Source organism: Larus michahellis, chromosome 4, assembly GCF_964199755.1.
Source record: "Larus michahellis chromosome 4, bLarMic1.1, whole genome shotgun sequence".
NCBI lineage: Eukaryota > Metazoa > Chordata > Aves > Charadriiformes > Laridae > Larus > Larus michahellis.
In genome coordinates, this window is record NC_133899.1 from 28295595 (window position 1) to 28539387 (window position 243793).

Sequence of the window (243793 nt, forward strand, 5' to 3'; positions counted from 1 at the left end):
AATGTAGCTCAAGCTTTGCTATGATCAGAGCCTAATCAGTTTATTAGGTTTAAAGATGCAAAGCTTTTTGGAGAGACTTTTTGGAAGGCGAAGGCTGGTCCAGCAGAGGAACGGGGTGAAATGGGTGCAGCAAGGTCTCACAGAGGGCAGTGGGGATGCCTGGTGGAGGTGGTAGCTTCCAGAACTGGCTGCCAACGTGAAGGACCTGTTTTCACCTAGATTTTAACCTTTAAATTTCTTATAAAATGCTCAGCTCTGGATAATTTTTAGAAGTCCTGGCTATCCCGAGCAGGCTGGGCCGGTTTACTTCACTGTCCCCGACACTGCTGTGGTACAGTGGGTTGCAACTCGGGGAGAACATCTCTCCTTTACATGCACAGGGGAGCATGCCAGGAGGAGAGAGGTTGTGTGTGGTACACGAGGTTGGGTGTGAAAGAGAGGGATGGTGCCAGAGGGGGAAATGTGACCCCATGCTTTATCCTTCCTGATTGCATCTATGATTTCCATTAATGGGAATGTAAGACGTTCACTAAATAGTTTGTTTAATCTAAACTTGACATTTAACCCCTGTGGAGACAGGGCGAGCGAGTGGTTTGTTTTCCCTGTTTTGCCCCACCGTGATGCTGGAGCCCCTCTCAGAGATAACGCAGGGGCTGCTTGCTTGCTGGAGCGGCTTGCTGGCTCTTCCTGGTGCAGGTGGGCTAGGAGATGTGGCTGGGGACAGCAGTCCTCTTCCATCTTCTAACCTCCTGCAGCACATGCTGCACCGCCTGCATCAGCCCTCAGCTGCTACCAGCGATGACACATGTGCCAAGCCTGGCTGACCCTCCCCTGGACGCAGGGGAAAGCCGGGAGGGCAGGGGAGCAGGTTCCTAAATGATAAATAAGGGGGTGAAGGAATGACATCCAGCCTAAGCACACTAAGATGTATCCCATGGGAGCCAAAACTGAACTGGGACTGGCCCATCTCTGTCCTGGTGACAGAAATACCTGCAGGGCCGTGGCTTCCCAGGTTGGCCAAGGATTATGCAAGAAGGGATTCTGTCCCAGTGGAAAATCTGCTGGGGCTTGTAAAATGAAGAAAAATCCTTTGGGTAAGCACAGCTCGATCTAAATCTCTTCTTTACACGTGCCACCTTCTTTCTAAACGTGGCATGAAATGGCTTTTGTACTTTTAGATTCCTCTTTCCCAGTTTGGACTTGGATCATATGTTGCAGTGCCCAAAATTAGACCTAGAATGGCGAGCTGTGCATATTAATTTCTTCCTGAAATTGGGCCCCATTGAGGGTCTTTAGCATTTTACTGATAATGCTCCTTTGCCAGCAGAACTAGGCATCGGGCCCAAACATGCCCTTATTAAAACTCACTGGATGTTTTGGTGTGGATTTCAATGGCACCAGCATTTTTTCCCGAAGGGACGCTGGTTTTTTTTCTTTTTTTCTCTACAGCTTAATCTTACAACTGGTTTCTGCTAGTTTCTGCTGATTTCCTTCACAGGACCAGTAGCCTTAGCAATGGGCAAATAAACAGAAATGGTCCTCAAACCTTGCTGCCAACAGGGACAGTTAAAGTAGCAGTTTAGTGCCTACATCTGGAATTTCTTTTACAGTAAATTGACTGGGATCAGGAAGCGTTAGATACCAGCAAATTCCAGGTGATTGCTAGCACATGCAAATGCAGATGAGGAAAGCATCATACCTGGACTTTGGCTCTGGATTTTGCCTTCCCAAATCTTCCAACAAAAATTCTTCATTAGACTTTTTTTTGTCCCATGGAAGAAAATTAGAAAATTACTGGCTTTCAAGTTGGTTCCCTTGCTTGCTTCCAAAATGAAAGCATTGGTTGGAAACATGTGTGCTTGCAAGTGTGCTTGGAAGCAAGGCTACCCCCTCTAACCCAGCTCTTTTTCTTTCATTCCTTGAAGGTGCCGAAAGACCCCCCAAGAGCTTTTGATCTTTGAAGCCGTTTTATTACAACACAAAAATTATAAGTACAAGAAAAAAATATTTACTTAAAGAAGGGAAAATACTGAACTCCTGGGTGAGATGAATAAATTAAAAGCTGGAAAATTAATCTCCAACCTGCCCTGTGAGTTCTGGCAGGCTGAGTGTCCTTATGTCCCGTCCTGCTGTGTGCATCCAAGCAAACCCACCCTGGCCTAAAGTGTCCTTTTTACCCAACCTTCCCTAGGTTTGGACCTGGGTAAGCAAGGAGGCTCTGAATGCTTTTGGTGGATTCAGTCTTACTGATTAGAAGTGTAAGATCTGTTACAAACTGCCAGACAGTGAAAGCTTGGAAAAGGGGTTTGATAGAGATCTGTGAAGCCATGCAGGGCGTGCTCTTGCCTGTGCACTGTCCCCCCTAAAGTACAGCCCAGAGGATGTCATGGAGGTGCAAAATCACAAGGAACTATTTCTTTACAGGGTGCATCAGGAAGGGCACTTGCTGCACCCTAAAACTGTAGAGGCCAAAGATTATAAATGGGTTTAAAGTGGATAGACACATTTATGGGAGACAGAACCACCTGTTCTGGGTGTCCAGGTACAAACAGGGGTTTGGGAGATGGCTGCCTGCTTAGCAGCACACAGTTCAGTGAGACAGACTGAGATGCCCCGGGGAAGGGCCCTTTCTCCATCCCTCATTTCTTACACGCTTCCTCAACGTGTCCTCACTTCCCCTGGGATCCCTTATCCTCCCTCCACGGGGACAAATATGCATCTCTGAGTTCATTCCCCTTCCCTAATTTGATGTCACTCTTTGAAGTATTGCCAGTGACAGAACTGGCTCCTCCTGAACCCTCTGTATGTCATTGCACACAAAAAAATGTCCCTCTTTGCCATGGTATTTCGTCTTGCTTGGGGCAACAGATGAGAGAGTTTCCTCTTTCATGGGTTAGCGCTTAGATGCAGAACCCACAATGTTCCCTGGCAGATTATTAAGGCATTAACTATGCTTATTTAATGGTATTGAGATGCAGATAAGATGTAATGCATTATGTATTGTATTCCCCTTTCAGTGTCTGAGCATGTTTTTTTAATGTCAAGGGCAGATGTTTTTGTGCGGTACCTGCTTAGTGGTATTTATGGTGATATTTATTTCAAGGCTACAGTTAATGTCATTGTTCTCTTTTTCGTTACTCTCTGAGATTAAACTGCATGTCTGGCACATCATTTATTCAATTATTAAAACATCTTAATGAAGGTTAACAGCACAGTGCAGCACGGTTGTGCAGAACCGACACACATAAATCTGTCAGGTATTATGTCGGGAAAGGCGACTGAACTGCATCTCCCGAAGTGCAGATGGGGCAGATTAAAAGTGCATGCAAAATAGTGCCAGAAACACAGCTCTGAACACAATCCGTCTGGGAACCAGAGCTGGAGAAATGGAAAAAGGGCTATAACAGGTCTCCCTGGTTTCAGCTGCCAGGAAGCGCTTAGTAGTGGCGTGGCGTTTTGGGTTTCTCTCTTGCTGATGTTGGGTAAACCCTTCTGTGCTTTGAAAGACCAGCTCCAGGGCAGGTAATTCTCTGAACATGTCTGGTTAGGCTCTCCGGGGCTTTATGGGGACACTAGGGGTCTGCGTAACCACAGGGAACTCTTTTTGTGGCCATGCAGACAGAGGAGTCCTGCCTCTACAGGATCTCCAAGGTGGTGAGGGTGGCGTGGGCTGACCCACCAGTAGAGGTATCCTGCAGGGCCTGTGGTGGAGCTCAGGGCTGCAGCAAAGGAGTCCCAACCCCTTACTTGCTTTGGGAAAAGGCTCACAACACTGCAGGAAAGCCCTGGCAGCATCCTTGCCACAGCAGCTACTGGGATAGTGTTCCGGTTTTTTTGTTCACTTGGCAAATATGTGTTGAAGCCTGGGGAAAATGCTAAATGCCTCCATTGTTGTTTTACATGGTATTGTTATGGAATGGGTTAAATTTCCAAATGCATCTGGAGTCAGGGAAATTCTGTAGCTGTCTCTGAGGTATCTACAGCTGACATGCCACCTAATGCCTTGATCACAAGCTAAAGGGCTTGTTGGTTCAGTTCTACTTCATCAAAGCGAGGATGATGTTTGTGTTTCACAGCAAATATCTGTGGCCATCACAAAATGTTTAAATGACACTTTTTCATCCCCCAGCCTTGGGTGAGGGCCATTGGATTCATGTGTAGTGCAGGAAGTAAACAGAAGTCCTTCTTGCTCAGCAGTTCGTTGATGTGTTGCCAATTGCAGCTACATTTGTTGCCCAATGGCACAACACTTAATTGAATCGTTACCGTGTTAATTTGTTAATCAACTCATTATGATCTATTAATGACTCTGGAGCAGTAAAGGTTTTCCAGCCCAGGATATGCCAATATCCTGAGGAATTACTGCTGTACGAGCCAGTCGGAATGATCCTCAGTAAATCAAGTAATGCTGGCGTACACTGTAGTTTGCACAGAGAGGGTTATTTAAGATTATACATATGTCTTAGACATGGAAGCCAAAGTCAGCAGCAAAGGTATTTGTCTTCTTCCAGAGGTATCCTGTGTCCTTTGCTTGTTCTATTAGATTTAATTATTTCATTAGTTTCTCTTGAGATGAAATGATTTGTCCCAAAGCTCAAGGGCCCATAACGTCCTCATGCAGTTCAATAGCTGTTCATTGACCCCCTTCACAGTCCTGCAAGCATTACCGTTACCTGCTAGTTCAGTGGTGGTCCTGCTAACATCACGACTCCCCTCCTCAGAGGTAATTAATCACTTTCTGCCTCATTCTCTCCAGTTTATTTACACGCTGCAGTGGTAGAGCCCAAAAAAGGGTCATGTGAAGAGAAAACACTCCTGAGTATAATGTTGGTATGGTTGTGAGGACACTGTTGCACTTATTTCTTCACTGCACATCTGCAGATCACTGGCTTTCCAATGATGCTGTCCTGGCTCAGATTGATGGCACGGAAGACAGAGTCCTGTACCAGCAACTCGCTCATCTTTCGCTCTGTTCAATCAGGTTTGGGAAACCATAAAATAGAACTTTCAAGCATATAAAGATCATCAGGGTAGAACATTTACCCAGATGTAATGGGGAAGTAACGAGTGTTGTTGATACAAAGGAAAGCTCTCCATCACTCCAGTTTAAGTCCCAAAGGCAATGCTCCGTGACACTTCAAAAATATAAATAGTGTAGTGAGAATAAATGTAATATATGGGCTTTGCCAATGCAAATGAAAAGCAATTATCCCAAATCACAGTCCCAAATTTATAAGCAGGCAGTATAATTTGAGAAACTGAAATCTGATGTTGCTAAATCAAATTCCTGTAATTCCACTGGGCATTAAGCACATAATAAGATTACACTGTGCACTGAGCATGTCCTTGTTAAATCTGCTGGCTATTGCATTTTTATTGCTCTCCTGGGGGTTTATGAAGTTTACACTTCCAGTAAAAGGTGATGTTTTCACAGTGTCTTTGGTACGCTGGCCGCACAAGTCTGTCTGCAGCAGGCAGAATTGTTAAGTCATATAACTTGCTTACATCCCTTGGCGGCTCAATTGGAAGAAAAAGGCAATTAAAAGATATCATGCAGTTGTATATAACCAAATAAAAAAAAATAATAATGAATCTACTGTACTGTAATCAGTAAGGAAAGGCAGCCATGCATAATGGTGAGGTTTAGCCATGAGACAGCTAAATTGATGAGTTCTCCCGTTAGATTTTGTTTTGAATGCCTGAATAGTGGTGCTAATACGATGATATCTGTGATTTATATACAAAAGTGACCTTGAGACTAGCTGCTATCCAAAAAATCAGGAATAATAAGATTTCCATGCAACAGGCTGTCTGTGGTCTTGGAAAATGGATGAGAGGGCAGGGAGAACAACAGGTAGCTTGGATATTGGCCAGTTACCAATATCCCTGGGAATGTCCCTGGGAGCAGCACAGTATTTCCTAAGAAGGACCCAGACATGAAATGTGCCATTTTAGAAGGAGGCAGAAAGCTAAGAAGAAATAAATTCCCTGCCAACAAACCAATGCAAACCAAAACGAATGCAGCAGAGACACCAAAGAACTGCTGTTCCCAGTGCACCCTGCTTTGGTTGCCTATGAGCACTTAGCATGGGCATCCTTGCAGGACCATGTCAGCGTTCAGATGTGCTACAGATGTGCTCTCCTGGCGTTTGATTCCCTCCTGATCTCTAACAGGGGTTGGTTTAAACTTTTGGGTGTGAAAGTCTCCTTGAAAATGCCTATCATTAATCAGGTTAATGCTGGATAAGCTTGATAGACGCATTCATTTACATTTTAAATCTTTGCCATTGTGGCTGGGACAATTCCTATGGCTGTGAATAGGCATTGTAAAACTGTGGGTTTGGATCTGTCCTAAGAAGTAACATTGTTTTATTTGCTGGGAGCTTATAACATTATCCTGTAATATTTAAATCTGAGTGATTTTGTTGGGTTGTCTTTTTTTTCCCCTAGTAAGTTCACTTTCCAGAACAATTTTTCAGACAGGATTTCAAGAACATCTCCAAGTCTGCATCTGGACACCTTGCTCTTATAGTTGAATTTTGTCAGAAAAGGACAGGCCAATTGTGCATTCATCTCTGTGAATCAAGATAATTCTGCTAAGCAGGACTTGCGATAGCAGCATGAGAACGGTGGACCCTGTGGCCACTTGGAGAGCCCAAAACTTTTGCTTAAGACCAGGTCTGAATTAGAAAGAGACTCTTTCTCTGGCATGCTCTCGTAGTTTCCAGCAGCCGACTCTTGGAAGATTTTTTGCCTTGCTTGGAAAAAAGAATTATATATTTATATGATTTCTGATGTATATAGAAAGATTCCTGGACTGACTTTTTCTTGCATCACTTTTTGTTTTCTACACCCACAGATACGGCATTACAGAGCCAAGCACATGTGAGGTCAGAGTCTCGCTTGCAGAGTGTCCCACAGCTCACACCAGCTTGTGTGGAAAAAGTGATGGAGGGTCACTTATCATGCACTGAATGCTGCAGCTCTCTGCAGGGACTCACTTTGTTCTGGATTTAAAGGTTTGCAACCTGGAGCGATTTCATGTGTCTCAATCCACATGTTCTCTAGCCAGTCACCAGCTATTCCTGATGTTTGAGTGTCAAGGCCAAGGTTTGCTTCAAAACTGCCTGGGCAATTCTTGAGGTTTCTGTCTGAAACGGTTGCAAACAGCCTGGTTTCCCAGGGACAGGTGCACCAAGACTTTGACTGAATTCTTCCATTGTTTGAGATTTACTGCTGGCAATGGATGAGTTCCTTTGGGAAGGCCTTAACATGAGCTGACAGTAAGTCACCAGAAGTTTGGCACGGTTTTACCTGAGGGAACTCTAAACCAGCAAGCCTTCCCATGATGGAATACGCCAGAGGTCACAGAGCAATTAGGGTTACAAATGTGTTTGTTAGTGTCAGGACAATTATCTCTTCTATCTCTTTCAGATGGGCATCTTAAGACATGTACTTTGGAAGACTTACTGTGAGAAGGAAGAGCTTGAACCATAAACCTCGTGAGTGCTGTCTGTGCTCCTCAAGTGTTGATAACATATTGTCCAGGATAGACTGGAACTGGCTTTTCACTCTCTTTTCCACAACAAAGCCTAGGAAGTATCTGAGGAAGCTAGGAGAAACTCAGAGCAAACAAAAGGATGTGCACCTTCCCACAATAGGCTGTTGCCTGTGGAAAAACCACAGCCCCTTGACCAACTGTGGATACAGATGCCAAAAAATTGATGGGGGCTCCAGGGAACACTAAGTAAGTTAATGCAAGAGAGATCCATCCACCCAGGGCTGCTAACTGCACAGGAACCACACCTGTCTTGGGAAACCCTTTTGCTGAAAATGGCTGGAAGCTGCAGAAATATCCGTAAGTGCTTCCCTGAGCTTAGACTCTTTCCTAGCCATGCCCTCTTGGATTACGCTGATCTGTGTTCTGGCGGCTATGGCCACTTCGGTGGTTTGTTGTGCTACAGCCTCCCTCCCACATTTGGGCTTCAGGGGCAGAAAGCAGTCCCTTGTTGTGTCCTCCCTCCTCTTCCTCCCTCCCCCAACATGCTGTGTCTGATATGTGGGATCAGAAGCATGCAATCCTGTTGCATGACCTTGTGCATGGCGCATCTCTCATCGGGAAAGAAGGTGCAAGGTGTGTGCTCAGATAACACTGCCAGAAAACTATCCCAGAGGGAAGGTAGTTTTTATTGATGACCCCAGTTCAACATGTTAGCCATAACTCAGTTCATGCCTGCTCAGGGGCAGTGCTTTTTCTTTGAAAGAAAGAGATGTAGCTTTTCATGAGGACAACATTTGTGTCTCTGTTCCATCGAAGAAAGATGAGGATCTTGCATGTCTGTCCATGCTGTAATCAGTTTATTGCTTTATGGGATCCAGAGCTCCCCAGGAAAGTGTCATGGATTGTGTCATGGTGCCCACTACTTGCATGGAGACCTTTGATTCAGCTGGCAGACATAAAAAGAAGACAAAATGCGTTTAGCCAGAATGCTCTGAAATGACTGCATGTGCGCAGCTGCAAAAAGAGCAAATGGTAATTGAGCCAAGAGTGGAAATTATTGGCAGCGGGGTCTGCATTCATGTGTGCTTCATATTTTATTCCTGATTTGTAATTTCTTTACCAGCTGCATGACGTAGCTTGCTATGTCACTGTTATGTTCTCACCTAACTGTTGTCCACCCTGATGCCTTCCCAGGGCTCTCCTGAGACCATGCCTGATGACATGCTTGACATCGGCCTCCATGGTCCAAGAGCTGGGGAGGTGCTTTTGAGTATGCTCCAAACATAAATATTTGGGGTGATGTAGTGGAGTAGGAAATTCCTCTGTACACTTTACCTCAGGTCTGGAGAAGCTGGAAACACACTGGAAGCTCAGGAACAGGGGCCAAAGTCATAAAACCAAAGCCATCAAGGAAAAGCTGTTTCAAGCTGCAGTCTAACTTGTACAACCCAGTCAGTAAATCCCCACCTCAAAGCTTGATAAAATTGTCCTGACAAGACAGATGTTCTCCTCAGTCTATGTCTTCCTCCTCCTCTCATCATCAGTGGGGCTGAGAGCTTATTTACAGAGCTAATGTCCATCACATGCTGGTTTATTACCTCTTTCACCCTCTCCTGCTGAGAAGGGCTGGATGCAGGGTGCAGGCTGCAGTTTGTGCACAGGGCAGCTGGCATGGGAATGGTTAACAGCCACTTCTTTGCAGCTCAAGTCATTTTTACAGAAACAACAAGAGCTGACTAGCCAGCAGAGGGACAAGGAAATACTCATAAAAATACGACCCTAGATTAAGTGGTGCTGCAGTCTGCTCTCCACTTGCTGTGGATAGCTTGACATTACTCCAGGAGCAGAGAGCTGAAGAAGCAGATCCTTGCCATTTCCTAGTCTTCAAGTGGGTTTTTCCTGTCTTTGTATAAGCAACTTTAATGACTGAGCTCCTGCCAAGCCAGACTGACCATGCTTGGTCCCAGATTTTGGGTCTCCAGTGGGTACACCGGTCAGAAATACTGGCACAAGACAGACGCAGATCAAGAGTCCCAGCGGTGCTGGTAGATGCTCCCATTGGCTTCCGAAGTCTCAGTTTGTAGGATGAAAGGGGAAAAGAAAGATGGATTTTCTGGCTTGTTAAATCACAGGATTTCTGCTGGGCAAAGGAGATGTCAAAGCTCCTAGCCTTACAGCAGTGAGGAGACCAATGGATCGCAGCAAGCTGGAAGTTTGAAACAAAGTGCCTTCTTGTAATGAACTGTTTTTCCAGAAAGTTGTTCTGCAGACTGTCTGGAGTCTGCACACAAACCTCCCCCCGTCCCAGCACGGGCCACAAATCTCTGCCTGGGCTGCTTTAGCTCAGAGTTCAGGAGTCAAACAGAATTATTTCCTCAGTGGGGATGAAATCCTGGTCCTGCTCACCCTGAAGCCAAAGCTCCTTTTACTGTTACCAGCGAACCCCTGCAGGAGCTCTGCACATTTATTACAGCACTTTGCAGCATCCCCCCTGCTCGTGGCCAGGTGCTGCCCCTTTCTCCCAGGAACACGGACGGGAGCCTGGTTCCCGGAGCCACGCTGGTGTAATCCACTGCTGGGGACTGCTGAGGAGGTGGGAACGGTTTTTCCCTTAAAGGCAGGACCTCAGCAGGGACCTGCAGGGCTCCCCTATATATAACCAAAAGCCCCGGGGTAATTCATGAGCTTTGCACCTGGATGAGTGGGTGCTGCTGACCTGGCATCTCTGAGAGCCGTCGCAGCCGGACTTGGGCTGTGTTTTGCCGGGTGCCAGCAGAACAGAAGGCACACTGACTTTTCAGGCTTTTCTGCTTCTCTCTCTGTTCCTGCAAACTGCAGAGCCACTACCTCTCACGCTGAGCTCTAGTGTTTTGGAAGGTGTGATTTCTGTGGAAGTTGTGAGTTTTTGTTGTAAGGCTTCCCTCCCTCCCTTGGGATGGCAGAGGGGTTCATACAAATATAGCACAGGTTTATTTTAAAGGTTGGAACAGCAAAGTGCAGGAGTACGTTCTACAAAGAATAAGAAACAGATCCTAACTGTACCATTAATTTGCCTTGTAAGACATGAAGCTTTTTATATTATTTTTAAAAATTCTTATGGCTTACAAGTTATAAAATCCTGAGCCTGCTGTTGCTAGATTAGCTCTCTGAGTTAGAGACAGAGAGGGGATGCTGCTTTTACAGGCACCACAGGAGTCTTATGCACTCACCTTCAGTGACAGGAGCACGTGGGGGTGAAATCCCCCCACAGATGGATGTGTCTCTGGAAAGCCTCTGCTGCTGTGTTGCGTTTTGCACATGGGTCTTTCTGGATACTTTCCTTACCCTTTTCAGGGGTGTTGTTTTTTTTTACTGCCACAGAGAAGTTCCCCCCTTAGCCATCGATACAGCCTGTCAGGCCATCACCTTTCAAGCCCTGGTGGATGATTTTGAGACCAATACATACTGCTTGAATTTGAGATTTTGTCTGGGCTCTCCTATGTTCCACTGTTAATAAGCGTGAGGAGGAGAAGGATAATGTTTGGTATACCAGTTCCTGGTGCTCTAAATAACTTCTAGGGGAATGATGTGCCTTTGGCATCAGGTGTCTGTGGGCCGCATCTCTCCTGCTTGAGCCCAGCTGTGTGCCTGTGCTTCTGTCTGACAGCGAGGGAAGTTTTTCCCTTTGGCTGTTTGCAGAGTTCTTGAATTTGCACATACAAACCCTCCTGGGCCCAGCGCTCGCAGCTTTGGTTCCTGCCCTGAGGGTAGGACGTGGCAGAGTGTCCTGGAGCTGCCCCATTTCCTTCCAACCCTATAACTCAGAGTGAGACACGTAAAGATTTCCATATGCAGCAGGCAGGGACACATGCAACAGCCTTCAGGGGGAAGGATGCCATTCAGGAGCCATGGGCTACCTTGGCGCTCAACACTGCTCTCTGTTACAGAGGATTAATTTGGATTCAGACACGATTTAATGCAATCTCAGCTCTTCCGTACTTTCTGTTCTCCATTTTCCCCTGCATTTCCCCATGGTAGGTTTGTAGCGGAGCCTCTGCATGGTCGCAGAGGGGTCCCAGTGCTGCTGGGCTGGTGTCGAAGCTCCGACCTGCAGCCGAGCATGGGGGCGCTTCCTGTCGCTCTCACGCACTCTCCCCTCTTTCCAGCTCTACAGCTTTTTCGCAAGGGCCTGCCCAGGTCTGGTGCCCTTCCAGTCCATTTGCACCACCAAGCATCAACAAGCGTGGTGAGCTGCTGTCTCCTGGGTGCGAGTCCTCAGCAGCTGTGGGTGAGGTGTGAAGATGGGGAAAACCTGGCAGCCACCAGAAGTCATGCCACTTCCGCTGTGTTTTCAGATGAACTCAATGGTGCTTAGCAATAAATAAAATTGATGCCAGGTTTCAGCAAGCTGTTCCCTGTCTGAGCTGGGCTGTGCTCGTTCCTGCTGAATCATAAAGCTGGTGCCACAGGGATGGAGGCAAAACAGCACATAGAGAGATGAAACTCATGAAAAAGGGGCAAAGTATAGCTGCAAAGAGGGGCTGGTTGTGGTTTGGGCCTCCTTAATGGTCCCATGGCCTACTTTGTGTTTTGCTGTGATTAATTCATCCTCATGCTTGGCACTGGCTGTGGCTCCTGAGACATTTGGGGGTCTCTTGGGACTGTTGCTGTGACCTCCTGTGCCACAGGGGTCTCAATCTGTGTGTCCCTTAGGTATTCTCAGACTGTGGCTCTGCAGATGTCCTGTGCCCCTGGAAGGAGATAATAAATGAGTGGGCAATGTCCACCTGGCCAAGGTGGCAGGACCCAGTGCACTTCTGTTTGGTTTCTCCTAAGAGCCGTGTCCTTCCTCTCTAGACACCATAACATGGAAAGGATGTGGATTGTAGCAGGAAGACGTGTCTGAGCCTATGTGAGCCCAACGGGCTACTTCTGGGTATGCTGCAGCTTGGTCAGCCTTTGAACACAGACTCAAGCACCTCTGCCAGGAGGATGTACACATGTGCTTCTCTTGTGCACTGGAGAACAGACATCTCAAAGCTGCCATGCACAGGTGAACACTGCTGCATAACCCTATGCAAATGCCATACCAGTATAAAACATCTTTAACACTTTGGGCAGTCAATCTCCATGGAGCTGGTCTGCACTCAATTTCTCTCTAAATACACTACTAAGGGAGAAGAGGTGAAGCTGGCGGGGAGCAGATGACCTAAAATTTAAATGCACGGAGAGCCAAAACCTTGCCTTTTTCCTGAAGATGGTAAGTTGGATACTGCATCGGAGACACCAGAGGTACCGAATACCTTCTCCAGGTGTCTCTATTAGGAATAGGAGTCAAATTTATCTTCTGCCCTTTCTCACTCTCTCTCATGCAAGACATGCACCCCCAGTTACCATTGCTTTTAAAGACTTAGGATCACTCTCTCCAGGTGGTACATATTTTTTTTTTTTAACAAAGTGACAGTATAAATAATTCTGCAAAGTTGAACTGGAATTTCATGCAGGTTTAGCTATGTACCTTGAGATCCAGCCTCCCCATGCCATAGGGGACTGATCCATAGCATGCAGCGCTGGCTTGCTTCAAACACTGGAGCTGAGAAAGAACTTGTAAGGGGGACAGTAAAACACCTGTGTTTTGCCTGTAGGAATCCTTGTCGCTGGCAGTTTGGAAGAAGAGGTCTCTGCTGGGAAGGGATGAACCAGAGGCGCATTGGGGTAAAGGGACAGTCAGGACCAGCCAGCTATGACACTCCTTGCAGCCTCCCAGGTGTGTGACCGGCTCCCAAGGTCCCTAAATGTGAGTTGCTTCCCGCCTCCCCACACATCCAGACCCCAAAACCTTCAGGTCTGCAGAAGACTGAGCTGGAGTTAACCACCAAGCATGCACAAAATGGTCCTGTTTTCTCAGCAGGAATGTCCATCGGTTCCTGGCTGGGATCTAACCACCAAAGCTGCTGCTGTGCTGTTCGATCAGCAGGACAGCTGCTATTGATTTTTATTTCATGCCCAATGATAGAGATGGTGCACGTGGGAAACTCTGAAAGGAGACATAAATAATAAACTAAGAAAAGCTGTAGTGGTGGAGTGAACGAAAAGCAGTCTGGCATTTACTGGAAAGCAGAGTTTAGCGGGTCATTTTTCAACACAAAGACAGTTTTGCTACAGAAAATGTCGGGCCTGCTTTTGCTGTTAGTTATGCAAGTGGAATTTGGAAGCAGCACTGGGCCAGTAGAGAAAGCGGGGTCAGAGTCAGCCCTGCTGCTTTTTGTGGGCCTTTTCTCATGCTACAGCAACAGTGCATGTCAGGCAGGAATGGTTTGCTGTCACTGCCAAATACCCTGGTTAACGATGGCTCTGCTGATCAATTAGCAACCACAATCAACTGCTTAGCAATTAGGTTTGTTAAAAACAAGATTTTTTCCTTTGGGGAATGAAGTAAATTCTCTTTCTTGTTCACTGTTCAGGTAGATTTACTAAGTGCCGGATGGTTTGAAAGGGAGGGAGGCCCAAGAGGGGGTTTGTTTAACGCAGTATGAGTTCATAATATAAAGCAAAAAGCTTGCCAGCTGTCCTGAACCAAAATTATATGCTCCTTCTCTCCTGTCCAGCACCTTTTATTTGGGAGATACTGCAAAATGCTGTGCAAGAACAAGGTCATGTGCCAGGGGATGAGTGAGAAAAAGGGACATGTCATTTCTGAGACAACTGGATCCAGCATGTCCCTCTGTACACGGTCTGGGTCTTGTTGCTGGGATTCACGAGAGCTGCAGGTCCTGTCCTGGACCCCACCAGAAGAGCCACAAGCTGTAGGTGAGACCTTTGCTTTCCTCAAGAGGATCCGTTTGGGATCAACACAGAGTTCCCCACATGTGCTCACAGCTACACCATGCTGGGAACAACCGACCCGCGGTTTCCACAGTTTTCCGTCGACAACCTTCACTTTGGTGGAGAACAAAAGAGGAAGAGTTATGTCTAGAGCTAAGCAGGCTGCGGACAGAGTGAGGAAAGGACCCTGAAAGGTACCTGAGAAAGAGTGGTAGAAAACCTGGAGTGAGCAGGAGGGAGAACTGGAAGAGGGAAACCTGCAGCCTCTGCCTACTGGTGCAGTAGCCTTTGGACCAGGTCATGTTTACGCGTCAGACAGGGTTCAGCTTCACCACTGTGAAGACCCACCTGCACAGATGATGCAGCTCCGGGAGAGGCTTCCCAGACCTCCTGCCCTCGCAAAGCTGCCTGCAGCTTCAGAAATCTCCTGTCCCCCCCAGTTCCCTTTCCTGGCCAGGAGCATTTATCAGTCAATTTGCCCATGGTGCAGATGTCTGTCTGGAACCATAATGACATTTACCAAAGGGGACTAGAAATTGTCACTAGGGGACTGCAAATAATGAAGCCAATGCCTTTTATTGACACATGTGGAAGTTTTTTAATTTGGGATATTGGCTGTCAGAAAATAGAGGTCTTTTGCGGCAGTTTTCCCAGTGAAGCAATATTGTACTTAATTTCAAGGCTTGTGCTTGCATTTAAAAGTGAGCTATTCTCAGCTTTTAGGTTTGGAGTTTCTTCATAGCAATAACATATCAATTCAACATGCGACAAGGATTTGATTTGTCTCTGCTTGCAAACTCCAATGATTTCTGCCAAGGATTTCTTGCTAAGAAAGAACAGGAGCATTTTCATTTTTTCCCCTTCCAAATGCAGTTGTAAGCCAAGCACTTGAGCCTGGACCCTTGGGTACCTGTCAGCCCCCAACTTCTGATTTAGGCATTCTGCTTCCCATTTAGGATACGAAACTTCGTCTTCTTGGGATTCTTTATGTGCTTAAAAGGAGCCATGCTCTTTGCCACCTTGTGTAGTCAGCCGAGAAAACCAAGATCCCTCAGAGAGGCTGATACCTAAAAGCTGAGCATCACAGGTTTAAAGATCAGGAAAACAGCTCCTGTTAGGAGATGATGCAGGTGCAGAGCTCCTTGTACTGCTAAACTCTGCTGGCTGTGTTTAACTCACACAAGAGTCTAGGGAGTCCCCAGCACTCCAAAAAACTGGTGATGGGACTGGATGGTGCAGCAGGAGAGGTTTGCACAGGTCAGCTTTATTCCCGGCTCTGGCTTCCACAAGGGCTGAGAGGTGCCACTTTGCATCCACATCTTCCCATTGGGAACTGAAAAAAAAAGGGTTATTGACATCTGCCAGGGTTACATCCATTTTGGGGCACATCTGCCGGGATGGCACAGCCCGGGAGGAGGCAGCCTGGCCTATTAATTTTAAGTGTGCTTGAGATGCTGTAGTATGAAAAGCTATCATCATGAAAGCGCTCAGCAGCATGTAATCAGTGCTCAGCCTTACAAAGAGACCTCTGTTGTGCTCAGCCTTTTCCAAAGGCCAGTTACAATCTACATTATTTATGTAGAGAAGTGTTATTAGCCGAGTTTCCTTTATTTTCTTTTTTTTTTTTTTTTCATGGAAGAATTTTAAGGGAGCTCTTTGTAAGGGGCGCTCAGAGGCTCTGGGACTTTCTCTCTCTGTCTGTTTCCTGGTGGGACCAGATTTTTTATTTATTTATTTATTTTATTTTTTACTGAATATTTCAAATACCAGGAAGCAATATAATGTTAAAGCCACGCCAGTCAATGCGTAATTGTGGCACCAGTCTAGCTGGTGTGAAGAACGATACTTTCTGTTATTACGAGAGCCTGGGAACTTTAAGAGTTTACCTTTTAACAGCCTCCCTAAGAACATGGGCACACATTAATGGTCAGAACAGGCAATTAAAAGCAAAAATGGCTGACACCCTCAATGGCACAGGACAGGGTTTGCAATGAATTAGACCTAGAAATAGATATTGGCAAAAAGGACCTCCTAATTATTTAAAAGAAAAGAGAAAGAGCTGGTGGCTCGATCATGCATTGCAGAAATCAGTGTGAGTTTTCTCAGCAACTGTGGTAGCTGTGCCTGTGCCTTCAGTTTGTGGAGCAGAGATTTCAGTGAGTTTCCCCCTGCTCATGCCAGGCTGGGCATGCGTATGAGTCCTCCTGCCCAGTGGCTGATTATCCTGGCAGCAAGTTGTTGCAGACAAAAGATGGAGAATGGGACAACCTGATGGTTTTGGGGTAATCCAGAGCAGGTCCAAGGCTGATCTGCTCGGACTCAGCAACCCCTTAAGGCATGTTTTTGCACTTACAGTGAATTATCTGCAAATGGTGTTTTATGGAAGTGGGGCCTTGAGGAACCATGTGTCCTCCCACAGAAGCCACCACAGAAAGGAAGTACCTGCTCAGAGTCTTCTCTCGACAGCGCTGGACTTAATGCATAAGTGCATTAACTCATTAGCACCTTGATTCATCAGGCATTTGGAACGAATGATGGTAAGAAATGGGCATCAGATTTACCAGGGGACTAATGGTCCCATCACTGTAAGATGGTGGAGCTTTGTATCTCGAGGTGCAGCCCAGCGTCCTGCTGAACTGGACCCTGCACCAGGTCCAGGCTGGCTCTGGCCCGGTATGTCTCTGGGCCATTCTCTCCTTCCATGGCATACAGCAGGATTTTTTTCTGCTGTGATTTTTAACCCTCATTTTCTACAAATATTTACAGCATTAATTCCAAATTAGCCTTTCTGTCTTTTGTAATGCATAGAACGAGCTGCTCATTGACTATTCAGAATTTTAAGCAAAAAGCCCTGTCCAATATTTGCTGTAAATATGTATAAATGCTTATTGGATCTTTCCCAGTAGCACCTGTTTCTTCTGATGAGGCCTGTGATATAGAAGAAAAATGCAAACAGGAGCCTTCTAAATGAAATGGCAAATTTAGCCCATGTAGCGTACAGAATACTAATGAGCAATCCGAGGGAGCCGCTGCACATTCATGCATTACCAGCACCGAACAATGACCTTGCTCAAATGTGTGAGAGAAGGGAGTCCTTGCACTTGAGAACAAATAGATGACTCTGATTAAACTGCAGCCACCTCACCTCTCTGGGGACCTTCATAGCCAAGCACGGCAAGATCAAAGAGCTTACGCTTCCAGCAAGGACCTGAATTCAGCTCACGCGCTGCAGTAATTTTGCACCAAGCCCTCCCTTTCCCTGCAGCCCCCCTCAAACCTCACTGTTGCCTTCATTGTCACAGTACGCTGGGTGAGCTCTCATATTAATAAAAATACCAGATTGGCACTCTGTTCCCTCCTGCAGCCTCAAGCTGGTCAATTATTCTGCTTTAATTTCCCCCTTAAACATGCTTTTTATAGGTGCGGGCCTGTGCTGTATTTACGGCTAATAAAGTAATGAAGGGATGCAGCGATAAATTACTCTTCTGTTTAAGGTGGGGATAGGACATGACAAGTACAGGTGGGGATTCAGAGAAGTTTAGTGCATTGCTGCACTTCAGAGAAACATTTTGTTTCCCCCTGGAATGTCTTTGTCTCTCCTTTAGTTTTGCAGCAATTTTGGTGTTTTAGCGTAAGTTTGTCTTTTATTGTGTGACTGAATATGAAAATGCTGAAAGCGTCTTTGTTCAGTAGGTTAATTTTCTTGCTGATGATTAAAAGAAGACAATCATTTAAGACAGCAGAATAAAAATTGCACTTGGGAATTTCACTAGACCAAGAAATAGAGTGGAGAGGTTTTAATAAGGGGCTGTCTAATTTAGATTTCTTTCTTTTTAACCAGAACACGGAAACTGCTTTCCATTATGTAAGATCAATAATAGCATTTTTTAAATCCCATTTTCATATTTAATCATTTGCTTAATATTGGTTCTGGATCTTTCTGCAATTCCAGCATAACTCAAAAATCAAAGGCAGGGATATTTTCTGCAGTGGCTTCCTATGGAAAAACAGCAATTACATCTTCCAGCAGTGATCGCTGTTGCTCTGTACTGGGGAGAACAAAAAGACGAAGAGCAGAGGAGATGCTGGCATGACCGAGGGTGGAGTATGCAATGGGGTCTGAGTTGTATGTGGACTTTGAGCATCTGCAAAATGACAGGTACCTCTGGACCAGGGAGGGGATTTCTCTCCATACCTCCATGCAATGTCCACAGCCCAGGGGTCACCGCTGGAGCTGGCACACCTCAAGGAACTCCTGCTCTTAACCCTGAGGTCCCTCTGCTTTGCTGCCAGTCAGTTTTCAATTCAAGCCGATATTCAGAATAGCGATCTTGTTACATATGAAAAATAACTCCAAAACATGATTTGCTTGGGCCAAATGGTCAAAAGCTTAGTATAATATATTACAGAAGGGTTTTTTTTATTTTGTTTTTATTTGGCCTCCTTCTCTACGCTCTTGGGTGCAGCCAGACACTGTTTCTAGGGGTTTAGTTTTTAGTGAGTTTACAGGTTTTTAATTCAGAGTGCAGAGGGCCAGAAACATTTCTCCCCTGGAAAAAAGTGCTCTTCCCTGTACTCCAGTGGCTGAGACTCCTGTCCATGCTCACAAACATCCATAAGACCTGACATAAAACAGGTAGGGAGCCTCTTGGATGCTCTTATAGGGCAGACGGAGAAAATTCTGGAGCAGGACCCTGTGGAGGACTTTCCCCTCTGGGTCTCCAGGTGCTGTCATGGTTCCACAGCTCATACTTTGCTGGGTGATGTCCTCAGCTCCTAGTGGCAGCCCGGAGTCCTCCAGCCCAGAACAGTCCCCAGTGTCCTGTGGCTGGGGCTTGTCGTGCTTTACTGGGTTTGATATGGGGGGGATGGATGTCTTCAGTGCTGGTGGTGTGTGCAGGCCATCAGAGACATTAACCCCTCACAGTCACGCTCTGCAGTTCCCTCTTAGAAACTCTCCTAGAAAACTTGTTATAAGTAAGCAAAAGCTGGGCTACCCGGGAGCAAAGAGAGCTTGCTCAGAAACAACATTTGATTTGCAACCTTTCCCTCCCCCAAGTGCTGCGCAGACCAGCCTGTATTATAGATAAGGATGTGGCTTGAGCAGCTATTGAAAATATCCTAAAGTTGTAGAAAATAAATGGGCTGGATCTGCAATAACTCTCAGCGCTGCTGCTGGCCTCTTGAAACAGCCATCTCATCACTGCACACAGCCACGTGTCTCCTGACGTTTACATACGCAGTGCACAACTTTTTATGGTGCACCAGGGGCGGCCGGGGTACAAAAGCAGCCCCGGGCAGCCAGGAATTGAAACACAGAGGGCTTGCAGTGAAGGTGAAGTGTGTGCAATGGGGGGGAAAAATGATTTCTCAAATGAACCTCGCCTTGCGAGCGTGGGCAGGGCGTTTAAGCAGGTTATGGCAGCAGGGAGAGCTAGTCCTGTGCCCACGGCGGCCCTGTCCCCTCTCATGTGGGGCTCTGTGGCATCCCCCTGCACACGGCTGCGTGTCATGCCTAAGTGCATCCCTACACTTGTGCAATGCATAAATGCAGCCCTATACTTCGATGAGTTTGTGCACGCGCATCTTACTGGTCCTGCCAGACAGATGGACAAAGAACTGTGCAACAAGAAGGAAAGGGGAAAGATGCATCTTCGCTGCACTTGGAGAGGTAGCTGTGCACAGCCCTGCACTGTGTCTCTGCAGTCCTACCCTAACTAGCTGAAACAAATCTCTCTGAGCACTGTCAGCCTGATGTCGTTGACTACTCCTCCAGGAGAGCAGCTTTGAAGCTGAGCAGCCTCTGTGTGTGCCCAGGAGCTCCCAGCTGCCTCTTCATGAGATAGCCATCAGAAGGAGCCTTCAAGAACAGGTAAATGTCTTTACTGAACACACTTTTGCTTTCTCTCTTCCAGGCTTTTTCTACTGTGTGGTGGGTTTGGATTGGGTTTTTTCTCCTCTTACTGGTAGCCTGCTTCATAGAATCATAGAACCATAAAATCATAGAGTATCTGACGTTGGAAGGGAACCATAATGATCATCGAGTCCAACTCCCTGTTCCTTGCAGGACTGCCTAAAACTAAACCATATGACTAAGAGCATCGTCCAGATGCTCCTTGAACTCTGGCAGGCTTGGTGCCGTGACCACTTCCCTGGGGAGCCTGTTCCAGTTACCAACCATCCTCTCAGTGAAGAACCTTTTCCTAGTGTCCAATCTGTCCACTTGTCACATTCTCTCTGCACTGACTTTGGAAGGTGGTGCTTTCTCTTCTTCTAGCTCTATGCAGTTTGAGTCCTGGCAACTCTTCTCTACCTGGCCCCGCAAAGGCACCTCAAACCTCTTGCTTGGGAAATTCAGGAAATTCAGGTTTTTCCTGCCTACTTCCCTCCTCACCTCCCTTTTTCACCCTGGCAGGGCTTCCATATGTTCGCTTCCAGTATCTCAGCTCAGCTTGGCCCATAGGCACAAGAGCTTCCCATCATGTGAGCTGCAGATATGCACGGTGACCTTCAAACAAAGATGTGATGAATCCTCCAGTCTGTGTCTCCCTGTTTGGGAGGCTTTGAGGGGGGCAGACACTGAACAGGCACTGGGCTTTCAGCCAGCCTGCACTTGACCATGTTAAGCAGTGGAAGGCAAACGTCTTGATGGATCACAATTCTTGCTGCGGGAAGGTGCTGCTTTTCCCAGAAAAATTATGTCTGCTGCTGAATAGTGCAAAATAATCTTGTCTGACAGTATGTGTTGTCCTGGGTCCACCCCATGAGATTGGCCCGTGGTGGTTATCGATCCTACAGAGCACAGGCAATCAGGAGGGAGGCAACGGAGCTGGAGAGTCATTGCTTGGAAAACTAGACAAGACCACATGGTGGGCCACGAGTAGGGAATTGGGGAATAGCCATTTGCTTCCATTCTTCCCCAGACTCCCAAGCAATGCCCTAAATTCTTAGAGGATGTGCAGAGGCAGGAGTACGAAGTAGGCAGATTAGCCTTTCTGGCTCTGCCTGGTTCACGACACAAAATCCAGGTCTGGAGGCACCTCGATGCCCTTTCCTTAGAGGAGACACTGTCTTACCCAAAGCCACACATAACTCCTCATGAGTTCATAAGGACTTTTGGCATCTCCTGAAATGGCAAAACAAAGCCATTGCCTGTCCCTGCTGCTGTACCCTGTCATGCATGTCACTGTCTCTGTTCAGTCCCTCAGTTCAGTCCCCCAGAAATCCCCCTCTCAGTGACACACCATCAGCCTCGTCTGCACGTGTCTGCATCAATTCAAATGCTCATGTCGTGTCACTCATCCCCAAATCTTCTGAGATCTCTCCCTGCCTTTCTCAAACATGACAAATGTGCAAGTGGCAAAACCACCTCCAGCTTCCCATGCTGCTTCCCTGCAGAAAATCCCCTCTCAGGCAAGAAGGCAAACCTGTGCAGTAAAGCTCTTTCCAGCACATTGGTGGCCTTCAGGACAGGCAAAATTTCTCTATCAGATGAAGAAGTAAAAGCTATCAAGCACTGTGGGTGCAGAAACGATCTTTTATGTGGGGAGGTACAGACCGCAGTTGCAGGCAAGTGTAGCAGCTGTATTGGGTTGGGTGAAAAGCAGAGCTGTAAAAAAGTATACCTTGATTTACCTCCAGCCGTAGCCAGCAGCAGATGCCTAGGGTAAAATGGCAGGACAAAACTTGCATATAGTGATAACTCTCCGATAGACTCTTTCACTGCTCTGCAATGCAGAGTTCACAGGTCAAAGTTGGTATCTTTGTTTTTAACAGACCTTGAGGGGCTTTTCTTCTGTGAATATGGCTCAAACGTTGCTTAAGCAAAGGAAACATCCAGCCCTCACTGTGCCCTGGGGTGAGGAGCACTGCGGTTAAACCCATAATGTGTGATGAAGCACCTCTCTCTTTTTGTGGCTATTTGTTGCTGCAGTTGTTATCTGCCACTGATCATTTCAATCTCATGGGCTGACCCTCAGCTTTTGCAGTCTGTGGGGTAGTGAGTAAAACCTACCCATTCACCTCCCTTGGGTCATTCATGAGCTTCGGTTTCTCCTTTTTCTCATTTTCGGGGGTTAACAGGGTCGTCTCTGTTTCCTGGTGCTGAGCAGCTTCTGTATCCCCAAATCTGTTGGTCACCCTCCTCTGTGCCATATCTGGTTCGCTGTCATCTTGCTGAGATGGTGAAAGGCAAACAAATACAATATTCGATGTGGAGGCCTGTCATAGTCTTATGTAGCTGTCTAGCGATGATTTCTGGCTTATTCTCTATTCCTGATCAAACATTTCTCAGTTCTCCTTGCCAGGGTTTTTCTCACAGCTACCAACCTTGATGCTGTTGTTTCCATTGTGCCATCTGCTGTAGCTTCCCGATTCCCTTTGCAATATCTCTTACACATTAGTTTAGTGCTTTATCTTTGCAGCAGAGCTTTTCCCCACAGTCAGTTCCCTGAAATCAGCTGCAGAGTGGTAGCTCTTAGCTGGAATAGGCAACTAGATCAGTTTAGGTGACGTGCCCGTCTCCAAGCATCATGGGCAAACGGTCTAGGAGATACATAGCCAAAGTCTTGGTAGTGTCAATGTGAAATCCCTAGAGCACTGGGTTAACTGCCTGAAAAGTCAACTGTGTGCATTGTCAAAAGGCTTTGCAGAAAATTAGTTGAAGATGTAGACAAATGGACAATACCATAACTAATAGGAGGTTATGTTGGCTCCTGTAGAACTAACTGAAAATGTTGCCAGCTGGCTACAAGAAAGGAAAAGTAATACTGAATAATTTATTTTTAAATAAAACACACATATGTTGCAAAGTGACTGGATTAAAGCTTTGGAGACTTTTGGAATTCTGCGGAATCCGTGTGAAATTCAAAATGTGTAGTGTGCTGAGTTGAAGATTAGGCTGTTTCCAACTTTGATACTTCCTAGTTCTCCCTCACCTGCCTTCGAGTGGCCCTGGGCAGTTTAAGCTGTGTTATCAGATGTGTGCTGGACATGTCTGATGAATGCCAAGATCTCACGGTTTGCGCAGACAGCTACTGCTCTGATCTGAATCACTGCAGACTTTGAACAGACTGTGTTTAAGCTGAAAGTGGGTGGTCTGAGTTGTCTGCAGACAGTCTAACTTGAGAGGGATCTTACTCCTGGAGCATATCTAAAGCCACATATCAAAAGTTACTTTGATTCTTATCAATATTCTGGAGGCAAAACTTCAAAATATGCCATTAAAACAAAGAGGCATGACTGATCTTTTTAAGAACTCTTGGGAATTTATTGTTCTCTTGAAGTCAAACAACCTAGGAACAGAAAATATATTTTCTAAGTAGATATCTAGGTTAAAGCAACTTCCTCTGTAAAAACAACCCTTTGGAAAGCCTATTTCTTCAGACCTTCCTGACACTGTTCCGGTTGCACTAAGCAGCCTCCTTAAAGCAGATCTCACAGCGCAGTTGAAAATGACCTCCAGCAAGAGACAATTTCTTCAGTAAACAGCCAGCAAACACCCTATTAAAGAAAGTATCCTCGTTCCTTAAACAACACACATGCTAAAATAATGGGCTTATGCTGTTTCTTGACGATGTACATTCTGAGCCCAAGGGGATTTTCCAGAAAGAAGGGAGGGCATGGATGGTCAGAGGGTAGATATGCAGCTATGTACATTCACTAAGATCACTGTTATTTTATGCTCATTTGTATTAGATGAAGATAATACAACTTCCTGCCCCACCTACGTCAAAGATTCATGTTGTGTTTGTAGTACTATGTTGCTTGAAAATCTCTATGAAAAAGGATAGTTTTATTATACAAGGAAGGGCAAGAAAAGGGAAAACTTTGCTGAGAGTTCCGTGCTCTCCTTAACTCTTACTTCTTTTGCTCAGGTCAAATTAATACATTATTTAAAATCGGAAATCTCTTGATGAAAATTCAAGAGCCAGTAGGTTAAAGACACTAGTATCTAACTTTTTGTTTGTCTGTTTCGTTGCAATGAGGGGCATAATTGATGGCGGTAGAAAAAAATCCCTACAGCCCCTCCCAGAACTCACCACTTGCGTTTCAAAATCCCAGGGCATAGACTGGACATTCACATCCCTTTCCGCATCAGTCTTAAAATATTGGTGGGCCAGAGTCTCCACAACTGCTTTGGAAAGCAACAACTGCCTGATTTCAGCTGTATCATTTGGTATTTATATGTGCGTGGCAGAGGGCAAAATGTGATTTAGTTCACTTTTCAACCCTGTGTACGCTTTTAAGACAGAATACTTAAATGATTTTAAGCAGTCTTGTGTCGGAGACAGGCTTCTTAAAAAGAATTACTCTCCTTGTGTAATTACTCATAACAAAGCATAATGTAATTTTGCAAACAGCAAGCACTTTGTTTTTTTCCAATTTCACATTAATTTTATTGGCCCCAAATCCAGGGCTGTATTTTTGTATTTGGGCTCTTACCAGGAGTAGAATATCTCCTGTAAAAATGTTCTTAATTTGCTGGCATTATAAGCGTTTCCTCCTCCATATTTTTGCTGTGAAAGAGTTAGTAGATTTATATAAGCCAAACACACTTTCCTAGTGATAAGTTTCTGGTGATAGTATTTCCTAGAGGGTGCAAGCTTGTCTATGGTTTACACTGTTTTCTGCCAGTGGGGAAAAGCATATACATCTGTGTCAGTTGACTTATACAAAGAACAGCTGTTTTAGCCCCTGTAGAGATATTTTCCCCTTGAAGAAGATTGTTTGGTCTTGTCTTTACTGCTAAATTTTTTAAATCTTTTTTTTTCAACCCCAGGGGAACCAGTGCTCATCCAATATCCTGAGGTAAAAACACAAACGAGGCAGTAAAACTAAAGCACCCTGTGGGATAAATTTGCAGAGGTCAGCTTCAGGAGGGAGCACAACACTGACCTTGGTGAGTTTACCCACAGTAAAACTCAAGTCCTCTGTCTTGGATGTGTTGTTTACCTCAAGAGAGCTGCTGGCTGTTAGTTACCTTCCAGTGAAAAGAAATATTACTGTTTTTCAGTAGCGAAGAAAGCTCTTTTGAGATGTGACAAAACCTCAGCGTCTGGATGTATTGTCAGAATTTAAAATAAAGTGGGTATTCTGCTGCCTTTAACTCCTGAGAGCAGCTTCAGCAGAAACATATTTGGGAGGGCGTGTGCTGGCTGAGCAAGCCCTCCCTGGCCAAATCTGCTGCTTCCCTGCCCCGCTTTGCCACGCTGCCTTGGGCAAGTTCACGGGTGGACCTGAACCTGGAGCTGGAGGTCTTTTAAGTCCACTGACAGACTACTGAATTCTCATGTATCCAGAAGCACATATCTGCTAAAATGAGTCAGTCTGGAGGGTGTTGTTTTGGTAGTAGGATGAGAGTTATAGAGGAGCTAGACATTTAGACATCTAAAGGTGTCCTTTGGGCTTGCAAAAAGAGCTGCAAGACTTAGGCAGGCTTCACCCGGGTCAAACTTAGAACGGTTCTTCTGCAAACAAAGCAGAGAATAGCCACATTCTTTTTTTTATTTTTTTCCTGGCCATGGGTTTGGAAGAGGTGCCACTGACAATGGTTTTGCGTTATTCTGAGTGGCTTCATTTTAAAGCATGCGTGCTTTCCTTTGAATTCAGTGGGATGGGACAGGGTCAGTGGGACCCGTGCTGAGCCGCTGATGGGACTGTTAGCACATCTGCAAGTGCTGGCTGCGGTGCTCAGAGGCAGGATGGAAAGCAAGTGCCGATGGAGATTACTTTAAACAAAAAGTAGAGTGGATATAGGCCAGAAACCACACTGCAAAGGTCCTTGGGGAGCAGTAATAATTCCTCTTACTGGCCAAAGGCTACTTCCTGCTGGTCTGTGCAAACAAATCCGCTGCACTAACGGAGTCGTCAGGCATCTGAGGAGACGTGGGATTTGGCACTGGTCGCGCTGTGCTCATGAGCAGGTCTAGAAAGGCGACCTGTCCTCTGCCAACAGGGGTTTACACCAGCCCTGGCTGCTCTTTTTGCAAATCCCCAGTGGGGCTGCAGGTCTCAGCACCACACCCAGGAATTAGAAACTGGGCTGAACCCCAAGGTATTTGTCTCTGACATTAAGCCTGATGGGAAGACAGGCTCTTAGCCATGGAAGAGATCTCTCCTTCCTGGCTGCTCTCTCTGCCAGTGTAGAAATCAAGAAGTGTTCAGCTGTTGCAGTTTGCAATGCTAATATTTCAAGCCTGAGGAATTTTTTCCTGAAAAAAATGAACTTTTTAAAAATGAACCTTTGAAAGAATGAGATTTTTCAAATTATATTGGTTGCTTCCTATAAATCTGGCCTGGAAAGTGAAACTGTTCCCCAAGGGAGCTGAGTATTTGAGATGGTCGTGACCTCTCCCCTTGTGTAATGTGCCTGTAAGAAGGGCTTTCACCAGGTGTTGTTTGTTTAAATAGATTTCTGGTGACGGCATGGTTACGTATGACCTTTGGGGTCGGGGTTGATAAAGAAAGGAGCAATTAAAACAAAACCCTGAAAGCAGACATGGAGACCCATCAGGAAACCAGGGATGCAGATGAAAGAGCATTGGCCCCACAACTCTGAAAAAAGCCAAGGAAAAGAGTCCTGTGGGATGCAAAATGTCAAAGAGGCTGGTAGTTCTAGGTAAAGAGATGTGTGAGACAGCCCTGGGATTTCAGCTGCATGTTTTTGGTAAAAGTACAGCTTTATCAGTATACCTGCCTACATTGCCAGTTTTGTTGTCTTAACAGAAACAAGCCAAAGAACTTAAGTATGATAAAATCAGAAAGGGCTATAGTGATTTATTGATGATTTTGAGGTGAGGAGGTTCAACAGATGGGAAGCTGGCAGAGGGCAGGCTATGTGCACAAGGTCACCTGGGAAATCTGTGGTAGAGAGGCTGCTCATGGATGTCGTGAGCTCCAAGTGAATGTCCTAATTGCTAGAACATCCTTTTGCTCTGACAAGAGGCCTCGAGTCTCTGTTCCTTCTGTACTGGGGCTGCTACAGGAGCCAAACAGTTCAGCTTCATCCACTACTTATTACATTTTATTTAGTTTACGAGGTTCGCTCTCTTATTATGGGGTGAATCATCCTTGAGGTCTAAGTATGTCCCCTGGGATTTCAGTTCAGACCTTTCCTCTCCCACGTACTATTCCTCACTTAGTCGTGAGCCCAGGGTACTAACCCCCTTCTGGGGGTTTGGTGGGTGTTGAGCTTGTGAAAAGCGTTTGCATTGAAGACTAGGGCATCAACTGATGAAAAGTGGCTCAGAAACTCCTGTGGCTCATAATTCTTCTCTTCTCCATGTCCTGGTGTATTGGGTTTGTGTGGCAAGGTTTTGGTAGTGGGGGTGCTACAGGTGTGTCTTCTGTGAGAAGCTGCTAGAAGTTTCCCGTGTCTGACAGAGCTAATGCCAGACGGCTCCAAGACAGACCTGCTGTTGGCCAAGGCCGAGCCCATCACCGACAGTGATAGCACCTCTGGGATAATGTATTTAAGAAGGAGAAAAAAGAAACTGCAGAACCGCAGCTGAAGGGAGGAGTGAGAACATGTGAGAGGAACAACCCTGCAGACACCAAGGTCATTGAAGGAGGGGGAGGAGGTGCTCCAGGCACTGGAACAGAGGTTCCCCTGCTTCTGTGGTGAAGACCATGGTGAGGCAGGCTGTCCCTTTTGGAGGTTAACAGTGGAGCAGCTATCCATCTGCAGCCTGTGGGGGACCCCACGCTGGAGCACGTGGATGCCTGAAGGAGGCTGTGACCCTGTGGGAAACCCTTGCTGGAGCAGGCTCCCGGCAGGACCTGTGGACCCATGGGAAGAGGAGCCCATCCTTGAGCAGGTTTGCTGGCAGGACTTGTGACCCCGTGGGGGACCCACACTGGGGCAGTCTGTTCCTGAAGGACTACACCCCACGGAAGGCAACCTTGCTGGAGCAGTTAGTGAAGAACTGCAGCCCATGGTAAGGACTCACATAGGAGAAGTTCATGGAGGACTGTCTCCCATGGGAGGGACCCCACGCTGGAGCAGGGGAAGAGTGTGAGGAGTCCTCCCCCTACGGAGGAAGGAGTGGCAGAGATGTGCAATGAACTGACCGCAACCCCTATTCCCTATCCCGCAGTGCCACTCAAGGGCAGGAGGTAGAGAAATTGGGAGTGAAGTTGAGCCCAGGAAGAAGGGAGGGGTGAGGAGAAGGTGTTTTAAGATTTGGTTTTATTTCTCATTATCCTACACTGATTTGATTGCTAATAAATTAAATTAATGTCATAGAATTATAGAATATGTTGGGTGGGAAGGGACCTTTAAAGGTCATCTAGTCCAACCCCCCTGCAGTGAGCAGGGACATCTTCAACTAGGTCAGATTACTCAGAGCCTCATCAAGACTGGCCTTGAATGTCTCCAGGGATGGAGCCTCCACCACCTCTCTGGGCAACCTGCTCCAGTGTCTCACCACCCTCATTGTGAAGAACTTCTTCCTAATGTCTAATCTAAACCTGCCCTGCTCTAGTTTAAAGCCATTGCCCCTCGTCCTATCGCTATATGCCCTTGCAAACAGCCCCTCCCCAGCTTTCTTGTAGGCCCCCTTCAGGTACTGGAAGGCCGCTATAAGGTCTCCCTGGAGCCTTCTCTTCTCCAGGCTGAACAAGCCCAGCTCTCTCAGCCTGTGTCCCCATGTGAGTCTGTTTTGCCTGTGATGGTAATTGCTGAGTCATCTCCCTGTCCTTATCTTGACTCAGGAGTCTTCTGTCATAATTTTCTCTCCTTTACCTGCTGAGGAGGGGGAGTGATAGAGTGGCTTTGGTGGGCACCTGGGGCCCAGCCAGGGTCAACCCACCACAGCTGGCTGGGTGGGAGATAAGGGTGAGCTGATCTGACAGCCAGCCAGGGGCTTTTGGGAACAGATAGAGACCTTCCTCCTCTTTCTCTCTTCAGAGGTGCTTGGTTGGGTTTCCCTCCTTTTTCTGTGGGTTATGAATTTTTCTTTGTCTGTTCAGTGAGAAACAAATCAGTAGGAGCATTATCTTTGAGGCATCTACCCCTTTTTTGAATGTGGTTAAAATTGGCAAGCTAGTTCAAAAGTTTGAGGGTGGAGAGGAACCAACAGGCTGTATCCTCATATAAACCTTGCTTCCTGAGGTAAAAACATATCCTAGGCCATCTGCACAAACTTAACTTTCTCTTGCTGTGTATCAGGCAGCTAATTGCTTGCGGCAGGTAACGAACTCATCTGTTTGTGGCTTGCCCTGACTATGTCGAAGGGAATCCTGCTTTGCTCTACATCTCTTCTTGCCACCACCCTCACCACCGCCCACCCTAATCTGCTCTGCCTTCCAGGGTCTTGGAGGTTTGAGATGTCCTTTGATCCAAGGCTTAGCTCTGCGAAGAATAACTCACTCCACCTGGGATGTGTCCAGCCATTTTTATCTTCATGCCTTTGAAGCTGCCTATCTGCAGCGCACTTCTCTGTACTGTTGTTTTTACTCCTCCAAGTCCTTTTAATGGCCTTTGCCTCCACCCCAGGCATTTGGCAACACAAAACCAAACAGGGAAGTAGAGTCGCCCCTAATGTTAATAAGATATTGACCCTCCGTCCCATGGGATGGAGGCGCTGGAGGAGGACTTGCTGGCTGTGATGAGGGTTGCTCTCATTTTCCCAGTGTCCCAGCAGCTTTTTCCCACAAGGTGAATTGCTGCAGTGTGCCATGACCCCAGGGCTAAGAGCAGCATGGTGATACAAAAGTAATACAGCTATCATGCTGATTGGAAATGAGCCCAGGTGAAAATCTCTGCTTCAAATAGCTCTGAGCTTTGGAAAGAAGTTTTAACTCCGGAACAAGAGCTGATTAGTAAGGAGGCGTTTTTTTTCTCAAATGCATTTATTCTCTCTGCTCATCGCCAGGGTACCTGGGCCTCTAGCAGTGATTAAAAAAAACAATACCTGCCAAATGTTGAGGTATTCAAAAGCTGATCAGGAGGATGTGAATGTTGAACCTGAGTATTTCATTATCCACCCAACAACAGTACCAGGAATGTCTTTGCAGAAGGACAGTCATTATAGAGGATTACAGATCATTTTGAGGCCTAGGTGAAATCTCAAAGTGGGTGATGTTTAGCTGGGAATAAGCAAATGAATTCTTCATTCAATTTGGCCTTTGTTCAGGACAAGTGGTTGTGTCTCCCCTCCCTGACCTCACTTACTGAAAACGTACATTTACCTAAAGCTGTAGGGAGTTCATTAGAGTTGTCTGTCTCTGGGTGACTAAAGATTAAGGTGTGCATACATTAGCCAAACCAAAATATACCAGGCCAAGGAGAGAAAATAAATCAGGCTGTATTCACTACAGCCGAATACAATTGTGTACTGCCACACACCAGTGAATATGGCCCTGGATCTCTCGCATCTGACTCTGCACAGAAATAATTCAGGAATGAATATGGGATCTATTTGTATGTCAGCCTGTGGGACTCTTAGCGTGACTCCCTGCAGAGGTTACTTGGAATGGTGCCCCACTGAGATTCCCATTGAGATACATATAGACCATTGTGTATTGCACATTAATGCAGAGTAATTATGTCGTACTGGAAACCTTTCAAGTCAGCATTCATCATTCAGAAATTGTCTTAAACCAGTTTGTGCTGCTCTTGTGCTTGAAAGTGAATTGTGCGAAATTGGCAGCCATAACCACCACTGCAACAGAGCGTATAAAAGCCCTTTCATTGTGGAGTTAGTGGTTTTACTGTAACTTCCCTGTCTCATCAATGAGCACCATAATTCACTACAAACATCTATAAATCCTGGAATATCATGAGCCTTTGGCTTGCTGAGCGTGAGTGACTCCAGCCTGAGCTGTGGTGGAATCACTGTTCCACATCCCAAAAGTAGCATCAGCAGGCAGACAGCAAGCCTGGACAGGGAATCCCATGAAAGTTGGTCCAGATTGCACTTTCCAGGTGGTACGTCTGCGCTTACTGGATGGGAAGAGGGCGGTAGGAGGAGTGTCATCATCTGCAGCAGCTCTCTAGTTGAGCTAATACAGAGGCTAACAGGCATTTTCAAATATCATGCTGGGCGAATTCTCTGGGCCTCTGTCACAGCTGCAACATGAGAGAGATGATAAAGACTATCTGTCTCGTCAGTTCTGTGGCCTTTTGGGCTCTTCCTGAGTTTGTGGCAGGATTACAGTATGCAAACAGCCAGCCTCCAGCCTCGTGCACCAAATTAGGTGGTAAAAAGAATTGTGAAGCAATTTGTGGCTCAGTTTCATTATGGTGTTTTTTCTTGCTTTAGGAGCTGCGGTGTGCTGCAGACACACGAGGATAGTGTTAAGGCTCCTTTGGAAAAAGGGTAGAAATAAAGAACTTCGAAGATTTTCGTTGAAGATCTTCCAGCTCAATCAGGTTTGAAATCTAATTCTGTATTATTTCAGCATCCGGCACACCAATGAAGAAATATCCATCCAGGTTGCTAGTGGCGGGAAGGAGTGAAATGAAGGTAAAACCCTTTGAAACTTACAGAGAAAACACCGTTTCCACTAAATTCAGTGCTAAAACCTTCACAGATTTCATTATAGACAGATTTTCACCAGGCTCCGATTTTAGCGGAGCTGTTCCCATGCTTACAACAAGCATCTTAATAAGCTTTTGCAAACTTGGAGCCTTAACTCATGGTCCCAGCTGCCACAGGTGGGAAGGATATATTAGTTCAGCTTTTTGCCATGTGGCAGATTGCCCTCTACATGACATTGATTGCTCTTTGCCTAGCTTAACAAGGGTTTGCGTTCAGCAGCCGAATATAACCATGTAAACAGAATTTCTGTTTATTGTTAAAATGTTTTCATCTTAACAGGAGGATTTCTGGAGTGTGTCTGACGGCAGCATGACATGGGCATTAGGGGCGAGTACAAAAGTCTGGAGTGCTGAGCTGTGGTTTCCTCTGCAGCTACCCCACGCCCAGCTCTGCGATCAGCTGCAGCTCATGTAGAATTTAATTTCAGATTAAGGAGCCTAAGGCAGCAAGGACTTTTCATTATAAACGAGGGCAAAGCATGCTGGTTATGCTGCCTGTCTGCACGTGCTTTGTGTGTGTGAGCACACGAGCATAACCGGTGATCCACTGTGATCGGAAATGGTGAGCAGCTGGGACATGTCCTGAGCACATGAATGACTCCTGGAGCGAGGGTGAGCTGTCAGACGTGTTACTGCTTTCCCGCAGCAGGGGTGGCACGGAAATGGCATCAATAACACCCTCTTCCTAAAATAATCCCTTGCCAGCCGTCCACACTACCCCCTGCAGCTACTGCCATGACATGCTGTGCAAGGAAGAAGACAGTCCAGCCTTTGGGGTGCCAGCTTGCACTTTAGGATGCTGTCACCTTTGGCCAAGTCTCTGGCAATCAGCATCCTCTCTGGTCCTCTCCACCCCAGGAGCTTGTTGCATGTGTTTTGTGTGGGGAGAGGGCTTCAGGGCAGGGGGATGTCCATCTAGAGAGGGACTTTCTCCATTAACCATCTCTCAGGTGCCCACATGTCTTGCAGGAGCTGTGCTGGAGAAAGCTGGGCTCAACGAAAGACACCCTCCGTCCAAAAAAAAACAACCTCAAACTACTGCTGATCGTTTTTAATTGGGCAGCACCTCCTCAGCTAAATTAACTAGTGCTCAGCTGGTTCATCCTGCCTGAACACTTCCCCACCCCAAGCCCCAGATTAGGGTCCACCAGATCTCACCTGAATCTAATTAGCGCTGGAAGAAAATGAAGGAAATACATTTGAGAAGCTGTCTCAGAAACTGGCATTTTTCAAAGGCCCTTTTGCCTACGGGTGTTGTTCAATGAAGAAGGCTGCCATGCTGGAAGAGCAGGCCGTGTGTCAGGGGACACATCTGCAGCGTGTCCCTGCTCTCAGCATCACAGCTAGTGGTTCCTATAGCCCTCAGCAGTTTTTCTGCGGCGGCGGCAGGGACATGCATGCCACAGGCGTCCCGTGCACTGACTGGCCTTGGCTTTATTTATTTATTTTTCAGTAAGTGCATCTGAGCTAGGAAAGTTACTGCTTTGGCTGCTTTGCCCTTTATCCGTGAGCATTTTCTTTGCCTTCAGGCAGCCGCATGCATGTGGGGCACAAGGGCCTCAGTAAGGAGCGAAAAGCACTGGTATTTTTTTTCCATTCCATCCTGCACATTTCCAAGGGGAGACCGCTCTCCTCTACAAAGGTTCAATGCAGCTCTTATACACTGGGTCCACAAAAAAGCAGTAAATACGGCACAGAAGCATGCTTTGTGTGCTCTCCTGCCCAAGAGAAGTGTTGTAGAGCAACTAGAGTTTCAAAGCTTCCTCCGATAGGACGTTTCATTCCCTGCGGGATTTTGGGCACCACGAAGCCTAGCTAACTCAGCAAATGTATTTACTTTTGTGAACTGGAGAGCCACAAGGCAGGAATTCACAGCAACCCCAACTTCTTAGCACAGAACCAATAACATTATGGAGCACCTCAGGGCAGCTCAGAACAAGGGCTTCTTTTGTAGGCGGGAAAGTGTAATACAAAGTGATTCTCGGCCACAGGAAAAGGGAAAATCGCCCAGGTAAACGTGCAGTGGGAACGGCAAACTGGATTCTTTCTGAAAAGTTTAATAATTCTATGTTATTTTGTGAAAGCTTTCCGGTATTATGAGTAATAACCCCCTCCCCCATCCCTACATGTTAAAGTAATTAGATTGCAAAATGCAATGGCTGTAGATGTATCTATGGCTTTTGTTATTTAGCGAGGGTGGGTTTTTTTTGTTTGTTTCTCTACTCCCATGATGAGTCTAATTGAAATCCAAATGAAATAAAGAGGATAAAATAAATGGTGACAAGATGGGTGCTCCCTCTGGATCTGCGGCCCTGATGACTCCCACAATTTGTTCAGTGACTTCTAGGAAATGTAAAGCCAAATTAGAAAAGTCTTAATATGCCAAGATGCTGCAATAGATGTTTAGCTGTTCCTGAGGAACTGGTTCTCTAGATCAGTTCTTTAAGTGTGAGGATTTTCCCTTCTAGCCAGCCTCACACAGTGGCATTTCTAATTGAAATTATACAGGCATCACCCCTGCAAGGGAAAGAAAAAGAAAATCTACCATTCCCCAAATAAAAGGTGGTAGCATATTGCCTTGTCAGACTGGAAGGAAATTCCAGCTTATCAGATAAATAGCGATGTTAGGCTATTTTCTGAAGATTAAGCAACACCAGTGCTACCTTGAATTTAATTAAAGATGCATGTAATTGCTTTATATTTTTTCTAGCTGTTTGACCAGAAAGGAGTTTGGATGTAAAGTCAGGTGATTCCTAGAGAGCTGAGAGACACTGGCAAAAGTCCTGGCCCTGCTTCCATCCCCGCAGAGAGGGTAAAAGCAGAGGTCACGTCCCTGAAGGGACAGAGCTGAGCTATCAGGAGGGGGAGCTCTGAACACGCAACCCAGCTGCAAGCCTCCTCTGCTTGCTCTGAGATTTCTGCCCACGTCTTCAGTTCCCCCCGGTTTGTGTTGGCCTGTGCATTAGCATCCATCCCCATCTCACTTTGCTCTACGTACCTTCAGCACAGAGCTTTGCATCACTACTGTCTGGTCAGGGAAATGAGACCCCCCTCTATCGCACTTTTGGGGTTCCCCAGGAGACAGCGCAGGGAGTGGGTTTGGTGCCTGGTGAGGCGTCCCTTTCCCTGTCACACCACAAACTTTTGGTTCCTGTGGCCCTCTCTGTGTTTACGGTGTGCTGGGGAAGTCTTTCATGAGCAGTTGTTCTTGATAGAAGTTTTTAACAATTGCACCTGTAATGCTGAACAAGATGTGTCTTGCAGAATGCTTTTGACGAAATAAATGAAATCCAGCTATTTAATTAACATTAAAAGACTGCAATGCATATAAGAGTATTTTTTTAAGTGCATGTCATAAAGGGATACTACAGAACAAGCAGCTGCTGAGGACTAGCTGTCAGCTGCTGGGATCCAGCTGATCAATAGATATCAATCTTCATGACAGACAAGAACAGGGCAGAAAATGATGAGTAGGGATTTTCACCATCATAACCATCATACTAATTCCTGTAGTGCTTGAAGGCTTCCCCGTGTCTTAACTAATTTAGCCTCATGACCTGCTGAGGTGCCAGGTGCTCTGAAGGGGACCAAAGGCACTGCCCAACATGCCACTTTGGTCTTGAAGCTTTTTCTTTGACTTAGATCCTTTTCAGTCTGATCCCCAGTGTTTGAGGAGGACACCGTAGCCCCGAGACCTTGTTTGTTTCTGCATCCGTGTTAGAGGAAAATGAGGCACTTTGGGGATTTTCTTTCCACTCCAGAAGTTTCTCTGATGGGGAGAACTTTCCCTTTCTGAAGCATTTTTGTTCTCTGCGGATTAAGCGCAGTCCCCGCCCCTTGTAAATTAGAGGTCTGTGCATTGAACAATGAACACTCCTAACCAAGATTCAATAAAAACTAAAAGAGATCACAGTGGAAGCAAAAGCAGCTGGAACTAGGAGGCTTTCTTGCGTCTCTAAATGCACTCTTCATGCTGAGGACTGTTGCAAAAGACAATGCTCTTTTTTTGGAAATCAACACCGGCATTTCTCTGCCTCTGGTTGCTGTCAAGAATATCCCTATTAGCACGTTGAGGCCAGTCCCAGCCCTTAGTTGTGGCTGGAAGTGCTGGACTTGGTGTAAGAGCCTGTGACCAGTGCTGGAGCTTACCTGGGCATCCAGTAGCAGTGATGGCTGTTCACAGGGTTGCAGCTTCCCCTGGAAGCTTTTAAAAATACGGTGTAAAATATTGTCAAAATACAAAGCAAAGAGGCTTATTTGGCATGAAGCATTGATTTCTCTCCCCACAGCTGGCTTTGTGTGGTAGTCTGAAATATTACTTGTAATATCATGAGATCAAAAGTGATCTTCAAATTGATGATGTCCCCTTAAAATTACTTTCAAAAATCCTTTTAACGTAGATGCCGTCATTTTAATACCACCCGCGGAGTTCAGCAAGTATCAGTGTCACTGTTCCCGCACAGCTGTAAAAAACCCTCTCCATCTGGACTTTAAAAGATCTGACTTTAAAAAGGCAAACCAGCAAACCCCTGATCATTAACCGGGAACCGTTTGCAACAGAGATTTATGAAATTAAAGAGCACTCATGTTAAATTGCTTCCATCCAATATGTATGACACAGTAGATTTGTTACACTTTGGGAAATCGTGATATTGCTTCTGCTATTACTTGGCAGAAATATAAAAATTCCTAATAAAAGAATACACACACATGAAAAATCAGCTTTTTGTGGCATTTCTCTTTGAAGTTGCTCTGGCTCTGTGCCAGCGAGTGGTCACAGACTAATCTGCAGCCACTGTACATGCTCCCTGTGTTGCTGGACCCCATCTGCTAACAGAGATGACTGGACTCATTGCCAAAATTTGAATCAACGTCCTCCTCTCTCTCGTGCTACTATGATTGGTATGGCATTTTGCAGGCCCAAAAGGATTATTTTTTTTTTTTTGTAATTCTATTTCTTACTTTTCAGAAAATGCAAAATGTTGCTTTTTTAAGTGCAACAGGTGACTGTATTGAGAGGACTGCAGTTCAGCACCAAGGGATATTGTGTGTCTATGAAGGGAAAACCACCTTCAAGCACCTTTTACAGCAGCAGTCCTACATCTCGTCCTCAGAGCCCGCTCTCTCTAGCTAATAGTTGTCCTTGTTTTGATAGCCACCTGCCTCTTTTTTTTGTGCAGGTTATCCAAGGCTCCAAAGCAGGAGCACTTATCCTAAATGCTCGTAGCATCAAAGACATGTGGATTATCTGAAGCGTGAGTTGTGAGCACGAGAAATGGTTGCTTTAAATCAGACATGCAGAACCGTTGAGAAATGTGGAAAGGCCCTGTGAAGCCTTGCCTCCTCTTCGTCCTCCCACATCCCAATGCACGCGGGCCCTGCCTTCGTTGCAAAATTGCACAAATAGCCAGGAACCCAGATGACGTGAGGGAGGGGAGGGAGGGATGAGTCCACAAGAACATGAAGAAGAAAATGAGGAGTTGATTTTTCTCGATGTCCTCCACAGGCTGACCTTTGTCTTCATCTTCTACGGAGAGATGATCTTATTTATCAGCTCCTTGCAAATTTCTTGTGAGATGCATGCAGAGAGGATGCTCAAGACTCAGATGGATGGATGGATGGATGGACAGACGGACGAACACAACTAGATATACAACATATCATCTCCTTTCTATTCTCCCACTTCCCCAATCCTTCTATACAAATATGTATGCCCCATCGTTTATCACTTCCTTCAATCCTGACAGCTGATGAGAAAGTGTTGTTTAGGACTCAAGGTGTTTCTTTAGTTTTCTAATCAAATAATTTAAATGTATGAGTTGACACAATAGATGAAGAGCCACAAGTCCCACTGCTTTCTATTATGTGTGATTCTCCTTTGAGTAAATATATAATCACAGCCCTAAGTTGTAATGATTATGTAATATTTCTTGATAGGAACAATTGGAATCTATTGTGCAGGGAAGTAATTACAGCCTACTCTAGTTCCTTTGTTTATGAGTGGGTGGCATTTATGAGGAAAAAATTATGCATGCTCGAAAATCTTTATAAAATGTTGGGTTCTCAGGAAGTCTTGTACTTACTCAGATGTATGGGATTTTTAAAGGATAATAACTTCTCTTTGTTTTCTGCAATGCAAAAATGTTTATTCCATTAACGAAGACACACTTATTTCTAAGGATGATAGAACATCAAGGCAAAGGTTTTCCTTACAAAAAAGGGAAATTTTGTAAATTGAGACATTCAAATAGGCTCAGTGGGTGTGTGTACACATCCCCCCTCACACACACAGAAGATATGAACTGCTTTTAAGCTGGCACCTTAAATATTGATTTTTATCCTGTAACAATTTCATGTTGGAGGGTTCTTTTTTGTAGCTAAATTGCTGAGAAAACTTTCATAGTCATGACAGTGCAAAAATTGGCTTAAAGGAATAAATTAGCAGTAATAGCACAAAAGAAGGAATGTTAAGCAAACTGCTACAACACTGTCTAATTTGCTTTTCTGATCACATCAGTGAAGGTCTGGAAATAACATGACACATTAACGTTTATCAAGAAATGATAAAAGTTACCATCCTGTCAGATATTCAGTTGATTTATTAATTACCAGCAGAAACTTGAGATGGGATGTGTGTTAGTTCAACTACTTAACCCCTCACTGGAGAATGTTTTTAAAGGGATTTCCTGTAGAGGAATAAGAGATGTTTGGGAAATATTTTTGAAGACTGAAAGCAAAAATGTTAAGTTTCAATTCCTGCCACAATCTTTATAAGTCTTTCATCAAGTGTTTAGGAGACTGGTAAGGGACGTAGGAAGTTGGCTGAAGAGGAGAAAAGATCATAAACCCACAAATACTTATCCTGGAGGCATGGGGTGGCTTTTTACACATAGCAAGCTCAGGGTCTCCTCTTACAGCACAGTGTACTGACTCAATCAGTCCGGCACCCGTGATGGTCACGCTGAATGACAAAATTAGTGTTGAGGAAGCTGGAACTGGTGTTTTCCATGTCAGAGGTGGCACTTGCATCATCTTCATGCCTGACAGTGTCTTTTCTCAGTAAAACTTAGTGTTGACTCCGGAGATTAGATGAGACATCTCCCAGCCTGGGACATGTCTGGTGACAGAGATTTCTTCAGGTCTGTGCTTTCTGCCTGGATTTCATTTGCTCAAATAAAAGAGCCCATCTTCAATGTTTTCCTAAACATTCCCTAAACATTCCTAAAACCTTTTCCTAAACCTTCCTTCTTTTTCTGTGGTATTACCCTTCTAGAGGATCCTTTTCCCCAGATCTGCCCCAGTATACCTTTCTGAAGCAAATTGCATTTCTTGGGGTTTGGGAGATGCAAGAAGATGTATTTGGGGTCCCATGGTGGCAGCTCCTCCATCTCTATGGCCATTGTTGGGGTCAAAGCGATAAGAGGCTGGGGGGGGCACCACTGGCTAGCGTCTCATGTCCCTCTCTGCCATCCTGTGGTCTGAACTGAGGGCGGTCTTGCCAAAAACTTCTTCCAGGGGTTTGTGGGGGCATCACCTCAGAAAAGGGATTATTTGGTGCTAATCTTCAATTCCTAACCTCAATGTCAGTGACCATAAAGCACAAGAATCCAGCTGGGTGTCTCTGTTATCCCTAATATTTAGTCACCAACACCAGCTGAGAAACTAGCCCCTGGCTTCATTTTCTCCTGGCTGACACAGAGGCTTAAAAACACCTGCTGCAAAGTTACCTCCAGAGCCATCACTAGGCTGATTGATAGCACTAAGTATTTCTTCTGCTTAGATCTGCATATTTCATCTATCTGCTTCCCATGGAAAGCTTTGTAAGTGGCTTCCAAAGATGAAAAATTGTTATTTTCCTCCCATTGCACACAGACCCAGATACTTTTGTTCCTTTTGACCTGATTCCCTGCCTTCTGATCAATATGCCAACATTTTAGCTAGTGACCCTTTCTAAAATGTTCTCCTGTCCACTAGAGATTCTCTAATTTACTCTAACAATCGCCCTTGTAAGAGTAGAGATAGGCAGTGTGGTGCCACCCGTGTGTAGTGCAGATGCATGGGCTGTAACTCCGTGTTTACATCTGGGTAAAGCTTTGGTGGGTACAGACCGATGTGCAGGCCCCTAAAAAGGCCCCCCCTTTTCTCTGTGACTTAGTTGCACTTAAGATTTTCTCACATGTAAATTTTATTCTGGATGTCTGCTGCTTAAAAAAACTGATGGCAACGACAGCAAAGCCCACCGTCTTCCACGTATTTTGACTAATTGCCTCAAAACCTCCTGTGTTAGATTCAGGCTGTGTTTTACACCCACATCATCACCATTTTCTTGTACGTTCTATTTCACTGGCTTTCTGAAGCAAGGCTGTGAGCTGCCAAACTCCTCGGAGATAAGTTAGAGGTCAGGGTCTGCACTGTCGCTCCCGAGTGGCGTGGACAAGGAGAAAGCCCCAGCTGTCCCCTGTCCTATGGGACAGCTCCTGTGTAGCCATGAAAAACTTAATTTGCCAAGAGGATAAAGAAATTTTGTACTGAATGTGATGGGAAACATAACGGATCAGTGTGGGAGGTGATTGAAGATCCGCACCTAAAGCTTTTCGTGCAGGGTTTGAAGAGGCGGATCTCTTGTTGGGGGCTGCCTTGTACATCCCTGGCCACAAAACCTGTTTTTTTTCCCGAGGCCTGAGTCTCACGTGAAGGGAGACTTTCAGGAACAGACTCTTCATGGATGTGTCAACTACATAGCTGCTGCTTAGCTTATTGATGCTTCGTATTGAGATTCAAATTCTTTTTGAAAGATTGCAATTTAAGCATCAGTTTTATTGTAGCTGCGGAGATTTCTTTATAACTTCCCGTCAAGTATAAAATGCAAGTTAATTTCTGATCCTAAAGAAGTGCTGTGACAAAGGCAGTTTTAATGACAACGTTTGGCACAGCCAAGCCCCAAACCAGTCTGCTCCTGCAGGTCATGCTCCCGTAACTGCTGCCCTGATGTCCTGCACCCCCTAAAAGCAGTACTATAATTCCCACTTGATTGGGAAAAGCCAAACCAAGAAAGCATTGGTTTTCACCTGAATCTTAGAGTGATAGATTTACCCTATTGGTTTCAGAAAGTGAAAATGTGATCCCACCCCAGGTGACAGCTTTTAGGAATATGACTGATAGCTCCGTAGTGTGACTTGCTTCAGCAACCTGCGTTTCTCCATATGCACGCTTGTCTCTGTCTGCTGTGCTATTAATAAATAACACGTTCATTTTCACGGCGCGTACGCCAAGATGTCAAGACGTTGTCCCAGAAGCCAAATATGGTTCATAAAAGAGTTAACAGGCAATCCTGCACCTTGCAGGGAGACTTTTGCTGTACATTTTTAATGGCCCAGGTTCTTGGTAAGTGAAAGGAAAGTTCCAAGCAATAATTCACGTTTAAAATAGTGTCTAAGTGCCAAGTAATCAAACTAGTTTTAAGTGAAGCAATTAGCAAGAATTAGAAAGGCAGCTATTTCCTGCTTGAAGGTGGTAAACTCTGTGTCTCTTATTTTGATTTCTCTGGGGATGTGAGTAATGGGCTATGGAGCTGTTTTTTGGGGGGTGGGGTTTTTTTTACATGCAAGGCAATACTGACCATGTCCTAACTCCTTGATAATTTACTAGATACGAACGACGATGAGTGTGGAATGATGCCCTTACTCTTTTCTGGTGGCTTGAACAATACCTGTGCCAGAGTCAAAAAGGTGGTTTTCTCATTGGTTGCTTAAATACAGGTATTTCACTGTCAGTACAGGCTCACTGCTTCACCAGATCACCATCACTGGGACCAGGCCAGTGCTGGCGGCTGGAATGAGCAGACTGGGCAAAACCTGGTCATTCTGCTGCATTTCCTAGGTTTTGCTGGGGGCTTGATGAAACCCAGGTGGGGACCACATCTCCTTGAATGAGAGGCTTCTCTTTGAAACCATCTTGATTTTCTGCCCAGGGGAGCTCTCAGAGCCTGAATTTCCAAGGTCTGCAGCAGTGGAGTGGTTCCCAGCAGGTGCTTTTGGAGCCAATCTGCCACTTGTCCTAATTTTCTGCACTTTCCTTTGTACTGGAGAGCCACTCCTGAGAGCCGGACCAGCTCTCTCTCCCATCTCCCTTAGTGCCTCTCTCCTACACCACAGCTTTATAAACTGGCATCTACATCTAAGGGTCCTCGGATTAATAAGAAATTCTCCTGTTGGCTCTGCTGGGCTTTGAAAATTTCCTCGGGGGCTCCAATGGAATGGATGTGCAGCCAAATAAAGGTGAGAAGCAAGGCTGACACCTTGCAAAAATGCCTGAGGTGCAGGAATGTGTCCCCAAAGGCTCAGCATTGCATGGGGGCAAACCACTGCCCCAAAGGGAAACCTCTGCGGGAAACATGAGGTCCAGAAACAGACACTCCATGATTCATTGCAATCTATTCTTCTTGTTTTGATTTTGGAGGAAAAAAACCCACCTTTTCTAAGTGAAAACTGTGAATCTTAGGAAATATTAAAACTAGTTTGCTTTCTACTATTTATGTTCCTTCCCCACATAATTCAGGCAGGATGGCAACAAGCTGGAAAGCCTGAAAACAAAATTCTTCAACAGCATTTCAGATATGTGCAAGCACATGCCCTTATCTAGTATCAAGCCTGATGAGACTAGTTTTATTTTAACAAATCTGGATCATTAATTTGATCAGATGGCAGTTTGTGCTCGCACCAGCTCATACCTGTAGAATTATTGCTGCATATAAGCAAAAAATAAAACACATCAAAAAAAGCTGGAATCTTACCTCAGCCTAAAGAAACAATGAAAAGTTTGGCAGAAAATGTGGAATTATGTCCTTTTTTAAAAATGTTGGATTTTGGGGACCACAGGAAGCAGTGGGGGAAGGTCCCCCTCCCATCCTCTTGATTTTCAATCAATTTGTTCTTAATTCTTTCTCTGAACATATAGGACAGCTCAGGCCTTTCTGACAGGGTGTCTAGATACTGAAGATAACCACAACTGCTTAAATTAACAGATTTTCTGGCTGAGTGCTGGGATAAAGAGCAGAGAAGAGGAAGAAACAGTGTCCCCAACATGTAGGACCTCAACCCAGATAGATATTGGCAAAAGAAACTCCTATTTTGGAAAAAAAGGGAAGCTAACTATCTCCTTTACAGCTGACAACTCAGCTGATGAGTCTACCAGTTCATCAAAAAGCCTCTTTCCTGCTCTTTATGTTTTATTATTATTTTATTATTATTATTATTATCGCGGCATCTGTGCAAAATTTGATGTTTGTCACAGCTTTGATTTTCACACTCAAGTTTTTCTGGTGGAGGTATGAATGCCTTTACAGCAATCTATGCACTGTCATAGTAGGCTTGAATTCATAGAGAAACAGGCCACAGGTTGAAAACCATTAGACCGCAGCTGATAGCTAGATGTGATATTTTCCATCAGAAGACGCAGCATTTGTTTATTTAGAGCTTTTCCAGCCCAGCCTGCTTCAGATGGGAATTTTGCTGTGTGTTTCTAGTCAGGTCAGACTCCTCAGAGATAGGCACTAATTACGTGCTTCTGATCGCTTCATTCCCCAGCTTGCGACCTCCCGCCAACCACAAGGGTGAAGCTCTCATGACTGCAGATGCAGCCAAAGGGGACCAGTACTGTGACCAAGCAAAGTGCAATGGAAATAAGTACTCCGGAAAATCAAGCCATGTGCTTTCTCACATTAACAGATGCTTTTAACAATGTTGACTTTCCCATCTCTGCAATTCTATTCCCCATCTCTGAAAATGGGGATAATAGTAATATCATTTTGTGGCCCGGGGCTCTGCTGAAGATACATCCACTAGTGCTGCTGAATTTTTCAGTCTCAAAGAGAGAGCACTTCATAGGAAAGCTCAGCCCAGGGTTTGAAAGAGATGCACGTGGATAAAGATGAGGGGCCGTGGAATGAACAGGGAGACATACACAGCAACCACCTTGTCTGGGGATGTGGATCATTATGTACGAAGCAAAGCAGGGTCTGATGGAGGGCGGAGGAATAGGTCTGTGATCATGTCCTTTCTAGACCACATTATAACATATGCAGAAGAGACTAAATCAAAGTGGATGGCACTCTGTGTGTGTGTGTGTGTTTGTGTGCATATATGTGTGCATGAGCACACACGCATATACATGTACAGGATCTAATCTTAAATTAACAGCTAGGGTGAGGCAATCATTTTTAATGGTGAGATTCACAGGAATGGGTATGAAGTTGAGGGTGACTGTGAAAAGTATATTTATCAAAAAAAAAACCAAACAAACAAAAAAAACAAACCAAAAAAGCAGTTTTGTGATCCTGCTACGAAAAGATCCTCTGATGCCATGAAAGCCATCAGAACAGCAAAAAATAACCCATGGTAGCAATGAAATCTTAGGGCATCACATTGTAGCACAGGGCAGACTCCCAGGCACTTCAGGTTGACAATAATCAGGGCTACTAAGGCAGACCTCAAAGGCTCAGGACTTTTACCAGGCACCAGGGTAAAGCACCATCCTTCCAGGGTGTTCGCCCGCTTGTCTGGACGAGGAGGTACTCGTGCGGTGACGGTGCACTGCTGTACGCCGGTGTCTGGGGTCTCCACTGCTTCCTGCTTGCATCTGCCCCTGCCTGATCAATGGCCACCATGCTGCCCTTTAGCCGCGACCTACTCAGTGTTAAGGAGGTATTTGTTGTTTCGGCAGATAGATCTCTTCAGGAATGGTATTTGAAAGGCAAAGAAATAGCTGTGTTGCACAGCTGGCGGGGTGGTAACCTCTGGCTGGCTGGCTGGGATGGCTGTGGCTGAGAGTGGGTTATAAACCTTTGATCAGGGGGAATGGTCACTGCAGGAGCTGGGGTGTGTAATGCGGCTGCTGCTGCAATATGTAATTGCTTCTGCATTAAACTTGGGAGGTGGAATAGCAAGATTTGCTTCTCACAGCTTATGCCGTGCTAGCAGCACGCTCCAAACTCTCCTCACCCCACTCCAGCCCCCAAATATAAACGTCTCTTTATATGTATTTTTTTTCCAATCTGAGTATCTAAACTTCTTTGAATATCGGGCTCAAGTTTCCTTGTTTGAAGATTGAATCCTCTATATCCTCTGTTTACTCCATTTTCTTTCAGGCAGGCCTGATTGATGCTTGAAATATTCCCATTACATACAACTGATCAAGACTTTTCACAGCGGAGCACAGTGCGTTTGCCTGGAGTATCCACCTGACTCCAGCGGTGCTGCATTATTAGCTTGGGAAGCTATGACCTTGAAGGCTTTAAATTTAATTTATTTCAACATTCCAGGCATAGAGATATTTGGTCTGATTAGATCCAGTAAATTACCCTCCACAGATGAATTGTCAGTGGATTTTCTTCTAATTTTTTCTGCCTATTCTCAAACTGCGTAGAATGAGCCTGGGTATGTAGCAGTGTGTGTCTGGATAGCTTAAATGACTCCTTTTCCATAGCACAGGCCTCTAAACAGTTTACAGTGAGTTTTCCTGAATGACTGCTTATCATGTATGGTACCAGATGGTGCCAATGGTGACACCACTTATGGTGTCACCCAGTGGCTAATTTGATTAGCAAAACTTTTCAATAATTAAATAAATCACAACTTATTTGCAATTTTGGTCAGGGAATAGCAAACAGGTAGCAGATCCATGAGGACAGCCATATCTGCATCCCAAATAAGGCATAAGCAGCCATTCTCTTGCTTTCTGGGAAGAAGAGGATCTTTCTTACACAAATTAGGAAAGGACACGTACCAATAGTGAAAGAACAACAGAAAGTCTGAATGAAAGTCTGTAAATGGTGGCTTTCTGGAATTAAGTATCGTGATTTATATAGTCTGCTATTGCAGTGACGATGGCTTCTCTAGATTAATAACATTGCTTGCAGAAACATTCGGCGTTCTGGTAATAGAAACATGGGAATTTGGTCTTGGTGTGTGAACTTCAAACGCACTGACCAGCCAGGAAAAGAGCTGAACCAAATCTTTAAGATTTTCTGGTTCCATATGAGCAAGACGTGTGCTTTTTCTGCAACATTTTTCCACCAGAGATACAGCAAGTACTTGCAAGCAATTGAGTTACAGGAGCTTGATTCTTTATCACTTTTGCCCCAGCAAGAAGCCTTGTGTAACTCTGAACAAATGTAAAATAAAGCGTATTAGCTCCTGTCACCCTGCAGGGACATTTCGTTTTGCATTTGCAGGAGGCTAAAAGTTTGCACGTGGGTAGTTACCATAGCTTACTTTGTTAGCAATAACTTCTGCAGAGCTTCCCTAATTTGGTCACCTGCAGCTACATGAATATATCCCTAGGGAAGAGATGGTTATATCAGCATTTAGAAAAGGGCTTTTTCCAGAATGACTCATCTTAAAGACTAAAAATAAGGATAGATGCACACTTCTAGAGGCACTTTTTTCTCCTTGGGGGCCACCTTTTCTTTGAGCAGGAGCTGTAGCATGTGCAGAGGCCAAGTTTATGCCAGTGTGCTGATGATTCCCAGCAGAGCAGTCAAGAAGCCTGTTAGGACAAGCATTCACCCTGCAAGATCCAGGGCCATGCTACCTTACCTATCACCAGCCAAACTTCCTGCAGGCTCCTCAGCTTCACCTCATATCTGGAACAGTGGTGAATGTTGCCTGTTCCCCTGCACCTCTGTCCTGGCGTGTTTCCAGCGCTGGGCTTGGGGAACCCATCAGAAGCTTATTGCATTTGCAGAACAAGCTATCGTTACAAAACGCACTATTTGCTGATATGTCTGCATCTCCATGAGAAGGTTTTCCTGCACGAACTCATTTTGTAGTTTGGATGAGGCTGGAAATGATGGTAGCTGGTGGCTCTGGGTACCCTGGCATTTTTTTTCTTGGAGTGATTTGGGTAGTGCTTCCCAACTCTGAGGGGAGGGGGGGGGTTTTTTGCTTTTATACCGAGGACCGGAAATTATGATTTAATCCTTGAACTGTGTAAGTAAAATCCTAAATACAGAATTACTGGTAAAGGCATCCGGGCTACTTTAGTCAGGAAACAGCTTCATCAAATGTTTTTTGGATCAAAACTGCTCAAAGCGTATTTTACACTTTTCATATATATAAAAAAAGTGTTGTAATAAATGAGGATCATGGTTATTTGAACTCTAGCATAAAATTCTAACATAACATTCTCTTACACCATTAGCTCTATTTCCTTGGGGTATGTACAGCTACAGGCAATTCAGAGCTTTGGCAGGTCAGGGTAACATTTGCTTAAAACGTGTTTAAGCCCAGGCTCCAGTGACCACCCTAACCAAATAGATGAAGCTAAAAATAAATGTGAGATGCTGTAGACACACAGGAGCCCCTGTTCCCCCAACTGTTTGCAAAAGGAAGAGACTGATTCTCCTGGTTTCAATTTGTCATTGGAGATAAGAACTCAGATCAGTTAGTTTTGCGGGGGGGGGGGGGTGGGGGTGGTGTCCTTTAGCCTCATTTTCTCAAACAGCAAATACTGCATAGAAACCCTCCAGAAATCCCTTCTGCTTTCTGCATTCCCATTCCCCAAATACTTCAGGCCTTTACATATTTATGGCTAGATAATGAGGCCAGATCAAAACTGTCATCTGATCTCTCTGCTGATGTAGTAGACGCAGTTTTCCAATCACAGCTGAAGCCAATTTTACTTAACTGTGACCTCTGCATCTGATGAGAGCTGAAACAAAACTTCTTCAGTTCAGGTCCTAGGTTTTGGACAATGTGTGACTGCTACTCTCTACAAGTCCATTTGAAAATCCATATAACTAGCAAGTCAAGATGCTGAGTTCAGGGTAACAATAAATCATCTTAACCAAATAATTAGCCACAATTGCAGAAGGGGAATTTCACATTCACGAATGATTTGAGAAGCAAATGGAGCTGGTACAGAAAGATTACAATAGACAACAGACAGTTGTCAATTTTCCCATGTTGTGTGGACACAAAATGTTTTCAACACAGGTTTGAATGCACTGTGCTATGGGACATGAAGACAGTCTTCCATGGGTCTGGATGAATCTGATTCTTCTGAAGCTACAGGAAGCAGAAACGGGTGATAATGGTCATGAAGGTGAGAAACCTTTGTGTTGACATGGCTGTGATTGTCAAGAGTTGACTCCTTTGGTCTTCACCCCAAGGTGAGACTGTGAGGCACATTTTTGTAGGCAAATAGAGCACTGGGAGACTTTATGCTGGCTGGTGCAGGCAGACCCAGGCCACCAGCAGCACCAAAGGTGTAACTGGGACACCTAAATAGACTGAATTTCCCCTAAGGAAGTCTCACATGCAACCAGCCACACTGCAACAGTTAATGTTGGCATGGGTCTCCACGGACATGGTGATCTCTGCAATGTGTCGTGTTGCGGGAATAGGATGTACACGTTGTTCCTTCCCTTCTTAATTGCACTTGGCCTTCTAATAACCAGGCTGTCAGAGGCAAAGGGATATGGGTCCTGTGGGCTGAGCAGGGAGATTGGTCATCCCCACTGCAGCGCTATTCCCCAAATTGAGGCAATTTCCTCCTTTTCATATTTGGCAGTGGGGTTGGCGGGGGGGACGGGGAGAAGGAGTTCCTTAGGGGATATTTTAAATGATTTTTCCTGCTGGAAGAAGGGGAGCAAAGGCTTTCAGAATGAGACCTGACCTTTTGCATGCCGTGGCACCGGCTCCCAGCAAGGACCATCAAATTCCTCCCTAATGAGGAAGAACTTTGTTTTGCTCTGCAGCCGAGTTCACAAAGAATAGCCCCGTTTTCCTGCCGATCAGCTTGAAAACTTCCTCTCTCAGGCCTTGCATGGGCTCCTCTGGCCAATGGCTCATCCTGTCACCCCATGTGCGCATCCCAGACTCTTCCCCAGGTGACCCCAAGGTCCTCTGCAGCAGGAGAAGGTCCAGGACCTCTGACTAAACCCCAAAACCCCTGGGTAAATCTTATCTGCCTCTAGTATTTCTTAAAGGAGCCTCACAGCCCTAGCTAGTCCCAATGGAGGAAGAGTTTGGGATGCACAGACAGCCCTTTTCCTTCAGGAAAGGCAGCAGTGTCTCCTTCACGGCTTGTTGCCTGCCCTGTGCCCGAATCCCCCCTTTATACAGTCAATTCCCTTTGCTGTCCACTGTATCCAACCTCCTCTCATCCCTCCATCCCTCTTTCCGTGCCCTAGAGCTAGTAGATGTTGAGTAAGCTGAAGCAAAATTGCACGTTGCAGAGGAAGAGATAAACACGGTTTCCCTTCCTTGCTCCACGCTGAAACGCAGCTTTGTTGATTGTCACCCTCTGCTCTCCTATGATCATCTCTGATGAACTTCACAGGCTAACCCCAATGTCAGCTCAGCTCTGTGCAAATTTGTAATACAGGTATGTAAAGAAAACCCCAAAACATGTCCCTTTTTGTAAAAGAAATAGAAAAAAAAGACTAGTAGGAATGTGTCAGCTGCAACAACTGCAACAAGGGGAAGGGCAGACAGTTGGAGCTGGGTGTGAACGATGAAAAGAGTTTCCACCAGGGATACCCTGGGATGCAGGGGAGGTGAAAAGGGAGAGGAAAGTCGGAGACCCTTGACAAAAGGGAGATGGTGGGTTCAGTCTCCCATTCAGTCTCTTGGTGGTGGGGCTCAGCAAGGATGGGTGGGAGTTTGAGATTTGCACTTAAAACTTTGCTTCCTTGGCCTCAAGTCCCATTTCTGCTTTTGGCTAAATCCCTGACCCTGGTGCCATCTCATCTGCAAGAGAGGACTCACTGCATGGATTGTACACAAATAACTGCATTCACAGCTCTGAAGGGCTTGAGCACAGCTGAGATCCACCACACACCCTTTCCTTTGCCCTGCTCATGAATAACAAGGGTGATCCCTGTTTGCTATGTCACAGCACCTCTGAGGGGGCTGACACGTTTCACCAAGCAGGTACAAATAATTGCTTTACGCTGCACAGAGGCTGCCGAAGGCTAGAGACTGGCTGTTAAAATGTTTGTGGTGACACTGCGCCAGGGTCTGTGACGGGAGTTCACCTTCGTGTAATTAATTCTGAGGCTCTGTCACTGAATCTGGTTCTCCTCAGATAAAGCTGGTGTTAAATAGGCTCAAAAACTTGCCGTGTCAGTCTGCTTTGTACTTGAGAGGAGACATGTACCTCAGGGTAGGGGGAGGGGAGGGGAGGGAAGGCAAATACGCTGATGACTGAGAGACATTAAGATATGCTGTTAATGGGGCCAGCCAAGAGCCAGAGAGAGAATAAATAAAGATAATTTGGTAGTGACAGTCTGTCTGGCATTGTACTGCAGTCTGCTAAGTTTTCTTTTTTTAAAGGATGCAGTGAAAGCAATATGGTGAAAGGGCTCTGAAATTATTGATTAGCTTTGATCCATAAATTGCTGCTGAGCTCCTTAAAAATGCATGAGATAAGGACAGCCACGCAGGATAGACTGGGGCCAGATCTGGACTGAAGCACAGGTCTCGGTGCTGCTAGCACCACAAAATGTGACCCTAAAGCCAATTTAAGTGGGAATGAAGGGACGTTTACTAGCCTGTGGTGAGTCTTGGCTGGGTATAAAGCTAATGATAGGTCCTCCTACAGTTTAGGGAGACTGTTGGGCCGCAGTGATAGGGAAGCCTGTTTGGTTTCTCAAGATGTGTGTGAAGTGAGCCCTGTGGAGATGGCTTGCCGAGCTGGGAGATGGAGAGGAAGCAGAGACAACCCAGACCGGTGGGTAATAGAGCATGATGCAACATGTCCCATCACAAACCATCACGAGTGCTGGGCTCCTCCAGTCTCCTAATGAACCCTCTCTATCATACATTTGCTCTTAGGTTTAGGTGAGTTGCCACACCCATAGGTGTTTTTTTACTCTTTGGGCTATGGGAAATAATGAGAGTTGAAACCTTAATCCTTGTGATGCTCCGTCTAGGAAAGATTTCTTTGCAAGCTTAATTTGGGCAATGCTATCAGAAATGCTTATTCCCACAGACAAATTTGGGCATCTGAGCCCTGTTTGAAGGAAATTTGACCAGATCGCTTCCTGAGCAGTGAAACAGCTACATTTCATGGGGCCCTAGCCCCTGTGCAATGTTAAAATACTCTCCTCTGTGCAATGCTTGCTGGCCTGACTTCTCAAAACATTGTTATGTCTCAGCATTGCAAGGATTATTGCACATCTTAGATCCCTCAGACACAGATTTCCTATAGCTGTTATGTCATTGGCACCATGAGCAGGGCTGGTAGCAAAGAGTGGACTCATGCAAAGATCTTTTTGTGTAGGGTCAGGCTTCCACAGAGCCTGGAACTGGAAAATGCATTGCAAGTTCCCAGCAAGTCTTTGCTGCCTTTGCATGATGATACTCCGCACAAGCACATTCTCAGACTTTGGTAATTTAAGGCTGACATTTCGTTGCATTGGGGATCAGCTGTGGTCAGATTTGGCAAAGCCATTGAAGTCTTGCCTGCTGTCAGATGTGTACTCCAAGGCTGGAGCTTCTTCAAAGAAGCTGTGTAAGGAACAGAGTATCTGCTTCTCATGGTTTGATTGTAGAAGGGAAGCAACTTATTTTAGGCATCTGGTCTTGCAATGATCTCCAGAGTGCTCCAAGGCTGACCAGGGAAGTCATGGGCTTTTCCTTGGATGATCACTTCTTCCTTGTGAGTCTTTATGTAGAGCACACTTGCTAAGCTCTTTGTCACAGTGCCAGGTCATTTTGTAGATGGTACTGGAGCTCTCTTGACTCATTGTCCCATTGAAGTCTGTACCCACCTGGCTCCAAGTCGGTGACATGTTGCCCATCCAAGCTTCCACTGTTTCTTCTGGATCAGGCCATGTGTGCTGCTCTTCAAGGGCTGGATCCAAACCCTAGAAGTGTCCATGGAGAAATTCCTGTTTGTTTCAGCTTTGGACCTGGTGCCAATTCTCAGCGCTGTGCTGAGTATGAGCCAGGATCCTGCTGGAGGCAATATCTGATGCAGCACCATGTCACCACTTTGGATTTCCTGGCTTCAGCTTTTAAAACCCAGAATAAGTATTTCACTCATTTCCCTATGGTTATCCAAGAACACAAGATGGGAAGACACTTCGTTAAATCATCAAGGCAAATCCCCTGCTCCCACTGGCAACCATACCACTCAAATCCTTGCATAAACTTCAATTTTGGCAGTAGTTAAACTGTTTGGCCCTTTAAACCATGGCTAATCTCTCATGCATGTTGCATCCTTTTTCTGCCCAATATGCAAGTGTGTTGTAGAGTCTTTTGTAGCAGAGCTTGGCTGCTGTCATTATCAGCTCACACCTTCTACTCCCACCCATCTGTGCCTGGCGCTATTTTCATGCATAATACATCAATCATCTGCAGCCTGGTGGGGGGAAAATCATCACTTCAATTCACTTGTCTGAATTCAAGCCACATCTGAGCTTTATCCTTTGCCGAATCCCATATCTATAGCCTGATAAAGGGGGAGGGAGAAACCAGACAGAAAATCTCAGGCTCCTCCTGTCTGCAAGGACTCCAAAGCAAATATTGCTTGCATTTGTAAGCTTTTGAGAGTCTTACGGGCCACAGTCAAAGCTGGTGGAAATCCGAGCAAGTCTGATGCACTCTTGCAGCAACACCAGCTGACACTAGGCAAAGGATAACGGCTGTGTGTGTTTGTGTATCTTGGCTTTCTGCAACGCAAAGCATCAGGCTCTCCTCTTTTGCAGATTGTCTGCAACCCCATGAATGTTTACTGATTTTCAAGCATCCTACTCTTGATTTACACCAGCATTGCAGGGAAGAGCACCGGTGTTTCATTCTGGAAGACAGACCTTCAAAGAGTAATGTACACTTAAAAAACTCGATTTTGAAGTCTCTCAGGAAGGCTTTGAAAACAAAGGCTCAAATTCCAGAGTAAGTAGAAAGTCCTTGGTTCCTAGTAGTGAAAGCTTCTTACCAGAATTATTCCCAGAGGCAGTATAGACTTTGCATTTTGCCTCATCTAAATGCATTAGGAGGAGTATTAAATTTCACATGTGCTGCATGTTGATGTAATTCTCCTGACATGTCTGCACCATTATGAAATAAGGGATTTCCTTTCCCTTTCTTTCCACATTTGCCCTGCTCTCTAGAGAACTCAAGGATATGATCCGTCGGCATACGAGGAATACGCCTTTTACACAGAGGACTTAAAAAAAGCTTCGTCATTGTGCTAACAGAGGTCTCGGAACAACATCCTGCATTAGCAGCGCTTGACTTAACTGACAATCTATGGCCGGAAGAGATCCATTAATCTTCTGTGTCACGATCCCTCCCGGCCCTGCTCAAACTTTGCTACGTGCAGCCCTTCATTTTAGGATGAAAACTTTGGTGCAGGAGGATCTTGAGGATCTATTCATGTAAAAACAATACCTCTGTGCCTTACAAGAGCTGGAGAATCTGACATCTCCTTCATATTTTTTTTTTTAATCTGGTGTTAAGGGAGAGCATGTGTTTAAATTAAGAGCCCCTGTATCTCCCGCAGTTATCTGCAGGTGCAAGGTTAGGCTGGAGGATGCTTTCTGCCACCCCGAGCGCCCCTCTGCAGCCTGTGGAAAGGTGATCAGCAGTCTCCCTTGGGTCTCATACCTCTGCTGCCTCAATGCTTGGCATCAGGGGCCGTGCTGCTGTAGTTGTGACTTTGTGTCACAGCTCCACACTGTGACAGGGACAAAGTAATGCCTGCTTTGAGCAGAATTTGGGGCCTTTTCCTATCCCAATAAATTTTGAATGCATTTAAATCTTGTGGGCTGTAAGGAGATGGTAGAGGTAAGAGGAAGAAGAGGCAGAGATGGGATTTTTTAAAGCCTTTTGCTAAGAGGCAAATTTACATTGCTAAAAGACTGGCATAAAATGAATTTAACAGGCCAAGCAGAACAGAGGAGACAACCAATTTTTTGATCAGTTAACGCAGACCTTAATACATAGACTTGAAGGCATGCTGCCTTACACCACTGGGGTTCTGACCCGTGCTTATATTCTCAGATCCTGCATCTTGGGCTGATTGCTGTGTTTCTCAGCTCATCAGCTGCACTGGCAAACAGGAATGTGTACTGGAAGAGATCAATATGCATATGGTTAGGAAAGGGGCTAGAGGACATACTTTGCTTTTGCCTTCATGTAAAACTGTTGGCAAAGAGCCTTTTATTCTTAACACCAAAAGTTATATTTATCTATCTGTCTGTCTGTCTATCTATCTATTTCTGACAGGTATATATATAGGTGATGAGCATCTACACGCACATGTGGTCTACATCAGTATAAGTAAAACACTTGCGTGCACGGCTACAAACTATATCTTTTGGGTTTGTCTGTGAACTGAGCGCTTTTTCCAGGTGAGTTGGAAACCCTCGTGTCTGTCTGTCTGTCTATCCACCCCAGGCAGGAGAGCAGGGACTGCAGGAGAGTGTTTCTGAAGGCCTAGCCTGCAAGTGGGGTTTTTCTGCACCATTTGCGCTGTGCCTCTCTCTTGCTTGGGTTGATGCTGACATCTGGAGGCTGTGCTGCGACAGTGTGCGTGCAGTTATTTTTACATGGCTTTTTGCTGATGTCCTGGTTTGAGGTAAAACAGAACCAACTTTCTGTTCAGTAATTTTACTTCTTAGCTAGGCCTCTTCTAACTCTCTGAAATTAACAGCATGTTCGTTCTCATCGTAACTATGTTTATAGTTGATGCCAAGGGATGGTAAGCAGAGAGGCTCTTGCTTATACTTATTGCTATAACAACCAAGGTCAGATAACTTCATTATTTGCCCCACTGGAGGGTCGGAAATGGAAAAGTTTAGGGGGTCACACCTGCAGGGAGGACTGGACAGGACAGCTGACCCCAAACTGACCAACAGGGTATTCACTCCCATCTGCCCCATGCTCAGTATAAAAGTTGAGGGATCAAAGGGTCAGCCCTCTTTCTTCAAGACTCTGTCTGTTCATCTGCCTTTGATCCCGATCTGTGCATTCCTGATTCCAGATCTGGAATCTAGTTCCCATCCGTCACTGAGTCCAGTCTGGGACTTCCCCAGAGCCTGCCGGTGACATCATCCTAGGAGTCTGATACAGTTTTGTATGTATTGTATCTATTTCATTATTTCATTTTTATTTTATTATTAATATTTCATTAAAGTAGTTTAGTCCTTCTAAACTCGTAAATCTCTTTATCTCTCCTCCTCCTCTCCTTCAAGTGAGCAGTGGGGGAAAGCATCTGTCATCCGTCACTGGCCAGTCTCGCCAAAACCACGACAGTTCATCTTTGTGGTTGCATTTTGTAAGAAGTACCTTTTGGCTATCATGCTCTGCCAGTGTGATTTGACCCTCGGTCATGCCTAATTGTCTGGATATATTTGCTGAAATCCTGTTGCTGATTTGGGTAGCATTTAGCATGTTTGCTTTGGTTCCCTCTGTTACTGACATCTGGTCATGATATGGTCAGTAGACAGGAGCCCAAACTCAAATAAGGCAGGTCTGGACACAAGACAAGCTGTGATCTGACCAAGTTTAAAAGTTAGGGAAAACTGAATTAGGCTTTCAGATTATGGAAAATGGATTTGCTGTCTCAGCTGATGGACATCTGGAGCATTGATGATGTTCATAATGGGGGTTGACCTACAATGCAGGCTGTCTTACACTGCTAACCCCAAAAATGAGCCGATATCCATAATCCCATAGGGAAGAATGCTCTGCCTGTCCTCCTTCTCTGTGCCACCTCTCCTTGCCATGCTGTCACCACATAAGACAGGTGGTACTGGTGGTGGAGTGACAACATTTCTGTAACTCACTTCTCTGCTTTTTGGCATCTATGAGGTAAGTAAGGGCTTTGGGGTTTTTAGCCCATGAGCCATATTAAGTGAGAAAACTGTGCCAAAGCAAGGCCCTTTATATGGAAATTTCCAGTCATTCTTTTAACTTCCCAGAATTGTAGCTGTAAGGCACCCTGGCCACTACACCAAAGCCCTACCCACTCTGGTATGATTTATTACTGTTTATTACTACAAATGCCAGGATGCAAATTGTCATGCTCCAGAAATTGTGCTTCTCCCTTAACACTTGCATCCTAAGAGGATGTTTTCCACTTTAACGAGTTGGTTTACCAAGACAGGTTGAGCCCCAGCAGAGGGCTGTGGCATGATGTCTGGGAAGTGTCGTTACCAAACCCTAGCACTACAAATGAGCTGCGTTTGAGCAAAGAGCCTGGGCAGCTTGTATTCAGGCTTTTGCTCAGACACCTACTGCAAGCAAGGAATAGACTTTTACAACTACTGCTGGGAATTCCTCTTTTTGGTTTCCTCCTGGCAATTTTTGGCTATTTGGCATCACCAAATTGTGCTACCACTGCTGCTGTTACACTCAACTTTTAAGCACTTTGTAGACCTTGCTGCTATGACATGTTTCTCTAGGAGCTGCCGAAGCATTTCTGGGACTGTAGTGAGCTCTGCTGCATGCATTCTTCATCCCACCAGCAACTTGAGGTCTGTAAGGAAGAAAGAAATAAGGAAGGAAAGGAAAAAAGGAAAAGAAATCTAATAAAAAACGTTTATGTATTGGAATTTTATACTGGCAACTGGGAAACTGGACAAAGTTCTGCAGAGATGAGCATTTAATCTCCGTGATTGATTTATTTTGGGCTTTTCACTTTTGGGCAATATACATGCCCTAACCCCATCATTTTTGTTGCAACAGACTTGCACAATAGATGCTGAATAGCTCCTGCATGTTTGGTGAAGAGGCAGACTGCTTGAATAGGGAAAATTGTTGTCTAGCAATTGGAAGGTGCCTATCCTGGGCTTCTTGCATCTTTCTTGTTCTGAGCCAGTATGTAGTATATTTTTAGATGAATGCCTGGATTTTTTTTAGTTGATAATAGACAGATCTCTGCTTACATTTCATCCTTGTTTTCTAATAAATTTCCAAAAGCGTTTTAAATTTAAGACCTTAACCTCATTTTTAAAGCACTCAATGAGTCATTTAAATGAACAGAACTCTGAATTCTGGGGCATTTTCAGCAAAAATTCTGATTTATGTTCTTTTCTGGTCTTGATACATGATTTTCTTTCTGCCTTGCTATGGTGTACAATCATCTTTTACTTTGAGAAGCTGCATTCACCTTAAACCACGTTTGTTCTTTGAGAATATCAGCATCTTTCTGGCTAATCCCTCTCAAGGAAGCCATTAACTTAAACTGTAAGTTGTACCTCCATTTTTCAATGGCGCATGCTTGTTATTGTTATCATTCTGCTTATCAGTATGTCTCTCTTTCTGGGGTTGTATTATTTCATGCTTCAGCATCTCACCACAAAAGTACAGCTATGGTTTCCAACCACATATGTGAGAATAACTGAAAGAGAAATTTGGAAAGTCTTTATTCAGGAGACACGTCTCCTAAATCATGTTGAACTGGTAATTAAATGGATTCAATAACTGACCTAACTTTAACTGAGCAAAATGAACCTTTCCAAACCTCTGGTAGAGAATTACTCTAATCAAGACCAGAATCCCTCGTGATAGAAAATGCTGAATTTTCTAAGCAGGTTTGGAGCTGTTTGAGTTCATAGCCTGAGGTGGAAATGAGGCTGGCTATGGGGATACAAAAGCACAGACAAGGTTCTCTGGAGAGCAGCATTTTTGCCCACCCCCCCTCCAACCTTTTAGCCCCAGAAAAGCTAAATGTGAACTTTGCTAGCATGGAACCAGCAATGTTGCCCCAGGCCGGTCCTCAGCCACACATGCCAGGGATCCTCTTTCCATACAGTGTGAGAGCCGCTATAAAACCTTGCAGGAAATTTTCAAGACTACTTTGAATCCTGCTGGAATGGTACAAGGGGACTTGGCTGACACCAAAATCTGATTTTTTTGTTTCTTCGGGTGAGATGGTGAGGGGTGGAGAACCTTTGGAGGCCTTTGGAGAGTGATTAGTTATGTTTGTTCAACCAGTTCTGAGCTGGATCCAGTGTCTGTTATCATAAGTCAGGCGAGAAAGCACATGTCCAAGTGTGATGCAGTGGAAAATAGCGTGTGTGGCCCATGTTTAGTGGTTTCTGTAAAAAAATTATCCCACTGGCTAAATGATGTTACATTAGCCAAACTCTTCCACTGCTTTGAGTAGTCTCTCTGCTTCCAGAAAAAAAATAATCTCTCCAAATGAACCAGCTATTAATTGAAGGAGACCTCAAAAGACCCCTAAACAATCCCATATGCTAAATAAAGACAGATCAAAGTGTAGTTTCTCCTGTTCTCTCTGGATGCAGTTGAATGTCTGAGGGGCTTCTTTCTGAGCAAAAGATAATTTCCTTGGTTTCAAGTGCAGAAATGCACACTTTGCTAGCTGGCAGCAAAGACATGGGTGATGTACGAGGAGCAGCCCAGACTGAATGCAGGAACTTGCTGCTGCCATTTAATCCAAGATACTATATTTCACGATCATAGTCCTGGAGTTTTTCAGCAACCGGTTTAATGTATGGGAAAGTATTTAGCTTGCCTTGGAAAAGTTTCCCATTTGAAAACAAGCTGCAGTGGGAGAGCTGGCACTTGCACAGGAGGCTGCTCTGTGAAAATTGGATTTCCCTGAGTGGTGCAGTAGGGCTGGGTCACAGCGAGGGCTTTTGAACAGCTTCCAGGAAAGGCTCCAGGCTATGCAGATGGAGAACCCCTCTGCCTGATCTCCAGAGGATTGCTGCCACCTTGCCGATTGCCAGAACAGGGATTTCGGAATGGATTTTATTCCTGTTTTCTGTCCCTTGGGCAAGGGGAACGTGCAGAAGAAGAGCTGGACCTTGGCTTACACTCATGAATTAAAAGTCTTGGGACCGTTTTAAATCTCCAGCTGTGGAGGAGAAGCTCTGTTCTAACTTTGCTCTCAATTCAAGATTGTTCTTCTTAACCTCAACAAATAGAGAACCACTAGTTGGTTCTAATCTATTAGCATGCAATACCAGGACACCTTGTCATGGTTGAGAAAGCGCCAAACCAGGTGTTTGCCAAAGGTCTCATGCATGAGCTCAGGTGATACAGTTTATTTTCTCTGGGCCCCCTGCTATCTGCACAGAAAGCAACAGTTCCCGCTTTCAGGGGTGATGTGAGGACAAGATCTGCTGCAGTTGTGCGGTGCTCAGAGGATGATAATGCTGGAAGAGGCTGCTTGCTCCAGCCCTGGAGAGATTTGTTGCTGTGCCTAAGCCCTTCTGGAGGCAGCTTTATTGTTCAGCATAAGCATGAGGAAGAATATCGCATTCAAAAACATTCCTCTCCCACCCTGGCTTGCAGCTTTCCTGGGCTTTTCCCTTGCCTTTCCCAGCAGATAGGGCCACACACCCTTTGGTGTTGGTTCTTTCTTCCATGTATCTGCAGCTTCTGTCTCCAATCTTTCTGCTGCATGAGGCACTGCCTACCCTCGAGGCTGCTGCAGAGTGGGCCAGCTCACCCTGGCCCTAAAACCTGCACCCAAACCTGCCATTTTGCAGATTTTTTCTGGATCAATCCCTTTCCCCGTAGGAGAGAGGGTGTGAATGTGTGCCTCAGTCCTGCGGCAGATGTTATGTGGGAGAAGTTGGTGCATGGGGCACGTGGTAGGAGTGTACCCCATTGTCAGCACTGTGCTTGCTGCCAGTCAGGGTCCTTCACATGATGGTTTGCTGACAGAACACAGTTGCATCCCCAGCTGAACTCCACAAGGCTGTTTCAGTGTAGGTACAAGGCAAGATCCCTTGCTGGACCAATTTGGAGTGCCCATCCCCACCTCTTTCTTGAGAATGAGGCATGTTTTAGCCCTTAGCAAGCTAGTATGAACTGCTTCCTCTGGTTCACACTGATGAAGTTTCTGCCCTGGGTGGGACTTGTGCTGGCCAGGGCTGTACCAGCTACATCAGCTGAACTGCACAGTAGGAGGTAGAGTAAAACTACCAGAATTTGGCAGAAATGCAAAGGGAGGGGTTCTGCTGCACACAACCACGAGACAGCATGAGAAGCTTCAAAAGGCCTCTCTACGGGTATCAGGATTTATGAATGGCTAGTCTTCTTTCTTAGGGCAGTTATCTGAATTTCTCCTGAGAGCTTTTATGTTTTTAATGCTTGTGGATGTGTTTTCTCGGTTCCCAGGCCGGCATCTACATCTGAAAAGACACCTCAATTCTCGGTGCCTGAAGGACAGCTGTGGCTGTCCATTCCCGGATCATGTTTCCCACATTCCCTGTCCCTGTGTGAGTTGTTCAGTCCCTCTGTGCCTTGTCTGGAGAGGCAGATCCTTGCTTGGGGAGCATGGCAAGAGGAGATGAATTAAAAGGTGAATTGCCTGCACCCTATGACAATAGCTGCACAGGGCAGACTGACTTTTGGAAACGGCAAGTGTTTGGCTTTCGCGGTTTGTTGTTAAATAACCACCAGTGTGAAGAAAGGAGAATTTGTCCTGTTCTGCTCAAAGAGACACTGCCTGGCTCTGTGCTTGCTGTTTATGGGCAGAGTCCATGGGTTACCTCTCTTGCCCTTCCTGAAATGTCTAAACAAGCATCCTTGATTGCTCTGTGTTGCAATGGAACATCACCAGCTTGTATCAGGGCTGGGTTGTATTATTTGTCATGGCAGGGAGCAGTACAGTAGGAACAAGTTGAAGAAAACCCTTCAGAGGTGTGTTGTCTTCAAAATGTCCTTGGAAGATCTTTCTCCCCAGCAATAAAGACAGCAAGTAGACATGTGTTGGGCTGGCCCAGAGGCTCTTCCTGCCACCTTGGGTCTGGGGAGCATCAAACACCAGGAACTGAGCTGGAAGGAACTGTGAGAGGCTGTGCAAAATGGCCATCGCACCCTAAGGCAGGACCACCTCTCCCTAAACCAGCCCTGACAGTACCTCTGTTAGGTTGGGGATGGGGTTAATGGTCCTTGTAGGAAGGGCTGGGAAAAGACAGAAGAGAAAAAATGATGCCTGGAAAATAACAATATGAGTCCATGTTTGGTGAGAGAGAACACAGAGAAGTGAAGAGATTCTTTTCCACGACCATCCAGCTGCTTTCTCTGCCTGGTTTGGGTGTCACCTTGTGGTAGCAATAGGGTCATGGCTTGCACAAGGACCACTGTGTCCTATAGTACCCCTGCCACCTTGCCCTGATTTTGGTCAGTTCTTGTTCCTGCTGCCTCAGAAAGGCTTACTGAGCATAAGACATATTAGGTGAGAAGTCAGCCTTGAGGGCAACAATGGAAAATAATTTGGGGAGGGAAAGAAAGTACATATTTGGTCAGGTCTTCATGCCAGATCTTGAACCAGCAGAGCTGTTTTGGGAAGTGTGGTTTTGTTTGACTGAAATAGTTATGAATTCAACTTTAAAGCCAATTGCATCTTTATGGCCTAAAATTGCTTTATAGCTGTAATTTATTCTCCCTTTCATACAGGAATAGCTCTGGCAAAGGCTGGTCTTGTTGTAACTAACACCCGGAGGGTGAGCCGAGAACAATTATTCACTGTCTGACAAAATAGGAACTTGAGGATATCATGAAAACGTTTCAAGTGACATGTTTGGCACCATCAAAAGGAAGCACTTCAGGTACTGAACCTACGGACTGCCTTGGGTGGGTCTTGTGGGTGCTGATGTGAGTTCAGCATTCACGCAAGTTCATGGACTTTGAAGTACAGAGACACCGCCTCTTGTTTGGGCAGCCTTTGAGCCATCAACTACTGGAAGAGGGATTGCACCCCAGTGCAGGATCACGGCAGAGCTCCCACATTCTTAGGCTATTTGGAGGCATGTGCCAGTAGGCATGGTCAGAGACAGAATATTGGACTAGACTGACTTTTAGTGTAATCATATACACCCATGGGACTTTTCACTTCTATCACTGTATCTACCACAGCAGCTTTGCCAGAACTTCAGGGCAGGGTTTGACTCTTGAGACACACAAGCACCTAACGTGTATATTGAGCCTTTAAAGCCCAGGGTCTTCACCCATGGATGGCCTGTATGCCAGGCAGTACATCTGAAACACCATGCTCAGATTTTACATCCTTTTTTTTACCTGGTTGAAGGTAAGGCTGCACTGTTTAGACAACACTCGCACTTGGAAAGCTACCTTAGCATAGCACAACAGAATAATTTCTAAATGACTTTTTAGCTCCTATGGAATATAGACATAGCAGCAAGGCTCCGATGAAGCGAGGACTCCTCCATTCAAACCAGTCTCTGTTCTTATAAAATGCTTACAGAATTATTATAAAATGTGAATTAAAAATATGGGTTTGTATGTTCTTTATAAACACCATCAGAAAGGTTTTTCAAAGCCACAGGGATAAAAGGTAAAATTACCTTTATTCATCTTAGTATAAATCAGGAAGAGGTAGAATTAATAATTTCTAATACGCTAACCCTTTTCTAACCCTGTCCATTAGATGCTCTAGTGTCTCTGAACTGAGCCCAGGTCTTGTCCTTTAAACGTGTCTTTTGGATCACAATAGCTTATCCAAGATGATGGCTCAAGTCAGGCATCTGTTAAGTTGTATACCCTTATTTCTTCTTCCAAAGGTGCTATGCAATGCCTCAGAAAAGCTCATGCATGTCAGTTCCTGGAAGAGACATGATTTCTTGCAAGCAGCAAAATCCAAATAGAACCAGCAAGCTCTACCATGACTCCCCTCTGCATTTCTGTGGAAGCACCTTAAAAATGCCTTGCAAAACAAGTGCACTTCTCAGGCTGTTACCACAAATTGAGGGGCAAATTTCCTACTGGTAATATTCAGGCTTCGTGTAACTATCAGTCTTGAGTTCTGAAAGGTTGTATCTCAGAAAAAAAGTAGGAGAAATTTTATTTCCATGGGAATTCCTTTAGAATAATTCACTAGCGACACTCCAATGAAGAATTCAATCCTCACATGTTATGGCAATAGTTTTGCTATAAGAAAAATCATTTTTTTCATTTTCTCTGTGTTCAGAATCTGCTGGTAAGGACTCAGTTTTCTGTGCATCCCCTTCAGCACATGGTGGTTGTAGTTCTTCTGGAATAAATTGATCAGGCCAGCACCTTGTTTGTTGGCTTGCTTCATTGTCCTTACTCACCTTTCCAATTTGATAGAGATCCTTGACGATTATTTTTTCAGTATCTTCGAGTACTGTCGTCAATAAATTAAATAGGAGAGCAATCCAGGCAAGACCAAAAAGAATCCAAATGGCCACCAGCATTCGGTAGTAGGAAAAGTAATTCCTGCCAGGCTGTTTACCTGCAGGTAAGGGGACAGAAAGAATCCCCCATGAATGGGATTTCCATCTCTCAGTCTGCTGTGTAAAATCATGTCTTCTGAAACATGACCACTTATTTCTTTACTTTGAAACATAAGTCTTAGGTGGCTAAAGCAGGGACACATGCCTTATTTTGTACGACTGTCACAAATGGTTCCCTTTTGGTATATGCAAATTCCTAGGCTCCTTGAATTCTCCCCCTACACTTCCACTTCCCTCCCCCAAATACTTGGCTTCTTCGCACCCCAAAGCACCACATTTCATTATATTTAGACAAATTTGTGCTTTTGTCAGCACATGCAGTCCCAGAGAAATTAGTATTTCCCCCAGAACTGTACAAGGCAAAGACCAGTCAAAGACTCAGACAGAAGATTTTCCTCTACACTATGTTGGTGGCCTGTGTGGTCAACCCCTGGTAATTACAGTCATAAACCTGTTGCTTTGCTGTGTGTCCTTTTTGAAATCAACCTTACCTACTACATAGTCTCCAAAGCCAATGGTGCTGAGGGTGATAAATGCAAAGTAAATTCCTTCACTGTAGGACCAGCCCTCTGTTATCTGGAAGAAGACTGATGGCAAACACAGAAAAACTAAGATCCCTGTTGCCAGGAAGAACAAAAGGGTCAGAAATTTGATCTTCTTCTGAAAAAGAAACAAATTCAATTATAATCATGATTTGACACATTAGCAGGCCATATATAATGATGGCTATTCAAAATGGGTGGCTATCTAGGAATACCTACTGGGACCACAGGAACTGAAGGACTTCTATTAAGTGTTCTTCCTCTGAAAGTACCCTAGCCTTGCTCTGAAGCAGGGGGAAGCTATGTATTATGAATGTTGCATATCCACATTAGCCCTGGGAGATGTAGTCTTTTACCTGATTGTATCAACCTCCAATGACCATGAGTATAGGATGAATTCCTATCCAATGACTTTTACTGGAGTCAGACTGTTTCCACTTTTCACAAGACAACTTCACTTTTAATTTTTAGATATTCAGGTATGTCACGTAAAGAACATTCAAATTTGCCTGGGAAAAAAGACTTTTAAAAAAAAATATTTACACCATTTCTGACAGTACTATCTTCAAGAGTCTTGCATTGGTGCCACAACTTGTCTCCTACCCAGTGGATACATCACTACAAGAAGACATTTAACAAATGATCTTCTGATGAAGAAGTGCCTGAACAGTGACTTTTGAACCATCCTACTTCCCAGCAGTCATGAAGAAGCCTTGACTGGAGAAAAAGACTTGCTATATATTAAGATTTATCAGCCAGACACACATATAGTTTATGTACAGGATTTTATAAGTCCTGATTGTCTGGAAATTAATGGTAACTGTTGGATAATTTTTCATGCCTTCATGCATTACACATGTTCTGAGTCTATATCTGATCAAGTCCTATGTTCTATTTAAGTTCACCAGACGTGGGGAGAAATCTAGCAATTTGAACAGGGTTCTCTGTAGCATTCATACCTTGTCCGGAAAGAGAATTACAGGAGGAGACACTGAAAAGCTATTTTGACTTCCTCAGTAGAGGTGAGAGAAGGGGAAGAGCTGCAAATAAATTGGGGCATAACCAGGCAAGACACGTCCTGTCTCCAGGCCTTTACAGGTGCCTCCTCATCTTTCAGCAGATGGGTTCAAATAGGCAACTTCAGCCTGAAGTTTCCTTTCTGTCAAGTCAAGGGAGGAGAGGGATTAAAGGACTGTATAATGAACAAGGAGGGGAGACACACTAGTCATTGAGTCAATGTCCATTGCAACTCCTACAGCTCACCTACTTTTTACAGCTTTTTACAGCTCATCTGCTTTTTACAGCTCATCTGCTTTTTGCTACCTCAAGATGAGATGCTTAATGATCCTCTCTTTACTGGTTATAAAGGGAGACAGGTGCTTCCCTAGAATGTTAGCTCCTGAGATAAGTGTCTAGAGAAGTGGAATGAGGCGCCCGCTCTCTCCATTGATTGCTGAAGGGGGCTGGATGTCTGCCATTTAAATTGGTAGACAAAATTTATCCCTTTCTCTGAATATCTCCTCTATGGTTGCCTCGTCTGTTTAGCTCTGCAAGTGAAGAATGTGTCTTTCCCTTTCCTAGCACAACGTCTAACACAGCATTAGAAAAAATATAATAGAGGATAATGCCAGTATATATCTTGAGAAAAAAAAAACTAGAAATGAGCATATAAACATGCCTGAGTAAGTAAAACCAAGTACCTTTCTCATTCCTTTTTCGTGCAGGAATTCCCCCAGCTTTTTACATAGCAGGGAGAGCATCTTACCGACACGGTGCAGAAAAACAATATTCAGAGGTATTCCAAACAGAGCAAAGAAGACACAGAAGATCTGGCCCCCAGCAGTTTTAGGACGTAGTGTGCCATAGCCTATGAAAAAAGATGGTTCAGAGGAGATATTCCAGAGAACTGGAGCAGTCTACTTTCACACCTACACCAACATGGCCTGCCTTTGACCCCAAAAGATACGGCTAACACTTCTCAGTCTACATGCACTCTTTTTTCTCTGAAAAAGGCAGTAAGTAGATTAAGTGATTCGCGCTGCATGTGTTGGGAGATGCAGAGAGCCCTGTGTGCTCCCAACCCACCCTTAGTGGGAATGAAAGCACAATCTAAAAGCAGTCATGGCAAACATGCTCTGTCCAGTGACAAATACATGGGAAGACAGAAACCAGAAGTCTGGGGACCTGGAAGATGTCAAGGCTGCAGTCCCACACTGTTTGCTATGTCAGAATCACATATAGCCATCTCTAGCTTCTTGTCAATCTGCCTGTGTGTTAGTGACCTCCCTGGCTAAATGCCAGTGAGTTGGTATGTCCAGATACAGGCTCCAGTCCTGCAGGCAGCGCAGCATGCATTAGAATAGATGATGCTAATTAGTCCAGACCTTACTGGTGGCTGATTTATTTATGCCAGAGAGATATTTGTCTTAAAGTCCTACTAAAAGAGGATTTATCTAAGTAGTAGAACAATGGCTACAGAACTCCAAACATGTTCTTTAATGGATGGGAGACTTTGTTCCTCTTAGACCCCATGAGGTACATCCCTGAGTGCAAGAGTCCTGTGCTTTGTGGATGTCCTTACTCTGTCAGTGATTCTGAGAAAAGGCACTTTCCCAAGCACAGTTCATCTCAAGACATCCATTACTTGGAAAATGCAATGTTTTCTTTGGGGAATAGGCAAATAAAACAGCCGAGTGATTTATTGACTACTAAGCCCTCAAATGCTTGAGCTGTCTTATGCTCCCTGTTGCAGAAATATTCCATTTTCATCACAAAACCGTGTGAAGATGAGTGGAAGTACTTGGTGTACTTCACAACAGACCTCTGTGGCAAAGGTGCAGATAAACAGGCAAAGTTGCGCTTTTCCTGGGACAGCCTGACTGCCTCATTAGGGAAACAAATTTGATGGGAGGCAACTGATTTGTTTGTCAGAGAAATGCTGTAATGAAAAAATACAATACAGGTGGTGGCAAGGAGTGGATTGGCTAGTAGCAGGGTGCTGACAAACTAGGGAAGCTTTATTGATATGCGAATGTTGTAACCATGGAACACTTGTTGTTCATGTGATGGGTCAGAAGCCTTTCTTTCTTGTGCAGCAGGAGGTCTCCACATGGGTTCATGCAACACCTATACACCTGCCATGATGCTGGGACACCACTGGGGCCCCTGTGACGCGTCACACTCACAGATCAGTGGAGCAGCTGTGCTGAGGGTGCAGTGGGAGTGAGGCCTCAGCTTCACTCTGTGAAATCATAGATTTGACTTTCACTGCATGAGAGTGTGAAGCAGGAGCTAACAGTGTGGATTTTATACTTAAATTTGGCAGGCCTGCACTGTTTGGGATGCATATTTGAGAGAAAGGGAGAGGCAGGCAGGGGCAGGCAGCCTCTGAAAAAGTCAGAACAGCTTGAAGCAGCAGTGTAAAAGTTTCAGCATTTACCTTGCCTCCTTCCCATTTTTTTCCTCCTGGCATATTACTAATTCAATATGTACATTAACAGCTTAACACAGGTTATTGAGACAGTGCCTGTGCCCCAGCAGAGTTCAGTTATTTCCTAACATTCTTTTATGCTTTACAGCACTCTCGGATTTAAAACCTATTTGACCTTAGAATAAAGACCAGAAAAGTGAAGTTTATCTCCCACCTACAACTGGCAGCAGAGGGAGCATTTTAATGGATGGCTGAAAAAGAAGAAACAAGTGGGAAATAATATGAAAAGCCACTGGTATTTCACAAGCCAAAATAATGCGCAAAGAGCTGCGCAGTGATGAGGTCTCAGGACTAAGTCTGTTGCTGCTTACCACCCATGACAATGAAGGGCTGGAGTTTTTGTACTTGTCGGTTTTATCCATTCAGGTTCTAATAATCAGAGGGCTGGAGTTTTTGTATTTGACAGTTTTATCCATTCAGGTTCTAATAATCAGACATGATAAGCATCACACACACAAAGCCACATATACATGGAAAGAGTTAGACCTACCTATTGTGGAGACGACTGTGCCTGCAAAGAAGAAGGAGTTACTGAAATCCCAGCTGCTGTCTTCAATCTGTGATTCATTTCCAACAGGGTATACTCCATTCTGAATGGCTTCGGTTAGGTTCTGTAAGGGAAGGCAAAGTTTGATATCAACATGGCTGCTTTTCTCAACCACTTGCTGCAAAGATGCTACAGATTTAGCCAACTACTGCTCCTTTCCTTTGAATACTACTCACTTGTCCTCAGCAATACTCTGACACTATTCACACCTTTACCTCCAGGCTGGGTAGTCCAGGCAGTGTTAGCCTTTTGCCCTGTTCATCCTGACTAGTCTAGTGGGTGTTAGAACTTGTTTCTTTTAGCGTGATCAAGGACCTCAATTCTTTTAGACTAAGTACTTCGGAAAAAATGATCCTATAGATGACAGGACGTGGCAGAGCAAGACAGCCTACTGGCTTAAGGGATGGGGTGGCTGGTTGCTGGCTTTGAGTTTGCCCTTGAGATGACAGTGGTGGATCCAGGATCTAATCACTCACCTGTATGCAAGTGTACTGAGCAGCTACTCTGATCCCTCCCAGGAGGGCATCAGTGAGTTATAGCAGGGTACGTGTGACATCATAAACAGAGAATTTCATTTTAAGGCTGTATTGTGATTAGTGTCACAGTTTTAAATTCAGAAAAAGTCTGATTTGCAAAGCTTTAACTTTTGGGGCAACCACAATCAGAATTCAGCCTGACATATACACTCTTCTCCAAACTGCATACATGAACATGCATGCACATATTGACAATGTGGCCTTTAAGGTGAGGTTAGATGAACATCTGTCAGAGATGGTTTGGGTTGAGTTGAGACTGTCCTGCCACAGGGAGTTTGACTGGATTTTTCTTCCAAGCCCCTCTAACCCTTTCATCTATCATGATATGCATTTTCAGACTCTTCCCTTCTTCCTTGGTTTTAAGTGCTGTTATTTTTTTTTGAGTTAAAAAAAAATAATTAAGAAAACCCCAAACAGTATCCAGCTGTCCCTGCCTTTAGCAAACAGAGAACATTGGACTGGACATCTGGAAGGCAGGCTACAAACAGCCTAGATAAAAACCAGGGCTGAGCCCTGCCAGAGGCAAGACACAAGCTGGAATGAACTGCACCAGAAAAGTCTCCCCCCCCTCCCCCCGGCTTCCTCCCTATCTTTTCTGCTGGTGTTCCGGAAAATCAAGACTAACAGAAATCATTCCACAGCCTTTGCACAAAGATTTCACTGTCTTGTAAAGTTCCTCTTTTTTTTGGTCCTCCCTTACCCACAAAAAAATTCCAAGGTGAAGAGTGTGCATGCATATGTGAACTGGGGGCTGGATCGCCGGTTGTGTCATTAGAAATACCAGCTTTCCCCTCTTTTCCTTAACCTACAAACTGGCCCATTAAGAGCTCCCTTAATTTCCCACGCGGCAATGCTTACAGCAAGGCTATTTGCACTCCCCATTTTCTTCTGCATTGTAGCAGATAGAGCTAGGTAATACCAAAGATGAAGAGACAACCGTATTCATTCTCGGCTTCCTGTGCTGTGACCAGAAACACCTTTCCCTTGGCCAGGCTACCTGTATCACTTCTGCAGCATCTTCAAAAAGTAAACCCTGACTATGCTACCCTGCTTGTAGTGATCTGGGCTTCTTTTTTTCACCCAACAGATTATTTCAGACCTTGACATATCGTTCCTTTTTGCTACCTCTGACACTGTTGTAAGCGGCAACCATGCCCATTCATTTCAAACGGCCTCATTTCTCCTGCCATGCCACCCATGGTAGATGAGCACAGTCCCACCAAAATCCGAATCAACAGGAGGCAAAACCCCGAAGATTTGGGATGTCGCAGGATGGGGACTGTTAATAGCTAACACACAAGGTTCTGCCAAGCTGCACAAGCTGTATTTACCATCAGTGTGACCTGTGCGCTCAGACCAGAGAGCAGGCTAGGGGTTTGCTGAAATCATCCAAATGACCACATCAGTAGGAATGCAGTGGAAGTTATCTGTGTAGCAAGGCTGAGTAGGAAACAACATCTGATGGGGAAACAGGAGGGAGAAAGGGCTTCTGCAGGACTGGCACTTACCTTCATAAACTGCTCCATCTCCGCCACCGTGAGGTGAGTGAAGTTCTGCAGAAAAGCCTCCTTCATCTGGGCAGCAGCCATTTTCTCCTGCTTCTCAGCAGTCCTCTCCAGCACCTGGAACACAGCAGCACCCACCAACAGGTAGACAAAGTAGCCGGCCACCAGCAAGCCCGTCTGCAGCTTGCCACTGCACATGGCCTTTGGTGGGACACAGCAAGGGACAGGGAGTGAAAGGTGGCGACTGGTAAACCCCTCGCACTCCTGGGAAGCCTTCCCCAGGCAGGAAGAGCCCTCCCAGCTCCAGTTTCCTCTGGGATCCTGCGCTGACAGGGGCAGCGAGCTGTCAAATACATTAATGGGGAAGTTGGGAAAAAAAAAAACAAACAAACCCAACCCCCACAAAAAAACTTTCCACTCTCTGGGCTGCATGCTGTTTAGAGATTTCCTCTTGTCTGTGAAACTCTGCCTTGCTCAGTTCTCAGGAAAAGTGGGTCAGGATGTGAGGAGCTGGCAGGTGGCCATCTCCTGACCAAGAGGCTCTGGGGACAGGTGAGGATAGCCTGCAAAGAGCCCACAGGGGAGCTTGCTTGGAAAAACATTATTTCCCTCCTCTGCCTCCTGCTAACTCCAAGAACCGGACTCCGGGGCAACCCCCCGATAACCCCAGAAACCCCTTCTTGCACGATGTTCAGGGGTAGCTTCAGGGAAATTCAGCTGGGATGTTCTCCTGTCCACTTGCTGTGCAGGGCAGGGTCATGCAGCCTTGCCACAACAGCTCACAGGAAAAACTTGGACATAGAGAAAAACCGGTTGCAGGCTGTGTATGTTCCAGGCCTGGACAGATTCTTCTGCCAACATTTCCTATCCAGTGTATTCAAGAGAGGACATTACAGTGTCAACGTATGCACAATTACATGGATAAAAAAAAACGTTATGCCATCATATTCATAGAGCCAAAGAATCATGGAATCGTTTAGGTTGGAAGAGATCTTTAAGATCATTGAGGCCAACCATTAAAACAACACTGTCAACTCCACCACTAAACCTTGTCCCTAAGTGCCACGTCTACATGTATTTAATACCTCCAGGGTTGGTGACTCAACTAGTTCCCTGAGCAGCCAGTTCCCATGCCTGAAAACCCTTTTGGTGAAGAAATTTTTCCTAAGATCCAATCTAAACCTCTCCTGCCACAACCGGAGGCCACTTACTCTCTTTCTATTGCTTGTTAATTGGGAGAAAAGGCTGACAACCACCTTGCCACAGCCTCCTTTCAGGTAGTTGTAGAGAGCGATAAGATCTCCCCTCACCCTCCTTTTCTCCAGGCTAAACAACCCCAGTTCCCTCAGGCACTCCTCATAAGACTTGCTTTCCAGACCCCTCATCAGCTTCGTCGCCCTTCATTGGACACGCCCCATTATCTCAATGTCTGTCTTATAGTGAGAGGCCCAAAACTGAACACACTATTTAAGGTGGTGTCTCACCAGTGTCGAGTACAGGGGGATGATCGCTTCCCTAGTCCTGCTGGCCACACTATTTCAGATACAAGCCAGGATGCTATTGGCCTTCTTGGCCACCTGGGTATGCTGCTGGCCATTGGCCAACGCTCCCAGGTCCTTTCCGCCGAACAGCTTTCCAGCCACTCTTCCCCAAGCCTGTAGCATTGCATGGGGTTGTTGTGACCCAAGCGCAGGACCCGGCACTTGACCTCATTGAATCTCATACCATTGGCCTCGGCCCATCGATCCAGCCTGTCCAGATCCCTCTGCAGAGCCTTTCTACCCTCAAGCAGATCAACACTCCTGCCCATCTTGGTGTTGCCTACAAACTTACTGGTGTGCACTTGATCCCCTCGTCTAGATCATTGACAAAGATATGAAACAGAACCGGCTCTAATACTGAGCCCTGGGGAACACCACTTGTGGACAGCAGCCAACTGGATTTAACACCATTCACCACCACTCTTTGGGCCCAGCCATTCAGCCAGTTTTCTACCCAGCAAAGAGTGCACCTGTCCAAGCCATGAGCAGACAATTTCTCCAGGACAATGCTGTAGGAAATGGTGTCAAAGGCAGATAACATCCACAGTCTTTCCCTCATCCACTAAGCAGGTCACCTTGTCTTAGGATGAGATCATGTTAGTCAAACAGGTTATTAACATACAGTGATATGGCCAATTATTTCTTCATGAAAAGCTAAGTCTCTCTTACATGATATTCCCTGGAACATAGGAAGTCATGGACATCTCATTGTTCTTAAACCAGGGACCCCAGGCTGCCTGAAGGACCTTGATATAAGGATTTCTATGAGGAGCCTTGAGGCAGGTGAACAGTACAGAGAAGGACTATTAGAGTTCATTTGAGATCTCGTAGGTTGGTGGAAAGATGAAGGCACAGCTGCGCACTCACCACATAGGAGATATATCAATACCTCATAGAAACCACAACTTAACTAAGAAGTCCTGACAAATGCCATGATGAAGGAGGGTGTAGTCATACTCCAAGCCAGAACCAATGCATATGTGCTTTTGAGTGGGTCTATCGGTACGTTTGTGCTTGGGGAGGATGAGTCATCAAAGTCTTGGAAAGGCACAGAGATTTTCAGCCACTGAGTGGAGTCCTCTCCTAAGGGAGCCAAGAGTTTCATGGGAAACACTCCAGGGAATGATTAGGGAACAATCCAGGCAGACTCAGAATCAGAATCATTAGTGATTCTTTGCAAACATTCTTCTGTACTCATCATCTGGTCATGTCAGAAAAAAATAGATCCTAGGAATGCATTAAGACATGAAGAACCTTGGGGTCATTCACTGTTACTGCCACTGAGAGACAAATAGGCAGACAAAGGAGGCTGTGGCGAGGTGGGTCTTTTCTCCCTATTAACAAGCAGTAGAAAGAGAGGAAGTGGTCTCAGGTGATGGTAGGAGAGGTTTAGATTGGATATTCATAAATCAGATTGGTTTTAGATTGGAAATTCACCAAATTTATTCACAAAAAGGGTTTTCAGGCATGGGAACTGGCTGCTCAGGGAACTAGTTGAGTCACCATCCCTGGAGGTATTTAAAAGATATGTAAACGTGGTGTGTAGGGACTTGGTTTAATGGTAACTTGCCAGTGTTCTGTTAATGGTTGGACTCAATGATCTTAAAGATCTTTTCCAACCTAAATGATTCTATGATTTACCTACAGTAATGTTGCCTCTAATGATTTCAGAAGGATGGTTCTCATGGATTTGGAAGTCACTTATATAAGTGTCAGAGCTTGTTCCCATCAGCTTCAATGAGAATTTGGCTGCCATTGAGAAGAATTTGCAGGGTAGGAGAGCAAAGTCCTTGAATGAAGATATTGACTTGGAACAGATACCAGGCAGATCTGAGCTTGGCTGTACCATAGACATTCTTAGCACTCAGATTAACTTGCTTGGCCTTAGATTTTCCTTTGGTTTGTGCACATTTGCTTTGTTATTTCAGTAGATGCCCTACTTTAATCATGACAAAACGGTAAAGCAAATCAGCCTTTGAAGAAGCATTTAAAATGTGCCACTTACTCTGGTCTTCAAGCCTTTCTGTTTTTATTGACTTTGACAATACAAGAAAAGGCAGAGACTCTGTGATTAGCTTCACAGAACTAGTGTAAACAAGAGGTGGCAGATGGCTTCACTCTGTCAAGTGCAGGTTGTCCTTTCACACATAAACCTGTTTAACCTCAGAGGAAAAGAGGAAAACTATGAATGAAGGTAAATAGCTTTGCAAATCCTTAAAAGTTTAAAGATTTTCTTTAAACTTACTGGAAAAAGCTTTGTAGAAACAGGATGTGTCGTGTTTCCTTTCACTTCTTTTGAAGCTACAGGGTGCGGAAGGTGTGTTTCTTCCTCAGTTTTAAACTATTTCTATACAAATAATGGCACCTATGGCTTCACCCTTTTGTGTCTCTCAGACTCCCAGCCCTATGAGACAAGAGAAATCCCTATATATATTCAAAAGCAGCATTTCCTTAATGCACAGCAGACAGGAATATATTACAGATGGATACTTTCCTCAATACATCTGAGGGGAAAGTGCATGGAAAAACCACGAAACTCAGGGAAGATGGTGAGAATTTTGGTATTGACTTCAGTTGCAGCGGTTTGATTAGGGTAGTTAAGGTGCCAGGAAACCTCATGCTGTCTCCTCTGAAGTGTATATATACTAAGCTGGGTTTCCCTCTAGCCCCATCTCCAAGATAGCAGGTTTGATATTTGTTCATCCATTTCCAGAAGCCCTTGACTGCAAGGAAGCATTCAGAAGATTGGTGACCTTTTGTTTTCCTCTAGCTCTGGAATATGGAATACACATCATCTTTAATTAGTCTGTTTCTTCATACCTGCCTGCGAATCTTTAATAACCACTACAGATTGTTCTGACATGAGAGGAGCGTCCCATCACACAGCATCTTGTTCATACTTGGGTTGACACTTGCAGAGGGAAAAAGGGAGAGAAAATACAGTGTCTTCACTACTGGGATCTTCACAAATAGGTTGCTTTGGGGAAGAAAGGAAGGCAGAACCCATATTCACTCAGTGAAGTGCTACACTTGAAACCATTCCTCATAAAGGTCCTCATAAAGCCATTCCTCATAATTCCTGTTAGCCATGACTGTGCTCCTCTCCTTATTTTGCCTAAATTAAGAGCTGCAAAACATGTTCTTGGTGGAGGCTGCTGGAGCTGTTCCACCTGTTGTAGCTATTGAGTGAGAGTCACTGAGAGAAGGGGGATCTGGGCTGAGCCAAAGCACAGTCATTGACTCCTTCCCACCCTAGAGGTCTGGACACTAGGCGAGCCTGACACCACTCACCCCAGTCATGAAAACCAAGCACTTCCTAAGTGCTGGGAGCTGCTGTAGGTACAACATCCTCACCCAAGGGTTGATGCTGACACCTCACACCTGCTTCATAACCAGAATGATAACCTGTCTAGAGAGCTGGGATGGTCTATCTGACAAATCAGCCACCATTATCCTGTGGACCGGGAAATCATGAATACATCCTGCCTGGACGCAAGTTAATACAACCCAACTAGATGCTAGTTAATCAAAATAAATCACTGGTGAGGGCAGCTCTTCTCTCATGTTCCCCAAGATCTTGGACCACCTGGACTGACAGACCTATTCAATGCCCCTTGTTCCTCAAAAAGGAGCAGAACAGATTGTAAGGCCTCCTCACTGTAATTTTCAGTTGTGGGAAACAAACAGATCCAGCTATCAAGCAGTAACACTTCTTCACAACTCATGAATTGACAGGAAGACTTCTGTTGGCCCAATTCAACCTTCGCTTGGGACTTCCCCACTGCCACCTAATCTGTAGCTTGCAGTTACATCAACAAAAGGATCTATTAGGGTACAGGATGCTGTGGGTGGGAGTGTAGTTTTCTGGCAGGGACTTGCAGCAGAACCTAGGTATCATAGCACTACAGACACTTGTGCCAGGGTGCAGTGAGGGTCAGCAGCTCCCTCAGGGACGGCGAGTCAGGAGCTGAGTGTGCTAACACCTAGGTATGTCCCGCTGCCCCCATCCAGGGAGCAGGGCTGGCCTGGAGACGCTCGACAGGTTCAATCACTCCTGCAGATCATCAAGCAGGTTCACAGCAATGAGGCAGGATGAGTTCAAGACAGGAAGTCCATCTGCAGCCCAGAGTCATGGCCAGGCATGGCCAGGCAGGGCTGTGGGGACAGGGCCAGGCTGAAAACAGGCTGGGATATTGGCCCACTGGTGGGCCTGGCTTGATGGAGCCCATGGCCAGGACAGTCAAGGCCAGGGCAAGTTGGAAACTGACAGCCTGCGGTGTTGCTGGGACAGGGACTGACTGCCCTGGTTTAGGCTAGAGGGGGATTCTGGGCCATGGACAGGTTGGAAGGAAGCCCTGGGAGGGTGGTCAGGGCCCTGGCAATGATGGAAGCAGCATGTCTGGTAAGGCAGTTAATGCTTTTTGTTCCTAAGCTAGGAGAGACCCATGACGCAGTTATGGGACACGGAAAGAGAAGTGATGCAGATTTCTCGCACGTGCATTATTTACCCCGTCCATTGCAGGGAAACCCATGTAGTGAGATCCGGTGGTAATGGAGGGCAGGGAGCATTTCCTGCCTGTGACACGATGTGCTGGGACAGGGTTTTCTTATGCCAAATACTGCTCTTGCTCCTCCCCAATCCCATCATAACTACAGTTCAGCCATTTCCTTTTTCTACATGTGGCGTTAACTATCTTGCTGCATCCTTATGCGTTCTGTGTCCTTAAGCAGATTATAGCCTGAAATTAATTCCAGCTTAATGGAAAGTGCTATCAGTTGCCATGGAAATGCCTTACCATATGTTTGTGGTTCTACTTCCTGTTGTGCTTAGGGTTAAAATCATTACATGACCATCATTTTTACACTTTCTTACAGTTCTATAAATATCTGTTACTCATAACTGTGGTCAGAACATTCGGTCTTCTAACACCAGTCATTTTGGTTTTTATGCTGTGATCGTATGCCAGGCTATCAGACACTTATGCTAAAGCTTCCTTCAACAGAGATCCTCAGACATCCTGGTTTGTTATTTAAGATCTGCAAAGCCAGATTCCTGTGGATAACTATCAACTGTCAAGGAAATGGGCTAATTTCCACGAGTGAAGAAAATGCTGAAGCTAGTCACTTGCCTTTGCTAGTTGGCTGATACTGAGATAAGAGCTCTAGTATGCAGAAGGTAAGGGCTGTTGTGCCAGGTGGCCCAGCATGGAAAACTGCCCAAGTGCTGGGTAACTCCTGGCCACAGTGTTGGCAACTGTAAACGGCACCTCCTTTGGCTCAGCGATACAGCTCCCACCATTAGTGGCTCATTTGGGGATCTGTGTTGGCTCATTCTTTCTTCGTCATATACATTAGGGATTCAAGTAACACAGTTTTGTACAAGCTCATCATCAAAGAAAAGACTCTCCTCACCATCAGCAGTGCCCCCTCCAACAATCTTTGGACAATCCTTTCATTACTGGTAGCTCCACCTAAAGGCCTCCAGAGCAATGAAAACACTATAAAGTCTTTCAACAGCACAATAAGGTCACCAAGGCCATATATTTGATCCTCATTGTCACAAGCAGAGCAACACATGTGAGAGACCTCTAGAGGTCTTCACGCTACACCCTACTCAAAGCAGGGCTAACACCAAGGTTAGCACATGTCACTCAGGGTCTTGTCCTACTAAACATTTAATGTTGCCAAAGAAGGAGATTCCCCACCCTCTCCAGCTGTCTCTTCCAGGGCTTATCTGCTCTCATGGCATACTTCCCTTGCTGCAATGTGTGACCATTGCCTTACATTCTGTCACTTTTGGGGCTTTTGGAAGCCGGCAAAAGCCCTCGGCCTGTGCTGAGGGCGGTCAGCTGGTGGGCGGCTGCTGAGGGAGCCTGGGGCGGAGCCAGCACCTCCCCCGGTCAATCAAGACACCAGGTTATAGGAAGCCTCCGGAAGGGCAGGGACTAGGCCTTGCCCACAGAGCGAGCAACCAGTGCTCACCCCAACTGACCGTCGAGTCACAAGGTGTCACTTGCGTGTAGAGATCCAGCCATGGTTGCTATCCAGTCGAAGGCTGCTGTTAAAAAAAACATGGGCGCCCAGACAGAGGCCCCGCGCAAACATATGGGCGTCCAGGCCTCTGCTGCAGAGAGTGCCGGAGCCTGGCACTTGCCATGGAGGGCAGCGGAGACAACACCTGTGTCAGATGTGAACCCCGGGTCCTGCACTTGGGCCACAACAACCCCATGCATCGCTACAGGCTTGGGGAAGTGTGGCTGGAGAGCTGCCTGGCAGAAAAGGACCTGGGGGTTCTAATGGACAAGCGGCTGAACATGAGCCAGCAGTGTGCCCAGGTGGCCAAGAAAGCCAATGGCATCCTGACTTGTATTAGAGATAGTGTGACCAGCAGAAGTAGGGAGGTGACTGTCCCCCCGTACTCAGCACTGGTGAGGCCACACCTTGAGTATTGTGTCCAGTTCTGGGCATCTCAATATGAGAGAGATATCGAGGTGCCGGAGCGCGTGCAGAGGAGGGCAACGAAGCTGGTGAAGGGCCTGGAGAATAAACCTTATGAGGAGCGATTGAAGCAGCTGGGACAGTTTAATTTCAGGAAGAGGAGGCTGAGGCGAGACCTCATCACTCTCTACAACTACTTGAAAGGCCGTTGTAGAGAGGCTGGTGCTGGTCTGTTCTCACATGTAATTAGCGATAGAACAAGAGGGAAGGGGTTCAAGCTGCAGCAGGGTAGGTTTAGGCTGGACATTAGGAAAAAATTCTTTACAGAAAGAGTGGTTAGACACTGGAATAGGCTGCCCAGGGAGGTGGTGGAGTCACCATCCCTGAATGTGGTTAAGACTCGTTTAGATGTGGTGTTAAGGGATATGGTGTAAGGGAGAACTTTGTAGAGTGGAGCTGATGGTTGGACTCAGTGATCCCAAGGGTCTTTTCCAACCTAAATGATTCTGTGATTCTATATAAGGTCACACTGCGGGGAGTGGTAGCAATACAAGGGGATGTGCCAGTGAGCCCACTGGGCAGAAACTCACCCCCATGGGCTGTTAACACAGCTAGAAGCCAGTCCACCTGGGATATGCACAATATGCTCAGACACTGAAGAAGGGAGGCTGCTTTTCCTCAGGAGCTCACAAGGAGAGACCAGAGAGAGCTGAGTCAACTCCTTGAGTGCAAGGGAGGTGATTCAACATATTTGGAGGACTGGGACCTCACGGCAGTACCTGTGAACCTCACCCCAGACAGTGTGATGCAATCACCCAGTGACAGGGTGTGGAGCTCCAGTTCCTCCTGCTTGTTCCCCAGACTGTGTGCATTGGTATACATACACTTGAGGTGGTTGGTCTTCTGGTTCACATCTTGGGAGGCAACTAAGGAACATTTGTCACTGTTCTGGTTGGCCTGGCTTATTCCCCAGTTGGTTGCAATGGCGTGAGCATTGCCACTTTGGACTGCGCACCCCCCCCGAGTCCTTTAGTTTAAAGCTTGCCCCACCAAGTCGGCGAGCCTGCTGCCAAATATTCCCTTGCCTCTTCTAGACAGGTGGATCCCATCCCTCCCTAGCAGGCTATAGTCATTGAAGAATGTCCCGTTGTCATAAAAGCCAAAACCCTCACCATGAAGCTAGAAGTGGATTTGCATTATACGTCTATTTCTGGCTGTACCCTTTCCTCTATCTGGTGACATGGGGGAAAAGATAACTTGGGCACCAATACTTTATGCTTGCATCCCCAGGGCTTCGTAGTCTTCCTTGATTTTACTCAGGTTCCAGCTTGCAGTGTCATTTGTGCCCACATGAAAGAGTAGCAATGGACAGTAGTCTGTGCTCTTGAAAAGTTGTGGCACCCTCTTGGCAACATCTCGGACCTTAGCTCCCGGAAGGCAGCATACCTCTCATGACTCCCTGTCAGGCTGGCAAATTGGCACCTCGGTGCCCTTTAACGAGCACTCATTGTTTCTTTCTGTGGTATCCACTGTGCTACTGGTACAGTTTCTCTTTGTAGACCTTGCTTGTGGGTGTCTACAGTTCATATCTGGTTTTGGTTGTATTGCTGGAGGGTGGGGACTGAAGCAGAGTTCTGCTTTTTTGGGTCACCAGGGTCCAAGGTGCCTCATTGTTTGTGGTGTCTGCCACAGGAGCATGGTTCTGAAACACTTATCTATCTCCTTCTTGGCCCCTCTAATACTGCCACAGCCTTTTAACTGTTTCCTGCAATTCAGCCACCTGACACAACAGATCATCAGCCTGTGCACATCTTTCGCAGGTACTTATCTTTTCTCCAGGAGAAGGGTCTGGGCACTCGTTGCACTCTACCTTCTGTACTGAAATCTCCTTGCTTACCAGTTCCATCTGGGTGGAAGCCACAGACATCTCAGGGGCTTTCTCTGTAGAAACACGGTTTTTAACCCTGAGGCGAGTGCCCACCATTATGGAAGAGACCGCTTGAGCTGGTAGGGTGAATACTCCGTTCCTGTGCGCCCTTCCACACAAACTGCTGGCAAACTGATGGGCCATGCTCTGTTTGCCCACGCTGTTCACTGCCCTCCTGGTTGCTAGCACTCCCCAGGCTGCTTTTTATAGGTGTGGGAGTGGTCGTGGTTGCTCTGGCAAGGCATCTCCCGTGAGAGCTGCCAGCTTCTGGCAGGTTTCTCCACTGCCCTGGTGTTTCCCCGCCTCAGGAACCCCCACCATGTGCTGAGATCTGCCACTCCACTGCAGGTTCAGCTCTGGAGCAGCTCCCCTCGGCAACTGACGAAACACTTAAGAATATATCCGAGTTGCCTTCGTCCTTGCCAAACATCAATACATCCTCAGGGTGGTTGAGGAAGCACAGCATCTTTTCCACCATCTTCTCCCTTGTGCATGTACACTCCAGCTCCATGCAGGTGCAGGAGTCTCTTGCTGTCATCTCCTTCACGGTGCCCAGATCAAAGTGGAAGGCGTGCCCAAGGAAAGGATGCAGGGGCACAAGCAGGCAGTAGACAGCATCACCCTCACGAGGACTCTAGCCTTCAAAGGTGCTGCCCACCCCGCAGGCTGGCTGCAGCACCAGGAAGAAATTATTGAGAAGATGTCTACCTGGTCTTCTGCAAAGCATTTGACGCTGTCCCGCACGACATGCTTGTCTCCAAATTAGAGAGACATGGATTTGATGGATGGACCACTCAGTGGATAAGGAACTGGCTGGATGGCCGCACTCAAAGAGTTGCGGTCAATGGCTCAATGTCCAAGTGGACACCAGTGCTGAGTGAAGTTCCTCAGGGATTGGTATTGGGACCAGTGCTGTTTAACATCTTTGTCAGTGACAGTGGGATTGAGTGCACCCTCAGGAAGTTTGCCAACGACACCAAGCTGTATAGCACGGTCAACACACTGGAGGGAAGGGATGCCATCCAGAGAGACCTGGACAGGCTGGAGAGGTGAGCCCATGCGAACCTCATGAAGTTCAACCAGGCCAAGTGCAAGGTCCTGCACATGGGTCATGGCAATCCCAGGCACAAATACAGGCTGGGCGGAGAATGGCTTGAGAGCAGCCCTGAGGACAAGGACTTGCGGGTGTTGGCTGATGAGAAGTTCAACATGACCCGGCAATGTGCGCTTGCAGCCCAGAAAGCCAACCACATCCTGGGCTGCATCAAAAGAAGCATGGCCAGCAGATTGAGGGAGGTGATTCTGCTCCTCTACTCTGCTCTGGTGAGACCTCACCTGGAGTACTGCATCCAGCTTTGGAGTCCTCAGCACAAGAAGGATATGGACCTGTTGGAATGGGTCCAGAGGAGGGCGATGAGGATGATCAGAGGGCTGGAGCACGTATGCTATGAGGACAGGCTGAGAGAGTTGTGGTTGTTCAGCCTGGAGAAGAGAATGCTCCAGGCATGCCTTATTGTGGCCTTCCAGTACTCAAACGGGGCCTAAAGGAAAGATGGGGAGGTACGATTTTAAACTAAAAAGGGAGACTTAGATTAGATGTTAGAAAGAAATTCTTTATTCTGGGGGTGGTGAGACACTGGAAAAGGTTGCCCACGGAAGCTGTGGATGCCCCATCCCTGGAGGTGTTCAAGGCCAGGCTGGATGGGGCTTTGAGCAGCTTGGTCTAGTGGAAAGAGTCCCTGCCCAGGGCAGGGGGCTGGAGCTAGATGATCTTTAAGGTCCCTTCCAACTCCAACCATTCTATGATTCTAAGAAGAGCAATATGGATGAAGTCACCAGCAGCTCCTTCGCCACCTGGTACATGTTGGCGAGGTTCTGCAACGTATACTAAATGTGGTTTTCAAAAACCATGCCCAAATCGCTATCATCATAGGGATCTTCTTCACTTTCTTCCTCCTACTGCCCCTCACCCCCTCCTCCTCTTTCTCCTCGTCCTCTGTGTCCTACTGAACATTTAATGTTGCCAAAGAAGGAGATTCCCCACCCTCTCCAGCTGTCTCTTCCAGGGCTTATCTGCTCTCATGGCATACTTCCCTTGCTGCAATGTGTGACCATTGCCTTACATTCTGTCACCCTGCACCTCTGAGATAAGGCAGGCTCTGGGTAGTGGAAGACAGCAATTAGAATCATAGAATCTTTTTGGTTGGAAAAGACCTTTAAGATCATCAAGTCCAATCGTTAACCTAACGTGGCCAAGTTACCACTAAACCATGACCCTTATCACCACATCTACAAGTCTTTTAAATACCTCCGGGGATGGTGACCCTACCACTTCCCTGGGCAGCCTGTTCCAATGCTTGAAAACCCTTTCGGTGAAAAAATTTATCCTAAGATCCAATCTAAACCTCTCCTGCCACAACCGGAGGCTGCTTCTTCTTGTCCTATCGCTTGTTACTTGGGAGAAAAGACCGACCCCCACCTCGCCACAGCCTCCTTTCGGGTAGTTGTAGAGAGCGATAAGGTCTCAAATTATTCCCATTGCCCCAACACAGGAGTACAGACAGGTGGGAGAGCCTTAGTTACAGAATCAGTGAAACCAGAGCCCACTGCACCAGCTCTTCTGCAAAATGCTCCCTGACTACATGGCAGCTGAGCAGTCAGCACCCTACGCCCACCTTCCCCAACAAAGTGATGCATGGCTACTCACGCAGACAACGTTTATTCAAACAAGTGATTCACTGACATCTTTGTAGAGGGTAAAGCTCCCAGAGGGAATGGACTCTCTCAAAGAAGGAGGGCGGTCACTGTCCAGGTGGTAACGGGAGTCTCCGTCACAAGTCTCATTGCAACCGCCACTTCAGCTGCATCTGGTCCCACTCCACACAGCGCGCTTTTGCTGTGGAGGAAAGGTGAGGCACCAATTCCCACTGCCGATGGAGCAGCGTGTCCTTTGTCTCCAGCATGCTCAGTTCTGTGGCACCAGCTCCCCAGGGAATGTCTAGGATGGGCAGATTCTCCACCTGAACTCCAGTGAACGCACAGAGGCACATCAGTGGTGCCTCTTGCTTGGTCCCTGCCCAGCCAGAGCTGCTGGCAAGAATTTCTGGGCCCCTGTGTAATCGTCACCATGGCTGTGACAGTGTGAGGGGACAGCAGGGCAAAAGTCACCTTTGTAGCCACCATAGTCATAACCCGCTGCTGCGTTGGGGAGACCGTTGAGAGGAGAAGGGAGGAGAGGAGCCACTCTTGGCAAGGGGCTGCTGCGCAGGGTTTTCCCTTCCCTTTCTGTGTCCTGCATTCTCCCCTCTTTTTCCCTCCTGTACGAGGTGGTCGTCTGCCATCAGCCGTGAGCCCCACAAACACAGCTCTGTTCATGAAGACTTATTTCAGCGTCCATAGAACAGCAGTCTCATGAGCCGATCTTGCAGCTCATTGAACTCATGCAGTGCCTCGGCGTGCACGTCTGGATCCTGCGCCAGGCGCTGGAAGAGGTTGAGTGGCACCGCTCTACGGTGCCTCGACCCCGCCACCGGCCCCGCTGCCCCCGCCGCGCCGCCGCCCGCATCGCCGCCGCCAGGGGCCGCCATGGCGCCGCCGCTCCTCGTTCCCCGGCCAGCACCACCCCCGGAAACGGGCAGCGGCGGGGAAGCTGCCGGTGCTCCGTGGGGTGGCGGCAAGTGCCCCAAAGCGACGCCCCGGCCCTACTCTACCGGGGTGTCTGGTCATGCCCTGGAACAGCCATAGAGCTGTGCTATGGCCGAGGTGCAGTTCTTCAGGCACAGGGTCAGGCCTGAAGACGCTCCCCCAGGAGCTGGTGCCACAGAACTGATCCTGCTGGAGACAGAGGACACGCTGCTCCATCGGCAGTGGGAGTTGGTGCCGCACCTTTCCTCCACAGCAAAAGCAACTCTGTGGATTGGGAAAGAAACAGGCATATGCAATTTACCAATACCTGGCTCCAGGGCCAGTGTCACTGGCAGAATTTGGGGTTTTTCAATCATGAGATGGTCAATGTGACACCAGGCCTGCTGGGGCCTGACGAGATTAACTGGTCTCAATGGGGGAAAAGTATTTTTGCTCACGAGTTATTGGGGCTGACTGAAAGGGCTTTAAAGTTGGTTTGACGGGCGGAAGGGATAAAATCAGGCTTACTAGTGATTCTATGATTTAAGTTTGCCTGGTGTGGAGTCAGGGGTTGGACTTGATGATCCCCGTGCGTCCCTTCCGACTCAGGATTTTCTACAATTATGAGATAGCCATTGGCAGGCAGATGATAATAAACCAAGATACAGCACCACGCAAGCTCCCGTGAAGAAAATTACCTGGAGCCCAGCCTTAACCAGTGCACCAGGGCAGCTGAGGGTCGCTGAGCCGGGGTGTGGCCCAAGGGCGGGGCTGGTTGCCAGCCCTGCCTGTGCTGCGCTCTGGTGCCTGGGACACCACAGGGGACGAGTCACAATGGGGGCAGCTATGAAGGGGACCAGGAGACAGTGCTGCCCCAGTACGGCACGGGACAGTGGTGAGTGGGCTGGCGGGAGGTGGCTGGGCTGGACCAGGGCCGGGGCAGAAATGTCGGTCCCCGGGGGGTGGGTTCTCACCCAGCATCGAGGGCCCAGCCGCTGGCAGGAGCGCCTGGGGCCAGGCACGGTGCCGCCGCCTCCAGGGCCGGACACAGGCCTTGCTGCCTCCCCTCTGCCTCCCCCCTCTCCTACCTGCCCCCAGCTCCCTGCGGCTCCTGTCCCCGCTCCCCCCTGCCGCCAGCTCCTTCCCTCCCTTCTTCCCTCCCAGCCCCACTGAACCCCTTCTCTCCCTCCTCCTGCAGGCCATGGCTGCCAAATTGTTCCTTGCCTCGCTTGTGCAAAGCGTCTTCCAGCTGCCGCAGATGGTCGGTGATGAGCTGGACGAGGCCACACGCGAGCGCATGCAGCAGCGTGCAGAATATGCGAACCAGGAGATGAATCGGCTGCTGCAGGAGCTGGAGCAGAGGAATGAGGAGCAGAGTGGCTTTGCTAGGAGAGTCCCACTGTTCGCTGCCTTGCAGCATTGGCAGTTTTGTGTGATTGCTGGAATCCTGGCGCTGCTCTTCGGGCTCTGCTGGTGGCGCAGAAAAAGGAGCCGTCGGCCGGCCAGCAGAAGCAGCAACAAGGACAATTCCAGAAACAAGGACACGCACCTAAAAAGACCCAGTCTTGTAGTGGATGTGCACAGAATGTCATCCATGCCACTCGTGTATCTGTCAAAATCATTCCCAGTGGTGGAGGACCTGGTGTTTGAACTTCTCTCTATCTGCCAAAAACTTACTGGGAACAGTTTCATGCCACGGCTGGAGACAGCCTTTGGGGTGCACAGCGCCTTCGAAAGTTGGAGTCTCCATGAGCATCATGCTGTCTACCACATGCTCACGCCCCTGAAGCCCCCCCGTGGGCACAACTTCCACCTGGAACTGGGCACCGGGGAGGAGATGCTGGCAAACAACTTCTGCATCCGTGTGGAGCTGGTGTGCACCTGCATGTGGGAGGGGCTGCAGAAGGACATGCTGTGCTTCCTCCACCACCCCAAGGAGGAGCTGAGAAGAAATCAGGGTCCCAGCCTCCTAGACACCCTCTGCACCGGCCCCTACCTAGACATTGAGAAAACCATCCACTGGTTCCAGATATTGGTAAAAGCAGCCTTGGTGGTTTTGCCTCAGTCGAGACACTGCCGTGTAACAGTGCTGCCCTCCACATACTCCTGCAAGCTCCGTGTGACGGACGCTTCTGATAATACCATCCTGGTTCATATGGTGCTTGGGGTGCAGCAAGGAGATGGGGCCACCTTCCTGAGCATTGAGTAGGTGACTGTCAGCAGCAGCAGGACGTGGCCAGAGAGCTGTGCTATGGCAGAGGTGCAGTTCTTCAGGCACAGGGTCAGGCCTGAAGACGCTCCCCATGCCACGGAACTGAGCACACTGGACAGGGAGAACACGCTGCTCCATCGGCAGTAGGAATTGGTGCTGCACCTTTCCTCCACAGCAAAAGCAACTCTGTGGAGTGGGACCCGATGTAGCTGAAGAGACTGTTGCAAGGAGCCTTGAAAGAGACACTCCTGTCACCACCTGGACAGTGACCACCCTCCTTCTTTGAGAGAGACCATTCCCTCTGGGAGCTTTACCCTCTACAAAGATGTCAGTGAATCACTTGTTTGAATAAACGTTGTCTGCGTGAGTAGCCATGCATCACTTTGTTGGGGAAGGTGGGCGTAGGGTGCTGACTGCTCAGCTGCCACGCAGTCAGGGAGCATTTTGCAGAAGAGCTGGTGCAGTGGGCTCTGGTTTCGTGATTCGCTGGGCTTTGGCTTCCCAGGTGTTGTGGGTTAATCCCAGTAGGCAGCTTGGCATCACACAGCTGCTCAGTCCCTTGCCAGAAGTGGGATGGTGGAGAGAATCTGAAGGGTAAAAGTGGGAAGACTCTTGGGTTGAGAGCGGACAGTTTAGTACGTAAAGCGAGAGCCACACGGCCAGGCAAAGCAGAACAAAGAATTCATTCACCACTCCCCTGCTCTGTCAGCCAGACCTGCGTTTTTGGGATGCATTCTGCCTCCCTGGGTCTCGCCTTGAAGGCATTACCAAGAGAATTCCTAGCCTTGTACCGCCCTCAGATTATTGGGCGCTGTTGCTTTTTCATGTGTTTACCAATGAAGTTGTGATGGGAAGCCCAAGGGTGGTGAAAAGAGGCTTCGGGGCCTCAGGGAGATTGGTAAAGGGACCAGGAGCACAGGTAGTATTCTCCTCTGTTCGCGCAGTTGCAGGGAGTGATGTCAAAAGAAACAGGCATATGCAATTTACCAATACCTGGCTCCAGGGCCAGTGTCACTGGCAGAATTTGGGGTTTTTCAATCATGAGATGGTCAATGTGACACCAGGCCTGCTGGGGCCTGACGAGATTAACTGTTCTCAATGGGGGAAAAGTATTTTTGCTCACGAGTTATTGGGGCTGACTGAAAGGGCTTTAAAGTTGGTTTGACGGGCGGAAGGGATAAAATCAGGCTTACTAGTGATTCTATGATTTAAGTTTGCCTGGTGTGGAGTCAGGGGTTGGACTTGATGATCCCCGTGCGTCCCTTCCGACTCAGGATTTTCTACAATTATGAGATAGCCATTGGCAGGCAGATGATAATAAACCAAGATACAGCACCACGCAAGCTCCCGTGAAGAAAATTACCTGGAGCCCAGCCTTAACCAGTGCACCAGGGCAGCTGAGGGTCGCTGAGCCGGGGTGTGGCCCAAGGGCGGGGCTGGTTGCCAGCCCTGCCTGTGCTGCGCTCTGGTGCCTGGGACACCACAGGGGACGAGTCACAATGGGGGCAGCTATGAAGGGGACCAGGAGACAGTGCTGCCCCAGTACGGCACGGGACAGTGGTGAGTGGGCTGGCGGGAGGTGGCTGGGCTGGACCAGGGCCGGGGCAGAAATGTCGGTCCCCGGGGGGTGGGTTCTCACCCAGCATCGAGGGCCCAGCCGCTGGCAGGAGCGCCTGGGGCCAGGCACGGTGCCGCCGCCTCCAGGGCCGGACACAGGCCTTGCTGCCTCCCCTCTGCCTCCCCCCTCTCCTACCTGCCCCCAGCTCCCTGCGGCTCCTGTCCCCGCTCCCCCCTGCCGCCAGCTCCTTCCCTCCCTTCTTCCCTCCCAGCCCCACTGAACCCCTTCTCTCCCTCCTCCTGCAGGCCATGGCTGCCAAATTGTTCCTTGCCTCGCTTGTGCAAAGCGTCTTCCAGCTGCCGCAGATGGTCGGTGATGAGCTGGACGAGGCCACACGCGAGCGCATGCAGCAGCGTGCAGAATATCTGAACCAGGAGATGAATCGGCTGCTGCAGGAGCTGGAGCAGAGGAAACAGGTCCGGAGGACCCAGAGGTGGGGTGGCTTTGCTAGGAGAGCCCCACTATTCGCTGCCTTGCAGCATTGGCAGTTTTGGGTGATTGCTGGAGTCCTGGTACTATTCTTTGGGCTCTACTGGTGGCTCATGGAAAGGAGGAGCCATGCGCCAGACAGTAGCAGTGATGAGGAGAGCTCCAGCAGTGAGAGTGAGGAGGTGCAGGACAATGAGGAGGAAGAAAATGATGATGCAAATGAACTGAGAGGTATGAGAGGTATTTTTGAGGAGTACATACAGCAGCCAGTTCAGAACCTGGCCTCAGAGTGCCAGACTGTGAAGGAGCTGGTGGACAACTTCATCCTTGTCTTCAGAGCGCTCTTGTCAAATAGTTTATTCCCGGAGCTGCAGTCAGCCATTGGGGTGGGCAGCGCCTTCGAAGGTTGGAGTCCCCATGAAGAAGATGTCATCTACTGTGTGCTCGTGCCCATGAAGCCTCCCCGTTGGCATTCCTTCCACCTGGAGCTGTGCAATGCTGGGGCGATGCAGGCAAGGAACTTCTGCATCCGCGTGGAGCAGGAATGCACCTGCATGAGAGAGCAGCTGGTGGGGGACATGCTGTGCTTCCTCCACCACCCCGAGGAGGAGCTGAGGAGGAATCAGAACGCCAGCCTCCTACGCACCCTCTGCACTGGCTCCTATCTGGATGCCCGTAAAACTGCCCGCTGGTTCCATCAATTGGTGAAAGCAGCCTGGGTGGCTTTGCCTCAGGTGACCAGTTGCCATCTAAAGATGATGCCCTTTAACCGCTCCTGCAAATTCCAGGTCACACAAGCTGATCAGAAGAGACTCATTATTGAGATAATGTCTGGGGTGCAGCAAGGCGATTCAGACATCTTTGTGACCAGCCAAAGTACAGAGGCCATCTTCACGCCAAGCACGATGTGGACAGAGAGCTGTGCTGTGGCAGAGGTGAAGTTCTTCAGCCATATGACCAAGCAGGCCCCACGTGACACATTCCACCTCAAATGCCTGCAGCTCTACAATCGCATCCTGGTGGGCACAGGCTTTTCCGACTATACTTTGAAGACAGTTGTGATGCACCTCCTGACCACCATACCCCTGTCAACCTGGAGCAGGAGGGAATTTGTGATGCGGATGCAGGATATCATGTGGTACCTGCGCAGCTGCCTGGAGGAGAAACGCCTTGACCACTTCTTCTTTGGCAATGAGAACGTGCCCAAGGAGATAATCTTGCTGCCAGCCTTCCAAACGGCCAAGCCACTCAACCTCTTTCAGCGCCTGGCGCAGGATCCGGACAAGCACGCCCAGGCACTGCATGAGTTCAATGAGCTGCAAGATCGGCTCATGAGACTGCTGTTCTATGGACGCTGAAATAAGTCTTCATGAACAGAGCTGTGTTTGTGGGGCTCACGGCTGATGGCAGACGACCACCTCGTACAGGAGGGAAAAAGAGGGGAGAATGCAGGACACAGAAAGGGAAGGGAAAACCCTGCGCAGCAGCCCCTTGCCAAGAGTGGCTCCTCTCCTCCCTTCTCCTCTCAACGGTCTCCCCAACGCAGCAGCGGGTGATGACTATGGTGGCTACAAAGGTGACTTTTGCCCTGCTGTCCCCTCACACTGTCACAGCCATGGTGACGATTACACAGGGGCCCAGAAATTCTTGCCAGCAGCTCTGGCTGGGCAGGGACCAAGCAAGAGGCACCACTGATGTGCCTCTGTGCGTTCACTGGAGTTCAGGTGGAGAATCTGCCCATCCTAGACATTCCCTGGGGAGCTGGTGCCACAGAACTGAGCATGCTGGAGACAAAGGACACGCTGCTCCATCGGCAGTGGGAATTGGTGCCTCACCTTTCCTCCACAGCAAAAGCGCGCTGTGTGGAGTGGGACCAGATGCAGCTGAAGTGGCGGTTGCAATGAGACTTGTGACGGAGACTCCCGTTACCACCTGGACAGTGACCGCCCTCCTTCTTTGAGAGAGTCCATTCCCTCTGGGAGCTTTACCCTCTACAAAGATGTCAGTGAATCACTTGTTTGAATAAATGTTGTCTGCGTGAGTAGCCATGCATCACTTTGTTGGGGAAGGTGGGCGTAGGGTGCTGACTGCTCAGCTGCCATGTAGTCAGGGAGCGTTTTGCAGAAGAGCTGGTGCAGTGGGCTCTGGTTTCACTGATTCTGTAACTAAGGCTCTCCCACCTGTCTGTACTCCTGTGTTGGGGCAATGGGAATAATTTGTCACCCTCCACAGCTGTGCACATTGCCTGTGTGCCGTAGGGAGCCTGCAGTGGTTTCCTTGGGAGCCATCCACACACCAAGCCCTGGGAGCCCCACAGCATTGCCCCTGGGCGACCCCAGTGAGGTGGGAATGACGCTGTCTGAACGGGGAGCCCTTGCACAGGCAACAAGTGCCACGACTGCGGCATGGGGCTCTGGCTGCGCTGGCTCCTATACGAGCACGAGACTCATTCACTCATTGCTCGTGACCTGAAAGCTGAGGTTCCCACCACCTTGGCAAAGGAGACTTAAGACATGCAATGTGGTTAAAGAAGGCTTCTGAGATGTCTCCAAGGCATGCACCTGTGCAGTCCATAACATGTTTATGAGAAGCAGCGGCCTGACGGCAGCTGTGTGGCAGAAGAGGTGCACTCATACCTGTATTTGAGACAACTCCAGTGGAAATCCAATCACAGCATATAGGGGAAAATTTGCAAGATCTTCGATAATTGTCACGTCAAAAGAACTGTCTAACTGTCTATGTCTGAGTGCTAGAGAAGCCCAGGCTTCTCCTCGTTTTCAGTTATACAGTGCAGAACACGGCCAGTTCTTCCACGTTGCGCAAAGCTACTGGAACCTTCCTCGCCTAGTGATGGACCTTTGGAAAATGAAGTTAAACCTGAGATGAGATGCTGTCTCTGCATCTTTCACACCAGTCATTTTCACTCTGCGGCCCAACCTTTCTCCCCCAGAATGGCCATAACAACATTGTGTTTGCCTGCATCTTTGTTGATTCAAAGAGGTAAAACACATTTTAGTTTTGTATATGAAGGCAAGAAGAGAAATACGTTATTTGAGTACGATCTCCCGTGTGAATTTTTTCATTTGGATACATCCATGATAGTCTTGTTCAGTGCTTTGCATCCCTCCAGCTTCAAAGAGCAATCTCTGAGCTACAGTTAATGACAGTTTGCTGATCTCTCCTCTTGAACCTGTTGCGTCTTTCTTGGGGCTTTGTTTCCCTCTTGTGTACCTTTGAGCTTTTGAGCCAATGAAAATGCTTACCTAGCCCGTTCCTCTCACCAAATTCTTTTGATCAAGGACAAGGCTGAGAATCTGGGGGAGCAAGAAGAATGACAAGCACCGATTGAGACCAAGAAGACAACGCAATCAGCTGCTTAGCCCTCTGCATCCCAACAGATTGTTACCACAAAGTCAGGCTTGCCAGTCACCCAAGCCCAAGCACGTTCACCACATTAACTGGTTCCTTCCAAAAGGCTCCGGGTTTTCCATGCTCTTTGACAATTTCCTTTCGCTTCCTCAGAGTTGCTGACCCTTCTGACGTCCCTTCTTGGATAGGGGTATCCCGGCTTGTATTTTCTTTTTCGTATTCTGTAAGAATCATGAGCCGCTGACAACTGTGGTCACAGGCAGCATTATTAAAAACTTGTATTGACCCGTCTCTTTTCTGACTCCCAGAGGATAACTGGCACAGATAGCCAGATGCTGTAGATCTCCATCCCAGTTGTGTTCGGGCACAACTAAACACCCACCTGGTACAGCCCCTGGGTCCCAGCAGTGCCCCAGCCAGCAGCTGTCTCTAGCCCAGGAGCATGCTATAGGGCCTGCCTGGCAGCACTGGCAGCTTGCTACCAATCATCACCTTTCCCTGAGTCCCTTGGTTCTCATGCTATGGAGACATGATTCCTCTCAAGAAGGGAATTACTACAGTCCAGAGCTAATTCCCGGGAGCCCCAACATGCCAAAGAAGGAGGACTGTCAGGAGCAGGCTGCATAAGAAGGAAGGTGGTTGCGTGGTTTCCTGTGCAACTGTGAGGACCTTTGGATGCCAAGATTCTGTAGGCACAAGGGATGCTCATGTTGCAAGCTTACAATTGTATGAAAAGCTCGCAATGGAAGAAGCGCTTCAGATAGTACATAGATTCGTCCGTGCCTGACACTGTTCACTGACTAATAGCAAGGTCGTAGTTGCATGTAAGCCTGCAGGCCATGCCACTGGCCCTGAGTAAGCATGCCGAGAGGTGTGCCTAGGTGCAGGGATGGTTAAGGACAGTGCAATGTCTAGAGGGGATCCCATAGGTTATACTGTTCCTGTCCGTGTGCAGAAGGTTCTCTAGGAGCAGCTGGTTTCAAGAGATGGGTGACCTGGCTTGGCGGCAGGCTGATGCTGCAGCTCTGTTGACAGGTAGCAGGATGACACCCATACACTGCACCACACCACAGCTGTCCAGCACCATGTCTCTCCAAGAAGGAAATCTGAAGGAGACCTAACAAGGCCAAGTGCCGGGTCCTGCCCTTGGGTCACAACAACCCCATGCAGCGATACAGGCTTGGGGAAGAGTGGCTGGAAAGCTGTCCGGCGGAAAAGGACTTGGGGGCGTTGGTCTACGGAGTGCTGAATATGAGACAGCACTGTGCCCAGGTGGTCAGGAAGGCCAACAGCATCCATCCTGGCTTGTATCTGAAATAGTGTGGCCAGCAGGACTAGGGAAGTGATCATCCCCCTCGACCTGGCACTGGTGAGACCCCACCTCAAATACTGTGTTCAGTTTTGGACCCCTCACTGCAGGAAAGACATTGAGGTGCTGGAGTGTGTCCAGAGAAGGGCAACGAAGCTGGCAAGGGGTCTGGAGAACAAGTCTTATGAGGAGCGACTGAGGGAGCTGGGGTTGTTTAGCCTGGAGAAAAGGAGGGTGAGGGGAGACCTTATCGCTCTCTACAACTACCCGAAAGGAGGCTGTGGCGAGGTGGGGGTCGGTCTTTTCTCCCAAGTAACAAGCGATAGGACAAGAAGAAGCAACCTCCAGTTGTGGCAGGAGAGGTTTAGATTGGATCTTAGGATAAATTTTTTCACCGAAAGGGTTTTCAAGCATTGGAACAGGCTGCCCAGGGAAGTGGTAGGGTCACCATCCCCGGAGGTATTTAAAAGACTTGTAGATGTGGTGATAAGGGTCATGGTTTAGTGGTAACTTGGCCACGTTAGGTTAACGATTGGACTTGATGATCTTAAAGGTCTTTTCCAACCAAAACGATTCTATGATTCTAAATGCTGTCTTCCACTACCCAGAGCCTGCCTTATCTCAGAGGTGCAGGGTGACAGAATGTAAGGCAATGGTCACACATTGCAGCAAGGGAAGTATGCCATGAGAGCAGATAAGCCCTGGAAGAGACAGCTGGAGAGGGTGGGGAATCTCCTTCTTTGGCAACATTAAATGTTCAGTAGGACACAGAGGACGAGGAGAAAGAGGAGGAGGGGGTGAGGGGCAGTAGGAGGAAGAAAGTGAAGAAGATCCCTATGATGATAGCGATTTGGGCATGGTTTTTGAAAACCACATTTAGTGTACGTTGCAGAACCTCGCCAACATGTACCAGGTGGCGAAGGAGCTGCTGGTGACTTCATCCATATTGCTCTTCTTAGAATCACAGAATGGTTGGAGTTGGAAGGGACCTTAAAGATCATCTAGCTCCAGCCCCCTGCCCTGGGCAGGGACTCTTTCCACTAGACCAGGCTGCTCAAAGCCCCATCCAGCCTGGCCTTGAACACCTCCAGGGATGGGGCATCCACAGCTTCCGTGGGCAACCTTTTCCAGTGTCTCACCACCCCCAGAATAAAGAATTTCTTTCTAACATCTAATCTAAATCTCCCTTTTTAGTTTAAAATCGTACCTCCCCATCTTTCCTTTAGGCCCCGTTTGAGTACTGGAAGGCCACAATAAGGCATGCCTGGAGCATTCTCTTCTCCAGGCTGAACAACCACAACTCTCTCAGCCTGTCCTCATAGCATACGTGCTCCAGCCCTCTGATCATCCTCATCGCCCTCCTCTGGACCCATTCCAACAGGTCCATATTCTTCTTGTGCTGAGGACTCCAAAGCTGGATGCAGTACTCCAGGTGAGGTCTCACCAGAGCAGAGTAGAGGAGCAGAATCACCTCCCTCAATCTGCTGGCCATGCTTCTTTTGATGCAGCCCAGGATGTGGTTGGCTTTCTGGGCTGCAAGCGCACATTGCCGGCTCATGTTGAACTTCTCATCAGCCAACACCCGCAAGTCCTTGTCTTCAGGGCTGCTCTCAAGCCATTCTCCGCCCAGCCTGTATTTGTGCCTGGGATTGCCATGACCCATGTGCAGGACCTTGCACTTGGCCTGGTTGAACTTCATGAGGTTCGCATGGGCTCACCTCTCCAGCCTGTCCAGGTCTCTCTGGATGGCATTCCTTCCCTCCAGTGTGTTGACCGTGCTATACAGCTTGGTGTCGTTGGCAAACTTCCTGAGGGTGCACTCAATCCCACTGTCACTGACAAAGATGTTAAACAGCACTGGTCCCGATACCAATCCCTGAGGAACTTCACTCGGCACTGGTGTCCACTTGGACATTGAGCCATTGACCGCAACTCTTTGAGTGCGGCCATCCAGCCAGTTCCTTATCCACTGAGTGGTCCATCCATCAAATCCATGTCTCTCTAATTTGGAGACAAGCATGTCGTGCGGGACAGCGTCAAATGCTTTGCAGAAGACCAGGTAGACATCTTCTCAATAATTTCTTCCTGGTGCTGCAGCCAGCCTGCGGGGTGGGCAGCACCTTTGAAGGCTAGAGTCCTCGTGAGGGTGATGCTGTCTACTGCCTGCTTGTGCCCCTGCATCCTTTCCTTGGGCACGCCTTCCACTTTGATCTGGGCACCGTGAAGGAGATGACAGCAAGAGACTCCTGCACCTGCATGGAGCTGGAGTGTACATGCACAAGGGAGAAGATGGTGGAAAAGATGCTGTGCTTCCTCAACCACCCTGAGGATGTATTGATGTTTGGCAAGGACGAAGGCAACTCAGATATATTCTTAAGTGTTTCGTCAGTTGCCGAGGGGAGCTGCTCCAGAGCTGAACCTGCAGTGGAGTGGCAGATCTCAGCACATGGTGGGGGTTCCTGAGGCGGGGAAACACCAGGGCAGTGGAGAAACCTGCCAGAAGCTGGCAGCTCTCACGGGAGATGCCTTGCCAGAGCAACCACGACCACTCCCACACCTATAAAAAGCAGCCTGGGGAGTGCTAGCAGCCAGGAGGGCAGTGAACAGCGTGGGCAAACAGAGCATGGCCCATCAGTTTGCTAGCAGTTTGTGTGGAAGGGCGCACAGGAACGGAGTATTCACCCTACCAGCTCAAGCGGTCTCTTCCATAATGGTGGGCACTCGCCTCAGGGTTAAAAACCGTGTTTCTACAGAGAAAGCCCCTGAGATGTCTGTGGCTTCCACCCAGATGGAACTGGTAAGCAAGGAGATTTCAGTACAGAAGGTAGAGTGCAACGAGTGCCCAGACCCTTCTCCTGGAGAAAAGATAAGTACCTGCGAAAGATGTGCACAGGCTGATGATCTGTTGTGTCAGGTGGCTGAATTGCAGGAAACAGTTAAAAGGCTGTGGCAGTATTAGAGGGGCCAAGAAGGAGATAGATAAGTGTTTCAGAACCATGCTCCTGTGGCAGACACCACAAACAATGAGGCACCTTGGACCCTGGTGACCCAAAAAAGCAGAACTCTGCTTCAGTCCCCACCCTCCAGCAATACAACCAAAACCAGATATGAACTGTAGACACCCACAAGCAAGGTCTACAAAGAGAAACTGTACCAGTAGCACAGTGGATACCACAGAAAGAAACAATGAGTGCTCGTTAAAGGGCACCGAGGTGCCAATTTGCCAGCCTGACAGGGAGTCATGAGAGGTATGCTGCCTTCCGGGAGCTAAGGTCCGAGATGTTGCCAAGAGGGTGCCACAACTTTTCAAGAGCACAGACTACTGTCCATTGCTACTCTTTCATGTGGGCACAAATGACACTGCAAGCTGGAACCTGAGTAAAATCAAGGAAGACTACGAAGCCCTGGGGATGCAAGCATAAAGTATTGGTGCCCAAGTTATCTTTTCCCCCATGTCACCAGATAGAGGAAAGGGTACAGCCAGAAATAGACGTATAATGCAAATCCACTTCTAGCTTCATGGTGAGGGTTTTGGCTTTTATGACAACGGGACATTCTTCAATGACTATAGCCTGCTAGGGAGGGATGGGATCCACCTGTCTAGAAGAGGCAAGGGAATATTTGGCAGCAGGCTCGCCAACTTGGTGGGGCAAGCTTTAAACTAAAGGACTCGGGGGGGGTGCGCAGTCCAAAGTGGCAATGCTCACGCCATTGCAACCAACTGGGGAATAAGCCAGGCCAACCAGAACAGTGACAAATGTTCCTTAGTTGCCTCCCAAGATGTGAACCAGAAGACCAACCACCTCAAGTGTATGTATACCAATGCACACAGTCTGGGGAACAAGCAGGAGGAACTGGAGCTCCACACCCTGTCACTGGGTGATTGCGTCACACTGTCTGGGGTGAGGTTCACAGGTACTGCCGTGAGGTCCCAGTCCTCCAAATATGTTGAATCACCTCCCTTGCACTCAAGGAGTTGACTCAGCTCTCTCTGGTCTCTCCTTGTGAGCTCCTGAGGAAAAGCAGCCTCCCTTCTTCAGTGTCTGAGCATATTGTGCATATCCCAGGTGGACTGGCTTCTAGCTGTGTTAACAGCCCATGGGGGTGAGTTTCTGCCCAATGGGCTCACTGGCACATCCCCTTGTATTGCTACCACTCCCCGCAGTGTGACCTTATATAGAATCACAGAATCATTTAGGTTGGAAAAGACCCTTGGGATCACTGAGTCCAACCATCAACTCCACTCTACAAAGTTCTCCCTTACGCCATATCCCTTAACACCACATCTAAACGAGTCTTAACCACATTCAGGGATGGTGACTCCACCACCTCCCTGGGCAGCCTATTCCAGTGTCTAACCACTCTTTCTGTAAAGAATTTTTTCCTAATGTCCAGCCTAAACCTACCCTGCTGCAGCTTGAACCCCTTCCCTCTTGTTCTATCGCTAATTACATGTGAGAACAGACCAGCACCAGCCTCTCTACAACGGCCTTTCAAGTAGTTGTAGAGAGTGATGAGGTCTCGCCTCAGCCTCCTCTTCCTGAAATTAAACTGTCCCAGCTGCTTCAATCGCTCCTCATAAGGTTTATTCTCCAGGCCCTTCACCAGCTTCGTTGCCCTCCTCTGCACTCGCTCCGGCACCTCGATATCTCTCTCATATTGAGATGCCCAGAACTGGACACAATACTCAAGGTGTGGCCTCACCAGTGCTGAGTACGGGGGGACAGTCACCTCCCTACTTCTGCTGGTCACACTATCTCTAATACAAGCCAGGATGCCATTGGCTTTCTTGGCCACCTGGGCACACTGCTGGCTCATGTTCAGCCGCTTGTCCATTAGAACCCCCAGGTCCTTTTCTGCCAGGCAGCTCTCCAGCCACACTTCCCCAAGCCTGTAGCGATGCATGGGGTTGTTGTGGCCCAAGTGCAGGACCCGGGGTTCACATCTGACACAGGTGTTGTCTCCGCTGCCCTCCATGGCAAGTGCCAGGCTCCGGCACTCTCTGCAGCAGAGGCCTGGACGCCCATATGTTTGCGCGGGGCCTCTGTCTGGGCGCCCATGTTTTTTTTAACAGCAGCCTTCGACTGGATAGCAACCATGGCTGGATCTCTACACGCAAGTGACACCTTGTGACTCGACGGTCAGTTGGGGTGAGCACTGGTTGCTCGCTCTGTGGGCAAGGCCTAGTCCCTGCCCTTCCGGAGGCTTCCTATAACCTGGTGTCTTGATTGACCGGGGGAGGTGCTGGCTCCGCCCCAGGCTCCCTCAGCAGCCGCCCACCAGCTGACCGCCCTCAGCACAGGCCGAGGGCTTTTGCCGGCTTCCAAAAGCCCCAAAAGTATACCAGCATCTCTCAGCGCATCCTCTTGGCCAGGCACTTGCTTCACTCACCGGAGAACAGAAATGGGGATGAACTGGCTGGCCATCAGCCCTCCTTAATGATGCTGGTCTTTGGCTGGGGGTCCCTGCTCACTATGTGCAGTGAGGCTGGAGCAATACCACAGGTCTTGTCCAGGAATCAAGTCCTACCTGATTCCTGCCCAGCGGGGGAAGGCAGGCACTGCACTTGTAGGGCTTCACCTTTAACAGAGCAGCCAGACTTTGTGCTTAACTACCAGGGCAACAGTTCAGTCAAACAGAGGTCTTGTTTCACAATGTCAAGTAAGGTTAATATATTACAAGGCTCATTCATTGACTTGATAACATGGTGGAGGGAAGGGAACAACATGCCATCTCACTGCTTGATAGACAAGGAAGAAAGTCCTGCTGTCTGGGATGGACAGCACGTGAAAAACTCTGTGATCTCTGCTCTTCTCATTCTCTTTGGTATATTTGGTACATTTGGTACATTGCACTGTACACCTTAATACAGCAGAGCAATACTTTATAATGAGAGCTCCTTTCAGGTTAGAAGCCTATCCACGAACGGCCTCTAGCTGGAGCCAGAGATTTATGGTCCTGAAGAAGCATAACAAGTGAATGGCTAAAGACATTCTTGCCCTCTCCAAAACATCAGTCTTCCATTTTCTATAGTTGTTCTTTAGTCTCGTTAAAGCAACATGAGCTGGGAAAGAGAGAGCCATTTCTAAGTGTTTGGCTACCCCAAATCACACCTACTGTGGAACAAAGGATGGGAATTGCCTAGAAAATATTTGCTGAGTTTCTTTCATCCTCTCTAGCAGCTGTTTCTTTTGTGTTGTGATCCCTTCTCTTGTGTTGGTGATGCACAATGCAAGAAAATAAGTAGAGCCATCAAATCAGACTACAAATTTTGATCACTGCAAAGATCAGGGGTTAATCCATTAATCCATTGCAAAGGACAGGCCATGGCAGCAGTGGCATATAAGACCTGACTGGCCCAGCACAAGGAAGGAGGAAAGCATAGACATGCGCTGCCAGGGCTTTTAGTCACCACTGGGCCGATTCCACTGGAGGTGCAATTGGTAGCTGCCAAGGACAAACTTGAACCAGACCAAGATCTCCAGACTTTGACAGGGTGGCAATGCTGAGTCCTGGCCTCAGTGCAACCACTGTGGCTCAAATTCCTCTCTGTACAAGCACGATACAGTAACATAACTCATGATGCTATTCTGAGTTGTTCACAGCATCTGCTGCCTGTGGGCACTGGCGTCTCCTCAGGGTTAAGTTCTGGCCAAAGCATCACCTCAGAGGAGAATATGTTTTTGTATTTCTGCAGGAGACTATTGAAACCAGTGGCTGGTGACACTGTGGAAGCTTTCCCAATGAGTTTGGCAAGCTGTGGGTGAGAGCTAGGGGCACGATCAGGAGCAGGTTTTGACTGAAATAGTGTTTTGTAGTGTCATTCCGTGAAGCCATTAGTAGCAGCTTCACTCTAATGCTAGAGCTTATACAGCTCCTTTTCCATGCACTCTCCTCATCTTGGTTTCTACCCTTACCCTTGGGATGGGAGAATAGGCTTTGGTGGGGTGAGAGATAGTGCAAAAGTCTCAAGCCATGGGGCAGTGGCTTGGTTTATTTCTGCCAGGGCTAGACCTTCCTCCAGAAAAGGCTATGATCCTTGTAGTCCGTATTCACATGCTTCGACTGTTCTGAGTTACAAGCTGCAATAGATGTTTGTCAAGCTGAAGGCAGATCACAGAAAGCACAGATCTAAAAACAGGGTGAATGATTGAATGGATAGAGGCTCTTAGCCACATCAATCACTGTCTGCGTTTGCCAAGCAGATGAAAATGACATGTACACAAAATGCTGGTAGGGAATGGTGGAAAAGTTGCTATTTCCAAACAACATGCTTCCTGGAATCATGTAAGTTTCATGTAACAATTAATGGAAACTGCTGTACAAGTGTTATGACCCTGTATTTTGTCAATATTGTTTATCATACAATAGAGTTATTGCAATATTATTATTGTGTATTATTTGAATCATTACAATATTTTTCCAATATTTCTTACATAGGGTAAGGATTTCACAAGGTGGCCACGGGAGCAGAGAAAGACAGAGACAACCCAGGCGTGAAGGAGACTTTATTCGCTGAAGTCTCTTTTGATTTCCACCCTGCCATCCTGCTGCAACCCTCCAAATCGTTGGCAGGATGAATGTGGGGCAGGATATACCAGATGAGTCTTTCAGATAGGCTCAGAAATGCTTTGGGAATGGTGCTGGCAGCACACCACAACTCAGTTACCCTACTGCACAATCCTGGCTGCTTTCAGGTTAAAGCCGGGGGACGAGCTGCTCTCCCAGCTCATGAGCACACGCTGTGGAGGGAGAATGGGTGTTACCCATTAGAACCCTTAAAATCACAAACCATAAGAGAGAAAAGAGAGGGGCAGAGGCACCTTTTTGAGACTGATCTAGGCAGGACTGAGAATTGAAAAGTCAAATCCAGGTCTCCAACATGGGAAATGTCACAGGTCTTATTGTGAAAAACAAACCCAAAACCCAAACAAACAAACAAAAAAACACAAAAAAACAAAACCAAACCCCAACAAACATTAATAAATGTTTGCAATTTCTGAGACTTATGGCTGTGAGAAGCTGCTGCGCACTGCTGATGGCCTCTTCTCTGCACATTCCTCTTCCTCGCTTTGCTCAGGGGTCTGCAATGGCAGGGGAAGAATTCATTTGTGTCGCCCCTGCCAGGCGGGCAGGAGGCTGAAGTGGTGCAGGGACTGCTTGGGGAAAGGACGCTGGACCTGCCGCAGCACATGTAATGCTCATTCTGGCCTCACTCTGTGACAGGGGAGTCGGGTTCCTCTGTAACGAGGACCTTTGGCTACATGATATATATTTTGTCATTCGCCCTGTCATTAGCAGCGGCTTCTCCAAATGAAACACTTGTGCCTGGAAAATGTTCATTTTTTCGTCTCAGTACCTAATAAATGATGTGCCTGTCATTCCTCCTGCTTCCCCAGCTATAGGTCTGAGCTGGTCCTGCAGCACATGGTGCACTTTGTTAATGCTCTGATGTGTCTAAATACTCACAGTTGCCTATATGGAAGGATGTTTGCTGCTGAGTTATTTCAGAGCTGTTCACTGGTGTCTGCGTGTCAGATTTGGGTGGGGGTCTCTGGTTAGCTCAGCCGTGGGACTTCTTGGGTCACCTAGGTTAGGACCCATCCCACAGGTGACCCTCAGCTGGAGAAAACTGACATGTTGAGAGCAGAGAGAGAATGTAGAGGGTACATCTGTACAGCACGGTGGGTGTGAGGACCTTATACAGTCACTTCTGACGGGCGCTTTATTTAACTTTGGCAGCGATGCTCAGCATCTGCTGTGGTTCATGGCTGCTGCTGCTGGCTCCGCTCTGGTCCATGCTCCCACTGCTGCAAATGGGAAAGCTCCTATGCTGAGACACCAGGTGAGACAAAACACCCTTAGGGTGGCCTGTGCTGTTAGCAGGAGAGCTGGTGAAAGTCAGCCTACCCTACGTATGGGCCAACCTTTCCCTATAAGGCTCCAGAGATACAAAGGCAGAAAGATGGAGCCTAAGCTGTATTGCATTAGGAGCTTGTTGAGCTTGCCTGTCCTCTGTCATCATTCTTCATGCCAGTGTAAATCTGATGTGACAGGGAATAGGGTTGATAGGGAATTCAGGGTTTGACCAAACTGGGGGCTTGCTGAACGCAAAGACCAAGGGAGGGCTCTCACTTGTGCTGGCAGTTGGCAGACCCATGGGTGTGACAGAGGAAGTGGAGATTTCTTGGGTGCAGGGACCCCATCTGCAAAGCCTGGCCTTACAGAATAGCAAAATTCGTAGTGACAACCTGGGACATTCCAGCACTTACTTTCACTCCAAACCCTAAAATGTTGTACAAGGGATAGTCAGATTTTTCCTTCTGTTTTTGTAGTGATGGTTTCCCTTGTTTCATGTATTTAATAAAAGGTTCTCCTCACATAGTAACACTTTACGGCAGCCTGAATCGCTTCCCCTCTCCCACCCCATTTCGTACTGGGTCATGGGAACTGTAGTCCAAGAGCATCACCTTTCCCTTCTCTGAGATGAGCCTCCTCTCCTACCATACTCCAAAAGTTAGGCAGTTCCTATACTGCATCACACAATTTTAGCAGTGAGGTATTTATAGGACATGTAGCCTCCCAGAGTGCCCTGCCCCTAAAAAGGGGCTTGAGCTCTGGAAGGTGGCTTTTGTAGGTCAGATGCATCATGGGGAAATACTGTCAGATGATCTTAAGCTTTTTTAAAACCGAAACATGTCATGTTCAGTGGCAGGTTCTGGTTTAGAGCTAAGTGACTGAAATGAAACAGCTAAATGTGTCTTTCCCTAATGCAAAAGGAAGATTTTTTTTTTTTGAGAACTACGTCTTCCAGAGAGAACCCTGAGTGCCTGAAGCTCATTCCCAGCCAGCCTGAGCTGGTGGTGCCTTCAGAGAGTAGCTGCCCAGCTATGCCAGCTGGCAATTTGTTCTTCTGATTGACACACGTTTCTCCATGCTTCAGAGGCACGAGTCTTTCTAGACACATCCTTAAACCAGCTGTGGGTTGGACACAGACCCTACAGTATATGCCACTAAGCAAACCCTGAGTGCAGGGTTGTAAAGTATTTAACTTTCAGTCAGACATAAATTAGCTTTATTAAATCTATGCTGTAAAAACACTAGTTGTTTTCTAACAAAATGTAATGTTCATTCCCCCAGACTCCACCTTCTAAATCAGGAGCTCTGTAGACCCCGTCCTGACTTTCCCGCTGCCTCCACTCACAGCAACTTTGGCCGAACAAATGCAGCACTTTTCCCCAGGGTGGAGAGATAGGAGCCCCCCTCCTCATTTCAGCTAAGTTCTCACTGCCAGACAGATTTTCAGCTCCCTCCTTTGGCCCAAAGCATCTGCATGAGTTTACGTTTTGTGACTTGGAAAAGAACGTAAAAGGGCTTATTTTATTAACGAGACCCTTCAAAGCAAAAAATATGGTTGAGAAATTAATCATCCTACACCTCCAAAGTGAGATTTATTGTAGCTCTGAAACTAATACAGAAATGAACCAAAAGCTAAATGCATGAATCACTATTTTAAAATAAAGTAAGGACTTCAATGACTATGGTATATGTACTGGTAAAATTAAACGCAAGGCCATCAAATTTTCTTCGTTCAGAGATAATGTTAAAGTAACATGATGATCCTTAGCTTCTCAATGGCCAGGGAGAGTGTTTAGCAGAAAAGGTCTTGTCTGATAATACTTTCCAGATTACTGAAGTGATTTTGTTTCCCACTCTTCCTATATTTTTTGTCTAAAAATCCAAATTAACTTCCTCTGAGCAAATGCCTACTTTCTGTGTTTATCAGGGCAAAGAAGGCCATTGTCTGGGGAAAATGGCTCTGATGGGAATGCAAATGCAGGGACAGGGCATTAATATTTGCTGACTTGGGTTACAAGTGGGATGGAGTTTCACCTAGGGGATTACATTCATAGATTCTTGGTGGATTTTTTTTCCATGGTTCCTCCCAGTGCATAATTTGCCGTCAGGAAAATGTGGCCAGCTGCAGCTGCAGCATCAAAGGTGCATTCTTAAATAACTGTAACCATCAATTGTTGCTCTGGGAGCTGGCTCCAAGGAGCTCTTGGGAAGAGGACGAGATGCTCTCGGCCTGCTCCTGTGCCTGCAGCCTCCATGATCACAAGCTACTGGCAAATGGTGCCCATTTCACAGGTGAGACTGTCATGTTCTCAGCCCATCTGCTTGCTTGGGGTTCCTTGGTTGGCAACGTTGCCCCTTTCCCAACTGCATGGCCATGCAGTCTGCATTGTCCTCGGTCCCCATCAGCTCCTTCTGGTTATTGTCACTGTGTTATAACTCTGTTTCTACTGATGAGTACATTCTGTTTTTTCCTCAAACTGTATAGCACCAAAAATCTCAGCAGGCAGAACAGCTTTTTCTTTTTGCTAAATTATTTGTACACAAGATATGCTTTTCCCCAAGGGTTGGAAAGGCTCAGCTTCCCATAATAAACATTTGTCCTATGCCCTAAATTGTCTTGGAGAATTTTTATTTTCTGTCCTCCTTGGTTTTATTTTCAAAAGCATAAAAACTCTGACTAGAAATAAATGACAGCTTCTCAGTGCAGGGATAAAGTGCCTGGACAAAAATGTTGCAGTGATATGAAAGGGAAATTCAACCACCAACATCAAATCCTTAGACACCTTTGAAAGAGTTTCCTGTTTTTCCAGTCCTTTAGAGCCAGGCGGTGAGTTCATGCAGAGCTTGCTCAGAACTTACTTACATGAATAGGCCAGCTCGTGGTGGGGACGGCACGTCTCCCAGGGGCGCCTCGCTGCTGCAGATGACCAGCAGAATTTACATCAGAAACCTCCCCAAAAGCAGGCTTCTTGCTTCAAATCACATGCCAAAAAATGTGCAAGAGCTTCAAACACATCAGCTTCCAGAAGATGGGACTGCCCTTTCTCTCAGCATCGTCGTGCCTGTTTCAGGGGACATTTACAGTGCAGAGGGCTGCTCATGCATCACGCTCAGCAAAAGAATTTGGTACAGAGCTTGTTTTCACACAATGGTCCTTCCCTAGTCCACAAAGCACGGTGGTGTGTTTGCATGTGTTGCTGCTTTGGAGCTGGGATAAGCAAAGATGGTGGTGTCAGCCCAAAGAGAGATTAAGTGATTGTTGAGGAACTTCTTTATCACCATCCTGTGTAAATAGAAATTAGAGACAGAACATTTATCTTACCGCTGCGAGCCACTTCTGCAAACAGGAGGGAATACAGTGCTAGGCAGTATTACATAGCCAGCTTCAAGAGTGTTGTTGCAAAACGTGAGGACATGGACTCATCGTAGCATCCATATAAAGTGAGAACGGCAGTGCTGCTCTGCCTGCAGTGCATTCCTCCTTTGGCAATGCCTTGTGGACCAGCAAGGCACCAAGCCCACACAGCTGGGCTTGTGTTAGTCCCAGCTGAGCCTCACCCCAGCAGTGACATGCTCCTTGAAGGGCAGTGTTTGTGCCCTAGGTGAAGGTCTCTGTAGGCAGTGTAGTTGCAGAAGCCCTGAGGAGGTCCCTGATATACAAAGGAGATCAAGCAGGAGCTCAACTTGTGCGCAAGTTTAGTATATTTGAAGTGTCAGTTCTGATTTCTTTCTGTGCTAAATTGCTTTTGTTTGAGGGGATGGCTAATTCTGTGCACCAAGCCTTGAATTCTCATCAGAATGTGACTTGTGTTATATAGGAGAGTATATAGTGTAGCTTCCTACATTTAAGTGGCTGCTTCCTTCCTTGCAAGCAGGCCTTGAAAAGTATACAGAGCAGAGTAAAAATAAAACAGCATTAATCACTGGTAATGAAAAACTACTCCTATCCCAAAAGAGAGGAGAGTAACGTTTTCCACAGTTTGAGGTGCAGGCATTTGACAGAGCAGGTCCTGCTATGTGCTTGGATGACACCCAGCCCATGTCTCATCTCTGTTTACTCTGTAAATACTGATTTCCCAATGGGAACAACTGTTGTACAGTACAGTCAGAGTTGAAGAACTGCTATGAAAGAAAACAACCAACCACACGCGTGCCTCACTTCTGCAGCATTCCTGAGACAAGGCTGTATTTTTATCATCTGCAAAACCAGCTACATCTGCTGTGCTAAGCTATAACTGGAATCCATCATTACGACCTCCGTCAGAGAACCGAGCCAACTTCTCTGGGGTATAATTTAAATTCTACCCAGTTCCATAGTTTTCCTGAGAAAAAGATAACACCCTGGTGCATGAAGTTGGATGAGAGACTAGCCCAGCTCAGCTGCTGCAAGAGGACCCACTGTATGCATAACTTCATCTTTCCTAAAAGTCACTCCAGACCACAGGCGTCCATTGCTGCTATGGGTGAACCCTGTTAAATACCATCTCCCACGTTTTGGCCTCTTCCTGCACACAGCAGCTTTGAAGTAATGAGCTTTATCCCTCCACCTGCCTGCAGTGGCCTTGGGTTTGATGCTCTCTTGGGTGCTGAGCAAAAGCTGCCCTCCTGCAGCCCTCAGGACATCCAAAGCAACTGGGATCTCCTGCACAGCTCCCAGCTGCCTGCAAGTCTGCCAGAAATGTTTGGCTTCCTCCACCCCATCCGCCAGAGCTGCTCCCAAACTGCCTCGCAGGCCAGGGCTGGATGCCCTTGATGTCACAGATAGCTGGGTTTTGATCAGCTGGTCCAAAGAGCTTCAAAATCCCCAAGAGGAGGGCAAGGCTCCAAGTCAGACTTAAGCCCAAGTCCTCTGCATGTTGAATAAGGGACACATCAGTCCATGGTGGAAAACTGCAGCAACTCTCCAAGGGTGCCCTTTTACCACTCATCATGGGAGGTTGCTCTCCTGCCAGGGTGTCCTAACATCAAATACATGAATAGCATACTCCTTTTGTAGCATATTTCTTTTAGGAAGAGAATTTCTGCACTCTCTGACTTCAAAGGGAAATCCCTGAAAACACGGAAATAAGGCCAATGTTCGGCTTTGCTGGTCCAATGCAGACTGCTAGCTGGAGAACACTTCTCAGTTTCATTGTATCTGTTAACAGGATTCAATTAAGCTGCCAGATATGATAAGCATTTAGAGGGACATCAGCCATCACTCCTCGCTACCAGACAAAATCTTTGTCATGTCAGCAGTCATAAATCAAAGTGATTGTATTTGGGAAGTGTTATGGACTGTAACTCATCACCAGGGCTTAATTCAGCTTCCCTCAGGGCACCATTGTACCTAGTAGGCCAAGATAAATGTCTTGCGTTGTTAGTACACAAGAAAGAAGTATTTGGGGGGGTATACCAATTATGTCTATTTTCACTGAAGAAAAAAAAGTTTCCTTCTAAAACAGATCGAAGGCTACAAGTGTGAGGTTGGTCGAAAATAAAATTCTCTGTTCCTAGGGAAAAGTAAGGTTCTTTAAACACGTGGTTTGATAACAAATCAGGGCAAGAAAAGGGAAAATATTCATTCTTTTTTTTTTTTCACGGAACAGTATTTGTCACAAAGTTCTGGGAACATTTAAACCCTCCAGCCCTGCTCAGTTTGCAGCATACAGGCTGCTCATTGCAATGCTGTCGCGAGGGCATTTTGCCCCGGTTTTTTGCCCAGGCTTGGACAATATCTCTCACAACAGACCCAATTAAAAACTCAGATAGGCACAGGTTAACATCAGACTCACAGCAGCTAAAAGCAACTGGCCAAACTGAAACAATGAAGCCTGGAATGCCGAAATGGGGGGGAAAAATGTTTAATTTTCAGGTTAAGATAAGGAATGGGAAAACGTTAGCAAAACTGGCACCATGCCATAGGATGTATCTGTTTGCAGCAACAGGCATTTCCCTCACAGATGCCTTTCAGCAGGAAGTCCTTGACCAACTGTAAGAGAAAGCGAGCTCCAGCTAATGCCCAGCACAAATGCGTGAGGCTGGTGCTCCACTGTTTCAAGTCATCCTTGAGGTCTACACTGCACAGAGCCCGACACGATCCGCTTGGGACCCAGGACAGCATCATAAGTGATAACGGATTCATACAGACCAAAGGGGCATCTCCTTCCACGCAGGGTGACTAGGGATTTAAAAGCAGAGATGAACAGTGAAAGGAGATGGACAGACCAAAAAGTACAAGGACACAGAAGGATCTACTCTCTGTGAGGGTACAGCCTCAAAGCCTTGGGTGCTGCTACCAGACTGTTATCACTGCACAGACAGATCTCAAAGAGGGTGATGAGATGTTAATAGGAATTGTAAAGGGCAGCATAGGAGAAAACATGAAGGTCGTGGGATGAAAGTGGAGCAAGACGGTTACCATTGACCGAATCCATGCTTGGCCAGGAGAGCATCTACTGGGTCGTGGAGATGAAGCAAGAAACTATGATGTGCTGGAGAAAGCTGAGCCAGTAGACAGGTGCAGAGAGACAAGGCAGGGGGGCTAAGTGGTGGAGCAGGAAGCATCATCTCTTCATGGAGCATTTAAGAAGATACTGTTGTGCTGGGGACGACACAGGCCCAGGTGGGGGCCTTGCTGCATGGATGGATTGTCAAACAGATGCTACAAGGAGGGAAGCGGGTGTCTTGGGACGAGTTGGGGGAATTTCACCAAGGGCTCTCTGATGTTGCAAACCTCAGATTTCCTCCACATCCTCCTGGTGGGGGTTGTGCACCACCTCCTGACTTTCCCAAATTGCCAGGCACTTTTCAAACCTCTGCCTGGGAAAGCCAAGCTACGACCCACTCACAGGTCCTTTTTTTTCTCCCCTAGCCTCTTAAGGGCCTGGTTGCAAATTACTTCCTGAAATCAGTCTCCTTTCTTGCACACTGGCAAGCCAAAGCAGTCACCCCAAGCTGTTAGAGGCTCTGGAAAATGTTGCTTCACGCTTGGCTTTTTCAGCGCCCTGCACAAGACGTAGGAGGTGTTTCAGTCCTTGTGCTTCATTTCAACACTCAATATCGACCTTTTCTTTCCTTTATGAGAAGGCATTCGTGGAGGTAGGAGGGACGGGAAAGGAGGTTTGTTCTTCGCTCTTGCTTTGTGAGCTGAGCAGAGGAAAGAGACACTCGGGGCTCAGACGGCTGGTCGTTATTTGCTCTTCGCCCCCCTGACAAGGTGTTTGGCTCACCTCGGTGCTCCCATTCCCACAACAAGTTTGGGGAATACAGCACCAGCTTTTCCCTGCTGGCAGGCAAGTGCATGAAAAAGTAGGTGGCCAACATGCAAATCACGTTACCTTGGGGGACAGTTTACCTTGACATTACTTGAAAATAGAAGTGCTGGGTCAGGAGGGTTTTGCTGCTTTCTGCATGAGGGAAGGGGCTTTGCCACAAGGCAGAGGAGAAGCCACGTTGAAAATCAGCTGCTCTTTGGGGTTTTTTCCTGTGGATGAAATAATGGGTGCCCAGCAACGGCAGTCTCAAAAAGTCCTCTGCTAAAAGCAATGAGATCAGATCAGAAAGAGCTTGGCCTTTGGGCACCGAAATGATTGCTCCTACCTATACTGCCCATGTCCAAAGGTTTAACTTGGGTCTTTAGACAGTGGGTGTTTTTCTAAATTCCTGTTTCTGGAGTCAGGCAAATGTGTTATAGGTTTTAACTTTTGCAGAAGGGGTTGTTTCTGCTGCTTTGGAAAAAAGCCAAGACATGTCCTAGAAGCACGAAACCCCAATGAAGACAGACAACTTCTGTTACTTAAAAAAAAAAAACAAAAACAAAAACAAAACAAAAAACAACTCATGATTTGGGGAAGCTTACTTTACAATTTGCAAAGTCTGAGATTAACACCGTTGCATATCCACAAGATTTGAAGAGCAGTAAGTGATTTCCCCTGCTTAACTCAGTACAAAGAGTAACAAGACCTAAAACAAAAAAAAAAAATCTTCAGCCTCCAGCCCACACAAGCTCAGTCTAAAGAGCGAGGCAGATGGGAAAGCTGAAGCAGGCATCCAGCCTTGAGCCAGCAATTTCCAGCCTGTCTCACCAGTTGTGCATGCCTCATCCAGAGCGTGGCAGAGTGCTGGATCAAGGCTTTCAGCAGGCACTGGCTGCTGCCAGCAGTCGTGTGGCAGTGAGCGGCTCTGGTGCACAGGCAGCCTTTCTGCACCACCCTTCAAACCTGCTCCTAATGGAAGTGGTGGCTTGGATTTAATGAAGGAGCACACCTTCCTCTGTGTGTGAGCAAGCTCCGCATCATCTTTGTTTTACCACCACCAGTGCTGCATCACACCTCAAGGCCTAACCAATAATCTCTTTCTCTTATTTTATAAATAGAAAATAAAACTAATTTGCTTGGAAGTCATCAACAGATTAACAAACTCCAGCTGTAACGTTGATGACTAATTCAGCCTACTAACCCAGCTGTGCCAAAGTTCTCATTTGTATAATTTGACGTCTTCCTACAGGTTCTCTGTGAGGAATATTAAAAGAAGATGGGTTTTCAGAGAGAGCTGAGGTTTGTTTGAGGTTTGTTTTGAAACTGCACACTAAACAGGGTGTAAAGATTGTGCAGATCGTGTTAGGATAAGCTGCTGCACACCTGTCTGAAATAAGAAGTGGAAAGGGCTGATCTAGAAAACAGAGACTATTTTGCAAAGCTGGAGGGCTAGTTTCAAAAAGCACTGAATTCAGTTCCATGCTCACAAAAAAAGTCTCTAAGTTAAATACTTTTAAAATCTAAGTTGATTACAGCTTGTTTTCAGCATGAAGACATGTAAAAGCCTTTGTATCAGAAAAAGCAGGAAAAAAATGTGAAACGCAGAGCTATATTTCTCATGTCCCTCAGATTCTTTGTTTGTCTTCCAAGCTGATTTACTGTGTTATTGTGGATTTATTCAAACAAAAAGCATCAGCACTTCAGGAGGAACAGAGAGATCAGCCAAAATGCCCAATCCAATGCCATCTATTTTCAGTATTAGTTCAGAGCAGCTTGTGGTAGGCATGGGTGAGTAGATCCTGGTTGAAGTTAAATGCAGCTAATCCACTGTGTGAGCTCAGGGTGCCTTTCACCACACTTCCCTCTGGATCACAGAAAGCTGTCATACTCAGGAAAACATGCCCTCTGCCTTTTCCGTGGCTGAGCTCATATTTAAGATCAAGCTGTAAAGATACTTTTTGACCATGCGGTTTGTCTCTTTGCAGGAAGGGAGAGAGGAGGCTTAGTAACAGCCCAGACGCATGAACAAAGGGAACAATGGGAGCCATTCTGCAGCTAAAGGCTGTTGCATTCTTGGGCACATTCACACGGATAAAGGAGATCAAATAAGAACCTCCAAAGCTGCACGATGATAAGAGAAAAATATTACAATGCTGTTCTGCAGGCTGGATTGTGCAGTAATTATACAGCAGTTTGTCCAACACAGCTCTCCAGGGCCAAAATGCAACCAGTAACCCTTCCCTTAAGCTCCTGGCTTCTCTGCAGAGCCACAAGCGCATCTGATAATTCCCTGGCAGCCCCAGCTGTGGAGAGCCTTGTGCAAAGACAGGGTAAGTTGAATGTCCGGTTTGTGTGCTTTTCACATAGAAAGAGGCTGGGTAGGAGGCACAGTGCATGGAGGGATGTCCACGTCCCTCCGCTGACACTGATCCACTCTTGGTCTTGGGCAAGTAATCTAGTGGCAGTCTGAGTCCCAGGAGCCGTGGCGGCAGGAGGCTGTGTTGCCACAGCATTGGTAGATAAGGGGAGAGCAGCCGACGTCACCTACCTGGACTTAGGCAAAGCGTTTGACACTGTCCTGCATGACATCCTGATCTCTAAATTGGAAAAAGATGCATTTGATGGGTGGACCACTCGGTGGATAAGGAACTGGCTGAATGGCCGCACTCAAAGGGTTGCAGTCAAGGGCTCAATGTCCACATGGAGACTAGTGACGAGTGGCATTCCTCAGGGGTCAGTACTGGGACCAGTGCTGTTTAACATCTTTGTCAGTGACATGGACAGTGGGATTGAGTGCACTGTCAGCAAGTTTGCTGATGACACCAAGCTGTGTGGCATGGTTGACACACTGTAGGGAAGGGATGCCATCCAGAGGGACCTGGACAGGCTTGAGAGGTGGGCCTGTGTGAACCTCATGAAGTTCAACCAGGCCAAGTGCAAGGTCCTGCACATGGGTCATGGCAATCCCAGGCACAAATACAGGTTGGGCGGAGAATGGCTTGAGAGCAGCCCTGAGGAGAAGGACTTGGGGGTGTTGGCTGATGAGAAGTTCAACATGAGCCGGCAATGTGCGCTTGCAGCCCAGAAAGCCAATCGCATCCTGGGCTGCATCAAAAGAAGCATGGCCAGCAGATTGAGGGAGGTGATTCTACCCCTCTGCTCCGCTCTGGTGAGACCCCACCTCTCTGTACTGCATCCAGCTCTGGAGTCCTCAGCACAAGAAGAATATGGACCTGTTGGAACGGGTCCAGAGGAGGGCGATGAGGATGATCAGAGGGCTAGAGCACGTATGCTATGAGGACAGGCTGAGAGAGTTGTGGTTGTTCAGCCTGGAGAAGAGAAGGCTCCAGGGAGACCTCATAGCGGCCTTCCAGTACCTGAAGGGGGCCTACAGGAAGGATGGGGAGGGATTCTTTATCAGGGAATGTAATGATAGGACACGGGGTAACGGCCTCAAACTGAAAGAGGGTAGATTTAGATTGGATATAAGGAAGAAATTCTTTACTGTAAGGGTGGTGAGGCACTGGAACAGGTTGCCCAGGGAAGCTGTTGATACCCCATCCCTGGAGGTGTTCAAGGCCAGGCTGGATGGGGCTTTGAGCAGCCTGGTCTAGTGGGAGGTGTCCCTGCCCATGGCAGGGGGGTTGGAACTGGGTGATTTTTAAGGTCCCTTCCAACCCGAACCATTCTGTGATTCTGTGATAAGGGGGACCAGGACTCTTTGTGCTGCCATGCAGCCCCCCTGAACATCTGTGCCCAGGGAAGGTATGTCCCGATGGCAAAGGGACAGGTATGGGAGAGAGCAGCAGATGGAGCTGGGTTGGGTGGTGGCAGACAGCTGTTGGGTAGCAGAGCTCAAGGTGGGATACAGGTGGGTGGACCGCAGGTGGGGAGAGGAATGGAGACTCCCCTCCTGTGGTTCAAAAGGAGGTACCAGCCAACTTTTCCTTTCTTGGATGACTAGAGCTTCAGTTAGAAGCAGTGCCAGGGCAGTATGTTGCTGGCAGCTCCAGAAAGCTGGAACTGGGCTTTTGAAGAGGAACAGTCCAGGAAATGTTATCCAGAGCTTGCTTCCAGACAGCTCTGGTTGATATGGAGTACAGACAGCAAAGACAAATGAGCACGGTCTCTATTGTAGTTCCATTAGAGCTTCATCCTTGTGCTCCTGGAGCAGCCGGTAATGTTGCTGCACCAGCTCTGGGGCTGGCAGGCTGCCTCTGGGCTGTGCTGGGAATGGAGAGGTGCATCTCACAGATCTCCTGTTTCTCTGGCAGGCTGTTTTCACGCAGCTACAAATTGCACCACTTCTGACGCAGGATGTCTTGTAACTGTGCTGCCTGCCCCGTTCTCTCTCTCTGCCTCTGAAGCTGAGTGTTTATATCAAACCCCAGAGACGTGGCAGTACTTTGAGAGGCTTGAAAGATGGATGATGTTAAACATCTCTAAAAGGAGTTCTGGATGCAGAGACGATTTCTGAGCACATCCAAAGGAGCCTCTTCACCTCCACTTCCTGCCAGTAGAATCACTCAGGGCATCTGTGTTTTAAACAGATGGAGGGTAGCCCAATAAAAACAGCAGCTGCTTTTATATACAGCCTCCAGTCCAAGCCCTTCCAGGAGAGACTCTTTCAGATAGCAAAGAAATACACATCAAAGCTAGCCCACAGCATCTGCCAGGTTTGTTGGGGGAGCCGCAGTGCCTGTGTTGTGGGTATGTTGCAAGCGTTTACTCCCTGAGCGCGAATCCCTCTTCAAGGAGTGAACGGAGCAGAACAGGGCCATTCGAGGCTATCAAGAACATACATGAAGAGCCTGTTTCCAGCTCTGCTTTTGCAGTTACTGAACTCAGGTGGGCCATAGGATATTCTCGGAGCATGTTGGGTGTCATGTATACAGCAGGACCTTCTTGAGGCCAACTCAAATCAGTCCTCGTACCCAGGATTGGTACACTGGGCTGCCACGAGTTTGCAGTGGCCCGTGCTATCTTTACTGATGAGAAAGGCTGAAGCCAGGAGCCCATGAAATTATCATTAAATCAGTAATTAGTGGAGTCTAATTTCTTTTACAGGCCTTACTCTGGGAGAGTAAACCCAAAAGAGGGTTGGTTGGTGCCAGCCTGCGCTGAGCAGGATGGATGGATGGAGGCAGATGGGTCATGGGAGACCAAGAAAGAGTCCCCGGTGAACTGCACCACAGGTGTTGGTTGTCTCTTGGCCAGGAGCAGCCCTGGCAGAGCCATCTGCCCAGAGCAGCAGGTAAAGGGACACAACAGCCCACTGCCTGTGCTGAAGCCCTAGGAAATGACCTTCCCTCACTGGTGGGGGATGCATCCCTAACATGTACAGCTTCCTTGAAACAGAGAGACCTCATCAGCAGAGCACATTTGGCCTGGGATAGCTCCTTCTACACAGGATCTTTGCTAGTGTAAAAGACACAGCGTAAAATGTCATCTACTGAACTGATCTTACTGTCCCAGTGAAAGCTTTGAGTGTTCTGGACTTAGTGTAAATAAATCATGTAGAAAGAATAATACAGAGCTAATAAAGCTATTATCTGGAAAGATTGCAGCCTAATTTTCAGCACAATGAAGATAATGAATGTTGAATCATGCCTGGAACATCCTAAGAAAGTGGCAGCAGTTTTGATAAAGGATAGGAGTGGATTTTTGGTTTCATCCTGTTGCTGGCCTATAGATTTCTGGGGTTGTGTTGGTCCCTAAACTGTGGGTCCATGTTTCTCCTCGTGGCAGAGCTGGCTCAGCCTCCTGCACTCCCATCGCCTTCATCTTGGCCTGGCCAGGGGAACTGGCTGGCTTGGCCACACCAGCGTGATCAAGTGAGTGGCACATGGCTGGGGCAAGCACATGGAGACAAGACAGGGACAGGGGAGAGAAGGGGGCACCGTGTCGTCATTTCAGCCTCTGCTGGATCTGCATGGCAACAGCTGTGTGTCACCAAACAGGATCAGCCTTCCCCATATGATTAATTTCCATGAGTATGACACTCCATCTGTGTCCCAGGTCTGCAAGGGATGCGACGCCGTCTTGGGACAGACACTGGCTTGGTTGCTTAACCGGGGGGAAGCACACTTTTCCCTGGGGCTCCTGCGGATGGCAAATGGAGGGTGATCCCATGGCCAGAACAAATTCCTGCTTGCAAAATCCTTTGCCCTTGCAGAAAGGCAGGGACCGTGCAAGGGAGTTGCAGGGACTGGATTCAGCAGTGCTACGAGCTTACGCCACCACTGGCAGGGGGAAGAACGTGGCAGGAGGGATCTGCTAAGTGCACAGCTTTGCAGCAAGCCCTGGCAGCAAGCAACTATCCCAGAATAAAAGAAAAAAACCCCAAACAAGCTGAGGATACACAAAGGAACTGCTAGGCTCTGAATCTGGCCTCACATCAATGAGTTGTAACTTGAAAGCTTTATTTAGACTTCTAAGAAAAACATCTGCAGAAAAATACTGATGACCTGCTTTAAAGGGGGATTTCAACAAGGAGAGAAGCGCTGGGCTCCTGCTGGAAGAGGAGCACCTAACTCCCCGAAATCCCTTTAAAAAATCTCAGCCTTAGACTGGGGAGCACTGCAGAAGGGCAGGATTTGTATAATCTGAAGAAAATAAAAATACATTTGAAAAAAAAAATGCCAGCAATTTAAAAGTAATAAAAACCTACCCTGAGGAGATGTGGAGAGCTCAGGGGAATCGTGAGCAAGGGATAGGAGTCAGGGAGTGGGTGCTGTGTTTGGCAGGCTTTTGGTTTTGGGCTCCCTCAGGCCAAGCTGAGCTTCTCTTCTCGGTGCTTGGTAGCAGCAACGCTGGTGAAAGCAGCCTGTGCACATGGACTTGTGCAGTGTTGGAGAAAAATATTTGCAACTGTCAAACAGACCAAGCTTGTTACAGTACCCAGAAGAGCTCTATTGCTGAATCCCTATCTGCACAGCGATAAAAAGTAGGGAGGGGGAGATAACTCCATGGGGAGGTTCTTGCGAGCTCATAAATCACCGCAAGCCCCAGTTTCGAGACTGACGAAATCACCGGGAACCCCGGTGGCCTGGTTTCCGCAACGCTGCCTGCCCTTCCTCCACTAGCGACGATATCATTGGAAGAAAAATGGAGCCAAGCTGTTGGGAGAGGGGTGGCTTTTTCCGAGCAACAGGGAAGCTGTTACAGCCCAAGGCTTTCTTAGGATGAAATGATTTAAGCACCTCGCTGGCATCCTGCTGATCTTTTGGAGGCGGGGGGGGGGGGGCGATAGCTGAGACTCCTCGGGATGATAATTGCAGTGTATTTGCAGAATCAAAGGTTTCCCCTTGGAGTGGAGCCAGCAAGCCTTGGGAAGAAGAATGTATCCGATACAAAGGGTATTTTTAAAAGCCCATTAAGTTGCCTAGGGGCTGAGCTCACGTTCCCACTGCCTCGGCAGTTGGTGGCAGGGAAGTGAGGTTTCATTCCCATCTCAAGTGGGAAAGTTCTTCTTTCCCTTTTCTCCCCTTCACAGGTCTGCACAGGGAGGGGAATCACCCCGGGGTCTGGGGGCAGACCCTGACTGCAGCCCCGGAGAGAGATGGGGGGCCATCACCTCCCACCTCCTGCGCTGCAAACACCAGGCCAGCTGCAGGAAGGCTGGAGCCAGGACCCCAGGGCTGCTGCGATACCCACAGCTGGGAGCTGCAGGAGATCCGTGAGACTTGGCGTGTATTTGAGCCCTGTAACCTAGGCTCATAATTCGTGTTGTCCCTTATACACAAGGCAGGCATCTGGCAGGTGTAAAAATGCTTCCAAGACCTGATCTCACCCGCGACTTGCCATGGATCAAAACAGGGAGAGCCATGAACAGGCCAGGCCTGCTGCAGGAGCTGGGGCCTTTTCTCCAAGACAAGCCCACGTCCTGAATATAATCTCTGGAGGGACTGAAGTGTTTCAGAGATGGTAGAAAAGGCTGAGATATGCATGCCCATCGCCTCCTAGTGACACTGCCTTGGAGGATGCTTGGAGCAGCCCTCTCCATTACGGACCCTCTGGGCTGGCTCCGTCCTGTGCCTGAGTCAGCATCCCACTCCTAGCGCAACAATTTGGCTCCCCAAATTTGGCCTGAAAATTAAACAGCCTGACAGTCCCATCAGCATTTCCCTCCTTAAGGTTTTCTGGAGGCAACAATCAGCCCCAGGTGTCAGCTCTTACTCATGCTGCCCTGAGGAAAATATAAGAATGGGGTTAGTAATCCAGCTGTGACTAAGGAGGTTGCAACTGGAGAAGTCCCTCTTGCTGTTGGTGTGACCGTGATTTCCCTCTGCCAGTTTGGCAACACCTTTGTGTCATCAGTGATTTGGGGCAGGGAGGGCATGGCCGAGGTCCATCCATCTCACCAGGGCAGTGGTGCAGGGAGACTGCTGTCACCACCACATTTCCTACCGCCCCCAGCCCTGCGCTGCACGGCAGAGCTCTCCCAGGGGCTCCTTCTTTGTTGGGGAGGTGGTGCTCTCCCAAGGCTGCAAGCTGAGTTTGAGACCTCTGAGCAGCACCAGCCACAGACAGCTTTTAGATACTGAAGACATCAGTCCTGCCAGGATATCGGCCAGAGCCTGGTGCATGGACCTACGATTATTGCAAGGCAGATGAAGGAGGAGGAGAGGTTTGTGTGCTTGGGAAAGCAGGGAAAAGGCTGAGGAGAGTAAAGAGAAGAACTTTCCTGTGGTGTCCATGCCCAGCTAGGAAACTTACCAGTAGAGCCATTCCTGCTGGTGCAGCCCTGAGGAGCCAGAGGTAGCTGCAATGCCTCTCCTTCCCCATCACAAACACTGCTCCCAGCAGAGTGGCTCCGATGAGCTGATGAAGCCATGGCAACGCAGAGACCCTGGAGCAGAGCAGCACGTGGATACCATGGAAAAGGGCATGAGAGCCTATGAAAGTCCTCCCAGCAGAGAAACTGCAACTGGAAAGCAACCACAAGCCCTCCAGGGAAAACCCATAAGCAAATATACCCAGCCAAGAGAGATGATCTCAGGGCACTGATGTCATCCCATGAGCACCCAGGGATGGAGCAGGGAGGCTGGAGCAGTCCTGTGGTCGCTCCATCTATGCAGGATGCCTGCCCTATGATCTCTTGACAGGGATGCAACAGGACCCACTGCTTCGCTGACTGTAACATCACTGTTCAAGTCTTGTATCAGATCTGTCCTGAATCCTGCTTATTAGAAAGAAATACAGTATGAGGACCTGAAAAAGCCACACTGATGCTTTGAAAGATACTGGGAGCGTGTACGTCCAGTAACACAGCTGTCAGGGATGGGAGAAGTTTTCCTGCCTGGGCTGGTTGCTGAGTCTTCACATTCCAGCCCCTGTTCTGGGAGGAAAAAAACCTCTTAGCTCTGCACTTACTGGAGACAGGAGGCACAAACTTGAAGTCATCTGGAATCAGGCACTGTAAAAACTTAATGATGCAGGACAAATCAGGGTGACTAAAATAGCGAGCAAGGCAGAGACTGTCTTGTGATTTACTGCACTCGGCCAGGACTCAGGGTATCTGGGAGCAGTTCCAAGGTCAACCATAGGCTCCACGTGTCACCTTGGCTGAGTCGCTAGGGACAAATGCTGCCAAAAATTGGCTTAGGCATCTTGCAAAAGATAGGTGCTTAGAAGACTGAATTGTATCAAAAATCAAGAGGATTAAGATATTTCAAATGCAGTTAGGCCCTTGATGAGCACTCCTAATTCCCATCGGATAAGCTCCTCTCCCTAACGGATGGCAGACTTGAGCTGGGACCCACCTGGTGACCTGGTGTTTAACTGTTTTATGCTCCATTAAGAGGATGGAGGCTCAGCATAAGCCTAAGGCAACTTGGCACTTCCTCACTCTGTCTCTGCCACAGCTCTGGAGCAAAGGACGCTCTACTGATAAGGCAACAGCCTCACTTGCCTCCATGGGCCATCACAGCAAGATGGGTTTGTAGCCCACTCCCCCAAGCAACGGAGCCAGCATCTGGCCAGGCCACGTGCACTTCCCCATTTGCACTTCTTGCAAAACCTTAATCTGAGGTTTTACATGGGATTTAAGTGATGCCCTCACTTTTTGCTGGCCCATCTGCAAAGGCAATAAATTCAATCCCTGCTAGATGTGAACAAGTAAGAGCAGCTCTCCCTGTAGGCTGTGTATGCATCCCTGTTAAACCCTTCTCTGACAGCCCGAGCAACACCTGGTGTAAATCTGCAGTGGTCTCTGTCCTCGAGAAAGAGGCACTGATTTACACCCCTCTCCCACCCCTTCTCTCCTCTTCCTCCTGCTTCACTGCTTCCCTGGCCGCTACCCCTCAATTTACTCCTTTCCCTGCTCTGGGGAGATAAATAACCCTGGATGTGAGGAATATAATGGGGCACTGAACTTTCACGTGTCTACCTTGAAACAGGAGGATTGTTTTGTCTGGTACCTTCAATAGAATTCAGTGCAAGAAAAGTCATCTCCAGGAACAGGGGGAAGAAAAAAGACAGGGGCGAAGTTACAGATCCCTAATCAGGAATGACTTGTTTTCTACCATTGTTGAGGCATCTAGGGGGAAAAAGATAGTGCCCTTGACCCACCCTGAGCAGCACATTTACCCCCAGACCTGACATCTGATGCTGGCACAAGGCTATGAGTGAAGCCTGGCACCGGCAGGAGGATCCAGGGAGGAGGATTCGCCTTTGACTTCACGACCAGTCAGGAGCTGCATGGCAGGAGCCTGCCCAAGACACGCCATGCAGAAGCTAGATGATCCAAACCAGGGCATGGCCACACACATAGCATCTCATGGGAGACAGCCAGGAGGATGGATGGCGAGGGTAGCACAAGGCGCTTCTGGTGGCTGCAGAGAGCAGATGAGAGGGGAGGAAGGCAACCACAGGAGCCGCAGAGAGACACAGGGTGAAAGACCCTGGCCAAGGCACTGAGATTATTAATGGCTTCCTACACCCCCAGCAGGCCTGCAAGTGCTTTATGTCTCACCACTACTTGTCAAAGTCAAACGTTCCCCTCAGGTCACAGCAGTTTGTGCAGGGGAAGCAGCTGGAGAAGGCTGTGCTCTGCCAGCATCTCCCAGCAGAGAGTGCGCTTGGACAGGGCAGGTCTGGAGGAAGACCTCAACTAGAGGCAGTAGCTGTTTGCAAGAAGTCTCACAATCTGCTCTCTAATTATTTCTTACATCTTACCCTTCTCTGAAAATGTTGGAAAAGAAGTCTGTTGCTTGGGCTAAATAGCCCCACCTCCACCAACGTACTACTCCCCTGTACCCCATAAAGCATTTACGTGCATCTGATTAAATGCCATTGAAGTGAACAGGAATTTGCTTACAAGCAAATTACAAATTCCTTACAAGCTTAAGGACTTTGCAGAATCAGGGCCTAAATCCACCAAGTCTCTGCTAACGCTCTCAGACAACGCAGGCACAGCTGAGTCCTGCCTTGGGAATGCATTTATTTTCCCTTTTGAGGCTATGAAACATTACGCCAAAGCTTTGCTTCCCCCTGCCAGCTGCCGGGAGCTGATGTGAATCATGGGGCAAGATTGGGCTTAGCGTTGTTAGAGATAATGCTGGCTTAGGGTGCGGTTTGTTTTCAAGCAGAACCTCCCAGCTCAGATACAGAGCCGCAAAAGGTCCTCTACGTATGCTAAAAGCCTCATATCAAAGAAAGAGCAAAAAGCATAATGCTGTCTCCTACCTTTGAGTTAAGACCAGCCCTGACTGCAGTTGATGGAAATCTTCCCTGTGGAGTAAGATCCAGTGGAGTAGGACGGTGGTAGCAGCTCAGAGTGTGGTTTTGTTCGGTTGGTGCAAGTCTTTGGCTTAGACCAAAACAGCAATTAAATAAAATCTACGGCCCATTTTTCTGCTGAGCAGATCAACTGTGCAACATGAAAGGCTATAACCTCAAGGAAAGAGGGCTTTTTTATTCCAAAATCAATTTTATTTAATTTTTGTAAGGGGATGGGTTCCATATTCCATTACTCTCAAACGAATCAGCAGTGTCAAGTTTCACTGGAACAGACACATAAAAACTCTCCCCCAGGGATAAGACAGTATTGATCTCACACGGATTGACCTCAGAGAACATTAGTAGGGTCCAGTGAGCAGCTAACGATGAACAATACCAAGTATATTCTTACAGATTTAGAACAAGAAACCCATTTTCTTTCTCTCAGCTCAGAGAAAATCCTGGTTTAGTTTTGCATCCAGTGAAAAAACCCTATCAAAAACCTCCTGTTACAAGGCATTATAGGGATTACTCTCCAGGCAGGCTTGGTACCCATGTTCTCCCCTTCTCAGGGCTGGATGCTCATCTGTCTTACATGATGACTATTGCATGTGTCCTACTTAGCCAGAGAGACTCTGGACAGCTGGTTATTTTTCTGTCTGAATATAGGAGCTTAATTTAATAGGTGGCTGTTGGAAAAACAAGCAGGAAAGCAACACAATAGGACTTGATAGGCAGCCTCCAAACAAACTCCAAGGAGGCAATTACAAGAAAATGGCTGCGACTTTTCAATGAGGAAGATGTACTTCCAGGTGCCAACCATAAAGCAGCTGCTTGCCCAGGCTGGGAGCCTCCAGATCAAACCATCCTTACATGGTTAACAAATGTCCTTGAGGAAAGGAGTGGGAAGGGGAGTACTGGGAGGGCATTTTGTGGAGGAAAAGACATGAATGCAAGACTGTAAGAAAAGCTGTGCCGGGTGGGACCTGGGGACCATCCTGCCCAGCACCCTCTCTCTCCCATAACCAATGGTGCGTGATAAGCCAAGGGTATGAGAAGTGAACAGGGATATTTTCCTGTAAACTCTCCAAGCCTGCAGCAGGCTGCAGCTTCAGGATTTCCTGAGCCTGAGGCTTGTATAGAAATACTGCGTCGCATAGTCCTAGCCTAGCCAGTTACCAAAGTGAAAAATGCTCCATATCTTTGATCATTAGTTCTTTGGTGAGAACAGAGACCAGAACTGCTCACAGTATTCAAAAGGAGAACAAACCATGAATCTGTACAATAATTTTTCCTCTTTCTTCATTAGCTCATACCCGTCTATTTGCTTTCTTGACTGCTGCCCAGCAATGAGTTGATGCTTTCACCAAATTTCCTGTTATAACCCCAGGATCCTATTCCTGTGGGCTGACGGTCAGTTTAGAGCCCATCGCTGTGTGCATGACGTTAGGAGTGCTTCCTCTGAGGCTCGTAATTTATATTTATCTCTACTGAATTTCATCTGTCATTTTATCACCAAGTGTCCGGCCCCTACTTCCACATCACTAATGAAGACACTGAGCAGCACAGACCCCTGCTCAGATCTGCACCAAATTCCCCTGGGTATCCCTTCACTGCAGAGACTGACCATCCCTGTCTGGCCTTTGTGGTTTCTGTCTTTAAGCCACTTAATTTTTCATGGCTCCTTACTCTCCTCAAGAGCCTTTGATGAAGGATTTTGACAGACGACAGAGCCTTTAGGAAATACGTATCTATTATATCCATTAGATCTCCATTGTCCATGAAATCTTTGACTCCATCCAAGGACTGCAGTAGATTTTGTGAGTTATAATTTCTCTCACCAAAAGCTGTGCTGGCTCCTCCCCAGTACACTTAGAGATATGCTTGTCCTTGTGTCCCACCAGTTTCACGGCACCATCATTAGGCCTACTGCTCCCAATAACCTGCCCTTGACACCTTTTACCCCAAAACTGCTCCTGTGATTACCACCTCCCGTCGATCCAACACCAAGGTAACATTAAGAGAGCACCTGCACACTGATGAGTACGTTGCCATTTGCATCTTGGGTCCTTGCAGTACCCCTGTGCAAAAACCAGCCGGTTGTAGCAATTTGTAACTATTCCTTTTGCCAGTATGATCTGTGAGCCCCTTTCCTGGTACTTCGGCTTGAGATAAAACCTCCAACGTGTCCCTCCGCAAAGAAGGGTCCCAGCACTGGAAATTTCACAAGCCCTACCGTGACCCAGATGTGATACCTCATGCATCACATCACATTAGAACAGGAATTAAAGTAACGCATCTCTTGCTGTGGGCTGGCACGGACACAGAGACAGGTTCTGGGGAACCTCCAGCAGTTTGCATCCTCTCGTCCTTCTGGGGAATGGTTAAGCCCTTGGTAAGACAGGCACGTCTACAGAAAGGTGTTGGTGCTTTTAGAAGGCGTTATTTCAGTTTTCAGAGTATTGACTAGTTTCCAGGAAGGGGCAGGATGGATTCCCTGCTGAAAGATTCACTCTCAGGATGGCAGCTCAATGGCTGGTGGTTGTTTGCCAAAGGCTAGGCTGTAAGAGTGATTTAAAAAAGCTTAGAGGTGAAGCCAGCCCAGTAACAGGGAACTGGGATTGCTTTGAAATTCACAACCAATAAAGTGAAATAGATTTTTCCCTGGCAAGTCACACTTATCCTGCGGAGCCCATTACTACAGAAGACCAGAAGAGGTTAGGAAAAGGACTGGGCATGGTGAGAAGGAGAAAATCCACTTTATGGAATGCTGGCTTTGTTGCGATAAAATATACTTTCTTGCCTTAAAAACAAAAACGTCCAGCTGACGTCTTAACAAATTTTTCTAATGGGCATAACCATTCCTGAGGCTCTGTTGCATTTTTCTCCAGGGGTGGTATAGATCGCTTGTTTGGAATATGGATTTTGGTATGAAGTGTGGGGGTTTGGACTGAAACCATATAGGATGGCTTGAAACACTATGGGTCTGACCCTAGTTTCATTTTGCAGATCAAATCCTGTGATGGAGCTTAGATGGGCAGAAAAAGCCATTGTCAGGGCCGTAGGTGCTTAACCTGTCTAGCACCTGTGTGGACTCTATATATACATACATTTCTGTCTCTCTCGCTAGTACAGAAGGCCCTCTAGGAGTCTGGATGGCTGTGTATAACCTATCCTGTTCTCACGTTACGTTTTGTTCCATGCTTTGATATCAACTGCCCTAAGGATGCTCTTTCTTTACTTTCCCATCGTTGGCTCTTCCTTTGTGTCTGTTTCAATTTGTGCGGGCTCCATATGAAAAACACTCCCCGTAAATCCCTTCCAGCCTTTCAGACCTTCCCATACAGTTGTTGCTGAGAAAAAAATTCATATGAGATATAAGTAGCTTGACCTCTTATCCAGAAAAAACCGTTTACTTAAGCTAAAACATTACACGCTATGGAGTTCTGATTTGCACCAAAAGCAATACCTACTTCTGCGTGAAGCCCATAGCCTTATCTCACACCATGTGGTTATTCCAGTGCATGTGGAAATGCAGCCATGTAACAGAATGCTGCTCTGATTTATGTGAGATGGGAAACCCTGGAAAATTGAGTTCTTAAATCCAAGCTGACAAGTGGAGAACGTTGTGGCTCAGGAGAGCTCCGTGAGGCAGCTGGGACCCTAATCCTGCGTGTCCGTGATCACCCGTGTCGCCGGTCGGATGAAAACTTTATGTTCGTTGCTTGCCTGGGTGGGAGCTGGACCCTCCCCGCCCTGCTCCCGTCCCACCTCCCGGAGGTGGCCTGGGGCTCCTTTGCGACACAAGCTACGGCGAGAGACCCCGCACCGCGTGTCCTGCTCCGCGCACGGCCGCGGCACCCCTTACTCTGGACACCGCCACCGCCGTGCCCACGCCACCGCCGCTGCCCCTCCTGCACTACAACTCCCGGCGGCGGTGGCGGGAAAGGGGCGGGGGTGGGCGTGGCCGCTGACGCCAGCGCGCGGGGCGGGGCGGGGCCGCGCGGGCGGGGCAGGGCGGCCGCGGCCCATTGTGGGCAGGGGCCGGGCAGGCTCCGCGCCGCGCAGCCGAGTGCCGCGCCGGCAGGTACGGCGGTCCGCGTTCGCGGGGTGAGTCCACCGCGCCCGGCTTCCCCTCGTCCCTCTTCCCCTTCCGGCCGAGTAGTTTTTGGTGGGGGGAAAAGAGGGGGTGTGTGTTTTTTTGCCGTGCTCTGGGGGCGCTGGCTGTGCAGGGGGGGAAGGGGGGGGGTGGGCGGGTCGGGTCGGGTGAGCCGGCACGGTGTCGGGATGGGGAACCGGCGTTCTCTACGCTCGGGGGCTGCTTTCCCCCGCCGTGAGGCAGGTGGGGAGAGCGGGAGCCGAGCCCACGCCCCACCCTGGGGCGCTGCGTGGGGTTGTCCCCTCGGGTGGGGAGCAAGGGGGCCCGCGGTACCCCCCTCCGCCCCCTTCCTCGGCATTACCTGGTCCCGCGGGGCCTAGCGCGCCCTTCGGCCACGGTGTGGCCTGGGCGAGGGGAGCGGGGCCCCCGCCGCCGTGCCCGGGCGGTGCCCGCCCCTGTGGACGCCGGGCAGGGGGCGCCCACCCGCGGGCGTGGGATGCGCGATGCTGCTGCGCTGCTTTCTCCATGGCAACGGCTCCGAGGGCTGCTTCATCCCCGGCTCCTGCTGGCACGGCGGCTCCCACCCCTGCGGCAGCTCCCGAACCGGGCTTGAGCCACACAGGGGCGGGATATGACCCCTCGCTTAGCCGCAGGGCCCCGGGGATGGGGTTCCCCCGGCTGAGCAAGGCGGGTTTTGGGTGGTCTCTGCGCCCCCCCGCCATGCCGCCCTACCAGGCGTAGCAGTTTGGGGCTTCCTAATCATCTGTATGTGCTGTGCCACCAGCACTGGTGTAAAACACCATGCTGTGGGCACGTTCTGGTCCAGCCCAGTGCTCTGATGTGGGAGCCTGCGTGGGAGTAGGATTTTGGCGTGTCTTGGTGTTGGGCTACAGCTGCGTCAGCATCAGCGGCAGAGAACAAGCGGGTTTGTGGCACCAGCCAGAGAGCTATCAGATGGGGAGGACAGGCCTGTCACTGTCTGCACTGGGCTGGAAATTCAGGGAGATTCACGTCAGGGGGCCTGTGTGGAGGAAGGATGATGCCCTTGCTGCTTGTGAGCCCCGGAGGCTGGGACCTGCTGCCGTTGGTGTGTGATGGCTGCGGTCAGATCCTGCCTGATGTTGACTCGCCAGGCACAAAATCATTAGTATTAACAGTGGAGTTTCATCCTTGGGGTCCGCTCCACTTGTAGGTGGCTATAGTGCCTCTTGCGTTGGCACCCATGTGAAACAGGCTTTCTGCATCTTTAAGTGATCAAGGCTAATTTAAGGCAAAAACAGATGATAATTCTCCTCCTAATGAAAGTCAGTTGAACTGACAGGGCTGCGTGCTGCCAAACTGGAGGGTAAGGAGCTCTCAGTGGAAATCGAAGGTTGATGGGAGATCATGGGGCGTGGCTGAGCCCCCCCCTTGCCAGGTGCCAGGGTAAGGGGAGCTCATGGGCACAGGCTGCCCTGGTGGTTTCAGCCAGTCCTGAGCGCTGCGGACACTCAGCATTGTACAACCAGCTGGCTTCTCCCAGCTGCACTGAGAGGGATGTCGGAACAACGCTTTTTCTTTTTTTTTCCCCTCTCTAGAGGTCGATTCTGATACTGCATACAAAATCAAGTGGTGGTGTGTATTAAGGCCACCGTGGTGAACCACAGTGTAACCCAGTTATCGTCCCGTGCTCAAAACAATGTATTCCAAAGACAACAGCATTCCTTGCCTGCTTCTCTTTTGGTCCCACCAGGACTAAATGGGTCCAGCAGCGTCTGGACCTTTTTCTGTGAGCACTGGGGTTCATTTCAGTGTGCATTGACCCCCCAGCCTGGCTTGTCGGGCATCTACCTTGCTGTTTCTCGATTAATGAGTGACTCACCTTGCTGTCCCGGTGGCCGTACACTGGGACCTGCCCCTGCTGTTGGGAGCAGGAAGCAAAAGCCAAAGTCCGTGATCTCTGACCGCCCAACATGTGACACCAGGACAGCAGGAAGCACTGACGCTTCCTGACTCCAGCCAGCTCTCGTCTGGCGTGCACTCTGACGGTGGTGCCCCTGCCACCACCCTAGGGCTTTTGGGTCCAGCCAGCCAGGCATGCATGCTGGTCTGCGTCCTGGCCTCCGCCCTGGGGATGCAAACAGGATGGGTGAGGTGTAACATCAGCACCGAATCTGCTCCCCTGGGCTTGAAATGGAGTCAAACCGGTCTTGACCTGAGCTGGCTCCTTATCTGACCCTTTGTTTGCAGCAGGGGGGCGGGAGAGAGCAGGAAAGGAATGGCCGTGGCAGGCTGGCTCCTCTGGTACCAGGCGAGCCCTCCTGCTGAGGATGGGCAGGAGCTGGGGACAGACGGTCTAACTGGGTCATGTTTATCTCCCTTTGCTTGTGTGCTTTGTTTTGGTTTCTTCCCTCCCTTGTCCCATGCTGTCGTTGCCACAGCTGAGGAACCCAGCGCAGGGGAGGCATGGAGCTGTTGGGCAGCTGGGCTCCTTGCAAATACCATTTACCAGCCACCTAGGAGTGCGTCCCCTCTCGCTCCACATTCCTGCTTTGCAGTTTGCTTGTGTCGACCATCGACACAGGCTTGATGCCTGAAGGTCTTTGGCCCACCACGTGCCCAGGTAGCAAATTTGCCTGCTGTGTGTATAACCTGAACTGGTTAAAAACTGACTGAGGATGCCGACAGATGCACCACCCAGAGCGGGTGGTCTTCTTCTGCCCATCCTCCAGCTGTGCAGATAAACACTGAGCCGCTCCTACACAGACACTTTTATCTCAGAAGTATTAATAAATGAAGCTTGCCTATTTATATGAGCCTTTTTAAGAGAGTGGCAGGGCTGCCTTGAAGGCTTGCTCGGCACTGCAAGTATTCAGAGGTTTTTTGTGTGTGTGCTCTAGCAGTCGATAAGCCAGGGCATCCAGCTGTCAGCTTTGGAGATTGACAAAGCCTGCTCAACGAGATTTCTGCAGGCTTCGCTCACAAATGAGGATTTTGTTGGACGCTTTGGTTTCTGACTTGATGCTGGTAATTAAATATCTTAACTTGGCTTCGGAAAGCTGTCACTGCCATGGAGTGACTGGTTAGGCCATGTGAACCAGGATGTGCTTATTCTGCTGGAATTGAGTGTGACCTAACTACAGTTCTTTATCCTGCATTTTTTTTTTTAAGTACACTTTTTATACAAGTAAAACTCTTAAAAGGGGAAGAAAAATCTTGCGTTTTACTGCTGTGCTGTTAAGCTTGCATGGACCTGCAGTGACAGCTGTTTATTTGCAAGCTGTGGCAGCCAAATGCTGTAAAATTCAAATCATGTCCACATTGATTTCCCCCCCCCCCCGCCACCCTTCCTTTTAAGGTGTACTTTTCACTCGTGCACCACAACAGATGTCAGCACCGTGCTGAAAAAAAAAAAGAGGTGATCTGAACAAAGGGCTGTAAATTGGGGAAGGAATACTGAATGTCTGATCCTGACTTCTGTGTTGGTTAATCTAGATGCTAAGCCATATAGATTTACTTACTGTACATTTTTACTGTACAGTAAACATATGATGATGTAGGATGAGAGAAACAACTAGTAAAGGGTTGGAAAGAAGTTAAATATGCCAGCAGAAGCTTTTTTGCACATTGCATTAGCTCCCTCACCCTTAATGACGTACTTCCAACTTTCAATTTCATGCGAAAAATAGAGGATCCTCTGCCCCTTGCAAGACACTGGGTGTGATCTGCTGTTTGCCTTTGATTCTTCTTTCCCCCCACTGCTGCTTCAAGCTGAGCTGGGTTGGGAGGAAAGCTGTGCTGATGCCTTCTTACCCTCCCACCCTCTCAGGAGATCATTTGCACTTGGTGTCTTCTGTCCTTGTGGTGCGTTGTAATGTTTTGGAATACACTGAAGAACCAGGAGTTCTGGGGCAGCTTAGAAAATCTCAGCTCAGTGAGTCATAAAGCTTTCAAATCTTTGTGGCTGCTGAGAAGAAAACCAAAGGAGGTGGAGATGAGAGAAGCGGCCTGGCACACCATAGAGATGTGGTTAGTTGACTGGAGAGTTTCATGATCTGAGCTGATGGTGCTTTGTTTCAGCACTAGTATGGTCTGAGCACCAGCCACCTGAATTATAGCAAATTAACCAAACTAACGTGTGAAGTTGTCTGAACATCTGCCCTGTGTTTTTCTTGTGGTAAAGTTGGGTGGGGTCATTCCCAAGGGCATCCCGTCCCACGCTGCGCCCAGGTCTGGAGCAACCCCTGTGCGCTCTGATCACCCTGTTGTGTTCGTGCTTCTTCCTGCGTTCACCCCCACCCCTTTGGGGGAGTTTGTTGTGAATTTGCTAAATGGAAGAGGTTTGTGCTGCTTCGAGCACCCGGGCGAGGAAATCGCTCCTGCCTCTTCCTAAATCAGCCAAATGGATGGGGTGGCCCAACCTGGTGACAGTCATTGATGAGTCATTATTATCATGACTCAATAAATTACGCGATATATTAGTCCTCATGGACTGAGTTGCCTTGAGAGTCTTTGTACTCAAAACATTGCCTTGACCCACTGCAGGGGCAGTGTTGGTGGGCGGGCATGTTCTCACCCACCATGGCACACGCCCGCTGGTCATCACGGCAGTGCTCACTAGTGCTAACGTGTCAAACCACCGGAGCGGCGTTGCTCTTCACGCCTTGTCTCTTCCCGGAGGGCGTGCCAGTTGCTTCACTGCTGTGTGGATTTTTCTTTTACATCATTTTGGAGCTCTCTCTCGCTGAACTCTCCTGGACTCGGCACTGAGGAAATACAGCAGCACGTTTGCAGCGCAGTTAGTAAGAGCTGGTACGTTGCTGGTTGGAGGCGTCCTTGTCTTTCTCAAGCCAGAGCACAAAGTTACCCAGCGCTTGCAGGGCCTGGCAGATGATTGAAGGGTTGTTCACCTTGCCAGACAAGTGGCTTCATGTTTCGCCTTCTGCATTCCTCTGGGTGAGCACTGCATAGCGATGCGCTTTCAGCTATGCGCTGCTTACCTGAATCATGTCTTCCCTGTGCACGCAGCTTCACCGACTGGAAGTCAGAGCTGTCCCTCTCCAGGCCGCTCCATCAACCTGTGAGTGTTTTCACAAGAGGGTAAATGGGGTAACGCGTGGAGGGTGTGGCCGGGGAGCAGCAGAAGGGTCCAGCTCTGGCTTCTGTGGCGAAGGTGACTGTTCCTGCTTTTACTATCCCCTCCTGAAGGGACAGTTTTCAGAAGCTGAACCCAGTGACCAAATTCCCAGACTCTGGATCTGGGCTGTTCCCAGGAGTTTTGTACTGAGGCTCCTCATCCCTTTTTGCATGGAAAGCAGCTGTGCCAAAAACTCAAAGCAACTCAGCAGCAGCCAGACACTAGTGAGATTAAGAGAGGGGAAGGACCTAATTAATTCATCTGACCTGTGCGCATCCTCAGGAGAGCAGAGGAAAATGCAGTGGGATCTCCAGGTGTTCGTTGCTCCCTGCTGCTTGTGTTCCACATGGGGCTTTCATGCCAGTCTCCTGGTGGGGATGGAGTGGGCTGCTGGCAGATCCTGACCCAAGGCACTACGGCAGAAGGAAGGCAATTCAAAATTGTGCCATTCAGAGGCTGACTTGGGGGGGTTGCATGAAACACCAGCAGCTGGGCCCTGTACCAACATGCAAAACTTAGCTACGGAGCTTGGCAGCTTTTGGGGAAAGCTCTGTGGGGCGTTGGTTCCTTCAGTGCTTGGCAGGAGTGAAGATCAGCTTACCTTCCTGATGGAGGTCCTTATAGCAAGCTGGGCATCCTCAGAGATTTTAGGGTTGAGTATTCGAGGGTAGACTATCAACAAGCAGGAAAGTGCACACACCACTTTCAGACAGGAACAAAACCGCCTGTACCCCGAGGCTGGAGGGCAGGAGAGCTGGGGCTGGGCTCTGCACCTGGGAGCCAGTTTTGCACTCCCTGGGCCGGGAGGAGAGGGTGTTACTTGCCCTAAAAATCAAAGAAAACTGAAGTATGAGAATGGGGGATGCAGAGGGTCATCGTTCTGGGATGGAACCTGCAGTTGCTCAGGTCTGGGGTGTAAGAGCGGGTCAGGGTAGTGGAAAGACCCATGGCATTTTATGCTGCTCAGGTAATGTCCTAGCAGCTCAGTGCCTGTTATGTGCGACCTCTTCTAGCAGCAAATCCAGCAGAGAAGAGCAGTCCAGCTCTATTTCCACCGCCCCAAACAAGCAAGATGAATTGCTTGCTACAGCACAGCCACGGAGGAATGTTTTCTGGCTCAGATGTGTTGCACGATACTTAGCTTAGGCTGTGGTGGGTCTGCCCCACTGCTGCTCCTGAGTATTTCTTTTGTGCAGACCAAGGTGGCTCTCTGGAGCTGCGTGTCCATCTGACTTTCACCTAGCCATGAGATTTTTAAAAATTTTTTTCTGGATGCCTGTTCCTTGCTTGGCCTCAGCATCTTCTAAGTGAACAGTACTTCAAGGAGCTGTGAACTCTTTTGTGCCGCTCTGGAGCATCTGCGGTAGCTGACGTCCAGTGTGGCTGTTTCCTGCAAGGATGCTTGTGTGGATGTAAGCAGCTGTAAATCTGTTTGTGTAAACCTTTCTCTCTGGTGGTTGCCAGGCACCCTTTGCACTCCCATTCCTTCATGCTGCCACCTCTGGAAACCACAGAACCTTCTTGCCAGAGCTGAGGATGGGGGAGATGTGTTTGGGAGAAGGTGTATACCTTTACCACGCCCGGCTTTCACAGAAATTGCATGTAAAGGATGCTTCATTTGCTGAGGTTTCCTCCCCTCTGCCCCCAAGGCACTAGGAGTGTCTTGGCTGCAGCTGTGTGCCCGGTGCAGGGAAGAGAGGCTGCTCTCTGCCTTAATATCAGGTTAAGCCTTTGGGATGCGTGGTGATTTTCAGCTGCACTGTTTTGCTTGGCACCGTTCTCCTTGCATATCCCATGCATGACTTTTGGCTGCTGTTCCTCTGCCGAGGGACACTCGCCCAGCTTGCTCTTGGACGCCCTGGTGTTGGAGCTCCTCCAGCTGCACGGGAGAAGAGCAGCCCCATGGTGATGCTGCCTTGGGTTTTCTTCTGCTGTCAGGTCCTGTGGTCAAGCACAGAGCTTCTCCCATCCCTGTTTCTCAACCTCCATGTGCAGGAGTTGGCAGGGTTAAGGCTGTCAGGAGCCTGGATGTTGCTCGGCAGTGCCAGACAAGCATTGGGCAGGAGAAAAGCTGAACTTGCAAATCTGTTCCTGGGTGCTCCAGTAAGTCATGCCAAGGACTGTTTGAACTGCACTAATCTCCGGTGCCTCCAGAGCAACCTTGTTTGCAAGAGCCGGCACTTCAAATGGGTATCCTGACAGATATTTTATATAAGCCACTCGCTTAGCAAAGCTCTCTGGGTACGAGAGGCTGGTTTTGAGACCTTGGCCCATGTGCTGCCTCTTCACCCCAGCATTTTGGAGGCATACTGCAAAGAAGCTGGAGGCTTTTGGGGGACAATTCGGATCCATTTATAAACTCCAGCTCCTTTTATCTTCTGTGGAGAGTGCCGCCTGGCAAATTGCACATGAAATAGCTGGTGGCTCTAGAGCCACAAGAAATCTCTGCCTATTGCATGGAGCAAAAAGATGTCAAGGAAAAGTTTTGGAGCATGCTAAATATTGTAATCCCTACAGTCAGTTGGCTTTTGAGTATGGGGCTGTAAATGAGTCTTTATGCTCATTGTTTTCTCGCATTTACTTTTGTATTACGTGCTGCTCTTCCACTGACAGAGTTCAACGGCTATTTCTTATGTGGTGCAGCGGTGGCTGTCGTTGTGTTCAAGCTGCAGTGATGCGTGATGGGCTGTGATTTGGGTTACATAGTCATGCAATTGTGCCGTTCCCACAGTTGACATGCCAGGACTTTCCTTGAATCCATAAAATACCTCCCAGGCTTTTCAAGGCATCCTATAACGTGAGAAAAAGATAGTAAAGAGGGACTTTAACCTCAAAATAATCAGCAGATAGATTTCCAAACGATCGTTTGGAGTTGCATCAGAGGAAGCTCCGTTGGGTTTGCACAGGGGATGAGGCTGAACTGGGTGGGAGACGTGTGAGATAGCGGTGATGATGTGTCTCACAGGTGTAGCTGGGTTGCCTCATGTCCACATTTTCTTCCCTTTGCCTCATGTTTTGGACTTTGTCTTTCATTTTGGTGGGAATCAGGGGTGAGACTCTGTCTTTGGGGATCTGGCATCTCTGGTATGCTGTGGGGTGTTGGAGCAATTAAGGAGGAACCCATCCCTGGGGATGCCAAGAGCTGGGCTCCAGCTGCAGCTGGAGTCTGTTACAGTACGTTCTGAGATACATGGGAAATTGACTCTTTGGGCAACATGGGGAGGGGGGAGAAAGACTTGTGGAAAAATGGGTGCTCATTTTTCCAGGGGGAGGAAAAGCCAAACAAAACGCATCCAACAGTCACCTTGCTAGATAATGTCATGGGGATGTCCATACCCGGCCTCTGGGCTGTACTTGGTGCTGTTAATTACCGCTTCCCTTACTGCTGAAAGTAAAAGTTTGAATCTGTTCACTCTGAGGTTCCCGTGGCAGTTTTTTGGGATGACACCAGTACCATATCTCCATGCCTGGCAGCCCTTGTCCAAGGCCTGGGACCGGGCTGCCCCTTGCTTGTGCCAAGCCTTGTATTTGCATGGTCATGGTTGAAGAAGGTCTTGGAAAAACACCTCTCTGACTCTCTGCCCTATAGTGAACCCATGTGCTGCAAAAGGCTCTTGCAAAGATGCTCTGGAGCTTGGGGGATGTTGCTGTAAATGTTCAGAATACATGACCGCTGTCTCTTCTGGTCCTGACCTTGTTTTCGGCTCTGTCCTCCTGGAGGATCCGCAGGTCTGCTCTCCCTTGGATGCAGCCCTTCCCACCGAGCATAATTGGCTCAGGTTTGGGAAAATAAACAGGCTTCCTGGGAGTCCTGAGCTGTTGCACAAGGGGAGAAGTTGTAACCAAACAGCACTTTCATCACCTGTCTACCTGTGCTGCTGCTGCAGCTGGCTCTGCAGCCCTGGAATTGCATTGCCATCTAATTTATAATATGTTGCATTTGGAGGACAGCTTTATATTCTTGTTTCTAAATTCTTGCATAGCATCAAGAGGGGAAATTATCACTAACCTTTCCATTTTGCACGTGGTTTTGTTTCTGTTTGGAGTTCTGCATTATGAAAGATTGCACAATGCTGCTGTTGGGGATGCGGCATTGGTGAGCCTGTGTCGTGCATCTGGGCAAAGGAGCAGGGTGGACTCTTACCTGCACTCGTGGGATGCTTGTGGGATGCTTTCCCAGCGCCAGCTCCAGGTTGTGCAGCGCCCAACACAGATGGATGTTAACAGCTTGCCAGTGCTGGTCTAACCCTAAGCCTATTAAAGGCCCACAGGACCGTCTTCCCCTTCCTCCTCCTGCTTCCTCACCCTCCCTCACTTTTCAACACCATGTTTTTGAATAAATCATCTAGGATGTGATCACACAGGAAACTCGCGATTTTTTTATTTATTTTTTTTTTACAGCTAAGTTAGGAAGTGAATTCACCTCTCCAGGGTTTCAGCCCTGTGCTTTTGAATCATGAAGGTTTCCATCCTTTCTACTCCGTCACTTGTGACGTGATGTCTCCTCAGTCGCATAAGCTTTTCCCCTGCTTCTGCCTGCCCACAGAAACAATAGCTGCTGGAAATGTTCTTCAAGAACCTGAAATGGATGCAGATTGCCGGTGGAAAATCTACATTAGGTCTTTTTTTTGTTATTTTATTTACCACTTGGTTATCCTTTTCCTTCAAAGGTTATCCTCTCCTTCAAAGCAAAGCCCTTGTTCTTGCAGAATTCATTGCTTCTGATGTGTTACTCGCTGGAAGTAACATGCTAAAAATACTGCATTCCTTTGTACATCTCTTCTTTATTTTCTTTTTCTTTGTCGGTGGGAGTTTAGGGAGTATAATGGGCAGATTAGCAACTGTATTTGTGGAGTAACCCATCTTTGTGCAGGTCTGGCTAGAAACCAATTAAGCTTGTCTTGATCTCTAAATGAGATTTTTGTCGAACGCCTTACCCAACTGCCTTTTGCATCTGTTAATAGCGTGGTGGGATGAAAATAGCTGAACGTGTAAAGATCGCGTGTTGGATAAATAGAGAGGTGCTGGTTGCGGGGAGGTTTCCGGGGATGCATGTGAACCGCAGCCTCTTTGTGTAGTGGTTTTATAGCTCCAGTTCTTGAAGTCTGGGATTAGGTATATTTGGCTGCTAGTGTGCAAACCTCCGCAGTAGTGTGTCTGGCACGGGGTCAGAGGCAGAGCTGCTGGATAAATAGGGAACGTCCCGTGGACTTCATTAATGTGCTGGTCCTCATCCCTATAACATCCCTGGAGTGAGACCAGGATGCATTCAGGAGCTCCTTGTGACTCTCAGCTGTGGGTCCCCCAAAGTGTCTTGTCCTGGGCTTATGCCCCTGGGCTGCTATTTACCCTGGGGAAACCTGACGGCTTTCCGGGGTGGCACGTTGCATCGTTGGTCTGGGGGACCCTGCCTGGGTGGTGTTTGCTGCTGCTGCGATGAAAACTGGTCTGGGAACAGTACTTCAGTGTGGTGGTTTTGAAGAGAACCGACTAAATAAAGACGCCTTTAATAAACCATTCCTTCTGGGAACCCCTCTATCTCTGTCCCAGAATGTTTCTGCGTCAAGATAAGATTGCAGAGCAGCTGGATTTGTTCTCTGCTTTGGGAGGTGTAGGTGGGGGGAGGGCGCTGGGATTTCCTTTAGGATGCAAGCATTGGTTATGATCACCTTTGTTTGTAAAGTAACTGCAGACAAGCAGTGCGCAGTCTAATTATTTTCTTCCCTGAATGCTTGGCTTTTCTGTTGTGGGCAAATGGTCGGGAGAGTGATCTCAAGAGAAGGAGGGAAAGAAAACACTGTGTTCCCTTTGTTGGAAAGGATCCTGTTTTCCCCATCGCAGCCCTCCAGGCTGCCACCTGACGGCTGCCACCCCGTCTCCGAGCTGGGAGTGTGGGCTCTGCCAGCTGTGGGTTATGGGGTGTTGGTGGTGGGATCACGATGTTGTGCTTGTGCAAGGATGTAGCTGCTGTAGATGAGCCAAGTTGTGGACCTAGGAGGAAAAAAATCCATGCGAGGTGCGGTCAATGGCAGACGGAAGCTCCTGGCGTAAGCAGGCTCAGCTAATTTAATCTGTGGTGGACCCAATCTTGTTAGTCTTCTAGTTGAGTTAAATATACCCTTCGAGTTGTGGTTACGGAGGCTAGCTCCAATTTTGATTATGCAAAATGTGCTAACGCGGGATGCAGCTGGGAGGAGAGCAGGATGGGGCATCCTATGGCCAAGACCCTTGTGCTTTCCTGCTAACCTGTATCTGGATCACAGATGAGGTGCAGCATACTTGATAGGAACCCACGTGGAGATCTCTAGCTCTGGGTTTTTGGGCGATGCAGGTTTTGGAAGCACCAGTTCTTGCAGCATAGCCGTAAGCTTTCCATCACCTGACAGGTTTTAGAGTTTAGTGGCTATGCTGCAGCTACCTGGGCGTAGCTGGTGGCTTCAGGACAGAGAAAAGGGCCCTCTCCATCTTTGCAGAATTTCCAGAGGCAGCAGTTCAGTGTTTCTGGATGCAAAGGAATAAAAAGCTGCTGGTCAGCTTGAGCAGCAGTTGGAAGAAGTTTTAGTCTTAAAAGGCAAAAGGGAAATTAAATGCCAGTGGGGAAATTTACTGTATTAGTCCAAAGGTGCCACGTGGGAATTTATGTGTCTGGGATTAAGATCATCAAGTTGTGGCGGTGTGCGTGCTGGGGGCCACCTGTTTGTACCCTGCTCTGTGTTGGTGCTCTGCCGGAGCTGATGGATTGCTTTATCTCCCAAGGTTTGTCTTGTGTGACAGCATCTCAGATTCTTCTGTGTTTGGCCCCACGAGAGTCCTTGAAACACCAAAAAGTCACAACTGGTAAAAAGCGCTGCTGCATCTTCTCTGGGATGCCAGCCTTGAAGCCAAAAGTTGCTTTGTCTTTACAGCCTTCTCAATTGCAGGTTTCAAAATAGCGAAGAAAGCCGTTCGTCAGGAGAACTTTAATGAAATGTGGCTTCAGGGTGTCCAATATTGGCAACTTCTGAGATAAATACCCGGTGACAGTCTTGCAAGCGACTTGTGCCAGTATTTGCTGTAGGCTGGCAAACCGCTATTCGCCGTTTTGCTTATCTGCAGTATGTGACCAGCTAGATTTAACCCCCTTATCTGCCTGTGCGTTGGCAGTGTGACATGGTGTGCTGTGCTGGCCCACCCCGAGATCTCCCGCTCCTCTGCTCCAGCGTGCCGGGAGGAGCCCAGATGACTGCAGCCGTGGCTGGAGGTGGGGCCTTCCAGGGGAAATGGGTGTTTGCCCTCTGTGGGATGATTGATTGATTGCTTCTGTTATTTTAAAAAAAAAAAAAGAAACCCAAACAGTTCGTGGAGACGGATAATTAAGCTGATTGAAGTGTTTAAGTGAATGAGTTTCCCTTTAGTTTAACAAAAAAAAAATAATTATATATCATCATGGTACCTAAAAGAATGAGCCAGTGACCTGCTTTATCCCTTATTTGGCTTACAGATGGAGAAGGGAGGCAAATTTTAGATAAAAGGGAGGGGGAATCAGCTTTACCCTTGAAAAACCAACTCCTTGGCTTCTGTGGCGATGCCTGTTTGTTAGTTGAGAAAAGCAGAGAACTGCTTTCCAAGGGCAGGGTGGTTTGTCCTTTCCCGGTGGCTTGGGAGCAGATCGGCGCTCAGCGCATCTGATGAAGGTGCCCTGGCAAGGGTGAAAGCTGCAGCAGGTAGTGTCACATCCTCAGCCCTCTGCCCTTTCATCCCCACAGTGTTTGGTGGGCTCGACTCCAGCCCTGTGCTCTGCCTTTCCTCTTTGCTGTTTTAAATGATTCCCAGCGAGCGAAGAAGTGGGTATTTGCTGGTTGCTTGTTCCTGCGTGGCAGGTATATTGGTGCCTGTTCTGTATTGCTTTGGGTGTGCCCGGGCAGCAGCTGAAGGGAAGCACACAATGCTCAGGGATGCTCACTGGCTTTCCTGTCTTATCTGGGTACCAGCCACGCCACGGCAAGAGCACAGAGCGTGTTTTAGGGCTGCGTCAGAGAGTGGTAGTCCCTGAGCGCTGCTGTGCCTGGCCTCAAAGATATTCACCATGAGGGTGATTTCTGAGACAGTGCAACCAGAAAGCGCTTGGACCCGGCAGCCAGGGGTGTAAGGACCTGTATGAAGCTGGCAGAGCGTGCCAGCCCGCTCTGCCTCTCGCCTGGGCTGGGAAGGGCTGACAGGGCTTGCAGCCTTCCCAGCTCTGGGCTCCGTGGTGTTATTTATTGTGTCCCCAAGAGCTGTGGGCAGCAACTGGTGCCCTCCATTTCGATCACCTGCGCTTCTGCTTGATGCTCCCCAGTGCTGTGCACAGCCCATCTGCTGCAAGGGGATGACTGCAAGCATCCCGGGCTGCTGCAGTGATGCAAATTGATTGATATTTTTAATTCTCACGATGTAAAGGAGCTATTTTCTCCCCACATTATCAGGGTGGGAGCAGGTGATCCATCCAGGGTGGCCATTCCCAGACCCTGAGCCAGAAGGTTGCTGCGGAGCTAGGAGCCGTGGCCTGGGGCTGGGAGGAGGTGAGGGACAGTGCCACACCAGGGATGCGAAACCCCTTAGCGTTTTATTCTGCAAAGCCAATGCACGTGGGAATGGCAACCCCTTGATGGCGAGTTAAGTGATTAGATGTGATGAGACATGTCTGTTTATCAAAACGCTAATTGGTGCTGTGGGGATGGTGTGTGTTTTGGGGAACGGGTGGGGCAGCGTGGCAGAGCGTGGGTGACTGTGAGCAATGGGGACTGCAAACACAGCTGTGTGTGCCTGATATCTTGAAATCATCGCTGCTGGGAGTCCCTGCCTCAGATTGCTGCCAGAGATGTGGTACCCTTTATTAATATGTAGAGATAATTGTAGTTTTAATGTTACCAGTGGGGGAGTTCGCATGAGGCAGAGGCATTCCTAGAAGACCTCTGCAGATACCATTCTGGAGGCATCCAGCGTGACTCAGCATCTTCGCTGATGTTTTTTTTTAAAGTAGGTCTCAAATTGGTGCCAATTTAAAAAAAAAAAAAAAAAAAAAAAAAGGAGATGATTTGAAGATGGGGATGCTGGGAAGTTATGCCAGGAGGTGATTTGGAGCTGTGGAAAGCGGTTTGAGCCATGATCAGCTGCCAAAGGCAGTTTGGGAGCAGGGCTGCTGCTGAGCCTGTGGTGGAAGGGCAGCGCCTGGCCCTGCCCTCGGTGTTTGACCAGGCTGGTTTGACTGATGAGGGTTGTGGGGAAGTGCCACACATGCATAAAAGCTGGGGAAGTGCTTCACGCTGGGAGAACGTGAGCGCTCACCTTTTCACCAAGAAGCTAAAAAACATGAGCATATATTGCTTTGTTAGGAGGGCAGTGGTCGGCGTGTGGTGGTCCAGCAAACAGCCCACATCTAAAAGCCGGACGCGTGCTATCCAGAGCAAGGCACAGGTACATTTGCATATTTAGTTATTTTTGAGCTGCCTTTAACCACTGGAACAAACACTCACAGAGAACGGCCTCGTCCTCATCTCAACATCCTGAGTACAGACCACTGTTAGCCCCGTGAGGGAGACCTGAGCTTGATGGAAGTGCATTCAGCCCTCAGTATTGAGAGAAATGAGTAAGATTAATGAGCTGCGATGTTTGGGAGTTCCATAGTCCAGAAGAAATCTTTCAGAGCAGACATTTCTAATGGGGCTTCATGGGGCTGGAGGAGGACAATGCAGAGGAGGTCAGAGTGGATCTCCATCATGTCTCACCTGGTCCCCACCTCCCTGCCCCATGGCAAGCAGACCCATTTGGAGGAGTGGTGCATGGGATGCCAGCAGGAGCCTCTGCCTCCAGACCTCGCATCCCACCCTGCCCAGCATCTGCAGCCCTACATGAGCCAACAGCCAGGGGTGGATGGAACCTCTGTGGATGCAAAGCAGATGCCAAGCAGCATTTTTACCTACTTGCTTGCAAAAATCGTCCATCACGTCTGCCTGCTGCAGGGCAGAGAGGTGGGGACCAGGTGAGACATGGCCCAGATCCTTGCTGGCCTCTGGTCATCCTCCTCTACCTCCACGAAGCCCCATGTTTTCTCCTGGAGTACAGGACTGAAATGGTAGCACTGCAGCCTCTCACTGCTGAGGGTGGCCCTCATTTTGTCTCGTCACATTGATCTGAATAGAGTAATTTATGAGGACATTTTCCATGAATCAGTAAATCCGTGCTTGCTGCTGTGCCGGAGAGGTTTAATTTGCTCTAGATACTGCACCAAGTATCTCTGTCCTGAATCGCACTGTGAAGTCATGCTCTTTGGGTGAGGATGAGGATACGTGTGGATCCTCCTTGAACACACGGCGGGCGGTGTGATGGTGCCTGGTCCCTCTTAATTGTGCATCTCCCAACAGGAGCCAAAGACGTTCCAGAGGGTGCGAGTGCAATAGTTTCTCTAGGTATGCATGTGGAGCTTGAGGAATTTGTCTCTTGTGCCAAGCAATTCCTGATGTTACAGGGACTGCGGAAACTGAAGCCAAAGATTACAGGAGGGGAGGGAGCGTTGGCCTTTGGAAGGAGAGTACAGTGCGGAAATCTCGGTTACAGGTAGGTTTCCCTTGCAGATCTCTGCATGATGTTTCCTGTTGAGAGGAACTGAAAAATTCCTGTTGCACCGTGCCGCCTCCCCTTCCAAACACTGCTTTTGTGAGCTGCCTTTCTTCTGAAAGCAATGCATGTATGTTGAAGAAGCCCACCACAGGATCTACTTGAAAAAAGAGGTTTCAAAAAAACAGCCCTTCTGCACACAGAGAAGTCAAAGATAACACTGAGATCCCCGCTCCCGAGCTTCTTTCCCTTCCTTTGTCCGAGCACCATGGTCTGGCAGGGCGGGAGTGTAGGTTTGTGAGTGGGTTCATCTTATTGCCAAGACCCAGGAGGGGACCTTGCTTTCTGCTGTGCATGGTATATTATTACATCCACTGCTCCTCATAGAATCTTCATGGTCGGAAAGGACCTTTGAGATCATCAAGTCCAACCATACATATACACACACAAAAAAACCCCAAAAAACAAAACAAAACAACAACAAGCAAACGACAATCTCTGCTGTCATGGGTTTGTGCTAGTTTCTGATTTGTTCTTGTGGCACAATGGGTGTTTTGGGGACCTCTGAGCTGATGGGGCGTGGACTGGGGTCAGCCGTCGCCGTGGGCACCCAGAGCCCACCTCTCCATCCTGTTCCACCTGCCCAGCTGAGTACCCAGGGACCCCTCTGCTTCTCCTCCAGAATGGCTTCAAGACTGTTTCGTGGCTCGTGGAGGTCAGAGCTCGCACTGGGGAATCCAGAAATGTTTCCAGAGCCAAACCACTCCACAGCAAGCGGGTGTGTGCCTGGTCTCTGCTGCTCATTTCCTTCCTTGCTGCAGAAAGCAGCTGAGCTGCACATGGGGTTTCAGCAGGGTGCCCCCTCTTTTGTTCCTATATATGAGAAAAGTCTGTGCACGTGTTTATATTTAAAAAAGTATATTTATTTTTAACATACCTAGCTGTGACCTAGGCCATTCAAGACTGCTCTGGTTGGGTGAAGGAGGGATGTTGCTCGCAGCTGCCTACCTGTCGCTCTGGCAGCTGTGTGATGGTCCTGCTGGTCTGGCCATGCTTGCACTTGGACAAAAACAAATGTTTGCAGGGAACTATCCCAAAATTGCTCAAACCCAGCTAGAAAGGCTCCCTGTGATGTGAACAGGTTTTAGAGTAAGTCTCACAGCACCCATTGAGACCCAGTTGCTGTTATTCGTGTCACAGCCTGTCCCAAACATTTCCACGTGTGTCCGTCCTGCATTTTCTGTCCCCATTTTCCCGCATGCTTGCTGGCATGTTGGAATAAAACCAACACATATTCTGGTGGCAGTACTGAATGTTGGCTTGTTGCTCATCACGATACTGCCCATCCTCTGGGGTGATGAATGCAAGGTCAAAGCATCATTGTGCCAGCAGCAAACTGGAGCGGCCATATAAAGTTGTCACTTTAAATAACTGCCAGGATGGTTTCCCCTCCTTTTTCCCCCCATCTCAGCCCCCATGTTCTTCTCCGGCAACGTGTCTTTCCCCACCTACCACCCGGGGGCTGCCTGTATCTGTTCAGGATTTATGTTAAAAGGAAAATTTTATGTACGTAATTAAAACGTCGTATTGCTGGGCAGAAATGGGATTTGGTGCTTACTGCTGTGACTCTTTCTCATGCGTGAGGGTGAACTGATTGATTACTGAGGTTTGAGATTAAGTATTCCCCTGAGCTCTGCTGGCATTTAATGTGGAGGGTGAGAGCAGAGAGAAGGGGAGGAGGAAAACAATGGTTTTCCTCCAAGGCGAGGAGAGCAGGGGAATGTCTACTGAACACATCCCCTTGTCTCGTTCTGCACACAGTCTGCTGTGACGGAGGTTCCCAAAGCTGGTTTCATGGATCGTGATAAAGCAGCTGCCTTACTCTGTATCCACAATGGTGGGTGAGCTGCTGGTGGGCTTTGCTGGTTCGTCTCAGCACTGGTTCGAGCATCCCATTGCACCCTGTCCCATCCCTGTGGCTCAGCTGCATCCTCACCTCCCTGCATCCTGGTCCCTGCTTAGCGCCCTCCAAGCTTAGTGGCGGGGTAGACCTGCTGTCCCTTCCTTTCTCCCTTGGAGCATGCCTTATTTATTACTTTTCCTTAATTGCTTTTAATCAAAACAACCCTCTCCCTTTGGTTTCGGTGGGAGGGGAGGAAAAACCCCAACATGCCGCTCCTCAGGCACATGGTAGGAGCCTTACCGTGCTGGCACAGGTTGGAGACACCCGCCTTTGCCTGCTTTCCTTGAAGTCTAATTTTAGCTGAAGGCGATGGGATCCCTCCAGGGTACGGCGGAGGTTTCCTATCAGCCTAGACCTTAAGAAACACCACGCAAACAAAGACAACACAGAAGCACTTAGGTTTATTTGGGTGAATTCTTTTAAAAAAGGGTGTGACTTATTTTTGCGAGCAGCCCCGGCGCACACTGGCTTTGTTCTGCTGCAGTCGGGTATTTCAGGTCTTCCAAGATTTAATCAGAATAATTAGTTACTGTCTGTTTATACCTTCTGTTTTTGTTGCAGGTTTTCCAAAGGGCGTATTTATCTTCCAGAGTGCTGCCTAAGTGTTGCTTAATTGTTAAGCATCTGATTTCCTCCAAGTTATCTGTCATGCTGCTTATGTAAGTAAATTTAAAAAAAAAAAAAAAAAAAAAGGAGGGTGGGGATAGTGTTGGTGGATTCTGCTTGGGGGGGGGGGAGGTTGTAGGGATTTTTCCTGATTGTCACGGGTTTAATTGTGAGTTGCCTTTGGTTCCCAGCCCGTCATGTGGTGATCAGAGGACTGTGTGTTTGGATTGGCGCTTAATGACCCAGCCAGTTTAATGAGATTGCTTTCAGCCAAACCTTCATGTATACCCCACTAAACTGGCAAGAGCTGTGTTACTCCGTGTCATTTCAGGAGGGGGGAAAAAACCAAAACAGACTTTACAGAAATAAACGGCTTTTACTTTCGCTTGTACAGTTACGCCTTTGACTCCTCAACCCAGTGGAATCCCTTATAAAAATCACAGCTCTGCCTGCAAATAAGTTACCGCTATAAGTTTGCCAGGATTGGAAATCAGGTGGTTTTCAGCCTGCATTTGCACATTTGGTTTGGGAAGGGGGGCCGGTGATATACACATTTCCCATCTCTTTAATGGGAGATGAGAAAGGCACAGAAAAACACTGCAAAAGAGGATGGGATGGCTGGAAAGCCTCACAGAGAGACAGATATGGTGCTGAACCCACCCCTAGTTCATGCTCAATGCCTAAATGAATCACATGATATTTTCCCTTCAATATTTATCACCGAGAGCAGCTGAGGGTGGCCGTCATGCTGATGGCAGTGTGAGACTGGACGATTTGCTTTTTTTCCCTCGGGGGTGGGAAAAATCTGATGTGATGGAAATATTCTTAAGAAAGGCTGTCGACCTGATTCTTTCCTTGACGTTCACCCAACTGGAAGGCTGATGGAGGTTCAGGTGACACCTCCCAAAGCGCTGGGGATGTGTGATGTGCAGTGCGGCCATTGCTCCTGCTCAGCATGGCCCCTCCAGCCACAGCGAGGGATGTGGAAGTGGGTGGCGGGTCTCTAATCCCCATCCTCCCAGCACGTGCCTGCTCGCTTCACTCAGCTTTTCACAGATCTGCTTGGTTTGGAAGAGGGAGAGGTGGGGAGGAGGAGCAGAGCTGCTGGGAGTTGAGGAGGGTGAAAGCACAGAGGGAAGGGAAGTGGGCAGTGCTGTGGAGGTAAATGCTGGGAGGAAAAGGAGGCGACGTGACTTGTTTGCCTGGTGCTTTAGGAGGTGCTTAGTTAAATGAAGCATTCGCTAGGGAGCTAAATTTGGCATTTAAATAGCTTTGGAGCATGTGAATGCTCAGTGTTGCTCTCTTCTCCTTTCTGTGTCGGGAGTCACCTCCCATCCCCATCTCTATTTGAAGAATGTCCCCCTCTTAGAAGTCCACCTTCACAGGAGGTGCAACTTGGTTGGCCACGTGCTTTCAAAAAGCTCTTCCAGTTGTCCCCAAGCTCCTTGTCGCTCTGGATCACCCATCCTTCGACTACTCCCAGCCTGGTCGCTGCAAGCCTTGGCCATCAGGACAGACTACAGGTCCTCTCTCCTGTGGTGGCTACTGCATGCACAGGGTTTGGTGCTCACCACATAGTGCTGGCTAGTCTGGGGTGGACTCACTGGTCTTTTGTCACCTCTTTGAGCATTCCACTTAAGGCAGAGCCAATGTCCCTTTGGCTTTCCTATGTTTTTGCAGGGCTTTGTGTGTCTTCTTTCCTTCCAGCCACCTGAAATACTCCTCCAGGAAATTGGAAGGTGATTTTTTTTTCCTGGTTGTCCCTTAGCACAGAACTGGCTGTTCTTTGTGCGGTTGAGTGTCCTGCTGCCTGGTAAAGGAAACCTGTAGCATTTAGTTGTATTTAATTTCTGTGGAAAATGAATGTATTTGAAGCTGCTTCCTCTTCTGGGCCCCAGAATAACACAACCCCAAGACGGAGGATGCCAAAGGCAGGCGCAAATCCAAAGGATGGGGATGCAAAGGATGTTTACTCTCCAAAAAACTTCTCAGTTAAGGACGGGGAGTATTCCCACGCTGTAACCACCCTCAGAGGATGGGCTGCGTCCTCCTGTGCAAGCAGACTGTGTCTACTGGGTGCCACTGAGGTGCCAGCACAGGCATGGTGCCCCAAGGACTGGGGCTGCTTCCCTGCTCTCACCCTCCGCCATGTGCCTACCAGCCACTTCCAGACGTAGCAGGGGAGAAGGTTTGGAAGGAGCACACCCTGTTTTCCTCGTAAAACTCCAAACAAGAGGCTTAGCCTGGTTTAGATTTTAAAAATAACTTGCACATTTGGAAGCTAACATTTCAGAAGGGCTCTGAATGGGATAATGGCTTTGATCGTGGCAGTCCGAGATCAAGGGAGGGCTTTTTCAGTTTGCTGGATCAGCTGGAAAATATATTGTAGTGTCTAGACTTTATCATCCTCGAGCAAGGCTTTTTTTTTTTCAACTCTACAAAAGGTCTAATCAAAAGCCCATGTACAGTTGATAGGAGGGCTCCTTTGGAAAGGAGCCTGCTCTGGGTTTTGGTTGTGTCCAGAAGCAAGTTGAAAGAGATGGAGATCAGCTTTGGACTTTGAAGGACCTCTGAGACTCTGCTTTATAGGCACTGCTGTTTCTGATGAGGTCGTTGGCAAGGTGGAAGCTGTTGTGTCAGCAGTGGGGTGAGGAGACTGGGGACAGGGACCTATCATGTGTCAGCCCTCCAGTCCCCAAAGGGATTAGTTCGTGCAGCTGAGCACTGCTGAGACCTCTTTACTTGCCGTTTGGCTGCTGCTGTTGGGGTCAGCTGCTCAGACCAGCATCTCCCACAACCATCTCAGTTTTGGCTGTGTAGTAACGATAAATGTCCGCATTCATTGGTGTTTGGACGGAACTTCAGCATTTCTTGTTTAAGTGTAGAAAATGTATGTTTTTCTCTCTTTCCTTTCCATAAGTGGGTTTTTAAAACAATTTTATTTTATTATTTTCCATAATTCCAAAGGATTAGAGGCAGAGGAGTGATTTCCTAAGCTGCTTGGAATAAACTCAAAAGCCTGCTGTGAAGGTGAGGACATCTGGCCATGTGCACCTGTCCATCTCTTCCTGAAAGCCCACATAGCAGTTGAGCTCTGTCACATTGGAGGATGCCCTGTTGAGAAAGTAGAGACAATTTTTCTTTGAAACGCTGTGTTTTCTGCACAAGGGTCTTGACTGTGCTTTGGCAGGTGTGTTATTGGAAAAGTCATCAGCAGCCATCTCCTCAGCGCGTGCTGCAATGCACCATGATGCTGTACCCAAATAATGGCACGGGCTGTAACCATAGCCTGAGGCTTTGGTGGAGTCGCAGCCTAGCTGTGAAAGCTTCAGCTGGAAGCTTTGGAAAACATTTGGATCAAGGATGTCATAGCTCCGCGTCTGGTTGTTTTCCTTTGCTTTGTCCTTGAGAGAGGGAACTGCTCTTGGGTTTCTGTTTTTTCTTTACATCAGTTACTCTTTTAGACGTATTTATTTCCAGGGATGAATCAGAGCAAATGCCAGCATGTAAACAGTTTGCAGTGTAAAATGGTATTAAAATTGGGCTGGAAGGGATCTTGAGAGGTTACCTTGTCCCCAAGGCAGGGTCAGTTGAATCCATGCCTCAAACTGGAAGGTGATTGTGTTTGCTGGCAGCTGTTTTCTCATAAATTATCTAAGGAGCATAGGCAAAAATCTACCAAATTATGCTGTCAGTATGTGTGTGCAAGCCTCCTTCTGTTTATTCAAATCATTTGCTGAATAAGTGTTGAAAATTAATGATGGGTTTGTTCCCAGAGCTATTCAAAGTAATATTCCAGAGTAACCTTTTCCACCTTGGCATTTGCCAAAATACTGCAGTGTTCATGAATGGGATGCATTTACCCATAGCCTGTATTTGACGTGGAGCCATTCCTGTTTCGCCCCATTTCTGAGACAATCAGACCCCAGAAGCCTCACTGGGACGCAGAGCAGTTTTTCCTTTGTTTACTGTGAACTAGACACGACTTTTCAGTTCTCCGGCTGGTTCCCACTTGAGCTGGAGGGGCAGCAGCAGAAAGTCTCCAGATCCATCCCAGCAACACAGGGTAGTTTGGGATGCTGCAACACCAGCGCCATGGAAATCAGCAGCAACCTCTCCCCTTGATATCTGCAGGTTTAGATAAAGCTGCGAGGTCTTGGGCAGTGGTGGGAGAGGAGAAGTCTCCCTAGAAATCCTTGTCTGCTTTGAGATCGAGAGCCAAGCAGTGACCTTCAGTTAATTTCTCCTGCATCTTCCTCTGTCCCAGCTTTGTGTCTTGAGCGTTGGATCCAAAAAAAAAAATATGCAAGAGCCCTAGCTTAATCCCTTCACCTTTTAAAGGGGCCGCAGAGCTCCAATCGGTCTTTTTAACTTGCTTTTTGAGTGATGAAAGGTTTTGAAAGAGGTTCATCTATAGCCAGGTGGATGCTGTCTTGCTCTCCATTGCATTAGTATTAGCATCCACACAGCCCAGACGGTCACCAGTTTTCCGTCATCTGGTCCTTTCACCAACCAGTTTATAGTAGGTGATAGCAAAATTCATTCATCTTTGGCCATGCGGCAGGTTTGGTGAGCCCCCCCCCCCAATCCCATCTGAATGTTTAAAGTCAAGATGGCTGCCATGAGCGATATTGTTTGGCCAAATGTATGCAGAGGTATCACAGCTTAGATTTGTTACAGATGGGTTTCTGGATATAGTCTAAGGCATTCTGCCAGCCAATTTTAGATCAGTGTAAAAGTGATTGGCATCCCTGTAACTAAAGCTGCTGTGGGGTTATAAATCTAAATATACTTATTCATTAAATTATTTTTACATCTCAAGTGGGTTGCCATCCTGATTTATCATACGCAAACCATGCTCTTCGCATGTGTGTTATCCGCAGCTCCAGAAATGCAGCTTCTGAGGATTTGAAATATTTTTTTCCCTTGGAAATATGTGTGTGTGAACTATCCATGAGTCCCTGTGCCACGGTGGGATGAAGGACTTCTTCACTGGGACCTCTTCACAGTCATCACTGGGAATGACCCTGTCCCAGAGACTATTGTAGGCAGAGTTCCAGAGGCAGTAGTGGCCGTAAATATGGGAATGTGAACTCTTTCTTTTTTTGGCTTACAAATGAGTATGACTTCGCTGGGTTATTTAGTCCCTGTGGCCACGTAAATACTCTTTGTGTGGCTCCTTTGGTGTTGGGAAGGACTCCCTGACTAGCATCTCCATCCATGTCCTCAGGCGGGGAGTCTTGCAAAGGGTTTTCTTCCCTCTGCATTGTGGGCTGCGCTGCATGGGAAAGGGGTCTTTCCGCCTCGTTTATCCATCCCTGCTGTTGTTTCAGCTACGAAAACAAGGAAAAAAGTCCACCAGACCAGGTCCAGGCACTGCCATGAGCTGGGGAGGTGCAGAGCCGGAGGGAGAGCCTGGCCAGCCACCCACGCAGTCGGGCAGCGATGCAGCCGCTGGTAAATCTGGCTTGGTCTTTGAACAGGCTTATGAAAACACTGCGCGCTGCAGCCTCCAGTTTCCTTGGGTTTGTTTTCCTTCTCCTTTCAAAGCATTTGAATATTCATTCAGTAAATGATGAAGCATAGAGCACGTGTCCCTGAGAGGCAGAATATCAGCTGCCTCACTTTCCTCAGTAATAATGTGCATCATTGAAAGTTAACCTATGATTTTGGCTTAGTTTCCTAATGAAAGGACAATCATCATCACTGGCAATTCATCAAGTCCATTGGCTGGTTTTGTCCTCTCTTCCAGGTTGATTTTCATCTCAAATACTTGGAGCTGCTGCAAGTTTTGTCAAAACAGGCATCGAGTTAGAAGGGTGTTGTGGAGGTTTTTTATTAAGGGAAGGGATGCAATGAAAACTCAGTCTGTACTAGACACCAGGGAATACACATAAATGTTATGAACATCCAAGCCATAAAGAGCGCTTTAGTTGGATTTACCATGTTACGAGACACCAGAGAGCCAGTCCTGCAGGGCTCTGCACAGACATCTAGGTGTTGCAGGAGGGATGTTCGCCTATGTGAATTCTCTGATGTCTAATAAATGTAAGTTCATCCTGCAGCCTTAATATAAACGTGGCTTATATTGCTTAGGTTCACAGAGGGAGATCTCTTTGTTAGTGTTGGTATTCCTAGTGCTGCTTACCCCTCCAAGTGTAGTTTCTGTAGTGTAGCAGGATCAATGCAGTCTTGTAGGGTCTTCAGAGGCTGGTAGCAACATTTGCATGTCTTCACCCTTTGCTGGAGCTGGTTGCAGGTCTGCGTACCATTCAGCATTGTGGAGGCAGGGGAGGAGAAGCTGCTGGGATATGGCATCCTGAACGTCGGAGCTGGACAACAGTGTTAAAAACCTCACTATCTTCCACCGCTGGAAAGCTTAGCGTAGCAGATGAGCAGCAGGCTGAGAGGAGGACCTGTCAAGCCTGAGTGGTGGGTCCTTGTGTCCCTGCCTTAGGGTTATTTCTGGTGCACAGTGTCTGAGTTGTAGCTGCATGGTGGAGGTGCAACATTCGCGTCTGGAGGTACCAGGAGTGGCATATGACTGCACAGACCAACTATTTGACAAACTTAGAAATGAAATGAATCACCTTATCTGGTGCAGGTAAGGGCAGAAATGACTTTTACTGTGGCGTGAGCCCTGCGGTGTGGCTGGTGCCAGCAAGCAGGGAGGTGTTGTCCTCCAAGAATGATGTTGCCGTGGTCCCCATGTCCTGCTGCAGACCCTGACACAGGAAGGGAACCCCTTCCTCTCAAAGCAGCAAACAGCTCCTGCTTGGCATGTGTTACCCAGGCCCTGGAGGTCCTGGCATGGGTGCCCAGAGCATCCATAAGGTAGTCTGGAGGTTATGGTGTGACCAGCTGTGCTCAGTGCTACTGAGAGCTGGCTGCTGGTAGCCACCTATGTGGGTGTATGAGATCCTTGCGTCACCTCATGTCTCACAGGCGGAAGGGGGAGACCCCGAAAGACTAGCCACCTACTTCCCTGCAGGGACGCAATGGGGCATGGGTAGGACTCAATGTTCACTGTGTTCTTGGTGAGCTGCCAAATGTTTGCATATCTGCCTGGCTTTTACTGGTGGGTGTCAATACTTTTTTCCATGCCTGGTTTTTGTTCTCTGCTTTCCACTAGAGCTTGTATTCTTTGCAGTGTTGGGTTTTGTTCTCTTGGTTTCTTTCTTCTTTTCTGTCTTTTTTTTTTTTTTTTTTTTTTCCATCTAGTGCCTTAGTTAAGAACACAGCTGAAGTACTGGGAGCCCAAACTAAACCTGTCTATTACGCATTACCTGATTAGACACCATGGTAATAAGCATTTGAATCTAAAGCTAGATTAGGCAGGGAGCAGTCTGGGGCTGGATTTGCATAGCACACATTCCTTCTCCATATGACATGTTGGTAAATCTACTGAAAGTGAATTTATAAAGCACCAGTGTGCTTCAAGTGCTCCTGTTGATGCATTCGTTGCTCCCTCCATGAGGCACTCAGCTGGGCAAAAAATGCCTGTGATTTCCTGGAAGGTGCTTTTTCTCCCCTCCTCCTGCTCCCATAGCTCATGTTGCAGTCAGTGGGGACGGGTAGCTCTTGCCAGCTCTAAAAACCTGCATTAATGGGGTTTTGAATGTTTTTGTCTGTAGAGGGAGTTATTTCAGGGTGTTTTCTCTTCCTGTGGCATCTCTGGAAGTAATGGAGTGAATTTGGAGTTTTCAGGTACCTAAATCCAATGCGCAGCTTCTTCAGACTTTCACTGCAATGTTACAGGTCTTGTGCTAGAAAATGCTGTGAAGATTTGTTAGCCAAAAGCTATTTAATTTCCTTCCTCTGTGGACAGTCATGAGCTTGTGGATGATCTCGAGGTCACTCTCTCTTTGAGGTATTTCATTAGTGTGTGTTTAGGGCATCCTAACTGCAGTTTTAATTTGGATCAGTGAGCTACCGAGGTTAGACATGAAGGAAGATGTTTTTCAAGGTTTAGGGTAGTGGCTGTGCAGCAAACTTGCAGGCTCTCTGTTGTAGGGAGGGCTTTGAGATGGAGGTTCTGGGTGTTAAGGTTCTGAATGTTCTTGTTCTGTTGTAGGGAGGGTTTGAGATGGATGTACTTGTGCTACGAGCTAAGCAGAAAACAGCCTTATCCAGCCCCTTCTCATGGTGACCTCCATCTCATGGCAAAGTGTACAGCAAAGTTACCTTTGGGTGTCAGAGCTGAGGCGCTCTGATGTTGTTACAGCCCCTGAGCCAGAAAGCACCGTCCCCGCTGGCTTGGCTTTTTGGTTGTTAGGGCTCTGCTTAGTCGCTTCAGGAGCCCACTGAACATAGCTTGCTCCATTTGAAGTATTCGCTTGGCCGGCTTGTGACCCTCGTAGCGTGGGCATGAGGAAGTACGAATCAAGGAATAAAGCTCAGCTCACTGAGCTGTTATTTCACGTCAAGCTTGGTTAGGCCTGCCGGGCCCTGCTTCAGGATCTTGCCACCACCAGGACTCAGGAACCCTCAAAGAGATGAAGTTCTCCACTGCTTCGGATTGTGAGCAAACCAGACTAGTGCTGATGGGAAGAAGTGCTTTCACTTTGCTGGCCAAAGTGGTGGACTCCAACCACAAGTAATAAGTCATCTGCAAGGAGCTGTGAGCTTGGGAGGGGCCAGGAGCATCGGGGACTGGTTCAAAGAGTCAGGAAGGTGAGGGAAGTGACAGTGTTGAAGCACAGAGCATCCTTACAGAGTTGCAGTGGGTGCACGGGAGGGAGCTGGTGGATGGAAGAGGGCAGACCATGATGCTATACTGCAACAGAAGTGGGCGACGTTGTGGCTTTCTGAGCCTGTGTTGTGGCTGCTGGGGAGATATATCTCTGCTTGTGGGTGCATCTGGTGTGGGGCTAGTCCCAAATATATGAACACCCAGATTGCCATCCTGCAGCAGATGAGATTAAATTACAAACTTCAAACACAATTATCTTCTCTCCAGGGTGTCTGAGCCTCTCAGGATCCCCTTGGGTCACTTTTTCAAACAGTTCTTTGCAATTGCGAGGCTGGGGTGTTTTTTTTTTCTTTTTTAATGAAAAGGGAGATTGTTATATAAATATCTACAAGGATGGGAAGCTTGTATTGCAATTCGTTGTGGGTGCAGTGTGAAAACCTGCAAAGAAGAGAAATCCACTTCTGTGCATAGCCCTGGCAGGGAGGTGGTCACTGTCACTGCAATATTACACCTTTGAGGGTGGTTTCCTCACTGGAGTGTTTGCTCCAGTGGGGTAGAAAGGCTCATTTTTTAAGCAGCATATAGAGATGGAGGCAGGTAGGATGCCTGAAGCAGTAGTGATGCTATGAAGGCCCTGTTTGGACTTCCAATTGTCTGAGAAAAAACAGACTTGGTTAAATCAGTGTGCACAAAAAAAAAATAATACTGTACATGTACTCAGTGTGTTTAAATTTGGCTTGTATTGATGCTGCTGATCCTTATACTGTCCTGGATTAAGCAGTAAAATAGTCTCTATTGATTTTTTTAAGTGCATTCCCTTGGGATCTGCACTGGACGTTTCCCTCTGGATGCTCCTGCCAAGCAAGAGGAACCTTCATTTGGTCCATCCCGAGCAGTGGTGGGTTGGCTGACTTCAGAGCGAGCCTTTCCTTGCTCCCTGCCATTGGTGAGAGGCAGGATAGTTAGGCAATTGAAATGGCATGCCTCCATTAAGGCAGGTTCTCCAACTTGCAGGCGGTGGGTTTGAGCAGCTCTCCTGGGAAAGCCAAGTCCTGCTCTCGTGCAGCTCCGTCCTGGTCAAAGCAGAGCTTCTGCCATAAGCTGCACTGTGTTGCATCTACATAAAAAAAAGTATAAAAGAAAGTATAATCAAGCCTTCCAAATTAGTCTTGCCTGCTGTGCTTGCCTGCTTTTCTTTATTATGCTTAAATGCAAACAGTCTTTTAATGTAATGTGATAAAAATTGTTGCTTTTTCCCAGGCCGGGTGGGAGCAGGCGTTGTGTTGAAGCCGTTGGGATTGCATTGTTCCTGATGCGAGCTCACATATATTGTTTTTCAGCATTCATCTGCTGAATCACGGGGAGGTATTAATGTCGTACTAGAAGGAAATTGGCTGGTGGGCCATTTCTGCCATCAGACATACTTATGAAGGACTTCTCAGCCCTATGTTCATGCTTTAGGAGGAAAAATCACTCTGGATTACCACCAGGATTTAAAAATTTTAAAAGAGAAATCAGCACTGCAGATGGGTAGGACACCTGAGAGATGTGACAAATGTGTTTTGTTTGCTTTGGGCACTTTCTAGACTACAAGTTTAATGATACCTACCTGTCAGGGTCCCTGTTAGGAAAGACTCCTATTTACAGCAGCCTCCACTCAGTTTCCATTTTGAAAGAGGAAAAAAAACCCAGCTTGCTACACAGCACAAGCTGCATGAACACCAGTGGTTCCAGTACCCTCACTTTAAACATGGATAATCCTAAAAATCTCCAAAACTATCCTGTTGGGACTCAGACAGTAGCTCCTCATTGCCTTGCTGTGGTGGTGGTAGCCCCACGGCAGACGTTGCTGTGATGATGGACTGGAAGCATCTGCTGCTGAGCAAGTTGGAAACTCCAGTTTGCGTAGCCAAATTAAGAGGCTTTAAGAGAGGAAAAACCTGCCTGCCTTCCCCCTTGGTTTTACACTCGGAGAGCCTGTCTCACCCCAGAGATTGCTGCTGAAATAGGGAGCAGTGAAATGGAAAGCTCAGCAGTGAGGCTTTGCATACGATAAATCAAAGTCAGAGACCAAATATTCACTGGAGGAGCAGGGCTTGGGACTGGGAGGGGGGGGAGGAAAAAAAGGGGAATTAAAATAAAGGAAAACTTTTATTGAACTATTGTTCTCCAGGAAAAGGCTAATTGGCAAACAAATATCCTCCTCCAGTGAGAAATAAAGCTCCTCTCTCCCTGCTTGACAGGCTGTTGAGTCTTTATTGACAAAAGCTTTTCCTCATCAAAGGGAGTAGTTGGAGCCGGGAGTGATTTTGGAAATGAAGTGATTTAATTCCGTGTCCTTTCAGATTGAGAGGGAAATACGGAGAGGGGAGGTCTCCTTCCAGTGGCCGGGCTGGGAGGTGATTCCAGTGCCTGTTGTGTTGGGAGGTTCTTCCTAATTATATGTAACTTGTGATACACTGGGGTGGGCTTCACATGTGGCTCAGTATTATCAGCCTCCCTGAGGTATTTTGTGCTTTGCATGAGTGTTTTCTCCCAGCTGGGGACAAAACCAGCGATGGAAATGGAGTGGGGATGGATGTTGACTTGTGCTTGCGCTGGGTGATGAGGATGGAGCCGAGATGGAGGAGGATGCTCGCTCTGGGATGCTCTGCGGGGCTGTAGCAGCCCCCTGAGCTGCCCAGAGGGTCTTGCATCTCTCTCTTGGCTGCTTTTGGCCTTGAGGGCTACATGGCCTTGACATTGCCTAGCCCGGATGTCTGCAGTGATGCAGGGCTGGACACCTGCAAAGGCTCCCTCACAGACCAGGTTCAAATAGCAAAGAACAACTTTTGTGAGGGTCTTCTGTGCAAGGCTGCGGGCTTTCAGAAGAGCCCCTGGTTGGTGCTAATCCCTCCCTGCGTGTGACCTCTGCTCTGAAAGGGGCATTTCTGCTCCTTTGAGCCCCACCACAATGCAGCACAAGCAACTGCCACCCCAAAACAAGAATGGGGTGAGGGGAACACCAGAAGGGACGGCCCCTCGCATTGCTTTTCGTTTCTGCCAGGTTTTTCTGTGCTGCCTTTTGAAACTGGGCTGGGGCACGGGGAGGGCAAGGGGATGCTGCAATATCCTTCCTGGCAAGCTCCCCCCGCCTCCTTCGCAGCCTCCACCTCCCTCTGTCTTCCAAGGAAGTCTCTTGGGCTTAACCCACCTCCGACAAGTTTGTGCCTAGGTTTCAGGATGCAAATGATTGAGGGCATTTAAGGGAGCAACATGTGACTTGAAAACTCTTTCTTCCTCCCACCACCAACCCACCCAGCTTTTTGGTTTGCTCCTGCAAAAGGACCACAAATCCGTCTGGCTGCTGGAAAAAAAGCACGTGTGTGTTTGTAGCATTGAGTCGTTTGGCACCCCAGTGAGTATTAAGGAATATATATATATATATATATGTATTTATATAGGTTCCCAGGCTGGGTCTTGTCTGCAATTCCATGCTTGTTGTCCTTGTTCCTTAAGTAAATGGCATTTGCCCAAGCTGGTCTGCTGAAGCTCCCGTATGAAGCAGTCTGTAGTGGTTTAGAGAATCTGACGGCAGCGCTCAGCTCGTCACCGATTAAGTTTACCTTTTTAGTGGAGAACTCGTGACCTCCTTCAGTGTTACTGCGCCGCTTACCATCTAGCTAACTGAGAAACTTCCAGCAAGGTTTGGTTTTTAATCTTCAAAAACTAAAAAAAAAAGTTTTGCTCCAGCAGCATCTTCCCTAGTTGGATTCATCTGTGCACTGAGCTGTGCTGGTCTCTGCAACTGCAGGAGGGATAAAGGGATGTGTGGGGATCCCCGGGGCAGCTCCTGCTGTGGAGGGTGGATGCTGCAAGCCCTCAGCATCTTCTCCTTGGACCCAAGCTTATCTCCATGTTCTGGGACAGACGCGGTCCTGCAACACACTGGCAACCATCCTGTGCTCTGGATTTTTGCTGGCTTGCCAAACCAAGCGGCGCTGCTCTGAGGATTGATTTCAGTCGGAGAGTGCTAAGACAGATCTCATCTCACCCTGCTGTGCGCCACACTCTTCCCCCCGAAAACTGGATTGCAGAGTCAACAGCATGTGTGCTTCCCTTGGCAGGGAGCTCGCTTGCGCGCTGGAGAGGCAACTTCCAAGCCGAGCTGTGATATTCTTGCAGTGTGGTGGAGGTGGTTGCTCTTTCTCCTGGGTAGCATCATTAACACCTCTAGATAGGAGAGCTCCATGCAGACACATGCAAAAAAATCTCTCCCAGCACTTTCATTGCTTGCAGTAGGTGTAAATTTTGCTTAGATGGAAAAAGGAGGGCTTTTTCTAGTGTGTTACAAATTTATGAAACTACTTTTTTTCCTCACTGGTAAACATATAAGTGTTTACTGACGCTGTGAAGGAACTGGTTTGATTTTTCTTGCGGCACCCTGAATTTCACCATCGAGCCTCCGGATCTCATCTGCCCTTGAGCAGAGCAGAATGTTTTCTTGTGGGACAGCAGGCCCAGATGTATGCTTCGGGTGTGATGAATGCCCCAATAAAAGGAAAGAATACAAAGAGGAGTCAACACATTTTGGGTGAACATTGGGGTTGTGTGGGTGCTGGCAGGTGGGGCTTTCCAGGAGCGAGCTGAGAGCCTGCGACTGCAGCCAGCCCCTGTCAGCATCCTTTGGGTACTGGGCAGCGTGAGCAAGATTTGGACATGCAAACCCCTCTTCATTGGATTTATGGAGTATCATAGGATTTCTGGGGAGGGGGAGGAGGATCTGGGGTAATTCAGGATTTGAGAGATGTATTTATAAATACAAGAAACCCAAGTCTATGAGATTTGCTTACACTAAGAATTATGGCTCTTGTGATTTAGCAATGAGTCAGGCTTCTCCTGCCAGCTGATTTTCCTGAGGAATCATGGGAAGGGTTCTGTCCCCATCCTCTTCTGCGGCTGCCATTTCACAGGTGGATGGAGGGGGAAAGGCATTTGTCAAACAGTTTAAAGCTGCCAAGTGTTTTGGCTTTTTTCCCCCTCCTGTCCACATGCATGGATTTCCACCAAACACACACATTCCCAGCCTGTATGTGAAAACAGCTTTACACTGGAGAAAGTGGTTTTTGGAAATTGTCATGGGAGCTTGTGACCAAAAAATCATCCTGGTTGCTTTTAACAGGAATGGCTGTGCTGGGTATGCTGGCACCATGCTCAGCACAGGGTCCATGCTGGAGGTGCTGGTGATGGGTTCAGGTCCTCTGGGCTTCTATGTTGGAGGGAAGGTGGCTCCTGCTTAGGGGAATGCAATCCTATTTCTGGGCTTTTCATTCACAAGGGCTCAATTTCAAGCTTTTATTTTTAAAATCAAATAGTACTTGGATCCCCCCCTTTAAAAAGGGTTTCTCTGCACTGGCTTTGGTGCAAATGTGAAACGGAACAGCACTTCTCACTCTTGAGAGGGATGAGTGTGAATGCTGCCGCCTGATCAGCTGGGCAGAGCACCACACACATTTTGGAGGGCTCACAATCCTGAACCTGAGGAGTGGTCGGGTTAGCGGACGAGGCCAAGGAGTGTGCTGGCTGTCTTGTGTCCAGGGAAGGCTTTGCTGTTTCTCAGGGGATGCCTCAAACATACAGCTGGTCTGAAAAATGCCATGGGAGCATCTAGCTTTTATTGCTATGGAGGTCTGGACTCAACTTACAGTGGGAAGAAAATGGTCTAAAATTGTTTGTTTAAAAAAAAAAAGATGCAAAGTAATTAGCAGGTTTGATGTGCACCGCACCGTGCGCTGGGTGTTATATGCATGGGGAGAAGCACCAAGGGAGAGTGCGCCATTGCTCAGCGGTGGGGTGGGACAGGCTTAGGGTGCGATGTGTGGGATGCCAAATTTCTGCCTTCTATGTGCTGTAAAAAGTAGTCCAGGAGACCCAGCTCTAGCACTAGCTGGGGGTGACAGTATCTTCCAAAACTGCCTGCCAAGACCAAGTGCCTCTCAGCCACCACCAGCCAAGGAGGTCACTTTGCAGAGACGGAAGAGAGCCAGATTTCTGTTGGTTGGAAGCATCCCGCGTTGCACTGAAACTCTGCGGGGTTGGGGGAGGGAAAGCTTGGTGTGGCCTAAGATGCTGAAATCGGTCAGGGCTTGTGAGAGATGGTCAGTGAGCGTTACTGCACTTGCACAAAAATACTCTCCCCTTGTGCAATGCACTGAAATAAAGCTCCACATTGAGAAAGAGCTCACTCAGGATCTTGCATCCTTGTTTTGGGATGGAATGGGAGAGGAGCCAGAAAAACAACAATCCAATATTCACATTTGAGGATTTAGCTCCTAGCTTCTGGGCGGGTTTGGAGGAGGGTGTGAAGGGGAGCATGCACGCTCCTTTACATGTGTTTGTACCCTTGCTGGGTATTTTTAGGCTGCAGACTGCAATGCTGCAATACTGGTGCTGGCTTTAAACCAGTTTGTTGAGGTATCGGTCACAGATAGGCTTTGGCAGCATGTTGCTCCACGCGGGCTAATTTAGCTTGCCGAGGAGGCTCTTGAATATGCAAGCGATAATTGCGGCTCTCCTTTCCTTAAAGCAAAGGCGGAAGCGACACCGGGGTCCAATTTTCTCCTAATGACTGATTTCATTTAAGCACTGCTCAGGGCAATGGAGGCTTGGTGGGGTTTTTTTAGGGCTGGGAAAAACAAGAGTGCTTATCTCTGTGTATCGCTGAGCTGCAGCCCATGGCCTCTGTCCTGCATGAGGACCCCGGTCGGTCCTAGTGGCACACTTGGGCTAAGCTACTACTTCTCTTCCTCCTCCTCGTCCTCCCCCTCTCTGTGGCCTTTCAGGCTGAGCCCATCGCACACACATTTCCACCCCTGCTTCTGTGAAAGTGAAGTTGTTTGTGAATGATTCAGCCCCATCAGTCCTTCCTTGGGATTTGGGGTTTGTCTGGAAGTTCCCTCAATGACCCTTCCCATCCTATCTTCCCTGGCTCTGTGCTTAATTTATTCTGGCCCACCCAATAGCAAAGGCCAGAAGGCACCATTAGATCACAATCTGACTTAAATTTATTGATCTAATTAGTGCTCAGAGGTATAAAGGAGAGGTGGGTGCAGCGCACTTAACATGTGATGCTGCGTGGAGCTAGTCCTTTCTGCTGTCCTTAATGTAAGCCTACGGGTTGCCAGGGGCTGTTATTTTTTCTCCTTGAATAACCGATTTCTGTAGGATTTGTGGGGAAGGAGAAGGCTGCGTAGCTGGACTTTGTTCTAACAATGTAATCTGCACTGTCTGTAGCTCCTGATGAGCTGCCAGGGAGCCACATTTTGATTTTGATTCATCTTGTCAATGAATATTCATCAGCCTTCTGAAGGTTTAATGCTATTTGCCTGGTAGCTAACATATTCTCTCTAACTTTTTTTAGCCTTGGTTGCTAATAACCTGCAGCCTCTTCAGCCTACACTATAGGGTGGTTTGGTTTTTTTAATTGTTTATAGATGAAAATGAGGAACCTCAATAGCTCCAGAGCTGGAAGCAGCTCAAAAATACCTTGTCTTGGTTGCTACATGCCTGTCTGCTTTAAAACCCAAAATAAAGTCTTTCCTTTTGGTCTGTCATTCAAATTCCTCATAAAACGTCGTCAGGAGCACGTATCTCTGAATAGCGGCTGTCGTTCTGGTAAAAGCTTTCTGTACATCTTTGCAAGCCCGAGTCAGAGGTTGTATGTAGCAGCAGGTTTCAAGGATTAGATTGATGTGATATTGAAAAGGGGATGGAAATTGACCCATGGAAGAAGAGAATGGGTTCATTTGCTCCAGACTAACTGCAGGAGCAGGATGAGGTCCTGCTCTGGGCACAGCATGTCTGTACCCATGGAGTGGTATTGACCAAGCAACCAAACTTCGCACAGCTGAGGACGTGCGGGTCCAGACAGAGCTCCCATGCCAGGCTCAAAGTGCTGGGCAGCCACCAGCATCTCCCTCTGCACCCTGCTCCTCGTGGCTTTTCAAAACCCAAACCTGCAACATTCTCCTCTGTGTTGGAGGTGACAGAGGGCTGTGTGTCTTTGGTTTTTTTTGTTTCCCTCCCTCCTTTAGGAAAGAAATTCCCCAGCAGATCCAAAACCCCTCCTAACATGGAAGAGATGCCAGCAGGCTGCTAATGGATTTGCCATGGTGTGGGCTGCTGGGAAGCTGCGATGAGAGAGCTTTCACAGCAGCTGAAATTTCTCCAGTGGCTGCATTTTTCTAAATCCAAGAAGCTAAATGTGAAATGAGATTTGGCTCTCTTCAGTGAGGGGGGCGGCCCTCCAGACTGGGCACAGAGCAGTTTCACAGCCTGGGATTATTCCCCATGAAGACCCAATAGCTGTTTCCCATTGCTCATGGTTCAGCAGACGATTACACCGTGTGCCAAAATTATGCAATCGAAGACGATTTCAAGGGTCAAGTCCTCTGTTAAAGTAATGTGGGTAGAGCCTGAATTTTCTGTAAGGTCCCTATTTTGGGAGGGCAGCATTTGCCATGCAAGCGGTGGTGCAGGGTCCGACCCCAGGTCTGCCCCCAACCTGCCTCTGATGCTGGCTCTCTATAGGGCATGGCAGCTGTTTATTTGGGTGTATAAATCCAAATGACTGGCTCTGGGAGATCAGACGCTTCTCTCCAACTGCTGACCTTTTTTCCCAAGTCTCTTCATAGCTTTGTTGATAAATCTGAGTCATCTATATTTCAACCTTCTGCATTAACCTTGGCTGTTTGTCCTGTCTCTTAACATCTCAGCATCTTGTTGCACAGAGATAAAATGTGTGGGTGTGTGGCTTTATAAGACAAATGTTTAGGCTTTTTAAAAATTCTTGACTTTGCTGGTTAGGGTGTTTCTCTGCTGTCCACATTCCTTGTAGGTGGCCCTTCTCTTGTATCGTTGACTTGACAGTCCCAATTTTGGGGCAATATTTGCCTGCCTTGCCGTTATTGGTTGAGCAAGACACATTGCCTGCCCTGAGCTTTGCTCCCAATCCGACCTTCAGAAATCAGCAAAACCCAAGTGACCACTGATGCAAGCAATGCCCCGCATAAGCCACTGCGTAGGAAGGTCTGAGCTACTGGCACCATGTGAGTTTTATCAGCTGAAATCACATCTTGTAAATATTTACTGGAATTTGAAGTAGGGTTTATCTAATTAAAGCCAAGTAAAACTTCCCATGAAAAACTGCTGCCTAACCGGTGGTTGCCGATGGATGTTTAGGGACATGTTTAAGAGCTGGAGTGATAATATAGAATATTTTCACAGCTCTGCTGCCATCTGCGGCTCAGGGTATCCTGGGCCACTTGAGGTCTTTGAGTACCAATTCATCCATTCTGGGGACCATGTATCTGGTGGTCCTGGGCATATCCAGCCGTTCCTGGCAGCAGCCTCCAATCTTTGCCATACCTCTGGCCTGACTGAGACCAGGGCTGGCCTGACTTCCACAGCATGGGGAGGTCAGCAGGGTTTTGCTGAGATTTGCAGCAGTTGGGGGGAGGTGTCCAGGATCCAGGACCCCACTCCCCATAGGGACGGTACCGTGTCCTCCTGCTGCTGCCACCTTCGGCACAAGGCAAAGCAAATGCTTCTTTTTAATTCACATGGTCATCAAGGTTGCCAGGACCATAAACGTCAAATGTGAGCAGAAATATTTGGCAGATAAACCGTCCCCAGTCTTCCCCTCTGCGCCGAGCGCGTGGGTGGCTTTGATTCCTCCTCCTCTCGGCAGGACGGGAGCGCAGCACTGCAGGACAGCTGCTCGAGCCTCCTCTCTTCTCTTCCCCTCAGGATCTAGTGCCCAGAAGGGAGGGACGCAGAGGATTTTGGCCATGGCCCCAAGGAAGAGGAGCGGTCGGGGGATCTCCTTCATCTTCTGCTGCTTTCGCAGCAGCGACCACCCTGAGATCACATACCGGCTGCGCAATGACAGCAGCTTTGCCCTGCAGACCATGGAGCCGGCGCTGCCCATGCCACCGGTGGAGGAGCTGGACGTTATGTTCACCGAGCTGGTGGTAAGTAGGGTGCTTTTTATGTTTTTCCTTTTTCCCCTCTTTTTCTGTTTCCCTCTTTCTCGTCTCCCCAGGCTTGTTTTGAATTTTGAGGCCAGCTTTGGTGTGAAGGGAGCGTCAGGGGCTGCTGTTGGGAGCGGCTTTGCACTGAACTTTGAGCTCTGTTCCGTTCTGAAATCCTGCCAGTTTGGTGTGATTTGTTTTCCTCTCCTTAGAAAGTCTTGATTTCTTAGAGCAGGGCTTGGGAGCTGGTCTGGCTTTGTGCACCTCTGGAGTGGTACAGGGGTGTCCAACCCGGTAAAGTAAATTGTCCCCTTGGTGCAAAGTGACTGTACTTGTTGGGCACTCTGCTTTGCAGAAATCATTGGGTGTGGGCTAAATTGAGATTTGGAGAGTCAGGATATTCATGGAATCACGGAATTTTTCAGAGTTGGAAGGGACCTCTAGGCATCATCTAGTCCATCTCCCCTGCTAAAGCAGGATTGCCCAGAACACATCACTCAGAACTGCATCCAGGCAGGTCTTGAAAGTCTCCAGAGAAGGGGACTCCACAACCTCCCTGGGCAGCCTGTTCCAGTGCTCTGTCACCCTCACCGTAAAGAAGTTTTTCCTCATGTTTGATCGGGACTTCCTGTGTTCCAGTTTGTGCCCGTTACCCCTCGTCCTGTTACTGGGAACCACTGAAAAGAGTCTGGCTCCATCCTCCTTAAACCCACCCTTTAGATACTTGTAAGCGTTGATAAGGTCTCCCCTCAGCCTTCTCTTCTCCAGGCTAAAGAGTCCCAGCTCTCTCAGCCTTTCCTCATAAGGGAGATGCTCCAATCCCTCAATCATCTTTGTTGCCTTACGCTGGACTCTCTCCAGTAGTTCCCTGTCTCTCTTGAACTGGAGCGCCCAGAGCTGGGCACAGTATTCCAGTTGTGGCCTCACCAGTGCAGAGTAGAGGGGGAGAATGACCTCCCTTGACCTGCTGGACACACTCCTCCCTGTGCAGCCCAGAATTCCATTGGCCTTCTTGGCGACAAGGGCACATTGCTGGCTCATGGATAATTTACTGTCTACCAAGATCCCCAGATCCTTTTCTTCAGAGCTGCTTTCCAGCAGGTCCACCCCTAACCTATACTGGTGCCTGACATTCTTCCTCCCCAGGTGCAGGACCCTACACCTGTCCTTGTTGAACCTCATTAGGTTCTTCTCTGCCCAGCTCTCCAGCCTGTCCAGGTCACGCTGGATGGCAGCACAGCCCTCTGGGGTGTCAGCCACCCCACCCACTTTGGCATCATCAGCAAACTTGCTGAGCATACACTCTGTCCTCTCGTCCAGGTCGTTGATGAATACGTTAAACAATACTGGTCCAAGTATTGACCCTTGAGGGACACCACTGGTTACAGGCCTCCAACTCGACCCAGCTCCATTAATCACAACCCTCGGAGTCCTGGCACACAGCCAGCTCTCAGTCCACCTCACTGTCCCCTCGTCTAGTCCACGCTTCCTCAGTTTGCTAAGGAGGATGTTATGAGAGACAGTGTTAAAAGCCTTGCTGAAGTCAAGGTAGATGACATCTGCTGCTCTGCCGTCATCTAGCCAACCAGTTATAACATCATAGAAGGCTACGAGCTTGGTCAAGTGTGATTTACCCTTGGTAAATCCGTGGTGACCACTTCCAATAACTTCCTGCTCTTGAACGTGCTTGGATATGACATCCAGAACAAGTCGCTCCATTACCTTCCCAGGGATGGAGGTAAGACTAACCGGTCTGTAGTTCCCTGGGTCCTCCTTCCTGCCTTTTTTGAAGACTGGAGTGATATTGGCCTTCCTCCAGTCCGCAGGCACCTCTCCTGTCCTCCATGACTTTTCAAAGATGATGGAGAGTGGACAAGCAATAATATCTGCCAGCTCTCTCAGCACTTGTGGGTGCATCTCATCAGGGCCCATGGACTTATGGATGTCCCGATTGGCCAAGTGGTCTCTAAAATATTGTTTCTCTAATATTGTTTCTTTATTCCTCTATACCAAAACTCTAAAAAACATGGATCAAAAAAAAAAGCAAAAAAATTTTGGTGGGGTTTGCTGGATGGGTCCAGAGTGCTTCACTTGGAGTTGAGTCATCAGTGAAATGGAATTTCTCTACGGTGCTTTGATGGGTAGAGGGAGCTGGGAGTTGTGACGCTGATCGGTCACACCTCATGGTATAGCATGACCCATTAGATGACAGGCAGCATGGTTTTGGTGAGCTAGGCCACTTGGTAGAGGAGAGCTTCAGGTTGTATTATGACAGCCAGTTTTGCCCAGACGTCCTTCTCCATGAGCCGGATGAGAAGGCAGACTGGGACACCCACATGGCTCGGTGGGAACAAGATGTCCCTGCAGCAGGACTCTTCTTGCAGCAGTCCTGCAAAACACCGCCAGCTGGATTTGGTTTGTTCAGGTGGAGTAACTGTCACTGTTCCACGTTTTTTTTCTACTGATTATTTTGCCAAATCAGATTTTCCTAGGGAAATTCTTTCCTGGGGAAAACCCTCTCCATGCCCCAGCCAAAGGTGGTGTTAAGGGCTTGCTGTGCTGAAGCTCAGCATCACCAGCCAGGCTGAAGGAGGCACCTATGGAGGTTCATGTGCTGGAGCCCCACCAAGACTGTGGCACTTCATCTCAGCCCAGGATTTTCAAAGAATCTCCCCCAAATTCAGCCAGATTCTTTGTGCAGAGGCTGTGCCGCAGGGAACCGCTGTATGTGCAGTGAAGCAGGAGCCCAGCAGTGCTCCCAGGGCCAAGCTGGACCCAGGGCATGCCCTGGTATGGCCCTTCTGCTCTCTATCCCTTGCTCTGTGCTGCCAAGATTTTGGGTTTTTTTCCCCTAACCAAGGGTGAGAATAAGGCTCTGAGGCAGATGCTGCTCCATGGCATGCTGGCAGCAGGAGCCATGCTGGCTCCCTGGTGACTGAAGTCATAGAGAGAGGGGAACAGCAGGTGCCCACCGTGTTCCCATGCAAGCAGCTGCAACCCCCTGGCTCCCCAAAAAAAAACATCAGGAGATCTCAACCCAAGCCAGTGCCAGGTGGGAGGGAAGGGGAAGACAAGTTCTGCCCCACCGGCACAAGAGGGCAGATTCCCATTCAGGGGAGTGAAGTTGCAAATCCCAACCCTCCTCCATTACAACAGCTCCTTCTTGTTCTCAGTAACCTGTTGGTGTCGGGTATTAAATTTCAGCATTAGTTAAATGGTTTGGAAAGTGTCCCACTGTTTCTGTATAAACCCACTGTGTAACATTTGGAAGAGAGACAGAGAAAGCACTCAGAGGCGCTGGGATGAATTTTATGCCTACGGGAGCCTGATGCCACCCAGCCTGTCACGCCCCACCGTCCAGGGTGGGATGGCTTGTGCCCGCTCTGTGGGACCAGGGTTCCCTCCAAAGTCCTCGGTCGCCTCAGTCTATTGGGTTGAGGGAAGTCAAAGGCGTTGGAGGGGATCTGGAGGCTTTGACAGCTCGGGTTGGTCCTCGGCCAGCTCTTCTCTTGCAGCTTAGTAGTGACTTTTCTACCCCATTTGTTCCCTTCAGGGACTTGGAGTGGCAGGGGTGGAAGATTTCAGGCCTGGGACAGGCAACATCTTTGGGGACGTTGCAGCAGTGAGTTTGCAGGGTGGACAGTCCTCCCACAGAGACCAACAATCTGGCAGGGTCCCTGCTCTGCAGATCCCAGCCTGCTGCCTACATCAAAGGGCAAAGCCTCTTTCTTTTTGGAGCCATCCCACAAAATATTCTCTGGGTTTTGGGTGGTTTTAAGTGTGCAGGTCTGCCTGAGTCAGGGAACATCTGTAGCGTGAGAAATCAGTGACTGTCCCATGCCAGCGGCCAAGGACGAGGGCCTGAGCTGCAGAGGGACTTGGAGCAGCTGACTTCAAGATCGGCTAAAGGCTTGATCTGCACTCCTGGTGTGTGTTTCATGGGCTGCTATGTGTTATATGGACACTTCAGATTTTAGATGGAATACTTAAAGAGAATAGTTAAATAGTTAGGGTTTTATTTTATGGCCGTGCTAGTGTTTCTCAGGAGGAACAGAGAAACAGGAAATTTTTTCTTTTTTGTTTGCCTGGGCACAAACAGGAGCAATCAACCTGTGAGAAATGCCCCATGTTCACCCTGGGCTGCAGGGACAGTGTGCCCTGTCCCAGCCAGCAGTACGCAGCAGGCAGGAGCCTGCTCAGGGCAGATGCAGATGTTGCTGTGGTCAATGACGGATCACTGCTTCCTCCTGGAGGGACCTTTTCCTTTTCCCTTCCTTTCCCCCCGCCTGGGTTGAATAGGTTTTCATCAGGGTATTGTTGGGATGTCGCTCAAGTGGGCACTGGCCCCGTCTGAAAGGCTTTTCTTTGTCCACTCTCCTGCCGGGGCTCAGGCTCAGCCACCCAGGGAGGAGCAGGTGCTGGCAGGGAGGTGCAGACAAAAGCGGGCTATTTCCGGAAGATGTACTAATTTGCAGCTCCCTTGGCTGGGGCAAGGCTTTTCAGTTTCGCACAGCTCTCCTTTCATCGACATCGGTGCATCCCAGCAGCTTGGGTCGGCAGAGTTTGATTCCCGGGGCTCATGCAGTGGAGTGGTACCCACCAGGCAACATCCATCAGATTTAAGGAGTTTCAGGAGGCATTGGTCCTCCTATAGGACACATCAGGAGGATCGCTGTGCCATGGGACTGCTCAGCCCCACGAAGGGGAATGTCTGGGGCTGCAGGAGCTGCCTACAAACCAAGAGAACAAAGCTGTGCCATCTGCCATGGCTTCTTTCAGGAAGCTCCTGCGTATCCAGGCTAACAATACAGCATTTCTTCAAAGGCTGAAATCTTGCTTGCACACTCAGAGAAAGCACTTGCAAAGCTCCACATAATGGTGCCATATGGTAGATCTTGCTGTAACAATCCTCTATTTTCTGCCAGCAACTAGACTTTCGACCAGATGGGTAAATGACTGATGTCCTTTATATCTGCTTAACACTCCTTGTCACTCTGAGGTTTGCAATGAAATGCTCTGTGTGTGGTGGTGTGCATCGGCCCTGCGGGATGTGCGCCAGGCCGGGGGTGGAGGCACAGGGGGATTGAACAGCTTGGTCTGGAGAGAGCAGCGGGAGCCCCAGCATGACACAGGACCCCTCGCTGGCTCTTCTCCTAGTGGGGTGGGCCGCAGCAGTGTCTCCATCCCAGCAGTACAAGAATGGTGCTCCAGCAGCTCCTCAGACCGCCTGGCAAGGTCAGAGGAGCTGCCAGGTCTATCGTGGCGTTGCTTGCCCCTAGAGCATGAGGTGCTGCCTCTACCTGGTCCCAAACCTTGCTCCCAGCCTTGCGTCCCTGCCAGCGGAGGGACAGGCTCAGAGGAGATGCTGGCTGCCCCTCAAAGCTTGTCCTCCCGAATACCTGGGCTTTGCAGAAATTCCAGTTACTGGTGCTGATGGGGCCTCTCAGACTTTTCACCTCCAACTCGTCATTAGTGATGTGGAAGAAATTAGAGCAGCCTCCATCTAGCCCAGTGCCCTGCCCGTGATGCGCAGCATCACAATTTTAGCCTATGAAACTGTAGCAGGTAACCTTCTCTGGGTCCCTCTGCCCAGACTCCATCAGCCAGCAGGTCTTAGACACCCGGGGAGGTGATGCCAGGAGGCGAGTGGCTGGTGGCTGTGCAGTGTCCTCAGCCCCCCGGGCTCAGTACGGACCCAGACCCTTGGCCACTGGCATTGCACAGTGTTGGTGACTGCCTTCACCGGGATCTGCTGGAGGGGAGATACTCACAGACGGTCTCCCAAGTGCTGGGCTTTAAGCCTTCCTCTCCCACATCATGGAAGGCTGCTCCATCCCTCCCTGCTGCTTTCTGAAGTAGTGGAAACTCGGGAGCCTGGGGAACAAAGAAAAGGTCTCTGGCAGCTTATGAGATTTATCACAGCATTTGATTTTGCCGTACTTGGGCCAACCAATGCATTTCATCAGAGCTGCTCTTTGGATGCTATCTGTTAGGAGAGAGTATCCCCCGTCACAGAGATTAATGCTGTGTTGCCTTTGAACTGCTTTGTGGTGAGCGATCAATCTGTGGCTCATGATGTGGGGTGCTTGGGTAAGATGCTCCATGCATAACTGTCCCGCAGAGCTGTGCCTTCCCGCCCTCTCGGCGTGCTGGGGTGATTGCTATTTTATATGCTGCTCAAATGGGCAGCGGAGGGCAACCCCAATGTAAGGAGAAGGCAGTGGTGCCGTCAGTGTGAGTGCTGTTATGTGTTAATGTCAGCACTGGGTTGGGAACTCATCGCTAGCAATATCCGGTTTAACTTAGGAACTTAAGTAATGTGAATTTCCCCCGGTTTCTAATCCAATAAGGAGAAAGTAGGAGGTTTTGGGCCTTGCAAAACAATGTGCCTTTTAAGTAGCAGCTGAGGGATCAGCTGCAAAGCCAAGCTTTGCATTTCATGCTTGCAGGTCAGCTGTCGTTTTTTGCTGTCTGGTCTATGCAGCATTAAGGACTTCAGGGGTTTGGGAGCCACTGAATGGTACCTGAAGCCATTTTCCCCTATATCTGCAAAGAAAAGCATGCAGTTGGTATCCAGAAAAAATATTATTGCAATAGCCCTTGTGTCCTGGGCAAAACACTCTTTTCTGCAGAGTCTGTCCAGGGCCAGACACGCAGCACGGGACTCCTGACTCCGTCCTGCCACCGTCTCCCAAGACCAAGCTCCCTTGAGCCTTATTAATCACTTTTAAGGAAAAAACCCAAGTGATTTGGTAACGTCTGCTTCTAAATTCACTCTGCAGGGAACCATGTGGACGCTTTTACCTGGGATTGCCCAGGTTCTGCTCATTAGATGCAAACAGCCTGGACCTGCCATGCTCTCATCGCAGCCTGCCGCTCACAGCACTTGTTTTTGTCACCTTGTGGCGTTACACCCTCTTAAACACGTGTTTCGATAAATAAGCATCTCTATAGAAGTCACAGACCTACTCGGTGAGAAAATAAGGATTTTCTGCCGAGGAACGCTGTATTTCAGCTTTTCAGCATTCATGTAATTGCAATATCTGTTACAGCTGCAAACTAGCATGGGGCCTTGCCCCAAAACCATGCTGTTCCCGACCCGTAATTTTACAAAGGAGCGAAGTTACAGCACAATGTGAACCCCAGATGAAGGCAGAGAGCACATAAGAAACCTCTTTGTTTCCAGGAGAAGTACAGCTGAAGTGGAAAAATTATGTGATCTACTTGTTAAATGCTTTCCACTTTGCACTTCACAAAAGAGGAGGCTACATCCCTGGGAGATGCCTGGGCAGGTCATTCGGTGACGCATTGGTGACCTTAATTGGGGCATTTAGGTTTTTGGTTTGTGTTTTGGCTCCAAGTGTTTCCGGCACAGGTCAGCATGGAGGGTAGCAGCCTCACTGGATGAGGCATCTGCTCCAGCAGCGGTCTTCTCCTTCCTAATTTCTTGGTGGTTGGGTGGTGTTGTTGGAGTTACGGGCAGGATTGAGCAGCACGTGGGTTGTGCCTTATCACCGACTTCAGCAGGAATCGTTCCTGCTGGGAATAGCCCGGGCCTGCCTTGTATCCTTTTGCAATGAAAGCAAATGAAAGCTGTTCATACTGCTGTAGTATCTGTTGCCGGCAGAGTCTGGCTGTTCCTTGGCATGCAAGCATCACTGAGGTTGGCTTTTGGCAGCTGAAGCTTTCTGCAGCCCCATGGGCAGGATCCTGTTTGAGCGCCCAGCGGCCTTAATTCCCACTGACTCCAGTGTTCAAGTCAATACTATTATTTATGGGGATCAGCTTCCCCTCCCCAACAACACCTAACATCTATAAGCCCATCTGGTGCCTGCTTGTGCTAGGTGTCTCGCTGTATGTCAGACCTCAGTCACAAATTCACTCCTCACAGGGTGACTCTCTGCTTTGCACCTGCTCAAGTTCTTAAAAATCACCTTACGATGCCAGGTGTGACCACAGCCAGAGTTGTGGGGAAATGAGGACCACTCGTCCCACCCAAGACATGGGTATGCAAGGAGCCTCTTTCCATCTTATGTTGCCCATCAGCGTCAGTCTGTAACTGGCTCCTGCTTCCCTCGGCCACATCCTTTGGGTCCCATGCACAGAGTGGTAAATCTTGGGAAGCTTTCAGAATCGAGTTGGCTTGGGGCTTTGCAGCCGCTAATTCCCATCCAGCCCCTTTTTGAGGCCCTTCCCAGGGTGTTATCTGCGGAAACCGTGGTGGGTTTTAGCCCCAGACCAACCATGCACAGCTTTTCGAAGTGAGCATCCCTATCGGGCAAGGGACATCTGAAGCCACACTTGACCCATTCATTAGCTTGCCTTCCAACTTCAGTAGCTCTCAGGGATGCCAGCAGTGGAGGTGGTATACAAAAAGAGATTGAAAAGAGAGCTGCCTCTTTAGGTCCATAAATAGGTGGGAGATCCACATCCGAAACCTCCTCTTATTTGTTTTCAAGCTGTGCTGTATCATAGAACGAGGTGAACCTACCAAAGGACAGTCAAGCCCAGCTGTGGTTAACTTGAATTTAATCAACTTTAGTGATCACAGTAGTAAATAATGGGCCAATACATCTTTTTTTTTTTTCTTTTTTTCCTTGGGGTTTATGTACAATTCTGTGGAAGAAGTGTGCTGGTGATCCACCTGCAGGGCTTCTAGATCTGAGGGTGCTCTCCAGGGTAAAACTGCGTAGATCAATAACTCAGGCTATAAAAGTACCCTGTGTTTAATTAAAATGGGAGAAGGGTTTTCCAGATAATGTCAGCGAAAAGGTCACAGAAAGTCAAGCTCAATAAATAAAAAAAAAGTATTTATGTGGTTATAAACATATATTACACAAAAAAAAAAAGTTTGAGAAAGCTAAGTAGATACTTCTCTCTTAAAATAAATTAACATTAGATATGAACACCTTTAAAACCTTTAGCCTATTAAAATAATGAATTAAATTAAAAAATATTAAAGCAGTACATGCTATCTGCCTCAGTTAGGTATTTGAACTGATGGAAACATGAAGCAGCTGCAGCTAGGATTTATTGAGGAGCTAAATCATCTATTGATGGCTGTAATCTTTCCTGCAGAAGAAGAAAGGAATACATATTTTATTTACGTCTGTCCTGTGCATTCAGATCGATAACGTAAAGCTGCAGAGCAGGGTGGATTGAGGTCTTTCCTCTTCCAGTCTGGGACTAAAAATTTTATGTGGGAGGAGGCTGACTAGGCACAAGCACTTTGAAGTGTTAACACATTATTCCTTGTTGCTGCTACTCATTCCCTTGCTGTAAGCAATTTCCTTTATTCAAAAAATTCATTACATTATAAAGGCAAAATTAATAAAAATCTCCTATGTGTTATGCTTATTCATTAAGAAATATGAATAGTTGAGTTTTGTTCCTGTTCTGTAATTCCAGCTGCAGGTTGTTATGGGTAAATTAAAAATGTACAGTGATAATATTGGCCGGGGTCTGTTTCTCTGAGGCATCATTTTTAAGTTCTCAGGGTACTATTTCTGAAAAGATGTGTGCTAGGGAGGAGGTATTTTTATCACTAATACTAAAAATAAAAGACTCCATTCACTACCTTCCTATTTACAAAAAAAACCCACCTAAGATAAATCTGCATGCGTCGAGAATTGTAATCACCTAAATAAATGTCACAGATAGAGAAGCTCCTCCCATGGTGCAGGACGTGTTTCAAGCGGTGGTTGTTTGCGCTGTAACAGCCGCTGAGTAATAAGTCTGTTTCTTTAGGAAAACAGCTTAAAAAGAAAATAACGAGCTAAGTAAGATCAGCTCTGAGGTGGAGGTTTATTGCACGCCGGTGCAGATCGCAGCCTGGGCTGGCGGCTGCAGGCAGGCAGCTGCCCGGCTGGACGTGCGGGCAGTGCCGTCGCCCAGCGGAAGAAGATTAGATGAGGTACGGGGAGAAGAATGCTGATTGCCGTTTCCCTTGACACTGCAGCATTCTGGGATAAGTCAAACTGATGAACTTGGAGAATAATGCCTGGAAAAGAGTGAAAGAGTGATATGACCCCTGAGAAAGGAAGCCGAGGCAGACTCCAACAGGCCTTTTTTATTTTTTTTAATTCCCATGCTGTACCAGTTAATGCCAAATGTTACCGAAAAGTTCCCACTTGTTTCATTCTTTCTATTTTTTCTTTTTTGTTGGGTTTTTTTTTTTTGTGCAATCTTGGATGTCTCATGCTTTATTTGAGAATGCGGAGGTCTTGCCTTTATGTACTGTAGTCTCACAGAAATTTCTAAACTCTGCATCCATCCATCAGTAGTAAATTCACTTGCTCTTTATTATGTTGTCATTTATTGACCTGGTGACGTCCTTCTGTGTATGTGTGTGTGTAGAGAGGGATATATATATATGCAGACATATGTGTGTATATATGAACGCAGAACAACCCAGCAAATTTTAATTTTTATTTCAATTATGGCAATGGATATGACCTCCTTATTTTTTACCGTCTGCTCCATGTGCTACAGTTATGCGATTTGTTAGCCAGAAAGGTGCATTAGACTGAAAAGTTTTTCATCTTTTTTCCTACAACCTCTGAAGGTATTTTGGGGGTGCAGACCCCCGTATTGTCCCTTATTGCATCTCTACTCCCCAGCTACTTCTTGCAGAATGTTTGGTGGCCCACAGGACCTGGGGGATGTAGGGGAAGAACCAGTGATGGTTGTGCTGGCGTGTTGCAGCTGTGGATGGGTAGCGCTCAGGCTCGCCCAGCTCCAAGAGCTCATCCTGGAGGTCATTTCTGAAGTCAAGAGATTTGCAGCATCCTTCTGGCTTCCTGCTGTTGCCTCCTTAAAGCCTGTGGCTAGCAGCCCAGGGAAGATGCTCATTGAAATGTCCACCATGTCATAGGTGAAGTGGCAGAACAGGAGCTTGCACTGAGGACCACACAGTGAGTCTGGGGTTGGACTTGATGCTCTTTCTGGTAGGAGGGTTAAACACTTCTTCCAGCGGCAGCACCTCACTTTTCTGGTTGATCTGGCTTTGCCTTCAGGAGGTGGTTGGTTACTACAGTGGCTGCAAACCAGAGAGGTGGTGGAGTCTCCCTCCTCGGAGATATTCAAAAGCTATCTGGACATGGTCCTGCTTAATCAGGGTGTTGGACCAGAGGACCTCCAGTGGCTTGGGCTCCTCATACAACCCAGTTGCCAGCTCAGGGAGGTACAGACCATGGGAACATCCGCCCTTGGGGAGGTTCTCATGGTCTGTACCTCGCCGAGCACCGCTGTGTGTCCTCCAAGGGAAAGGTATAGATCACTTGATAGAAACTTCTTTGGTCCATGGGTTCATGTTCATAGCGTGCTGAGCTGTGAAGAACGGTGTGGGATCACCTTCACTGGAGCCTGTGCCGTGCTCAGAGAGAGGGGGAGATTTGCTTGGCTTGAGCCGAGAGCCATCAGCAAAGGAAGCTGCACGGAAGTATTTTACTGCCTAGAAATAGCAAATACACGCTGAGAATCAAATCTCCCCTATGATTTTTTTTAAAAATCATATTCGAATAAAGATTTAATGTGGAAACATGTTTCCTGATCTAAAGGTGAATAGTTTAACTGTTCAGGATAAATATTTAAGAGTAGCGTATCTTGTTCCAGTAAAAACACTCTGGGCAGAGACTTCCTTTTGGTAGCAAAATGAAGCTGTTATTTTACGTGCCTTTGACACGATTAAAAAAAAATATATAGCCTAGTTGGCAGATCCTGCCATGGGAGGCAGCCAGGTGGAAGACGTAGAGCTGTGAAAGGGGAAGCTGAAGTGAGGGGTGAGGGCTAGGGGGGTGAAGGACACTGAGCCACCAGTTATCTTCTCACTCTTTAACAGCCACCAACATCGCATGCTGTGTCAGGAGTGCATGGCTTGCAAATGGCCTATAAAATTAATTGCCAGTTAGAATCACCTAATTGTCAAGCTCATGATTATTAATTGAAGGCGCATATGGGTTTGAGGTTGTACACGGCTTCTCTGCCATGCTGCGACTCCGCCGAGCCATCGGTTTGTCAGAGCTGCGCTTGTACGGTGGTCCGTGAGCCCCCAGAAAATGGCTGGTGTTCCTCTCCTCTCTTGATCTTTTGGATTTTGAAGGGCAGTTTCTGAGCAGCCTGCTCGGGGCCGAGGTGTACTGAGATAGCCATCGGTGAGCGTAAGCGAAGGGCTGGAGGTGGGTGCAAGAATTCTCCATGCGCATAAAACCAGCAAAGACCTGACTCTTCATGGTCAAGTCACTGCTACAACTCAGAATAACAGTCATTAGTCACTATTTGATTATGTGGACTTTCGTATTCACTGGGTGCCCTGCAATATTTATTTAAACACCTCTCCCAAGCATCCTTAGGCGGGTGTTACTGGATGATGCAGGGCTGCGATGACTGAACTGGTTAGAGCTAGGGCACAATGAAATGCGCTCTGTGTGGCTCAGAAGCATTTCTGTACCTTTTTTGGATGTGTTTGCACATTGTCAAGTGCCAGCACCTAATATGTTCTTCTGCTTTATCCCTTCTTGCTCCTGCGTAGGCTTCAGCTTAGTTTAGATTTTTTTTTTTTCTTGGTTAATAAATCTTAGCATTTGCACAAGTTGTATTTTTAGGGTATGGGTATTTTGAAAGTTTCAATAAATATTTTTCTAAGGTCCCAAGTACAGATGTGCATGGCTGGTGCTTTCCTGCCTGAATCCCAGATTCACGTGTCAGGGAAGCAAGGTCACAGTGGAAGCACTTCCCTGTGCTCACTTAAACCCTCACCACAGAGGTAGATATTCATCAGGAGACCCTCATCGTCTCCCACACTCCCAGATGTACTTTTCCAATGGGCAGAATTTCAGCCGGGTGCCTGCATCAGATGTCATCCTGTTAGCCACCTCTAGGCATGCAGAATTAGGGCTGAAGCAGAGCTCGGGTATCTCATAGCCTGAGGAGGCAATGGCGAAGAACATGGAGTGCAATTTCAGTTTTGAGGCATGGAAGGGTGTCAAGACTTGCCCAAGGCTGTGGGGGAGATCAGTTGCTGGGTATGAATCCCTGGCCTCCCAAATTGTAAGGCCATGGGGAGGTTTGAAAGCGGCGCTCGTTGGAGGAGTCAGCTTAGTTCTCCTCCTGGGTGCAGGAGGAGAAGAGGTGCCTCAGATCGTCTCATCTTTCTCAGTCCTCACTTTTTTCCAAGTCTCTGTTGCAGCAACATGTTTATTTCTCTTGTAAGTGTCTTGCAAGTCTGCTTCCAGAGCTCCGCCAATGTCGGCTCTGTGGAGTACAGTGGTTTGAAGAGTCAGTCGATATGGGGGGGCAAAGGTCAAGGAAGAGGCAAAGCTCCTCTATGCATACGTAATGGAAAAAGCTCCATGACACCTTTCCTTTCGAGGAGTAATTTCATCAGGAAGTGAAATTAATACCTGAAATGGATGTATAAGCCTCTCCAACATGTTAGGACTGCCGGCAACCCTCTGTTGCTGCATGTTGCTCTGGAGGGCCCTTGGGTTTAGGTTACAAGATAGCTGAAGGCTGCCTTCCTTGTCTACTGAGTGCAATATGAGCTTTGATTAGATCAGTTGAATTTCTTCATGGCACGTGGGCTTGCTGATGGAGGGACCCATCTTTACCCATAGGCATCTTGTTCAGCTCTTGCCACATGGGGCTTTTACCTTTGATTGGGGTGTCAGGGGCTAGCTTTGGTTGATAAGCATTATTATTCAGGCAGGGAATCTTTAATGGGTCTCCATGTGGTTTCTTTCTTTTGTTTGGTTTTTTTTTTCCTTTTATTAGTTGCTGGAATTAAGTGTGTAATTTTTAAAGGGTATCCTCTTAATTAAATCCACTGGCTGGGTGAGATGAGTTCGCTGGAGGTCATGTCAGGGCTCTCCTGCGACCTGCAGCATCTCCGGCACACCCACCACTGCACCAACAGCCCTCCAGCACAAGGATTATCATCAGTGGTGGTGATTTTAAGAGACATCCATGGTTGTAAGATCAATGTTGGCTTTAGCAACAAGCCTCACAGCCCTGCCTGAATGTTTTATTTAGTTCTCTGATAAAAGCTTTGACCTACATCTAGCACTAGGAAGTGGCGAGGCTTTGATAATACTCGGGCATCCTGCTGGAGAGCATGCTGCTAACCGAGCCTCCAAGTTGAAAATGGATGTGTCCTTTAAAATAACATCAGATAAACCAATAAAGGTTTCAGTAAACAGCTTTATCTCTGTTGGGCAATAGGTAGTCCAGTTTTAATTGAGTGGATGTACCTCTTTATGAACTGTAGATATTAGGAAAAGCGTTTTCTATTTTTAGTTATAGGAAAACAAACCAAAAGCCAAAAAAAAGCCCCCGGTTTTTGATGATATGATGGTGTTGGAAATGGAAATGGGCTGGACCACTCGATGTTCAGTGGTGAAACAATTATCTAGGGTGGTAAAGAAGAAAGGTTCTATTTTAATTGTTCTTCACTGTGTGTATCTTAGATGTGGTCTGTCATCTGGAGCTCTCAATCCTCTGTGCGAGGCTATCTTGCGGGAAGCTGTAACAGCTTCGTGGATGTCCTTTCTAAAACACTTGCTGCCTTTAAAAGCAATGAAGGCAATGTCTGTGAGGAATGAGGCAGGGAGCTTTGCAGCCCTGTCCTCCTGGCAGCTGGCTGTAGCCCAGGAGTCAAGGGGAGGTCAGCAACAGCAGGATGAAAATTAGCATCATTGCCCTGACAAATCAATAGTCACGGGGCGATGCTGCGGGACCACCACTGTGCTGTGGCCCCACATTGATTTGCACCACTTATGTGGGGGGTTGTGTCCATGCCATCACCCATTTGTGTACTCATGTTGCATGTTTTTTTTTCCCCTTTCCAGGATGAACTTGACCTCACGGACAAGCACAGAGAGGCCATGTTCGCGCTGCCGGCAGAGAAGAAGTGGCAGATCTACTGTAGCAAGAAGAAAGTAAGAGACCCATCAGCATTGTGGTCGGGGGGCTGAGCCCCTTCCCTGCCATGCAGGGTGGAGAGGAGATGTGGGGAGGGACACAGCTCTCTTGGGATGCCGAGTGGTATTTGAGGTGTCGCAGAAATGCATCTGTTCCCCGGGGTGGCCCTGAGGAAGCAAGGTCTTCAGTCTCCAAAACACAGAGCCTTTCTCCCCAAGGCCATTCAGGCTGGAGGAGGTGTCCCCACAACTTGCACAGGTGTCCCCCACCCCATGCTCATCCATTCCAGCACAAGCAGGGCCACGTGTTGCTCTGTAGCCACCGAGGCTGACATTGCTGCAGCAAGGCACTGCTCCAGTCACCATCTCTCATGGCCCTGCTCTTCTCTGCTGATGTCTGGTCACCCAGTTACAGCCTGCTCGAAAGTCTCCCCCGCTCCTGGGTTTCCAGTTTGCTGCCATAAAACAAGCTTGGCCATCTCTTTTGTCCTTGCACCGTCTCTCCCTGGAGGACCGCACAAATGGAACGCACTGCTGGGGAAGCCATGCCCCTGCAGCGCAGCCTGCGAGAGATTTGGCCTGGTGGTGCAGAGCTTGCTTTTAGGGCAAAGCTGTGTCACCCCTGGGGCGATAAAGGGCTCTAGGCTCATGGGTTTAACTGAGATACCGCTGATGCGAGGGCTGATGTGAGTCGCTGATCTCTCTGCTGAGCTCCCCGCATGACGTGTCCGCTCTGCGGTGCTGCCCTTGTGGCCACATTTCTTAAGCTGAAAACGTGCAGGCACATCTTCCCAATGCTGAGATACGCTGACATCTGAGCTTGGTTGTGTCACGCTTTAGAAAGAGGTCAAGAATTGAGGTTTGTTTGTATTTCTGCTGGTAAATCAATGCCTGGGTGGTGCCCGTGGGCAAGTTCACAGATGCTGGTGCTGGCGCTCTCAGTGTGTCCAGGATGGAGCAGACTGCCTTGCCACCTTTCTCTCTTGGTTCGTTTGCTTTTGCTTCTTGGCACAGGCAACGTAAGTGGTGCAGGGTACTACAGGCAGGCCGCTTGTGAGGTGGCCAAAATCACTCTTTTTTTTCCCAGTAAACTGAACATTTTTGCCCCTGCCCCTTGCACAGGAATTACCCCCAGCTATCTGTGCTGGAACTCATTATCCCTCTCAGAGTTGGCCAAAACAGAGATCCTGCAGGACATAACACCATGGGGAGAAATGAGGCAAAAATCCTCAATCTCACAAGCAGAGGGATGGACACCAAAGCCTGCCCAGGAAATGCCCCCATCTGGGTCCAAAGGAGGGCCACAAAAATGATCAGAGGGCCGGAACACCTCTCCTATGAGGAAAGGCTGAGAGAGCTGGGATTATTCAGTCTGGAGAAGAGAAAGCTCTGGGGACACCTTATTGCAGCCTTTCAGTACTCAAAGGGGGCTTATAAGAAAGATGGGGACATTTTAGTAGGGCCTGTAGTGACAGGACGTGGGGTAATGGTTTGAAATGAAAAGAGGGTAGTTTTAGACTAGATATAAAGAAGAAATTTTTTACAATGAGGGTGATGAAACACTGGGACAGGTTGGCCAGAGAGGTGGTAGATGCCCCATACCTGGAAATGTTCAAGGGATTAGGTTGGATGGGGCTCTGAGCAACCTGATCTAGTTGAAGATGTCCCTGCTCACTGCAGGGGGATTGGACTAGATGGCCTTTAAAGGTCCCCTCCAACCCAAACCATTCTATGATTCCCAAATTCACTGCTGCATCCCCTAACCTGGCTGCAGGACTTGGCTCAGCAGTGCTGGTGGTCTCCTGGCCCCACTCAAAGGGCACTTGCTGCCATTAATGCCTCTTTTCTCCTGCTGTAGCAATGGCACCAGATTTTCCAGCTGTGTTTTGGGCCAAGAGCAGGCTTACCTTGCTCATGTAGGATTAAGTTTTAAGCCTCTCATAAATACCCCTGAAATCCCTGTATTATTGTTAGACAGAGGCCTGCCATGCCCGAGATTTAAACTGGGGGGTAGAAGAGGTGTTAACAAATTACAGGCACTGCTCTGAATTGACAAGAAAACGGGCAGGGGATGCTCACTCGTCACCGCCTGTCGGATAAGCGGAGCTGTGCTCCAGTGCATCTGGATAAGGAGAGACAATGGAGACTTAAATCAAGCAAAGCAGTGTAATTATTATTGTGAGTGGAGATTACGTGCTGTCTAATCTCCTGGGGAAGGGTTTAGATGGGGCTGATGGTGCCTCTTTCACATTCCAGCACCTCTTGCACTCACAAGTTTTTAAAAACCATGCTGAGGAACTCCTTGCTCCTGGGAATGTTGAAGGAAGGAGCCACAGAAGCACCCGGTGGCATCCTCAGAGGTTCTCGAAGCAGGCGCCCATTCGAGGATGGATCCTGCCTGCAATCCTGCTCTGGTCCTCATTCCTCTGGCTGCTCTCAGCTGTTACTTGCATAGTCGTGACGCTGTCTTGGTGAGCTGCAGAGCGTACATGCCACTGCTTGCTCTGAAGGAGATGTGCTGGTGGCTTGTTTGCAGGGGAGACAAATGCTTTTCTTCTGCTTTTTAATTAAAAATGAGCAAGACTGTGTCAATGGAGGCTTCAGCAGTGGAGGAAACCAGGAATCACATGGACTGGAAAACATGTCTCTACGCACGGCAGGCTCTAGGCAGTCCTGCTTCTATGTGGTGAGGACTGGCATGCAGCGGAAACATCAGTGCCTATCCCAGCAGCTTGTGGTATCTTACTCACGTACCTCTCTGGTTTTATGAGGATAAACCACCTGCGTGGTAGCCTAGCATTGAGGAGAGGGGCTGGACTTCTCCGGCTGAGAGTAATGGCTGCGTTTTGGCCAGGGCCGTGGAGCTGGAGACACGGCAGGGGTCCTACCTCCCTGTCTCAGCTGCAGGCTCGGCGGCGGTGATTTGGGAAGTCCAAGGGTGCGCCTAAACCCTTTGGCCTGCCCGTGTTTAATAGCAAGTTGTTACTTGAGATGCTGGTAACACACAGCTTCACCTGATGCATCCCAGGGGACTGGCAAAGGTGGACATCACTCACAGGCAGCTGCCTGACTTACCAAGGATCCAAAATTGTCCCCTGAGCAGTTTTTGTTCTTTCCTCTATTGCCAATTTTGTCTCCTGTTGGAAACAGACTGTCAGGTGACTTCGGTCGGGCTTTGAATCTGAAAGCCCTAGTTTAGGGTGTTCCTAATTTTTAGCATTTTCCCCATTTTCCTGCCGGTTGCAGTGCTCCCTGCTGCAATTGCAGAGACCAGTTGCAACAAGCTCTGTCCTGAAGGAGCAGCACAAGGCAGGACAGAAATGCTGCCCAGCCTTCTCCTGGGGGTTTTCCTCAAAAATCAGCTTTGCTGGGCTCCAAAATAACTCGTGCTGTGGCCGTAGCCCACGCAGCCAGGGCACTCCTCTGCCTCCATCAACGGCAAAGGTGTGTGCAGCACAGAAAGCATCTGAATATCTCCTGAATATCCTGAATATGTCCTTTCAGTGTGTTCCCTGCTGCTGTGTGCCATGTCTGGCACTTCTGCTTTGCTCTTGGTGTCACCATACTCGGCTCTGCAGAGTGCATCCCAGTTGTTGCACATTTTATTTTTTATTTTATTCCCCTCATAGGTAAGTTTTGGTAAAAGGTGACCAAAATGACATTGTTGTGCTGGGTTGTCCTGGCAAGGGATTTGGCAACACCTGGCCTCAGCAGTGCTCATCAAGATGAAATAAGGGAAAACTGTATTTCCTTCCCTGGAATATTTCCCCCTGCCCTGCAGCTTTGTATCCTGGTTTGCCTGCCCCACAAGCAGCTATTTTTATCCCAGCCTATAGTACCGGCTTGTCAGGGTGGAGGTTTTGCCCTCTCTGATTCTCTGTCCGTGGAGCTACTGGGTCTGATCCCAGACCTGATCCTCCTTGGAGCAAGGGGATGCACTAGATGAACTCCCCGGGGTTCCGTCCCACCTGCATCACCCTGTGATGCGGGGGTGCGGGAAAAGCAGAGACATAAAAAGCGTCTCGTGATGGGGGCTGGCGAGACTGTCAGCAGTGACCTGAATGGGAACTGAAGTCTGCAGTAAATCCAGCAGCTGTGCAGCGCTTGGGTCAGGAGGGAGATTTAAAGATTATTGGAGAGACCTTCTTTGAAGTCATCAGCCCTCTCTACGGCTGTAATAAAGCAGGGAAATGCGAATGTGGAGATGCATTAGCAGCAGGATGAAATCTGCTTTTAGAAGTGGTATTTTTGGATGATGACTCGTTTTATACCTCATCCCAAAATATTTCACTCCCTGCTGTCCCCGCTCTCCAGGAGAGGATATTGCTTGGAAGCACAGCGAGGAAGCAGGAGTGTTTCCAACTTTAACGTTTCTTTGGCTGTGGGTTTGCTTCAGTGGAAGAGAGGGACTCAGGATGGCCTTTCTCAGGAAGCTCCAAAAGTGTTATTAATTAAGACTTTGCACTTATTCTGCAGCACCTCTTAATTGCAAGAGGTTTGGTTCCTGCCAGCCTATGTACATAGTGTCCAGCTATTAAAGCAGCTCACCACGTCATTTTTATGAGCCTTAAAATATGGGTGGATAAAGGGTGTTCATGCAGAAGCTCAGCATGAATAACCAGGTGGAAGGTAACTAAACCAGCTCACGGGGATGCAGAGTCTGCCTCTGTCCCTCTCTTTCTATTCGGCTGAGCTCTCTGAGCATCCGTAAAGCTGGGGTAGGGGAAAAATGACCTGCAGGAATGCCAACTGATGCAGCAGTCTTTAAGCTTGTGTTGAAAACCCACTGGCATCGCTAACGCTGGCTGCGTAGTAGCACAGTGTTAAGCTGGTCCCTGCAAGCAAAACTTACATGTAAAATTCCCTTAGCCATCAGATATAAAACCAGGATCCCTTTGCATTAGGAGAAGGCAGTGGTGGTGCTTTTGCAAGAGAGAATGGGGAAAAAGGCGACAAATAGGAGAATGAGTGATGGCTCTCCAATAATAATGTATTTCACAGCCAGACAGCGTCTTTCCTCTCTGACTGTGCCTTCCACTCTCTCCCTCCAGAGAGTTTCGCTTTCCAGCTTGCTCTTCCACTTGTCCTGCTCAGTCCTGCAGCTCCTTCACAGGGCTTGTGTTGCTATTTCCTTCATTTAAAAAACATGTGGGTTTTTTTTTTGTTTTGTTTGTTTGTTTGCTTTGGGGTGGTTTTTTTGCTGCAGTAGCAGAACTAAGAGCAAAAGCTGACAAAAGCAAGGGGAGGAAGAAAAAATAGCTCAGTGTTTTGTTGTGCTCCTGGATCACCTGGGATGGACGAGAAGCGTTTCGTGGCCCCTAGGCATCCAGATATACCTGAGGTTATTGCAGCAGCATGTTAAAATATCATCTCAGATGTCATTTTCTTGGGCTGACGAAGAGAAAGGGGCTGTTTGCATGGCTGGAGGTATTTTTCAATAGGAAATGTTTATAGTTTTTATCTTAAAAGGTAATTCCCTTTTTAGTTCCAGTCACGACACACTTTTGTTTAAGCAAGGTTTTTCTCCCTCTCTGGACAAAAAATGTATCTGTTAGCGATCTTTTTGAATTTGAAAGCGAAGCTTTTCAAACAATGAACCAGCTGACTACGGAAGGCATCTGGTCATGCTATATTTGCTTATGGGGAGCATAATTTTTAAACCCTCAGAAAAGCATATGAGGACATGCATGTATTTGTTGAGGTGAGGGTATAGGAAGTATTACCGTACAGAAAACTGGAGTGTTCTGGGATGGGACCCCCAGATCCCAACTTGGGGAGAATCCCATAAAATTACATCCCTTGGCAGCATCACGCTGTGAGCCTTTGGCATGGTGTGGGGAAACAGCTTTAATTGCATCATTTAGTGTTTGTTGCAAGGATACCTGCAGGACCCGAGTGGCTGGAGGGACAAGGAAGACCGAGAGGGCCAAAACTCCGCCAGCACATGCCTGGCAAAGGCTTGGCTGTCAGTGGAGCTGGGCTGAGTTTAAACATCCCATGCAGGCTGCAGACCCATTGACTTTAAAACCCATCCATGCCACTGTCTGCTTCTTTTTTGACCTTGCAAACAGCATCCAGGTGGATCATCCGCAGCAGGCAGGGAGGTGAGGGTTGCCAAAATGCTGTGGGCTGCCAGCTGCCACCAGCTTTCCCTTGCTTTGTCATTACGGAGCAGCTAGGAGGGGTGGGGAACATGGTGCAAAATAAAAATGCAATCAGGAGGATGTGTGAAAACGAAGGGGGTTGCTTCTGTTTTTTGCAGCAGGTGCCAACTCAAGAGGGGGTTTTTTTGACCCCTTGCTGTGAGCTCCCTGGTGTGAATTTCTTCTGGGGTATGCCAGCCTTGCAGGTGGTGCCAAGAAGGGGGTGAACCATCAAAGTCACTAGTGTTGTCACTGACAGGCTCTCCGGGGTTTGCCTGGAGGTGGCTGCTGCAAACCAGCCCTTTCCTTCTGACTTAGTTTCACCTTGAAGGATCTAACCTGGCGTGTTGGACTTCAGGTGGGTGGGGAACCTAGCCAGCTGCCCTCCAGGGCTCAGTTATCCCAGAACAGCTCCAGATCCATCACCACCACCATGGGCTGCAAGTGTGGGAAGGAGGCTTCTGGATCAGATGAAGACAATTCCTGCAGGCTGGGCATCTAAAAAGTGCCTCCAGAAGGTTGATTTGGAAGAAAAGCAGCCATAACAAAGCACCGAGGAGCTTCACAGTTGTCTTTCTCCCCGCTGCCATGGGGACATGCTGTGAGGAGGAGGGTACATTGTTCCCGGCAGCTGTATTCCTGCAGGTCAGAGGGGCAGGAGCTCATGAAGATTCACTTTCCAGGAGTGGAAGTACCCAAATGGGGCCAAGACCAGCTTTCTAACACTAACCACTTTCATGCCACCTCTGGCTCAGCCACCACCTCCTCTGTGCTGCTGCCTGGTATCCCAAGGAGGGTCACTGGGAAGAGCAACAGCAGTCTGGCTGTGGGAGCTGCCGACACCCCAAGGGGGAGGCACGTGGGCCGTGGAAGCGTCAGGCTTGTCACCAAGACATGACAGGGCTAGGGAGCATGAAGTCTCCACAGGAAGAGCAAAGGGATGGCTGGAGCTGACAGATCAGTGACCTTCACTTGGAAAAGCTCCTACTAATGATGCATCTTGACTGGGCGCTGCTTTCCCTGCGGCACCCGGCACTGACGGGGAGAATGGAGCTTGTTCATCGGGCCCTCACTTCTGCTGCGCTTCTTGAGAAGAGAGCAAACGCAGCAAAGACCTAAACACATCCCAGAGAAGAAGAAACTGGGAGATGTTTGCGTCCCTGGTGCCAGCCAGGCAGGATGCGATGGAGCATCCCAGAGAGGTGATGTTGGCAGTACTCAGGTCTGCGTCTGGGCATCCCTCATCGAAGGCAGGCTGCAAAACTCATACCCCCAAAACCCACCCTGGGTGCTGGGAAACCGTCTACAAATTTCACCCTTTCAAACCATGATGCCCGGGGAGGTTCCTCCCTCTTCCTGGCTTGCCTTGTGAGCAAAGCCTTGTGAGTCACTTCCCTCCGGGCTCATTAATTTGTTGGGAGATTTCTTTACCGCCACCAAATGCACTAAAGGACGCTTATCAGTGTGCTATAGACCATTAGCCGCAGTTATTACCACTGAGCAATGTCCTGCAGCAAGCCGAGGGAAGCTTGTGCCCTGATCTTTGCCTGCTTTATTGTGCAGTTCCCCTTTGCCTGGGAAGTCGCTTTCCGATGAGCCTGGCCGGCTGCTCATGTGAATTAATGAGGTTCTGCTGCATTTAATTGAGAGCACTCTCTAAATTGGGGGTTTCAGGGAGGAAATGCAAGAGCCCGAGGGAGCCAAGCAAAGGGAAATATTTATAATGCAGCACGTTAATTATAAATGAGCAGTTTAGCCAATTTTGTTGTTCAGCCTCCCCTCCGCCCCCCAGAGAGCTTTATTTGTTTGCTCCACCGCCTCCTTTCAGCCTTAAATGAGCAGCAGGTCCTGATCCCTGCCTGCCTCACAGGTGTTTGCACCGTGCGGAAGGGCCCTGGGATATGGGATGAGCCAGCACTGCTGCCTTCCCACCCCGTTCCTCAGCACAGATCTTGCTCCCTGCCCAAATCTGTGGACTGGGTACAGCCCATCATCTCTTGGTGCTGAGCAGTGGTGGGGACCTCATGACCCTTGCCAGCTGGTGTTGCTGCTGGGAGCACTGGTGGGAGAGGGATGCTCCTTAAAAGAGATGCTGATTGTACCCTAGGGTGATGGGGAGGACCTCCAGTGACCTGTGCAGGTGGTAAGTGGCAGAAGCTGGTCTCTTTTTGGGCTATGTTCAAGGCACACTTGGGTGCCCCAGCTCTGCTGTCCCCTGCGGCACCATTTGCATGCCATCCTCTAAAGCGAAGCAGGAAAGCTGGGAAAATCAAAATCTTTTCCCCCAGGCTTTGCAGGGTTTGTGCTGAGCCTTCCTGTGGCAGAGCATAGGACAGCTGAGAGGGGTGAGCTGGCAGACATGCACGGGGCTCATGGCTCCCCAGCATCCCTCCCTGCTTCAGTGCCTTCACCACGTTTACATTCTCTCTTGTTTCTGGTGCATATGGACGGCGTGCTGTATGTGGCTGGGTGTACCAGGGAAGGGGGTGCTTTTGCACACAGGAGCAGATGGGAGGGTCCTTTAGGAAGGTGCACAACGTGAGCTGAGAAACCAGAAAGACCTGGCTGCCCGTGTCAGACGGGATCATCACTGAGCAGGAAAGTGGCCCAAGCCTCACCCCGGCTGCTTGTCATTGCTGAGGGACCATGGGGTTATCCAGCAAGACGGGTGGGTGGCACTGAATAGGACTAGCACCAAGAAACTGCCCTTTGGTTGCAGGAAAATAATGCAAGTGATACTCTCCAGATTGAACCTGCCATCGGGTGCAGCCTGACCTCACATCCCAATGCTGGTTGGCCGTGGGCAGTTCCCTTGTATTCCGCTCCCACCTCACACTGTTTGGACAGGATGGGGACGGTTTTATTTGTTGTTGGCAAAAACTAATTGTCAGAGCATGACTATGAACGGTCCTCCATCCATGCAGAGGCAGGCAGTAGGACGTCCTTCAGGATTTTTAGGTTTGGCACTAGCATGGGTAGGACAGATTTTTTTTTGTTGTTTTTCTAACATCTCAGAAAAATTCTTGCTCTTTGCTGAATCACACTTTGTTAAAAAAAAAAAGAAATGTGGAGGGCAGGTGAATCAAGTGTTTCATTCAAAACCTCAGTTCTTGGCAGGAGAATAAAGGGAGAACGACCCAAAGTATTCAAGCAGAGGGCAGGAGGGCTGAATGTAGTCTTCTTTCTCAGGAAAGTTATTTTAATTGCTTTAAACTTGACCAGATCTGTAGAAGATTAAAAAAAAGTGAGGCTTGTGGATGTGCACCTGTCAGCAGGCAGCCTGCCTGAGGGCATGGACAATTGGCATGGAGAGCTGCTTGGGGCAATCTGGTTACTGCCAGGCTGGATTACAGCAGCTTGGAGAGGGCTGGAGGTGACCGTGAGGGTGGGCACACAGCTTCTCTTGGTCCTCAGCATGTCACAGGAGATGCCCCAGGGTGTGCCAGGTCCCTTGTTGCTCCCAAACTTCTTTTGTCCCCATCCCAGAGTCAGGCACAGAGAAGGGTCAGGTCTGTGGGGATAGGCTGCACTGCCCGTGGGGGAACTGGGTTCCTGCCCGAATTACCTGTTGCTGACTCTGTGTATTCTCATCTTGGCAAGCTGCAGCTTGGAAAATTTGAATGCATGAACGTTTTCCACGTATGCCTCTTGAACCACAGTAAATATTTGGGACTCTGCTCCTTGGGCTTGCTGAAATCAGCTGGAGGATCAGTAGTTGTCTGCATGCACGGACGTGGGAGCAGAGGAGTAGGTCAGCCAGCTCCCACTGTCACAGACGATGGCAGCATAGGATGACCTTTGCAAACATCTCTTAAAGTTAGGGAGGGGGCAAAGCCATACAGCAAGTTGGGCTGTGAACTGAAGACAGTTATTGAGGGAAGGTGCCCTCAATGATTTGCATAGTATCGGTTGACTCCAGCCTAGAGCTGTGTGACATTTCTGCTGTGAATCCTTTTTCTTCTTTTGATGTAAGTTTTTAGGTCAATACAATGGGGAAAAGGGTTGATCTTGAAGTATTCCCTCAAAATCTGCCTACTTGCTCCAAGCAGTCCCTGGGGACTTGCAGCATAATTTATCTGAGCTGGACTCAGAGGTCCTTCAGTCATGTCATACACGAACATGGTAGAACCTGAAAATCCTTGTGAGTCCCACCACATGCAGGGCATTGTAGACCAGGATGACCAAATGAGGTTCTACATCACTCAGTGTCATAGATCATGGGCTCAGGGTGACATCCTTTAACAGGGGACATTGCCAGGTGCGTGTTCCCTCCTACCAGCTAATGAAGGTGCCAGAGGACTTGTCTGTTGTGCCTGGAGTCTCTCTTAGGATGTTGGTAAGTCATGATCCTGCTCCGGGAGTGGAGCCTAGTTTGTGTCACATTTATTCACTCTTCTTTACTTGTTAGAGACACTTTTTCTCCCTACAGAGCACATTCATCAAGGCTATACAGCCAAAATTTCAAGGGTAGTGTAGAGGAGGTACAAGAGAAATCTAGATGTAAAATTTCAGTGTGGTTTCTCCAAAGCTGATAACCACAAGACTGATGCAGTATCATTGGGCAGTTTGGTCACAGGCAGATGCTATATCGTAGATTGTATATAGTTCAATAAATCAGGTAATGTTCCCATAGCTGGAGCTGTTGGTGGTGAACTCAGAATATAGGAAGTTGCACTTATATTGATATAAAGTAATGCAAGAGCTCAAGGGCACTTCAGAGGTAATTGGTCATGAAGGGCAGGGGATGTTAATGCTATTTCTACTAATCTGCTGTCTTTGTTTCACATTTTTTCCCCCCTGCCAGGACCAGGAAGAAAATAAAGGAGCCACCAGCTGGCCGGAATTTTATATCGATCAGTTGAATTCAATGGCTGCTGTAAGTATTGCCCAACGTACGGAGGCGCAGCGCTGCAGTGACATTCTGTGGCACATCCAGCATTGTGCCCAAGGGGGTGGCAAGTGCTGTAGCCACAAAGGTGTGACCTGGCTATTTTCAGCCTTTTGAGTCTGTGGACCTCTCAACAATTTGCAGTTGGCAGTAGCTTGCAATTTGTCCCAGCAATTGAGAAACCCCCAATGTAAGGGTTTAAGGATATCATCCATTAGACCAAAAGATACAGCTGGAAAACAGAGGCGTTTTCTATGGCAGGAAGGGCATTTCATCTTACCCCAGGCTGGGAGGCTGTGAGACAGATAGCAAACAGCAGGTTTCAGTATAAAGCCACCAGGCTGGCTTTTAACAAGCCTGTTTGATTGTGCAATGCCAGTGGGGCACCAAGGTGCTGTGGTTGCTTTGAAGCGGATAGTTCTTGTGCATTTTCATGGATGCCTGCTACCGCCTTCCTCCTGAGACACCCTGCTGCGCCAGGCGGCCACGGCAAAACGCGGCACAGCGGGTTGTCTGTCCCATGAGGGACCTTCTTAGATGGAATTTCATTAAATACTTTCTTGTTGAGATCGTGACAGTTGAGACAGAAATAGCACTGTTTTCTGTAGGAAATGCAGTTTATTTCCTGCAAGGGTGCGCTGTTCAGACCCCCTCTATCCTCACTTCTGTTTTCGGGGGCTGAAGGTGGTGAGGTTCGTGGCCAGTGCACTAGGGATGGGAGCAGCATGGAAAATGAAAAAGAAAAGCATCATTTTTCTTTTTTCCCCCCTATGTTTGCCCTGCTGTCACGGGGCCATGGTGACAGGGAAGGTAGGGCTGGGTAGGGGACTGGGGATGGAGGCGAGTAGCAGGGGACTGCGAGCCAGGAAGAGAGTGTGCTGCTTCCCTTTGGGAAGGCAGGGATGCCCAGGGCTGGCTGTGGACTTAGGTGAAGCCCTGAGCCTGAGCAGAGCTTGTGATCAAAGCCTGCCAGATGCCTGGAGGGTGTCTCCCTGGCATGCTACTAAAGAGGAGCTGGGTTAAACGTGGGGCCAACGCATCTCTTCATATCTGCTGGGACTCTTTCCCCCTCCTTTGGCTTAGCCTTGGCTGGTACTGGCAGGGCTCACCTTGGCACCTCCAAGGGCCCAGTGCCGTCGGATGTTGCAGGAGGCACCTGGGGTGTTGCTTTAGCTGTGGCATTAGTTGCATGAGTTGGGGTGAGGAAGTTGTACCCCGTGCATGCCTGGGGCTGCAGGCAGCCATGCTACCCAGGTAAAGCTGCAGGAGCCAGGGTCCCGGCCCTCAGTGCCAGCCTGATAGCAAAATCCAGTGTGGGAGATGCCAAGGGCATCCCCTGCACTGTCCCCAGCCTGGATGCACATCAGTGGGTTGTGTTGGAAGACCTGGGGGCGACAGGGTTGGCAGGACCCACATGGCTGACCCCAAGCGCAGGTGCTGCATCCCATCCCCTCCGGGCTGCGGTGTGTCCCCTGAGCCCCTCAGCTCTCTGGGGACATATGGGTACCTGTTGGGATGCATCGGTACCAGGGGAGGCTAAAGGACTCCTCCTTCTCCCCTGCCCCCATTTGGCACCTTCCCTCTGTGGACCCCCAGTTCGCATTGGTTAGGCCCCTGCATCCTCACAGCCCTCTCCAGCCCTGGAAACACATCGAGATTTATGTCACCCAGATGTCACCTGCAGTGTCTCTGAGCAGGGTTCAGCCGGACGCTTTCTTATGGGGTACTGTGATGCATTTATTTACCTCTTCCTTTTACAAAGTGTATTTCCTGGCGGGTCATGGGCTGCAGGGGGCATGCCAGGGTTTACATCCAGAGCCCCTGAGCTGGGATGCTCCTTGCCTGAATTGCAGCCTTTCCCTCTTGCTGCTCTGAGTCTGAGAGTTGCAGGGGGACAGTTGCGAGCATCCTCCAACGTGGGCTTGTCTGGATGAGTTGCAGGTCAGCCATTTGGGGTGACACCACTCCTACCTGCAGGGTGTTTACTCTGGAACTTAATGATCACACAGGACAATGCTAAGCATGTCCTCTCAAGGTGTCCTGGTTGTCTCAGGGCAGTGAAGCCCAGCATCTACCAGGGCTTGCTGGGGGATGAGGACTGGTTTGGAGAAGAGCGCGCTGGGTTCCTGTGGCCTTGCTCAGCACTGTCCAATGTTTGTTTCCTGCTGCTTTGAAACAAAACCCAAGTGGCCGGGGAGACGCAAGGCCATCAGCGACACTGCTCCAGAGCCAATGTGGGTTGGTGTGTCGTTCATTTGTGATTTGCCAAACACTTGAAGCTTAATTGCCCATGTGCCAGTGAGTCGTCTGGATGCTTGCAGGCAGCATCTTCAACCTAAAGCAGCGCGTTCACACTGCTCTCCCCAGTCCAGGCCGTCTCCTTGCAGACCGCAGGGGTTTTTCGAAACTGCCCCTTTTCCCAAGTCCTATGATTGCCATAAGGATCTGGACTTTTAGACTTCCAGAGTCGGTTTAAGGTCCCAGCTCTGTCCCAAAAGCTTGGTGTGGCGGGTGACAGGTGCTCCTGTTCTTCTGCAAGCTTTGCAGGGAAAGCTCCCCTCTCACATCTGCCTGTCTCCTTGCAGAGAAAATCACTGATCGCCTTGGAAAAAGAAGATGAGGAGGAGAGAAATAAAACAATTGAAAGTTTGAAGACTGCACTGCGGACAAAACCAATGAGGTAATTCCTTTCTGTTTCCTGGCTTTATTGCTGAGGTCGTGGCTTTGGATTTGAGAGAACTCAAATCCAAAAAAGCTGGGGGTTAAATAGAAATATAAATGGTGCTGCACAGGACGAGGGAGGCAAGGACCCTAAACCAGCACTTGCTTTTTTCAGTTCACCTCTTGTCATTTTGTTCCTTTAAGTTGGTCCTTTTAGTGGCCAAGAGCCACCAGGAGCCACATCTGTTCAGGCAAATCGGGCAACTTTTTTTTTTTCAAATTTGCTTTTGTTCTCATTGGAACAGAATGTAAAAATTCCTTCTAGATTGAATTTTAAAAAAAATATCTAATTTTTGTTGGTCAACCAGGCCCTTTGTTACAACTTCATCTTCTCTTGCACTTTTTAAAGGAATAAAATCACATGAATCTTCAGGCTTCTATGAAAAGCACAAAAAAAAGTATTGCTAGGAGGTTTTGATGGGGAGGATAAAAAAAGGACGGGACTCTTTCTGAATGTCTGTAGTTTTTCCTAAATTTGGTTTCTCTGGAGTCTGCATGCACACATCTGCAAAACCTTTAAGATGCCTTGGGTCAACATTATCTGATGGGAAAATGTTACATTAAGAAATGCATGACCTGGTCTGGTTATGGAAGAAATGAATTTGCTATTGCTTGCAAATACATTCCCCTCTTCCATTTCTCTTTTGCAATGGTTCTGGTGATGGCACTTGGTAAGAAATTTCCAGAGTCAAGGGTGAGCACCCGATCTCTGTGAAACCCAGACCTCTTGGGTGCTGGCTCCCCGCAGTTCCCCTGGGAGCAGGACTGGTACCCAGCCATGAAACTTCGCAAAGTCTTTCAAAGTGGTTTGCAAGTCTGTCTCACTGGAAGTCAGAAGGATCCAGCAGACTCTATAGAAAATTTTACCTGTTGGACCTGCTTTTGCTCCCAGGGAAGTAAATGTCAAATTTCCTATTGACTTTGGCTGGAAGAAGAGCAGGCTTTGAAGCAGAGAAATCAGTTTTCCCCAAGCCTGCAATTACCCGTTTTGTTGCTGCACATCAGCATGGCTTGTTTCAAATTAAAATCATCCCAGTGCTGGGATGTTCTTGACTCTTCTGCTTTCCAAGCCTGTGCCTTTTGCCAAACCAGAATACACCCAGCCTGGATGGCACTGGGCAGGGAGGTTCTAAAATGCCTGAGCAGCATGCAGTGTTATGTCTGCCTGCTCTACTGAATCTGCCTGGGGCACTGCCGTGCATTTGCTGTCTGCTTTCTATTTAGCAGCATTATAAGTCATCATAAAAATCATAAATCCCTTAGAATTGATGAGATATGCCTAAGGGAGGAGAAGGATGTGGATGGTGAGGCGGGAGAGGTGGCAGGAGGCAGAAGGGCTGATAGGCATCATGGACATGGTCTTGGCTGACCTTGGGGTGTCTGCAGCTGATGAGGAGGTGACTCCAGGGCTTGGGAGCTTCTTCCAGTCCTACGCAAAACTGGTCCCAAGTGAGTGAGATTTAAGACTCAGCTTGGGGACTGGCAAGGTTTTGCATCAGCGTGGCTGCAAACTCTAACCTCCACTGTGGGGCTTGCGCCCCAGGCTTAGCTGGTCCTCTTCCACGTATCCTGGCTCTGGACAACCTTGTGCAGAAGATGCCTGGTTGCCTATGCTATGGGGCATCAATTAAATTGTTAAAGATTTTCACAACCTCGTCCCTGTGCTCTAAACTCGCAGGCTTTCTGTTATCCAAAGTCCAGGAAAAAATAGATAAGAAGGTTCTGGGTTTACAACAACAGACAAGTCAGCCCTGTTTGAGAGTAAAAGGGTCTGTAGCATGTGGTTTTAACCTCTTTCTGACAGGTTTGTAACCCGGTTCATCGACCTGGATGGCTTGTCGTGTATTCTGAACTTTCTCAAAAGCATGGACTATGAGACGGCAGAGTCTCGAATACATACCTCGCTCATTGGATGTATAAAAGCACTAATGAACAACTCCCTGGGCCGGGCTCACGTCCTGGCCCATTCGGAGAGTATTAACGTAATTGCTCAGAGTCTGAGCACAGAGAATGTTAAGACGAAGGTGGCAGTGCTGGAAATCATGGGCGCTGTGTGCCTGGTTCCTGGGGGCCACAAAAAGGTACTGGAGGCGATGCTGCACTACCAGAAATACGCCAGCGAACGGACTCGTTTTCAGGTAGGTGGATCTCAACTTGCCCATCGGCTCCTGAAATTTGGCATTCTTGTCCCTTCCTCCTCCTGGATATCTGAATGCTGCTTGCAAATGATTTATTATGGCCATTTGCAACTTAGATACTCTGGGAATTACTCCAGAACTGTGTCTGATGAGATCTGCATCTGAGCAAAGAGTAAGGAACCAGTTATTTAGGGCAGAACTGCCCCCACAAAAAAATGCTTGCTTGTGCAGGGTCACTGGGATTTCAGCTCTGCAAGGCTGTAGCACATCTGGATGGGCTGATGTTAGCCTAAACGGGTGCTGGGATAGGCTGCGTTACAGCAGGCAGCATCTGAAGATCCATCACCAGCAGGTTGCTACAGGGGCTGCGGGAGCATCACAAGTTGTTGTTCCTGCCTGTGTCCCCTGGCCATTTGTGCAGTATTTGGGCTGTCACTGGGCGTTTAATTGACATTACATGTTTGGCAGACGCTGATCAATGACTTGGACAAGAGCACAGGACGGTATCGGGATGAAGTGAGCCTCAAGACAGCCATCATGTCCTTCATCAACGCAGTCCTGAGCCAGGGGGCAGGCGTGGTGAGCGCCAGGGCTCTTGGAGAGGGAGGTGTTTTGGTGGGTTTGGGGTATGTTTTTATTTCTGAAGACATGCACCTTGCTGTGTTGACCCCAAACTTTCCTTGCAGGAAAGCTTGGATTTTAGACTCCATCTGAGATATGAATTTCTCATGCTCGGGATCCAGCCAGTCATTGATAAACTAAGAGAGCATGAAAATTCAACCCTCGACCGGTGAGTAGTGACCCCAGACCGCTGGTTGTTTTTGTCCTTGCCTTGCCCCCTTGCGTTCTGGTTTCTGGACTTGGCCTTTGGGGAAAGCACGTGGGTCTACTCACCCCTTTTGAGGAAATTCTTTGCTGTCACCAGAGAGGGAGGGAAAACTCCCACGTGGTTTTACTGCGCTCTGACGTAGGGTTGAACTGGGAAGGATGTGCTCTCTGGGGTCTAGTAGATGCTGCCAGCCCTCCTCCTCCTCTTCTCGTCCCAAAAGACTTCTTAGGCTGTAATGACTGGGAGCTCGAGACTGAAGATCCAGTTGATGTTTCAAGTCCTGCTTGTCTCTGAGCTGCTGCCAGACTGGCTGCCTGCAATTTGTTAGTCACATTTGTATCTGCTTTTAACAGGCTTTTTCCCCCCCTTTCTTTCCTCAGGCACTTAGATTTTTTTGAAATGCTTAGAAATGAAGATGAACTGGAATTTGCCAAAAGATTTGAGCTGGTGAGTATGAACATTGCTGATGCAGATGCTGGCACTTGATGTTATGGTTCCTTTTAAAAGCCCCTATGTGGCCTGGGACGAAGTGCAGTCTTGTGGATAAAATTGGAGTTTGGAAATCTGTCTCCTGTTGCCTTGTTTTGTTGCAACCTTCATCCTACAGACTGCTTCATCCCTCTTCTCCCCTGGCTGCCAGTCAGAGCTCTTTGCCCCTTGCAGGCCAGTAGGGCTTGTCCGTTCATCAGGTATGGGGTGGGAGTGGCTCGTGGGGTTTGGAGCTGAGACTTGGGAAACAGGTGGTGCCATCACCGGTCTGATGGCCTGACCTTGCTTCGCTCCTGCCTACAGGTCCACATCGACACCAAAAGTGCGACTCAGATGTTTGAGCTGACGAGGAAGAGGCTGACACACACCGAGGCATACCCGCACTTTATGTCTATCCTGCACCACTGTCTCCAAATGCCTTGTAAGTCCCAGGGGAGGCAAGGAAACCCGGGGCTGCCAGGGTCTTAGCAGCCCAGATCTCCTCCCCAGCGGCAGCAGTGACCTCCCTGCTGCTCCCCTCAATCTCTCCCTCCCTCCTCTCCAGATAAAAGAAGCGGCAACACTGTCCAGTACTGGCTACTGCTCGACAGGATCGTGCAGCAGATCGTCATCCAGAGTGACAAAGGGCAGGACCCTGACGCCACTCCCCTGGAAAACTTCAATATTAAAAATGTTGTACGAATGTAAGTGCTCGCCTGCCTTTCCCAGGGCTGGCTGCTGAGCAGCACCAACATGGGCCACTGTGGCTTTGCTGCCTCCTGCTCTGGCAGGCAAGAAGGACAGGGCTGGGGGTTACCCCTGCCAGTTTGGCATCATTTTGACCTCTTCAGCACAATATGCAGGTGAATTAAGCTCAGCCTCTGTGTCCTCAGTGAGTGATTTCCCCTGACTGCTGCTGCCACTGTGCCTTATTCATCACTTACTGTCACCCAGTGGTGTTTCTGCTCCTCGGTTGGACATGTCAGCATCCCTGGAGCTGCTGAGACAGCCCTGCATCCCAGCCTGCAAAACCCTGCCGGGAGGAGGCAGAGACAGAGGTTTTGGAAATACCACTTTGGGAGCCCTAAATCCCACAGCCCAGGCTTGTTCAGTTGTGTTTCTTGCTGGTGATGGCCGGTTGTTTACTGTGGTAGATTGTCTCATTGTACTACTTGTCTTTTCTTTTTAGGTTAGTCAATGAAAATGAAGTGAAACAGTGGAAAGAGCAAGCAGAAAAAATGCGTAAAGGTGAGTGATGAACAGATGTGTGGTGTTAATTTGAACATTAGTGTGCACAGTAGCCTGAACAGGCAACACATACATGTATTTAGCTGGATGGACTCTGCAGGCCTTATTGAGTGGCTGAGGTAATATCATGCTGTGGGGCTTACAAGGGAAACAGGCAAAGTAGATATTCATGGGGAAGCCCTGGATGGGGTATTAAGGCATAGCACATGCTCCCTTTTCTTAACTGTGCAGCTTCTCTGCAGGGCAGTGTGGGGTTTAGTCCCCCGCCTGCTGCCATTTACCAAAAGGGGCGTGTTTGTCACCCAAAAGTGGTCTCATGGGGCTGTTTCAGAGCACACCGAACTTCAGCAGAAGCTGGAGAAGAAGGAGCGTGAGTGTGATGCCAAGGCCCAGGAGAAGGAAGAAATGATGCAGACGCTGAACAAGATGAAGGAGAAGCTGGAGAAGGAGTCTAGCGAGCACAAGCAGGTCAAGCAGCAGGTGGCAGATCTCACGGCGCAGCTCCATGAGATGAGCAGGGTGAGGCCCTGATCCTTGTCACTGTTGTGTCCCAGGCCCAACCCTCTTGCAAACACCATGGGGTGATTTCTGGAGGTTGAGCTGCATAGGGGGCTGAAAAAGGTGCTTGGTGGGAGGGCCACCACCATGTCCATCCCAGGTGACAGGCTGATTTTGCCTCTCCAGCTGCATGGGACCTCCGTCAGGAGTGCTGGAGCCTTTGAGTGCTTCCTATGCTAGTTAAGTTTTGGCAAAAAAAAAAAAAATTGGCATGGGGGCATGTTTTAGGTGGTGTCCCCTCGCTCTGTATGACCTGTCTCCCCTCCTTTTTTCCTCCCAGAGAGCGATTTGTGCTGCCAGTCCTGGAGGACCTCCCTTGCCACCAGGAGCTCCTGGTGGCCCTTTACCTGCTCCAGCTCCAGGATCCCTCCTTCCTCCTCCACCACCACCACCACCACCACCAGGGGGATGTCCCCCACCACCTCCCCCACCACCCCCTCCTCCAGGCGGCCCACCCCCCCCCCCCGGCCCCCCACCCCTGGATGGGGTGATGCCTCCCCCCGGAGCACCTCTGGGCTTGGCCCTCAAGAAGAAGAGCATCCCACAGCCGACGAATGCCCTCAAGTCCTTCAACTGGTCCAAACTGCCAGAGGTAAACTGGACAATAATTCGAGCAGTGAAACCAGAGGTGCCGGATGGCCAACCCGGTGCCACGTGGGCAGGTGGGCAGGGGACCCCCAACCTGCAATCCTCCCGCTGTCTTGCAGAACAAGCTGGCAGGCACCGTGTGGACCGACATAGATGACACAAAAGTGTACAAAATCCTGGACCTCGAAGACCTGGAAAGGACGTTCTCTGCCTACCAAAGACAGCAGGTAATGGCTGGCCCAGGGCGCGCATAAGGATCTGGGCAAGGCACCACCGATACGAGATCGTGCGGTTTCTCTTGTGGTCTCAAAACATGTCTCCCGTCATTATTTCATACCAACGCCATATTTGCCAGATTGACTTGATCTGCTTTATCCTCTTATCCACATGCCAGTGCCTTTGCGTTGAAGTGGCCGTTCACAGCTTGGTGTGCCCCAATGCCCACGCACCTGACCATGTGTGTCATGAAGATGGATCACCAAAAAAACCCCACCCCTTAAAAAGACAGGGAATGTATGAAAATAGCCCCTAGGTGTGGCTATGGTTGGGTAATATTTTTGGATTGCTCTTAACAGCAACTGCTTCGTGTCTCCGTATTGGGTGGAAAATTTCTATCCCTCTCTGGTCAAGAAGGACCGTTTTGCCCACATCTACCATGGGTGGATCTCTTCTTTTATTTTTGTAGTGAGCCCAAAACAAAATGTGAGCTTTGAACAAAAAAGCAAATACCAAACCAAAATAATGACACTGCAGGCAAAAGTCTCTGCTTTTTAATCTCCTGCTCAAGCAGTATGGCCCCAGTTTGGAAGGCATCAAAGCACACAAAGACAATTAGACATTTATTTTACCCTGGGCAGGACCATGATGGGCAAAAGCAATGAATTTTTCAAGAAGGCAGGAGAAAAAGCAAGGATAGAGGCTGAAAAAGTTGTGTTCACCTGCTTAATGTCTGGCTGCATTGCTGGGAGGAGAGAACAGCTTGTCTTGGTCTTGCCAGGCTCAGGCAGAGGGATGGTGCTGGAAAGGGGTGGACTTGACACGTAAGCTCCTTAGGCAACGTAAGAGTTTAATCTTTTCCAGAGGCTAATTGAGGGAAAAATCGGGGCAGATTAGAGCAGGGCAAATATTAAGAGTAGCCCACCAGAGGTGCATGCTGCCCCAGTGTGTTTCAGGAATAGGTGACCATAGTGCTGGCTCTTTTCCCCAGAATTTTTGGAGTTTAACTCATGCCTACTGAAGGGCATGATGAGATGGAAATGGAAGGGAAGCAAGAATAGAAACCTGGTGTGTCAGCGGAATGGTTTGCCCTCTGGCTTGCCTGCCCGAGTCCATGAATCACCTGGTGTGCCACGCATTATTGCCAGGCAGTAATTTAAAAATAATTTGGCTTGGCTGAGGTCTTGCAGGGTAAAGTGGCTCATTAGGTTTAGAACCAGCAAGAAGGGAGAGATGCTGCAAGGAGATCTGTGACATGGGCTTTCACCCTAGATGGGATGAGAACCAAAAGGGAGCTAAAAATGGGAGCCAGGGACTGGAGCGGGATTGGCAGAAGATGCTGTGAGAGTGTCTGGAAGGGGAATAGGGAAAGAGGAGGTGAAATCCCCCCTGTGAGATGCTGCTGGGGCTGGAGCCACCCTTGGGAGCATGATGCACAAGTTCCTTGTGGCTCACCCAGGCTTTGTGGTCGCACCATTTTGTGTGAGTCGAGTGATGGGACAGATCTCCCTGGGCATGTGATTGCTCATCTGCAAGTTCCGAGGATACCCCCCACTTGCAGTCCCAGTGTGGGGAGAGGGTGCCTGGCTGTGTGCTCCAGCGTCACTGGCAGCACGACCCTGCAGACAGCTGCCGTGCACACCCCAGCACGTGGGGTTAGATGCGGTCCTTGAGATCACACCTGTACAGCACGGGGCACTTTGCACATGGTGGGAGGCTGGGGAAGCTCCATGCAAATAGCCTGTCCCTTTGAGGAAGGACAATGAACTAGCGCCTTGATAACTCACAGCGTTTTCGAGCTCTAGCAAAAGTTGGTTTCGGTCCTGAGCAAGCAAGGGAGGAGCAGGGATTTCTCCTCCCTGCTCCCTGTCTTGAGCTCTTGGCCAAAAATCACTTGCTCGCTGATCGCACCTCTCTCCTTGTCCTGAGACAAAACATTCGCAGGACCTGGGGCATCAGGGGCTGCCTGTCTGCCCACACCCCCAGCAAACCGGGGCTCTGAAACCGCATGGCTGGGTGGTGCATCACTGCGGCAGGTGCTCCCACAGGGTTTGGAGACAGCGCGCAGACATGTGTGTGGTGCAGAGAGCTCTCTGAGCCCCCTCCAAGTGGCCATTGGGGGGCTGTTGGTGAGATTTGGCTGGTTTTATTGCCCTAGTGCCTGGGAATCTCTAAGTAGCGCACGAACCCGAGACTTAACGATGTACTTAATTTTAAAGCTTCTCTTTAAATGCTTTTCCCACATCACAGGCTGGGATGTAAATGCAGGCTATAAAGTGAGCTCTGTAGCTCTCAAGAAAGGCTCTTTCCATGTGGGGAAGACAGGAGCCCTCTGGGCTTCCTGAGGCTCAGCCTGGGAGCATCCCTGCACTGTGCTGTCAGGAGAGCCCATGTCCTCCCCAGGTCCTTCCTGCCAAAGCTCTGCAGATGTCCCCATCCCTGCAGCTGTGTGTGATACCAGCGTTTACCAGTCCTGCTAGATATAACAGCAAAAGCTGCAGGAGCTTTGCATTTCAGGCTGTGGCATGAAGACCCGGCAGGACCGGGGGCAGCAGCTTAAGGACGTGCATGTGGTGATGGAGGAAAGGAAGTCTAGGGCCATCAGGGCTTATATGTGCTCCACAAGGGTCTGCGCCTCCATTGGAGATGTTTCGAGAGCCTGCAAGGGGAAGAGGCTGGGAGTTATGCTGATAAGTGGCAGAGCCACAGCCAGGGCAATCCTGGCAGGTCCCTCAGTGGTGAGTGATGTAAAAGAGCCAGGGCGAAGTGGAAAAAATACGTGTTGTGGAACCAGGGGCTTAGTAGTGAGCTGGGAAAGAATTCCTCTCCCAAAAAAGGATGAAAGAAGAAAAGCCTCCGGCTCCTCCGTGCAAGCAAGAGTGACCTGCGCAGGGGCCAGTGGCAACAAGGGTGGGGAATGTTTGTGGGGACAGTGACAGCAGATTTAAAGCTACTCCTTCTTACAAGCACCATCCTGCAGCAGAGGCTGGATCACAGTTTGTGCAAGGGAAAGGGGCAGGAATGAGGCTGTTTTGAGGCAGAGAGGGAGGTTTTTTGTAATGAGCCTTTTCTCTACCTTAATGCCTGAGGAGCCTTCCCTCTCCTGGAGCAGGAGACTGCAGGAGGACCACCATGTCCTTCTCCTCTCCAACAGTGTGGAGCAAGTCTGAGCATTGTGGGGCAGGTCTGAGCATCAGGATGGAAGGAGGGCTTCCTAATAAGAACCAGTTAAATGAACAAGATAACCATTGTAGCTTGTGGGTATGCTTTGTGCCTGTCCCATGAAGGTGCCTGCTGGGAAGAGGTTGCTTTATGAAACACTGATCCTCAACCTTAACTGATTCACAGAGTTAAATTCCATCTTTGCAACAGCCTCACACCCAGCTAAATCATGCAATTTTTCATCTAACCTCCCTGAAGTACAGCAGTGGCAGCTTGGGTGTCCTTATTCAGGGTCTGCAGGTCCCCCTTGCTTTGCAAAGTCCCTAGTACGGTTGCATTGCTGGAGCTCTGCTCTTGGGCATGGTCGTGGCAGCTCTTCAACACGTGTTTCTGTGCAGGTGGGTGCAGCACTGCCTCAGGGAACCATTCGGTGCGGCACCATGCCGGGGTGCCTGTACCACACCCCATGGGCACCCATCCCTCAGCCTTTTCTTGGCTGTTTCTTTGCCTCCTGGCACGTCTTGTTCCACATCTTACCCGCAGCATTTCTGTGGGCTCAAAGAAAGCCTGACACATTGGTTTTTAGCCATGGGGCTTGCAATTGGCACAGCTCAGCCCCTGTGTTCACTGGCATCTAAGGGAGCCTTTTCCCATCCTCCTGCCCAGAGCCACGTGTAGGTTCTGGGCAGATCCAGCCTCGGCAACTGGTCAGGGGAAAACCTGCGTAAACAAGGTTTCCTTTAAGAAGGCAGCAGTGATGGAGCTGTGTTTGGGGATGACTGACTCCAACCAGGCATGTGGGCCATCAGCCACCCCAGCACACCCCACCCTTGTAAACCAGCTACATTTAGACCCACCTGCCTCCTCTGCTCATTGCCTGCCTTCTATTTTCAAAAAAAAAAAAAGAATAAAATGAACCATTTTTGCATCTTTGAAACCTCCCTCCGTATCACAGAGGTGCTTCATGGTCTCTTGAGCCAAGCACACAAAAAAAATAAGATGCAGTCCAGGGAACAAGGAGGGAAACCCCCCCTGTGTCTGTGCACGTGTGTTGTGCCGACTTTGCGGCACACGTTTCCAGGCTGGTGGGGGAAACGTGACAGGACAACCAGGTCTTTGAAGGAGCGTGTCACCGTCGGGGAGTTGGGGTAGCATTTGGCCAGGCTGCCAAGCCCTGGAGAAGTGGCGTTGTCCCTGTTGGAGTAGAATTCAAGGGGAAACATGTTGCCATGGCAAATGGTAAAGTTTTGCTGCAGCCAAATTTGCTCCGGGATGAGCCTCTCGTTATTTCCACTTGAAAGCCCTGTTTTTCCTGGCAGTCACGTTGGCATTTCAGTCTCTTGGATTGACAAAAACTAGCCATTTTCTTCCCCAGCATGGTGGGCTGAGCAGTGCTGTACCTTTGGGCCAGCGCTCGCTGACTCTCGCACAGAGCAGCAGCAGGACTCGGCCAGCATCCTCCCACCTCGTCCCATGTCCCATCCTCACCTCCTTGCACAGCAGCACCTGGACCTGATCCATTCGTGGAGCTGCCTCTCCCTTTCCTGCCAGTCCACACTAGGGGTTTCTGCATATCCTTCAATCCTCAACACGTTTTCATGTGCATCTCCCCCCATTTCAGTGCAGGCAGACCCTGAGTGCTTCCCTGTGCTGCCACGTCCCCCATGTTGCACCCTTCCCTTGTCTGTGCTTCAAATTCTTTTGGTTTTGCTGAGATGTGTTTTTACTGCCTTTTTCCATGCTTCTGCTATGGCCGTAGGACTTCTTTGTGAACGGTAACTCCAGACAGGTAAGAGAGCATCCGCAGGAGCCCAGCGCCTGCAAGCAGCGAGTGCAGCATGGGGCTGGGGACATGGGGGACACATGTGGTGCTGCGGGGGGTTAATGTCTGGCAAAGTGGGCGTTAAATCAGAGAGCATGCCGGGGAGGCTGGTAAGTACAAAGCTGCCCTCTCTGCTGTCTAGCTGGACTTCGGAGCCAACCTGTGTCCAGGGGTTGAATTTTCAGATGCGGCTTAACACAGAGAAGCTCCTGCCACTAGGCTTTTTCACTTTTCAAAAGATGGAAATAAATAAACTCATACCTATGGGTTGAAGCTCTCTGTTTCATCGTGGTCAGAGCAGGCAAGGCACACGAGAGGGGTGGCTGATGGTAGGTGACTTGGGGCTTACCTTCCTTCACGTGCCACTGCCTTCACTCTATGCCACCTGTACCGGCAGCTTCTCACTTCTCATAGCTGTTTTTTTTTTTCTTTCAAACGAAGAAAAAAAGTGAAAAATGGGAACTTCTGTTCTCACTCTCAACCTGTGCAATGGCTGTGTGACAGCTCTCTGGCACTTACAGACGTTTAGTGCAGATCTTCAGCACGTGGGACCTTGCAGCTCCAGGTTGTGTTCCTTCCAGAAGGATTGAATAGCTGGCTTTTAATCCATTACCTTACTAAAACATATGATATGGTAAATTAAAACCAGGGGCAACACGAACCCCTTGGGCAATCCTGCAAAATTGCTGTTATGTATATCTGCCCATTCGCCCAACAGTGCAGTTTGATATGTTGTTACTCATTTGAAGGTGACGTATTTAAGCTGCTTAGGAGATGTAGGTGCTTATACCACACCGATTCCTGCTTTCAAATCCCTTCTTTTGGGAGAATTTCGCTGAAAGAGCTGCACAATGCTGCAGGTTGTGTTTGGGAGTCTGGTAGCTTGTCTTGGTCAGCTTGCTCAGGAGGACTGATGTGTGAAGGGCGACTGAAGGTGTTTGGAGCGGGTGAAGTACAAGAGTGATGCTGAGTGTGTGCAGCAGCCCGTAATGAAATATTTCATGGGAGGATTTAATGAAGTATCACAAATATGTACGCTAAGAAAGCCCAGCTTTATTTATTCAGCAGCGCCTGCGTGTTTGCAGATTCTTAAATCTTCCCTGTCTGAGAAAATATTTACATTTCTAACCAGTCGCTTCAAAGCCAGCTCTGTGTTTCAGTTACAGGCAATGGGTTTTACCCGTAACCCGTGGTGACGCTCCTGATTAATGGGGGTCTGCTGTTATCACGCTGCTATGTGCTGAGAGTACTAAATGTCTTTGCTTCCCCACAGCTTTTCTCCAGGCTTTTTTTTTTTTTCTCTTGTTTTTTTGTAGAAGGAAGATGCTATCGATGACACCTTGAGTTCCCGGCATAAAGTCAAGGAGCTTTCGGTCATAGACGGCCGGAGAGCTCAGAATTGCAATATCCTCCTCTCCAGGTATGGTTAATGCCTTCTCGTCCTCCAGGGAGTAGGGGGATGCTTGATAGCCTGCCCTGGGCTGGGAGGGTGCTCCTTATCCCTGGGGGGAGTTTAATGACAGGAGGCAGCGTGGGAGGAGAGCCAGCGACACCTGAACCCAGCTATAGCCTTACACCGTTCATGGCAGGGTGGCATGGAGGGCAGGGGGGGGAAATGCGATTAATTGGGTATGTCGCAATTCAGTGTCCCTGGAAAGCCTCAGAGGGGCTGGGGTGCCCAGCGCTGGGCCTTTATAGGGGATGGGCAGGTGGTTGATTTCACCTCGTATCTTTCTCAGCCTGGATTTTGTTTGCTCTTTGGTGGTAGTTTAAGAGGATTTCTGTTAGGCCGGAGAAAGCTTCTGCTCACCCCTCACAAAGCAGGCTCAGCCCTGCCCTGTTACCAGCAATTTAATCCCACCCCTGGCTTGCTGCCAAGAGGATAAAAAGGGCCTTTTTTGGCAAGATAAACTACACCAATAAGACTGACTTCTGAGAAAGAAGCCAGGCTGCAGTGGTCTGAAAGGATCAACCATCAGCTTAGCTACTTGGAAAAATAACCCAAACAGCAGCAGAAAATGCCACTTGTTTCTAACTCACCCAGAAAGAAAAAAATCCCAACAGCCGTAAAATATAGCTCCATTCGGAAATGTTCGCTCAGTGGTCTGGAAGTGCAGAAGCTTTTGTGACACTCAGGCCTGGCCAGGATGGAGCAGCATCACTGGCAGGTTGGGCCTGCAGCCATGGCGCCCAAAGTCTGTTTTCCCAGACGATGGGTCGATGGAGGCAGTGCCTCACCTGGGCAGCCCAGCTGGTTTCCTTCCCTAGAAAGCATGCAGAGGCTGATGCCTGCAAAAAAGACCCCTCTGGGTGGGTAACTTGCAGTCCCTGGTGCTTCTTCAAGCTCCCCCAAAGGTGGTCCTCTGGCCCGCAGGCAGCAGGAATGAGCGCAGCAAGCCATGTGCCGCAGCGTTCAGTGGTAGAATTGCCGTGTTTATGGCTGTTTCTGCTTTAGGTTGCTTCTGGGGATTTTCATACATCCTAGCAGTCCAAATAAAAAGGATGACAACGGAAGCAGAGTTTAAAGCAGCAGGCAAATGAATATGTCTATGGCAGCCAGCCAGCAAGTGAAGCAATTGGATTTGGGGCACTGGCTGGGCTGCTCTCGGTGTACTTAGGCTGAGCACAGTCAGAGTGGGTTTTGGTGTAATTCAGACTGAGGTTTAAGTGTATAATGGAAAGTTAAGCAGGCAAATAGCCCCTTTGGTGGGAAGGGGAGCTACTCAAGCACTTAACTTCAAAGGCATTTTGCGTGTCTTACTCAGTTAAGTGCTTGAGTAGCTCCCCTTCCCACCAAATCTGACCAGCGAATCTTTCTATTCCAAGAAAGCGATGGCTTTCTTTACAAGTCGCCAGTAATTAATCCCCCAAAAAGGGCACGACAAGGCCACTGCCTGTCTGCCCTCCCCTTTGGGTTGTTTCCTAGGGGAAAAGCAGGATCAGACCTGCCCTGCAGGGTGGTCCCCAGGACTCTCATACAGCTTTTCGTGTGCATGTCCCACAGCATCAGGGCCCTGCAAGGACGAGCAGCTCTGGGGAAGCTCTTTGGAGGTGCTTTAAAGTTCACCCCATGGTGCTGTGAGGGATGCGTGGTCAGAAGGGCGAGCCGAGCAGCAGCAGCCAAATCTGCCCCTTCCTCCATTTCTGCAAGGGACCACAATTGAGTTTCTCTCCCCAAAATCCTTTTGGGCAATTCACTCTTGATGCAAAGCAGCTAAAAGGAAGGGCAGTGTTGGGGTGAAGCCCAAGCATCCTGCTGGCTCCCAGGGGCCTCTGTAGGCTCAGGTCCAGCCAGACTCCATGTGACCTTGGGCAAACCCTTTCATCTCTGCCCGCCCCGGTTGCCCATCCCTAAGCCAGGCAGAGCAGCAGGTCCTTGGTCCGGGCATTGCGAAGGGCTCACTGGGTGGCTCGCTGCTCTCCTACCTTGCCCGCCCGGCCACCATGGGGACCAGGAGACTTTCACATGCGAAAGGATCTGCAAGCTTGGCTCCTTATGTAGCCCAGACATTTGTAAGCTCACCAGGCATTGTCTGGCTTGCAGCGTGGAAAGATTACAGCCAGCAAGATACTTTATCTCTGTACATTTATTTTTTTGCCTGCTTCACTTGCTTTGGGAGAAATTGCTGCACAGTGAGATCACTGGATTTTCCTCTGGCTTGTAATGCAGCACAAGGATATTTTTAACACTTTTTTCCTCTTTATTTTTTTGAGAATGCTTTGCAGAAGTCAGTGCACTATTGGGTCTTCCTCAGCAAACCACCATGTCGTTGCTTTTGCTCCCTGTGTACGTGTTTGTATTTTTAGTGCTGCTTTCTGCAAGATGCAAATCAAGCCCTTGCTCCATCACTTTCTGCGTGTGCTGGCGGTGAATGGCTCATTTGATTCCTCTCCCCGGCAAGATGGCATGGAGCATTTTTCTCAAATGAATGTGGCTTTTCAAGAGGGCGCGTCCCGTTCCTGGCGGAATTCGTTTTTCCCCTTCACACATATTACGTGATCCATGGGACTCTACAAAAGCCACGCAAAATAGGCCCGTGCTTGTCAGGCTGGCAAGCTGTCACTTCGCATCGGCGGGCTGCTGCCTTTAAATCCCTGTGACAGCAAGTCCTGTGACCCCATTCCTCTCAGACGGCTCGCGTTCGACAGCTGCTGCCAACAATGATAATTATTGTTGTTATAGATAAGCTTCTAGCTTTCACTGGCCCCTTTCCCATCAAGTCGTCTGAGAAGCTGTTTTCTTCTGGTGCCCCGTGCTTGCTCTCTGCCAATGCTGGGGCAGTCTCTTGTTCTTGGCACTGGGTTTTGGTGATTCCTGAGAAAAGCTTTTTCAGCTTCTTTTTTTTTTTTTCCTTAAATCTGTTCTATTATTGACTTTGCTTTTAACAAGCAGGGCTTACAAAAGTCAACCTCATCTTTCACCGCCCTCCTGGAGATAGTCATGGTGGAAAGCGTGCACTTCAGGTGTCACTTTGGCTTTGGATGAGGAGTAGCTACCTACCCCTTCTCCCGGGAGCATTTTTGCCTCCCAGGAATCCCCCCAAATGTCCGAACCAAGCCAGTGTCTGTTTTTCACTGTGACGGGGATTGATGTGACATTTGTTGGCAATCTTGGCTCTTGTGTCCCTGCTTGGGTATAAAAGAAGTCCTCCTGCAGCTTCATACCCGACATCAGGTCATGTCCATCCCAGCCACTGCCCTCGTACAGGACAGGTAGGGTGTCCCCAGGACAAGGCTGCTTATCACTGCAAGCAGCAGAGGGGATGTTTTCCATGGATCTTGGGTTTGCTCCTTGTACAGCAACCGTAGCAATAGTCCTGGGCGCTGCTCAGCTCAATCTTTGAGCTTCCTCCCCTGGCTGAGGGTGGGATTTTAAATCACTCATTAAACCCTCTCTTGGGGAGCTCACTCGAGCGTGAGGTGAGAGAGGACCAGGTATAGGACAAGAGATAAGGGCTCATAAGGAACAAATATTTACTTGACAAGCCTGTAAGGTCCACATACCTCGATAAATCAAATCCTTTACTCCAGCCTTGAGCAAAAGATTTCAAGCTAAACTGAGCCCTTGCTACCCTGGTCTTAGAGACAACACCCTCCCTGCTTTAGCTTCATCTTCCAAAAGCCAGCTCCATGGTTTCAGTCTGCTTCCTGAAGAGATGTTCGGCTGAAAAATACCCTCCTCGTTTAATTACTTAGAGTGATCAAGTCAGCTCCCAATCTTCTTTTCGATCTGCTGATCAGGTTGACTTCCAAGGTCTCACATCCCAGCGTAGGGTTTGTTTCTGGTTTCAGCTCATTCCTTTGAGCCACATCCAATGTTTCAGCATCCCTTGGCAGCACTGATCACCAAGACTGGGACGATAGGTTTCCTTAAAGCCCATGAACAGGTCTTTTCAACCATGCAACTTCCTGTGCATGAAAGCACAGGGGATTTATTTTATTTATATCTATTGCAATGACTTTAACCGTCACTGGAAGCTGGGCAAGGGATAGGATGTTGGCAGACAGAGTTGCAGGAGTTTCTGGGCTCTCCCTCTTTTGCATTTAGTTTATTCTACTAAGTGCAATGCAAAAACATGAAGAAAAATATGGTGGGTTTGCAATCAAAGTCCTTGCAGGGAGTGGTCACAGGGAGTGCTGCAGGCATATTAAACTGTAATTGATGGCTGCTCCATCTTCAGTTCCTCTTATGTGAAGTGGAGGAAGAAAAAGGTGGAAGGGGGCTGGTTTCCAACTGTTAGTGTTGGAAGCACGTTGAATTCTGCCCCCCTCGGTCCCCAGAAAAAAAGCTGATGGGTTTCCTGGGATGCTGAGCATCTGCTTCTCCAAATTTTGGACTCCTTTCTCTTTCTTCCTAGAGAGACACTCGCAGCGAAGGCGGCTGGGAGGGGTGGGGAAGGCAATGTTCAAATCCAAGAAAAACAGCAGAAATTGGCCCAGTTTTCCTTAGGGGTTGCAGCAATGGGTTTAGGAGCAGTGCTGAGCTGAATCCTGAGCTCAGCCTGAGCTGTGCTGCCGACAGGGAGGGTGGCCCCTGCTGGCCCCGTGGCCCTTGGGGATGCTGGGACTGCAGGAGCAGCATTGGTACGGGCAAGAGTTACGTATAAAAGTTATTTACTTTTAATACATGTATAATACTGTATAATGTATATATACTTATACAGTATATATATTATACATATATAATGTATAATACTTAGGATACTTACATAAAATACTGTAAAACAGGGGATGGCAGCTGCAGTGTGGGGAGAGGGAATTGGCTGGTGGGGTTTGACACCCCCCCTGTTTGCAGCAGGGCTGCTCTGTGCTGTGCCTTGGCAGAGCATAGTCCTGCCGTGTCTCACACTTCTTCCTTCATAACACACTGCATAGTGTAATTTGTAATGTTGCTGCTGGCTGGGAGTTAAGCTGTTCAACTTGGAGGGGTGTGTAGGAAATGCTCATCGACTCTGCGTGATTACTGGGCTGGGAATAACTCTCCTTCCCCCTTTACCTCCCAGGCTGAAACTCTCGAACGATGAGATCAAACGAGCTATTTTGACGATGGATGAGCAGGAGGACCTCCCGAAAGACATGCTGGAGCAGGTGGGCAACGCGTCCTGTGCTCTTCCATGGTTGCCTAATGCTAAGACCACACTGTGCAAGGTGCTCGGGACCAATCCGCAGCTTTGAGAAGTGTGTCAGGGCCCCAGATTATTTACCAACCGCATGTTGAAAAAACACTCAAGTGAGCTGCAGGAACGGGAAAGCAGCTTGGTCACAGCATCAGTGTCGGGAGCAGCATGGCCTCCATGTGCCTTGACTACCTGGGTCTGCCCTGGGACCCCAAGGCTGAGCCAGTTGCCTGTTTTGTGGCTGCAGCTTGAAGTTTGTGCTTGGTAGGGGGTTATTTTTGAAAGATTGTTCAGCGTTTGTGCAGTTCTCAAAAAGGGAATCCCATTTTTCACCCCATCTGAATCCCTTTGGAAGCATTTTAGTCACCTGTCCTTAAAGCTGAGCTGGTAATTGCACTTTCAGCAGACACATGGGAGGATTCGTTGCACAAAATTTCCATCTGCAAACAGGTAGAGCTGCAGCAAATAAGAGTCTCTGACATGTCCTCTGGCAGAGCTAATGTTGAAAACTCCTTGGAGCAGACAGAGTGATGGCAGGGCCGACACTAATGTGATGGGGTGATGGAAGGAAGGTCACAGGGGCAATGAATACACGTATTTTGTAGGTGGTCTCAGGGTCACTGTCTGTACATGTTGAAAAGGTAGTAGATTCAAGCAAATAAGTCGCCGTTTTGCTCCTGAAAAACTGTGTATGGACCTCATGTCCACAAGTGTGCTTTCCCTTGTTTAGCTCCTGAAGTTTGTTCCTGAAAAGGGTGACATTGACCTCCTGGAAGAGCATAAGCACGAGCTGGACCGTATGGCCAAGGCTGACCGTTTCCTCTTCGAAATGAGCAGGTTGGTGGCCCAGGAGACACGTGTTTTGGCCTGTGGCTGCACAGGCTGGTTGCAAGGCAGCTGTTTGATGGAGCCTGGTTGGGAGGCCCTGCTTGCTTTTTTTCACATCAAGAAATAAGAGGGACAAAGCATGGTGCTCTCACCCATAAGGATCACTTGTGATGCTGTGCTCCTAAAATCGGGGTTGTGCATCCCAGACAAGCAGCAGCTGGATGGAGCAGGGGGGAGAGAGATTGGGAAATGGATCCTCTGGAGACATTTGTTGGCTTCCCAGAGGATGTCCCGTCACATTTCCCTTCTTGTTTGGATTAGAAAAGCTCAGTCTGTCAGAAGTCTGTGAAAGACTGCATCATCTGCATCATGGCCCGGGTAGCAAGTGCTGTTTGAATGATAACAACACTGTAGTGATGCTCCTTTCTCCTTCACACGAACGTATCCTAATGAATGCTAAAGACTGATGTGTGTAAGTTTTGCCCTGCTGTGTAGGTAAGTCCCACTCCTCACCTCAGGAATGACTTGTCCCTGGGGATCCTGAGAATATATGAGATGGAAAGGAAATCTCATTTCTTCCTGCTTCTGGTAGCAATGATTTAAGGCTTAGAAATCTTCAGGGATCAGTAATCTTATCTTTTGCATGTACATCCTCCAAAGGTGCTGGTTTAAAATCTTGAAGCTCCTTATTTAAATCCAACTGAGTATTGAGCTCCTTCAATTTCTTAGCTGAACTTCAAGCAAGTCACTTGTTTGCAAAGTCAGTGAGTTTCACAATCTGAGATTGTACTAGGAGATCAAAAATAGAAATGTTTCTGTCCTCCCTGAGAAATGCACCAATGAACACCAGGGCAATGCACCGTGTAGTTGCTGAGTGTCAAAGACAGGCAGGACGGAGCTGTGAAGTTCAGACCTGAGCCCTCGGGGCTGGAAGAGGCTCAGAATTAGCTTTCCTATCGCAGATCACCTTTCTTCTTCACAGTCTCTTGCCCAAGTGTTGCTCCCATGCCTCCATCTTTTGGAAAGCACAACGTACTGATGCAAATATTTTCCTTGATTTCCAGCATGGCTTTTTAATTTGCCCTGTGTTCTGTAACCGAGCGTGATGTCTTTGTCACCTCTGATTAGTACAACGACAGCGTAGCTCATGACCTTGTCTGGGAGCACGTCTCCTTTGGGTCCTTGGTCTAAATGACTCAAATCAGACTGCCATTTGCGTACAAGTGAGATCTTGTTTAGCCTAAATACAATTGACATGAGCAGAGCCGTCCCTGACTTGCCCAGGAAAGGGCTGGATTGGGCTGTGTTTGGTGGCTTTCCAGCCCAGGCCATCATTTTGAGGATCTGAAGGTCCAGTTTTGTTAGTGCTGGTAGTTGGTGTGCCTGTCTCCAGCCACAGCTCATCACAAAGCCATTGGGAGCCCAGACCTCATCAGCATCTTTGCTAAGGAGTGGTAAAAGAACTGTTTATAGCAATAGGGTGTAAAAATGCACTTGTTGAACCTGCTGAGTTAAGGATAGCCTCAAGCACATGCTTAAGAGCCCACCTGGATCCACCCCAGGACAGCTGTAGCTTCAGTTGTCATTTTTCCCAGCGAGCATCAGGGAGAAATGTCGTCATTATTATTTAATCACCATGGCTCAAGTGTGCTTTGTGAGCACAGCTGCGAGCAGCAGAGCAACTGAGCTCTGCCTGGAGCAAGCAAAGCTCAACCCGCACCTCTCTTTGTTTTCCAGGATAAACCATTATCAGCAAAGGTTGCAGTCCCTCTACTTCAAGAAGAAGTTTGCAGAGAGAGTTGCAGAAGTCAAACCCAAGGTTGAAGGCAAGTGACCAGACCTGCTATGGGGCTCTGTGTTAGTACAGGGAGCACTCATAGAAAGAGCATCACTCTGTGCCAGGGCAAGCCTGATCTGCACGGAGGTTGCAGTGACACAGGGGAAGGGAGGGAGTTGTGGTTACTCTTTGGCAATAGGGGCACTGAAGGGGTCGCTGCAAGAAAAGGGGACTGGTGTGCTGCCATGGCAGGGGGTAATGTCCCACACCTCTCTGCTTTCAGCCATCCGCGCTGGCTCCAAGGCGGTGCTGCAGAGCAGCAGCCTCCAGCAGCTGCTGGAGGTGGTCCTGGCCTTTGGGAACTACATGAACAAGGGCCAGAGGGGCAACGCCTTCGGGTTTAAGATCTCCAGCCTCAACAAGATCGCAGACACCAAGTCCAGCATTGACAAGTGAGCAGCCCCTCCGCTCGTCCTCAGTAGCGTCCGCGGGCCCTAGGGATGTTGGGGCATTGGAGGGGCCATTAGTGTTGCCTCTGGGACATGGGTAGGTGGAAGCTGTCCCCTCCCTCCTGCTGCCCCATCTGGCACATCGGATGATGCAAATGTCCATTTTTTGAGCAGGACAGATTTCCAGGGAAGCTGAGCTGCAGATCAGCACGGGGATTGATGGGGGCTTTCCTTCCCGGGCTGGCTAAACAGCAGCCAAGGCTGATTAGGAGTATCATCCCCCAAATGTTTTTTCCTCCCCTTTGAAGAAGCTAAGAGCTGTCGTGCTGTGGTGCAGTGTCCAGAGGAGGGGTCCCAGGGGCTCCTCTCCACAGGAACCCTCAAGCTGCTGCAGCCATCACTGGTTTGCTCTCCCCATACCAAGCTCCATGCACACAGCGAGAGAAGCTGGGTCAGGTTTCAAACCTGCCTGGCATCATCCATCAGTAAAGACAGTGGAGGATGGGAGCGGTAGTGCTCAAGTCACCTCCGCTGGGTCCTTCCTGTGGAGGACCCTTGCTTGCAGGGACCAGGCTGCTTTGCAATGTGGCCGTGCATGGGACAGACCCATCCCATGTCCCTTAGACAGGCAGCAGCATCCTTGCAGAAATCCCAAAATAGTTTATTACCAGGGTTGGGATTTAACCAATGTTTTCAACTGAGCTCTTGGCTCCCCGTGGTGCCACCATGCTGACCTCACCGCTCCTCTCTCCTAGGAACATCACCCTTCTGCACTATCTCATCACTATCGTTGAAAAGAAATATCCCAAAGTCCTCCACCTGCATGAGGAGCTGCGAGACATCCCGCAGGCAGCCAAAGTCAAGTAAGCAGGGATTTAGGTGGCACATAGGGAGCACCGGGAGCACCTCTCCCCTCGCTTCAGCCTGCCTTTCTGTGTCACCCTCCCTTGCTTGCGCTCCTGGTCAGATCCTGGCCACTGGGCTGGGCCCTGTACTGTGGCCACGCTGGCCCTAGAGCAGCCTGGGAGGCTGGACCAAACATCACCTGGCTTTAAATATCAGCCCTTGCAGCAAAGGGCTGCGAGCCTCAGACCTTGAGGGAGGGGAGCTGCTTGGAGCCAGCCGTTTCCTGTTGTTATCTCACTGCAGAAGCATTTAATTAATTTCTAATGGTACATTAAGTAATCCGGGAGGAAGCGGTTGCGGTGCGGCTGCAGATAAAGGGCAGCTGTTTATCTGCGTGTGGCAGGGAGGCTTTGCCTGCAGCATGGGCAGGACCAGGCAGCAGTGCGAGGGGTTCACCTGCCTCCAGGTCCTGCCTGGCCCTCATTTCACCACTGACATCGAGCTTCTGGCATTTGCAACAACCTTTTAAACGCTGCCTGTCTTCTGGTGACCTGTTTGGAGCAGGCTGCTGCTGTCTCCTTGCCGGCGGAGCCCCCCGTTCAGCAAAGCCCTTAAACACACGCTGAACTTTTAAGTACAGGAGCAACTCGCTGTTGCTCTGCGAAGCCCTCAAGTATGTGCTGAAGTCCCTCTGAAATCAATGGGGCTTTGTTTCCGTTTTAAAGTTCAGCAGGAGCTTACTGGTTTTGCTGCTTTGGGGACCTGAGCAGCAAAGATCCCACATTTCTGCAGTCAGAACACATTTGTGTTAGCCACGGACATGAAAAGGGCCTGAAACTGCACGTCTTTAGAGAGGGGATGGCAAATACGCACGGAGTTTATGGCAGCCTGAGGATCTTTCAGGTTTCAAAGTGCTCTTGTGGCAATAGTGGCTTCCCCGCAGAAGATCTGTAATGTGCAAAGCCAGCATCCTTGTGTTTAAAATGTAAAAAAATTGTCAGCCATATGGATTAAACAAAGTGACAGGACAAATCTTGGCATGTGAGGAGGACTGTTTGGCTGCTGCACTCATAGGCATTGGCTGAGAATATGGTTGAGCAGGGCACGCTCCCTCGCCGGTGCAGGCTCCGGCTTTCTCATGCTCGTGTATCTGCAGCTGTTATACAGATAAACGTATGGGAAAGAAAACATCTGCGTAGAGAATATTTCCCCCCCTGAACTTTATCATTTCTCTCTAAACTGGACACCATGTGTAATATTTGGGCTTGGTTCAATCTAGAGTGAAACCAAAAAGTTTCTAAAGCTCTGGAAAACTAAATTCCCCTCAGCCCTGCAGCTGTGAAGCAAAATTGACACCTCTGTCAATCCCACCGCTAGTAATGAACTTCTGGAGCACAGGGCTCCCAAAACTGCATTTTCCCAGACTAAACCTGCCAGGAACGCTTGCCCCATGACCCAACGTCAGCGTTTCCAGGGACCCCAGCCCTAGGACAGACACCCCTGGAAAGACGTCAAGACTGTGGTCATCGAGTCTTTGTGAGAAAGCTTCCACTCAGACGTAGTGGTAGAAATACGTAAGCACTTGAACTTGACGCTCATCAGGGGCTTGAGCCTTGTGTAAACACAGTCAGTTCCAGACGTGATGATTTATTTTTATTTCTCTATATTTGGGTTGTCTCCCTTTATGAAAGCCTTGCTGCTTGGAAGGATGCTTTGCATGGCATTCACCTAACTGTGGTTCCCTGAAACATTGTCCGCTGTGCAATGGGACAGCAAGCCTATCTCCTGATGGCCCTCAAGAGGGGAAGAGAAATCTGTGCCCAACATATCCCTCTTCTGAGCTCTCCTTTTGCTTGGAGAGGTCTGGAGGCTGCTGAGCTTGCTAAGCCTGCACAGTCCCCTTGATTGAAAATACAGAAAAGCGCTTTGCTTCAAAAAAGCAACTGCAGCTACTTTGAGATGGGTAGCTGTCTAGCCTAGAGGCTATCAGCCCAATTTATTGCTTAGAACATGCTGGTCTGCAAGCAGGAGACAATGTGTGCAGCGCCGGGATCTTTTCAGTGGAAAAACATGGTCGAGTTGGTTAGAGAGCCATAGAATTTGCTGGGGAAGGATGAAAATTAACATCCTGCCATTTCCAACAGCATGACCGAGCTGGAGAAAGAAATAAACACTCTGAGGAGCGGCCTGAGAGCGGTGGAGACCGTAAGTATTATTTAAATCAAATATAGTCCAGCTTGGCTCCACGCACCGCGACATCCCTCCTTAGGGAGGCAGGCAAGGGAGCTCCCAGCAAAGCTGCTGTTATCTCACATCCTGGAGATCTGTTTGTCCTTCCTTCCTGCCCTACACATGCGTCTGTCCTCTTAGGGCTGTTTTGGCATCAAAGTTACCGTATGTGGTTAGGCATGCGCGTGGTTTATATCTAATAAGCCAAGGGAGGCTGAGTGAGTTTAGTGATGATGCCTGTGGAGGACCTGTGGTGTGCTGAGGGGTCTCCCTTTAGCTGTAAAACCACAGAGGGCTGGGGCTCAGGCTGAGCAGCACTTCTGCAGCCCAGCTGGAGTGGTGATGAAATGGTGGAGGTGTCCCGAAGGACTTGCTGTCTTGCTCAATTATGCCGCTTCCATGATCTCTCCTGCAGGATTTAGCCTTAAAAGTGTACTGCATGTGTGATACTGTAGAACAGGGTAATCCATGGCCTCACATATGGTAGGCGGAAGCAGCAGTGGCCGTGCAGCAAGCACCCACGGCACTGATGCAGGCACTCACCCAACAGCCCTGACAGAGGCCGATGGTATTTGTGTCCCTCCATCAGCCAGGGCCTGACCAGATTTACTTTTTTTTCCCCAAAGGAGCTGGACTTCCAGAAGTCTCAGGTTCAGCAAACAGGTGACAAGTTTGTGTCTGTCGTCAGCCAGTTCATCACATTAGCCAGCTTCAGTTTCTCGGATGTCGAAGATCTTCTGATGGAAGCGAAAGAGCTGGTAAGGTCACCAACGTCCTTGAGATCTGGGTAGCATTTCAGCCTTTCCTCCAGCCAACGGGGGAGGGATGGTCCTGGCCTTCCCAGAGCACATACTGTGTGTTAACATCTCAGATACCTCCCCCCATGCGAGTGTCCTGCCGAGATCCTGACATGAGGAAAGTGCTGGGCTGCTCTTCATGGTTTGTTTGAAGTGGGTGTGTGGGTACATCTCTGTCTCTAGGGCCTTTTTCCTGCTTCACAACCCAGCATGCCAGGGGTTCACAGGTCAGGCCAACAGACTGCTTCTGGGACACAAGATGTGCTGTAGAAAGCCCCTGGCAGGGGCTAGCCATGGGAGAGTTGTGTCCATCCGGGGAGGAGATGATAGGTCATTTGTGAGGATCTGAGTGTTGGTGAAGAGCTCTCACTCAAGCCTAGAGAGCTTGCTTTGCTTTCTGTGTCTTAAAATGGAAATATCCCAGTTTTGGTGGCTTTAGAGTTAAGACTGCGGCAGCTTGGGCATCTTGGCCAATGAAGGCTGAAGATGGCAGGAAAGCAGGATGTTCTGTCTGGTGTTGTCAGAAGAGGAGGAAAAAATGCAACCAGGTCTTCAGGCTGGACGTGAGGTCACCCAGAGGTTGATATCAACGAGCTGGGTGACCCCACTTCTATAGGGCAAAATAACATCCGATGCATAACTTCAGTCTGAGACCTGCCCAGCTCTTCTCTCCAAAGAAGGAGAGGAGCTCAGTGACATCAGTTGAGGCCAACTTCAGACCTGGTTAGAGAAGGTACTTAAAAGATTCACCTTCCCCAGAGTAATGCCTTGGTGAGTGCTTTGTAGCCACGTGCAATGACCTCTTGCCATGTTGTCCTTTTCTCCCTACCAGGCTGGCTTAAATCACAGCAATGGGGTGGCCATTGGCTGACATCTCTGACTCCCAGGCACCTTTTGCTTTCCCTGTTTCAACAAAGGAGCCCATATCTGGTTTCTGTTTCCTCCAAGAACAATCCTTCAGTATCTCCTCCCTGGCCTGGCCTTCATCTTGATTGAAGTGGCAGGGAGATAGTCCAGCGCAGGCCACTTTAGAGGTCCCATCCTTCTCCCTCTGCATGAGCTACCTCTGCAAAGACAGAACTTACCAAGTGCCACCACCACCTTCTCCCTGGTTGTACCAATGTCCAGTTGGCACTGTCCTTCAGACCATCCACCCGTGCTTGGACATTATGATTGACCATTGCCTTCCTGAGGACATGGCTAACCCAGACCACGCTTTTAAATTGCTGATGGTAATCTGGCAGATTTTCCCTGCAGTGAGTTAGGACTGTGGAGATGGTGACAAATGCTCTGCTAACTGTATCGTCATCTGCTGATTTGTCTGGATCTGGAGGAGAAGGTGGTCCCCAGCGCCCATCAAAGTCCACTCTGAAGCAATGTGCGGCTGTTTCCGTGGTTATTGAATAGGTTGAGCTGTGCAAAGTGCACCAGTGCTTTGCTTTTTAAACGTATGTCCAAATTCAAGTCGTGTCAAGTCGTCAAGAAACATCATTGTTTTATAAACTTTATATCCTGCGAGGATAACATTTTCAGCCTTTTCCCCTCCACCAGAATCTCCTGTAACATGGCAGAGGATTAAATATCTTGATGAAAATCAACAAGAATAACCTCAATTATTTTGACTTATATAGTGGCACCTCTCAGATTCCTCCCTGCATCTTGAAGTGCTAAGTCTCTTAAGTAAACAAAGAAATAAAAAAATGCCCTAAATGTCTTTTGAAGAGTCTGGGGCACCCCTGCAAATAAAACTAAATCATACAGGCAGGCTTTAAAAATGTTCCTCTCAGTCTACCCAGCAAAATCAAAGCAACTAATAAATCTGTGCTTTGATTTTGTTTTTCTTTTCTTTTAAGCGTGCTTATCTCCAGAACACACCATCACAATTTTAACAAACTTTCTGTGCACAAAGAGTCTCCTTCAAACTGGATATGAGAACAAAGGATGTCAGTCCCGAGGACAACTCATGGACTCCTTGGGGACCAGGACTCATCAGCAGATCGTGGATATCCTGTCCTGACCTTTGCTACGGCCTCATTCGACTCCCTTACACTAATGGTGTGCAAACAGCACGAAAGGCCGGAAAACTCCCTATTTCCCTACCCAGGGCTGTGCCTGAGCCTGGGCAGAAATGGCTTTTAGAAGTTCCACCAACACATTTGGTTTCAATAGCGGAGCATGTGGCAATGATAAATAATACCCCAAAAATACTTCAAAGAAAAACTTAAAAGTGCGAGTCTCCCTTCCCCTGCCGTGTTTACTATTAGTTTTATGTCTTCGGTCTTCGGTCCCACAATATTTTGCTTCCTTGTTTTTACTGCTGCTTAGTTAATAAAGTCGAGCTGGGCCAGGGGGAGGCTCAGCAGAGCCAGAGGCAAGAAGGGCTGTGTGGGGGATGTGTTAGGAGAGGGTGCTCGGGAGTGATCCAGGTCAGCTCTTACAGGGCAGCAGGTAAAACATCAGATGATTTATTTCATGTTTAAGTCAAGGCTTGATGTAGCAAAGCCGTGCTCTCCACCATGGCTGCTGGAAGAGTTTCTCTCCGCTCCATCGGGTCCAAGGCTTTCCATTGCGGGTTTCGCCGATGCAATGGGTGTCTCCAAGACTGACGGACCCCTATCTTCTCTCTCCCAGTTTTCCAAGGCTGTGAAGCACTTTGGAGAAGACACAGACAAAATGCAACCTGATGAGTTCTTTGGCATCTTTGACCAGTTCCTTCAAGCCGTGACTGAGGCCAAACAGGAGAACGAGAACATGAGGAGGAGGAAGGAGGAGGAAGAGCGCCGGGCACGCATGGAGGCACAGGTGAGCAGGCATCAGTGATTCCCAGCAGCACCCCTGGGGCACTGGGGGGATGGCAGCCATGACATGCTGTCCCCTTGGTGGCCATGGCGGCATGGAGAGCACTGAAGACTGGGCCAGGAGCTTCTGTGCACTTAGACCCACTGACTTTTCACTGTTGATTGTTTAATTAACTAATGACCTTGGGTTGGTGAGGTCTTGGAGATAAAACATACAGCACATCTGGTGCTGCCTGTGGCGCACCAGCAGCAGACATGGGCCTGTGGACCTCAGTCCATGGCTTGTATCAATAACCCCGACCAGCTCTCGCATGCTAAGCACCTGGGTGGGAAACCACTTTTGTTTCATGGGTTTGGGGGTCACCACGTGTGTGTTGGGCACCCCCACAATTGCCTGCATGAGAGTGAGATGTCTCCTTTCCCCCCCTCTACCGTGGCACATAGCTGAAGGAGCAGCGGGAGCGGGAGCGCAAGGCAAGGAAGGCGAAGGAGAGCGGGGAGGAAGGCGGCGAGTTCGACGACCTCGTCTCAGCCCTGCGCTCAGGCGAAGTCTTCGACAAGGACCTCTCCAAGCTGAAGCGCAATCGCAAGCGCATCGCCAACCAGCTGGCTGACAGCGGCCGTGAGAGGCCCGTCACCAAGCTGAACTTTTGAAAAACAAACAACAGCAACAATAAAACCCAATAAAAAAATGCGGGTCGGGTTAGTCTTTTTGAAGTGGCTTGGGGGGCAGTTTATTCCCATTATACTGCCTTGCGATTCAAAGCGAAACAGTGGCACGCTCTCTCCCCCCGCAGGCGAGTGTGTATGTATATATACTGTGTATATAGTCAGGTCAGGGGTGAGGATGGAGGTGCGTGGGCATCTTGATGGGTGCCAGCACCGCTTCCTCTCCTCCGGCTCCCTCCAAAAAGTAGTTCTCCCCATGCATAAGCACAAGGGCCGCGTCCGCGGGGCAAGAGAGGACCCAACCCAGAGACACCAGTGGTCTCCATGGTCTGCAAAGGCAATGGGAAGCCGCTCCCCGCCACTCTCCTGCTGGGAACCCCTCGGGCCATTTGCAGGGGACACCTTGCGCACAAGCCAAGCGGTTTAAAGAGGAAAAGAAAAAAACAAAGTTGAATGAACTTAATCTGGATTTGGTTTATTTTCTCATTGTCGTGATTATTCAAAAAAAACTCGCACATCCGTGCTTTCATGCTGGTTCCTGAGCTCGGCGCTGCGGGCGCTCCCGGCAGTGCTCCTCTTGGGAAATACTCTATTTCCTCTTACCGCCACCTTGCTAAAGGAAAAAGTTTACCCCAAAGTGCTTATCGCTTTAACGCCACACAGATGTATTTATACTTTTATAAAACGTCTTCTGCCTCAAGATGGTGGGAAAGGTCGGTTCTCGGAGGAGACAAAGAGCATAAACTTTTGTGTTGTAATTTTTATTCTTGCTTTCTGTTCAATGGGACAAACTGTATCCTCTGTAAAGGTGCGTCAGGACCGAGGGGCTCTGATGGGCTGGTGCAAACCCGCCAGCTTTCACCCACCTTCTTTTCTCTTTTCTTTGTTGGACACACAGAAGCAGTGATGCCAAGAAACGCTCGTCTCTTAGCCAGGTCTTTTTTCAACTGGTTTGCTGTTCGTTGTCATTGCAAATTTGTAAGCAGAGCTACCTGTCAAATGTCAGTCCAAATAAAGACAAAAAATAATAATAAAAATAATTCAAAGCTCTCAGGGAGTAACAATTTAAAGATTTAGAAAATTAAGAATTGGAGAATAAAAAGTAACCACCGTTAACATATTAACATTTCTATTCTTAAATTATGCTGAGTATATAGAGGACTGTTACTTTTTACTTTTATTTATTTGTGGTGTGTTTTTTAAGAAAACAAAACAAAACCTTTTTATACCACCAATACTTTTGTGATCCTTTTCTTGTTTGTTTGTTTGTTCTTTTTCCTGTGGAGAGATGAGTTTGTCCCTGTTGCACTAGATGTTAACACTATTTGAAATAAGGTTGGTTGGGGGTTTTTTTGTCAGATAATCGGTATTACTGGTGGGGTATGGGATGTCAGTTAACTATATGTACTGTAGCAAAAGTGATGTTTAAACTAATTTGTATAAAAAAAATATGGTTCTAAGCACCTGAAGGCCACGGAGTCTGCGTGCTGAGTGAAAGCTGTGAAATCTCTCTCTAACCAGAGTTGTCAAGAGCTGTGGTTTTACCATTTTTGTTCTTTTCTTCATTGCAAGTTTTGACGCACTGTAGATTAAAAAATAAAAAAAAGAAAAAAGAAAAGGAAAAAAAAAGACTTTCTGAGTAGCGTTAAAAACAGTAATAAATTAAGCAGGTAAGCGCAAAAAAAGTCCAGCACCTCGTATCCAAGCAGCTGCAAAACCTGCACATTATGTTCAAAGGTGGAGTTAAGCACTTTGCTTTAAGAAGGAGGGGGAAATAAAGACAAAAGGTAATGATAAAACTATTCCTTAACTAAAGTGCCTCTATTTATATTTTTTATTTATGGCTGAAAAAATGGAGTTGATACAATTGAGGGAATGGACTTTGGGGGGAAATTAAAATATTAAAAAAAAAAGAAGGAAAAAAAAAGGTTAAAAAAAAAAAAGTCTGGCCTCTGATGGTTTAAGGAATGGTTGGTCACTCGTGTTTAATTTGAAAGGCGGTGGGAGTCGGAAAGGGTGATCGCCTGCCGGGATCCCTGCCTTTGGGGCTCAGCTGCCAGCACCCACCCCCGGCTCCTGCCTCCGCAACCCCAGTGCCACATCAGGACCTTTCCTGACAGATTTCCTCTTGCCCTTCCAAACCTGGTTGTTGGGGTTTTTTAAATTGTTTTACAACAGCCTCATTATCAGGCTGAGTTTGCCACTTCTTTTTTTCTTTCAAAAAAAAAAAAAAAAAGAAAAAAGAAAAAAATATATCTCTATAAATAAATACAACGGCTGTGTGCAGGTAATTCCATGTGCCATTGTTGAAAAGTACGTTTAGGTTGGTGCTGGTGTAAGTAGCCACTCTTTTCTCTTGGGTGTGTATTTTAAAGATGATTTTTTTTTTTAATAATGGCAAAAAGGAAAAAAAAAATCCATAATAATTTGTAAACTGAAGTATATGTCTTGGACCTTATTAGCTTCATAGTGACCAAGGTAGCCTGTTAGGTGCAAGGATGTTAGTAGTCTTAGCTAGCGGGAAATGCTGTGTAATGTTATGAGACTGTACATTTTCTAAGACAGCAATATGCAATAAAGAAAAACAATTTCGGTGAGTGTACATGGCAAAGCTGCGATTATTTTGGTGGGGGGGGAAGGGATATTTGGGGATTGAGACAGGTGTTGAAGAAAAAGCCCTCCGCAGGTTGCTCTTTTCCAGGTGTGTCTGCAGTCATTGCTGGGGTTGGCCAGTAACCCCCTTTCACTGCTGTCCTGCATGCCGGGTTTTAGGCACAGGGGGGCTTTTCCACCCTCCTGGCTTGCAGCATCCTTGTGGTCGCCCACTTGCGGGCTCTGAAACGCCTCCCAGTTAGCAGCCCCGTTCATTCCTCCCCGCTGTGTTGTTGCTACTGCCTGTTCCCACCTTGGTGACCAGCTTTTCTAGGAGCCTCCATTGAGGCAGCCACAGGTTTTGCATCTCAGGATTGGATGATCTCCCTTTCTCCAGCTGACGAAGCCAAGCCAGTGCTGGCTGGGCTGGACAACTTGCCTCAAGGAAGCCTATCTAGATACACAGCGATGTTTTCTTGGTCGCCCAAACCCCTCTTGGCCTATTCATGCTCACCATTGCCTTTCCCGCAAACCTTTCCATCTGGGCTCTGTGCTATTTTCTTTCTTTTTCCAATGTTCTGCATTCAGTGACCTCTGCAGTATCCAACACTCCCAGATCCCACTGTCTGTCGTGACAGGAGCACCTGCATCATGGTCAGACCCATAGGTTTGCCCTTTTGATCAGGGCTTTCCCCAGTATAACCTATAAGTGGGCACCAAGCAAACACAGATGGGGTGCCTAACACATCCCTTTGCTTGCTGGGGCCTCCTTTGGTGAGATCCCACTCACCGTCAGGCTGACAGACACGCAGCTTTCTCCTATTTATATCTCATGGCTGGGATACATATACATATATATATATATATACACACACATGACCCAGCATCGGTCAGCTTTGGGCTGGGGGGAGCACAGGGCAGTGGTGAAGACGATGGCTGCCATCGCAGTGCCTGGTAGTTGCGTGGGCTGCTGCCGCCACCATCTGAGAGCTGCGTGGCTGTGTAGCAAAAGGACCTAAGCAAAAGGGGAATGGCTTCAGCTGCTCTTCCCTTCGTAAATCCCTGTGTCCCCAGCACAGGAGTGCTCTGGGGTGCATCCATAAACGGATGTGAATGAGATGACCAAACCCTACAACCCAATGAGGACCTGGCTAATGGCAGATTGCAGGTTTCCTGGGCCACGTCAGTGTGTGACAGAGGACGGTTCCCAGGACAGGGAACAGGGTGGCAGTGGGAGATGTGAGCAAGGCCAGGGCATAGCTTTTTATTCCACCAAGATATTTGAGGGGAAAAAAAAAAAGTCCAATATCATGCAAGCTTCGTAGCCTGCAAACCCTTTTTCAGGGCTGAAATAGCAGCATCTATGGCTTGAGAACATAAATTTGAGCTACGATGCTTGTCATCCCCGAGGAAAGGAAACTGGGATGGGTGCTGTGCTGGACTGGCACGGCTGTGCTGTGTGAGGCCATGTCATCAGGAGCTCATGTCCACCAGTGGGCTGGCCAGCTGGGTTTTCACCTGAAAAAGGGCTTCTGTACACCAAATCCTGTCTGCTACATCCAGTTAAAGCCATGAGGAGGATGTGCTAAATGGGCCAAACCTGCCCAGACCTGACGGTGCCAGGGGAACTGCCGGGCATGGTGCTCCCAGAGAAACTGCGCCACGGGGCCACCCGCTTTGGTGGCACCAAACCTGGTGACCCAGCCCTGGCTGTGCTCCGCTCCAGCCCGACGTCTTTCCCTGTTGAGGAAGGCTGAGGCAATTGGGAATCCTGCTGGAGCGGAGCGTCAGGTGTCATCTCCCGCACTCAACCTGTTATCCTTGGCATCAGGCCCTAGCATGGAAAAAATGAGTCAAGAAGTCGGGGCCATGACCTGATGCAGACACAGCATTGCATGCAAAACTCAGCTCAGCAAGTGGGGCAGACACAACTCAATGGGGAGAAACTGGGCTCCCAGCCCTGCCAGCAGCACTGCTGCTTTGGTGCCACTGGCAAGGGGCCGCAGGGTGCTGGGTCAACAGGAGCTTGCTGGACTTCATGTCCAAAAGTATCTATTTACTCCCAAGGGAGGGTACAGTGGGACCAATGGACCTGTCAGGCTTTTACATCCCTCCTGGAGACTCTCGGGAAAGCAGAGATGTTACCAGTCCTGCTCCCAGCTGTGTTGCAGCTGGACCTGGCTCTGTCCCCAATGTCAGTGCCTATGTCACAGCTCAAGCAGATGTTCTGGGGTAAAACTGCACTTTGGCCAATGTCATGATCTCACACAGCCAGATCACCAGGTCCGTGGCCCTTGTACAGGGCTGACGCTGCTGGAGCGCCCCAGGAAGAGGTTCATCCCTAAATGCAGAGACTAGTGTAGCAACAGAACCCCATAAAAGCACCTGGGTGTTTCTGTGCCAGCCTGTGCCGTGGGGTGAACATGGCCACCCAGCTGTGCTTCTGGGGGGATGGGAGAGACCAAGCTGACACAAAGGCAGGAGGGGTGCAGGAGGGAGGCTGTGAGCCAGCACCGTCCCTGCCTCCATCCCCATCCCCGTCCCTATCCCCTCCCCTGCAGCAAATCCTACAGACATCTCTCCTGTGAGCTCCCCCCGGCATTGCCCAGGGTCCTGCAATATGGTGAAATGGAGAGTTCTCCGCCTTAATCAGAGGTGCTCTGACCTGAAATCTCTGAGCATTTTCTATTATTTTTAGCCTTAAACCAGGCTTGATGAGTTGTGTGCAGGTGAGCCAGGGAGAAAGCCAGGAGCTTGTGCGGTCAGGCCCCAGCAGAGCCTCAGGAAAGGCAGCACCACCATCTGCTGGCACTTTCCCAACTTCACAGTTTTAGAGCTTGTTGAGTATAAAATCAATCCCGCCTCTTGCTTTCCTCTGCCACATCTCTGCTGGGGTCTGAAAAGTTCAGTGTTCTCTGGCTGTGGAACAGTCAAAATGCTAAATTTCATATATAAGTTTCCCCCCATGTAGTTGAGAAGGGATAATTTTAATTCTGCCCTTTGTAATTCGAGTCAAATAACCAAAGGTCACAACGTGTGGTTTTGCTGTGACTTTTGGAACTGCCTGGGCTTCAGGGTGGTGCACTCTGTGCATGTGTGTGTGCATGCAGGCAACACAAATGCATGTGTGTGTAAGATAAACTGATGCAAAATGCTTTCAGGGGACATCTGAAGGCCACAAACTTACCTCCATTGCTTTTGAAACCGTACTGTGCCCCACTCCACTACAGTCCCCCCAGGACTTGTCCAGATGCTGGGATCTGTGTTGGGAGCCTGTTTTGTGCAGGCTCCTCTTGCTAAAACCCAGCTTTCCTTACACTCTGTTGTCATGTTGCATGAACTTGGCATTAAGGTGGAAGTTTCCCAATCCCCAGGGCAGCTCCGTGAAGATAGGTCATTGAATTGTCATTTGTCCATTACATTCTTTACGGGTCCATATTGCAACATTTGCTCACAAGCCCGTGCTCTCAGTTCAGACGTGGCTCTGCAGGAGGCGTAGGACACGTGCCCTGAGTATTTGGGCACAACAAGTAGAACTGCCCTAAACCAGGTTTGTCCATGACAAGAAGTCTGGAAGACATGGGACAGCCAAACATAGCTTTGCTCCTGCTGCCTAACCCATCCCTCTGGCTTTCCAGGATGCCGCCATAAGCAAAGCTGGGCTGGGACGGTGCTCACGGCTTTACCTGGGCTTCGGGTGCCATGGGGTACCAGGAGCTTTTCCGCCTGCTTGAATTTGGGTTTGTGTACATTCACGCAGCTTTACGTTGCCAAGCTCTGTGCGGAGTATACCCTTGGCTCAAGGAAAGGTGAGGAAGCCCCAGCCTTGTGCTTTGCCCAGCTCCCAATCTCTGCCTGAGGCCCTTTTTACGGTGAAATCAAGAGTGTGAAGCACTCAGGCAAGACCTAGTTTCTACAGCAAATCTTTCCAATTAAATAGCAGGGGGCGATCACTATTTGAGTTACATTTTCTGGAAAGAATCCACAATTCAGATGCTGTATTCAAAACCTGCCATGACTTCAGGGACAGTATATTACCAAATGTTCTGTAAAATGCACCAGACTGAGCACAGCAGCCACAGGCGCAGGTCAGGGAGGAGCACAAGTGCTGCGGCACATTACATTTCACTGGAGAAATAAGTGACCTGGTTACTCAGAGCATTTTTTCCCTGATGCTGAGAGTAGTTCAGAGTATGTTTCTAGGTCAGGTAAGCAAATTACATTTATGTGGCTGTGAGGGAATTGTTGGGTGACCGACTTAAGAGAAATTTATCTTGCTGCTTTTGTCCACATCTATGACCCTGAGGGTTTTTAATCTGTAGGACTCATCCAGGGGGTTTTGTTCCTTACCAGCCACAGCACCAGCATCTCCCCAGCCGCCCTCCGCCGGAGTGGAGTGGGGTGGGGTGGGGTGGGCTAGCCCAGTGCTAGCTGTCAGCCTCACCTACGAGTCAACGCAGCTCCCACACGCTGTCCCAACCCGGGGACAATTTCCACCTGCTCTGAGTCTGCACATTTCAGTGAAGCGCTCTGGTCAAGCCCTGAGCACAAACCGAAGCGTTTAAGCCTGTGCATCAGTACTACTGGCAGAAGCAGGTGGGGGGATTCCTGCTGCCTTCAACCAGACTTGCTCTGGCCCCTGGGAGAAACATTCCTCCACATGTGGAAGGGCAGCGCTGAATGTTCCCATTCCCCATCTCCACCCTGGAAGCTGAGGAGTGTCATCTTCCAAAATGACCTCCCCAAAGTCAGCCCTGCTGCAACTTTCTGCTTCTCCTTATGGTTGGTAAGGAGAAGAGGGTGTCTGCACGGCTGAAGGGAAAGCAGACAATCTGTGAAGCGCTGACGTTTGCAAACGCCTTTAACTTTTCAGTGCGTACAACAATAAAAAACCCTCTGAGAAAAGGTGCAATCCTCTTTTCAGAGCAAAGCTTTTAAAAAAAAACTTTTTTCAGTTCATGAATCTCTTTAGATGCTCCCTTGTCTATTAGTTTCTGAGCTGACTATTTATGGAAGAGATAAGGTTGAAAATAGTTTATAAATGCAAGGATAACAGATGCATAAAATTAAGGATCCAATATTTGAAAATTGCTCCCCAATCAATTTTGTGGGCTTGCGCCAGTGCTTGCCTTTTTGAAAGCAGCTGAACCTGGAAAAGCTCAGTGCAAGCAAGATAAGAAATAGCACAAATAACAAATGGCTCCTCTCAGAGTGAATTTACTTCCTCTGCTGAATCATAGCTGGATCCAGCTCATCTTTCACCGTCACCCCAGAAGCCTGTGGCCTTGGTGTGCTGCTTCACCCAGTACAAACAGCTCGAGCAAGGCTTCAGGGCTCGATTGTTGCCTGAGCAGCAAGTACCAGCACGACCGCTCCAGTTGGGGTGGCATGATAAGTGCAGAGATCTCTGCAGAAAACACATGGATTGTTCTTCCGTTGTGGCTACTACAGCTTGCGCTAGAAGAGCTGGAGTTTAAGGCTCAGCCAAAAACCCACCCCTGAGCAAGAACTCGTGTGTGAAGCTGATCACGGAATGGTCATGCCCACAGCGATGGGAACAGGACGCGGGGCAGGGCTGTGCAGACAGGCTAGCCTGGCCAGGGGCCGCTTGGCACAGTGCTGCCACCTCCCTGGCACAGAAATGCTGGAGGGTGTCACCACCTGCCTTTCTTCAGGCCCAGCTGCCTAATGACCAGGGGGTCTTTGCGAGTGAATCCGGTGCTGAATCTTACTCCCAGCACACATCATGCTGTGCTGGTGTTCCCCTTGCCTTCAAGCCCCCCTTGCTAAATCTCCTCTGGCTTCAGTTACAGTCTCCTGGGATCTTCTTTGCTGAGCAGATCATCCATCACTCTCCAGCCAGACTAATGCAGGCCCTGCTGTTGTGCCCTGGGGTTTGTGCTACTTTCACTTTGATTTCTCCAGTGACTCATCTATTTTATGCCCCTGAGAAGGATTTGCAGTCTGTCTCTCCATGACAGTTTTCCTCCAGCTTCTCACAGTGGTAATTTCCTAGGAAAAAACCACCTAGAAAAGCAGAGCTGTTCCACAAGCACTTCAGCTGGGGTGAATGTAGACGCTTCGAGACTCGGGCAACGTGCTGCCAGCAGCACGGCATTAGCAGCCCATTACTCCTTTCAAATCGGGAACAGCAAGCGGGCTGACCATGGTATGGGTAGCATCTCATCCTCCCACATCCAGCCCCTGTGAAGCCACTGGGACTCACCCCACTGGTCCTGGCAAGTTCACAGCTTGCAGCACGACAGCAGCACAGCACAGCTGCGCATGGGGTCACCAAGCCTGGATCCCATTGCCGGTGACAAGTCCTGCGGGATTTTGGACTGTTTTATTCTTCCAGCGCTTAGTTACTACCTTGTGCCTGTGTGCAAGCAGATCTAGAGGTGCACCCATTTACTAATAATCAGAGTCACCACATAAAAATACAATTGCAGCTAGAGGGAAGAGGCAGCTCTGCTGCTGAACTAAGCACCCTGACAGCACCAGGGCTGATCTCATCAGGCATCCGGGCTTCTGCAGCTCTGGAGAGCATGCAGCACACACATTAGCCAGCATTGCACAAAACGACACTTTTCTGATGTGCTATCCAAATTATTCATTTCGGCCTCTATGACAAACCTTCCAAAGAGCAGCATGTGTTGAGTTTAATGGTGACTTACTGAATCCCTCTTTGAAACTAGGTTTCAGAGAGGTACACTCAAGGCTTGCACTGCATTGGCTGCAGCCCTTCGTCTGAATGTTTTAATCTGGGATGCAGCAGTTCTGAAGGCAGAGTGGTTGATCCCATTAATAGGAGGAGGCTTTTCTTAGGATCATTAGTGGAAAGGCTGTGCTGGGTGCTCAGATCTCTGCTGGCGTGTACTGGATGCGCAAGCCAACACCAGTGCTGAAAGAGAAGCAGGGGTGGTGGATCTCACTCGCGTGAGCTATTCTGGTTCCGGTTCCGATTACTGTCAGCTATTACAGCCCATCAGGAGGTCACTTATAAACTGCTAGTTGCTCATACTTCATAGGTTATGCACAAAGCATTTACTTTGAATCGAGATTTCATCCGGAGATTAGGAAGGGAGTGGAAAATATTGACTTGAATGAATCTCATGATTAAATCTACTGCAAAACTACCACTGACTTCAGCTGGAACAGTGCCTTCTAAAATGCTTGTCATTAATCGAGACTTAATGTTTTCCTTCTAACTTATAATGCATTAATTATATCAGTGGCATGCGCATCATTGCCAGATAGTATGGCACTCTTAAACCAAGGGTAAGTATGCTGGAAAGTCAATGAGGGACTAAAGAGCCCAAGGACTAACTTTTCATTTGGTTTTGACTAATGTTGTCACTGGTATCCAGGGCTGAACTGGTCTTCAAATCATGTGAACTACTATCTCTTTTATGCGGAACATCCCGCATTGAGTAACCCACATGATTTTTGAATTGGGGTGTCCCAGCATCCTTTGCAGAGCCCTTGTGCAAATGAGACTGCTGTTCACCTTGCATCCAGGCTCATCTCAAGGGAGGAAGAAGGAAAGAAATATTGCAGAGCTATGGCTGGAGGGTTGGAGCTTCAAAGCTAGTTTTGTACTGTCTGAAACCTCGGTGCCTTGCTGCCTTCTGAGTTCTCCTTCAGCCCAAAGAAAGGGGATCTCTAAGTGAGGTGACACCAGCATGAGCGTGTAAGAGGCATGAAGCTGATGTCTCCATAGAGGTTTGGCCAGGAGCCACCTCCTGCAATGGTTTCCTACCCGGGAATAAGCTGCTGTGACCATGGGCAGAATTTTCACAGCTAGGATAAAACAGCGAGGTAAACCTGAGGTCTCCTTCTCCTGGATGAACACATGGAGCTATTGTCAGGTATGAGGACAGAGTGACACGCTGGCTTGTGTGCTACCATGGCCAAGACCTTTGTGCCCATTCTGCACTGTTGGTGAGAGGCAGCAACCTTCAGCGCAGCTGGGACACAGCAGCATTTCAAGTACTGCTTTGGCAGGCAGCCTGCAGCCTTCAGCGTGTCTTGTGTGTGTTTGTGCATTTATTTAAGACACTTCACCCTTTGATTGTATTTTTTAAAACATACTTTTTAAAATGTGGCTGTAGAAACCCATGTACCTGACTTGCTCAACAGTGCTGTGATATGAGGAGCAGCTGAGGGAGCTGGGGTTGTTTAGCCTGGAGAAATGAAGGCTCGGGGTGGAGGGCCTTATCATTCTCTACAACTACCCGAAAGGAGGTTGTGGCAAGGTAGGTGTCAGTCTCTTCTCCCAAGTAACAAGCGATAGGACAAGAGGAAACAGCCTCAAGTTGCGCCAGGGGAGGTTACAGAGCACTGGAATTTACTCTAAGGACTGTTGCTACAACTCCTGGAGACACGTCCCTTCTAGGAAGGCAGAACTCCACCAGTTTTCCTTGCTATCTCCCAGATCGCAATTAAAGTTTTCTATAGATAACGTAAGAGTCAATGACTAGTGGAACTCTGGCAAAAGCTCTTGAAGCTGTTAAAACACCAGAGTGCTCTGCATGGCAAATTAGCTGGCACCGATCTCCTTGTTACCACCTGCCAGCCACCTAGGTAAGAGTTAAATCTAATCTCATCATTCACAACCAGATCTTTCGCTCTACATGATCCATACCATACTGCGGAAGGGCAGGTATGCAAGAAATTCCTGTCCTACCCTTCTAACAAGTCACTAGTGTTCACTTGCTGTCAAATAGCTACTGTGAAAAGCTGTGGTTTTTCTGTACAGCTTCTCCCTGAAACAGCACAAATGCACAGCTCAACTTGCAAAATCCAGGGTCTGCAGGGCAAAGTATCAGTGCCGAGAAGTAAAGGGTCAAGTCTTTTCCTCATGGACTTCAGGAGCATCACAGAAGAAAATTACAGTAACGCTCATAGCATGAAAAACAGCTGCATTAAAATTTCATGAACAATTAGGTCTCTCCTTACTGCCCCCTATCTGGCAATTTTTTACAGAACTTCCCTTCTCAAGACTGGGTTGAAAATGATGCCAGGCTGAGACACTTTCATCTCCTGCATAAAAGACAATTTATTCCTTGTCTTACAAAATAATGATAGTATGTTCACTTGGGTCACAAACAGTTGAAAAAGCCAATAAAACAGTAACATTGTATTTTTAAAGCCTGTACAAGGAAAAACACTGCCCGTCTTTCACATTTAACTCTATCAAAGATAAAGGAAGGCCCAATCTTAGTTCCTGATTCAAAATACTAATTTAAGGCTTTAGGCCTTTGGACCAAAAAAATTATACTGATAAATTCATACAAATTTATGCCATGCAATTGCACTTCCTTGTGTTATTTTCCTTTTTTTCAATAGCTAGCTTTTAAATATTATACTCCAGATGGATTGCTGCCATCAATACAAGATCTGTTCTCCGCATATGCACATTTTCACATGCTTAAGAGCACAGGAAGAGCGCGTGGTATTGCTTTACCTCTCCTTTCAGATATCACCTCTCTCGCATGGCTCCTCTAAACATGGTTAAAATCTTAAGAGGTGTGAGAGACTTCAGATGAGCTCAAAGAGAAAACACACACCTTGTGTACAAACCCAGTGGTACCATAGTCTACACGTCCACCTTTTTCCTCAGCCTGTCTGAAGAACTCTCATTTCTCATATTGATAGTATTTTAAGCTGTGTACCTGCAAAAAAAAAAAAAAAAAAAGGCTACTGAAATTCTGAAAACTGCTGTTTAATCTTCCTTTCCTTCCCTTCCCTTCCCTCCTGGTATCATATATCCTCCCTTTCACAACAATTAGTGCTTTGTTATGCTTAGGAGTTTGAAAAAAAAAAATCATATTAATAGATCATTCTTTTAGCTTGTCCTACCATCTATGACTTTCTGACTATCAGCACTTCCACATATAATGGGATAAAGCAACATTTTCCTGCCATGATGCAGTTTTCACAGTGTGCTGTTTTCAGAGCGTCTTCCAGCTGCCAATGCTCAGCTCTCAGTTGCATGTTTGGCACTTAACAAACAGCTCACACAGTCAGTTTGTGCTGTATTTGTGTGTCTGTCTCTTAGCTTCACTGTGGCACGTTCTGCAGGACTGGAGCAAACGCTGTTTCTTCCTGCAGTCAAACTCTCATGCTGGCTGCACAGTGCATCAGGCCTGCTGAAAGTGAAGGGGCCTTCCTTTCCCTGTGGAGTTGCCGCTTGCAGACTGGGTCGCCAAACCAGAGCTCACACAATGGAGAAGAAACCACACTGTGGCTCACGCAGTCCCATTGCTCCAGTTTCCTGGTAGTCTGGCTGCAAAGGGCTCCAAGCTCCGGGGCTCCCCACATTTCCTCAGGGAGACAGCCCTGGCGTCCAACACCTCCAACCTGGACCCCCCATCCCTTCAGAGACTGGTGTCAACAGTGTCCGCCTTTGTTTGCAAGGCAGCCTCAGAGATGGTGTCCGGTTGCCCATCCCGACAGAAGAGCACAGCGGGGTTCTTGCAGGCCCACATGGCCACCTCTCCCCCGCTCACTGGGCTGGAGGAGGATGGGGCGCTGCCCAGGGGGCCGCTGTGCCTGTTGATGTAGCGCTCCCGGACACGGTCAGCCCGGTGCTCCGGCTGGCGTCCCGGGACTGAGAGGTAGGCAGCCACGTTGTTCCTAGTCCTGTAGCCACCCTCGCGGCTGCGCCGCAGCAGCACAGAGATGTTGGGGTTGCGGGCGGCGTAGATAAGAGGGTTGATGGCGCCGTTGGCCCAGGCCATCCCGCTGGCTACGGCGTCCATGGTGGGTGAGAAGGGCAGGCGGCCGGCAGCAGCGGCCAGCCCCAGGATGCAGTAAGGCCCCCAGCAGCAGATGATGGAGACAATCATGATGAGGACAGTGGTGGCCGTGCGCATCTCCCCGTAGGCCCGCAGCAAGTGCCCGTAGGTGGTGAGGGGCCGCACGCGGCTCTCGGCCAGCCGCACGGCCCGGCAGATGTTGTAGTGGCAGAAGCACATGAGGGCGAAGGGCAGGAGGTAGCAGAGCACGATGAGGGCTGCGCCATAGGGTGGCCCCAGCCGGGAGGAGCCCCAGGGCAGCACGTAGACACAGCGGTAGGCCCCAGGCCGGGCCTCCTGCCGCCCCTCGCCTGCCAGCCCGTACCAGGGCCCAGCCAGGGCCAGGGCTGCCAGCCAGACAGCAGCCAGGAGCTGGGCGGCGCGGCGGCGGCCCATCTTGTGTCGGGGCTGGCGGACGATGGCGCAGTAGCGGTCGAAGGAGAGAAGGGCCATGGTGAGGGTGGCGGCGATGCCCAGCCCGGCGTGGAGGGCGGCGCTGGCCAGGCAGAGGCGCTGCCCGAAGAGCCAGGCGCCGGGCGGGCGGCTGAGCAAGCTGAGGAAGGCCAGGGGCAGGCAGAGCAGGGCGCCCAGCAGCTCCGACAGCGACAGCGACAGCACAAAGGCGTTGGTGACCGTGCGGAGCTGCCGGTGCCGGGCGATCACCAGCACCACCGCCCCGTTGCCCAGCGCCGAGAGGGCGAAGATGAGCAGCAGCGCCAGCGCCTGCGAGGCCAGCGCCGCCGCCGACCACCCCGCCGCCGCCGCCGCTCCACCCGCCGCCGCGGCCGCCTCGCCGCTCTCGTTGCCGCCGCCGCGGGAGAGGTTGCCCGGCACGGCTGCCGCCGGCTCCATGCGCAGCCTCATGCCCCGGCCCGCGCCGCGGCTGCAGACGCGCGCCCGCCCGCCCGCCGCTCCCCGCCCGCGCCGGGCCGCCGGCCTCGCCAGCCGCTGACGTCGCCCGGCCGCCGTTGCCGAGGAACCGGGCCGGCATGGCCCGGCCCGCCCGCCCCGCGGCCCGGGGGCGGAGAAGCGGCGCCCTTACAGCCCAACAGCGGGGCCGGGGGACTCCGGCCGTCACCGGCTGGGCTGCAGACAGAGATTCCCCCTCACGCCAGACGGGCACCATCCCCATCCCTGAGTCGGGAACGGGTCCCCACAGCCCTTCTCCCCTCACGGCCCCTCTGTCCTCATGATTCCTTTCCCCTCACGGCCCCTCTCTCCTCACAGCCCTGCAGCCCATCACAAAGGGGCAGGGGCCAGCTACCCGCAGACACTCTGGTGGAGGCTGGGACCATCCCCCATGCTCTCTGGGCTGGGGTCTCACCAGCTGAGGGGTCAGGCCAGGGACCCCCACACGGGCAGCAAGACCCTGTCCCCCTGCTCTCAGCCATGCTGGAGCTGCGGGCCCCCGCATGAAAAATTTCTTAGGGATGGGGATGGTGAATAGGTAATGAAGGCTGCGACGCAATTAATGGCTGAAGAGCTTCTGAGGTTTCTGTGCTGAGGTTCGTGACTTGCTGGCCCAGCTCTTCCCCAGTAGCCAGGCTGGGGGGCTGATGACAAGGGAGATGCCCAGAAGCTAGAAACCCGCAGAGGAGTTTGCTCCCACAAGCATGGAGGATGCGTGTGTCGCTGCTTGCTCCCCCAGACCAGAGGCTGTACAGGATTTATCTAGGGGTTACAGGAAAGCTGGGAGCAAGAGCCCCAACACCAGCCCAAAAAACTTCTGTTGGAAATGCAGCCATTCTCTGAACAAGGGGGGTTTTGTTTCTTCCCAGTCCAAAGTTATAATTTCCAAGTTGACAGAAGAAATTTCTCCCAGGCTTTCCTATGCCAACCTTTTCCAAGCTCTCCAGTATGACTTGCTCCCTTCTGCTGCATAAGCAATTGGGAGATGATCGTTCTCATTTTTATGTCTCTCTTTAATGAGGCATGCTCCCACAAGCGTGTTCAATGAACAAACACCATTTTGTCCAGAGACACAGTGGAAATTACAGGCCACGAGTGGTCTGAAGCTCTGCTTCTGCCACTGCAAATGCTTGCCTACATCCCAGGGCTTGCTTTGGTTTTTCCACTGGCAATCCTCCCTCGAGGGACTCTGGCAAAGCACACATTGACTGCACTCTGCTGCGCAAGCTGCCCCTGGTCTGAGACAAAATCATCAGTAAATAATTAGCAATCAAAGGTCATAATGCCTCAGACCTTCGAATACAGCTGCTCCTGTTGAAAGTTAACCACGGGGTATTTGCAGCCAATGGTCCAAGATAAGCAAGAGAGGAAGGTTTAGGGAAGCAGCATGGAGTGGACATGCAGCGAGAGATAGTAGGAAGTTCTGAGCAAGCATCTGCTTCCAGCCCTGGGACACAAAGGGCTTTGGTAGGGGTAAAGCAAGTGCAGCGAGGAACGGGGCATCTGGACAGGCCTGAGCAGGGCAGACTGGAAAAGCTGGGGTATGAGACAGAGCAGCACAACCGGCTGAGTGGGAGGCATTGAGGAAGAGCAGGCAATCCAAACCAGCAGCCACGGAACACTTGGCAGAGTCCTGGGAATGTGCTCCAGGAGTGTAAACAAGAGGTAAAAAGCAGTGTCTTCATCTGGCTTTTAATAGGAAGCTGGCTTTGAAATTAGTAATTTGCAGACGCAGAGAAGGCACATAATTTTTAAGACATTTCTCTAAGATCAGCTCCATTTTCTGCAAATAATTATTGGAAAAAAAAGAAGAAAAAGATTACGGCTTCTCAGAACGGCCCATATATGCTAATCACATTGCACCCAATATGCTAATCACAACAAGGGAACACTGCCTGTTATCTTGAAACATGGCAGATGCTGACACACCACCAAAGGCTCTTCCTGTTGCTCTGGTATATTGCAATGACCCATGTGGAGAAGAACAGAAATGCTTGGGCAGAAGGGCAGCACCATCAGTGACACTTTGCCAGTGCCTCATGGCTCAGGTCACTTGAAGAAGAAGCCGTATTTCAGTGGGTCCTCCTCTTCGACAGTGAAGGTGGCTGTACCAGTGTAAAAGGCTTCTCCCGAGACTTCCACGATGACGGCATTGTAGTCCCCAAACCTGGCTTCCTGCAGAGGGATTAGGATCAGGACAGAGGCAACAGGAGGTTCCCCGCCCACCCAACCCCATGAAATGCCAGTGCTACCTGGCGCTTAGGCAGAGACACCCCTCACCAAGTGCTCTGCCTTGCCCAGGTACATCCTGATGTGCAGCAGCCCTTTTACCACCTCAGCTTGCCTGCACGAGCTCCACACCTGCACAAATGCTGCTGCCCCTGCTCTGAGCTCGCGAGCCCCTGCACTGCCACAATATGGGTTTGCCTCAAAGGAGGCTGACAAGCTGGTGGCTGCCTGCACCCAAAGAGCGAGAGCTCCCTGGGGCTTGTCCAAATCTTCACAGCCACGTGCTTCCAGATACCGTAGGGACAGGGCTGAGCCTGGAAATCCAGATGCACAGACCCAGCACCTCCGAACAACACGCTCAGTCTTTGAGCAGGGAAGAGGGGACTAAACCAGAAATCCACCCTTTAGCTGCCACTGAGAACAAACCTGACTGACTTATCTACCCCAGTGCTTTCCTAATGGCTGAGGGAGGATTTGCAGGGAAGCTGTGCAGCAGAAGAAGGTCTTACTGTTACTTGCTTCTCTAACAAAAAATCCAGAAGCCTGAGGCTTGTTGGAAGGCGAGACCCCCAGGCACCTCCCTCCTTCCATACACACTTCCCCAGGCACAGAAAGGCTTTTCTGCTTCTCCACTGAGCCAAGCCAACAGCACTTTTCCAGCAGTCCTCAGGACAGAGGGAAAGTCCAACACAAGCGACTTGCCTTCACCGCCTTCCCAGTGAACAAGGAGCCTGTGGTGCTGCTCCGAAAGGTTCTGGTCTGATTCAGCTGGATGAGTCCCTTATGGTACTGCAAGGCAATGCGAGCCATCACACCCGAACCTGTCGGACTTCGGTCAACCTATATTCAAGAAGAGAAGATGAACCAGCTCTAGTATTTTGGGTTTTAAAAGAAAAAAATATTGCTTCCCTCAGTTCTTCTTTCCACCTTTATACTGCACTTGGGGGAAACCCCTCCAGCCCAGGGCTTTGTACAGAATTCGGATACATCACAAATGGGAAGACAAAATAAGCAGGTTTGGGGTACTTTTGGATTATGATCAGCTTTGTCAAACTTGTAGGGATGAACAATCTAATAAATATTGAGGCTATTTAGGGAGCACTTGAAAGCTTCCCAGCATCATAGCAAAAGGACTGAGAGAGGCAGACACCATTCTCAGGCGTGAAGGTAGGATCAGTTCTCCTTACACTTAACCGAGAGAGCTGCTGGCCAGCCTGGTTTTTAAAATCTCCAAAACCACAGCATTGGCCAGCTTCTGAGGTGATCTATCCCAATGCTCCACACTCCTCACTGCTGGAAAGTCTAACCAAAACTTCCCCTGCTATTTATGGGATACCTTATCCACTGCAGACAAGGACAGAATTTTACACCCCCTCTTTTCTCTCTTGTTCTTTTCATCCCCAGACATGCACTATGTTGGGATCCTGCCTCAGCCCCTGGACTCCTGGGAAATTCCTACCTATGGGATATAGGTATGAACCTTTTTAAAATGCCACCATCTAAGACGTGCAAAAGTATTTCCATCACAGGAACTAAACCAGCATGTGTTCAGTGACACTCAGCACTTCAGAGACATCACTGTAGCTGAAGAAATGATCGTTGCCCAAAACAAAATGAAACAGAACCATCTCCCGTCTCTACAGCGGATGTAGGAAGGGAAAAAGGTGGTGCCTTGTGTGTCTGAGAAGATCCCGTTTCTGTACCTGTTCATCTGCAAACACGCAGATGTTGGTGGTGGGCTCCTCACTAAAGGCATCTTTCCCATCTGTCAGTATGGTGCCATAGAGGAAAGCCAGGTCTTCACTTTCAGGGTGATGAAGCTTGAACTGCAAACAGCACAGACAGGTTCACCAACATGCGCAGCAGCAGTACGTGCAGTACAGCTTCCTCGAGAGACCAGAGGAAGGGGACGAGGCAACACTGCTGCGTTTCCACCTCTGCTTCTCCAGTAACAGAGACGGGTGCAGCAGCAGGAATTCGAGCTCCTTCTCACAATCTTGTGAGGCTGAAGGAGGACCCTGAAATTCAACATGGGGCTGGAAAATGGGACTCCCCTCCCATCCCAAGCATCTCAGGGAAATAAAGGGCCTTGGTCTGGTGCAGTCACTCTGAAGGGAACATGCTGGGGTACTGCAGTGCTCCGCCATACCTGTTTCTTCACCGCTTCCGTCACCGCACTTGCCGCACTGACGAGGTCTCTGGTCTTTGAAGAGCAGACATCGAGGCCCAGCTGCTTGGCGCTGAGGAAGGCGTAGAAAGTGCCACCGTAGCCGATGTCGACCACCACCTTCCCGTGACCAGGAACGTCGATAGCTAAGTCTGGGCAGAGAAAGGCAGTGAGGAGGGGAAATCATGCTGTGCAGTGGGCTCGCAAGCGGAGCTGGGGAACCCAGCTGCATGCAAGGAAGAGACGGGGACAACTCGAGTGCTCCCATGCCAGAGTGGGATGCCACACCTTCTACCATCCCTGACGGCCTCATCCAGCCTCTGGGAGACAGCAGAATTGGGGAGGGATTTGCCAGATGCCCCTCAGCCAGGCCGTGAGCCCCCGCCCTGGCACAGCCACCACCAACCCCTCCCCCAAAATTGCTATGGCGCAGGCTTGGTCCCCACCAATGGCAGCAGCGAAGGCGGGCACGCTGTGGAAGCGGACGGGGTTGCCGCTGCGGCAGCCATCCCAGGGGACAAAGGCAGTGACGGGCCCACAGGGGCAGTGCAGGCGGACGGCGGTCTCAGGGGAGGTGGGCACTGCCACCAGCCCGTAGTCGAGGGCGAAGCGGCCGAGCGCCAGGACAGCGTGGCCACACATGGTGCTGTAGCCGGCGCAGTGCAGGAAGACAGCCGCCAAGTGGGCACTGGTGGTGGCCACCCCGCCGGCCACCACCACCACCCCGTACATGCCGGCGTGGCCCCGCGGCTCATGCATCAGTGCTCGCCGCACGTGGTCCTGCGTGGCTGCCATCTCTCGCCGCAGAGACAGCAGCGACAGCCCCCCTGCCACCGCCTCCTCCGCTGCCTCCAGTCGCGGGATGATGCGGAGCGGCTCGCCACCCGTATGCATCTCCACCGTCTGCAGCACCAAGCCCGAGGGCGAGTGCGGCGGCAGCCGCCGCCCGCCGCCGCCTGCCGCCATCGCCATCGCCCCGGCGGGCCGCACCACCGGCCCGAGGCCCGGCCCCAGGAGCGGGCCCGCCCCCGGCGCAGTGACCCCGCCCCTGCGTATGGCCTCGCCCGCGGGCGGAGCAACCCCGCCCCTTGCCCGTGACCACGCCTCTATCCCTCGGGGGGTGGAGCTGGTCCCCGCGTCGGAAGCGGAAGTGGCGCGTGACGGAAGTGGCTTGGAGGAGTTGGCGGGCTTGTTGCCGGGTTACCGGGATGTTCCGTTCTGGTAGGCCGGGGACACCGGGCCCGGCGGTACCGGACTGGGCGTAGGGATGGGGATGGGGGTGTTGTCAGCGGCTGGAGCGGGCCGTGGGTGGCGCTCGGTGCCTCTCGGCTGCGGGCGGGGCGGGTCTTGGCAGACCGGAGCGCCGCGGTAACCCGGGCTGCGCTCTCCCCGCAGGTGTGGACATCCAGACCGCCTGCCTCGGGCTGTACTGCGGCAGGACCGTCCTGTCGGTCAACGGCTCCGTGGAGACCTACGGGGACTGTGGGGTAAGTGCGGCGCGGGCGAGTTTCGGCCTGGGGAGAGGAGAAGGACCCGCTCCCTCCTGAGCTGGGCCCGGCTTCGGCAGCGCAGGCCGCGGCAGCCCTCCGGAGGCTGACGCGGATCCGCTGTAAGCAGCACCGCGGCCCGCAGCCCAGCCCCGAGGTGCCGTGGGGAGCAGGTGGAGATGAGGGCTGCAAAGGGCGGGCAGAGCTCCCTTACTGAAAGCAGGAGCTGCTCAATGAAACGTTCCACGAAGGAGGTGCTAAGCCAGAGCCGAGCAGAGGGGCTGTAAAAGCTGGAACAGGGTGGGATGGTACGGAGAGCTGTGCTGAAATCACTCTACCCAGTGACTTTATTTGAGTACTAAAGGAGAGCAAGATCCAGGGAGGGTGGAATGAATGGGGAGCAAGAAACTCTGTGGGGAAGTGGTTGCAAGGGGCCTGGTGACTGAGCTTAGTGAGGAAAAGGAGGTGGTATGACAGTGGGAGAAGAAGAGGAAGTCTTGGATGAAGCCTTTTAAACGTACTTCACCTTTTTTTATATTAAAAAGCAAGAGCCAGAGAGATCAAGGGCAGCATAGGCTGAGAAATTGCTGATATTAATGTTTCATCTCTTTAAAAATCTGGTAAGTTTATTGCCCCAGAACTTCTGTCTGTTTTTCCAGGAACTGCAATGATTCATTATTGGTACTCAGATGCTTTGTAAATACAGTCTCTACTTTTTGTAGGTATGCCCTAGAGGTCAAAGAACCGATGACAACAAAATCTGCCGGGAATGTATGGGATCTCCAGACCGCTATGACTGGCTGTACCTTGGCTTCATGGCCATGCTTCCCCTGGTTTTACACTGGTTCTTTATTGAATGGTATTCAGGAAAAAAGAGGTTTGTATACCCCTTCTTCAGATAAGTTATTTAAAAATGGAAGCCTTGCATCCATGAGTGAACAGTCTGAGATGCTGAATTGAATTGTCCAGCAGTTCATGCTGCTGGTTGAGCTGATATGAGCAGCACATAAGCTTTGAGCAGCTGGAGGGGGGCGTTATTTACAAACGTAAGAATCCTGCAGGTCCTTCTTGCCAGTCACTGCCCTCGGGACATTGGCTGTATCTCTTCAATGAGGTGCCCAGTCTGGCAATTTGGGCTGGATTGAGTTTCCCAGCAGCGGGCAGGAGCAGCACGTTGTGTTATCCCCTCTCTCCTGGGCCAGACCAGGGCCAGGTCACACCCGCAGGTGTGACCCACCTCCGCAGAGGACCCGATCAGCAGTGCTCTGCATGTTCAATGAGAGAATGGGTTTGAGTTTTCTCTTTAGGAATACGTATACTGGGTTTGGTCCTTATAGCATAGCTGATGTAACCTTTATGTCAGCATGGTGCATCAAGGAAGATCTGTAAAAAAGGGGGTTAAAACCACAGCTTCATGCGGCCATTAGGTGCTAGGCTGGAACTTTTAAGAAGTAATGACTCTAGAGTGTACTAAACTCTGAAAACATAGGGGACTGAGAGAGTTTAATATATGAATATACCATCTTGAACAAGGACTTGCGGCTTTGAACATTTCGCTTATATCATATGTAACAACGTTACCCCTTCTGAGATACCTGGTGTTTTATCCTCACTGCTGCTTTCTGTGAAACTGCAAAAGCGTGAGTGTTGCTGTCCCTCACCTGAGAGGATGTTTATGCTACAGCAAGCTTTTATTTAAGTAGCTGGAATGTTGTTCAGTCACATTTTACGCCTAAATCATCTGAGATTCTAAATGGGTTTTCACATTCAGCTTCAAATACTTAACTTTTTATTCAAGCAGAGTTGTCCTTCCTGGGTCACGTTGAATATTAACTCTGTAGAAGGTTCTGCGCTGCATGGGCCTCCACTTTTCAGTTGGCGTTTAGATTTCCTATAGTGTTAGCAAAATAGTAGTAAATCTCTCTCTCCATCCATAGTTCCAGCGCATTATTGCAGCATGTCACCGCCTTGTTCGAATGCAGCATTGCAGCAATTGTTACACTGGTCGTCAGCGACCCTGTCGGCTCTCTGCACATCCGCTCCTGCAAGGTGAAGAAGCTTTCGGACTGGTACACAATGCTTTACAACCCAAGTCCTGACTACATCACCACAGTGCACTGCACTCATGAAGCAGTCTATCCCCTGTGAGTGTAAAGGCTTTTGTACTCCTGTCTGTCCCTTCTTTATATACAAGTGTGTTTCTGTCCGTGCCTCTTCTCAAAGCCGCAAAAAGCGTGCAGATATAACTCAGAACAATGAGTATCGATTGCCTGAAGTCTTTCATGCATTGAGCTGTTTTATGTGTGAAGCACTTAGCAGCACCTGACGACTTCCTGAGTCACCAAAGAAGGTGGCATAAATCCAGGCTATTTAGCTATGAAGAGTTAGAGTTTGGGGGTTTTTATGCTTTGCTGCATCTTCCCTGTTTCCCCTTGGAAAAGTGAGCCCATCATTCTGTGTTTACATCCTTTGATTGTAAATTCTTTAGACTTCACTGACTCTAACCCCAAATTCCCTCGTTCTGAGTTGAGTCTGTAGGAGAAAAACAACTGCACGTTTTAAGAAATTTTTCTTTTTTTTTCTTTTTTTCAGGTACACCATTGTGTTTATATATTATGCCTTCTGTCTTGTGTTAATGATGCTACTTCGGCCTCTTCTGGTTAAGAAAATTGCCTGTGGTTTAGGAAAGTCTGATCGATTTAAAAGCATTTATGCAGCACTGTACTTCTTCCCTATCCTCACTGTGCTTCAGGCCGTTGGAGGAGGCCTGCTCTGTGAGTTCTCTCTTAAACACTTATAAACGTACCTATAAACACACACTAACAAGTGACTTATGGGAGGGAAGGGCAGCCTTTTTGCTTTGAGAATAAGGATGTTGTTTAAGGTTATTGTGAGGAGTCTTACCTGAAAAGGTTGCTCACTAGTAGCCCTGTCCTAACCAGCCTCCTGATCAGCATGGCTTTTGCCTCTGCCGGTGCTGCTTCCCCAAAAAGGGAGTAGAAGAGGTATGAGAGGAAATTAATTCAGAGGAAGTTAATTCCATTTTCTGCTGAGGTAGAGTTTGTCTGATTTCAGAGGTGGATTAAAGTGTAAGTTTGGGGAGATCAGCTATTTTTGGTTTAGCTTCCAGCATGCTTGTCACATGAAGGGGACAGGTGCCACAAAATCTCCACTCAGCCTGGCTACTTTTCTCATTATCTGCCTTTTTCAATTAGTGATTTAAGTATACATTAACTCCCCCTGGAAATATTAGAAAAGGTTTGAAAACCTAAGATGGAAGGTTGAATAGTTGTGCTTGGCTGACCCTTACTGCTCTGCGTGTTTGATGTGATGATAAGAGGTGGACTATAGTAGCTTAGTTTACTTCATACCCGTGGTTATATATGTAAAAACGATCTCCTCTGAATTGTACGTAATGCATTCTTTTTCCTGCTAACGTGTTCAATGGTTGCCTTTAGATTATGCCTTTCCATACATCATACTGGTGCTGTCCTTGGTTACGCTGGCTGTGTACATGTCTGCTTCTGAAGTGGAGGTAGGTAAATGTGTTTCCTCTGTTAAAACTCATAATATAAAATACTTGAGACCACTTTGTCTCTTGCCTTTTCTCAGCAGTGTATTCTGTGTTTAAGCCTCTTCCTTTAAGACTTCTCTTAGCCAGAGGAAGCTCCGGCGAGACTCCGTCTTGTGGTGTATTGAGAAACTGTGTTATGTGCTGGAAGGTCTCAAAACCGGGAGGCTTCGTACAGGCTCTGAGCACCACATCTTTTAAACATCAGGTACTAGGTAACAGGCTGAATGCTAACAGGATGCTGTGTTTGTTTTGCAAGTCTTTCAAGGATCTTCTTGTCAGGAAGAAAAGGCTCGTTGTCCTCTTCAGCCACTGGTTACTTCATGCCTATGGAATCATCTCCATTTCCAAACTGGATAAGCTTGAGCAGGACCTGCCGCTGCTTGCCTTGGTACCCGCACCTGCCCTCTTCTACTTACTGACAGCAAAGTACACTGAGCCATCGCGCATACTCTCAGAAGGTGGAAACGGACATTAAAAGGAGCCTGTGCCAACAACGCTGTCCTAATCATGTGGATTAAGCAATTTAAGTGCTTGTTATGCTTTGGAAACTTCTGTTTTAAAAGAAGTTATTTATGTACAAGACTTCCAGGTGAAACACTTCTGAGTGAGACTGTATAATACGAAAAGGCTGCACTTTGTATTCTTCATATGTATCTGTTATAGATCAAAGGGAATGTCTTTTTATCTATTTATCACTGTGAATCCGTATAAAAAGCTTGTGACACAATCTAGTACAGCAGTTTGCTTGTATATGTTTATTTCCTAATGCAATATTTTAGGTGTTGTTTGAATAAAACAACAACGTTTTTCAGACTTTCAATAAAACAAACTGAGCTTGAATATTACACAGAGCTTGGTTTTCTTGTCACAAACTCTATCTTCTATTCCCACCAGTGGAAATAAACTTTTGTCTTCATAAAATACGTTGAGCGTCTCCTCATTGATTCCTTGTGATGCTTATATATGGCTGCTAGGAAGAAGGAGGGGGAAATGCATTGTAAAGTTCACTGTAAAGTATAGTTTGTGCTTTCTGTAATTCATGTATGGAGACCTCTTGTTGCATGAAAAGGGGCAAAGCAGTTTTGGCAGAAGATAAACCCCCTTGCATTCTAACACTCCTCACTGAGGTGGGAGGCTAGGTGCGGCTAGGTTTAAATTCTGAGTGATGCCCAATTCCGCACTATCAGTCCAATCGTGTTTAATATGTATTAAACTATTACGATTGGGATACAATGATAGTGGACTGCACCTTCAGTCTAGTCGTGCTCATGAACTAGCACGGCCACTCTCACGTCTTTGGTCGTGTTCAGGGAGAAACCAAAACGACTAGCTACTTAAACAGTGCAGTTTATTTAAACAACAGATCTATAGGTTCTTAGGATTGCCAGTGATAAATACACTGTCTGCAAAGCGTGTGCAAATAAAGATATTGTTAAGTATCCAAAAGCGTGACAAAGTTATAAACAACACAGCCTGGCTATAAACGTAGGAGAGAGATTCTCTAGAGAAATTTCTAAGTTCCCCGAGGAAACTCTCGGTATAATCTAAGTCTTACCTAAGGTGTCCCTATGGTGGGGAAGAAAGGCTCAGCCCGTCAGCTGGTCCTGGAAGTCAGTGATGGAGTTCTCGACTTGTTTGCGACAGTGTCTTCCCTGATATCCCCCCTCTCTCGGGCTATTTTTATACTATTTTTTTTATCTTCAAAGTGGAGTTTGAGTGACTTTAGTCATAAATACTTTTATTATGATTGGTGTACTCAAGGAGGAGTGGTCACACCTTGGGGGTGGGTAGCTTCCGGGATGGAGGTGTGTTTTGGTACGTTGTAATGAGCAAAGTTCCCACAAAGGACAACATTTCATGAAAATTTGACAAAATGTTGGCTCAGGTAGTGTGTAGGCTGCTTATCTGTTTCGTAGTAAGCAAGTAGGCAGCTTATCTGTTCCGTAGTACCATCTCATTCCCATATCTGCTATTCGTCACAAGGGAAGGCCACGGAACAATCGCGTTCTGTTCCATCCCTTGTGTAGTTTCACAAACAACCTTGTCCAGGGAATCGCAGATGCTGCATTCTTCATGTGTCAGCTTCAGCTGTATTCTACCTCGGAAGCCTCTTGATTTTATGAGTTTCCTTAATGTGTGAACAATGCGGTACTTTTGTATTCTTGGCCAATTTAGTAATTATTCCACATAATCCGCCCCGTGACTACAGTCACTCAAGCTCCACGATACGCAATACTGATGATAGGGAATATCACATGTCCTCGTGTGGTGAGGGATATCAAGTGCAAATACATCTTGTGGAGT

The 243793-nt window shown here is 48.5% G+C and overlaps 7 protein-coding genes across 12 annotated transcripts; 4 read left to right on the forward strand and 3 right to left on the reverse strand.

Moving 5' to 3' along the window:
• Window positions 1–53750: 53750 nt before the first annotated feature.
• Window positions 53751–69994, reverse strand: LOC141742136 (potassium channel subfamily K member 16-like). 3 transcript variants are annotated; one of them, XM_074583679.1, is made up of 7 exons: window positions 69681–69994; window positions 67580–67700; window positions 65300–65466; window positions 63549–63717; window positions 62896–63056; window positions 56218–56336; window positions 53751–53925 (listed from the first exon to the last, which is right to left on the reverse strand). In XM_074583679.1, the coding sequence occupies exons 1-6, from the start codon at window positions 69873–69875 to the stop codon at window positions 56259–56261; spliced, it is 891 nt and encodes a 296-aa protein (XP_074439780.1). In that variant the 5' UTR covers window positions 69876–69994; the 3' UTR covers window positions 53751–53925; window positions 56218–56258. The 3 variants fall into 3 exon arrangements, with proteins under 3 accessions (XP_074439780.1, XP_074439779.1, XP_074439778.1); XM_074583678.1 differs by lacking the exon at window positions 53751–53925 and having other exon boundaries at window positions 54978–56336; XM_074583677.1 differs by lacking the exons at window positions 53751–53925; window positions 56218–56336 and having other exon boundaries at window positions 62134–63056.
• A 14381-nt stretch (window positions 69995–84375) lies between these two features.
• LOC141743187 (inositol 1,4,5-trisphosphate receptor-interacting protein-like 1) lies at window positions 84376–85416 on the forward strand. The gene has a single exon (XM_074586916.1). The coding sequence runs from the start codon at window positions 84409–84411 to the stop codon at window positions 85414–85416; it is 1008 nt and encodes a 335-aa protein (XP_074443017.1). The 5' UTR covers window positions 84376–84408.
• A 1869-nt stretch (window positions 85417–87285) lies between these two features.
• Window positions 87286–88824, forward strand: LOC141743186 (inositol 1,4,5-trisphosphate receptor-interacting protein-like 1). The gene has a single exon (XM_074586915.1). It carries the CDS (start codon window positions 87286–87288, stop codon window positions 88822–88824), a length of 1539 nt encoding a protein of 512 aa, XP_074443016.1.
• Window positions 88825–123960: 35136 nt separating this feature from the next.
• On the forward strand, window positions 123961–219320 carry DAAM1 (dishevelled associated activator of morphogenesis 1). 4 transcript variants are annotated; one of them, XM_074583682.1, is made up of 28 exons: window positions 123972–124072; window positions 139664–139752; window positions 142277–142374; window positions 160800–161023; window positions 175867–175956; window positions 186886–186957; window positions 189555–189649; window positions 191495–191828; window positions 192297–192407; window positions 192515–192618; window positions 193038–193104; window positions 193450–193567; window positions 193691–193829; window positions 194315–194373; window positions 194705–194892; window positions 195212–195523; window positions 195639–195746; window positions 200657–200686; window positions 202036–202139; window positions 207223–207307; window positions 208067–208173; window positions 209902–209990; window positions 210225–210393; window positions 211146–211253; window positions 213381–213441; window positions 214092–214223; window positions 216894–217064; window positions 217505–219320. In XM_074583682.1, exons 4-28 carry the CDS (start codon window positions 160841–160843, stop codon window positions 217712–217714), a joined length of 3246 nt encoding a protein of 1081 aa, XP_074439783.1. In that variant the 5' UTR covers window positions 123972–124072; window positions 139664–139752; window positions 142277–142374; window positions 160800–160840; the 3' UTR covers window positions 217715–219320. The 4 variants fall into 4 exon arrangements, with proteins under 4 accessions (XP_074439782.1, XP_074439785.1, XP_074439783.1 ...); XM_074583681.1 differs by lacking the exon at window positions 139664–139752 and having other exon boundaries at window positions 123961–124072; XM_074583683.1 differs by lacking the exon at window positions 139664–139752 and having other exon boundaries at window positions 123972–124049.
• An 11383-nt stretch (window positions 219321–230703) lies between these two features.
• GPR135 (G protein-coupled receptor 135) lies at window positions 230704–231987 on the reverse strand. Its single transcript, XM_074586917.1, has one exon. It carries the CDS (start codon window positions 231985–231987, stop codon window positions 230704–230706), a length of 1284 nt encoding a protein of 427 aa, XP_074443018.1.
• A 1721-nt stretch (window positions 231988–233708) lies between these two features.
• L3HYPDH (trans-L-3-hydroxyproline dehydratase) lies at window positions 233709–237437 on the reverse strand. Its single transcript, XM_074586918.1, has 5 exons — window positions 236875–237437; window positions 236411–236580; window positions 235965–236087; window positions 234964–235101; window positions 233709–234207 (listed from the first exon to the last, which is right to left on the reverse strand). The coding sequence occupies exons 1-5, from the start codon at window positions 237398–237400 to the stop codon at window positions 234082–234084; spliced, it is 1083 nt and encodes a 360-aa protein (XP_074443019.1). The 5' UTR covers window positions 237401–237437; the 3' UTR covers window positions 233709–234081.
• A 112-nt stretch (window positions 237438–237549) lies between these two features.
• JKAMP (JNK1/MAPK8 associated membrane protein) lies at window positions 237550–242931 on the forward strand. The gene is made up of 7 exons (XM_074583685.1): window positions 237550–237649; window positions 237824–237915; window positions 238638–238792; window positions 239853–240059; window positions 240508–240689; window positions 241374–241450; window positions 241746–242931. The coding sequence occupies exons 1-7, from the start codon at window positions 237637–237639 to the stop codon at window positions 241962–241964; spliced, it is 945 nt and encodes a 314-aa protein (XP_074439786.1). The 5' UTR covers window positions 237550–237636; the 3' UTR covers window positions 241965–242931.
• Window positions 242932–243793: the final 862 nt, after the last annotated feature.

Excerpts from the sequence above, each read along its gene's own strand:
- L3HYPDH (XM_074586918.1), bottom strand. The coding sequence starts at position 237,400 with ATGGCGATGGCGGCAGGCGGCGGCGGGCGGCGGCTGCCGCCGCACTCG. Across the intron at positions 236,088-236,410 it reads CGGAAGCGGTGAAGAAACAG|TTCAAGCTTCATCACCCTGA; the intron begins GTATGGCGGAGC and ends TGCTGTTTGCAG. Across the intron at positions 234,208-234,963 it reads TCACTGGGAAGGCGGTGAAG|GAAGCCAGGTTTGGGGACTA; the intron begins GCAAGTCGCTTG and ends ATCCCTCTGCAG.
- LOC141743186 (XM_074586915.1), top strand. The coding sequence starts at position 87,286 with ATGGCTGCCAAATTGTTCCTTGCCTCGCTTGTGCAAAGCGTCTTCCAG.
- LOC141742136 (XM_074583677.1), bottom strand. The coding sequence starts at position 69,875 with ATGTGCAGTGGCAAGCTGCAGACGGGCTTGCTGGTGGCCGGCTACTTT. Across the intron at positions 67,701-69,680 it reads AGATGGAGCAGTTTATGAAG|AACCTAACCGAAGCCATTCA; the intron begins GTAAGTGCCAGT and ends CTTCCCTTACAG. Across the intron at positions 63,718-65,299 it reads ACGAAAAAGGAATGAGAAAG|AAGAAGATCAAATTTCTGAC; the intron begins GTACTTGGTTTT and ends TTTCTTTTTCAG.
- GPR135 (XM_074586917.1), bottom strand. The coding sequence starts at position 231,987 with ATGAGGCTGCGCATGGAGCCGGCGGCAGCCGTGCCGGGCAACCTCTCC.
- LOC141743187 (XM_074586916.1), top strand. The coding sequence starts at position 84,409 with ATGGCTGCCAAATTGTTCCTTGCCTCGCTTGTGCAAAGCGTCTTCCAG.
- DAAM1 (XM_074583681.1), top strand. The coding sequence starts at position 160,841 with ATGGCCCCAAGGAAGAGGAGCGGTCGGGGGATCTCCTTCATCTTCTGC. Across the intron at positions 207,308-208,066 it reads CGAAAGACATGCTGGAGCAG|CTCCTGAAGTTTGTTCCTGA; the intron begins GTGGGCAACGCG and ends TCCCTTGTTTAG. Across the intron at positions 211,254-213,380 it reads CCGCAGGCAGCCAAAGTCAA|CATGACCGAGCTGGAGAAAG; the intron begins GTAAGCAGGGAT and ends CATTTCCAACAG.
- JKAMP (XM_074583685.1), top strand. Across the intron at positions 240,060-240,507 it reads CATGAAGCAGTCTATCCCCT|GTACACCATTGTGTTTATAT; the intron begins GTGAGTGTAAAG and ends TCTTTTTTTCAG. Across the intron at positions 241,451-241,745 it reads TGTCTGCTTCTGAAGTGGAG|TCTTTCAAGGATCTTCTTGT; the intron begins GTAGGTAAATGT and ends TTGTTTTGCAAG.